Source organism: Macrobrachium nipponense, chromosome 42 (assembly GCF_015104395.2).
Source record: "Macrobrachium nipponense isolate FS-2020 chromosome 42, ASM1510439v2, whole genome shotgun sequence".
Classification (NCBI taxonomy): Eukaryota; Metazoa; Arthropoda; class Malacostraca; order Decapoda; family Palaemonidae; genus Macrobrachium; species Macrobrachium nipponense.
This window is the reverse complement of record NC_061103.1, coordinates 53,095,817-53,331,345: the sequence shown is the minus strand read 5'-3', so window position 1 is coordinate 53,331,345 and position 235,529 is coordinate 53,095,817. Positions and strand designations below refer to the sequence as shown.

The window sequence follows — 235,529 nt, the reverse complement described above, 5'->3', positions numbered from 1 at the left end:
AGTGTTCTCTTAGTTTTTCAGAGAACGCGCTAGATCATCAAAACATATACATTCTTCGTCTTTTCGGATGTAAGATGAAGAGACGCACTTTTTTAAGGATGCCTTTTCAATGGCTATCCTTGGCAGTCTGGGACGCTCTACAGAACCTGCCGAGGGGACGCCTGACCGGTGGGGATTCTCTGAAACCTCCTTACGGCTTTTGACATTCCTTCTCCCCTGGGCTTGGGAGCTTGAAAGAGGTCTAGGCCTGGGAGCGAGACAGAGCCGATCAGACGCACCCTCCACTGCAATGGGGAACACTAGTAATCACTTCTTACCTTTCAATAGCTCGCATTTTGAGCCACAATCCTTGTCTTCAAATTGCAATTATGAATTTGAAGTTTCTGCGAAGTAAGAAGGTGATGAGGATGCAACACTACTAGTACTGTTAATACTCTAATTGCTCGTTAGTACGAGTTTCCAAAAAACTTTTAAAAGAAACGTATCTAGTTACATGCTTTACTGACTCCCTAAAGTAGGAAGTCAGTCTATTTCCTCAATCAATTCTAACACTTATTACACGTATTAATGAATAAATATTAATATTTCCCTTTCTTGCAAACTATGTGAGTGTCTACCGAAAATTTTGGTAGTTACACGTCATATATTCTTCGAAATTTTCGAAGCCAAATTCATTAAAAAGTTAATAAAAGCGTATGCCGAACCAAAGACCCAGTACTTCCCTGCAAAAGACAGCCCAGAAGATCGATGGCGATGAAAAACGAAAATCAAGTCAGGAGGTAGCAATAACATATGTTGACACTACCGCGACAGAGAAAATCTGGTTCTAGAACGGGAATGGTTCCTATTCCTGCCACCCAGCGGCAGGGGGGTAGATCACCTGACCTACCTGCAGCGTGTGCCGCGAAATTCGAATTTCTGTCGGACGTCAGAGACATAAGCTAAGTATATATCTGCCGGGGAAGTTGCATGTACAAAATAGTAGTACTCCAATAGGTGGGCCCGGCAAAATCGTCGAAATCGACGAAGCCAAGTTCGGGAAACGAAAATACAATAGAGGGAGGTACATCGAAGGAGTGTGGGTGTTCGGCGGGTTCGAACGTGATTCCAAAAAAACGTTTATGGTCCCGGTAACTGACCGTTGACGGGAAACGTTAGTTGCCCAAATACGAAAGTGGATATTACCGGGAACCAAGATCATCAGCGACTGTTGGGCAGCCTACTCCCAGTTGCAACTGGAGGGCTACACGCATGAAACCGTGAACCACTCCAAAAATTTTGTGGATCTCGAAACTGGGGCATCAACCCAGAACATCGAACGTTGCTGGAGGGACGCGAGGGCTGACGTACCTAAATACGGCAGAAGGGAGGACTCGTTCGATAAGTACCTGGCAAACCATCTCTTCCGCCGAAAATATCCAAAGTACGATGCCCGGTTTCACGTGTTCATGCGTGCGGTCGCGAACCTGTACCCACCTCCCGTTTCCCCCGCCGAGCACGAATTTGACGACTCCCAATAATAAGGCAAGTTAATTGATGTCTGTAAGTTAAGGTAAATGTTTCCTGGTTAAGGGTCAAAGCGTTTAGGTAGTAAATAGCAGATAAGTGTTCTTATTGGCAAGCGGAAGACAGGGCCGGTGACCATTTCCGAACATTCACTTACCCTCACAGCCCACGTGTTCGAACTGTGAACTCGGCCAAAACAGTAATCACGGCATTCTAGGAATTACTAAGTTTTTACAAGTAACAATGGATGTTAAAAGTTATCGATAAAAAGGTATAATACTAGAATGTTGTAGGCTAACAGCCCATGTGTTCGAACGGTAAAACTTACAAATGTAGTGTTCTTATTGGTAAGTGGTAGACAAGGCCGCACATCATGTCCGCACCTCCGAACCTCCGCGTAGGCTAACAGCCCATGTGTTCGAACTACTAATCTTTAACTGCATGTTATCGACAATTAGGCCAAAACATACGTTTTTCGTGTGTTTTTTGGCGCTTCATACCTAACACGTAGCCTAGGCCAGCCATGTCCGAATGCGGGATGTTTCTTAGGTAGGCAAGAAACATCTTAGGCTAGCGGTGTCAGTTTGTATGTAGAATAAAGGGTCAGCCTCACCGCCGTTTTCTTGGGTTTCCCAGTGTTAATTGGGTTTGTATGTAGAGTAAGGGGTCAGCCTCACAGCCGTTTTCGTGGGTTTCGGTACATATACCTAACACGTAGCCTAGGCCAGCCATGTCCGAATGCGGGATGTTTCTTAGGTAGGCAAGAAACATCTTAGGCTAGCGGTGTCAGTTTGTATGTAGAGTAAGGAGTCAGCCTCACCGCCGTTTTCGTGGGTTTCCCAGTGTTAATTGGGTTTGTATGTAGAGTAAGGGGTCAGCCTCACAGCCGTTTTCGTGGATTTCCCAGTCTTAATTTTTGTCGTCTCTGTTTCCCCCCACCCAAAAACCCCGGTTTCCCAATAGGTCCCCCCTTACCGTTTTACGAAAATTACGCCTGGAAACACTATCCATTTGCCCTTTATTCTGTCTGTGTTCCCCCACCCAAAAACCCCGGTTCCCAACAGGGTCCCCCATTACCGTTTCTATAGTTATATATATATACTAATCTTTAACTGCATGTTATCGAAAATTAGGCCAAAACATACGTTTTTCGTGTGTTTTTTTGGCGCTTCATAGGCCGCACAAGCTTTGTAAAGTTTTACCACAGGGGGGTCCAGGGGGGCGAAGCCCCCCGGCCAGGTAAAGACGTGAAGACTAACTTTGGTTAGGTTGGTTCCCTTGGTTAGGTAGCAATCACTGTTAATATACTATACTGGGGGTCCAGGGGGGCGAAGCCCCCCGGCCAGGTAAGAGCATGCGGCCTAAGTTTGGTTAGGTTGGTTCGTTTGGTTACGATCACTTCAGTTGGCCAGGTACCGCATTTCATGCATGAACGTTCTATTAGGCTAATAGCCCATATGTTTGGTCTACGAATGTTGAGTAGAGGACAGTTTAGTAGCCTAGGCCGGGAGCTCCTAGTTTAGTTGGCCACTGGTTTTGTCTGCTAGGGTTTCGTGGTTTTTCTTGTTCATTGTCGTCGTTTGGTTAGCCTAACACAACGGGGAATGGGATCTCCTACATTTTAGTTGGTACGGGAGCTCCTACAGTTTAGTTGCCCACGCGTTTCGTCTGCTAGGGTTTCGTGATTTGTCGTGTTCATTGTCGTCGTCTGTGTCTCCCCCCACCCATAAACCCCGGTTTCCCAATAGGTCCCCCCTTACCGTTTTCATTAACTTTTAACCAAAACTCGTGTGTTCTCCCCCCACCCAAAAACCCCGCTTCCCAAAAGGGTCCCCCATTACCGTTTTTATAGGTTATAGGGTTTTCTGACAATACGCATGTTTTCAAACCTTGCGCAAAAACAAACCGTCCACCATCTTGTTTGTATTGCTCCGCCGATTTCCTAGCAGACGAAACCCGTGGGCAACTAAACTGTAAGCGCTCCGAGGTCCTCTGAGCCATTTCTAGGTTAATAAATACGTTTTTTAACATTTTAAACTTACACAAATTTAGTTATTTCACTTGTGAAGCATTTTTGGCGAATTAACTATTTTCTACCGTACTGTTAGTTTAAGTTAGTAGTAGTAAGTGAGATTCTCCTCTGAAACAGCTCCCTCCTTTGTGTGTGTTAGCTATCATTTCCTCCTTAGTTTCCTGGTGTGGCTGCTGCACTAAACTATATATATTTCTAATCTCATTATATTCTGGGCAGTAGAGCAAGAAGTCTTCCTCACAGCACAAGCATTTCGTAGCTTCCCCTTGTAGCCTCTTCCTACCATCCAATCCTAGAATGCCTGTATAGTCTGTCGAACCCTACTGGTCAGCTTTGTTTTTATAGTGCCATCATACCAGGTTTCTTCTCTTATGCTCTCTTTATATTAATTGTAGGTTCTTAATGTTGCCTTGTCATTCATTTACCTCTGCCACGCTTTTCCGTCTCAGTTATTTCTTATTTCTTTTGGCTTCTTACCTTTAAGCGATTCAGTTTTACTGAAGTTTATGTTTGATTCTTTCATATATTCTTTTGCTTGCATCATCCAGGTGCTTTTCTTGTTTTCATACTGATTCATGGTTATTTCGTATAGGAGCCTATTTCCACCACTCTCAAGTGGATGTCTTAGATAGAATAGTTTATTCCTCATAGCATCTCTTGAGTGGTAGGATACAGGGTTACCGCAAGTCGGCACATCACCAAGAAACTAACTCCGAAACTGGGTAGAGTTGCTAAGGAATGTTATTTTGCTACACTAACTAGTAGATAATATATATACATATATATATATATATATCTATATATATATATATATATATATATATATATATTATATGATTATGCCCCACAACAAGTGTCATAAGGACACAGGGTCGCCTCCTGCCTCCAAGATATTTTTCATCCAATAATTATCCATAATCATTGTCTTGGGGGTGGGGGGGAATATTTGTAAGAATTGTTCCTTTTACCATTCTGTAGAGCGTTCCGCGGCCTTTCCGCCGATGAATAACACATGTAATTCCATTATTTGTATGCTTTAGCTATATCTTTAAATGTGTTTGTAAGAAAACACAAATCTACTGTCTCAGAGTCATTTCTGCTCCAACCAGTTCGTCTGTAAATAAATCACTACAGGCTGCTCTTGAGCAAGAGCCCGTGCTGGCATAAAGCCAGCTTAATCTTAAACAACAACAACATAAATAAATCATCAGTACCCAGCTACCTGTCCTAATATCTGGTCCTCACGCCGTCCGTAACTAGTCGTAGAAAGAAATTCACGACAGTACTTATCATCATTTATCTTAAAACTCTTAATTAAATAAATTATCTATATTTTTTATTATTTCTCCAATGATTACATCTAAATTTTCCCCTTTCATCAATTAGGTTTGAATCAAAACATCAAATTCAACATGAACCACGAACGAGAAGTCCCGAGGAGACGACGCCCAAAACGTAAACAAACCGCCATAACTTGAATTAATTATTTGCCTTAATAATTTCCATTAAATTATCCAGTTCATTAGTAAATTATTTAAATTTTTAGTTATATTCCCAACGATTGCTTACAATTGTCCACCAATTAACTTATTAGAATGAATGAAAACAAGCAGAGCCACTTCTAAACCATAATCCCAAACATAAACACTGTCAAATAAAAGACGCCCAAAATGTCAACAAACTGACGCCATTGACTGCATCAGTAGCTTAGCTACCTAACTTCTATTCAAAGGTCTTTTATCTTCTATAATAATTGCCGTCTTAATCATCGAGACAATTCACAATTAAGCGAAGTAGTTGATCAATTGCAAATATAACTGATAAATAGTGTAATAGTGTGGGTCTAAAAGGACCGTGAGAGTCAGGAAAGAAGAGTGCAAGTGGTGTCTTGGGCTTCGCCCTCGAGCGTCAATCAATCAGTCAATCATAAGTAAGTATGGGATGGACGACCTTTGCTTCGGTGAGTTATAAGATGTTTGTAGGTTGTATCACTAACTCCTAGGTTACCCTAAAGACCTTAGCCTTCTATGGGGTCTTAACCTAAGACTGTCTAAATGAAATGAATTACTGTATTTTATGATGATATCTCAAAGATTCACTCAAAGGCTAATGTTAAGATTAGGCTATACTTAAGTTTCTGTAGGATCTCATTACTGTAGGCTACAGGATGTCTGTATCCTGTATCCTGGCCTACTTTATGTTGAAGGTGTTTGGTTCAGTGATACTGTATGATTTATTAATGATTTCATGGAAAGTTTAGGAACGGCAATTTAATCTATAACCCTATAGCCTAGGCTAGGCTATAGCCCTATGTCCTAGTAGAGGTGGATTTATACTACAAAATGACTGGTGTAAATTGTGGCTTTCACCAGTTTTTTATCGTTTCTTTTCACAGGTAGGGTAAATAACCGTAGGGTCCAGAGTGGACCATGGTCGATCAGCGTATACAATCCCAAAAAAAGTACATTATAACGCATCCTGACATCGGAGATGGGCATCAGTCACGACTTGTTGTTGGTGAGAAACGGAGCTAAAGACCCCTACTATCCTTTCGAAGTAAGTATTTTCTCCAAAGTTAGAAATTAAGGCCAAATTTTAAGATTTAAACAGAGGGTACTGAAAACGGTCTCAAACGTAGTGCAAATCTCACCAAAACGCGTTCAACATTTTTACTTACAATCCGAGGTATTTAGAAGATTGACGCCATCTCGATGTTTACGGAGTCGCTTGTGTCAATAAACTAACCATTTCCTGTGATAAATCCGCACACCACTTGTGCCCACAGACACTGGGGCACTTTTATCACAACAAACGGAAAACTTTTCCTCAGCGAGTAAACAACTGTTTTGTAGAAGACGACGACGAAGCGTGCACTTCGATAATTTTTTAAATAAATAGTAAATCATCAATATTTTACACATTTATGATGATTAATTTGAAAATATTCGTTATTGAAAAAGTAACTCGATTCTGACTCAAATTTAAGTAATTATTTTTTGGAATTAGAACGTTCTTTTAAGTCCTGTATTATGACGTCACGACATCTTGACTTTCGTACCTATTGTAAATAATTGCTTTACTCAACTTTCTTGCAGAACAGTTTACCAGTTATTCATGCAGATCATCAGCTCTTCATGTAATTGGTATAATCGTAATGCACATATATATCTTCATTATTTACTTTTTGGATATATGAAGATGTTTTACTGCCGGATTACCGCCGTAGTGTGACGCAATCGTTTTCGGTCGATGCGCCTCTGTTTTCGCACCATAAGAAATTATGGGGCCGAATTTGCAATGACCAGAAAGTTGTTAAAAGAGGAAAGTTAGCATTGAGGGGCATATGTTTTGATTGAGAAAAATACAAATTTATTCAATAGCTAGCTTGTAAAAAATACTTGATTACAAAAAACTTGATTGACAACTAAGCAGCATACCTACTATGGGTTTCAGAGACAGTGCAAGCACGTTTTTGGGCAATACCTATTTCTGTAACGAACACTCGTATCAGAACGAGATTTTGCTAGAGTATTACACCCAGTGCCGTAATTTATAAGGGTATCGTGAATCACTAATCATAAAGAATAACGACACTTGTCCTTGTACCAAGAGACAAAAACTTCATTATGCAGAAATGGATACGAACATGCGTATAAAAAATAAACAACACTACCTCTCCCCCCCCCCTCCACCGCCACCCCTTCCTTCGTTCCTTCGCCTTCCTTTCTCTCTCTCTCTCTCTCTCTCTCTCTCTCTCTCTCTCTCTCTGTTGCCATTCGGTATGTGTTGACCCTCCAAACTGGGTATAAGACTATACACAAAACGTTGAAATTGGTGAAATTAGGCTATGTATTGGAAGTATATATACATAAATATTAAAGCAATTTTATCATTATTGCATTACTATGACAACTAGAATTCATGGAAACTGTTTATAATAATGAAACAGCGTACAGTAGGGCCTCGTTAATCACGGGGGATAGGGCCCAGAACCCCCCCGTGATAAGTAAATACCCGTGTTATCCTGGTACCCCCCCTGAAAATTGCTTTAAAACCGCCTACTTTAATAATTAACCACCCAAGACCACTATTTCAATGTTTATAACTGCCTACTTTAGTTCAAGCACCAAATATTTCTTCAACTATCACCTTAAACTAAATTCAAGACAGTTTCAAAGTTATTCTTTCCTATCTTCAATTTCCCCTGTATCAGATCAGCAAACAAAATTATAATTACCTAACAATTCCTTTCTATTTTCATGATTTGGCTGCTGCACCAAACTTAAAGTACATAGTATATCTATTTCGTGAATGAACATATTTATGATAAAAACATGATTTACTGTAATGATTACAGCACCCAACTATATTAATGTATAAACAGCAAATACAGCAATAAAACTCTAGTTTTGTCTTTTGTTTACGTTTAGAATCAGCTGATGGACGTTTATTACCGAAAGAATTATTTTGGAAAACAATTTAGTTGCTAAAAGAAACGAATTTATTAATGGAATTATTATTATTATTATTAACTTTGCACATAATAGTTTATGATATTATGATACAGTAATTCATATTTCATTGAGAGAGAGAGAGAGAGAGAGAGGAGAGAGAGAGAGAGAGAGAGAGAGAGAGAGAGAACAGCTTGTGACGAGAGTAACTTGAATAGCTTGAGATAGCAGCTTAGGACGAGAATAGCTTGAGAGAGCAGCTTGGGACTAGAGTATTGTTGACTATCTTAGCTCGGAATAACAATGAAATTTGTAATTTAAATATTTATGATGATAAGAAATGAAACATGGATAGTGAATGATATTATGATACAGTAATCATATTTCATTGAGAGAGAGAGAGAGAGAGAGAAAAGCTTGTGACGAGAGTGACTGAATAGCTTGAGATAGCAGCTTAGGACGAGAATAGCTTGAGAGAGCAGCTTGGGACTAGAGTATTGTTGACTATCTTAGCACGAGAATAACTATGAAATTTGTATTTTAGATATTTTAAGATGATAAGAAATGAAACATGGATAGTGATAAGATATTCTCTTGTATACTGTTATGTGATAATCATTCAGTCAACTGTAAAAGTTGTATTGAAGCACAGTTTCGTAAATCACAGAAATAAAGTATAGCAACACATATTTTTATTCTTTCGGGGACCATCTTGTTCTTTATTACGATAATAATAGATCAGTATTATAGTTTTTTTCTATAGTGATGAGAGAGAGAGAGAGAGAGAGAGAGATTTTGCTATTTACATTCATAGTATTTGAAAATATGTGAATGAGTTTTATTCTAAAAATGCATTTAGTCATGAAAAGAAGAAAGAAAACAGTAATCAGCGAATCTTGCTCTATGATAAAATTCAATGTCGTATTTCGTTAAGTTTTATTTTCCGGAATATACATAGCATTTGGGCTTCACAAAAAAGTAAGTAAAGTGATTTATGACAGAGTTTAGAGGATACTTACGTAAAAATACATCGCGTACTTTGTAGAACGGTGACGTCACGGTGGTCATATTTGTATTTTTTCGTGAGTGAATATACATTTATGATAAAAAAATAGTTACTGTATTGCTTAGAGAACCATATTGTAATATTAATGTAATCACATCAAAATGAAGTAATCATTGTTCATTGTATACTGTAAACATGTAAAGTGTATTTTTGTCTTTTGAAAAATGGATTCCCCAAGGAATTATTCCTTGAAGAGGCTTTTAATTATGAAGATATGCCAATAATATATAAGATTTGCATTTTATTATGAATATATGACAATAATATATAAGGTAAAAATGGTTTTATTACGTTTACGCTTCGTCGCCGATTGCAAACAACATACGTAATTTATTCGTTTTTATGACCTGCATGTTTCAGAGAAGTTGATTACTTATACCAAAACAATAATGAAGTTCGAATTGAAAATTTATGTTTTCCTAAATGTTATTACTACTGTAATTAAACTACTACTATTAACATTTCTAAAAGGTTAAGAATGACAAAGGTGCTGTGAAGTGTAACTCAATGTTTACATTTCTGCTGGCCGCTCAACTACAAGTTGATGTCAATGACGTGGAATTATTCCATGAATAGGCTATATATTATGAAGATATGCCAATAATATATAAGGTGAGAATGGTTTTATTACCTTTATTGTCAGTTAATATCATAATGTGAATCTGTTCATGCATTTGTTGGTTATCGGAAACGGACGAGGCTTAGCCTACCACCGGACAAGCACGAGATGCTGTGATTCACACCAGGATATACCTATAGACTGAGAAGTAGTCCAAGGAAAAACCCGTGATTAACTGAATCCGTGATTGCTGATCCGCGACTAAGCGAGGCCCCACTGTATGTGTGAAGCCTCCACTAATGTGGCAACGATGATTTTGCCATTCTTAGCATGCAAACGTTAAAGGTTACATTTATTTCTGGCATATGGTTATTAAAGAAATTCAAAATACTAATATAGACTGAAATCTATGAAAAGTGCTAGCAAAAACAAAAAAGCAAAAAAAAAAATATATGTATATAATTCACTTCTCCGTAGTCGTTCCTCTTTGCACTTATCCGTAGTCGTTCCTCTTTGCACTTATCCGTAGTTGTTCCTCTATGGTTTTCGGCAGCCAGATGTACGGAAACGTTAGAAACATTTGATTGTATCTACTTTAGAAATATCTGTAATTTTTTGGGGTAATTTGGTTGCAAAAAAGGGATAATATACATGAATTAAAATAAAATTTTTAAATAACAAAGTAAATTTAAACTAAATAACGAATAAAGTAAACAATTTAGGGAATAAAACTTTGCAGTTTCGTCGTCTGCTGTTCGTAACTGTGTTTGTGGCGCGCGCGCATAGGAACCAGCAACAGCAACGGGTTTAAAGTGCAATGTGTAGTGAACTGAGACCAAAATGTGTATAATAACAATCAAATAAGCACTGTGGAGTTTCAGTTGTGATAGCAGTAAGGATAAAAACCACCGATTACAAGGTAAGAATGAATTCAGTTCAAACCATGACCCCGGGAATAAAAAGTTTCATACTTTCAGTAATATAGGCAACAAAATGTTGTTTGTTCATGAAACTTACCTGTCAGATATATATATAGCTGTATTTTCTGAAGTCCGACAGAATTTTAAAAACTTCCGACACACGCAGTGGTCGGCCAGGTGGTTAGTACCCATTCCCGCCGCTGGGAGGCGGGTATCAGGAACCATTCCCTTTTCATTATATTCATAATTTTTCTGTCGCCGGTGCTGGAAACACCTGTTTGCCAGTACCTCCGTCTTAGATTTTGGAAACTTCATTGCCGCTAAGTATCCTAATTGTCTTTTAATTTATTTACTTGGATTTGTGGCTAGACATACGCTATCTTAAATTGATTTGAATTTGATTCATTTTTGCATAAGATATCTGAATCTAGTTAGGCTAGTTTCAGAGGATGTTGTCTGCAAAGATAGGGTGTGGCTACCGAAAGCTTCGGTAGATCCGCACTTGGTATGCACGAGGGGTATGAGTCTTGCTTCTTTGTTGAGATTTGTCATGTAAGGAGTGTGAGACTTGTCTAATTCGTAACGGAAGAGTATGATTCGTATACGCAATTAATCAGTAAACATGTCTAATTCCGTAAGGAAAACGTATGATTCGTATGTACGCAATTAATCAGTAAACAAAAGTCAGGGTAGTGAACCTGCTAACCTTCCTGTAGACTTTTTTTTGCCTAACCCTGTAGTATGGCCTACGGGTTATGAATATGTCTGCGAGAGGTGATCGCTCTCCTTCATTGTTGTGAAGAGTGTTACTTCTGTTATTGTTTCTCATAACCCTGTAATGTTGCCTTCGGGCCCTAAACAGTGTCTGTAGAGGTTATTGCCCTTTCTCTAATACTCTTTCGATTCGTATCTTAGAATCGAAAGTGCTTGCTTTAGAGAGCAATAGCGAAGTGGCTAAGTGCAGTGACAGTGCCCCTTGTGTGGTGGAGGGTGCGTCAGATCGGCCTTATTTCGCCTCTAGGCCGGGACCTCTGCTTGACTCTCAGGACCCGGACCCGGGGAGAGAGTATGTCGAAAGCCGAAGGAGGGTTACGAGGAACCCCCACCGATTTGGCGTGCCTTCGGCAGTTTCTGATGAAAATCCCCAGACTGCCTAAGTGCGTGCACGTGCACGAATCCTGAAGGATTGCTTCTCGTCCTCCGAAGCGTCCTCCCCGCGCAGGGGTTGGAGCTTTCGGAAGGACTCGTACCTCTAAATAGAAGCTTTATAGAAGAGGCGCTTCACGTCCTTCTCTCTCTCGTTATGCGTTCCAGTGAGAAGTAAGAAGGCGAACGTCGCTGATCACGTGTACGTCTTTCCACCGAGAAAATATGAAATAGAAGTCTTAGTAGCAGGACGCTTTTGTTGAGCGACGTCTGAGCTTTGTTACTGTGAGAATAAGAAGGCGTTCCCTCGCCTCAGTTCGCCCTCGTATTCTCACACGATCAACCTTCTCCTGAGGGACTGTTTCGTGCAGTCGGATTTCTCTCGAGATGTATCTCGCTTGTTTGGACGCCTGTCAGGAGCGTGACGCTTTTCTGCACGCTTCTTTGACGCTCGGCTTGGACGGGACGTTCGGATGGACGCCAGGCGCGCGCGGGTGCACGCCAAGCGCGCACCAGTGGACGCCGAGCGCTACGCCGGTGGATACCGAGCGCACTCCGCGCGCGCCAGTGGACGCCGAGCGTGCCTCGCTGCTCGCCAGTGGACGCCGAGCGCGCGCGCCAGCGCACGCCAGGTGGTGTCGCCTGGCTGAACGTTTCTATTGAACTCTTCAAGCTCTTGTTTACGATTTGGGCCTCAAGAATTTTTACCTCTACCTTCGGTGATACCTTTTACCTCACATGCAAAGAATGTGAAGTAAGCAGTGCTTCGGAGGAAGCTTAAAGTGAACAGACAACTTCGTCTTCGAAACCCAGCAAGACCCTCGGGTTTCGTGAATTCAAGAGGTCTCTGTCAATATTATATTGCTTTTCGCAAAGGTGGATGGAGTTAAGGAAAGCTCTAGGGAAGATCTCGTTTTCTCTACCGTAGTCAAGACTTTGCGATAAGGCAGTTACGGGTTAGGTAAAGGCTCGATGTCCTGCACGTCAGGACTCTCGGCAATGTTCAGTAGGATTCTTGCAAAGGTACTCATCAAAAGGACGCTCTTCAGGAAAGCGCAAGATAGGACTTCTTTTGCCATACTGCCATAAATTTTAAGCTTTAGCAGGCTTTAGTTGTGATACGGGAGAGGAAGCTGGTTGGAGAATTTCTTCCTCTTCCCAGGATAAATTTTTGCAGCTTTTTAGCCCATCTGAAAGGGTTTTTCAGATGATAGGTTTCGTTAGTTTCTAGTCGGGACTACGCTGCCGAATTGAACATCGTCGTTTCTACCTGCCGTAAGCCTAGTCTCTTAACAGGATTCTTGCCCCTTCCTCGTTTGAGACGGGAATCGGAAAAATAAAATGCTCGACTTCCTGGATTACGTTTTGTCAATTCAGTGACTTTCCCCCATTGACAATATACTATCGTTTTGTCAAGTAAGTGGGTATCCCCTCATTGACAAAATATCTCTTTGTCCCGTAAATGGGTTATTCTCATTGACAAACATCTCATTAACTTGATATTGCGTAAGCGAATAAGCTCTTATTGACAAGATTCGGAAGAGCTCTCATTCGTCATTCGCAGACTCGTACAAGAAATGACTTGTAGACTACGTCAATGAACGCTTATGTCCAATAACATAAGAAGCTTGAGCTGACTGCTTCGATTCTCTTAAGTTTTTGTTCATGAAACTTGCCTGTCAGATATGTATGTAGCTGTATTTCCGAATTCAGCTATATATATATATATATCTGCCAGGTAAGTATGAACAAACTTTATTGTATCATAACAATATCATTTTGCCTTGCGTTATTTTATTTCTGGTTGGTTCAAGTCATATACGCTTGCTGTAGTTACCTCTTCGGATGGCAACCGAGAGGTCTATTGTCTATTTTAAGGACATTTAATCGTTACTCCCTGCAGCCTTCCAGGAGTTTCCGATTTATCTTTTACCTTGTATGGTAGTGTTCTGACGACACAAACGCATCTATATATTTAGCGTTTTTCAGTTTCGCTTAAATATTCCAGCTTGAGAGTCTATCTGCTCAAAAAATAACGGACCTATTTCTTCGTAGAATAGGGTAGCTGGCAACCCAGACATAAAGTTAAGAGACGACATTCGTAAGCTGCTGGCTGCTGCTGTCACGCTGTGTCTGTCCTCCAGTCCAACCGAGCCACCAGTAACAGATCGTGCGCTGTCATGCGCGGTAGGTTACGTCTCTCTCTCTTGCGGGATTGACTGACTAACCGTATCTCTGTGCTGGCGGTTACGTCTCTCCTGCGGATTGACTGACTAACTGTATCTCTGTCCTACAATCACGGACTTTAGCCTAAGATTGAAGGGATTTCTTACGTGAATGAATAAACGTTGCATTCGTTTTGCCTTACTATGTTCAACAGAGTTATCTCTTAATCCTTTCGGTGCTCGTTACCGCACGGTAATAGAAAACTACTTACCGATTCGTCTACGATTCTACCGCAACATTGCACTTTTATATGCTCTCCTGCTTAGGCAAAACGCAGCCTTATTAGGGAAGTAAGCATACTCGGGGAGGGAATGGATGAGCTTGCTGGGGACCATTTCCTTCCGGAAGAAGTTTGTTTCCCCGAATAGACTGCAATTAAGATCACAGTTTTTTTCTTCCTACCGGGGAAACAAATGTTATCAAGATCTAGGAATGATTCTGAACATCTCTCAGTGCGTCTATCACCTGAGGTGATAGAAAGAAGGTGCCGGACATCTGGATAGGGTTTCAATGTCCTGGATCTTAATCTGAAAGAAGTAAAGCGATTCGTAGTCCCTCCAGTCCTCGAAACGAGTTTTTGGGAACCAGTGGTCCAGATCAACTCTGATATTCCACAGCTCTCTCATATCTTAAGAAGTATCTTCTCTCGGTCCCTGTTCGAGTTTACGAGAAAGAGCCTATTATAACAACAGGCGTAGTAGAATGTAACGATCCTCTAGAGGTTCGTTACAGGATTGCAAAAGTCCGTACGAATCGTCTCGATCGACGGCAGCAACTATTGACTTCCGAGTGGAATATTTATTTAGAAGTGAGTTGAGAGTTGTGGAGACTTTAGGGACGCCCTTTCATTCTTCTCTTCGATATGTTGAGGACGAAGAGGCTTCTTCTTCTCGCTCCCTTATTCCTCGATCCGGGATCGGTACCATTTAAATGCCTTCCTATGATATTGAACGGGGATGGATGTTTAGTCTTTTTTTTCCCTTTTTCAATCGTTTAGGAAATGTAATAAGAGGATTTATGACGTCACAGAGCGACAATGACGCTGAATCGCCCCACATGTTGGCCTTCAGGATCCTGGATTCACAGAGGTCACCATACTTCCTAGTTCACTTTCCAAGGACCTTTTCCGAGAGAGTCGGTCTACTCTTAACTCGAAAGGTACCTATAACCTCTCCGCTCTGAGTCTGACCTACCGTTCAGGCTATACGAGATGTTGACAGGAATAAGATTACCGTCTTCCATTTCGTCTGAAGAATGGGATAAGCTGGCAGTCACAACTATTAAAGAATACGCAAAATATGTTGATTTGACGGCCTTTGGGCTCAGAGATTTGCGTCTGTCAAACAACAAAGCCCTTCACGATCTTTGAGTTCTGTGGAATCTCGAATCTCGCTCACCATCTACTTTTTGTCTCACCTGTTTTCTCGGAGTCAGACACTCGTGCGAGATCAGGCGACATATAGTAGCCCTGAGTTTCTTGTTGACGAAGTCGGTTGCGTTTATACACCCCCGATGATCGTGTAACATGAGACCAGGCTGGACTGTACAGGCATTCTTCCGTTCGGGACTGAATCGCCTTTTTGCTCCTCGCTCCTTTCTCCTGGCACCAGAAGCTCGAGTCAGGAGTTGATTCGCTGACGACGTTGGGTGCGTTGATACACCCCCAAGGTTTGCTTAGATTGAATCGCACAGGCAGTCCAGACACTCATCCTTCAGCGAAGAATAGTGCCTTATGTCTTCAGGGTACAGCCTTGCCGTCCTTGATTCGTCTGACTGGTCAACTGGTCGGTCACCTGACTTTAGTACAGACGGACTGACTGTGCATGTCCAGATCGAAGCTTTCAATATGGAACTTAGACGTAGTCTGAAGTTCTTGATGTTAAAGCATTCGAACCTCTCCTACCTGTTAACTTCTTGCATGTGATCAGGAAGGCCTTCTTCTAACCACCCTAGATACGACAAAGAGGGTTAGTGAAATTTTAAGCCATCGTCACAAGTTTTGGCTTTAGAGAACACAAGGCGGTGTGCTCTCTAAGCCTTCCGTTGTGGCCTAAGAATGGAAACCCGTTTTGTCCTTGGGCCAGGAGCTTGGAAGCAAGGATGCACAAGTTAGTGGGCAGGAGCCAGAGAGAGTCCTGTGCCCTGTCGGGTCTCTCAAGTTTTTATCTACATAAAACTCAAGAAAGTCGAAGTCATTCGGCAATCTGCAGTGTTCCGAAAAAGACCAGACTTGCCCGTATCGAAGAACACCCTGGCTTTAGTGTTAACCCGAGAAAGCCCAAGTCACCTAGAGGTGACAGGTTTTATTAAATCTTCATATTTATTGCCCAGTTATAGAAGTTACCCTAATAATACCTTTTCTATGATCCTTCACACTTCCATTTTCTATATTTCATAGATATCTGGAAATCTTTTGTTTACCTTAGTGTCTACAGCTGAGCAAAAGAGATTAATTTGCCATTTTTTTATCCTTCTTCAAATATTCCACTACAATGTCTTCCTGCAGAATCAAGAGTTAGGTGAAAAGTTTTTTTTAACTGTTTTCCCACTCATGAATATCTAATGAAGATAACACCATGTTCAGAATCAAAATACCTATTGGAAAACATAAAGATAATCCAACAAAATCTTTGACTGTCACCTGTAGGTGACATTAGGCACTACAGTAACTATATAGTACAGTTTCCATTGCATATATATACTTCTTTTCTTGTTTCATTTTGACTCTTCATGAGATTCTAGAATTAATTTAGTAGGATGATGACAGTGATAATGAAGAAAATAGCTTCAGAACTAGTGAAATAAAGGAAATTATCCAGATTCCACCAAATGATGCTGAAGAAACTGATGAAGACTCCGATGATGAAAATGAAGGAAATCTGAATCATCTTACCTCTGCACAAATTTTGACTGAATGTGATGTTTTTGTAAAAGATAGAAATGGAAGTGATATGAGAGATAACAGTGATGAATCAGAAAAGATTAGTAAATGTAATAAACTGAAAGGAAAGAAGAGAAATTGGAAGGAGAATCCAAATTTTATTGGTTATTCTGTGCAAGAAATAGATATGTCAGAGACTGTAAATTTTGATGGTGAATTAGATTCACCTGTGAAATGTTTTGATGCTATATATAATTCTGATATAATAAATCTTCTTGTAGAAATGTCGAACAAGTATGCTATGAAGAAAAATCATGTACAAAATGTGACTCAAGAAGAAATGAAGGTCTATATATCTATTCTACTATTGACAGGGTATCTGACTCCTAGGTACATTAGAATGTTTTGGGAAACTAAATCAGATGTTCACAATGAACTTGTTGCAAGTAGTATTAGGAGAAGCCGATTCCTTGAAATTCATCAATGTCTTCATACTTGTGACAACTTAGATCTGCCAGAACATGACAAATTTAGGAAACTTAGGCAATACTTTGACATGTTGAATGAATCTTTCGGCAAGAATTCAAAATACCTGCTGACAAGTAATATCTCCATATCTCCATTGATGAAACTATGGTACCCTATTATGGAAAGCACAGTAAAAAGCAGCACATACATGGCAAGCCAATACGATTTGTTTATAAGCTCTGGTCAGCATGCTCTCCATCAGGTTATCTGATCCACTTCATCCCTTACCAGGGGTCAAAAGCAAACCAGCTTCCCATGCAAGACAGTATGGGATTGGGAGCTGCAGTTGTGCTGAACCTTCTTCATAAGTTGTGCCCCCCGAAAAAAGAAAAAAAGTAAATTATTAGATCCAACTACAGTTTGTACTTTGACAATTTTCTCACAGGTTTGCCTCTTCTTGACATTTTCTCAGAAATGGGACATACAGGTACAGGAACTAACTATTAGAGAAAACAGAACAGAGAAATGTCCTCTTCCTGGATCTAAACAAATGAAGGAAATGGCAAGAGGTTCAATGGCAATGATAACAACAGAAAATACTGCAGTTATTCAGTATTGTTACATTAGCTTCAACATCCCATGGTATGAATCCTGTAGCTAAAGTTGAGAGGGTAGGTGTTATAAATAAAAAGCGAACCAAAATCAGTGTATATTGTCCCAAAGCTATTTCAGTATACAATAAATTCATGGGAGGAGTAGACAGATTTGATGAAAATATTCAAGGACAGAGGGTTGCATTTAGAGGAAAAAAATTGTGGTTCCCTTTGTTTGCATTTGGACTGGATGCAGCATGCCACAATGCTTGGAAGATACGAAAATGACTTATTGTGACTACTGTCGTTCTATTGTACAAGGGTTTTTGGGAACCTATAAAGTACTACCAAAGAGGTGTACAAGCAGTGGAAGTGTTGACAAAAGAGTGCACAAAATGGTGAGAAAAGACCTGGATGAAGGACATGTAAAGGAGCCCTGCAAGCAAAGCAGATGTGCAGAGTGTCATGAGCGAACTCAAATCAGGTGTCAGAAATGCAAAGTTGCTCTCCATATTCACTGTTGGTATGATTTCCATACAAAAGGATAGAGATAGATCATCCAATAAGGCAAAGCATAGCACTGCATGATTTCAGTACAAAATGATAAGAGAAAACAGATTATTCAGTAAGGTGAATCGAAGCATTGTAATATTCAAGTTACTGTAGGTCAACTTTTTTGGTAATGACAGCTATACAATTTATGTTGCAGTGGAACAATTTGTATTAAATATATGAATTATACTTAATTTTCCATCTTCATGCATCCTTCAGAAAGGATAAAGAATTTACATGACCTGTATCATAATTCAAAGATGAATGAAATCAGGTTTTGACAAATTCTGTTGTTTCATTGCCCAACGTCACCTATAGGTGACACCTATTTTACGCAAAAAGTAACTCTTATACAAAAAAGTTTTCTCAATAAAAATTGCTTAGAATTGTATTTTAAAAGCAATCTTAAAATTTGAAAAATAAATAATCATAAATAATGAAATGGGATTTAAAGGGTTAAGGAGTTCTTTCAAAAATGCTCCTTCATTGTGTTTGCACAAAGATTTGAAATCTTTTTATCTGAATGCTCACGAGGTGAGGGCGCGGCCTCGGAAGCATTTCAACAGAGCATGGCACTCAGCAACATCCTGAGTACCATGTTTTAGCGAAGCAACTCTGTGTTCACTTCACACTCCCTGCGAGATGTGAAGATGGCATATGAGATCTGCTGCTCGCTAGGGCCATACGTGTCTGCAGACACAATCTTGGGGCAAGAAGTAACACTCATCCTATCCTGTAGAAAATGGTTAGGAAGAGCTCTTAATTTAGTTGATGAGTCGCCGACAACGGCGACTTCTCAACTCTTAAGCCTTAGTTAAAACACCTTAACTTTGGCTAGGTTGGTCAGGTGGTGATATATATTTTTATATATATATTTATTTTACTTCTTAGCCCTCATGGTATGGTCAATATGGTCTAGTCACGTCGTGGTCTCGCCCCTGTTGACAGATCATCTGGAGTGCACCAGCTATATAGGTCTCTACCTCGCTGGCAACTCTAGTAGCACAAGCAGACTTACGTGGCAGTAACCACGAAGCCAGCTATGCTAACAGGTGGAACCAAGATGTAAATCATCTGCATGCATTTGTTTCCCAAAATCCTTCTATTCTGTCCCTTCCCACCTCCAAAGGTGGGATTCAGCTATATATATATCTGACAGGTAAGTTTCATGAACAAAATGATATTGTTATGATACAATAAAGTTTGTTCATACTTACCTGGCAGATATATATAATCAAGTACCCACCCACCTCCCCTCAGGGGACAGTGGAAATAAAAATTATGAATAGAAAATGGGAATGGTTCCTGATACCCGCCTCCCAGCGCGGGGAATGGGTACTAACCACCTGGCCGACCACTGCGTGTGTCGGAAGTTTTTAAAATTCTGTCGGACTTCAGAAAATACAGCTATATATATATCTGCCAGGTAAGTATGAACAAACTTTATTGTATCATAACAATATCATTTTTATTGTGCTGATTACAACTGCAAACTTGAGTAAGATCAATAAACGTTGCATACATACGCTAACATTGTTCAAATGATTGCTGGGAAAGATGATTTTCGTCACTGTTCAAAACTGGTACATCCCATGGTAGCCGCCATATTGGATTTCAAAACTGCCTTGAAAAAATGTTTTACGAAGAGCGTCACATGCTTATTTTAGTTCGTATATGGCTTTCATATATCACATTATGTTGACGAAACTTCAATCTTTTGAGTGGTATGCTTGGAGTTGTAATTGTATTCTTGTTTCACCATTTAAATATCGAGTGAATAAGACCTGTACACCGTGATAAGGGTTGGTAGTCGCTGGTGTTTTACCCTATTCTCCAAAAAACCTAACGATTGTTGGAGAAATGGCATCTCGAATGTAGCCTAACCTACACGGGTAATCAGTATCGTCCTTACTTAGGGGGAAACACTGCAGTGGAGCCATCGTCATCGCGTGGCTCAGCCTTATTCACTCGATATTTAATTGGTGAAACAAGAAGAATACAATTACATCTTTAAGCATACCATTCAAAAGATTGAAGTTGCGTCAACATAATGTGATATATGAAAGTACCATACAAACTAAAATAAGCACGTGAAGTCTTCGTAAAATATGTTTACAAGGCAGTTTTGAAATCCAATATTGCGTCAACCGCATGACGTGCCGTTCGTAACCACAGCCAAGCCACCATCTTTCCCAGCTTTCTCAGCACTCATTTGAACAATGTTAGCATATATATGTAACTTTTATTGATCTTACTCAAGATTGCAGTTGTAATCATCACAATAAAACATTTTGTTGCGTATATTAGTGAAAGTATGAAACTTCTTATTCCCAGGGTCATGGTTTGAACTAAAATTCATTTTTACCTTGTAATTGGTGCTTTTATCCATACTACCACCACAACTGAAACTCCATAGTGCTTATTTGATTGTAATTATACGTGTTTTAGTCTTAATTCACTCCAAATTGCACTTGAACTACGTTGCTGTTCGTGGTTCCTAAGCGCTCACTCCACAAACATAGTTACGGGCAGCACACGAGTACACGCTTTATGAGGTGCAAAGCTTTATTCCCTTTATCGTTTACTTTACTCATTATTTAGTTTTGTACATGAACTTTCCTGTCAGATATATACTTAGCTATAGTCTCTGACATTCCCGACAGAATTTCAAATCTCGCGGTACACGCGACAGGTAGGTCAGGTGGTCTACCTTGCCCGCCGCTGGGTGGCGGGAGTATGAACCAATCCCATCTTCTATTCAGATTTTCTCTGTCGCCGGGAATGACAACAACTGTTGTGGTTTCCTCTCGACAGATATTTTCAATTCTCGCTTGCTTGGAGATCATTTTGGATTATTTGGTGACATATTCGTTCTGTTTGGCTTGGCATACGCTGTTTGTGGACCGTTTTTGACTTTGCGCTGGATTTTGCTTTAATCATGTCTGATTTGGATACAGTAGTTAAGACTCCTGTTATGTTTAGGGTATGCTCGGTTGAAGTGTGTAAGGTGAGGTTTCCGAAAGCTTCGGTGGACCCTCACACTGTGTGTATGAAATGCAGGGGGAATGAGTGCTCGTTTAGTAACCCATGTAAGGAATGTGAGGGGTTGAATGAGGATGAATATAAGGCTCTTTCTTCCTACTTAAGGAAGTTGGAGAGAGATAGGGTACGCAAAGCTTCCTCTAGAAGCTCGAGTAGGTCTAGAGTTAGCGAGTTAGAATCTGACCTTAACCTTAATGTAGAAGTAGAACCTCCTTCCCAGGTTGCAGCCGAAGATTCGTCTTCGGAGGCGGCGGCTTTGAAAGCTACGATTCGTAACATGGAGTTGAAGATTCGCTTATTAGAGCAAGGTAAGAGTGGCAGTGTTAGTGATCAGTGCAGTGCCCCCAGTGTTGTGGAGGGTGTGTCTGACTGGCTCCGTAGTGCCTCCAGGCCTAGACCTCTTCCAGACTCCCAGTTCCAGTGGAGGAGGAAAGTCGAAAGCCGCAGGAGGGCTAGGGAGAGCCCCCACCGGTCAGGCGTCCCCTCGGCAGATCCTGAAGAACGGTCCCAGGCTGCCTCGGATCGTATCAAGGAGATCCTGCGTCAATGTTTCTCCTCGTCTTCTTCACCCTCACCGAAGCGCGGCTGGAACTCCCCGGATGCTTCGCGCCCGTTGAAGAGAGCTTGGAAGGCGCCCTGCAGTTCTTTGGCTTCCAGCCCGGAAGTCTTCCTCGAGGAGCCCTCACTGGAAGTGAAGAGACCCAGAAGATCCTGTGATCGCTCGTCTACGCGCGTGCCTCGCTCTGCTTCTTTGGATGAAGATCCTGTGAAGTCTCCTACTAGAGTCCTTGCGGGACTCCAGGCGCAGATCTCGGCCCTGGCGGACTCCCTGGCTAGTAGATCTCGTAGGAGGAAGGACGTGTCGCTTCCAGTCAAGAGATCTAGACGCCCTTCTTCAGAGGCTCGCTCTCCTCGACGTATGCTATCTTCTTCGTATGGGGCGGATTCTGCCGAGCGAAGGAGCTTGCGCGAGTGGCCCCACTCTCCTGGCTCCCTCTCCGCATCGTCCAGGTGCCAGACTTCGGGCAGGCGCTCCTTGGATGGCGACGACTCTTCACCGGATAGGCTCCCCTCTTCCGGCAGGTGCTCTTCTCCTGTCAAACAATCATCCTCAAGTGTGCGCCCTATCGGAGAGAAGCGCTCCATGCAGAGCAGGCTACGGTTTGCGACTCCTTCAAGACACTCTTCTCCTCATCAACTCCGAGAACCTCGCAGGCGCCCTTCTCCTGGTAGGCGCTCGTCGCCTGGCAGCCACTCTCCTCTCGTTACGGATCAAGAAACTCGTAGGCGCTTATCTCCTGTTAGGCGCTCTTCTCCTTAAAGACGTCAAGAGTCTGGCAGGCGCCATGCGCCTGGTAGGCGCTCTTCTCCTGGCAGCCGCTCTCCTTTGGATAGGCATCAAGAGCCTCGTGACCACCTTTCGCCTGGTAGGCGCTCGTCACTTGGGAGGCGCCCTACTCCTTACAGCCGCTCTCCGCTAGAGAGGCGCCAAGAGCCTCTCAAGTGCCCTACTCCTGGTAGGCGCTCGGCGCCTAGCAGCCGCTCTCCTCGCGACAGGCGCCCGTTTCTGGCCACGGTTCTTCCCGTGGTAGGAGCCCAGTCTCTCCTTCTTTCAAGATATCTGCTAACTCAAAGTGGGAGTCCGATCTCAGACAGTCCAGGCCTGATAGGCATTCTTCTTTTCCGACTCGTTGATCACCTGTGGACTTGACTTCTCCTGTACGACATCATTCATCGACTAGACGCTCTTCTCCTGAAAGGACCGCCTCTTCTTCAAAGGATCCTCCTCGTTCACCTTTACAAGAAGGCCAGGATGGCTCTGACGAAGAAGCTAACAGAACGGCAGCGGTTTCTTCTTATAAGAAACTCACAGAGTTAGTACTTCAGGAATTTAGAGATTCCCTTAGCCCTACTGCTCCTCCTTCTCCTCACTCATTGTTTTTGACGTCCAAGGCAATGAAGGGATCATCGTTTGTTAGGATGAAGCCAACCCTGTCCATGAAGAAGGCGCTTAGGAGCTTTGGATCCTGGCTGCTCTCCAAAGAAGAAGCGGGGAGAACGGTGTTTGCCTTCCCGCCGTCGAGACTGTCTGGACCTACTGGCTTTTGGTATGAGACAGGAGAACCCTTGGGTCTGGGTCTCCCTTCTTCGGCCGACTAGGACTTTTCGGCCTTAGTAGATGCTACAAGGAGATTGGCTCTTAACTCGGCTAAGACGACTTGGGCCATGAACGAGCTAGATCACATTCTAAAAGAAATGTTCAAGGTACTCGAAGTCTTCAACTTCTTAGATTGGTCTCTGGGAGTCTTGGCTAGGAAGATGCAGGCTCCAGAGTCTTTCTCTCCAGAAGACCTTCATTGCGTTTTATCCTGTATGGATAAGTCAGTAAGGGACGGAGCTAGCGAGATCGCTTCCTTGTTTGGTGCGGGAGTGGTCAAGAAGAGATCCATGTATTGCTCCTTCTTGACGAAGTCCGTCTCACACGCACAGAGGTCTTCTTTGCTTTTTTCCCAACTCTCCGCTCAACTATTTCCCAAAAAGCTAGTCCAGGATATATCGACTTCGCTTTCAGCCAAGGCTACCCAGGACCATCTGGCTCAGTCGGCGAGGAAGCCTCGTCCCTCCTTCCCAGTCAAGAGTAGAAAGGAGAAGACAGTTTCTCAGGAACCCTTTCGAGGGGGTTCTTCCTCCAGACCCTCTTCGTTTAGAGGACGACGACCCAGCAGGAGAGGGAAGACTTTCTCTAAGTCTGTCAAGACATCGAAATAGGGAACAAGCCCTTCAGACAACGGTGGGTGCCAGACTGTTAAGGTTTGCAGAAGTCTGGGCCCAGAGAGGTGCGGATTCCTGGACCCTCTCAAGACCTCCCTTAATGACCACTCCAAGGGAGTTGACGGCCAAGTACAGGGACCCCATCATGAACCAAGCCCTCCATCTAGTGGTAGATCAGATGCTAGAAAAGGAGGCAATAGAACTAGTTTCGGACCTTCAGTCAGCAGGCTTTTACAACCGCCTTTTCCTAGTTCCAAAATCCTCGGGGGGATGGAGACCGGTTTTGGATGTAAGCGCCCTGAACTTCTTTGAGGAGAAAAAGAAGTTTACGATGGAGACCACGTCATCGGTGTTGGCAGCTCTTCGTCCAGGAGACTGGATGGTGTCCCTGGACTTACAGGACACTTACTTCCATGTACCGATCTATCCTTCATCGAGGAAGTTTCTCAGGTTCATGATGGGGGGAAGAGTGTATCGATTCAGGGCTCTGTGCTTCGGTCTCTCGACGGCCCCCCAAGTTTTCACGGGAATCTTGAGGAATGTAGCTCAATGGCTTCACTTGGAAGGGGTGAGGATATCCCTTTACCTAGACGATTGGCTTATAAGGGCCAATTCGAAAGATTGTTGTCTGGAGGACTTACAGAAAACCTTGGAATTGACGAGTTCTTTGGGACTTCTAGTCAATTTCCAAAAATCAAATTTCATACATTCAACTTACCTGTCAGATATATACATAGCTATCGACTCCGTCGTCCCCGACAGAAATTCAAATTTTGTACATGCAACTTCCCCGGCAGATATATACTTAGCTTATGTCTCTGACGTCCCGACAGAATTCAAAACTCGCGGCACACGCTACAGGTAGGTCAGGTGATCACCCTCTCCAGCCGCTGGGTGGCGGGAATAGGAACCAATTCCCGTTTTCAGACCAGATTTTTTCTGTCGCCGGTGCTGACAACATCGTTGTTAGTTCCTCCTGCACGGAATTCTGCTTGCTTTGCTAAGGATTGTTTGGTGAAGTATTCTTTCTTTGGCTTTGGTATACGCTGATTTGGACCGTTATTTGGATTTGCTTAGGATTCTTCATTATGGCTGATGTTGTGCCTGAAACTCGTTTTAGGGTTTGTGTGAAAGAAGGATGTAAGGTGAGACTGCCGAAAGCGGCGGTGGACCCTCACACTATTTGTGTTAAATGTAGGGGGAATGAATGCTCAGTTAGTAACACATGTGACGAATGTTTGAGTTTGACTGAAGTTCAATGGAAGAGTTTGACTGCGTATGTAAATAAGTTGGAGAAAGATAGAATTAGGAAAGCTGCTAAAAGTTCAAGTAGGTCCTGCTCGTTGGATCAGGACAATCTTTCTATTTCTAATGTAATTTCTCCTTCTGCTAACGCAAGTTCAGCTCCTTCCCCCCGCAGCGAAATCGTAGATTCGTCTCGATCGGAGAAAGCTGCAATGGAAGCGTCGATCCGTAAATTGCAGAGGCAATTACGAGAAATGGAAGGTAAGAGTGAAGTGTGCAGTGAAGTGTACAGTGTCCCCAGTGTAGTGGAGGGGGCGTCTGACCGACTCCGCATTGCTCCTAGGCCTAGACCTGCCTCTTTCAGACTCCCATGACCAAGGGAGGAGGAATGTCGAAAGCCGCAAGGGGGATGTAAGAGTATTCCCAACGGTCAGGCGTCCCTTCGGCAGGCCCTGTAGGCTCGTCCCAGGCTGCCTTGGACAGCTATAGACAAAGCGTCCTTAGGAAGTGTTTGTCCGACTCGGATTCTACTTCTCCAAGACGCGGATGGAGCTCCGCGTCTAAGTCGCGCCCTCTGAAGAGAGCCTGGAAGGCGCCTGCAGGAGACGCATTAGACTCCAGTCCAGAGCCTTTTCCGGAGTATTCTCCCGCTCAGAAGAAGAGAGCGATGAAGTCTCCTGTTTCTTCTCCGAAAGGAATTCGTACTTCTACAAAGAAGTTCTTGGTAGGACTGCAGGAGCAGCTATCCTCGTTAGTAGGCTCGCTGTCTAAGGAGCTTTCTCGCAGGAAGGACGTCTCTCTTCCAGTAAAGAGCTCTCTTAAGAGACGGTCGTCAAGTCGGCGTTCGGACTCTGGTAGGCGCCTCTCTCCTGGAAGGCGCTACTCCCCTACAAGGCCGTTACGATACGCCTCTCCCTTTCAGGAGCGATCTACTACTCCGACCAGAAGAGCTTCTTCTAGTAGGATCCCACATTCGTCTAGACGCCCGAATAAGGGCGCAAGCCCCTCTCCTGACAAGGATAGTCGATCCTTTCTTAGGAGTAAAGAAGGTTCTTCTCCTTATAGGCGTTGTCTGAGAGATACAAGCGCCTCTCCTTGCTATCTTAAGGAACAAGATAATCTCCGTTATTCACGGGACGCAGAGAGAGAGAAGAAGAAGTCTTGCCCCCCTGAACGTTCTCGGAGAGATTTTAGCGCCTCTCCTAGCAGGCGCCATCGTGATGTTAGAAGGTATTCTTCAAACAGGCGTTTTACTCCTTCCAGACGCCCAGAACGGGACGCTAGCGCCTCTCCTCGCAGACGCCAGGAGCCTGTAAAGAGCAGGATGGGTTCTCTACGCTCTACTCCGGTTAGGCTTTCCTTAGGAGTTACGAGTTTGTCTTCTTACGAGAACATTCGGAAGGAAGTAAACCCCTCTCCTGGCAGGAGCCAGGATGAGAGCAGACGTTTTTCTACCCCAAGACGTGTAGCGCCTGATAGACGCTACCGATGGAACGCTAGCGCCTCTCCTCACAGGCGCCAAGAGCCTGAAAAGAGCCTGTTACGGGATTCTCGCCCTACTCCTTATAGAGTTACCTGTAAAGATGCGAGCTCTTCCCCTCTCAAGCAGCAAGAACCTCCTGCCTCTACCAAACTTCCTTCAAAGGAAAAGAGCGCTTCTCCTTCTAGGACTCCTTCTCCGAAGAGGCATTCTTCTCCTAATGCTACCTTTGAAGAGGTATCTGAGGAGGAACTTCCTGTAGATGCGGTCGTCTCCGATTACAAGAGACTGGCAGCCCTGCTTCTTCAAGAGTTCGGTGACTCTCTTCGTCCTACAGATCCTCCTTCGCCGGGATCACTGCTTTCAAGCACTAAGCTTTCCAAGTCCTCTTCGTTCGTGAAAATGAATCCGACCCTTTCGATGAAGAAAGCCATCAAGAGCTTGGAGAACTGGCTCCTCTCTAAAAAAGAAGCGGGCAAGACGGTTTTTTCCTGCCCTCCTTCGAAGTTTGGCAGTAAGCCAGGTGTCTGGTATGACACGAAAGAGCCAATGGGATTGGGCCTCCCTTCTTCAGCTGATGCTGATTTTTCAGCGTTAGTGGATGCGTCTAGAAGACGCGCTCTTCATTCGGCAAAGGCCTCATGGGGAATGTGCGAAATGGACCATTTACTTAAGGGTCTATTTCGCACACTTGAGGTCTTTAATTTTATGGATTGGGCCTTGGGAGCTCTTGCTAAGAGAGCACAGGATCCAGACTTTGTTTCGATGGAAGTTTTAACAAGTGTACTTTCTTGCCTGGATAAGGCCTTGATGGATGGATCTACGGAGGTGGCTTCTCTCTTTGGATCGGCAGTCCTTAAAAAGAGATCTGTCTTCAGTTCATTTTTGACGAAATCGGTGTCTCCTCTACAGAGATCCTCTCTGCTTTATTCGCCCCTGTCTAGTCACCTGTTTCCACAAGAGACAGTGAGAGATATATCTAAGTCGTTATCCGGAAAGGCTACTCAGGATCTGCTTGCGCAGTCGGCGAAAAGACTAAAACCAGCAGTACCTTTGGCTAAAAGAGAGAAGCCTGCTTTCAGCAACCCTTTCGAGGGAGAACGACGGCTAGACCTCTCTTAGGAGTAGGAGACCGGTTAAGAGAGGAAGATCAGCACGTAAGCCCTTCCCTAAACCACAATGAAAAAGTAGTCCTCCAGACTACAGTAGGAGCCAGACTGCTGAAGTTTGCGAAAGTCTGGGCTCAGAGAGGGGCGGACAACTGGTCCCTCTCTATCCTCGAGAGAGGATACCTTATCCCCTTCAGGGAGAAGCCTCCCTTAACAACAACTCCAAGGGAGTTAACAGCAAGATACCGAGATTCTTTAAAGAACCATGCCCGTGCTTCAATAGTAGAAGAAATGATGGACAAAAGAGGCGATAGAAAGGGTGCAAGACCTTCAATCTCCAGGGTTCTTCAACCGTCTTTTTCTTGTGCCAAAAGCATCAGGACAGTGGAGACCAGTCCTGGACGTAAGTGCCCTGAATTGCTTCGTTGTAAAAACGAAGTTCACGATGGAGACGACTTCCTCCGTTCTTGCAGCGCTTCGTCAGGGGATTGGATGGTGTCCCTGGACCTTCAGGATGCCTATTTTTCATGTACCTATCCATCCCTCGTCCAGGAGGTACCTAAGATTTATGGTACAGGGCAAAGTTTTTCAATTTCGAGCCCTATGCTTCGGGCTTGCCACGGCTCCTCAGGTGTTCACGGGTCTTATGAGGAATGTCGCTCATTGGCTTCATATCGAAGGAGTAAGAATCTCGTTGTATCTCGACGATTGGCTGATCAGGGCCCAATCAAAAGATCGGTGTCTGGAGGACTTGAAATTAACACTGGATCTAGTTCAGTCCTTGGGACTGTTACTAAACCTCGGGAAGTCCCAGATGAATCCCCAGCAAAGCATTGTCTATCTGGGGATTCTGATGGATTCTCGGGGTTTTCGTGTGTATCCATCAAAGGAACGACAGGAGAGATGTTTACAGAAAGTGACGACCTTCCTAGAGAAACATGTTCCGAATGTTCCGCGAGGGAATGGATGAGTCTTCTGGGACCCTTTCCTCGTTGGAACAGTTCGTTTCTCTAGGGAGGCTACACTTAAGACCCCTACAATTCTTCCTCAGAGAGAAATGGGATCAGAAGCACCAAGAGCTTTCGGACTCCTTTCAGCTCTCGAAGAGCATAAAAAAGGACCTCAGTTGGTGGTTAGAGCCAAACAGATTGAATCAAGGGCTCTCCCTTCAGTTGTCGAGCCCTCGCCTAGTGTTATTCACAGACGCCTCGGAAAAAGGGATGGGGAGCGACTCTAGGCTCGAGAGAAGTGTCAGGCACCTGGAATGGGGAACAGGTGTCCTGGCATATCAACAAGAAGGAACTGGCAGCAGTCCATCTAGCTCTCGTTCACTTCGAACCTCAAGTATTGGGTTCCGTGTTACAAGTGAATTCGGACAACACGACAGCTCTAGCCTATATAAGGAAACAGGGAGGGACTCGCTCCTTCTCCCTGTTCGAGAAAGCAAAGGAGCTTCTTCTTTGGACCGAGGAACGGCGAATAACTCTTCTAACCAGGTTCATCCAGGGGGAGAAGAACGTGAGAGCAGATCTTCTGAGCAGAAGAGATCATGTCCTTTCTACGGAATGGACTCTGCATTCAGAAGTGTGCGACGAGATTTGGGACCTCTGGGGGAGACCCAATATCGACCTGTTCGCAACGAATTGGAATGCGAGGTTGGAGAACTACTGCTCTCCGATTTCAGATCCCAAAGGCAGTTGCAGTGGACGGTCTCCTTCTGGATTGGAAGGGGATCGACGGGTACGCTTTTCCTCCTTTCAAGATAATAGGAGAGGTGGTAAGGAAGTTCGTTTCGACGGAGGGAACCAAACTGACCCTCATCGCCCCATTCTGGCCAGCCCAAGAATGGTACACAGAGGTACTGAATGGATGATAGATTTCCCGAGGGCCCTTCCACTGCGGAAGGATCTTCTCAGACAGCCCCACTTCGACAGATACCACAAAAACCTCCCCGCTCTCAGTCTGACTGCCTTCAGACTGTCGAAGGACTCGTCAGAGCGAGGGGATTTTCACGCAAGGCTGCAAAGGCAATTGCTAGAGCCAGAAGACCTTCAACTCTTCGCGTGTACCAGTCGAAGTGGGAGGTGTTCCGAAGATGGGCCAAGTCCAGAAAGTATCCTCTTCCAGTACCTCTGTAAATGAAATAGCGGATTTTCTCCTTTATTTGAGGGAGAAATGCAATCTGGCCGTTACCACAATAAGGGGATATAAAAGCATGCTCTCATCTGTTTTTAAACATAGAGGCCTTAATATCTCGGAAGACAAGGATCTGCATGACTTGTTAAGGTCCTTTGAAACCTCGAAGGCCAAGACTATAAGACCACCTAGTTGGAACCTGGATGTGGTCCTTAGATATTTAATGTCCGAGAAATTCGAACCTCCTCAAAATTCCTCATTCAGAGACTTGACTAGAAAGTCTCTCTTTCTCTTTGCACTAGCCTCTGCTAAGAGAGTTAGTGAACTTCAGGCTTTAGAAGGAACTGTGGGCTTTAAGGAAGATTCTGCAGTATGCTCCTTTAATCCCCTGTTTTTAGCAAAGAACGAAAATCCTTCTAAACCATGGCCAAGGACTTTTGAGATTAAGGGACTGTCCCTTTCTTTGGTAGGGAGAGACTTAAGAGAGGACATTGTGCCCAGTCAGGATCCTCAAGTTCTACCTAGAGAGGAAGAAGCTACTTGGTGGAAATGTAGATAGCCTTTGGTGTTCCGTAAGAAATCCTAAGAGGATGATTTCTAAGAATGCTCAAGCGTATTTTATTAAAGACGTTATCAAAGAAGCGCATGCTTCCTGTGAAGAGGAACATTTAAGGCTTCTAAGAGTCAAAGCACATGAGGTCAGAGCGGTAGCTACCTCTTTAGCGTATCATAGGAATATGTAGATACAGACTCTTGTCGAATCCACCTATTGGAGGTGCAATTCGGTGTTTGCATCAAATTACTTAAGAGACGTGCGAGTCACTTATGACAAGTGCTTCTCTCTCGGACCGTTCGTGTCTGCGGATTCGTTGCTGGGGCAAGGAGCTGAACCTAATCCTTTATAGTTAGTTAAGTTAGTATTTTTAAACGTTTTTTGGTGTTGTGTTTTTATGGTCGATTGGAAGGAGTCTTGGGAATGCTCCTTTCAAATCGTAGTGTTAACAAATGTAGTGTGGTCAGGTGGTCGGGATTGGTTTTTCGTGCTCCTTGTTAGTGATTTGGACCTAGGCTCTGTCATGTAAGAGGGTTAGTCCCCGTTGATACGGACAAAGGTGAAGGCTCTACCATGTAAGTGGGCCAGCCCCCATTGGTATGATCCAAGACAAGGCTCTGTCAAGTAAGCGGGCTCGCCCCCATTGACACGATCCAGAAGAGCTATCAGTGTCAGGTCTCATCCCCACTGAAACTCTTCAGGCAAGCAGACTCATAGACAGTAATCATGAAGTCTTCTGCCCAATAAGGTAGGAACCAAGGTTTTAATAAGTTTATATTTATGACCTACAACAGATGTTGTTTCCCTGTTTTTTATTGTTATTTATATTGAGTAACTATCTCTTACCCGCCACCAAGGGTGTCAATCAGCTAAGTATATATCTGCCGGGGAAGTTGCATGTACAAAAATGATATTGTTAGTATACAATAAAGTTTTGTACATACTTACCCGGCAGATATATACGATGAATGGCCCACCCATCCTCCCCTCAGGAGATAGGCGTAAGAGAAAAATCTGGTCTGAAAACGGGAATTGGTTCCTATTCCCGCCACCCAGCAGCGGGAGAGGGTGATCACCTGACCTACCTGTAGCGTGTGCCGCGAGTTTTGAATTCTGTCGGGACGTCAGAGACATAAGCTAAGTATATATCTGCCGGGTAAGTATGTACAAAACTTTATTGTATACTAACAATATCATTTTCGCGGCACTCGCTATAGGTAGGTCAGGTGATCTACCGCCCTGCTCTGGGTGGCAGGACTAGGAACCATTCCCGTTTTCTAATCAGATTCTCTCTGTCGCCGGTGGTATCAACATTGTTGTTACTTCCTCCTGACTGGAATTCTTTTTTCACAACGCTTTTGATCATCTCTCGCTGATATTTGGTGACGTACTTGGATCGTTGTTTGGCATTTTATCGTGGACTGTTTTTTGGACTTGGTTTTGGAATTCGTGGATATGTCTGACTCTAGTGTTAGTTTCAGAGTGTGTGAATGAGGGCTGTAAGGTGAGGATTCCGAAAGCTTCGGTAGATCCTCACACTACATGCAGTGGTTGTAGAATGGTTGAATGCTCGATTGAGAATACGTGTAACGAGTGTGAGAAACTGAGTGCGCAACAGTGGAAAAATCTAACTTCTTACTTGAAGAAATTAGAGAAAGATAGAGAGAGGAAAGCGGCTTACAAAACCCGCAGAATGTCTACATCTCGTGAATTACTGTCTAGTTCTGTAGCTTCTTCCTCTGATAATCATACCCATTCTGTTTCAGCCCGTTCACAAATTGCTAATCCCGCTGGTTCTGCTTCGGAAATAGCGGAACTCAGAGCTTCCCTTCAGAAAATGCAGGAAAAAATGGCAGCATTGGAAGGTAAGGAAAGTGAATGTGGTTTCGCTAGTGATATTAGTGTCCCCAGTGTAGTGGAGGGGGCGTCTGGTCGTCTCTGCGACGCTCTCAGGCCTAGACCTCTTCCAAGCTCCCTGGCCCGGAGGAGAAGGAAAGTCGAAAGCCGTACGGGGGTTGTGGAGAATCCCCAACGATCAGGCGTCCCTTCGGCAGAATCTATCACATCACAAACTGCCAAGGACCGCTATAAGGAAAAGCGTCTTCGAGAGTGCTTTTCGTCTTCTAGTTCGCCCTCCTCCGAGAAGAGGATGGAAGGAGTCGAAAACTTTCCCGTCCGCTGAAGAGAGTATGAAAGAACATGAGCTCAATTCTAGCCCCGAGCGCTTCTCTGAAGAAGATGCGCCTTCGGTAATAAAGAAGGCTAGAAAAACAGTCAGACTCTGGTCTGGAGGAGATCCTAGAGCGCCTTCCAGATCTCCCTCTCCTGATTCGAAAGATTCCTCAACCAGGAAAATTTTAATGAATGTGCAGGAGCAATTAGCCTCGTTGGTAGGAGTTCTTTCTAAGGAGCCTACTCGTAAAAAGGATGATAGGCTTCCTATTAAAAGATCTAAATACCGATCCCCTGTCACGCGCAACGAGCCTTCCGGGGGAGGTGTCGCACAGGCAACCATCTCCGGCGGGAACGGAGCGTTAGACAGGAGAGAAGTAAGAAAGGAAGTTACTCCTGTCAAGCGTTTGGCGCCAGCCAGGAGCCAGGCTCCGAGTAGGCACAAAGAGCCAGCATATTCGGTACAACGTTCAAGATCTTCAACCAAGCGCCAAGATTTAACTGAAGAAGAAGATCCTGTTAGGAGTAGAGCGCCTGCTAAGCACAATGTACTTGTTAAACGAAAGGCGCCTACCATGATCAATACTCCTACTAAACACCAGGAGTATTCAGAGCTAGTTACTCCTTCCAAAGATCAGGAGTATTTGGAGCGACATACTCCTGCCAGGCGCCAGGAGTCTTCTGACCTCGATACTCCTCCCAGGCGCCAGGAGTATTCTGAACTTAATACTCCTCCCAGGCGCCAGGAGTATTCGGAACTTTATACTCCTCCCAGGCGCCAGGAGTATTCTGAACTTAATACTCCTCCCAGGCGCCAGGAGTATTCGGAACAAGATGCGCCTACCAGACGCCAGGAGTATTCGAAGCGCGTTGCGCCTGCCAAGCACCAGGAGTATTCCAAACACGTTACTCCTTCCAGGCGAGATACTCCTGCCGTGCGCAAGGCGCATTCCCTGCATGAAAAGCCTAACATCCGACAGGAGTCATCCAAGTGTCAATCTTTTAGCAAAGAGAGAGTAACTCTTAGTCCCTCTCCAATTAGAAGTGCTTCTTCGGAAAGGAAGAGAGTAAGGGAAGAAATAGAGGAAAGAAGGGAGCCTTCTCCTTCCGAGCCTATGAACCCAGAAGATGCCTCGGAGGATGAAATGACTAGTAAGGAAGGATTTTCTAATTACAAAGTTCTTTCGTCCCTTCTTTTGGAAGAATATGGAGATTCTTTAACGCCAGCCGCTCCTCCTTCTCCACGCTCTCTGTTTTCGAGCACGAAAACGCACAAGTCTTCCTCTTTCCTGAAAATGAAGCCTGCTATATCTATGAGGAGGGCACTACAATCTCTTGACTCCTGGTTCAAGAAGAAGAAGGAGTTAGGAAGGACAGTCTTTTGTATGCCTCCTGCTAAACTAACGGGGAGGAGAGGCATTTGGTACGAAACGGGAGAGAATATGGGATTGTCTCTGTCCGTTTCGGCTGAGTCAGACTTCTCGAGTTTGGTAGACTCATCGAGAAGACACGCCTTGAATTCAGCAAAAGTAACATGGGGTCTTTCGGAAACGGACCACTTCCTCAAGGTACTTTTTCACACTTTAGAAGTTTTTAACTTCCTGGATTGGTCCCTTGGGGTTCTTGCCAAGAAATCTCATGAAAAGGAACAACTGGACCCAGAAACCTTAAATAGCATCCTCACATGCATTGATAAGGCTGTTCAGGATGGATCGGCTGAAGTATGCTCCCTCTTTGGTGCGGGAATTTTAAAGAGGGCGGTTCACAGTGCTTTCCTCACGAAGGCCGTCTCTCCTTCGCAGAGGTCTGCCTTATTGTTTGCGCCTCTCTCAGAACATCTTTTTTCCCTCGCAGTTGGTGAAGGAACATTGCCATCACTGACTGAAAAGGCCACTCAGGATCTCCTTAGACAATCCTCAAGGAAAAATAGACCTGTGGCCAGTGAGGAAAAAGAAAGGGGCTCGTCCAGCTCAGCAGCAGCCCTTTCGAGGAGCCTTCCAGCCTAGATCTATCGCCAGAAGGAAGTCAACTGAGAAAAGGGGTAGGTCTTCCTTCCGTCCCTTAAGAAGGGAAAGTGAGAAATCTATCCTCCAAACACCTGTAGGAGCCAGGTTACATTTCTTTGCGAAAGCCTGGGAAGACATAGGATCAAATCCTTGGACGATGTCAATCATCAAGAAGGGTTATTACATCCCATTAAAGGACAGTCCTCCTTGACAACATCACCGAGGGAACTGTCCGCCAGATACAAGCCCACCCTGTTCTGATGGATACTCTTCGTCAAATGGTGGAACAGATGTGGGACAAAAGAGCAATAGAGCTGGTGCTGGATCGCAGCTCCCCGGGGTTTTACAATCGCTTGTTTCTTGTAGCAAAAGCCTCGGGGGGGATGGAGACCGGTACTGGAATGTAAGTGCGCTGAACACTTCGTAAACAACAGAAGTTCAGCATGGAAACGTCTGCTTCAGTCCTTTCAGCACTGCGTCAAGGAGATTGGATGGCGTCCCTAGACCTTCAGGACCGCATATTTCCACATCCCGATTCACCATTCGTCGAGGAAAGTACTTCGATTTATGTTCGAGGAAAGGATCTATCAGTTCAGGGCCCTGTGTTCGGCCTTTCCACGTCTCCTCAAGTCTTTACGGACGTGATGAAAAATGTATCAAGACACTTACATTGAAAGGGATAAACGTCTCCCTGTACCTGGACGACTGGCTCATCAGAGCCAGGTCTCAAAAGCAGTGTTTGGAGGATCTGTCAACAACACTGAATTGACAAATCATTGGGATTGATCGTGAACCTCGAGAAGTCTCAGATGATCCCCAGCCAGAACGTGGTTTATCTGGGGATTCAGATGGATTCTCAGGGTTTTCGAGTTTTTCCCTCTCAAGAGAGAATAAGGAAAGGCTGTGCCACGGTATCGAGCTTCTTAGGGAAAGAGCGCACTTCAGCGAGGGAATGGTTGAGCCTTCTGGGGACCCTTTTCTCGCTCTAAAACAGTTTCTTTCCCCTAGGAAGACTACATCTTCGTCCACTTCAGTTCTTCCTGAGAAGAAGTTGGAGTTGGAAGACAGGACAACTCTCGGACACGTTTCCAATCTCGGAGGAAATAAAAAATCATTTAAGGTGGCGGTTGATTCCCTTAAAAGATAACAAAGGAGTATCCCTGCAAGTACGGAACCCAAGCCTGACATTTTTCTCAGACGCGTCGGAGTCGGGCTGGGGTGCAACATCGGGATCCAAAGAAGTGTCAGGCACCTGGTCGGCAGAACAGGTGTCATGGCACATAAATTGCAAAGAGCTTTTAGCAATTCACCTTGCGCTAAAGAGCTTCGAACACATAGTCAGAGGCAAGGTCGTACAGATAAACTCAGAAACTACTACCGCTCTGGCTTATGTCAAGAAAAAGGAGGGACTCACTCTTTCGCTCTATACGAGCTGGCAAGAGACCTGTTTGAATTTGGGTCGAACCAAATGAAGATTCTTCTAACGAGGTTTGTCCATGGGGAGAGGAATGTGAGAGCGGACAGACTGAGCAGGAGGTTCCAGGTCCTTCCCACAGAATGGACACTCTACTCAGAAGTCTGTCAGAGCCTTTGGTATCTTTGGGGGAAGCCTCAAATAGATCTGTTGTTGGCATTCCTCTCCAAAAGGATAGACACATTTTGTGCCCTAGTAGAAGATCCCAGGGCTTATGCAACAGACGCCTGGACTGGTCAGGGCTAGATTTTTACGCTTTTCCCCCGTTCAAGATACTGGGGGAAGTAGTCAGAAAATTCGTGGTATCCGAAGGAACCAAAATGACTCTGATTGCTCTGTATTGGCCATCTCAGATTTGGTTCACAGAGGTAATGGAGTGGACAGTGGACTTCCCCAGATCTCTTCCAAACAGGATAGATCTGCTCAAACAACCCCGCCACTTCGAGAGGTACCATCAAAACCTACCGCTCTTGCTCTGACTGCCTTTCGACTATCGAAAGACTTGTCAGAGCGAGAGGGTTTCTCGCAAGGCAGCAAGCGCAATTGCTAGAGCCCGCAGATCATCTACTAGGCGAGTGTACCAATCGAAGTGGGAGGTTTTCAGAAGTTGGTGCAGGTCGAAGAAGCTGTCCTCTTCTAGTACCTCTGTGACCGAAATTGCGGATTTCCTTCTGTTTCTTAGAGAAAAGTCGCATCTCTCTGTACCGACTATTAAGGGGTACAGGAGTATGCTTTCAGCAGTCTTTAGAAACAAGGGATTAGATTTAACGAATGATAAAGATTTGCACGACCTCATTCGTTCCTTCGAAACATCAAAGTCAGTGGAACCTAGGGTTCCAAGCTGGAACTTAGATGTGGTTCTTAAATTTCTATCCTCCGAAGAATTCAAACCACCACACACTGCTTCATTTCGTAATATCACTATAAAGTGTTTTGTTTCTGATGTCTCCTTGCAACGGTGGCAAAAAGAGGTCGAGCGAGTTTAGCACCCCGCCCTTGAATCAACGAGTCGGCAACTTCAAAGGAGGACTCTGCAATTTGTTCTTTCCAGTCTCTCTTTCTTGCCAAAAATGAAAACCCTTCGAATCCCTGGCCCAGGAGCTTCGAGGTAAAAGGACTTCCTAGTTTGGTGGGCAGAGAGGCAGAAAGATCCCTTTACCCAGTTAGAGCTCTTAAATTCTATCTGGACAGGGAGAAGCAGTTGGGGGGTTCGCAAAAAGGTCTTTGGTGCTCAGTAAAAGACCCCAAGAGAGCAATGTCCAAGAACGCCTTAGCCTTCTTTGTTAGAAGTGTTATTACGGAAGCTCATAAGAATTGTCCAGATGATTCTTTTAATCTTTTAAGAGTGAGAGCCCACGAAGTTAGGGCAATCGCAACGTCTATTGCGTTCCAAAGAAATATGTCACTTAAAAGTATTTTGGATGCAACTTATTGGAGATGCAACTCTGTGTTTGCATCTCATTACTTAAAAGATGTGCGAGTTACGTATGAGAAATGTTTTTCTCTAGGTCCGTTTGTGTCAGAACAGACGGTTCTGGGTAAGGGAGCTAGCACCGATCCTTAATAATGTATGTAACCCTCTTGTTGGATGTGTTCTTGAGTTTCCTGGTGCATGGAAGTGTCAGGTGTCGCACAGGCGACCTTCACTTCTCTTCACTAGGAGATCGAGTGACAGCTGACTTTTAGAGGGGTACAAAAATTTTTTTTGTTACTATTGTATGTGTGGTTTATGAGTTTTTGGTTGTTTGCTAAGAGTTTGGGGATAGCTCTTGGCAATCTTAGAACTAACACGGGTGTTAGGTTCTGTGATCGGGATCGGTTGTGCTGCTTCCGTTAAATGAAGGCGTGTTGTCATATAAGCGGATGTGCTCCCATTGACAAATGCCAGTTAGGCTCTGTTGAGTAAGTGGTTGATACCCCATCGACAGACCCACAAGAACTCTTGGCCACAGATCACTATCTCGTTAAGGCTCTTGAGGTGAAGCAGACTCCTGGACAGTAGTCACGAAGTCTTCCACCTGATAAGGTAGGAACCAAGGTCTATAAATACCTACAACATATGTTGTTTACCTGTCTAGTCAGTAGTTAGCTGTCTCTTGCCCTCCACCAAAGGGTGTCAATCAGCTATGTATATATCTGACAGGTAAGTTGAATGTATGAAAATGATATTGTTATGATACAATAAAGTTTCATACATACTTACCTGGCAGATATATACAATTGAAGACCCACCCAGCCTCCCCGCAGGAGACAGGTGGAAGAGAGAATCTGATTAGAAAACGGGAATGGTTCCTAGTCCTGCCACCGAGAGCAGGCCGGTAGATCACCTGACCTACCTATAGCGAGTGCCGTGAAATTTGAATTTCGGTCGGGACGACGGAGTCGATAGCTATGTATATATCTGCCAGGTAAGTATGTATGAAACTTTATTGTATCATAACAATATCATTTTAATCCCCAAACAAGAGTGCATTTATCTGGGGATCCGGATGAACTCTCAGAGTTTTCGGGCTTTTCCGTCTCCGGAAAGGATAGCCCGAGGCCTCGAGAAAGTAACAGCCTTCTTAGGGAAAGAAGTATGCACGGCGAGGGAGTGGATGAGTCTGTTGGGGACGCTCTCCTCGCTGGAGCAATTCGTTTCCCTAGGAAGGCTGCATCTGAGACCACTCCAGTTCTTTCTTCATCAGAATTGGAGTCGTTCTCAGGATTTGACGTTCTCTCTGTCTGTAACTCGACAGATCAAGGAGAAACTTGTGTGGTGGACAGATCCCAACAGGTTTGCTCAGGGTCTGTCCCTGCAATCCCTGAACCCCAACCTAGTGTTGTTCTCCGACGCGTCGGAGACAGGTTGGGGGCGACTCTGGGAATTCTAGAAGTGTCAGGTACCTGGGTGGGGGACCAGGTGGCCTGGCATATCAACAGAAAAGAATTGATGGCTGTGTGGTTGGCTCTGAAAGCCTTCGAGTCTCACGTCCGAGACTCCATCGTTCAGGTTAACTCGGACAACACCACAGCTCTGGCATACATCAGGAAACAGGGGGGGACACATTCCTTCTCTCTGTACGAAACAGCAAGAGACCTTCTTCTTTGGGCCGAAGAAAAGAGAGTCAGGCTTCTCACCAGATTCGTACAGGGGGAAAGGAATGTAAGAGCAGATCTCCTCAGCAGGAAAGAGCAGGTCCTTCCCACGGAGTGGACACTTCATCAGGATGTATGCCAGAGCCTGTGGAAGTTGTGGGGCAGGCCGCATAAAGACCTCTTCGCCACCTCAAGAAATGCAAGACTGGATCTGTACTGCTCTCCCATCTCGGATCCAGGGGCAATAGGGATCGATGCACTTCTTCTAGATTGGAAGGGGCTCGATGTATACGCGTTTCCTCCCTTCCAGATTCTGGGAGTAACGCTGAAGAAATTTGCAGAGTCAGATTCAGCGAGGATGACATTAATTGCTCCTTTCTGGCTGGCCCTAGAATGGTTCACAGAGGTACTGGAATGGTTAGTGGACCTTCCAAGATCGCTCCCTCTAAGGAACGATTTACTCAGACAACCCCACTTCGACAGGTATCACAAAAACCTCCCCGCTCTCAGTCTGACTGGCTTCAGACTGTCCAAAGTCTTGTCAGAGCGAAGGGCTTTTCATCTTCAACTGCTAAAGCAATCGCAAAAGCTAGGAGGTCTTCCACCTTGCGAGTATACCAATTGAAGTGGGATGTCTTCAGACGTTGGTGCAAGAGGAAGAAAGTTTCCTCTTCCAGTACCTCTGTGACCCAAATTGCTGATTTCTTCCTTTTACTTAAAGAAGAATGTGGTCTGGCGGTATCTACAATTAAGGGATACCGCAGTATGTTGGCGGCAGTTTTCAGACACAGAGGCCTCAATATCTCAGAAGATAAAGACCTGCATGACCTGATTAGGTCTTTTGAAACGACAAAAAAGCCTTCATCAAGAACACCTAATTGGAATCTGGACGTAGTTCTTCAGTATCTCAGCTCGTCTAGATTTGAACCTCCTAGATCAGCCTCTTTCAAGGATCTGACCAAGAAGTCCCTTTTCCTTATGGCTTTAGCATCCGCCAAGAGGATGAGTGAGCTTCAAGCCATTGAAGGAAATGTTGGCTTTAAAGATCAGTTAATGGTTTGTTCTTTCCTCCCCTCATTCTTAGCAAAGAATGAGAATCCATCAAATCCGTGGCCCAGGAGCTTTGAGATTCGAGGATTATCTTCTCTGGTAGGGGAAGAGCCTGAGAGGACTCTTTGCCCGGTGAGAATTTTGAAATATTATTTGAAGAGGAAAGAGCAACTTAAGGGCAATCAAGATGTCCTTTGGTGCTCTGTGAGAGACCCCAGTCGACCCTTATCGAAGAATGCTCTGTCCTTCTTTTTAAGAAGCCTTATCAAAGAAGCGCATGTGGCATGCAATGAGGAACAATTTAAGCTTCTTAAAGTTAAGGCCCACGAAGTGAGGGCCATTGCCACTTCGCTGGCTTTCAGCAAAAACATGTCTGTGCGAAACCTTATGGAGGCCACCTTCTGGAGATGCCAATCGGTATTCGCAAACCACTACTTACAGGATGTGAAGATTACCTATGACAAATGCTTCGCCTTAGGCCCTTACGTATCTGCGGATTCGGTGCTGGGGCAGGGAGCTGGAACTTATCCTTGTTAGGCATTTATATTTTATACCCCCTTGTTTTGTTTTTGTTGTTTATGGTTGTCTGAAAGAGGATGCAGTGAGGCATCTCTTTCTTGTCGTAGTGCTAACCCTAGTTAGTTTGGTTAGGTGGTCGGATGGTTTTGGCTCCTTGCGGTAGTAGTGGTTAGGTTCTGTCAAGTAAGCGGACGAGTTCCCTTTGACAAGATCCTACTTGGATTCTACCATATAAGTGGATCAGAAATCCCGGTGGTAGATCCGAGAGTCTTTCAGCAACAGGTCACGTCCTCGCTGTAGCTCTCCAGGCAATGCAGACTCAGAGACAGTATCCATGAAGTCTTCTGCCTGAACAGGTAAGAACCAAGGTTTTTATATCCTACAACACCAGTTGTTTCCCTTTTCTATATTATTTAGCTGTCTCTTACCCTCCACCAAGGGTGCCAATCAGCTAAGTATATATATCTGACAGGAAAGTTCATGTACAAAAATGATATTGTTAAACTACAATAAAGTTTTGTACGTACTTACCTGGCAGATATATACGGTTAATGGCCCACCCAGCCTCCCCTCAGGAGACAGGTGGAAGAGAAAATCTGAATAGAAGATGGGATTGGTTCATACTCCCACCACCCAGCGGCGGGTAAGGTAGACCACCTGACCTACCTGTCGCGTGTGCCGCGAGATTTGAAATTCTGTCGGGAAACGTCGGAGACTATAGCTAAGTATATATCTACCAGGTAAGTATGTACAAAACTTTATTGTAGTTTAACAATATCATTTTAACTTTACTTTGTTATTTCAAAATGTTTATTTATTTCATGTCTGTTATCCCTTTTTTGCAACCTAATTAACCCCGAAAAATTACAGATATTTCTGAAGTACATACAAGCAGACGACATCGAAATTACTCATCGTTGCCAATCTAGTGGAGCTTCAAATACGCTGATGCATTTACAAATGTTTCCATGAATTCTAGTTGTCATACTATTGCAATAATGATAAAATTGCTCTAATATGTATATATACTACAAATAGATACACTAATGTAATTTATTTCCCCAGTTTTGTGTAAGTCTTCCCCAGTTTGGAGGGTAAACACATACCAATATGCAACACTGATAAACAATTGAAGAGTGCGAAGAACGCCGTTAGTACTATTCACAAGCAAAACTATTGATATTTGAGTCAGGAATTTGTTACTTTTTCAACAAGGAATATTTTCAAATTAATAATCATGAAAATGTAAAAATATTTATGCAATTCATGACCTTCTACTGCCATTTAACTATTTATTTAAATAATTATCTAGTGTACGCTTCTTCTTCTTCTACCAAAAATCGTAGTTTCCTTAAAAAAAGTAGTGGTTGGAAGTCGTCTGTAATTTTTGTGAAGAAAGTGCCCCAGAATCTGTGGGTACGAGTGGTGTTCGGATTTAGCACATGGATTTAGCACAAGCGACTCCACAACCATCGAGATGGCGTCAATCTTCTAAGTATTCCAAGTTGTAAGTGAAAATTTTGAAAGCTTCATGGAGGTAGTGTGCACTGTGTATGGCCAGACTTTTCATTACCTTCTGTTTAATCTTAAAATATGGCCTTAATTTCTAACTTTGGAGAAAATACTTACTTTGAAAGGAGAGTAGAGGTATCGAGCTCCTCCTCTCACCACCAACAACTCATGACTGATGACCATCTCCGGTGTCAGGACGTGTTAAAGTACTTTTTTTGGAGGGTGGTTTGAAACGCGGTAGTCAGTGGTTCGGCTAGTCCAGTCAGTTGTTTACCCTATATGGTAGCCTAGCCTACACTACACAGTATACTCTATACATATGTGGTATATTTCTCTACATTCAATGCAGATTGACTTAATGATAATTCAGTGCAAAGAGAAATTGTATAACATTAACAAGAGTTTGCCTAGCATTTACTATGGTATATTGTATACATATACATTAGCCCTGTCTACAGTATACTATATACTACAAGTACAGTAAAGTAATTATTAATATCAGCTAATTCTGGGAGGTTCATACATTCTGATCATATGATAATTCAGTATAAAAAGAAATTTAATATGAAAAGAGAATCTGATCATATGATAATTCAGAATAAAAAGAAATTGAACACGAAAAGCAAATCAGATTCGGTCCGATATTGTCATAATTGAACAGTGTAAGGCTGCTGATGGCTACATATAATTATAAAATACAAATGTAAGGCATATGCATCTTTTACTTGAATCTTTTTAAAAGATATATATTACTTCACTGTATCCAATAATATTGCGTGTATTCTCATAGTACTGTATTATAAAATACTAACATTGTTTTGGTTTGAAAATCATCTGATGGCGAACACGATTTAATTTTACCATAGTTAATTCGGATCTGAACAAATTTTTTCTTGCTTCTAGTTAGCATAAATGAATATCTAGATACTTTACCTATATGGAACAAGGTCATTTTTTGTTTTACAACGTATTTTTAAGTCGAAGTATGGGTTGAATACGTCTTGTTGTGAGCTAAATTGTTTTTTAATAAATTGTGTTGGGGCATGTTTATTGTGTAAAACATTTGATTCTGTTCACTATTTTCCCTTGATTTCATTGTGATAAGAACTTTACGTACCTTATCTTTTATTGGCGTGAGAACAACATTAAAATGTGTTTTTGTACATGCAACTTCCCCAGCAGATATATACTTAGCTATAGTCTCCGATGTCCCCGACAGAATTTCAAATTTCGCGGCACACGCTACAGGTAGGTCAGGTGATCTACCCTCCCGCCGCTGGGTGGCGGGACTAGGAACCATTCCTGTTTCCTAATCAGATTTTCTCTGTCGCCGGTTCCAATAACACCTGTTGTTGGTTCCTCCTGATTTGGATTTCGTTTTTTGCTTGCCGTGGATCTTTTGACTGTCTTTTGGTGACGTATTGGATCGTTGGCTTGGCATACGCTTTTGTTTACTTTTTATTTGGATTTCCTTTTTATGATTCTCTAATGCATCAGACGCTAGTACTGTTTTTAGAATAGGGGCGATGAATGTGTGACGTAAGACTACCGAAGGGTTCGGTAGATCCTCGTGCTGTAGAAGGGTAATTTAATTTTTGTTTTTTCAAAGGAACTACCACTCTGTTGTAAGACTGTATGCAGTTACTGAATGAGTCATTAACACAAAACTTTTGACATGAAGATATAATGAGGATCCTTAAGAGAACCTTCATTGTTGAAGTTTGTTTTGTAGTTCTATAGATCACTTATTAATGAATTGTCTATTAATAATGTTTGTACTGAATGTGAGATTTTGAATGAGGAAGAAGTCTCTTTCTTCTTCTTTGAGGAAGTTAGAGAAGAACAGAGTTAGGAAAGCTTCGTCTAGAAACTCCAGTAGTTCTTGTACTAACGAGCTAGTTGAGGAGGCTTTAGAACCTAACCCTAATGTAGTTTTTGCAACCTCTCCTCCATTTTCAGCCCCTTCTCCCTTCTTCGAACCTGCGGATTCGTCTTCGAGATGAAGCGCCTCAGCGGAGTGCAATGGAAGGTAAGAGTGCTGTTGGAAGTTTTTTGTGCAGTGTTCCCAGTGTAGTGGAGGGGGCGTCTGATCGGCTCCGCATTGCTCCTAGGCCTAGACCCCTTCCAAACTCCCAGGACCAGGGGAGGAGGAATGTCGACAGCCGTAAGGAGGATGTAGAGCATCCCTAATGGTCAGGCATCCCTTCGGCAGGCTCTGTTGTCTCGACCCAGACTGCCATGGATCGCCACAGAAAAGGCATCCTGAGGAAGTGCTTTTCTTCTTCCGATTCGGCTTCTCCAGGCCGCGAGACACTTCTCTCCTCACAGGAGCGCCTCTTCTAGCAGGCGCTCTTATCCTGGTAGGATCCCAACGCATCGTAGGCGCTCTTCTCCGCACGTCAGGCGCTCATCTTCTAGCAAGCTCCTCTCTTCTGACAGGCGCCAGGATCCCAGCAGGATCCTTTCTCCTGCTAGGCGCTCTCCAGTGAACAGAAGCTCCTCTCCTGGCTGGCGCTAGCCTAGCAGCAAGCACCTTCCTCATGCCAGGATCTCTCCAGTGGCCAGGCGCCAGGCTAGCAGCAGGCGCCTTTCTCCTGGCAGGCGCCCTACTCCTACCAGGCGCTCTTCAATGTACAGAAGCGCCTCTCCTGACAGGCGCCAGGATCCCAGCAGGATCCTTTCCCCTGCTAGGCGCTCTCCAGCAGACAGAAGCGCCTCTCCTAGCAGGCGCTCGATGCCTGCCGGGCGCGTGGCAGCCGGGCGCTCGTCTCCCATCAGGCGCGATTCGCCTGAGGAGTCGCCTTTTTGATAGGAAGCTTAGCAGACGCTTTTTCTCCTGGCAGGCTCCTTATTCCTGGTAAGCGCCCTTCTTCGGACAGAAAAGCATCTACTACGTGGAGGACTGCGCGGCCGGGTGGGGATCTTCGGGTCCTACCTGGCGTAAGCCCAGTCATTGAGGAGGGATCCTGCCCCATCCTCGATTTCTACAGGAATCGAGAGAACCACCAACCGATGATCGTCGGACGAATTCGGTGGGGGTTTCGCCAAGTGCTTTAGATTCTTTGGAATTTCTAGCACTCGCAGTGTTCGAGTTTTATACAATCTCTTAACACTTAAGCGAAACCATGGTCCAAAGTGAGCTAGACGAGAATCCCCGATAATTATTACGATATTCAGGAACCTCGCCAAATGCTCGAATTCTTGGAATAGGTTCTGTCATGTAAGTGGGTTGGCCCCCATTGACAAGATCCAAAAGGTTCTGTCATGTAAGTGGGTAAGCCCCCATTGACAAGATCCAAAAAGGTTCTGTCATGTAAGTGGGTAAGCTCCCATTGACAAGATCCAAAAAGGCTTTGTCATGTAAGTGGGCTAGTCCCCATTGACAAAGATCCTAATAAGGTTCTGTCGCTTAAGCAGGTAAGCCCCCATTGACAAGATCCAGAAGAGCTCTCAGTCATAGGTCACTACCTCGCTGAGGCTCTTGAGGCAAAGCAGACTCATAGACAGTGTCCATGAAGTCTTCTGCCCAAGAAGATTAGAAGCTTGAACTGTCGTTCTTCGGTACTCTGTTCACAATTGAAGCTTTCCTTCGGGAAAGACTTCTTCATTCTCTTGACTAGAGAACGAAGGCAGTCGATCTCCAATCCTTACTCTCATTCCTCGTAGGGAAAAGAATGTAGGATGGAGGTAGTTGTACAGAAACCTACAAAAATACTACGCATTTTACCTTCGCGACATGATTCTGTTAAGCAGTTGAACTGTCTGGGGTGTAGGCGCATACTGTAGTTAGCTCTACTGATGGCGACCGAAACAACTAGTATCCTAATTGAACTGCTAATCGGGGCTCCCTGCAACCTCCCACAAGTTACCAGTTTCGATTTTAGATACTTCTGGTATTGTCACGACAACACCAACTCAGCTTTTGTATTTACCGAAATCCGTTTCGCTTAAATATAATTGCTCGAGCGTATTTTTATGCTCGATGGTTCTAGCCGAACGCATTCCTTTGTGGAGTGGATTACATGGCAACTCAGGATGACGAGTCGGCGAGAGCTAACGGTGTATGAGTCTGTTGTCACTGCGATAACAGCTCAGTACCAGCTGGCTCTCCAAGATGCACGGTCGGTTGCTTCTCTCTCCCCTGCAATGATTGGCTGCCGAACCGTATCTCTGCCCAACAATCACGGACTTAGGTCTCTGATTAAAGGGGATTCTCGCATACATGAATGACCATCTACTGCTTGCGAGAAATTTTCAACAGAGATATCTCTTGGACTCTTCCATTTTTCTGTTTACCGCACTGTAGCAAAAGTCTGTAGTAGTCTACCGCTGGATCGCACTGCGATAATGCGGAATGTTTTTTCTTCAGACATCGGAGTTTGTCTTCAAAAATATCTCATATTCGTAGGTGTGCAATTGTTCATTGTTCACCCCGAATTAACAGATGTATTGGAAGACATCACCTATTCCCAGGCCTGACAGCTCTGCTTCCAAATGTTCAACCCATGAGAAGCAGTTCTGCAGGCAGTACTTCCCGGGGTTTTTCATTACTGAAAAACGCCCTGCTTTCATAGCAATTACGACTTCTTACCGGACAGCAATGAAATAGAGGTTAGTGTTTTCAGTCATTGGTAAGCATGGGTTCAGAATCTTGAGAATCTTTCTCTCGATTCGGCTGTGAAGAAGTACGTTGCATTCTCTGTCCTCCTTCCACATAGTGTTGTTTCTCCTTAGCTGAGATTCAACTACTATGAGAATGTCTTGCCATCAGGAACCTCGGTCTCTAGAAGGTAATTGACAATTGACTTTCACCTGTTGGGCACATGCCTTAACAGAATCATCACCTCGCCGTCCGGCACCGGTGACAAATAAATATACGTTTTTTATGGTCTCTCGGCATAACCCTTCAAAGGCGAAGGTCACGTGACTTGCTCGGATTCTTGGACAACTTACCTCGATACCGAACGCAGTCAGTCGGCAGCTGTCAGAGCGCCCAGGTCTGTTACAAACTACCGTGTAGACTTAGTTTGAGTGTACCAATAACTTCGCTGCGGACACCTTCCCGAGCCTGGAAGGGGTAAAAAGGAGCTGAGTTGGTGGTTTTCCCCACTCAAAATGAACAAGGGCTTGTCTCTTCTAAAAGCCGGAACCGCACCTAGTGTCGTTCTCAGAAGCCTCAGAGTCGGGATGGGGAGCAACACTAGGGGCGAAAGAAGTGTCAGGCACCTGGAAGGGGGACCAGGTGAATTGGCACATCAACAAGAAGGAGTTGAATGCAGTCTTCCTGGCCCTGAGGAGTTTCGAACCAGAAGTCAGAAGCTCGGTGGTCCAGGTCAACTCGGACAACACCACGGCTCTGGCATATATAAGGAAACCGGGAGGGACTCATTACGTCTCCCTGTATGAAACAGCAAGAGACCGGTTGCTGTGAGCAGAGGAGAGAGAAATTACACTTCTCACCAAATTTGTTCAGGGAGAGAAGAATGTAAGGGCGGACCTGCTGAGCAGGAGAGATCAAGTCCTCCCCACAGAATGGACTCTCCATCAAGACGTTTGCCAGATGTTGTGGAGCCTTTGGGGGCAGACTACACATAGACCTTTTTTGCCACGAATTAGAACAAGAGACTGGACAACTTTTGCTCCTCCATTTCGGATCCAAGAGCAATAACGGTAGACGCACTCCTTCTAGACTGGACAGGGATAGACGGCTATGCGTTTCCCCTATTCAAGATTTTGGGGGAAGTATTGTGAAAGTTCGTCCCCTCAACAGGAACGAAACTAACTCTGGTCGCTCCCTTTTGGCCCGCTCAGGAATGGTTCACAGAGGTACTGGAATGGACGGTGGACTTCCCCAGATCTCTTCCACTCAGGAGAGTTCTGCTCAGACAACCCCACTTCGACAGGTTTCATTAAAACTTCCCCGCTCTCTGCCTGACTACCTCCAAACTATTGAGAGATTTGTCAGAGCGAGAGGCTTTTTCGCGCAAGGCTGCTAGCTCAATCGCCAGAGCCCGCAGGTCATCAACCTTGCGAGTCTACCAGTTGAAGTGGGAAGTGTTTCGGAGATGGTGCAGGATGAAGAAATTATCCTCATCCAATACCTCTGTGACCATAATTGCTGACTTCCTTCTCTTTTTAAGAGAAGAATGCAGCTTAGCTGTCTCTACGATTAAAGGTTATTGTAGCATGCTATCCGTGGTGTTCAGGAACAGGGACCTGATTATCACGGAGGATAAGATCTACATGATCTTATCAGATCTTTTGAGACGACTAAGAATTAGTACTCTAGACCGCCTAGTTGGAACTTAGATGTGGTTCTCAAGCTCCTAGTATCGGACAAGTTCGAACCCCCTCAACAGGCGTCCTTCAGGGACCTGACTAGAAAGTCTCTGTTTCTTTTAGCCCTGGCTACTGCTAGAAGAGTTAGCGAGCTTCAGGCTCTGGATGCTAGAGTAGGGTTTAAAGGAGAGTCGGCAATCTGCTCTTTTAAACCTTGGTTCTTAGCGAAGAACGAGAATCCCTCCTAACCCTGGCCTTGAAGTTTTGAGGTCAAAGGGCTCTCACCCGTAGTGGGAAGAGAGATAGAGAGATCCCTGTGCCCTTTCAGGACCCTTAAATTCTACCTGGAAAGAAGAAAAAAGAAGATTAAGGGCAACCTAAAGAGTCTCTGGTGTTCTGTCAGAGATCCCAGAAGACCCATTTCTAAGAACGTTCTGGTGTTCTTTATGAGGAGCGTCATAACAGAGGCGCATGCGACGCGTGATGATGAACAGTTTAAACTCCTTAGAGTTAAAGCACATGAAGTAAGGGCCATTGCGGCATCTCTGGCGTTTCAGAAGAATATGTCACTGAACAATATTGTAGCCTCTACATACTGGAGATGCAACTCAGTGTTTGCTTCTCTCTACTTGAGAGACGTGAGAGCGACTTACGATAAGTGCTTCTCGTTGGGGCCCTACGTATCTGCAGTTTCAGTGCTGGGACAGGGAGCTGAGACTAATCCTTGTTAGTTTAGTTTAATTTTATTTTTAATTTGGTGTTGTGTTTTTATATTTGTTTGAAAGAGGGTTAAGTGGTAACTCCTTTCAATTGTTAGCTCTAACATGGGTTAGAGTTGGTCAGGTGGTCGGGATTGGTTTTGTGCTCCTTGATAGTGCCAGAGGCAAAAGTTTTGTCATGTAAGTGGGTTAGCCCCCATGGACAAAGATCCTGACAAGGTTCTGTCATGTAAGTGGGTAATCCCCCTTTGGCAAGATCCAGAATAGCTCTCAGTCATAGGTCACTACCTCGCTGAAGCTCTTGAGGCAAAGCAGACTCATAGACAGTATCCATGAAGTCTTCTCCCCAATCAGGTAGGAACCAAGGTCTTTAACCTACAACATGTGTTGTTCCTGTTTCTATTTTTATTATTTAGCTGTCTCTTACCCTCCAACAAGGGTGCCAATCAGCTAAGTATATATCTGCCGGGGAAGTTGCATGTACAAAAATGATATTATTATGATACAATAAAGTTTTGTACATACTTACCCGGCAGATATGTACGATTAATGGCCCACCCAGCCTCCCCTCAGGAGACAGGGGGAAGAGAAAATCTGATTAGGAAACAGGAATGGTTCCTAGTCCCGCCACCCAGCGGCGGGAGGGTAGATCACCTGACCTACCTGTAGAGTGTGCCGCAAAATTTGAAATTCTGTCGGGGACGTTGGAGACTATAGCTAAGTATATATCTGCCAGGTAAGTATGTACAAAACTTTATTGTATCGTAACAATATTATTTTTTATACATCTAACTCACCTGGTAGTTATATATATAGCTTGCGTCCCTGACGTCACAGCAGAATTTCAAAACTCGCGGCAATTGCCGATTGGGTAGTCAGGTGTACCACCTGTGCGCCCTCTACCCAGGTACCTGGAACTATTCCAACTATTCCTCAGATCTTCCCTGCCGCCGCATCGGTGACATCGTTGGAATTTCGCTCGTTTGGCCCGTGTTTTTTCGCAGTTATTTGGTGAAGTCCACTTTGGCTTTGGCTTTCGCTTGTTTTTGGATTTGCTTTGGATTTTCTCTGGACCCTTTTAGATATTGTTGGTTTGACTCTTGCTTGTTTTGATCTCTCTTTTGGATTTTCCAACATGGCTGACTGCTTTGATTGTGAGAATTTGTGTGAGAGGATGTAAGACTCGGCTTGCTAAAGCCTCGTTAGATCCTCATTCAGTTTGTATGAAATGTAGAGGCAAGAGTTGAGTTGGAGGATAGATGTGAAGAATGTGTGGATTTACCTGAAAATGAGTGGATGGAGTATTATCACTATGTGCGAAAGCTGGAAAAGGATAGGATCAGGAGAGCGAAGAGTAGCATGTCTCGCTCTTCTAGAGATAGTCAGGGAATTGACAGTTCTCTTTCCCTTGCTAATGAACCTATTGATCCTTCTTCCGTAGTGGTAGTTCCAGACCCCCCTACTGATACAGGTAATGGTCCAACTTTAAAGGACATGATGGCGGCCATTCAAGCCCTTGGCCTTGGTGAAAGGGTAGAATCCCTTGCGGAAGACAGGGAGAAATTATGGTCGAATGTGAGAGATCTAAAAAACACAAGTGACAGTGCTAAAATCAGTGCAAGTGCAGTGGATGGTGCGGCCGCTCGGATCTGTCGTGCTCCTAGCCCTAGACCTCTTCCAAGCTCACCAACCCCTGTGAGAAGGAAAGTTGACAGGCGAAGGGAGGCGAGAGGTTTTAGCTCCCGAGCAGTCGTACCCTCGAGCGTACCTGTTGACGCTTCCCAGGACACTCACCCTCTCCATAGGAAAGGCGAGGCAAAATTGTGCTCTTCGTTGTCGGATGACGCAGTTCCCAGACGGGGCTGGCATCTTACATTGGAGTCAAGACCCCTCAAAAGACGATATCCTGTAGAGCAGCGTCATGAGACGATGCCTCAGGCCCCAGGATGTAGCCATTGGAGCAGCCTGGAACGCTTCCCTTACAGCTCCGATGGTAGCTCTCCTACCAAATACAGACGTAAATTGTTGCACAGGCGGCTGTCTGCTTCGGTAGGAGACAAAAAGACGTGGGAAGCTTTTCTGCCTTTGGTGCATGCTCCCCTTCCTCCTTCGGGTTGGCACTCGTCCCCGGAACGTTCGCCCCAACCCTTTCTTGATGTGGAGAGAGAATTGGATGATGTTGCTGCTTCCCCAGTCTGTCCCCAGCAGCAAGAAGCTCCACAATTAGCTTTGCTACAAGACATGCAGCAGAAACTCTCCTCCCTGATGCAGGTTGGCAACCTGCAGCAAAGAAAGACGTCGGTAATCGTCCAGCTCAAGACGTTCCAAGCGCTGTCAGTCGTCCTGAGGAAGCTTTTGGCGTGTGTCACACAGGCGGCGAGCGTCCAGCAGCAAGCGACCTCAAGGTTCGACAGGACAGCAAGCAGATTGGACTCCCGAGTAGCTGGACACCAGGACATCATGCGTCAAGAGGCTGGATGCCAGGACGCCGAGCGTCAAAATTTTGGACACCAGGACGCCAGGCGTCAAGAGGCTGGACGCCAGGATGCCAGGCGTCAAGAGATTGGACGCCAGGATGCCGAGCGTCAAGATTTTGGACGCCAGGACGCCAGGCATCAAGAGGCTGGACGCCAGGCATCAAGAGTTCGGACGCCAGGACATCAGGCGTCAAGAGGGTGGAAGCCAGGACGCTGAGCGTCAAGAGTTTGGATGCCAGGCGTCAAGACGTTGGACGCCAGGACACCGAGCGTCAAGATAATATGCAGACGACGACGAGGAAACATGACGTCGCTACTTCGGTCCTAGGAAGACATTTCCGACGAAGAGGATCGGAAAGAACAGCACCCTTCGTCAGGCTTAAAAAGACTCATGGGGGTCTTTACAGAAGTGTTTCTGGACAACTTTATTTTGGCTGCCCCTCATTCCCCGCCTTCAGAATTTACGCTAGGGAAGGCGTCGAAGAAGACCAATTTTACGAAGATGGTTTTGTCACACTCATCCAAGAGAGCACTGAAAATAATGAGGGATTGGATGGACACTAAGAGGGACCAAAGAATGAGTATTCTCATTTCCTCCACCCAGATTAGCATCTAGATCAAGTATCTGGTATGGGACTGGAGAAGCTCTTGGCCTGGTAGTTCCTGCCTCTTCCCAGGAGGACTTCTCGAGTCTAGAGGACACTTCTCGACGGATGGCCATGGGAAAATCTAAGGTTTCTTGGTCAACATCGGAGATGGACCACCTCCTCAAAGGAATATTCAGAGCCTTTGAGGTTTTTAACTTCTTAGACTGGACTCTGGGAGCCTTGGGAAAGAAGATAGTCTTTCAAGACATCGGACACCGAAGAACTGGTACATCTGATGTCTTGTATTGATAAAGCTCTGAGGGATGGTTCCAACGAGTTAGCGGCGCTTTTCTCGGCGGGAATCCTTAAGAAAAGAGCCCAAATTTGTTCTTTCCTTGCAAATGGGGTCACGCCCATTCAGAAAGCGGAACTACTTTATGCACCTCTTTCCTCACACCTTTTCCCGCAAGAGTTGGTGAAAGAAGTCTCCTCTGCCTTAGCCCAAAAGGCCACGCAGGACTTGATGACAAAGACAGCGAGGAAAGTTCTGCCAGCGAGTTGTTAACTCAAAAGGTTAAAGAAAATGCTCCTGTGTCTCGGGTTTCTCAGCCCTTTCGAGGTAGAGCCCTCAGTAGAGGTAACACGAGACCTACGGGAAGGAGTACAAAGAAAAGAGGCTTCAGACAAGGGCGAAGCAGGGTCTGACGGCACTCTTCTTCAGACAGTGGTAGGAGCCAGACTTTCCAACTTCTGGCAAGTATGGGAGAAAAGAGGAGCAGACCTTTGGTCCTTTCAACTGCTCAAGGAGGGGTACAAGATTCCTTTCTTGAGGAAACCTCCTTTAGCAGTAAAACCAATCGATCTTTCGGCCAGATATAGAGAGGAATCCAAGGCGCAGGCGATACAGCAACAAGTTTCTCTGTTGTTGCAGAAGGGAGCAATAGAGAGGGTTCGAAATCTGGAGTCACCAGGTTATTACAACCGATTATTCCTGGTTCCCAAGAGCTCGGGGGGATGGAGACCAGTACTGGACGTGAGTGCTCTCAATGTTTTTGTGCAAAAAACGAAGTTCACGATGGAGACAACGAAATCAGTCCTAGCAGCAGTCAGACAGGACGACTGGATGGTCTCGTTCATCTTCAGGGTGTGTACTTTCACGTCCCTATCCACCCGAACTCCAAGAAGTACCTGAGGTTCGTTTACAAAGGAGAAACGTTCCAGTTTCGGGCTCTTTGCTCACTGTATCTGGACGACTGGCTCCTCAGAGCCCCTTCCTACACTCGCTGTCTGGAGAATCTTCAGACGACAATTCGGTTATCAGAAGAACTAGGCCTTCTGGTAAACCAGCAGAAGTCACAACTGACCCCATCCCAAAGAGATCCTGTACCGGGGTATGAGGATTCAGAGTCAGGCTTTTCGGGCTTTTCCGTCCGCGTCAAGGATGGAACAAACCTTGGTAAAGCTGCAGCACTTCCTAAGGAAACGGACGTGCTCTGCGAGGGAATGGATGAGTCTGCTGGGGACCCTTTCCTTGCTAGAGCAGTTTGTCTCCTTAGGAAGACTAAACCTTCGCCCACTTCAATTCCACCTCAATCAGCACTGGGACAAGGGAAAGAAACTGGAGACAAAGTGTATTCCCGTGTCGGAGACCATGAAACGCTGTCTACAGTGGTGGAACGACCCTGTCAAGCTTCAGGAAGGCCTTTCCCTAAAGCAGAGGAACCCAGACCTAGTGTTGTTTTCCGACGCCTCGGACTCGGGGTGGGGAGCAACACTGGGAAAGTTGGAGGTCTCGGGCTCCTGGACCAGAGGATACGAGAGGTTCCACATAAACCAAAAGGAACTGACTGCAGTCTTTTTGGCTCTCAAGGAGTTCGAAAGCTCAGTCCAGAACAAAGTTGTGCAGGTCAACTCCAACAACACGACGGCGTTGGCCTACATCAACAAGCAAGGCAGAACCCACTCCAAGTCCCTGTACGAGACGTCGAGAGAACTCCTTCTCTGGGCGAAAGAGAAAAACGTGACCCTAGTAACACGCTTTATTCAAGGGGAAAAGAATGTCAGGGCAGACATCCTGAGCAGGAAAGATCAAGTCTTGGCGACAGAATGGACTCTGCATCAGGAGGTCAGCAAGAACTTGTGGCGGATTTGGGGACGTCCATGCATAGACCTCTTCGCCACAGCACAAACAAAGAGGCTGGAGACTTACTGTTCTCCTGTTCTAGATCCCGAAGCGACTTACATAGACGCGTTCCTCATGGATTGGTCGCACCTAGACGTTCAAGATAGTGCACTAAGTGCTACAAAAGTTCGTGTCTCACGAGGGCACCAGAATGACTAGTGGTACCGTTCTGGCCGACAAGAGAATGGTTCACAGAAGTACTGGAATGGATGGTGGACACCCCCAGAAGTCTCCCTTTGAGAGTAGATCTACTCAAACAACCCCACTTGGAAAGGTATCACCAAAACCTCCAAGCTCTTCAAATAACTACATTCAGACTATCGAAAAACTCACAAGAGCTAGAGGTTTTTCGAAGGAGGCAGCTAGAGCGATTGCAAGAGCAAGGAGGTCATCCACCATTAAGGTATACCAATCCAAGTGGGAGACATTTAGAGGATGGTGCAAGGACAACTGTTTCCTCTTCCAGTACCTCTGTGACCCAGATAGCGGACTTCCTTCTGTACCTTAAGAGGAGTCGTAACTTTTCGACCTCGACCATTAAGGGATACAGAAGCATGTTGGCAGCTGTCTTCAGACACAGGAGCTTGGACTTGTCTGACAGTAAAGATCTCCAAGACCTTCTCAAATCCTTCGAAACTACTAAGGAGAGACTACAGTCCTCGCCAGCTTGGAATCTAGACGTAGTCCTGAAGTTTCTCATGAATGATAGGTTCAAGCCTTTACATGAAACATCATGGAAAGACCTCACCATGAAAACACATTTCTTAGTTAGTCTGGCTACAGCAAAAAGAGTCAGTGAAATTCATGCTTTCAGCAAAACTGTAGGTTTTAGAAAGGGCAAAGCTATCTGCTCTCTACAGCTGGGGTTTCTAGCAAAGAATGAACGCCCATCTCAACCCTGTCCCAAAGCGTTCGAGATTCCGAATCTATTGGATATCGCAGGGGAGGAATTAGAGAGAGTTCTGTGTCCAGTAAGAGCGCTTAAGTATTACTTGGAAAGAACGAAAGATTTACATGGCAAGTCAGAGGCGCTTTGGTGCTCAGTTAAAAAGCCCTCTCTGCAAATGTCAAAGAATGCGCTATCCTTTTTCATAAGACAATTAATAAGGGAAGCGCATTCGGAATGTACTGAGGCAGATCTCAGGCTGCTAAAGGTCAAGACACACGAGGTTACGGCAGTAGCAACCTCTGTAGCCTTTAAGCAGAATAGATCCCTTCAGAATATCCTGGACGCAACCTTCTGGAGAAGCAAATCAATGTTTGCCTCGCACTACTTGAAGCAAGTGCAAACTCTGTATGAAGTCTGCTACACGCTGGGGCCATTTGTAGCAGCTAATTCAGTAGTGGGATAAGGGACTACCCCTGCAACCCCATGACCCAAAACCCTTTTTCTTTCCTTGGAATTATTGAATTTTTATGGTTGTATGTGGAGATTGGACGCAGTCTTCCACAATCATTGATTCTTAGTCAGGTGGTCAGTTTGTTCCTTGGTAGTGCCCGGAACAAGGGTATTGTAGTGAGTCTAGTCACATAGAGGTTTTACACCGGTTGACAGCTCCGAGAGGTCTTCAGCCCCCTGGGTGGATCGCTGGATCTCTTAAGGAAGGCAGACATAATGAGGCAGGATATCATGGAAGTCAGCTTCCTTAACAGGTAGGAACCGTAAGTTGATTTTTATTAACACTTATGTCAATTCCAACGATGATAGCTGTCTCTGACCCGCCACCAAAGGTGTCAATCAGCTATATATATAACTACCAGGTGAGTTAGATGTTTAAAAATGTTATTTTCATGATAAAATAAATTATTGAACATACTCACCTGGTAGTTATATATAATTTAATTCCAACCCTCCTCCCCTCTAGAGACTATGGGCATGGAAGATCTGAGGAATAGTTGGAATGGTTCCAGGTACCTGGGTAGAGGGCGCACAGGTGGTACACCTGACTGTCACCCAATCGGCGATTGCCGCGAGTTTTGAAATTCTGCCGTGACGTCAGGGACTTAAGCTATATATATAACTACCAGGTGAGTATGTTCAAAAATTTATTTTATCATGAAAATAACATTTTTCATGGCAGGTAGTAAGTTTATGGTAGTTTTATCTTTGTTGCTGATGCACAATAATTGTCATTAGTAGCTTGAACATAGTTTCCTCAGCTTCAGCTACAACTTGCAGTTTAGATTTAACAGTATATTACCTTCCTGATTGTTTATCCATAGCGAATAAAGTTATTATGTAGAAATATATCAGTCCTATTCTACATAACTTCATTTATAACATAACTGTGGTGATTGTTGTCTATCGTATGATGGTTGAAATACAAGCAAAACAGGTGTTGTTATCCGATTCGGTTATACTTATCAATGAAGTAGTTTCTCGTTCAGTTGTTCATGGCTGTACACATTTAGGCAACGAGCATGATGTTAAAACTACTTTTATCATTCTCTTATACTTTTTTTAACCTATTTGACTAGAAGATGGGATAAAGATATGGAGGTAAAGAAGTCAAACTAATGTAATTTGGTCTCTCTCACTGCCTGATTGTATGCTGCTGCCTGCACCTGCTGCGAGCAAAATTCAGAAATATTTTTCTAAATATTGTCATATCAGTATTAATCTGACTTTATGATGGGGTTAACTCCATCATAAAGTCAGATTATTGTAAGAATTACTGTATCTTGAACCACCTGTACAGGTGAGCTCTCCAATTGTTCCTACACGATATACAAACCCTCGGTCCTTTACATTAGGAATTAATTTCAATGTAGGCTGGAATACAGCCATTGAATTCTTGAACAAGGTGGTTAGGCAGTAACTACTGTCTGGTAGGCGGGTAGTCCCACCTGCCCGTATGTAAACACTCCACTGAGCTTTTGGCTGTCTTCCAATAAAGATGTATGTTTTTGAGCTCTTGATGACGAGCCATTAATCACGGTTTTCCCGGTGGGATCTTTCTTTTAATACTTTGAATGAATATATATAGTATACAGTTGTGTTTGATATTAATAATTAATTGACTTTAATAAATAATATACGAAGCCACTTGTTCCTACACAATATGCAAACCATCCATCCTTTACATTAGGAATTACTTTCAGCATAGGGTGGAATATGCTGTCAAATTCTTGAACAAGGTGGTTCAAGACATGTTTGTGAGCTCTGGCTGACTAGCTGTTAATCACAGTTTTCCCAGTGGGATCTTTCTTTTGTGATTTTGAATGAATATATATAAATAAATAAAATATATTATATATATATATATATATATATATATATATATATATATATATATATATATATATATATATAGTGTTCCCCCCGTATTCACGGGGGATGTGTACCAGACACCCCCTGTGAATAGTTAAAACCCGCGAATAGTTTGAACCACCACTAAAAATGCTTATAACTGCCTATCTTGAAAGTTCAGATACCAAATGTATACCTTAAATAACATCCTATTTCAAACATACCTAAAATTACTAACCTATTACTGTATTAATCTTTGAGGTTACATTATTAATATTATTTCAAAGTCATCTTAAACATTTTACCATTAAAAATACATACCTACAGCCAATAACAGAGAGAGAGAGAGAGAGAGAGAGAGAGAGAGAGAGAGAGAGAGAGAGAGAGACCATTGAATGGCAACATCATATAGTATCTGACCATCAAGAGTGAAATTATGAATTATTCCTGAGACAGAGAGAATAATAATGGTGAGAGAGAGAGAGAGAGAGAGAGAGAGAGAGAGAGAGAGAGAGAGAGAGAGAGAGAGAGAGAGAGAGAATAACTCCTAGACTCCAACTCCTTCCCCTCCACCAATACGTATGTCAAACTGTCATTTACTCCCCTGCCCTCCTTCCTCCAAGTGGATAAAAAGACTGGGAATGACAAATTTTTTTTATTAATCTTATCAACATTTGAAAATTAGTTTTAAGGTAAATCATTTGTTTATATTACAAAACAAATAAACATACGTAAGTGAGAGAAAAAGAGAGAGATGTTATTGTTTAATTTCATTAAACTCAATATTATTTGAAAATTAGTACTGTATATTATTATTTCACCTTAAAATGTAGTAATGCCCTCAAAGATATACTGTATACATAAACTTCCATGCCAAACAGAGGGCGAGACTTACCACTATGACATGCTTATCTCATGTGGCAAAAGAGAGAGAGAGAGAGAGAGTTATCCTTATTTAAAAGAGTGAAATGGATAGATTATTGTATTTCTTTAAAATACTATCACATATGAATTTTGAAATTAGTTATATTATTAATATTATTATTATGTGAAAATATTAATAAATATATACACATGTATCATAGAAATTCTCTCATCTCAGTAAAAGAGAGAGAGAGAGAGTTATCCATATTTGAAAGAGTGAAATGGAAAGGTTATTCTAGTATTTCTTTAAAATACTATCTCATATGATTTTTGTAATTACAGTTATAGTATTATTATTACAGGCAGTCCCCGTGTTACGACGGTCTCGGCTTACGACGTTCCGAGGTTAAGACACTTTTCAATTATATTCATCAGAAATTATTTCCAGGGTTACGACGCATGTTCCAGAGTTATGACGCCTACAAACGCTGATCTGGCAGATGAAATATGACACCAAAAAGGCAAAATAATCGATATTTAAAGTTTTTTTTTTATGAAAAATGCAATAAGAATGCAGTTTACATAATTTTGAATGCACCTAAAGCATTAAAAGTAAGGTTTTCTTAGGATTTTTGACAATGTTCCGGCTTACGACGCGTCTCAAGAATGGAACCCCCGTCGTAACCCGGGGAACCCGGGGACTGCCTGTATTTGAAAATATTAACAAACATATTATACATACATGTACCATAAAAATCTCTCATCTCAGTAGAGAGAGAGAGACTCCCTCCCCTCCTGTCACATTACTTGATATATGTGACAGCTGTTGGTCCTCATTTTGATACCTGGAGTTCGAAAGAAAGATGTGTGAAGACTGGGATTTCCTTCATTCTTACATAATTTTTAATTTATAAACTAAAATCTTACTAATTCACTTTAGTATTTTCTTTAATGAATTGATATTATTGCTGTTTACATTAATATTGAAATTTGAAAATTAGTAAAACATCACTCCCCTCCAGTCACATTACGTGATATATTTGACAGCTGTTGGACCTCTGTTTGGAACATGGAGTTCGAAAGAAGGATGCGTGAAGACTGGGATTTCCTTCATTCTTACATAATTTTTAATTTATAAACTAAATCTTACTAATTCACTATAGTATTTTCTTTAATGAATTGATTGCTCTTTACATTTATATTATTCGAAAATTGCTAAATCATTTATTTATCATACAGAAAACATACATCCCTGTAAGAAAGAGAGAGAGAGAAAATTATTATTGTTATTATGTGATATCATTTAATCTTATTAAACTTACTAATACAGTATTGATCAATACTAATATTTTAACATTAGTAAATCATTTTTGTATCATAAAAATTTATTTAGTCATGAAAATAACATCAAAATACACTAATTTGGGATTATTTATTGTCAGAAAAAGCCTGCGAATAGGCGAATTCTCCGCAAATAATGGGTAGATAAGGTCCAGAGAGAAATCCGCTAATCCGTGAGTCCACGAATACGGGGGCCCACTATATATATATATATATAAATATATATATAGATATATATACTATAATATTTTGTTTAAATATTAATAATATATATATTATATAATATATATATATATACTGTGTTTGATGTTAATAATTAATTGACTTTGATAATTATTATATATAAACCCACTTTTGTTCCTATGCAATATACAAAGGCTCGGTCCTTTACATGAGGAATTACTTTTAGTGTAAGCTAGAATACACCTGTTTAATTCTTGAACAAGGGGGTTAGGCAGTAGCTACCGTCTGGTAGCCCCACCTGCCCGGATTTAAACACTTCACTTTGCTTCCGGCTGTCCTCTGATAAAGATATATTTGTTCCTACATGATATACAAACCCTTGGTCCTCTATATAAGGAATTACGTAGCTGGAATTACGGCCGTTAAATTCTTGAACAAGGTGGTTTGGCAGTAACTACCATGTGACAGGCGGGTAGGCTAACCTGCCCGGATATAAACAATCCACTTTGCTTTTGGCCGTCTTCCGATGAAGACGTGTGTTTGTGAGCTCTTCCTGACTGGTCATTGATCATTTTTACCCAGTGGGATCTTTCTGGTTTAGTGTTGTTTTTTAAATAAATAAATATGTATATACAGTGTTTGATATTCATATTAAATTCAATTAACCCCTAAACGCCGACCCCTGGACGTATTTTACGTCGACATTTTTTGTCTCTCGGGTGCCGACTGGACGTATTTTTACGTCGACATACAAAAGTTTTTTTAAAAATTCGCGGAAAAATACTTTTAGGCTACCAGCCGAAAACTCTTGAATCACGCGCCTTGGGGGATGCTGGGAGTTCACGGATCAAGGTGTTGTTTTGTTTACAATCGTTACGCAGGCGCGCAAGCGCGAATTTCTTTCTTGCTGCACTAAAAAGTATCTGTGACACATCTCGGAAATTATTTCGTCACTTTGACATAATTTTTTACCATTTTAAATTAGCCGTTACATGGACTATTATATATGAAAATGTGCATTTTTATGTAGGATACAACAAAAAAATACTCATGATTGTAGCTTTTATCAGTTTTGAGATATTTTCATATAAATAACGATAAGTGCCAAAATTTCAACCTTCGGTCAACTTTGACTCTACCGAAATGGTCGAAAAACGCAATTGTAAGCTAAAACTCTTATATTTTAGTAATATTCAATCATTTAAATTAATTTTGCAACTAATTGGAAGTCTCTAGCACAATATTTCGATTTTTGGTGAATTTATGAAAAAACGTTTTCCTTACGTCCGCGCGGTAACTCTTCCGAAAATAATCATACATGCGATTGTGGTAATGTTTGCCCATTTTAAATTAGCCGTTACATAAAGTTTTATATATGAAAATGTGCACAATTTCATGCACAATACAACTAAAAACAACCCATGGTTGTAGCTTTTATCAATTTTGAAATATTTTCATATAAAAAATGATAAGTGACAAATTTTCAACCTTTGGTCAATTTTGACTCTACCGAAATGGTCGAAAAAACGCAATTGTAAGCTAAAACGCTTATATTATAGTAATATTCAAGCATTTACCTTCATTTTGCAACAAATTGGAAGTCTCTAGCAAAATATTTCGATTTATGGTGAATTTATGAAAAAAATAACATTTTCTTTACGTCCGCGCGGTAACTCTTCCGAAAAAATCATACGTGCGATTGTGGTAATGTTTGCACCATTTTAAATTAGCCGTTACATAACGTTTTATATATGAAAATGTGCGCAATTTCATGTATAATACAACAAAAAATAGTTGAAGGTTGTAGCTTTTCTCATTTTCGAAATATTTGCATATAAATCACGATAAATAGAAAAAAAAACCACGTTCAGTCAAATTTGACTCTACCGAAATGGTCGAAAACGCAATTGTAAGATAAAACTCTTACAGTCTAGTAATATTCAGTCATTTATCTTCACCGTGAAACAAATTCGAAGTCTCTAGCACAATATTTAAATTTATGGTGAATTTAAAAAAAAAACTTTCCTTCCCTCCGCGCGCGGATTCTCCGCCACAAATCTCCGAAATGCGTAAGTCCCATTCTCGGAATATTTGCTCCGTTTCATATTAGGCATTTCATAGAGTTTTATATATGAAAATGTGCGCAATTTCATGTAGAATAAAACGAAAAATATTTGAAAGCTGTAGCTTTTCTTATTTCCGAAATAATTGCATATAAAAAAATATATATAAAAAAAATTCGACATTCGGTCAACTTTAACTCGTCAGATATGGTCGAAAACTGCATTTGTAAGCTAATATTCTTACAGAATAGTAATATTCAATCATTTGTCTTCATTTCGAAAGAAATTGGAAGTCTCTAGGACAATATTTAGATTTATGGTGAATTTTTGAAAAAAATATGTGTTTACGTCTGCGTGTTACGAATTCATGCATTATTTTGTGATAATATTTTCTCTGTGTTGCTTTTATCGTTTTACAATTTGTTATATACCAAAAATGATTGCAATTTAGTGTACATTACAACGAAAAAAAATGTAACTTGTTACCTTCAACCGTTTTGCGCACAGCGCGATTTGAATACAATTATATATGAAATTTCGTTTTTGTGCTATCATATATCGCATTATTTATATATGATAATGATAATTTTTTTCATTTCTGATGGTTGCATACTAAACTTCAGGCAATGACAAAAAAAGGAGCCAAAAATGAACTCTTAATCTTCAAAACTAAGCGCGCTATGATTTTTGAAAAAAATATTTTTTCCGCTCCCGCGCTCACTCTGAAACGTCTCCGGCACACGGGAGACATTTTTTTTTTACCGCTTCGGCGTTTAAGGGTTAATATACAAACCGACTTTTTGTGATAGCCTTTATGGCCGCCTTTCTACATTGTGTTAAGAGCAGCAGCTAGGGTATGCCAACATTATTATTTACATTCTTTCGCCCTTTAACATCAGGACGAGATATGTATGTAACGTGAGGATGAGACATGTATTTAATGTGAGTGATATTGATCCTGTAACGAGACATGTATTCATCCGAAAATTACGCTTACGCTTGGGAATTACAGAGGGGAACGTCAAAGGTTTGTTTTTGTTTTGTTTTTATGGTAATTTCTTTTCTCCTTCATCCTTTCACTTACTATCGGATGAAGGTAGAAGAAGGGGCGTGTGGTGTTGGTGTTTGGGGGATCTCTCACTTCGGAGGGCGGTGCCCTTGGATGCGAGAGGAGTATCCTTATTTCTTTAATAATTTTTTCCTTATTTTACAGACTAACAGTAGTGATTGCGTTTACAGCAGTATTGGTTGGATAGCTCTTCATATTGCTTATCCTAACCTTGGAATTGTACCTGTGACTCGTAGCATGTTGTGATACCAATCCTCGAGTGTGTACTGATCCCCTGCTGATAATCGTATTCATTTACCACTACTACCCTGGAGTTACATCACTGGACGAAGCTTTCGCGCTGCCCTGTGATGTTTATCTATTCCTGATGGTAGAAGTCTGGCAGAATTTGGAGGAATCGAAGAGGAAGAGAGCTTGTCAAGTGTTGTTCTCCTTCTCTTTGAGATCATCATATTTTCATGTCTCCACCCCTTTGACTTCTAAGGCTTTGCCGTAGAAGAGAAGGTGGTCTCCCTCCCAGAAGTCTCGTCGGGACTTCTATGGTGTGTATCTCACTCCGGTGAGACAGGTGGGTGTTCTGCTGGTCCTCCCGTTCCTCGGGAACCGTCCCAGCCACTCGCTTGCGAGCATCACCGAGTGTATGGTCACCTACAGGTGACCGTGCAGCCAAGGTCCAGATTGCTGAGTACGCTCACCATGTCAGGACCCAGGCACAGAGCGGAAGGATGGTAAGAGTCGCTCAGGTGACTCTCGCCAGACCGGTGATCGCTCACACAGCGATCATCCGGTAGCTAGGGTTGACGGACGTTCCCACTAGACCATTCACGTGGCAAGACTGGGAAGAGGTCCCTCCTGGTCACCAGGTCCAGCCTCGCCTGGACCTGGTACTGTAGCGCGTCGAGAAGACGTTGCTCTCTCTCACTGTTAGTGGACTCTACCAGTCACCCGACCGTCACTCCCACCAGGACCGGACGGCTCGCACGACTGATAGCAGCTCCCCTGATGCACGAGACCGACGCTACCGTCCTTGGTCCAGCGCTTCTCCGCAAGGAGACCGCTGGTCCAGACCTGCAGCTCGATCGCCACCGTGGGTTGGTGATCGCCTGCAGTCCTCCCAGCCTACCGGTTCTGCTGGTAGGCAGGGTAGGAGCGCTCGTAGCAGCTCCCCTGACGCATGAGACCGACGCTCCGTCCTCGGTCCAGCGCTTCTCCACGAGGAGACCGCTGGTCCAGACCTGCAGCTTGATCACCGCCGCGTGTTGGCAATCGCTGGCAATCCTCCCACCCTACTGGTTCTGCTAGTAGGCAGGGTAGGAGCGTCAGGTCTCCCTCACCTCTCCCTTCAACCTCCTCGGGCTACACCGGGAGGAACGAGGCGAACAGGAGGGACTGTGATGAATGCACTTCTTACGGTCCGGCCATGAGCCTGGTTCGGTCTTGGGACCAAACAGATCTTACACTCAAGTCGTTGGAGGAGATCGTGGGGGCTGGCGAGGATGATGACACTTTCCTAGACTCACAGAGTGACCATCACCACTGTTCACATGACGGTCCCGCTGGACCGCACACACAGAGACCGGTGTGGGCTCCCCCTTCGGTCCTCTTGAGAGGTTTCGGCCTCAACGAGGACTGGGATGCGTTGGAGGACGGTATCGGCTCTCTCCTGTCAGGTGCACACTCAGCCCCACCCAGACGACAGTCACGGTGGCGGCAGACGTTCCGCCTACAGTATGAGTTTCGTAACCCTCCTCGGGAAAATGTTTTCTCCAGACAGCAACGTTTTCCTAAACTCTGAGCGGCCATCACCGCAGGTTGATAGCTGCCTGTACTCATTTTTCTGACTGTTAGTTCCGCTGGCAAGGCAAGCAAGAGCGTCCAATCTTCCTCCCCCATTCCCTCTCTTCCTATGGCTGCGACGGGAATGGAAGGGATCCTGCAGAGCGTTCTCTGTAGATTCAGCGTCAGGGACTGCGTTCCTGGAGGGACCTTTGGGTCCTACTGGACGTAAGTTCCTGTCATTGAGGAAGGATCTTGCCCATTTCCCCTCGATTTCTACGGGAATTGGGAGGACCACCACCCGATGATCGTCTGACAAAATTTGTGGGGGGGGGGGGGGGGGGCATTTCGCCGAGCACTTAAAATTCTTCGGAGTTTCTAGCACTCTCCGAGTGTTTTTGTCTTCTACGATCTGCAAACACTTGGGGGAGACCACAGTCCAGAGTGGGCGAGACGATAATTCCTGATAATTGTTACTACGATAATCGGGAAACTCGCCGAAGGCTCGAATTCCTTGGAAGCCATTAATTCCTGGAATTTCTAGCATTCGAAGGAAGTACTGCTGCTAAAGGAAGAATATCTCAGAAGGGGTTCAGCCTGAATGGACCTGACGGTCCTTAGCCTCAGTAGACGGTCACCCCCGGGATAGAGAAGAATGGGCAATAACAGTCAATCCTCCTCTCTTTTTTTCCCTTTACTTCTTGGTTATACCAGAATGAAACAAAGAAATAAGAGGAATTCAGTGGAGTTTACTCCTCTTAATTCAAACCCAAGAGACTATGTTTTTGGTTCAATCCTAGGATTTTACTGAACATGCGTCATTCCATTCAGAATGGATAGCACCGAGAGTTTGAATGCCTTTCTATGCTACTATTTTGGGAACATCCAGTTCGGCTTGAACTCGTCATCTTCGATATCCTGTTATCACCGTAGAAGTCTTCCTTCGGGAAAACTTCACTTTCGCTCTCTTCATTAGAGAATGAAGGTGGTCAGCTTCCGGTCCTTATTCTTGTTCCTCGAATGGAAGAAAATTTAGGCTGGAGGTCTATGTACAGGAACCTACAAATATACTACGTATATTTCTCTCGTGACATGCTTCTGTTATCAGTTGAATTGTCCGAGTTGTAGGCACATACTGTAGTTAGCTCTACGGGTATGTTACCGAGATGAATAGTTTCTTCTCTTAATTGAACTAAAACTTGGGACTGCCTTGCAAGCCTCCCAAGAGTTACCGGTTTCAATTTTGAGATACTAGTGGTATTATTTACAACAACACCACCACAGCATTTGCATTCACCGAAACCCGTATCGGTTAAAATGCAAATGCTCGAGCGTATTTTCTTGTGCTCGATATTTCTAGCCGAACACATTCCTTTATTGAATGGATTACCTGGCAACTCAGGATGACAAGTGAGCGAGAGCTAGTGGTGCCAGCCCTGCCTGCCACAGACAGTCCTGCTGGCTCTCCGAGATAGTTCGGTTGGGTTTTGTCTCTCCTCCTCTGCGATGATTGACTACCGAATCAAATCTCTGCCCAGCAATCACAGACTTAGGTCTCTGGTTGGCTGGAATTATTGCATTCGTGTTTGACCATCTCTACTGCATCGCCTTTTGCCGTTGCGAGAATTTTCAGATAGAGATATCTCACTAGACTCGTTATCATCTTTCTGTTTACCTCATGGTAATAGAAGTTTGTAGCCTAGTCTTCCGCTTCATCACACCTGCCGCTGCGATGATGCAGAATGATTTCTTCAGACATCTTAGTTTTTCTTCTAAATACATCTCGTAATTCGTAGGTGTGCAATTATTCTTTGTTCACCCCGAATTGTAGATATATAACGGAAGACTTCACCTGTTCCCCGCCCTGCAAGCTCTACTTCCAAAGTAATAGAAATGTCCTCCCTGATCCAGCTCGTGAGAAGCGGTTCTTCAGGCAGTACAATCCCTGGGTTTTCATTACTGAAAGATGCTCCACTTTCATTGCAAACTCCAGCTTCTCACCGAAAAGCAATGAAATAGTGGTTTAGCATTTTCAGTCCTCTGTAAAACAAAAGGGATTGAAGCCATCTTCACTTTTTGGTGTCATCAACGGGACTTTTTCTACGTTCAGAATCTTAAGAGTTAACTTCTCTCAGTTCAGCTGTGAAGATGTAGGTTTGCATTCACATCAGTCTCTCATTGGCATATAGTATTGTTTTTCCTTAGTTGAGATTCAACTACTATGAGAACTTCTGTCTTGCCATCAGGGACCTCGGTCTCTAGAAGGCAATTGACTTTCGTCTGATGGCCGCATGCATTGAGAGAACCATCATCTCGTCTCCCACCAACATCTGTGGCGAACAAGATAGACGATTTGTATGGTTTCTCAGCATAACCCTTCAAAAGGCGAGTGTCACGTGACTATGTCTTGGATGCATGGCTGCTCGCCTCACACTGAACACAGTCAGTCGACAGTCGTTGAAGTGTCCGAGACCATCATGAGCTACACTGTGGACTTTGTATTGGTTGATCCATATCAGTCATTACTTTGTCCTATTGGCGTGTTGCTGTACCCATAAGGATCGACACCCACCATGGAGTGTCGGTATCTTTATCAGCTACGGAATATTACGAGACTGTGAGAGACTTCTCTGCAGTTGGATAGTCCAGTGGATGGGTACTTGTCATCACTCCAAAGAATATGTCGGACAGGAAGATCGAGAAGGTCATTGCAACCATATTTATCTTTCTCTTCTGGCCTGCCCACAGGTCCTTAGAACCTCATTTCCTTGGACCAGTGGTGGATGCTTACAGGTTGTGTTTACTTACCCAGCTCCTTCAAGAGGACAAGTTGCATCTCGCCTATGGTGTGCTGTTCTAGAGGTAAGAAGGATGTGAGAGTGACTGGCCTCTCTACCCTCCCCACCTCGTCCTTCCACTCCTCTTCCTTCGGGTTGAGGATAGGACTCGAATTTACACTGGCTGGTCGGACGATTGATGCGGTAAGCTTATACATAGAGCATCCTTTTTATGTTTCTTATCAGAATCATAGAAGCAATCCTGCTCCTTCCTCTAGCAAGGGGAGGAAGGCGACTGGCAATAATGCAAACCCTTCCCAGAACCTTGCATTAATGCCTCCGACTCTAAATATTCTTCACAGCCCATTTTCAGATGAGTTACGATTCCTCACTCATTTCGAAAAGGCCCAGAAATTTGACTCTTGATCATGCAGCTCCTATACTCTGATCAAGTTGTCAGAGACAGGGCACTCCTCGCTCTTATGACCAGGAGGAGTAGCCTAGGTGTGTAGAACTCTGGTCAGTTCTAGAGGCTCACTCAGATTCCTCCCACCAATCAGTGAGTCTTCCTTATGTAAAGGACCAAGGGTTTGTATATTGTGTAGGAACAAATCACAATTTTTAGAAGTAAATTGTATGTTTCCTAACTATACAAACCTGAGGTCCTTTACATACATGCCCACCTAATGCCACCACTCAATCTGAACCTGGGCCGAAAGGCAAAGTGGAGTGTACATCTGGGCAGGCTAGCCTACCCGCCTGCCACTCAGTAGTTACTGCCTAACCACCTTGTTCAAGAATTTAACGGCCGTAATTCCAGCTACGCCGAAAGTAATTCCTTATGTAAAGGACCTCAGGTTTGTATAGTTAGGAAAAATACAATTTACTTCCAAAAATTGTGATGTTTGTGAGCTCTTGCTGAGTAGCCGTTATTTATGATTTTCCCGATGGGATCTTTATTTGTTCCTACATATAATACAAACCCTCGATCATTTACATTAGGAATTACTTTCAGTGTAGTAGGCTGGAAATTGGTCATAGAAGAAAAACAACAAGGTAGTTAGGCAGTAACTGCTTGTCCGATAGTTGGGAGAAGTCCCGTCCACTTGGACGGAAACATTCCACTTTCCTTTCAGCTGCCTTGGTGATCAGACGTCCTTTCACTCTCTGCCCATTGTTGTCGTATGAAGTTACCGGTGCTTTGTGAGATCTATCTTATTCTCTTTTGTCATTGTTTGCAACATGCAAACCCAGGAGTCACATAAGCTCAATCGCCCCCCATTCTCTCAGCATATTTGTCCTGGGGGGGGGGGGGGGCGGAATTGTAGTAGTTTCTGCTACAAGATTAAAGTGGACCCTCATGCCCTTTGTGTGACATGCCAAGGGAGTGAGTGTTCAGCTAATAATCCGTGATACTTGTGTCTCTTGGTTGGCAGAGCAGTGGGGGAGGTATGAGGGGAGGAAAGGATCTCGGGGGAAGACTTCCAAGGCTTCGTCGGAGTGTTACACACCTCCGGTAACTCCGTTGGTGACTACTCCTTCTTCTTCCTTCCTCCCACCTCGTAAGCCTCCTGGTCTTGCTGTTTCTTCTTCGGGGGAAAATGTCTCCCTCTGCTTCTTTTTGATTCATCAAGCGTAGAAGAGGGGGGGGAGGCATGCCAACTCGGAGTTGCACTCAGCCGCTCTGCTCGCTCCAGCATGGATGTTTCCTTCTTAGGCAAGTAGGACCTCCTCTTACTAACTCGACTTTTGCTCTCTCAGGTGTGGCTGCCTCCGTTGTTGGGGATTTGTAGCAGGCTTGGCTGAAGGTGGGGTTGCCTGGTGTCCCTTCTCTCCAAGGGGTCATGTACCTCCTCATCTGGTATGCACCCAGCATGTGACCACCGTAACACCTTCGGTAGTTGTATCATCCGTGCCAGCGACTTATGATTGTCCCCAGAAATCATGTCCTCTAGACCTTCCACCTGTCTCCATGCATTTGCCTGCTGCTTTATCAGTCCCTAATCATGTGAGAGCTGCTGTGGTTTAGGCATCCTCTGCCCCAGCTGCTCTGGAGCCTGCTGCTTTGGCAGCCGCTTCAGTGGCACCTTGAACGGGGGATCTGACTGCTATGCTGAGGAAGCTGATGAAGAAGTCCAAGCAGAAGCGTGAGGTGTCGTCGTCTTCCTTGTCGTCTACCGCTCCCTCCACTTCATCTTCTGAGGCTCCCTTGCTGAGGAAGAAGAAGGTTGTCTCTCTCTCCCCCCCCCCCCCCCCCCCACCCTCAAGAAGTCTTGATCTGGGACTTTTAAGGGTCTGTCTTGCCGTTCTGCCTCTAGGGGTAGTACTATCTCGGGTTCTTGTTTGCCAGTTTCTTCAAGTGCACACAAATCTATTGAAGAGTGTGCAGCCAGAGTCGGTGATGCTGAGTCCGCTCACCTTCACGAGTCAGGCATGGTGTGGAGGGAAGTGGTGTGTGGCTCACGTCACTCTTGCCTTGCTGATGATCGTACGCTCAGTGATTGCTCATCTCTCAGGGCATACATGATGGTTTTGCGAGATTTTGCACGAGGCGAGACTAGTTGGAGGTCCCCTGTTCAGTCCTCTCAAGAGGTTCTGACCTCTTCGAGGACTGGGACACGTCGTGAGTACGATATTCGCTCTCGTCCCATGGGTGGCTGCTATTCCTCTCCCAATCCTCGGTCATGGTCCAGGTGCCACATAGCTTTTCTCCTGATGTGTGTGAGTGTTGTTCTGGTCCGTGGGGGAGCATTTCTCCATAGGGAGTGCTCTCTTCTAGACCTGCAACTCGATCACCACCACGGGTTGGTGATTGATCTTGGCCTGCTCTGTCTGTTAGTTCTGCTAGCAGGGTGAGTGGAAGCATCCGATCTTCCTCGCCTGTCCATTCAACTTCCTCAGGGTACACAGGGATGGGTGAGGTGACCAGGGGAAATCCTGGGAAGTATTCTCCCCAGGGTTCAGCCACGAGTTTATATTCCCAGCATGGTCTCAGGACCAGAGAGGTTGTACACTCAAGTGCTTCAGGAAGGTCATAGGGGGTCTCTTCCTTCTGAAGGAGGGGGATTGAGGGAGGGACACAGCCCTAAAATACTTGACGGTCCTTCCCCGCAGGATGCAGACACTCCGGAGATTTAGAGGATATTTGGAGAGGTCATCACGCTGATTCATCAGCACAGTGACCTAGGGTAAGGATCCACGGTAGCTTTCACTTAGGGCCAACGGATCGGACAAGCTGCTTCCCCCTGCTTTACCTCAACAGAGGCATTTCTATACACCCTCGGAAAACACTTTTCTGACTAAACAGGTGGACCCGGAGCTAGTTCGTCTGACTCCTGGCTTGCCGCTGCAGACGGTCTCCTGGCTGGATCTGTGGTCCCTCACAGTATCCAAAGTTGCATCTTCTGCAGGACCAGTAGTTCCTGGAGAAGATTCAGCTTTCGGGAGACTTTGCCAGTCTGGAGGTAGGGCTATATCCTACAGATGGCAAACCTGTGGGCCAACCTGGTGGTTAGGAGGAGGAACACTGTCCTTAATCGTGTGTCCAGGTCTACAGGGTCAGAGTTGGTATTGGCATTAAGGAACGGCCTGTTACTGGGTACCACCTTTCTCTTCCCTAAAGAGATGGTGGATGCTGCGGTAGACAAGCGAAGGGCTGAAGGCAATGATTGACTTGTCCACCAGGCAGTTGCTAACACTTCAGTGCGGTTTCATGTAACTGCAGCTAGGCCTTCAACCCAAGCTAGGTCTTCCTCCACCTCCAAGAAGACTCCTCCTTTGAAGGGGTTGCAAGGAAAGACCCAACCTTCTTTCACATCAAAAGGGGACCAACAACACCCCTTTCAGCCTCCTTTCTCTTGCAGGAAGGGAGGTAAGCAAAAGAAGAGAGGAAAACACTATTGACAACATTCCCCCTCTGCTGCTGCCACCGGTAGGGGTGTGCCTGGCAAACCATTGGGCAACATGGCAGCACTATGGAGCCCGAGACCTGGGTAGTAGATGTCCTTTGGGAGGGATATCCTCTCGCCTTTGAGTCAAGACCACCCCTCACTAAAGCTCTGGTCTGTCTGCAGACTTATATCCCTGGTTTGGCCAAGGATTTGGCACTGAAGGAAGAGGTGCAATCGATGCCGAGCGAGGGAGCTGTGGAGGTCATACGAGATTCATCATCAGGATTCTACAGCCGAGTCTTCCTGGTGGAGAAGGCTACACAGGGCTGGAGACCAGTGATAGATCTCTCTCCTTTGAAGCGATTTGTTCGTAAGACTCAGTTCACGATGGAGACAACATGTTCGCTGCTCACCCCGTTTCAGGAAAAACAACTTCATGCTTTTGGTGGATCTGGAGGATGCTTATTTCCAGATACCCCTTCATCAATCCTCCAGTAGGTACCTTCGCCTTATCCTCGAGGTGACAGTATTCCATTTCAGGGTACTTTGTTTCGGACTCTCGACTACCCCTCATGCGTTCAAAAGAGTGTTCACCTTGACACACCTTGACATCAGCTTGAACCCATTCAGTTGGAATACGTATGTTGAGATATCTCAATGACTGGTTAGTCCTGGCGAGCTCACTCTCGCAGTTGCTACAGGACAGGGATCGTCTCCTCGACTTTTGTCATTCTTCTAACGGAGGAGGTGAGGAAGGATTTAGCCTGGTGACTAGAGGACAGGAACTTCTTAATAGGAGCGGAGTTGCACACTCACCCTCCAGACATGCTTCTGTTCTCAGATGCATTGATCGAAGGTAAGGGCGCACACCTGGAGGAGTGTCAGACTGCAATAGTGTGGGATTAACACAACAGGCACCTTCACATCAACATTCTGGGACTCAAACCCTCCAAGAATTTCGGGATTGAGTGATGGGACACTGTGGTGTTGATGAACAACAACACTATAGTAGCATATGTCAACAAGCAGTGGGGCCCAGTGTCCCTCCCCCTGCATCAGTTGACAATGTAGGTGCAAGAGTTGGCTACAGCACACTTGGTAGAGCTGTCAGCCAGATACATTCTGGGCAAGAGGAATGTAGTGGCAGACAAGCTCAGCCGCCAGAATCAGGTGGTAGGTACAGAATGGTCCCTCCACACTGACTTGGCAGAAAGGTTGTTCAACCCTTGGGGCATCCAGTAGTAGACTTTTTCACCACCTGGTACAAAGGAAACTTCTGGTTTCTTCTCCGTAGTGCTGGACCCATAGGCAACTGCAGAGGACACTTTCCAACATGCGTGGGACAATTTTGACACTTATGCCTTTCTCCCATTCTGCCTGATTTGGAGGGTAATCAGCTCTAAGAATCTTTAGATGATTCTGGTGGGTCCCAAATGGCCCTGATCTGTTGGCTTTTCTCTTTGAGGCACTGTGAGAGATTTCCCCACGGCACAACCTTCTATGTCAGCCGCACATAGAGTGTGACTTCACAGTTAGCAGTTATCCACCATCTCTTGCGAGCAAGAGGCTTTTCATGCCAAACATCAAGAGAGATGGCAGGATACCTCAGACAGTCCTCTGCAGCAGTGTACCAGGGAAATTGGGCCATCTTCTGTGGTTGGTGTTGTAGACGGGGTCTATCTCCACTCAGAGCCACTCTTCAACAGATTGCGGATTTCCTAGTCTGTCTTTCTTCGCCAAGAGAAGCTCCTCTCTGTCTTCAGTTAAAAGCTATAGTTCTGCCTTGGCCCTAGTCCCGAAACTGCGAGGAGTAGATATTTCTACTTCCATGGAGATCTCCCTCCTTATGAGGAGCTTCGAGCCTCTAGGAGAGTAGTCAGACAGGCATCTGATCCTCAAGGCCATCATTTTGCTGGCCCTGGCAACTGCGAAGAGAGTAGGTGAGTTTCATGGTCTCTCTTATGATGTTAAACACTCGAGGGGATGGAGATCTGTTATGCTCAATTTCGTCTCAGATTTTATAGCGAAGACTCAGAATCCATCTGTCTCTTTATGATCCCCTCCCTAGAGAACTTCTGTGGTAATGATCCAGACGAGATGTTACTTTGTCCCGTTACAGTGTTACAGCGCTATCTGAAGAGAAGTCGGCACCTCCGGCCTGCGTGTCAAAACCTCTTTGTTAGCACTGGGGAGACCAAGAAAAAAGTGTCCAAGAACACAATTTCTTTTTGGCTTCGTGAGGTGATCAGGAAAGAGTACGCTGGATTGGGTGGCTGATGCAGGTAAGCTATATTATAGAGCTTCATTCTATACCCTTTCATTAGGATATAGAAGCTTTTATCTGTTCCTTCCCTAACAAGTAGGGAAGAGGACCTTGGCATAAGACAAACCCAGTACTTGTATATTTGTCTTTTTGCTTCTGACTATAAGAATCTTGTTTGCATTTCATAAGAGGCTACGCTTGTCTCCCTCTTATGAATTGGTCCAGAGGTCTAGCCATTGGTCACGCAGTTGCCATTCTCTGTTCAATTGGACAGAGGCCAGGTTCCCCCCCCCCCCCCCCCCCCCCCCCCCCCCCCCCCCCCCCCCCCCCCCCCCCCCCCCCCCTCACTCTTACAACCAGGATGGGAACCTTGGTTGGGCGAACACCAGTCTGTTCACATGACTATCACATTCCTCCCTCCAATCATTGAGTCCTAAACAGGAATAAATCCCGACTGACGCAGGCACCACGCTTTCAGTGGTTGGGAATACAATGGGACCTGAACTCGTACAAACTATCAATCCTGCCGGTGAAGCGCAGGGAGATAGCGAAGGCTACAAGACAGTTCCTCAAAGGCAAACAGACGTCTCGGCGGAACCAAGAAAGGATATTAGGTTCCCTCCAATTTGCGTCGGTAACGGACGTGCTGTTAAAAGCCAAACTAAAAGATATAAACCGGGTCTGGCTATCCAGAGCAAACAGGAAATCTTGGGACAAAGTATCCCAGATCCCGCCAATTTCACGGAAGAGACTCCGTCCCTGGACAGAAGTCAAGAGCCTGTCAAAATCAATACCATTACAGTTCCCTCCTCCAGCAATGGTAGTTCACACAGACGCCTCCCTGAGCGGCTGGGGAGGATACTCCCAACACGAAAAAGTACAAGGGTCATGGTCGGTAACATTTCGCCGCCCGCTGCATATCAATGTACTGGAAGCCATGGCAGTATTTCTGACCCTAAAGAAACTCTTGTCAGCGAAGAGAATCCACATCAAACTAGTACTAGACAGTGCGGTGGTATAGTCCACTGCATAAACAGAGGGGGTTCAAAATCGAGCCATATAAATCACGTAATGGTAGCAATCTTCTCTTTAGCAGCAAAGAACCAATGGCACCTGTCAGCCACTCACCTAGCAGGAGCCAGGAACGTAGTGGCAGACGCATTGTCGAGGACAACTCCGCTGGAATCGGAATGGTCCTTAGACAGAAAATCATTCAATTGGATCTGCCAACAGGTGCCAGGGCTTCAAGTAGACCTTTTTGCCACAGAATCCAACCACAAGCTGCGATGTTGTGTGGCTCCCAATCTGGACACTCTGGCTTATGCCATGGACGCTATGTCAATAGACTGGAACACTTGGAAGAGAAATTACCTCTTTCCTCCAATAAATTTACTACTGAAAGTCATGAACAAACTCAGATCTTTCAAAGGGCAGATTGCACTAGTAGCTCCCAACTGGCCCAAGAGCAATTGGTTCCCGCTACTGGTGGAATTGAGACTCCGGCCCCGGCGGATTCCCAATCCAAGACTGACGCAGCTGGTACAAACACGGATTGTATCCGCTTCCTCAGGGATTCAGAATGCCCTAACTTTGTGGACTTCATGAAGTTTGCGGCCCAGAAGGATGCCAATATTGATCCCCTAAACACCCTGTTCCTGGAATCAGACAAACGAGAATCTACACTGCGTCAATACGATTCAGCAGTTGAGAAGCTAGCCACCTTTTTAAAAGACTCAAAGGTACAAATGATGACCATGAATCTGGCGATTACATTTTGCAGAACCCTGTTCGAAAAAGGCCTAGCAGCTAGTACTATTACTACAACCAAATCTGCCTTAAAGAAAAGAGCTTGTGCTAGACTAAGACCAATAAATAGACCTCAGACGGTCTCCTGGTTTTTAAATGATGTACTTAAGCTAGCTTCAGATACTGTCAATGAATCATGTTCTTATATAACCCTTCTCAGGAAAATATTATTCTTAGTAAGTCTGGCATCAGGAGCCAGAAAATCTGAACTGTCGGCCCTTTCCAGAGAACCAAATCACATTGATTTCCTCCCATCTGGAGAAGTTCTGATTTTACCAGATCGTAAATTCTTGGCTAAGAACAAGGATCCTCAAAATATGTGGTCCCCATGGAAGATTGTTCCACTTCCACAGGATCTATCTCTATGTCCAGTAAACACACTGAGATCCTATCTAAACAGAACTTCCAAAAAGTCTTCAGGTCCTTTATTCATTAGAGAGAATGGTGGAACCACCTCCCTAAAAGGAATCAGACAACAAATTCTCTATTTTATCAAACAAGCCAATCCGGAATCAATTCCGCATGTGCATGACATCCGAGCGGTAGCCACTTCAGTTAATTACTTTCATCACATGAACTTTGATGATCTCAAAAAATATACGGGCTGGAAGTCGCCGACAGTATTTAAACGCCACTACCTAAAATCTTTAGAGGCCCTTAAATACCCGGCAGTGGCAGCAGGGAACGTAGTTTTCCCTGACACAGCCTAGCAATAGTAAAATAACTAGTCTTAATAGTGTATATCTCTCTTTAGGTCTTTCTCTCCTACCTGCCTCGCTAGCATTCTTAACCTTTGCTTTGGTTGTTTACCTGGTTGCACAAATTGACCTTGGTTTCACCTGGACTGCACTTATGATCACTCCTAATTGTACATAATGATATTTGATTATATATATATATATATATTATTATATATATTATTATATATAGATATAATATAATATATCATATATATATATCTATATATATATATATATATCCTGTATTTGGGTGTTGGATTGATCTGATCTTACCAGATTTTGATTGTATAACTTTATGTTTATTTACAGTAAGGACAGTAGATTTAAGGATATTATTGAAATCTCTGTAGAATTAAGAAACTTTTATTAAAAGTACAGTAGAATTAATTTAAAAAATTTTATTTTCCTTCCAGTAACTTGTTAACACTAGATTTCCAAGCTGGTGGGGCCAATTCTCTGTTACTATTTCACGGGACGATACAGGTTAGGCCCAGAAAAGGGATTTTGACAAAGGAAAAATCTATTTCTTGGCAGTGACGTGTCGTCCAGTGAAACCCACCCTCTATCTTCCTCACCCTGACTGGCCCAAGCTTGGATGCTATTCACAGGAATGTTCGACAAGACGCTAGTTGTAGCAGTAACGGGCGGTAGATGGCCTGGAACGGCTCCTCTGTAGAACGAGGGATATTGAGAAAGGAAGAGACTAAATGGCAGGGGACCTCTGATAGTGGTTTCACACACCCCAGTTTCCATACCGACACCCTTAATTAAGGGTGAGCGAGCCAGGAAACTCTGGCATAACCATATAGCTTTTTTCTCTTGTATATTTAGCAATATTTATACCTTAGAAATGAGTGCTATAGGAACATTTCACTGGGCGACACAGGTCACTGCCCAGAAATAGATTTTTCCTTTGTCAAAATCCCTTTATTATTGTTATTATTATTATTATTATTATTATTATTATTATTGTCTATCACAGTCCTGCAATTTGACTGGGTGGTAATTATAGTGTGGGGTTCTGGGTTGCATCATACCATCTTAGGAGTCCATCACTTTTCTTACTATGTTCGCCATTTCTAGGATCACACTCTTCTGCATGAGTCCTGGAGCTACTTCAGTCTCTAGTTTTTTGAGATTCCTTTTCAGGGATCTTGGGATTGTGCCTAGTGTTCTTATGATTATGGGTACAATTTCCACTGGCATATCCCATATCCTTCTTATTTCTATTTTCAGGTCTTGATACTTATTCATTTTTTCCCATTCTTTCTCGTTAACTCTGGTGTCCCATGGTATTGCGACATCAATGAGTGATACTTTCTTCTTGATTTTGTTAATCAATGTCACGTCTGGTCTATTTGCACATATCACCCTATCTGTTCTGATACCATAGCCCCAGAGGATCTTTGCCTGATTGTTTTCTATCACTCCCTCTGGTTGGTGCTCGTACCACTTATTACTGCAAGGTAGCTGGTGTTTCTTGCACAGGCTCCAGTGGAGGGCTTTTACTACCCAATCATGCCTCTTTTTGTACTGGTTCTGTGCAAGTGCTGGACATTCGCTTGCTATGTGATTTATGGTTTCATTTTTCGTATTGCACTTCCTACATATGGGAGAGATGTTATTTCCATCTATCTTTCTTAGGACATATCTTGTTCTTAGGACCTGATCTTGTGCCGCTGTTATCATTCCTTCAGTTTTCTTCTTGAGCTCTCCCCTCAGTAGCCATTGCCACGTGTCATCGCTGGCTAGTTCTTTAGTCTGTCTCATGTATTGTCCTTGCCTTGGTTTGTTGTGCCATTCCTCTGTTCTGCTTGTCTTTCTCCTGTCTCTGTATATTTTGGGGTCTTCGTCTATCTTTATCAGTCCTTTTTCCCATACACTCTTGAGCCACTCATCTTCACTGGGTTTCATGTATTGTCCCAGTGCTCTGTTCTTGATGTTGACACAGTCCTCTATGCCTAGTAGTCCCCTCCCTCCTTCCTTGCGTGTTATGTATAGTCTGTCCGTATTTGCTCTTGGGTGTAGTGCTTTGTGTTTTGTTCATGCAACTTACCTGACAGATATATATATAGCTGTATTCTCCGAAGTCCGACAGAATTTCAAAACTCGCGGCACACGCAGTGGGCGGCCAGGTGGTAGTACCCATTCCCGCTGCTGGGAGGCGGATATCAGGAACCATTCCCATTTTCTATTCATATTTTTTCTGTCGCCGGTCGGTAAACAACTGTTTACAGACCTCCGCCTAGGGATTTTTGGATTGACTCGTTCTAAGTATCTGGATTGACTTTTGGTTATTGATTCTGGATTGTTGGATTGGCATACGCGATAGTGGACTGTTTTTTTATTTTGGATTGGCTTTTCTGTGAACGTGATGTCTGGATCAAGTTCAGTGAGTTTCAGAGTGTGTGTGAAGAGTGATTGCAAGGTGAGGCTACCTAAATCATCGGTAGATCCCCACACAGTATGTATGGGGTGTAGGGGGCATGTATGTTTATTGGATGATCGGTGCAATGAATGCGAAGGTTTGACCGATGATGGATGGGAAGTGTATGATTCTTATCGGCGTAAATTGGAACGCGATAGGATCAGGAGGGCTTCCTCCAAGAGCGGTTCTTCGAAAGGTAAGGGAAGTAACATTTCACCTGTATTAACACCAGTAGAATTTGCTTCACCTAATCCTGTGTTGTTGCCTGCGGGCCCTGATTCTGTGTCTGGAGAAGGTAATGCCCTTTCTCTGATTCTAGAGTCGTTACGCACTCTAGAATCTAAAGTGGCCTTGGAAACCGACTCAATTAAAGTGTGTGATCGTGCCCCTAGTGTTGTGGAGGGGGCGTCAGATCGGCCCCATAATGCCTCTAGGCCTAGACCTCTATCGGACTCCCAGGACTCAGGGAGTGGGTATGTCGAAAGCCGCAAGAGGGTTACGGGGGCTCCCCACCGATCTGGCGTCCCTTCGGCAGGACCTGTTGTTAGTTCCCAGGCTGCCAAGGAGCGTGCCCAGGCTCGCATCCTTAAGGACTGTTTTTCGTCTTCCGAGGCGCCCTCCCCGCGCAAGGGGTGGAGCGCTCGGAGAGACTCGCGTCCTTTGAAAAGGACTTTTCCGAGTGAGGACGCTTCACGTCCTCTCTCACCGTTATCGTTGCGGTCTTCACCTGCGTCGTATGATGCGTTTCCTCCGCAGAAGAGAGGTAGGACGTCATCTGAGGATGACGCTGAGAAGCGCTTCTTTTCGCGCTTCGGAGAGGCAGGGTAGCTGTACCTGTGAGAGGAAGGAGGCGTCCCCTCGCCCCTCGTCTTCTCGCAGGTTCAGCCCTTCACCTCCTCTAGTTTCTTCACCTACGAAGAATATTCTTGTGTCTCTTCAAGACCAATTGTCAGCTTTAATGGCTCAGACGACTCACCCAGCAGCAGTCGAGCCTAAGCGTAGGAAGGACGTCAGGCTGCCTGTCAAGAGGACGAAGCAGTCCCCTTCTCCGTCTCCTCGTTCGTCTCTGTCTCCGCTTGCTTCTCCGTCGGAGCTTCCTCGATCTCGTTCTACTTGTAGGAAGTCTCGTGGACAGGACGCTTTTCTTCCCTCTCGACGTCCTGATCAGGACGCCTTTGAGGACGCTCGGCAGGACACCTTGGAGGACGCTCGGCAGGACGCTTTTGAGGACGCTCGTCGGGACGTTTTTCTAGATGCTTTGCCTTTTGAGAAGGCTTTCGAGAGCGCCCAGAAGGACGCTTTGAAAGCGAAAGCTAGACGCTTTAGCAGGAAGCGTAAGGACGCTTCTCTAGAGGGAGAGTTCAGAGTCGCCTCTCTTGACGCTCAGCGCTGTCAAGACGCTCTTCATTCTTCAAGCACTAAGGATCGACAGAAGGTCGGTCGCATTGAAGAAGCTGCTACACCTAAGCCTCGAAAGTCTTTGTTGAAGGCTAGACCCGTTGGGCGCACGCCCTCTCCAGAGGAGCAGTCTCCTTTGCCTCTTAGGGAGGAAGGAGAGCTTAGTAGTCCGGCGGACTCAGTTGAGGAGGAGCAGCCTTCGGTTTCGTCTGTGTCGGATTATAAAGTGCTGGTACGACTGCTACGCTCGTCTTTTGGAGACAAGTTCCAGCCTGCAGCTCCCAGGTCTCCACCCTCTCAGTTTTCGTCATCTAAGTCTTGCAAAGGTCCCGGGAGTTTGTGAAATGAAAACTTCGTTGTCCCACTAAGAGGGCTTTTAAGAAGTTGCAAGATTGGATGGAACGTCGGAAGGATCAGGGCAAGTCGACTTTCGCCCTTCCTCCTTCAAGACTCAGTGGGAAAGGTGGCATCTGGTATGAGACCAAAGGAGAAGTAGGAGTTAAGATCCCTTCGTCATCCCAAGGGGACTTTGCTAGTCTGGTCGATGCTCAGAAGAGGTCCCTTTTGTCGACTGCTAAGATTTCATGGACGCCTACGGAGATTGATCATCACATGAAAGGACTGTTAAGGACTCTCGAAGTCTTTAACTTTCTAGACTGGTGCTTGGGAGTCCTAGATCTTCAATCTAGGAGTCCTGACTCGTTAAGTCTGGGGGAGCTGTCCAATGTGTTATCCTGCATGGACAAGGCCGTCAGGGATGGTTCGGAAGAGTTAGTGTCTCACTTCGGCACTGCTTTTCTTAAGAAGAGAGCGCTGTTCTGCAACTTTACGGCTAGATCTGTTTCTACAACACAGAAAGCGGAGCTTCTCTTTGCGCCTCTTTCGAACCATCTCTTCCCCCAGACTATGGTAAAGGACCTGGCAGTTGAGCTTTACAGGAGAAGGCTACCCAGGACCTCTTGGCCCAGTCTTCAAGACGCCCGCCAGTCACTACTACGTCTCTTTTGGAGACCACCTAGGAAGGTTAAACCCTTCGTGGGGCTCCTCCCCGAGAGCTGATCCTCGAGGGAGAGGGCTTTCAAGAGGAAGAGCTTCTTTCAAGCCAAAATCTTCGAAGTGAAAATCAAGTCCTTCAGATGCCTGTCGGAGCCAGGCTGAAGTTCTTTGCGGGGGCGTGGAGAGAGAGAGATACAGATGCTTGGTCCCTCAAGATAGTGTCAACAGGGGTAACAAGATCCCCGTTTTGGACCCTCCTCCTCTATCCACAACTCCCAGAGATCTTTCCCCGTCATATCAAGGGGAGAAACGTCAGATTCTTTTCGATCTTTTAGATCAAATGATCGAGAAAAGAGCGGTGGAACAGGTCTTAGACCTGGGGTCACCAGGATATTACAACAGGCTTTTCCTGGTACCAAAGCAGTCGTCGGGGTGGCATCCAGTCTTGGACGTGAGCAGGCTGAATCTTTTCATAGAAAAGAAAAAATTCAAGATGGAAACGCCTCAGTCGGTTCTAGAAGCCTTGAGACCGGGCGACTGGATGGTGTCCTTGGACCTACAGGACGCATACTTTCACGTTCCAATCACCCTCTTTCAAGAAAGTTTTTGAGGTTTGTGTTAAAAGACAAAGTTTGGCAATTCCGAGCCCTTTGTTTCGGCTTAAGCACGGCTCCGATGGTATTTACCATGCTCATGAAGAACGTAGCGAGATGGTTACATTCTGCAGGGATAAGAGTATCCCTGTATCTCGACGATTGGCTTGTCAGAGCATCGTCAGAATAGCGGAGGTCTGTCTGAAGGACCTTCACTTCAACGTTGTTAGACCGTTGGAGCGAGGTCCCATGGGGACTTTCTTGGTCAACCTCGGAAAAGTCGCACTCATGACCTCCAACAAACAAGTCCATCGTGTATCTGGGTGGATTCAGATGGGGAATTCAGTGGCTTTTCGGGCGTTTCCATCCCAGGAACGACAGCTGCAAGGCTTAGAGAGAGTTTCGGCCTTCCTGGGGAAGGAAACTTGCTCGGCGAGGGAGTGGATGAGTCTGCTGGGGACCATTTCCTCGCTGGAAAAGTTTGTTTCCCTGGGAAGACTACACCTCAGGCCTCTCCAGTTTTTCCTGGCAGAAGAATGGAGAGTCAAAGAGGATCTGGATGCGACCTTTATGATCACCGAATCGGTGAAAAACCATCTAAGATGGTGGTTAGATCCTCGGAAGTTTCGAGAGGCTTTGTCCCTAAAGCTTCTGAGCCCCGACCTAGTGTTGTTTTCCGACACCTCCGTGTCGGGCGAATAGGGAGAGCAGCAACACTGGGAGGGGAAGAAGTGTCAGGCGCCTGGAGGGGGGGGGAAAACAGGTGTCCTGGCACATCAATGTGAAGGAACTAGCGGCGGTTTTTCTGGCGCTACAGTTCTTCCAGCAAAAGGTTGCAGAAAAAGTTGTCCAAGTCAACTCGGACAACACCACGGCTCTTGCGTACCTAAAGAATCAGGGAGGTACACACTCCCGTCCTCTATTTTACTTAGTGAGGGAGATTCTGCTGTGGGCAGATGCAAGGCGAATCAGGATCCTGACGAGATTTATCGCAGGAGTCCAGAACGTCAGAGCAGACCTTCTCAGCCGACAGGATCAGATCCTGCCGACGGAATGGACTCTGCACCAAGACGTCTGTCGGGAACTATGGAAACTGTGGGGACGTCCTTTAGTCGACCTATTTGCGACGTCGAGGACGAAGAGGTTGCCTCTTTATTGCTCCCCTGTGTTGGATCCGGGAGCAGTCGCTATAGACGCTCTGCTCTGGGACTGGACGAACCTGGGACCCTGTATGCCTTCCCGCCCATTCAAGATCATAGGGGAAGTCATAAGGAAGTTTCGCCTGCAATCGGCAGGGGACGAGGTTGACCCTGGTCGCCCCAATGTGGCGCCCGCGAAAGAATGGTTCACGGAGGTAATGTCCTTCCTGCATAGACTTTCCGAGGAGCGTGCCTGGAGAAAGATCTACTCAGACAGCCCCACTTCGCAAGATATCACCAAACCGAAACCTCTACCGCTCTGGGTCTGACTGCGTTCAGACTATCGAAAAGTTGGCCAGAGCGAGAGGTTTTTCTAAAGCAGCTGCGAAAGCGATCGCCAACGCAAGGAGGGCTTCATCGAGAGCTGTTTACCAGTCGAAGTGGGCTTCCTTCAGGGCATGGTGTAGAAAGGAGGGAATTTCCTCTTTCACTACCTCTGTGAGCCAGATAGCCGATTTCCTGCTATTCCTAAGGAATGTGCAGAAGCTGGCAGTCCCGACCATCAAGGGATATAAAAGTACAGTGGACCCCCCGTATTCGCGTTCTCCAGATTCGCGGACTCACACATTCGCGGATTTCTCTGGGGAACGTTTCCCTGCATTATTCGCGGAAAATTCACGCATTCGCGGTATTTTTCTATGATAAATATCCACAAATTCCTGGTTTTTTTGATGAATTTCATCATAAAATGCACTTTTTGTGATAAAACTATTAAAAAACCAAGTATGAAAATTTTTGTTTTTATGGGTTTTTCTTGAGTTTTAACTAACAAAATAGGCTGTTTTTAGCATTTTCATAGGGGTTCCAAACATTCGCGGATTCTAACTATTCACGGGGGGGTCTGGTACGCATCCCCCGCGAATATTGGGGGACCACTGTATGCTGTCAGCAGTCTTCCGACACAGAGGCCTAGACCTTACTGACAACAGAGATCTTCACGATCTCTTGAGATCGTTTGAGACAACCAAGATACCTCAGGCGAGGCCTCCTTCTTGGAACTTAGATTTAGTTCTAAGACTGTTGATGTCGAGTCCTTTCGAGCCTCTCCATGCAGCGTCTCTTAGGAACTTGACGAAGAAGGCTCTTTTCCTAACTGCTCTGGCGACGGCGCAAGAGAGTTAGCGAAATTCAAGCCATTAGTAAACAGGTGGGCTTCAAAGGTGACAATGCTGTCTGCTCTTTGAGTCCCACTTTCTTAGCGAAAAATGAAAACCCGTCTAACCCTTGGCCCAGGAGCTTCGAAATTAAGGGTATGACAAGCCTTGTGGGCCAAGAACCTGAGAGAGCCCTGTGCCCTGTCAGGGCTCTAAAGTTTTATGTTCGCAAGACAAAGGAGGTACGAGGTCCCTCAGATAATCTGTGGTTCGGTAAAAAGACCCGATATACCATTATCCAAGAATGCTTTGGCTTTCTTTCTGAGAGACGTGATAAAAGAGGCTCATTCGTCTTACCAGAAGACCGATTTGAGCCTCTTGCGAGTGAAAGCTCACGAGGTCAGAGCTGTCGCAACCTCGCTTGCCTTCCAAAGGAACATGTCGATCAAGGACATCCTTGACGCCACCTTTTGGAGGAGCAATTCAGTATTCGCCTCACACTACTTAAGAGATGTGAGAACGATATGCGAGGACTGTTGTTCTCTTGGACCATACGTTCTGCAGACACAGTCTTGGGGGCTGAAGGTAGCTCTCTCCCTATCCCTTAGTTAGGTTAGGTTAGGTTAGTTTTTAGTGTGTTTTTGGTTGAGGTGAGTCTTGTGTGAAGACCTCCCATCTCTTAGTTTAGTGTTCAGGGGGTCTTGGATAGTTGGTCAGGTGGTGGTCAGTTGCTTCGTTGCCCTCATATGTATGGCTCGATGGTCTTGTCACGTTGAGGTCACGTCCCTGTTGACAGAGCATCCAGAGCGCACCAGCACTACAGGTCTCCACCTGGCTGGCAACTCTTATTAAGCACAAGCAGGCTTAAGTGACAGTAATCACAGAGTCTACTTTGCTAACAGGTGAGGAACCAAGGTGTACATCATCTACTTAATTTAAGTTTCCTACAAATCCTATTCTGTCTCTTCCCACCATCCGAAGGTGGGATTCAGCTATATATATATATATATCTGTCAGGTAAGTTGCATGAACAAAATGTTATTGTTATAATACAATTAAGTTTGTTCATACTTACCTGGCAGATATATATAATTAAGTGCCCACCCACCTCCCCTCAGGAGACAGTGGCACTGAGAAAATATGAATAGAAAATGGGAATGGTTCCTGATATCCACCTCCCAGCGGCGGGAATGGGTACTACCACCTGGCCGCCCACTGTGTGTGCCGCGAGTTTTGAAATTCTGTCGGACTTCGGAGAATACAGCTATATATATATCTGCCAGGTAAGTATGAACAAACTTAATTGTATTATAACAATAACATATTGTCATATCTTTCCTCATTTTCTGGTCTATGCTGCAAAGTTCTGCCTTCATCCATTCCACTATTCCTGCGCTGTATCTGATTACTGGCACTGCCCATGCTTTTATGGCTTTTATCATTTTTCTGGTGTAGAGTTTTGACTTGAGTATTGCCTTGAGTCTCTGCATATATTCTTTCCTGATCATGTCCTTCTTCGCTTGGTGTTTTTATCCCCTCCTTCAATTATTCCCAGGTATTTGTATCCCGTCTCATCTATGTGTTTGATATTGTTCCCATCTGGTAGTTTTATCCCTTCAGTCCTTGTTACTTTGCCCTTTTGTATGTTGACTAAGGCACATTTTTCTATTATTATTATTATTATTATTATTATTATTATTATTATTATTATTATTATTATTATTATTATTATTTGAAGGTAGGAGACCCTCTCTCAAACATGTTTTGTTAAAGATGATGGCAGCATCAGTGGAATTGATTTTATATATGGTCTTTTCAATTCTTCTTATTATTCTCTTCTCATCAGGGCTGATATTTGCTAATAGCTGGCCGATGTTCATATCTTGGTTAAAGAAATGTTTTCTAAAAATACTAATTTATTGTTATGATAACAAAAGTGGTTAACAAATCTTAGTAATGGAATTCCAACGTTTTCCAACCGTATCATCAGTTCATCTTCAAGGAAAGGTGAGCGTGAACTGATTGGAATGGGGTCCGTTCGGCGGTATTTATTGTTCCCAGGTGCTCTGTCTGATGGGCGCTGTGTTTTCATTGGCTGAACAGAGGATTAAGTCCCTGAGTCAAGCCGTCTTGCAGAGGTGGAAGCTCGCGCTGCTCTTCGCGTGCGGACGCTGGAGACTGGGAGCGTAGTATTGGGCAGGGGCACCTGATTGGTCCGTTCAATCGGCTCTATGGTGCCGGCGGGCGGCGCCCTACGTGCCACTGTCGGAAGGAGTGCCGTCTCTTGAGTGGTGTTGAGGCTGGTCTCTCCTTCCCGATGTGTAGGGCCTCTAAGAGGCGGAGGCGACGGTGGTCTGCCGCCTTATCGATAATACCAATATTAGGAATAATGTCCTTCCGAGTTATCCTTGTATTGTGGATGTTTTTGCATGATTATGGATGGCGCCTTCCTGAGCGTGGCAGGATATCCTCTTGGAAAATCGCATCGTTGTCATACCGATGTAGGCGCCGGGGCATTCCCGGACAGGGCATTTGTATTGGTAGACAACGTTAGTTTTCTTGAGAGGGTCTTGCATCACGGGGGCTGGGTTGTTTTTTCATAATCAAGCCACTATCTTCTTGCTTTTATAGTAAATGATCAATTTCACTTTTTTTGCAGGGTCAGTGGGGAGGAGACGTTCCTTTCGATGATGTTACGAAGGGCTCGCTCGTCCTCTTTGTATTTCTTGTGAAATACGCCCTTGTAAGAGAGTGACGTTCTTCAAGGGCGGCGGGGCGAGGCTCCTGCTGGTACCACTTATCGATGTTTCTGAGAATGGCTTTTTCGATGTCCCGGTTGGAATACCCGTTGTTAATTAGAACTTGGGCAACACGTTCTAATTCAGTGTGCGTGTCCTTCCACGAAGAGCAGTGTGAGAGAGCTCTCTTGATGAAGGCGCTGATTGCAGTGCGTTTGTATCTCTCTGGACACTCGCTCTCGCCATTCAGGCACATGCCCAGGTTCGTAGGTTTCGTATACACTTGGGTTACGAAGGCGTTTTCTCTTGTTGCGCCCGACGAGGACGTCAAAGGAAGGGGAGGCGACGGTCCACGGCAATGCTCGATGGTGAAGTTGAGTCTGCTGTGTCGTGGGAAGGCTTGTCACAGGCGCTCTATTTCTTCCACCGTGTTGGCACTGATGAAAGTGTCGTCAATATATCGGACGTACATAGACGGTTTCTCGATGGTGGCGAATACCCGACGCTCCACAGCACCCATGTAGAAGTTCGCGAAAAGTACTCCGAGGGGAGAACCCATCGCTGAAAAACTACAACCGTCTTTTTGTGTGTACATATGGCCTCTGTGGGTGGAAAAAGGGGCCTTTTTTGTACATATTTCAAGGAGTTTTTGGAGGGCATGCTCAGGGATGTTTAATGGGGGCGTGGAGTCGTCTCTGTATACACGATCCAGAATTATCTGGATTGTTTCATCCACAGGGACGTTCGTGAAGAGGGACTCCACGTCCATCGATGCAATAACTCCTCCGGGGGGTGTCGTTTTCAGGGCTTCTATAAACTCGGCAGAGGACTTCAAACTGTGGTCATCTGGAACGTAAGGGGTCAAAATAGCATTCAATTTCTTCGCAAGCTGGTATGTAGGAGCGGGAATTTGGCTAATAATGGGGCGTAACGGGTTCCCTGGTTTATGGGTTTTAACATTCCCGTATATATAACCAAGGTCGTAGTCTCCAATGATCGGCAGCAAGTGAAGGGCATTGGAAGCTGCATTGACAGTCTCAATAATCCTATTGGCCTCACGTTTAATGTCATCTACCGGGTTCTTAGTAATTCTCTGGAATTTGCTGCTGTCTGCCAGTATCTCATCCAACTTGTGGTGGTATTCTTCAGTGTGGATGAGTACAAATGCAGCGGTTTTATCGGCCTGACGGACGGTGACATCCCTCTCTTTCGCTCGGAGTTCTTTGCTGCTTCCCTCAGGCGCCTGTCGATCACATCACTCTTGTAATCACCGCGTTCCGTGAGGGCCTCGGCCAAGAGGAGGGGCTGCAGGGCGTCCGTGGTACGTATGGTGCCTTGATCTTCATGCTTGTGTATGGTGTCCAGCAGGTACTCGATCTCAAGGCGTTTCTCCATGGGCCTTGGTCGGGTAGAGAAATGGCAGTTGAGTCCCATACGTAGAATTCTGTCTTGTTCGGTGGTAGGTACATAGTCGGTCAGATTAATATATTCTTCTCTCTTCTGCGGGAGCCGTAGTTTTCCTCCGTTGAGGGCGACCAGCTTCTTCGTTATCGTCCTCATTCTCTTTTTGGGATCCTTCTCATCCAGGCGGTGCAGGCATTCCATGATGGCGGTGGGGTGAGCCCGTTCCTGGGTGGAATCGTCGTCTCTGTTGGCCGTTCCATAATTAGCATCGCCTTCCCGGACACTCGGATGGGCTGCTACAGGGTTCCTGCTTCTACTGCGATGGAGGTTGTCCCACTCAGTGTGCAAGTTCTTCATCTCATCATGGAGTGCGACTCTGTCTCGTTCCTTCGCTGAAAGTTGACGTTGAAGCAGGGTCCTCCTGAAGCTCCTAGTGCCCGGGTCTTCCTGTGCAGATGGGTCATGTAGCCGTAGAGTAGTATATGAAGGTAGGAGACCCTCTCTCAAACATGTTTTGTTAAAGATGATGGCAGCATCAGTGGAATTGATTTTATATATGGTCTTTTCAATTCTTCTTATTATTCTCTTCTCATCAGGGCTGATATTTGCTAATAGCTGGCCGATGTTCATATCTTGGTTAAAGAAATGTTTTCTAAAATACTAATTTATTGTTATGATAACAAAAGTGGTTAACAAATCTTAGTAATGGAATTCCAACGTTTCCAACCGTATCATCGGTTCATCTTCAAGGAAAGGTGAGCGTGAACTGATTGGAATGGGGTCGTTCGGCGGTATTTATTGTGTCCCAGGTGCTCTGTCTGATGGGCGCTGTGTTTTCATTGGCTGAACAGAGGATTAAGTCCCTGAGTCAAGCCGTCTTGCAGAGGTGGAAGCTCGCGCTGCTCTTTGCGTGCGGACTCTGCAGACTGGGAGCGTAGTATTGGGCAGGGGCACCTGATTGGTCCGTTCGATCGGCTCTATGGTACCGGCGGGCGGCGCCCTACGTGGCCACTGTCGGAAGGAGTGCCGTCTCTTGAGTGGTGTTGAGGCTGGGTCTCTCCTTCCCGATGTGTAGGGCCTCTAAGAGGCGGAGGCGACGGTGGTCTGCCGCCTTATCGAAGGAACGAGACAGAGTCGCACTCCATGATGAGATGAAGAACTTGCACACTGAGTGGGGACAACCTCCGTCGCAGTAGAAGCAGGAACCCTGTAGCAGCCCATCCGAGTGTCCCCGGAATAAGGACGATGCTAATTATGGAACGGCCAACAGAGACGACAATTCCACCCAGGAACGGGCTCACCCCCACCGCCATCATGGAATGCCTGCACCGACCTGGATGAGAAGGATCCCGAAAAGAGAATGAGGACGATAACGAAGAAGCTGGTCGCCCTCAATGGAGGAAACTACGGCTCCCGCGAGAGAGAAGAATATATTAATCTGACCGACTATGTACCTACCACCGAACAAGACAGAATTCTACGTATGGGACTCAACTGCCATTTCTCTACCCGACCGAGGCCCATGGAGAAACGCCTTGAGATCGAGTACCTGCTGGACACCATACACAAGCATGAAAGATCAAGGCACCATACGTACCACGGACGCCCTGCAGCCCCTCCTCTTGGCCGAGGCCCCTCACGGAACGCAGTGATTACAAGAGTGTGTGTATCGACAGGCGCCTGAGGGAAGCAGCCAAAGAACTCCGAGCGAAAGAGGATGTCACCGTCCGTCGGCCGATAAAACCGCTGCATTTGTACTCATCCACACTGAAGAATACCACCACAAGTTGGATGAGATACTGGCAGACATGGATACTGGCACAGCAGCAAATTCCAGAGAATTACTAAGAACCCGGTAGATGACATTAAACGTGAGGCCAATAGGATTATTGAGACTGTCAATGCAGCTTCCAATGCCCTTCACTTGCTGCCGATCATTGGAGACTACGACCTTGGTTATATATACGGGAATGTTAAAACCCATAAACCAGGGAACCCGTTACGCCCCATTATTAGCCAAATTCCCGCTCCTACATACCAGCTTGCGAAGAAATTGAATGCTATTTTGACCCCTTACGTTCCAGATGACCACAGTTTGAAGTCCTCTGCCGAGTTTATAGAAGCCCTGAAAACGACACCCCCCGGAGGAGTTATTGCATCGATGGACGTGGAGTCCCTCTTCACGAAACGCCTCCCTGTGGATGAAACAATCCAGATAATTCTGGATCGTGTATACAGAGACGACTCCACGCCCCCATTAAACATCCCTGAGCATGCCCTCCTCCAAAAACTCCTTGAAATATGTACAAAAAAGGCCCCTTTTTCCACCCACAGAGGCCATATGTACACACAAAATGACGGTGTAGCGATGGGTTCTCCCCTCGGAGTACTTTTCGCGTACTTCTACATGGGTGCTGTGGAGCGTCGGGTATTCGCCACCATCGAGAAACCGTCTATGTACGTCCGATATATTGACGACACTTTCATCAGTGCCAACACGGTGGAAGAAATAGAGCGCCTGCGACAAGCCTTCCACGACCACAGCAGACTCAACTTCACCATCGAGCATTGCCGTGGACACCGTCGCCTCCCCTTCCTTGACGTCCTCGTCGGGCAACAAGAAGAACGCTTCGTAACACAAGTGTATACGAAACCCACGAACCTGGGCATGTGCCTATGGCGAGAGCGAGTGTCCAGAGAGATACAAACGCACTGCATCAGCGCCTTCATCAAGAGAGCTCTCTCACACTGCTCTTCGTGGAAGGACACGCACACTGAATTAGAACGTGTTGCCCAAGTTTCTAATTAACAACGGGTATTCCAACCGGGACATCGAAAAAGCCATTCTCAGAAACATCGATAAGTGGTACCAGCAGGAGCCTCGCCCCGCCGCCCTTGAAGACGTCACTCTCTTTTACAAGGGCGTATTTCACAAGAAATACAAAGAGGACGAGCGAGCCCTTCGTAACATCATCGAAAGGAACGTCTCCCCCACTGACCCTGCAAAAAAAGTGAAATTGATCATTTACTATAAAAGCAAGAAGACTAGTGGCTTGATTATGAAAAACAACCCAGCCCCCATGATGCAAGACCCTCTCAAGAAAACTAACGTTGTCTACCAATACAAATGCCCTGTCCGGGAATGCCCCGGCGCCTACATCGGTATGACAACGATGCGATTTTCCAGAGGATATCCTGCCACGCTCAGGAAGGCGCCATCCATAATCATGCAAAAAACATCCACAATACAAGGATAACTCGGAAGGACATTATTCCTAATATTGGTATTATCGATAAGGCGGCAGACCACCGTCGCCTCCGCCTCTTAGAGGCCCTACACATCGGGAAGGAGAGACCCAGCCTCAACACCACTCAAGAGACGGCACTCCTTCCGACAGTGGCACGTAGGGCGCCGCCCGCCGGCACCATAGAGCCGATTGAACGGACCAATCAGGTGCCCCTGCCCAATACTAACGCTCCCAGTCTCCAGCGTCCGCACGCGAAGAGCAGCGCGAGCTTCCACCTCTGCAAGACGGCTTGACTCAGGGACTTAATCCTCTGTTCAGCCAATGAAAACACAGCGCCCATCAGACAGAGCACCTGGGACACAATAAATACCGCCGAACGACCCCATTCCAATCAGTTCACGCTCACCTTTCCTTGAAGATGAACCGATGATACGGTTGGAAACGTTGGAATTCCATTACTAAGATTTGTTAACCACTTTTGTTATCATAACAATAAATTAGTATTTTTAGAAAACATTTCTTTAACCAAGATATGAACATCGGCCAGCTATTAGCAAATATCAGCCCTGATGAGAAGAGAATAATAAGAAGAATTGAAAAGACCATATATAAAATCAATTCCACTGATGCTGCCATCATCTTTAACAAAACATATTATTATTATTATTATTATTATTACCATATTTTGTTTTGGTAATTCTGTAACTCTGACTTTCAGTCATAGAATTTGCCTAATGTAACACATTACCTATCTTCATTTTCATCAGCACCCATTATTATACATAGCAAGGATTGTGAGGTTTGTGAAAAAGGATTTATGAAACCCTATTATATTATTATACAAACCTTCATTATAACATGAAGAATGTACAATAATTAGAACATCAGAGTAACATAAGGAACCTAGTAAAGAAATTTACATAAATCATACTAAATACAGGCGGCCCTCGGTTAGCGGCAGGGGTTCCGTTCCTGGCCACCGACGCCAAGCAATTTTCGACGCTGAGCGATTTTAAAGCCTACGGCCACCGCACACCTTCTTTCGAAACTCTAGACCAGTCAAAGGCGCCGTAATCCCACAACGGTGCAAGAAGTAAAATTATATTTATGCAGTATAGTACTATAGAATTTACTGTACAGTAAATGTGGGTGTCTAGAGTATGTAAAGATATAATAAAGTTTATACAGTGTACAGGTAGCTGTAGTGTTCAGGTTACGATCATTAGTCTTACGATAGTTCGATTTTATGAGAGATCAAATTACAATGGCCTAACTTTATCCATCTTCTAGTTACATAAGTTCAATAACAGCAAAAGAGAATGATGAAAGTATGGTTTTAACGTTATACTCGTTGCGTGAACGTGTACAGCCATGAACAACCGAACGAGAAACGACTTTTTTTTTTTTTTCTAAGTACAACCGAACTGGATAACATCTGTTTGGCTTGTATTTCGATCATCGTACTACAGTGCAACATTACCGTATTTGTTATAAATGGCGTTATGTATAGAATAGAACTGAGATATCTTAATGTAATAACTTTATTCGCTATAGATCAGAGATAAATATAGATTAAAGATCAATCGGGAAATATACCGTTAAATTTAAACCTAGTTATAACTGAAGCTGAGAAAACTGTTCAAGCTGCTAATGACTATTATCGTACATCGGCAACAAGGATAAGACTGCAGTAAACGTCTGCCATCACACACAACTGTAGATAAAATTGGGATAAAATCATTTTAATCAAAACTACTGTGCTTGAAAGAACACATTTTACTGTTGGTTTCACGCCGATATAAGATAAATAACGTAAAGTTCGTATTACGATGATATAAAGGATTACGTATTGCGAACTGTATCACGTAATTTTTTACGCAATAAACATGCCACCAACGTAATCTGTTAACGAAAAAAATAGTAGTTCACATTCACAACGAGACATATTCAATAAATATTTACACCTAAAAACACGCTGTATAAGGAAAAATAACTTTGTCTCATATAAGTCAAGTATATAGATATTCGTTTATGCTAACTAGAAGCAAGAGCATTCGCTCATAATTGCGTTATGGTGGCCACGAACAGACTCGTATTCATCAGCTGATTTCAAACCACAACATTGGCCGCTCCGCGGAATACGGGCTTAAGTTCGCCGTAGTATTTTAAAATACAATAATATGAGAATACATACAATATTCTTGGATACAGTGAAATAATGTATAAATTTTAAAGGATTTATGGAAAAGATGCATAATTAATAAAATAACACAATGCATTTTTCGGAACTGGCGGACAAGAACGAACATGAAAAACCATCCCCTGACAACGTGAAGCGTAGTTACAAAGGCTGCCTTAAATTTGTATCTTATTTCTGTACAAAAATGAAAATACCTTTACGCAATATATTTTCATACACATTTTAAACATAAAAGCATAAACATTTGAAAAATCGACACATCGATCGCTAAATTTGCACTCTGTTTTAACTCGATATTTTCGGAAGAGCGGCAGATGGCGGCATACAAGAACGAACTTGAAAAAAACATCGTAGTCGATAACTTGAAGGGGAGTTTCAAAAGCTGCCTTTTTATCATATTTCTGCACAGAAAGAAAAATACCCTATTTGAAATACATTTTCCTACACATTTTAAACATAAAAGCATAAACATTTATAAAATCAACACATCGATTGCTAATTTGCACTTTTTGTAAATCGATATTTTCGGAAGAGCGGCAGGCGGCGGCTTACAAGAAAGAACATGAAAAAACATCGTATTTGATAACGTGAAGGGCAGTTTCAAAAGCTGCCTTTGTATCATATTTCTGTACAGAAATAAAAATGCCTTTCACGTAATACATTTTCATACACATTTTAAACAAAAGCATGAACATTTATGAATCGACACATCCATACCTAAATTTGCACTTATGTAACTCGATATTTTCGGCATAGAACAGCATCAGAGGCATATATTTTACCCTAATACCTACGTAATAACTCTCCATAAAATTTGTTAATATAATTTGCATAACCTTTATGGTCTGAACGGCATTTCTACATATGTAAGAACTCGTTAGACAACGGCGCTAGCGGCGCTGTTAACTGAAATTTGTGCCTAAAGATACCTTTAAAATGCCTTATTTTTTTAATGAATATTTTTGACGACCGCCGTAAAACCGATTCGCCGTTGAGTGATTGCGCCGTTAACCGCGGGCCGCCTGTAGTCTCTTTTCTTTACTTGATTTATTGGTGATATTGATGATTTGCAGGTTAGTATATACTGTGCCAATATTTTATGCATTTAACAGACTTACAAAAATATCATTATATGCCAAATTGACCTTAAAATTAGAGAATCATAGGCTAACTTAACCAATAGTAGTGTTTTGATTCCAAAATTAGCCTAGGCAGACATGAACTTGGCCTATCTTAGACATTAGACAATATTTGCCAGAATTAAGGCTTGAACATGACAAGGGGTATGGGCTGAAATTATGATTTCTGATGGAAAAAAAGCTATATGCTGCTTGCTTTAGCCTCCAGGACATTGTATAGTGTTTGTTACTGAGGAAAACATTAATATACCTGTGTACCAATGTAACCCCAGTGCACTTCCTATGTATTTATAATGATCAGTTTATTTATCTTGCAGATAATTCGTGAAGCACCAAATGCAGACTTGGTTAGAGGTCCTTGGAAATTAAAGTTACAGTCCATAAGTGTCGAAAAGGAACTATTTTTTTGGTCTTGTTGGAATTTTGTTAAGACTGTTGTACATTTTATTTTTCTGTAAGTATTTAGAAGATTATTTGTACCTTTATGAGTAATATTATTCTATTATGGTTTCAAGTTTAACTCGTGAGGTTAGGAACGTTTTCCAGCTGTTTAGGCTTAGCTCTCTTGGCATCAGAATTGAAAAAAATCATTTGTTCCTATGAGGTATGAACCTTCGTCTGTTATATGAGAGGACAGGCAATCCCCAACTTACAACAGAGATCCGTTCCTAATGTTTGTTGTATGTGGGAATCTGATGTAAGTCGGAATAATAGCTAATAAGTGGCGTAGTGCCGTGTTGTTCCTACACAAATACAAAAAAACCATTGGTCTTTACGTTAGGATATTACTTAAAGTGTGAGCTGGTAATGGCTTTCTAGCTTATAAACAAGACACTGTTGTTAGCTACCAGAGGTAGGGATGGGAGCCCTGCCCACCAGTCAGTACAGACTCACTTTACTTTCAGCTGTCGTCGAATGTAAACGCCTCCTCTGCCTGAATGGGCATTTGACTTACCATATTTTTTATTTTTGTTTGTGAATATTTGTGATATATGAGCATAGTTGTTGTTTTGCATATACTGATATAATGCAAACCCATGACTTATCTGAGCCAAGGGAGGGAAAGCTGTGTGACATGAGGTGTTGCCTTGGCAACGACAGACCTTGCATCGCTTCTTCTCCTTCCTTGAGATAGATCTTCATACCCCTGCACTCTGAGCAGAAAATGTGTGTAGTGAATCTAGCCCTTGTTCCAAGTGTTGTGTTTGGCCATCAGAACAAAGGGTGCAGTTTGTTTGGAAAAGGAAGAGGGAGAGAGAAGAGGGCTTCTCTGGCATCCTCAGATTGCAACACACCTCCAGTGATGCCAAGGTTTCTCTCTGATTCCTTCCTGCCATCAGTCAAACTGTGTCCTGTTGTTGCCACTCCTAAGGGAGCTGTCTCCCCTTCACCGTCTCCTATTGCCTTGCTTGTAGAGAATCAAGGGGAGGAAGAAGCTGTTTTTCCCAGCTTTATGAATGCCCATAGGTCTTGTAATGGTCATCTGTCTTCCATGGAAAAGGTTAAGGGATCTCTCGTTTGCTCTCCTGATGTGTTTACGGGAATGAGAACCATTGCACGGGGTTCCACAGGCCCCTATGTTACTGGTACTGATCCCCGGAAGTCACCTTCCTTGGCCGGAAAAGTTCCTTCTACCACTTCACTGGATTCCATAGACCCCCATGACACCAGTACCAGTTCCTTTTACCACTGCACGGGGTTACACGGATCCCCATGGCACCAGTACTGGCCCCTGGAAGTCACTTGCCCTTTCCATAATCTAGAGTAGATTATTAGATGCTAGTCCTCCCCCTCTCCTCCCCCTCTCTCTAGCAAGGGGAGAGAGGGGCTGACAATAAAACAAACCTGGAAGTTCTATTAGCCTTTTATTGTCTCCAACATTTACTAAAGGATTCAGAGCCGATGGAAGGCTGTTTTTCGGCAATAACTTTTTATCAAAGCATTGGATAGAGGTGGAAGGTGGCAAGTGTCTATTTTATAACCATATCCAATTTTTGCAATTATTATTTAGTACCTAAGTTTGATAGTTTTGGGATTCATAGAGTAAATGAAGTAGCCAATTCCAGAACCGAGAAAATCACAGAGGAGGATTCCAAAACCATTTCTGACATAGACGTAATGTGACATCATGAAGCTGCACCCATCCACTAGGTAGGCAGTAACAGGTGAAAGGATATGGTTACACAGCCTACTATGCATTTCATTGTGTTTTTCATGAACCCCTTTTAAACCGACACATGGATTTCCATGCCACTAGGGCACTTGAGTGTTTCAAACTTCGTCTAATTTTCGGAAGTACTGTGCACTGCCATATGTGTTTCATTAACTTTTTTACTTGAGAAAATTAGGCTAAAGCTGTGCTGACCCACCCAACCATCCACAAAAGTGGTTACAAGTATCAGTGACATCGAGAATCCTCGCCTCCAGCATCATAAGGAGAAAATTTTGCCCCATTAGTTCACAGCTTGTGGCATGCTGGCAAGTCTCTGAACATTCCTGATGCTGTCTCGAGCCCCAGTTAGCCACCCTGCACCAGAGGACAAAATCACAGGTGCCCCTTCTGCTACCCATCTCCGAACAGTCATTGCTGTGTACATGTCACCTCTTCAGGAAAGTCTCCAGCTCAGGATGCCGACAGGACTCTTCAGGATCTACGAGATGCAGCAAGAGAAGACCCTGTCTACACTCACCTAGTCGACTGTGTCACCTTAGGATTCCCCTCCAACAGATATGATCTGCATAACTCCTTACTCCCATACTGGAAGATACAGGACGAGCGTTACGCTGATGGTGAGCTCATTTTGCAAGGAGCAAGAGTTATGGTTCCTGCTGCCCTCTGCTGCTGCATGTTGTCCTGCCTACATGATGGTCATCAGGGCATGGAATCTACTACGCACCGGGCAAAACAGGCTGTCTTCTGGCCTGGTATCAACTTGGACATCGTCAACACAATTGTAGCTTGTGAGTCATGTCAGGTATTGCAGCCAACCCAGAAGCAGGAACCATTAATGAATGATGACAACCCCACAAGGCCCTTTGAGTCTGTTTCAGCAGATTTATTTACCGTCACTGCAAAAGCCTTTTTGTCATACTTGACCGACTCTCAGGATGGCCTGTTGTTGTCCCATGCAAAGGTGATGCTACTGTTCCTAATACAATCAGGATCTTCTGCCGCTACTTCCAGGAAGTTGTGAGCCTCTCCGCCTCAGAACTGATGGAGGACAACAGTTCACCAGTAACAAGTTCCTGGACTTCATGGAGCGATGGGGGAGTCCGACATGTTGTAACCTCCCCATATTATCCACAATCGAATGGTCATGACGAGGCCACCATAAAGTCAATCAAGCATCTCATCCTGACAACTGTACCCTATGGCAACATTTCACAGGCCACTTCCCCGCCCAGATCCTGTATGGTTGACCTCTTAGGTCATGCATTCTTTTCAGAGGGGTGGCAGGTTGAGACCGGGAACTGTGACCGCCATGCTGCCGCCTGTGCTACCTCCCGTGCTGAGCAGGTTAAGACCCAGTGTCATCAGCATGCCCACCCCCTACCGAGGTTGACTATTGGATAGCATGTACGGATCCAAGACCCAACATCTCGCTGCTGGAACAAGGTCGGGGTAGTCATGAGTTTTAGCAGGTCAAGGGATTATGAAATTTGTCTCCCTAGTTGTTGTGTCTGGTGGCAAAACTGTCGTTTCCTTCAGCCAGTGCCACCCCCTTGGTGTTGACCCATCCCCTCTTTCCCCTGTGGCCCCTTGCTTGGACCAGGAAAAGCAGTCTCTAGTTGATATTCCCCCATTGTCCCCACGTCGTTCTCAAAGGCTCGGAGAGAAAGAGTCTGCTTGAGATTGTACTATGAGCATGAGGGGGGAGGTGTAGACTCGCCACCATCCTCCCACTCTCCCATTGCTTCCTGATGCTAGTCACCGCCGTAAGATCCTGCTCTCCTATTGGTCAGCATCTACCCCATCATGCTCTACATAAAGGCGTCGTTCGGCCACTCCGTCGCACTAGCGTTATCGTACGCACGCGGAATTCGTTCGTTCATATATACGATTTCGTTTTGTTAACGTAAATTCGTGTTAGTGATTTCGCTTTGTACTTTATCGTGTTGTGTGAGAACTTAATTAGTAACTTAATTACGTATAGTCATGGGTCCCAAGAAAGTTGCTGAAGTTCACGGAAAGAAGAGGATGGAGATAATCAAGAAGTATGAGGCTGGCATGCGGTTGAGTGTGATCGCTAAGGAATACTGCTGAAGTAGGCACCATCGTTAAGCAGAAGAAAGCCATCAAAGCAGCTACACCTTCCAAAGGCATGACTATTTTGTCCAACAAGAGGAGCCACGTGCATGAATAGATGGAGAGGTTGCTTTTTGTATGGACTGAGGACAAAGAAATCGTTGGCGATACGATAACCGAGACAGCAATCTGCCACAAGGTCAGCGCTATTTTCGGTGATCTGATTGCCCAGGCCGAAGACGACGGAGGAGAAGGGACATCGATGTCAACCCCAGACTTCAAGGCTTCTCGGGGTTGGTTTGATAAATTCTGTAAATGGACTGGCATCCATTCGGTGGTGAAGAAGTTGAAATTTTGTAAAAAAAAAAAAAAAAAAAAAAAATCGTAGTAAAGTATAAAAAAGTAAAAAAAAATAAAAAATAAAAATTTAATTTTTACAAAAAAAATAAAGAATTTAATTTTAAGTTTTTTTTGTAAAGTTAAGTGTTAATGTTTTCTGCCATTTGTTAATGTGTTTCGTAAAGTTTAGTGTTAATGTTTTCTGCCATTTGTTAATGTGTTTCGTAAAGTTAAGTGTTCATGTTTTCTGCCATTTGACCTCCCCCTCTGTCGCCACTTTCGGAGATCGCCTCACTCGAAAGGTAAGGTTCCACATTTTACTACATACGTATGTACGTACAGTATTTTGTGTACCATGTACACTAATAAACTTTATTTACAGGTACATATAGTAGTATATGTAGGTATTGAATGGCCCAAATTGTTGTATTTCATTGTTTATTGGTCAATTTAGTTGTATTATAAAATTTACTGGGGCGGTTTTGTAGGGCTTGGAACGAATTAGGCAATTTACATGTAAAGTGTGGTTCAAGATACAAAAAAGTCAGAATGGATTAATATCCTGAGGCACTACTGTACCTCCCTGTGTATTTAATGTATGTCATTCTCTTATGTATTATGTATGAAATATAATGACAAAATCTCGCCCGTCTGGCAGAAATGTTTCGCCAGTATGGCACTGCTTTGTATTCCTTGCTTGTTTACTTCATTTAGACATTAAGAACCTACTTTTGATATTCTCCGTAGAACTGGAGTACCCAATGTGGTCGAGCGAGGGGAAACTTTTATGTCAAACCCTGCACTGAGTGCTGGGTCCGATCTCGATGGAATGACAACCCCCAAGGTACTGGATGTTAGATATATATCTAGGTTAGTCCCTAGGTACCCCAACAAGTGAAATACATCCTCTAAATGTGGCTCCGTGGTGGGTACAGGGACAGCCTAGACGAACCTGCTATTTAACGTTTTATGAAGAAATTAAAACCCCAAAATCCTAATGACCAATGCACAGAACCAGACATGGGAAGCACTCTTCAATCCAGTGTTGTTACAGTGGCACCATATATTCCCAATCAAAGAGAAAGAATTTTGTGGGGAAAAAATGCATAGAAGAATCTGGAGGAAGTGTACCTAGTGAATTTGATAAGTATCTAACAATTACCTTTGATGATGAGGTTATAAATATTTTTGAAGTACACAGGGATATTGTAAAATACTGTGGGAGAGAACCTAAGATATTGCCACATGGTAGAAATAAACATTTGTTAAAGACTAGATCCTTAGAAGAAAGCGAGAAATTGAAATCTCTGAGGTTACTGGGAGGCGTTCAAAGTGGATGTAAACCACATGATACCTTCAATCATACCCTCATCTTAGGGTTCATGCTGAAGAAGAACTGCAAGGTGAGCTTAAAGATCAGGGGTTATTAAAGGTGGAAAGACTGAAAAAGGAAGTAAGAGGGGTATGGTCTCCTATCCCACAGTTATTATTAACTTTCAATTCATCTAAATTACCAAATTTTGTTAAAGCAGCATGATACAGATATAAAGTGAAACAGTACATGCCGAGACCCAGGGTGTTTTTACTGTCAGGTAGATGGGCATATAATTGGGTCCTGTAGATCCAAGTTGCAAGGAAACCCTGCGATTTGCATAAATTGTGGAGAAGTTGAGCATGGTGATTGCCATGCTGAACCAAAATGCCTTCATTTTGGCAGTCATCCTTGAACTTGTGATGTTTTCCTTTTTGAGAAAGAAGTACAATATACTAGAGTCCTTGAAAAAGTTACATTTACAGAAGCCAGAAGAATAGTACTGAGCAAATATTTAAGACCAGGGGTATCTTTTGCAAGTGTTGCTGCAAATAGACAACAATTGAGAAGGAGGAAAACTAATTCAAATACTGCTTGATATTCACCTAGATCAGGTAGAAACATTCATCAATCCTTTGTAGCTGAAACCAGTATATATAAAAAACAACTTGGGTAAAGCTCAAAATAGTGTTTACAACTGCAACATCAGCTTTGGTTTATGTGTGAAACTCTTTGGAAATAGCATCAGCTTTGGCTGGTACACCGGCCTCTTTGGGGGCAGCATCAGCTTTGGCTGATGCATCAGTCTCTTTGGAGGCATCATCAGTTTTGACTAGTGTAAATAATCTAGAGTGCATGTCTGTTCTTGCTGATGTACATGCCTCTTTTGGGAAGTCATTCTCCTTAGCTGATGCAATGCCCTCTTGGGAACTACATCACCATCTACAGATTTTCCAAATAATCCAACCACCTCTTTGGACAAAAGCAGCCAGTCAAGAACCAGAAGTTGCTTCCTGTATGGAGGTAGCAATATCAGTCCCTAAAAGAAAAGAGGCTGAGGGTGGCAGGCAGTCTCCTTCTAAGAAAAAACAAAGCAGGATTCCCCAAATTCCTGTCAACCCTACTAAGACAAAATATCTTCAGGGAGTCCCAATTATCAAGGCCTCTAAAACTCAAGTAAGTTATCAAATTTTCTTCAGTGGAATTATCAGGGCCTGAGAGCTTAATGGGAGGAGAGCAAAATGCTAATTTTTGAGTTGTCCCCATTTGCATAGCTTTGCAAGAGACTGTGCTTAGCAATGATTTTATTCCTTGCCCTAAAGAATAAGTTGTTTTCCATTCAGATCTAAATTAAAATAATAGAAATTAGGGTGGAGCAATGTTATATGTTTGCCATGATACATCATACAAGTATTTTCCTGTTCATTCTTCTTTGCAAGCTGTTGCAGTGCAAGTGTCTCTAGCTCGGAGATATACGATTTGTGATGTATACCTTCCACTAAATGTAGCTTTCCATAGTACTGATTTCTGTAGTCTCATCAGACAGCTTCCTGAATGGAAGAAATCCTTTATGGGGGGATTTAATTACTAATGAAACAGGAAATTGCCTGTCATCCATTATTGAAGGTCAAAATGTTGGTGTTCTGAACACTGGGGAACCTTCCCATTTCTATGTACTGATCGGTACTTTAACAGCCATCGACCTGTCAAGATGTAGTGCCGATGCCATTATGGACTTCAATTGGCAAGTGATTGATGATAGGCACAGTAGTGATCACTTTCCAATTGTCATTAGCACTGGATTAAGTCCTCCATATCCAAGATTACCTCGTGGAATGTAAAAAGAGCTGACTGGGCAAGTTTTGAAGAACATAGTTCAATCAAAGCTACAGCAGAGGAATTTGAATGTATTGAGGAGGCTATTGAATTGTTAATAATTACTTTATTTGCAGCTGGACTTCAGTCAATTCCAAGAACATCAAGTCTATTTATGCTTCGACCAGTACATGGTGGTCAAAAGAATGCCATGTAACCCATAGAACTCTGAGATCTGGTTTTACAGGTTTAAAAGACAGAAATGTAAGTACTATCTGGTAGAATTTTGTAAGACTAGGGCAAAGTTTAGATTTAAAATTAAAAATGCACGAAGAAATTCTTGGAGTAAGCTCATTTGCTCCATAAATTGCAAAACTCCCATCACATTAGTGTGGAAGAGAGTAAGGGAAATAACAGGAAAGTTTGTACCTAGCCAACCACCTGTGTTAAAAATAAAAGGCATCAATGTAGTAGATCTGCAGGTAGTGTCAAATGAGTTTGCCCTACATTTTGCTAAAATATCTCAGAAAGATAAGGAGAAACCATATGCAAACCACAGAAAACAAATGGAACAGCATTATCTTGATTTCACTTCAATTAAAGAGGAGTCTTATACTATTCCATTTGCTATGAGAGAATTTGCATTGGCTCTCTCAAAGTTTAATGAATCTGCTCCTTGGTCCTGATGAAAATTCATATTCTATGATCAAAGCCCTTCTCAGAATACTAAAAGATTTATCCTAAGTAAAATAAACAGAATTTTTAAAGAACGTTACTACCCCTTATGTTGGGAACTAACAAGAATCCTTCCATTCATCAAGCCCAGAAAGGATAGTTCTTTTGTAGGAAATTATTGTCCGGTTGCCCTAACACCTTGTTTGTGTACACTGATGGAGAAAATGGTGAATGCTTGCTTAGTGTGGTATCTAGAGAGAGGAAACTATTTCTCCTCAGCCCAATGTTGTATGCAATCCACTGTTGATATCTTAGTTAGAATGGAATCTGCAATATGTGAAGCCTTAGCCTCTAGCAACACTTTATTACTGTTTTCTCCAACTTAGAAAAGCTGTATGATACTACCTGGCGGTATGGAATTTTGAAAGTAGTCCATGAATATGGTTTAAGAGAATTAGATATTTTTATTAAGCTATTCTTAAAAAATTGTTATTTTCAGGTACAAGTAAGAGCATTTCTGTCTGAAGTATGTGAATAAGAAGGGGTTCCTCAGCGTAGTGTGTTAAGTGTGACACTTTTGGTCTAACAATTAATGACATAGTAAAGCAAATACCTGCTGATGTTATGCACATACTGTTTTAGATGAATTTTCTCTATCTTTTGCAGCTGCGTGTATGTCAGTAGCTAAATGTCATCTACAAATACGTAATAATAAATAAGATAGTGAAATGGGCTGAAATGCAGGGTTTTAGATTTTTTTCATCAAAGACTGTAGCCATGCAGTTCTGTAGAATTAGAGGGATACATTCAGATCCAGATTTATATGTAAATGGCCAGAGAATAGCTTGTGTTAATGAAACAGGGTTTTTAGGGATGATTTTTGATTCTCGTCTGACATGGCTTCCTCATCTCCTAAATCTCAGGGCTAAATGTAAAGAAATCTTTGGACATCTTGAAAGTTTTGTCAAGCACGATTCAGGGAGCTGATAGACTCCAGTTATTAAGATCGTATAAAGCCTTAGTTTCATCAAGATTAACATATGGATGTGAAGTTTACACCTCGGCTACCCCAAGTCACCTTAAGATTTTGGACTCCAGTCACCATACTGGAATTAGGATTGCTGCTGGAGCGTTTAGGACTTCCCCCATTGAGAGTACCTATGTTAGTAGATGCTAGAGAAATGTTCCTACACTTACATTACCAGGATTTGCTGGTTCAAAGCTGGTTCAGATTCCAAAGATTTTCTGGATCCCTAGTATGACAGTTGTTAAGAAATGCAAAATTTGATAACTTCTATGAAAGTCATCCAAAGATGCCACATCCATATGCCTTCAGACTGAAATCAACCCTCCAAGACTTGAACATTCCAGACAAATGTGTACTACTGATGAGGGTATCTGTATCTCCCCCTTGGAAAAATCCTGCAGTAGAGTTTTGTAACTTATTTTAATTAACCAAAGAAGAATGTCTCTGATAAAATACTATGTTATACCATTTTAGATCATATGTCACAACATGATAATTTTATCCCATTTTTACCAATGTATCCAAAACCAGTCCAGGCACTGGTTTTGGCATAGTTTTTCCGTCCTTTGAGCGTAGTGGAAGGCTCTCAAGTAATGCATGCATTTATTGCAGAATTATATGGAATTTTAAATACTGTCAAAGAAGTTTTAAAAAGTAGTGATAAGAATTTTATTGTGTACTGTGACTCAAGAAGTGCTCTAGAGTCACTGAAAGATTTTTATTCCAAACATCCAGTAGTTTTAAGTATTCTAGAATGGTTATTTTTAGCTAAGCGGAGGGGTTTTAATATTGAATTTTGTTGGGTTCCCGCACACAAGGTTGGAATATCTGGAAATGAATGCGCTGATGCAATTGCCAAAGAGGCTGTTTCTCGTATTGAGCCCAGATCATTTAAGCTGCCGTGCAGAGATTTATATACTCCAATTAGAGAGAAGCATAAAGTACTTTGGCAAAATATTTGGTCAAATTTAACTACTAATGTAGAAATGACCACCTGCATATTGGACAAACTAGGCTGACACATTCCTACTTGATGAGTCGTGATCACGAACCATACTGTGAAGATTGCCTAGTTCCACTGACTGTTATGCGCTTGCTGGTTGAGTGCCCCAGTTTGGTGGAACAGCGCAATCAATATCTATTCTATGGGAAGGAGAATAATGTTTATAAGTTGTCAAAAATTTTAGGAGCAAATGGGATTTTTAACATGACTGGCTTATTTGGATTTCTTTTTAACACTGGTATTTTAGATAAACTGTAATGCTTGTGTGTGCCTTGCTTTTATTCTTATTGAAATAGTGTATGTATATATATATATATATTTATATATATATATACATACAGTGGTCCCCCCGTATTCGTGGGGGATGCGTACCAGACCCCCCAGCGAATAGTTATAATCCGCGAATGTTTGGAACCCCTATAAAAACGCTAAAAACAGCCTATTTTGTTAGTTAAAACTTAAGAAAAACCACTAAAAATTTTCATAATTGGTTTTTTTAATAGTTTTATCATAAAAAGTGCATTTTATGATGAAATTGATAACAAAAACCAGGAATTTGTGGATATTTCTCATAGAAAATACCACGAATGCGCGAATTTTCTGCGAATAATGCAGGGAAACGTTCCCGAGAGAAATCCGCGAATGTGTGAGTCCGCGAATCCGGAGAACACGAATACGGGGGGTCCACTGTATATATATATATATATATATATATATATATATATATATATATATATATATATATATATATATATATATACACAGTAGAGCCTCGGTTCTCGACGATAATTCGTTGCAGAAGGAGCGTCGAAATTCGATTATTTCGAGAACGGAATCCAGTTTTCCATAAGAAATAACTGAAAATGGATTAATCCGTTCTTGACCATCAGTTATTACCTAACCTTGCCTTTTTATACAATACATTACATGTAAATTACAACTAAATAAGTTAAAATTTAAATAAATATCATGTTAAACGTATATTTATAATTTTAAATGTGTAATATACAGTATAAAAGAAAACTAGCCTGTGTCCAACTGATTGTTGACCAAACTCCATAGGCTACCTAGGTAAATAGTAAGTAGAACGTAGTGTAGTGGGTAGGCATAAAACGTGTTGCTAACATAATAAAAACATTGAAAAGCAAGTCTAATTATTATAGTAAATTAATAAACTATTAAAATTAAACCCAATCTATATTTATCAAAAACTTGCAAAAATTTGCCTACAGTAAGTCGGCATTTAATTAAGGATGTAAACAAACCATAGCGCAGCCCTGGTGGTTTATATCGGGACTATGGTAGTAAAGAAACCATATCTCGCTATAAGCCTAGAAACATTTACATTCGATATTAATTTATGGTAAATCTTTTACGGAGTCGACTGCAATACTGTATATAAAACCGCTTGAAAATTATCTTTCAGTAAATGTAATGTTATGATACTAACGATTTTGTTTCATAAATGTCCTTATAAAAAAAGGTGTGTCTTTTACGGCAAATTGTCCAATATCAGGGCTGGTTTCAAGCTTATTGGACTTTGACAATTATTATGGTACTGCATGGTACATATATACGTACGCATAAGTAAAAGAATCTTCTTAATGTCTTTAATTACTATACCATTACGTACCAGCATCTCTTGAGTTTAATATCAAGCTAACCTCTTTTTTTTTCTTTTACGAGGACGCTTATAAACGAAGCATACAGATTGCGTTCGTTAGCGCGCACGCGTTGCATATGTAAACTGTGTCACTACCAGACCTCATACGTAAACATTGACGTCTTTTTACAGTAGACATAAAAGAATCGTCTTAATTTCTATAATTATTCTATACCATAGCGGCTTCTCTGATTAAGCTAAGGCTAACCTCCTCTTTACCAGCAAGCTTAACAAAGATTAAGATTGCGTTCGCTACCGAACGGCACACGTTACGTATGTGACAGTGGTTTCACTACCAAATCTCACACGTAAACAATGACGTATTTTTACAGTAGACCTAAAAGAATCTACTTAACTTCTATAATTAATGTATACCGTAGCGGATTCTGAGTTAACCTAAGGCTAACCTCTTCTTTACCAGCACACTTAAAAAGCTTAGATTGCGTTGCTACCGAACCGAACATGTTACGTATGTAACTGGTTTCACTACCAAATCTTACATGTAAACATTAACATATTACAGTCCGACATAAAAGATTCTTCTTAATTTCTTGATTACTACGCACTTAATATGGCATAGTGGCTTCTCTGATATAAACTTATGACTAACTTCTTCTTTACCGGAAAGCTTAACAAAGCTTAAAGATTGCATTCACTACCGAACCGCACATGTAACCTACGTACGTAACATTGCCTTCACTCCAAACCTAACACTTGAATACGTATTGCATTTGCTACTGAAACGCGCGCCTCAAGTGTGAGCATGGTTTTAGAATATGTCTACGCTTGAAAAAAAATCAAGCAAGGGTGCTTGATTAAATCTTTTTTTTTCGCTCATCACTTTCATGCAGAGGAGAGGATAGACGAAATTTGAGGTTTATTTTGGAGTTGGAAATGATGGAAACATTTTGAAGAAGGAAAACGCGAGATGCCATGTAAACACTTTTCCATTATTTCAGAGATTAACAATAGCAAAAGGTTTTAATAGATAGCCAGTAGTAATGTTAGGACCCATGATGAATCAAAAGGTAACTGCGTATAGAGTTGATACCACCGAAAAAGCAAACGAAATGCGCGCAAGGTGTACAAGACACGACACATGTTTGTAAACATTAGTTGCGGACTTTAAACAATGCTGAGTCACTGAGTGGCGTCACCAATGTTACCAACCGTTTTGCTAAATTATGCTAGTCGGTCCAAGCAAGAATTTATGCCAAATATGGTGCAATTTTGTGCCAGAATTATGCTATTAATCTATCATTATCTCATTTCTCTAATACATTTGAGCTAAAACAACGATGTAATGGAAATTTAAAACATTTATATATTAGGTCAAATGATAAAAAGTGACGAACAGACAATATTATAACTAATAATTTGATGATCTTTACATGTTAGGAAACTCGTAATAAAACACCATTTTTCTTTAATAGATCACATACGCAATCACTAGTACACTATTTGATATGCAATCACTATTATACTATTTGACAAATGTGTGAAGATCACACATACAAATGTGAAGAAAAACAAGTTTTACTTATTACTGCATCATTATCATGCCACTCAGAACCATTTTTCTTTAACAGGTCACATAAACAATTAATAAATACTTGAAAATGTGTGAAAATTACTTCAAATATAACATTTTGTTATTTACTGATATTTACTGAAAAATTAAAACTAAAAAAAAGGTAAACAAACAAACCAGTCTCTACTCAAGAAGAAAAACATACGTACTTATTACTTGATCATTATCATGCCACTGAAACACTATTTTTCTTTAACAGATCACATACACAATGAATAAATACTTGAAAATTGTGCGAAAATCACTTCAGACATAATTAAAATTTTGATTACTGAAAAAAATAAAACTTAAAAAAGGAAAAAAAGTAATTCTTTACTCATGAAGAAAAAACATTATTAACACTTTACTGATCGTTTGTCATGCCACTGTGGGTATTTATTTATATTCACAAAATTTAACATTCCTTAGTTGGGTTCAAACTTAGCAATTAACTCATTTGTTAGTGCTGCTTTTGAGGCAATTTCACTTGAAGATACATTCACTATAGCTGTGTATGAAATTGAGGAATTTTCTGCATTTTATTTAAAATTTTAGTGAAAATACATTCTAAAATTGTACTAGAACCCTAAGTGTGAAAGAAATTATGCTAATCTCCAATTCTTGGGTCAAATTATGCTAAAAAACAGGAAATTATGCTACATTTGGTAGCACTGGATGACGCCAACTAGCGGCGGCTGGCGGAAACAGTTTTGTTTACAAACATCATATGGTCGGGGGTCGGAAACTGGTTTTTGGTTGAAAACAGATACAAAGTTTATTGGAAATTTAGTGGCGAAATCTGATTATGTCGAGTTCTAATACGGTCGTGAACCGGGTCTCTACTGTATATATATATATATATATATATATATATATATATATATATATATATATATATATATATATATATATATATATATATATATATATATATATATATATATATATATATATATATATATATATATATATATATATAATATATATATATATACATACATACATACATACATACATACAGTAGTACCTTGAGATACGAAATTAATCAGTTCCGAGGCACCCTTCGTATCATGAGTTTTTCGTATCTTGGGCCACATTTTACATGTAAAATGGCTAATCCGTTCCAAGCCCTCCAAAAACACCCCAGTAAATTTCATAATAAAGATAAATTGACCTATAAACAATGAAATACTACAACAATGTGGACCATTCAATACTGTTACGGACTCTTAGATATCTCAGAGACAATGTTACGGCCTCTGAGGGAGGTCCGCTTCAGGTTCGATATAAAATAAAAAAAAACTTATCAACACAAACAGTTGAAACTGGGGATATGAATATAGAAAGAAACACTAACACAACAAAGGTTTATTTACAAGCTTACTAACAAAGGTAAATGCAGAATGGTATCTCCTTTTTACATAAATAGATAGAATCTTACACTGCGTGAACTGGGGGAACAGTGCGGCAATTCAAATACTTGCTACTTGATTTGGCGGTTCGACGCACTGGCTTCATAAATGTAGATCGGCGAATGCGGACGTCCTCTTGACTCCGTATTGCAGAAGCTAATCTTCTTGTAAGGCAGGAATTCCCCAACACCTGTAACAGGACCTTTTCTTCTCTGAAGTCTGCTCGACGTCGAGATAACACGGTAGACCACACCTGAAGACGACTAGACCAATATCCAACCAACTCTTCTTTTGATTGATACTTCGTCGGTTCCTTTTCTCGTATCTCACGGAAGATCTCTGCTGCTGCTGATCTCTCACTGATAATCTGATCGGTGGCTCTTACTAACTGGTGATCTCTCTCTTTTACGATTTCTTCCTTCTACGATCACTCCTCTCCAAAGTTCGTTCGTCGTATTTATACGGCACTCTGGGGGCGGAGCCTACGGCGAACGTCACCGACTCCAGGGATTTCTAGAACTTCTTAGATGAATCTAGACAAGGTATTGCATCAGAGAATCGGTGGCGTTTCTCACGTAATATTGGCACGTTTTTGCGCTCCACAACACGCCCGACAATTCTGGAACAACCACGAACATAGGCGCCTCCAACAGTGGCGCGAAAACCTCCTTGCTGCCGAACTTCTCGAAAATGCGTTCTCCTTTCCTTTATCTTTCTTTGCTATGAAGCAATTACCATCACACGCCCCCCCAAAAGAGAAAAAAAATGAAATCAATTGATTTTATTTTTTTTTCTAAAGAGAAGCAAAAATTAAACAGCGGGGAAACAATTCTGCATAAAGCTTTAATACTTCTTCATTCACTCAACCACTCGTGCCAAAACAGAAAACGGTCATTAAGCTACTCATTCTGAGAAATCTCTAGAGAGGCTACTAACTATAACAATATCCTTCTCTCTTACTTTTTCCGTTTTCTGAACTCTGAAACTTATAAATACTAAAACACCTCTTGTGTTTTTCTCAAAATTAATCTCACTCAGTAACACTGTTACATGGGCGGAGGCCATGGCACGGGGCGTTGTTTATAATTTTGAAGCAAAATTACGTTAACTGACTTTGCTCTACTCTTACACACATTAATTCTATGATATATATTTCCCCTCTTCTCTAACACTGAATAAAGACCTTCGTACTTATAAGGTAAAAATGGACTTTCTCTCGAGACTAGTACTAAAAGTTTATCTCTTACACACAAACTTCTCTCTTTGGCTCTAAGATAAGGTTTCTCTTTAGTTTCCCCTTGACTTCCGTTCGGGTTTTCTTTCGCTAAGTGCCAAGCGCTTCCGTTCTCCTCCGCAAGCTGCCAAACATCTCTTAAATTGCTTTCATAATAATCAAGATTAGTTATGCAATCATCTCTACCCTTACTTCTAGACAAAGTTCCGAACATATTTATAATTACATCATCAAAAGATTCGCCTATTGAAGGAATATTACACAACGGAACTCTGGGAATTACTTGAATCGGTTTCCCTGCAATTTGATATTCAAGACAGCTTAAAACATATCTCTTAAAACATACATCATTTTTCATCTTAGGCCAAAAGTACGTCCTACTAATAGACCTGAAAGTTTCATTTACTCCTAAATGTCCTTGCTCATCATGTGCTAACTTCAAAACTAGTTCACGAAGCTTCCTAGGAACTACTAATTGTTCTATGATTTCCACTTGACTACCTGACTTCGGCCGAACATGACGACACAAAACTTCGTCCTTTAAACAAATAGTTTCCTTACACACATAATCGAGATCATCATCCAGCTCACATTCAAAATTTCAGGTTAGTGTCTCATCCTCTCTCTGCAACTTGACTAGCTCATCCTTATCTAAAACGTTAGAGCCTAATTCATCACCGTAACTAGTACTAGATACTGGTACATTCACTACGTTACTCTCGACAGCTACGCCTTCCCCTTGGCTACTACTGTCCACGATAGAGTTCGCTCTCTCAGCCACACTCATGCTAAGATCAACCTCGCTACCTCTATCACACTCGTTCGAATCCACGAACTCACACTCGTTCGAATCCACGAACAAATTATGATCGTAGTCTATGTCTGTATCTAAACCCGACCTAGTTACTACCATTTCAGGCACTGGAATATTCCTCACAACTGGATTCACATTCTTGGATAAAGCTAAGTCATTACCGACAATAATGTCAACGCCTTCAACGGGCAAACTGTCCACAACTGCAAGTTTTACTTCTCCTGACACTACCTGACTTTCTAAATTCAACTTCAACAAAGGACAAAGAACACAAATGTTAGGAAATCCACCTAACATAACTTTCTCTTCCATACTGATTTCTGCCCTGTTTGGCACACACTCACTCCTTATCAGTGATACAGCGGCCCCTGTGTCTCGAAGCAAGACCACTTCTCTCGAATCTACTCCTCCAAGAGAGGAAACTACGCCTTCCGACAGAAATTCGCCAAAAACTTTCCTAGTTTCTCTCATCACATCATCCCTACTTGACGAAAGGTTAACTAGCGATACTGGTTTCTTACCGTCCTTCCTTTCTGCTGCACAATTTCTCACTAAATGCCCTTTCCCATTACATCGGAAACAAGTTAATTCTGAGCCACTATATGCCATTCTACTCTTACAAACCAAAGACGTATGACCAGGTTTTCCGCATGTATAACAGGAATAGTCACTTCTACTCGCATTGCTATTACTAGGACTGAAACCTTTACTGTTTTGTACTCTACCAAACGAAGGATCATTTCGTTTCCTACTAACACTCAAATTATGAGTTAGACTATATTCGTCAGCTAGCCTAGTTGCTCCTGCAAAAGATACTTCTCGCCTATCCTCTATATAAAGTTTAATCTCAGGGGATACGTTATCTTTGAAGTTTTCTAACAACACTAAGTTCTTCAAACTATCAAAATCATCAACTTTAGCAGAAGTTAACCAATCAAAAAACAGCCTATCTAACTTCTTACCGTATTCTACATACGTAATATTTTCATCCTTTCTCAAATTTCTAGCCTATACGCGCTAAGAATGGTTTCTTTCACGATATCGTAATTATCACATTCCTCCTTAGACATGCAACTATACGCGCTGGCTTCATAAATGTAGATCGGCGAATGCGGACATCCTCTTGACTCCGTATTGCAGAAGCTAATCTTCTTGTAAGGCAGGAATTCCCCAACACCTGTAACAGGACCTTTTCTTCTCTGAAGTCTGCTCGACGTCGAGATAACACGGTAGACCACACCTGAAGACGAATAGACCAATATCCAACCAACTCTTCTTTTGATTGATACTTCGTCGGTTCCTTTTCTCGTATCTCACGGAAGATCTCTGCTGCTGCTGATCTCTCACTGATAATCTGATCGGTGGCTCTTACTAACTGGTGATCTCTCTCTTTTACGATTTCTTCCTTCTACGATCACTCCTCTCCAAAGTTCGTTCGTCGTATTTATACGGCACTCTGGGGGCGGAGCCTACGGCGAACGTCACCGACTCCAGGGATTTCTAGAACTTCTTAGATGAATCTAGACGAGGTGTTGCATCGGAGAATTGCGGTTTTTCTCACGTAATATTGGCGCGTTTTTGCACTCCACAACACGCCCGACGATTCTGGAACAACCACGAACATAGGCGCCTCCAACAGTGGCACGAAAACCTCCTTGCTGCCGAACTTCTCGAAAATGCGTTCTCCTTTCCTTTATCTTTCTTTGCTATGAAGCAATTACCATCACAAATACCTAAATTAATAACAAAATGCAAAATAACCTGTAAATAAGTGTATTAGTGTACATGGTATACAAGAAATACTGTACGTAAAATGTGGAAGCTTACCTTTCGAGTGAGGCTATCTCCGAAAGTGGCGACAGAGGAAGAGGGCAAACGGCAGATACGTACACTTAACTTTACGAAACACATAAAAAAATGTCAGAAAAACAAACTAAACTTTACAAAACACATTAACAAAACTGTAACACTTAACTTTACAAAAAACTTAAAATCTATTTTGTCTTTTTTTTATTTTTACATTTCTTTTTACTTTTTTATACTTTACGTAATTTCAATTTCTTCACCACCGAATGGATGCCAGTCCGTTTATGGAATTTTTCGAACCACCCATGAGAAGCCTTGAACTCTGGGGTTGCTGTTGATGTCCCCTCTCCGCTGTTGTCTTCAGCTTGGGCAATCAAATCGCCGAAAATAGCGCTGGCCTTCTGGCAGATTGCCGTCTCAATTATCGTATCACCATCGATTTCTTTGTCCTTAATCCATACAAGAAGCAGCCTTTCCATTTCATTATGCACATGGCTCCTCTTGTTGGACAAAATAGTCATGCCCTTGGAAGGTGTAGCTGCTTTGATGGCTTCCTTCTGCTTAAGGATGGTGCCTATCATTGACGGATTTCGGCCATATTCCTTAGTAATCACACTCAACTGCAAGCCAGCTTCATACTTTTTTATTATCCCATTTTTGTCTCCATAGAAAGCATTCTCTTCTTTCTGTGAACTTCAGCAACCTTCTTGGGACCCATGACTATACTGTACGTAATTAAGTTATGTAGTACGTATACTAATTAGGTTCTCACACAACACGATAAAGTAGCACAACAAAATCACTAACAAATTTACGTTACTAAACGAAATCGTTGGACCGAACGAATACCGCGTGCGTATGATAAAGATTCTGGTACGAGGTGGCCGGGGTAGGCACGCCACCACGTACGTATAAGATGCATGATGGGAGGGATGCTGTCCAATAGGAGAGAAGGATCTCATGGCGGTGGCTAGCATCAGGAACCAATGGGGGAGCAGGAGGATGGTGGCGAGTCTACTAGAACTAAGATGGCGGCGCGCAGCGCAAGTTTCAAAATTGTTATCGGGCGAATCTCGGACTTTCAGAAACCTTTTGTATCTTGAAAACTTTTCGTATGTAGAGCCGTTAAATTTTTCGCATTGGCTTTCATATCTCGAGTTTTTTGTAAGTTGAACCTTTCGTATCTCGAGGTACCACTGTATATATATATATATATATTATATATATATATATAATATATATATATATCTATATATATCATATATATATATATATCTGTATTGTGTGTGTGTGTGTGTGTGTGTGCACATACATATGTGTATATATGTATGTGTATGTATATGTATGTATGTATGTGTGTGTGTATATGTAATAATTGTTCTTTTTATACAATTCATTTTTATATTTATTTTATAATTACCAGTATCTTTTATTACTTTTTAGAAAATAATCCTGTTTAATTATTGTTATTAAAATTTATAGTTTTTTTATATAGTTTGGCATCAATGACCTAGATGTGGTGATGCTAGATTAATATAGTATCAATCAATCTTGGATGCATCGAATGAGGATTGGGACTCACACCTGGAGGAGTTGTTGCTGACTGCCTGAGTGTGGAATTGACACGACAAGCAACTTCACATCAATGTTCTGGAACTCAAGGCGGCTTTCTTAGCCCTCCAAGAGTTCTGGGATCGAGTGATGGGACACTCCATGGTGTTGATGAGCAACAACACCATGGTGGTGGCATATGTCAACAAATAAGGGGGCTTAGTGTCTCTCCCGTTGCATCAGTTGAGAGTGCAGGTGCACAAGTGGGCTGCAGCGCACTCAGTATAGCTGTCAGCCAGATACATTCCAGGCAAGAGAAATGTAGTGGCAGACAAGCTCAGCCGTCAGAATCAGGTGATAGGGACCTAATGGTTTCTACACCCAGATGTGGCAGAAAGGATGTTCGACCTATGGGATTGTCCAGTGGTGGACCTGTTCGCCACCCGACACAACAGAAAACTTCCGATTTTCTTCTCTGTTGTGCCAGACCCATGGGCAGCTGCAGAGGACGTGTTCCAACATCTGTGGGACAACCTCAAAGTCTACACCTTTCTCCCGTTCTGTCTGATTCGCAAGGTGATCAGCAGAGTGCTGATCACCAGCATCTTCGGATGATTCTAGTGGCAGCCGTTTGGTATCCCGATCTGTTGGCTTTTCTCTCTGGGGCACCGTGAGAGATTCCCCCGTGGCACAACCTTCTGTGTCAACCGCACGTAGAATGGTACCACTTGGCAGTACAATCCCTGTGTCTTCATGGTTGGCAGTTATCCTTGCTAACATTAGGATTTTCTTGCTGAGTAGCAACAGAGATGGTAACAGAGATGGTAGGATACTTCAGACAGTCCTCTAGAGGCAGTAGTGTACCAGGGAAAGTGGTCCGTCTTCTCTTGTTGGTGTTTTGGACAGGGTCTCTCTCCCCTTAGAGCCACTCCTCAATAGATTGCGGATTTCATAGCCTTTCTTCGCCAAGAGAAGCTCCTCTCTGTCTCTGCAGTTAAGGGCTACAGGTCTGCCATGGCCTTGGTCCTGAAACTGCGAGCAGTGGATATATCCTCTTCTATATAGATATCTCTTCTTATGAGGAGCTTTGAGAGGTCTTGGCCACCCAGGGAACTCAGGTCCCCTGTGTGGGATGTAACTCTCATCTGGGAGCTTGACTCGTGAACCCTATGACCCTCTCTGAGAGTCGTCAGACTGGGATCTGACCCTCAAGACCGTCTTTTTGCTGGCCCTGGAATTGGCGAAGAGAGCAGGTGAGCTTCATGGTCTCTCTTATAATGTCAATCACTCAAGGGGATGGGAATCTCTTACTCTTCATTTCATCCCGGATTTCGTAGCGAAGACTCAGAATCCTTCAGTCCCTGATGATAAATTCGAGTCCTTTACAATCCCCTCCCTAGAGGACTTTTGTGGTAACGATCCAGATAAGATGCTACATTATCCCGTGTCCAAGAACACTGTCTCTTTTTGGCTTTGTGAGGTTATCAGGAAAGCGTACTCCTCCTACACGAGAATCTGTTGGTTTCACAGGTACTGAAGGCAGGGGTTTGGTCCAACCAGACCACTTCACCTCCTTCTACCCTTCGGGATATTGCTCATAGGTCCTGGGAAACCTTTTCCTTGGGACCCGTGGTGGCTCCTCTAACTGGACAAAGTTGCATCTCGCCTTGTGTAACCATATGAATGGGTGCGAATGAGAGTGTGACTGGCTTCTCTTTCTCCTTCATTCTCCTCTCTTCCTATGAGCAGACAGCTGCGGTTGTCACATGCTGGAAAGGACGGTCGATGCAGGTAAGCTATATTACTGAGCTCCATTCTTTCCCTTTCATTAGGGTATAGAAGCACATATCTGTCCCTTCCCTAACTAGGGGGAAGAGGTTACTGTCATAAGACAAACCCAATACTTGTATAATTGTCTTCTTGCATCCGACTATAAGTTCTTGTTTGCTATTCATAAGATGCTATGCTTGTCTCCCTCTCATGAATTGGTCCAGAGGTCTGGCCATTGGTCTCACAATTCTCTACTCCGATCAGTTGGACAAAGGCAACATTCCCCCCCTTGCGCTTACGACCAGTGTGGGAATCTTGGTTGGGCGAACACCAGTCTGTTCAAAAGACTAATAGATTCCTCCCACCAATCAGTGAGTCTTCCTTATGTAAAGGACCGAGGGTTTGTATTACTTGTTGGAACAAATCACAACTTGTTGGAACAAATCACAACTTGTTGGAACAAATCACAATTTTCAAAAGTAAATTGTATTTTTCTTAACTATACTAACCTGAGGTCCTTTACATTTATGCCCACTTCATGCCACCCCTCAATCTGTTCCTGGGCCTAAAGCAAAGTGGAATGTTTACGTCTGGTCTAGCGGGACTCCCGACTAGCAGACAAACAGTTACTGCCAAACTACCTTGTTATTATCTTACGACCGATTTCCAGCCTATGTTGAAAGTTATTCCTTATGTAAAGGACCGAGGATTTGTATGGTTAGGAAAAATACAATTTACTTTTTGAAACTGTGATATTTTACCTTTGTAGACTACATGACAGTATGGTCGTAATGGGTCTGATGCACCGACTTATAGAATTTAAAGATAAATTACAGCTTAGCTAAAGTTGACCAGTAAAATCTTACCTTAAACTCATGTAAAGCAAGTAAAATAACATAGAAAAATATCAACTGTTATAATCTAGTTTGACTGTACAATATTCAAAGTTTTGGGTCACGGCAAAGGAACGTAAACAGTCCCCACATTTGAATTCTGGTAGAGGGTGTGGTGGGATAAGTAACTAGTTACCAGTGAGACATCTGTTTACCAGGGGGATGATGGGGTACTCGGGGGAGGAGGCCACAGAAGGTACGAGTTGGTAAAGTGACGTGGGATTGTTAGGCGGAGATATGGTGGTAAATACAATTACCCACCAAATAATAACACTTCTTCATGAAAAGCACTAAACCTTAGGAACACCAAAACACAGTTGCTCTAAGTAAATGAAGTAGATAAAGTTGAGGAACCTTACCTTAAAGGGGTTTAGGATACAATTCAGCCCCTGCCTTTACAAATGCGTAGAACCTCACCTTCAGGTCTTGGAAGTGTATCTTGAAATAGACCACCGACAAAGTTTTACCTCCTACGTCTGTACCTAGGCATTGTCTCACGAAGTTCCCTCCACCTCCTTTCAATAGTATTTGTGTCGGCACTGGTTACTGGGTCCACGAAGTTCATGGAGTGGTTGACGGGCAAGTGTACGTAGCCTTTGTCCTCCAGGCAATCATAAGATTTCCAGCAATCAGATACTACAGTGATCCCCAGTACAATGTAGTCCTTTATAACGGCAAGCAAAGTCCCGCTGCATCTCTTCTTGGCACTCTTCTGGTAAGGCTTGTAAGACCTGTTGCACGTGAAAGTAAGAGAAATCAAAATAGTCCTTACAAACTTCAAAACATACAGTGAATGTACATATCTAATGGTATATATATAGCTGTGTAAGGAAATGTTTAACATACTTTAGGTTTGAAACATATTGCGATTAGGGGTAAAAATCAACGTGTGGTAAATAAGTTATCTGAACCACTTCCTCTGTAGGTCAAGTCTACACTCCTTGCCACAATGAGGGCAACAGGCCGTGATCTTGACAGAATGTAATTAACTTTTCATAATGGCCAGAGTAATAGACAGAAAAGTCCTTGTAACTTAGGAAGCTATTTTTCACATGTACGAGGCAAAGTCTGGCTAGTAATAGGCTCGGAGGAGCGAGAGGTTCCAAGGATGGATTCTGCCATCATGCTAGGTTGATGAGTGAGGTGAAATACACAAGGAGGTATTGTCTGGGAAATCGTGGGATGGGGAATTGTACGAAGTAGGGTAGGAATGATGAGGTGGAGGGGTAAATCCATACAGTTCTCATTGGCGAAAAAAACACGGACACGGTCTTGTAATAGACGGACAATTTGGGAAATCAGAGAGGCCAGTTGGGAGGTTAATTGAAATTGACAAGAATTGTCAAGTAAAATTATAAAAACGTAGTTTGTTTTATTTCCATATGAAACCAAAGATATCCCGTATTATTAATAAAGAAAATATTGTAATGAAATGTTTCTGCAGGGACACATATTTTACATTAACACAGGCAGTCCCCGGATTACGACGGGTTCGGCTTATGACGTTCCGAGGTTAAGGCGCTTTTCAATTATATTCATCAGAAATTATTTCCAGGGTTACGATGCATGTTCCAGGGTTATGACGCCTACAACGCTGATCTGGCAGAAGAAATATGACACCAAAAATGCAAAATAATCAATATATGAAGGTTTTTTTTTATGTAAAATGCAATAAGAATGCAATTTACATAGTTTTGAATGCACCCAAAGCATTAAAAGTAAGGTTTTCTTAGGATTTTTGATGATGTTCCGGCTTACAACGATTTTCGGGTTACAACGCATCTCAAGAATGGAACCCCCATCGTAACCTGGGGACTGCCTGTAGTTAATCATTCATACAAAAAAATATATATAATGTATATACACAAATTTACACATTTGTTATTTAAGTATAAATTATCAAATAGAAATCGAAGGTTATCGTAGGGAATAAGGAATGAAATATGATCAAGTTTCAAGATTATTCATAACCAACCTAACCTAGCACAACGTGTTGCCTGGCTGGGAAGGCGACTAACCTAACCAACCTAACCTAGTACAACGAGTTACCTGTCTTGGGGGGGGACATTGCCCCCTTGGACCCCCCTTAAAGGAACACTAACATATAGGTTAGCATACTAATTAACAAACCTAACCTAATCTAACTTAGTACAATGTGTTACCTGCACGATATACAAACCCTTGGTCCTTTACATAAGTAATTACTTTCAGCGTAGACTGGAATTAGTGAAATTCTTGAACAAGGCGGTTAGACAGTAACTACCGTCTGGTAGGTGGGTAGGCCTGCCTGCCCAAATATAACACTCCACGTTGCTTTTGCCCATCTTCCGATGAAGACGTATGTTTGTGAGCTCATGCTGACTAGCTGTTAATCATTTTCCTGGTGGGATCTTTAATTTTTTATTTTGAGTAAATATGTACTTACTGTGATATTAATAATTAATGATTACTATGCAAAGCCACTATTTTTGGTAGCCTTTATAGCCACCTTTCTACTTTTTGTTAAGAGTCGGCGGTAAAGGTACGCCAACATCTTTATTAGTACATATTTTCACCCTTTAATGTTAGGACGAGACATGTATTCACCCGAAATTTACGCTTACAATTTGGAATTTACCAAGGGGAACTTCGGAGGTTTGTCCTTTGTTTCTTCTGGTAATTCCTCTTCTCCTTCGTCCTTTCATTAGCTATCAGAAGAAGATAGAAGAGGGGCGTGTGATGTTGGTGTTTAAGGGATTTCCTCTCATTTCAGAGGGCGGTGCCCTTGGATGTGAGAGGATTATCCTTATTACTTTAAATCATATTTTCGTATTTTACATGCTAACAGTGGTGATAGTGATTACAGCAGTAGATGGTTGGATATCTCTTCGTGTTAGTTATCCTAGCCTTGGAATTGTAACTGTGACTTGAAGCATGCTGTGACATTGGTCCTCGAGTGTGTGCACTGTTCCTCTGCTGGAAATTATATTCATTTACCACTGATATCCTGGAGTTTTGTCACAGGACAAAGCCTTTGCCGCTGCCCTGCAATTATTAACTTTTCCTGCTGGTAAATATACCTCATCCTGTAGAAGAAGTCTTGCAGAATTTGGAGAAGTCAAAGATGAAGAGACCTCATTAAGTGTCGTCATCTTCCTCTTCAGAATCATCATATTTTTCATCAGCCTCCACCCCTTGGACTTCTAAGGCCAAAGAAGGAGAAGGTAGTCTTCTCCCCTAAGAAGTCTCGTCACGAGACTTATAAAGGTCTGCCTCCTCGGTTTTTCTTCCGCTAGCTCTCTTGTTCCTTCGGGAACAGGAACCGTCACACTGTCCCCAGGGCCTAGTGTGTTGGGAGCTGTGGAAGCGCAAACTGTTCGCACTTCTGCTACTAGTCCTAGAGGTTCTGTCCCTAAGACTAGTTCTATGTCGGGCGCTCGTTCACGAGTTTCCCGAGTGCATGTAAATCTTCGGATTCGCATGCATCCAGGGTTGGTGACACTGAGTCTGCTCACCGTCACGACGCGGGCATGGAGTGGAAGGAAGGAACGAGTCGCTCAGGTGACTCATGCCTTGCTGGTGATCGCTCTCGTGGTGATTACTCGGTACTCAGGGTTAACGTGATGGTTCTGTGGGACCATGCATGCAGTGAGACTGGTAGGGGGTACCCCACTCAGTCCTCTTGAGAGGTTTCGGCCTCGACGAGGACTTGGACGTGTCGAAGAATGGTACCAGCCCTCTCCAGTCAGGTGCATGCTCAACTCCACCAAGACCACGGTCACGTTCATGTGACTGACCGTTCTCAGTGGTGGCTTATGTTTCTCCTGCCGTACGAGAGTTTGGTAACCCTCCTTGGGAAAACGTTTCTCTAGGATGATAACGCTTTCCTAGATTTGCGTCACGGCCATCACCACAGGTTGATGGCTGCCTGTGACTCGCTTCTCCTGCTAGTTCTGCTTGCAAGGTGAGCGAGAGCGTCCAATCTTCATCACCTATTCCCTCTACTTCCTATGGCTGCACTGGGATGGATGAGGCAGATAGGATGAATCCTTCAGAGTGTTCTCCATAGGATTCAGTGTCGGGGGACTCGTTCCTGGAAGGTTAGGGTCATATAGTGAGTGAATGTAAGACAGATAAGAATATTGAGTGTTACAGGTGTGGGCAGGTAGGGCATATAGCGAGTGGATGTCGGAGTGCCCGTGTGACCGAGGCTTGTGGTAATTGTGGAAAGAATGGGCATTATGCTAGGATGTGTAAAGAATAGCGTGTGAAGTGTACTGAATGTGGAATGGAAGGTCCTGTGGCGAGTGTGTGTAGGTGAAAGAGGATGAGTCAGGCTGGGAATTTGGGAAACTAGGTGTTAAGGGGATTCAATTTGGTGGGTTCTCTAGTGTGCGGATGAGTGAGTGGTTTAAAGTGAGTAAGTATGAGCTGAGTGTCAGTGAACAAATGGGTCAGGGAGATTGGCAGTTAGTGTTGGTGGAGTATGGAAGAAAGCAGAAGAGTGTAGAGAAAGGGAATGGAAGGAAGAAGTGTGAACAGCATGATAAGGGTGTTCGTGTTGGGGTGCAAACGGTTGATATAAAGTGTAATGCGACTGGCTTTGAGGGAATGAATGATACTTGTAGTGTATATGGGTTTGAGTTATCAGGGATAAGTGAGACCTCAGTGGGAAGGAAACCGAGTAGTAAGGAGGTAGTTGATAGGATGGATAAGTCATTGCAAGAGTTTGACAGAAGTAAGGATGAACTGAGTGGTTTGTTAGCAGAAATAGGGGAGATATTGGAACCAGAGCTAGAAGATGTCGATGAAGTAGTGAATGAGATTTGGGAGGATAGTGGTGAGGGATATGATGAGAATCTGAATGAAAGTGGTTTAGAAGAAGTGAATGGCAATGCAACTGAGAGAGTGTATGAGGGTCCTCAAACAAGATCCAGGGCAACTGCATGCAAGCATCCTTGGATTTTGCGGAAAGCAATTTAGTGTGGGTGTTGCGAGTGTAAGGAGACATTGTCAAATGTAATGGGGGAGGTAATATGGAGGAGTAAGATGGTAGTTTAAATTTGATAAATTTTCGGGTGTTGCATGAGAGAGAGAGAGAGAGAGAGAGAGAGAGAGAGAGAGAGAGAGAGAGAGAGCAAAATTGGTGGAAGGATAAATGGAAGTGGTTTGATGGCTGGCGTAAGCGAATTGGTATTGTCTGTTGTAGAAATTGCCAAGTATATCAGGGTTACAAGGGTTGTGGAGAGTTAGTAAGTCAGAAAAGATGGTCAGATTCAGAAGTAGCCAGTGTTATTTGGCATTTTCTTGGTTGATATTGATGTTGTATGGTTATTGTGCATGTGACTGTCTGGTGATTGTTGAGCTGAAGAGGTTTGTTGTACTTGATTTTGCGTTTTGGTGGTTTCATGAGTTGTCTGTTGGAGGCAGTGTTGGTGGTGGTGGCTTGTTGTGCTGGGCTGGAGTTGTTGTATGATTTATCGTGTTGTTTTTGAGCTGTTGGTATTTGTTTGCGTGGTGATTGGGGTGTTGTTTTATGAGTTGTTGTACAGTTTTGGTGCTTGTCTGTCTTGGGTAGTGAAACTCAGTGGTGGTTGTGTCTCGACTAGCCTATACCCAGTGGATGGTACAGCGCCTAGCCCTGAATATCTAGAGTCTGAGTTGAGTACATGAAGAGGAAAGTGTGGCAGAGGGAAAGTTCGATAGTCAGTACAACTAAAGTAACTGTGGGGAGATTTGCTTGCTTGTGATCCTGCCACAAGAAGAGTTGACTCTTCCATCTGGTTTGGATTTATGCATCGCTTGGAACTGCATGCAACACCTTCTAGGTGAGTGGTCGAGTACCGTCCTCGTGTATTGGACCTTAGGGTCCGAACACGTAGGACAGCAGACACAGAATCCCTCTTTATTCTTCTTGGAGATTCTGCCTCGAAGGAAGAACAGCTATTTGGGAAGAAGTTATATTTCTTTGTTGACAATTACCACATAATTATTTAGAGGTGATCTGCTCAGCTCACTCGACTCGACTCGACTCGACCAGACAGCTCTGCCAATCTAATGAATGAACTCTCTGCTCTTGACCAGTGTGGTTCCTTGCCATGACATAGCACCCTCCCTTCCCATATTATAGCAAGTTTTTCACGGGGGTATTCATCTTTCATCATCGTTATCTGATGCCTCCTAACCTCCCTTTTTGAAGGCTTCCACGACCTAAGAAGAGGAAGGTAATTCTCCATGTAGTAAGAAGTCTCGCCTCAAGAATTCTAAGGGCCTGCATCCTTTCCCTGGGGTGGGAGCAATTGGCTGTCTCCAGGTCACCTGCTCCTTCTGGAGTTGGAAACTGGATGCTATCCCCAAAATATAGTGTCTCGGGAGTCCCAGGAGTTCTCTTGTTTCTGGTTCCAAGTGAGCTGCTCATGGAACCATGGCTGTGTTGGGTACTCATGTACGTGTTTCTCCGAGTGTACAACATCCAAGGGAGGTCGTATATCCAAAAGTCAGTGGAAGGTAGTCTTCTCTCCATCATATTAGTGGTGCAGGGCAAGAGAAGGGACCGAGCCACGTTGTTGGCTCAGACTCACCTGTGAAAGCCAGGAATAGCTATTCTTTAGGTGCCAAGATCGATATCGCTGTTCTTCAGGACAAGGCATCTGAAGGAGATAGGAGGAGGTCCTATGTGTAGTTCTTTTCATGAGGTTCGATCACAGAGAAGGTAGATTTGTAGTAAGACATGGTAAGTTCTCATCAGCTTTTACTGCATTTATCTCTGGTCAACTTTCGCTCGCGTCTGCGCAAACAAATGGTTGCAGGAAATGAATACTTCATTTAACAGAGTGAGAACGTCGCAAGTTCAGAGAAGAGCGGGCAAGAACAGTCAATCCTCCTCTCTTTTTTCCCCTTTACTTCCTTGTCACACTGGAATGAACAAGAAAATAAGAGGAATTGTATGGAGTCTACTCCTCAGAGATTGAATCCGAGAGACTATGTTTTTGGTTCAGTCTTAGGATCTTACCGAACACAAGTCAGTCTGTTTAGGATGCATTGCACCAAGAGGATTGAATGCCTCTCTAGTGCCCCTCTTTTGGGAACAACCAGTTTGGCTTGAAATAGTAGTCTTTGGTATCCTGTTATCACCGTAGAAGTCTCCCTTCGGGACAACTTCACCTTCGTTCTCTTCATTAGAGAATGGAGGTCTGCTTCCAGTTCTTATTCTTGTCTCTCAAATGAAGAAGAATTAGGCTGGAGCACAATTTACAGAACCTATGAATATTCTAGTATATGTCCCTCGCGACATACTTCTGTTATCAGTTGCATCGTCCAAGTTATAGGTGCATATCTGTAAGTTAATTCTTCTGGTATGTGACTGAGATGAATAGTACTTACTCATAATTAACCTGAAAGTCAGGACAGCCTTTCGGGACTCCCAAGAGTTTCAGGTTTTGATTTTGAGATAACTAGTGGTATTGTTTCCCAACAACAGCACAGCATTTGCATTATTACCGAGCAAGAGAGTTTTCTTCCTTCCTATTTCGGTTGAAATGCAGATGATGGAGTGTATCTTTTTGCGCTCGATGGTTTTAGCCGAATGCATTCCATCATGGAATGTACTACCCAGCAACACAGTATAAGGAGTCGAGCGAGTGGCATAATACTGCTCTCTCTCTCTGAGATTCTGTTTGTTTTAGTGTTTTTACTCCTCTGTTGAGGACCAACTACCAATACGAATCTCTCTGCCCGGCATTCACAGACTTAGGTCTATGGTTGGCTTGGAATTCTCATATAAGGCCCATGTCTCGTGGTCCACATTTGCCATTGCGAGAATTTTCAGACATATCTCATTAGACTCGTTATCATCTTTCTGTTACCCCATGGTATACCAGAAGAATGAAGCCTAGTCTTCTGTTCCATCGCACCTGTCCCATCAGCCGCTGTGATGATGCAGAATGATTTTTTTCAGACAATTTGAGTTTTGCCTTTTAATATACTTTTTCTAATTCATAAGGTGTTCAATTATTCTTTGTTCACCACAAGTTGAAAACAAATAACAGAAGACTTCGCCTGTTCCCAGACCAACTAGCTCTGCATCCAAAGTAAGTAGAAAATTCCTCCCTGATCCAAGCCACAAGAAGTGGTTCTTCAGGCAGTACAATCCCTGTGTTTTCATTACTGAAAAGGCTCTGTCTTCATTGCAAGCTCCGATTTTCTCGCTGAACAGCAATGAAATAGTGAAATAACTTTTTCAGTCCTCTGTGAAACAGCAGGAATTAGAACCATCTTCACTGGTTGGTGTTATCAATGGGACTTTTTTTTATGATCAGAATCGTGAGAGTTTACTGTGAAGACATAGGCCCACATTCACTTTAGTCATTCACTAAGTAGTATTGTTTCTCCTTGGCTTAGATTCACCTACTGATAAGAAACTTCTGTTTTGCCATCACAGAGACCTCAGTCTCTAGAAGGCATTTGTCTAATGTGCATATGCCTCACAAGAATCATCATCTCGTCTCTCATCGTTGGTGAACAAGATAGGTGATTTGCATGGTTCGTTCTCAACATCACCCTTCAAAAGGTGGGTGTCATGTCATGACTATGTCTCGGATACGCAATCATTTGGCTTCTGTTGACAAGTCCGAATCCTTCATGATCTGCACTGTGGACTTTGTATTGGTTGATCCAGATCAATCATTACTTTGTCCTATTGGTATGTTGCTCTACCTGCGAAGGATCGACACCCATCATTGAATGTCGATACCTTTATCCACTATTGACTTCCTATACAGAAGTGTCTATGACACTCTTCCTCCGAATCTTACCAGATCACGAGAAACTTCTCTACAGTTGGATACATCCATTATTTGCTTTCTCAGAGAGTGAGCAGTGCCAATGGCTGTGTACGTTTCATCACTCAGAAGAATATGTCAGACCTGAAGATAAATGCAATCTCATTATGATCACATTTATATCTTTCTACCTTTGGATCTGCCCACAGGTCCTTGGAATATCTTTTCCTTGGACTGGTGGTGGATACTCACAAGTTGTGTTTACTTACCCAGCTCCTTCAAGAGGACATGCTGCATCTCGCTTATGGTGTGCGGTTCTAGAGGTAAGAAGGATGCGAGTGACTGGCCTCCCCACCTTCCCCTCTTTGTCCCTCTACTCCTCTTCCTTCAGTTTTAGGATAGAACTCAAACTTACACTTGCTGGTCGGGGGTGTTGATGCAGTAAGCTTGCACATCGAGTTTATTTTCTTATCAAAATCATAGAAAGGAGACTGGCAATAATGCAAACCCTTCCTAGAACTTTGCATTAATGCTCCTAACACTAAATATTCTACCAAGCCCATTTTCGGATGAATCACTGTTCCTCCTTACGACCAGGAGGAATAGCCCAGGTGTGCAGAACTCCAGTCAGTTCTAGAGTCTTACTCACTTTCCTCCCACCAATCAGTAAGTCTTCCTAATGTAAAGGACTGAGGGTTTGTATATCGTGTAGGAAGAAATCACAGTTTTTGAAAGTAAATTGTATTTTTCCTAACTGTACAAACCTGATGTCCTTTACATTAATGCCCACCACATGCCACCCCGCAATGTGAAAACTGGGCCGAAAGGCAAAGTGGAGTGTTTACATCCAGACAGGCAGACCTACCTGCATACCAGACAGTAGTTACTGCCTAACCACCCTGTTCAAGAATTTAAGGGGGCCGGCCAGAACCCCTATATATGGGGGAATAGGGTGAAAAATGCAAAGTCATGAAAAAATTCATGGAGCTTCATATGGCAATTGAGAATACGTATACGAAACATTTCGTCAAAATTCCTCTTACTTTCGTAGTTACAGGGTAATTAGTAAACATAACTCAATAAGCCTAAAACATTCATCCGTACAAGAAAATGCAATATTTCTTCTGTTATCGTAAATTTTGATAATTATTGTCAAAGAAATTGTGAGAAATGGCATCTGTAGAGATTCCGTGGGTCGCAGAGGGGAGTATCAAGTTCAACCATGATCAGTGTGAGCACAGACTTCAAGTAGTCTACAGGTTCGATGTTACACCTCTGACATTCGCTTACTTTTACATATGTTTATCTATGTTTCGGCAAGAATTTCATCATGCCAATGAGGAAAAGACAAGGAAAACATCTCGCTAACATAAAGACGAAGAAATTCGCTCTAATATGATTACAGAATATCATAATATATGCAATAATAGCGTAGTTAGTGAAGAGAGAGAGAGAGGGAGGGTTGCGTAGTAATTAAACGCCCCTGTCTTGACTGAAGCACAAGTCACACTGTCCCCCAGGCTACGATCTTTGAGCAAAGGGAATTTAATTTAAGATAAATAACATAGTTTTGGTTTATTAATACCCAAAAAGGAATATGAAATTCATGATAATCATGATTTATTAACATTGTCTTTGTAAAAAGAAAGTATAACTTCGAATTTCACCTCTTGACATTCTCTTGCGTTTACGTTTATTTATTTTTGTTCCGGCAAGAATTTCATCATTCCAAAACATAAAAATATTAGGAAAACATCTAGCTAACATACAGAAGAAGAAAATTCACTGTAATAAGCCGAGTTAGTGAAGGAGAGAGAGAGAGTTGCGTAGGAAGGAGTGCCCTGTCTTGCCTGACACAGTGCCCCAAGCTACGATATATGAGCAAAGGGATCATCATTTATGATTAAATTATGATAAATAAAATAGTTTTGGTTTATTAATACACAAAAAAGAAATATACAGTAGTACCTCGGGATACGAAAGGCTCAACTTACAAAAAACTCGAGATACGAAAGCCAATACGAAAAATTTAACGGCTCTACATACGAAAAGTTTTCAAGATACGAAAGGTTTCTGAAAGTCCGAGATTCGCCCGGATAACAATTTTGAAAATCGCGCCGCGCGCCGCTATCTTAGTACTAGTAGACTCACCACCATCCTCCTGCTCTCCCATTGGTTCCTGATGCTAGTCACGGCCATGAAATCCTTCTCTCCTATTGGCCAGCGTCCCTCCCATCATGCATCTACTATGTATACATGGTGGCGTGCTTCGGCCACTCGGCACCAGCATTATTATAGTACGCACGCGGTATTCGTTTTTGGGATCGTCAATGTGTACGTTATTTAAAAAAAAAAGTGACCAAGATCTCTCACATGGGATAAGTGATCAAGGTCTCTCTCATGGGATAACTGGAAACTTTGCAAGGTTGGTAGAATATCCACTCCCTGCTGAACAGAGGGTGTAGACCAATCATTTACAACATGCATACCAGTACGTATAATCAAGGCACTTCAGTTTATGTTGAGGGTCAGCAGCCGAACATTCAGTACCCCAATCAGTTGCAGAGAGAGCATTTGGTTGAACAGGGTTTTGATGGACACCAGGGCCAACAGAGTCATGAGGTGCAAAGAAAGAACCAAGTGATAAAAAACAGAAAGTTGAAATTCTGTAAAAAAAAAAAAAAAAAAAAAAAAAAAAAAAAAAAAAAAAAAAAAAAACCTACATAAAGTTAAAAAAAAAAAGTAAAAAAAAAAAGTTAAAAATCAAAAAAAGAAAAAAAACGGCAGAAATTAAAGCCACTTTTCATAAAGTGCAATCATTTGTAGAAGACCCCCGAAAAGGCTCACACAGGAATTGTGTACGTATATTTTTTAAAGTGTATGTACGTACATATGTACAAAAGAAAAAAAAACGGCAGAAATTGAAGCCGCTTTTCATAAAGTGCAATCATTTGTAGAAGACACCCCCCGAAAAGGCTCACACAGGAACATTGTGAAAAGTAGGCAGAAGCAATCTTCCTTGGATAGTTACGTATGTACGTACCTCACTCGAAAGGTAAGCTTCCATATTTTACGTGCAGTATATTTCTTGTTACCATGTACACTAATATACACTTTATTTACAGGTTATATTTTGCATTTTTTTTATTAATTTAGGTATTGAATGGTCCAAATTGTTGTAGTATTTCATTGTTTATAGGTCAATTTAGCTTTATTATGAAATTTACTTGGGTGTTTTTGGAGGGCTTGGAACGGATTAGCCATTTTACATGTAAAATGTGGTCCAAGATACGAACACCTCATGATACGAAAGGCGCCTTGGAACAGATTAATTTCGTATCTCGAGGTACTACTGTACATAATAATCATTATTTATTAACATTGTTGTTATAAAAATACAAAGAAAAACTTTGAACGCCCGTATCTCAAAACTATAGTTATTGACCTTCAAAATCTATCTTCTCACTTAGTTTTAAAGCTATAACATTGGAATTTGGTATATAACTCAGAAAGACGTTATAGAACAATCAAAAGAAGCCCTTTTTTCCAATTTTTGTTTTGTCTTTTTTTTATAAATTTTGTTTTCCTAATTTATAGGGTTTACTTTTTTACCATAATGAAAAATTCATATCTAGCAAAAAAATGACTTTCAGAAAAAAAACTCCTCATTTGATTGGAGGTCTACATCAGGTCTATATGGTAGTAATCCCAGGTCTTAATATCAGGGGAGGAGATAGAATTTGAAAAATGGTTAATTTCGGGATAAATCGCCCTGGCGTCACAAAACCGAAGGTCAGAGGCGAAAATCATATGCAGTTTGGAGATGTCCCAAGTCACCTTATTAACCCTCTTGCGCCGAATGGACGTATTAAACGTCGAGTCAAAATGTCTCCCGTATGCCGAATGGACGTATCATACGTCGACTCAAAAAAGTTTTTTTAAAAATTCGCGGAAAAATACTTATAGGCCTACCAGCCAAAAACTTTTGAATCACGCGCCTTGGGGGATGCTGGGAGTTCACGGATCAAGGCGTTGTTTTGTTTACAATCGCTACACAGGCGCGCAAGCGCGAATTTCTTTCTTATCGCACTAAAAAGTATCAGTGACACATCTCAAAAATTATTTCGTCACTTTGACATAATTTTTGCACTATTTTAAATTATCCTTTACATGAAGTATTATATAGGAAAATGTGCGCAATTCCATGTAAAATACAACAAAAAAATACTCATGATTGTAGCTTTTATCAGTTTTGAAATATTTTCATATAAATAATGATAAGTGCAAAAATTTCAACCTTCGGTCAACTTTGACTCTACCGAAATGGTCGAGAAACGCAATTGTAAGCTAAAACTCTTATATTATAGTAATATTCAATCATTTGCCTTCATTTTGCAACAAATTGGACGTCTCTAGCACAATATTTCGATTTATGGTGAATTTATGAAAAAACTTTTTCCTTACGTTCGCGCAGTAACTCTTCCGATAAATTTTTTCCTGCGATTGACCTAATGTTTGCACCATTTTAAATTTGCCGTTACATAAAGTTTTATATATGGAAATGTGTGCAATTTCATGCACAATACAACTAAAAACAACCCATGGTTGTAGCTTTTATCAGTTTTGAAATATTTTCATATAAATAATGTTAAGTGCAAAAATTTCGACTTTCGGTCAACTTTGACTCTACCGAAATGGTCGAAAAATGCAATTGCAAGCTAAAACTCTTATATTCTAGTAATATTCAATCATTCACCTTCATTTTGCAACGACTTGGAAGTCTCTAGCACAATATTTCGATTTATGGTGAATTTATGAAAAAAAAAAAACTTTTCCTTACCTCCGCGCGGTAACTCTTCCGAAAAAATCAGAATTTTTTTTGTGCCTTTGTCGAAATGTTTGCACCATTTAAAATTAGCCGTTACATAAAGTTTTATATATGAAAATGTGTGCAATTTCATGTAGAATACAACTAAAAATGATTGAAGGTTGTAGCTTTTCTTTTTTTTGAAATATTTGCATATAAATCACAATAAATAGAAAAAAAACCACGTTCGGTCAAATTTGACTCTACCGAAATAGTTGAAAAACGCAATTGTAAGCTAAAACACTTCCGGCCTAGTAATATTCAGTCATTTATCTTCATTTTGAAACAAATTTGAAGTCTCTAGAACAATATTGTGATATATGGTGAATTTTTGAAAAATATATTTAACTTCCCTCCGCGCGCCGATTCGTGGCCGCTAGTCTCCGAAATGCGTACATCGCATTATCCTAATATTTGCTCCTTTTCATATTAGCTGTTTTATAGAGTTTCATATATCACAATGTGTGCAAATTCATGAAGAATGCAATAAAAAATAATTGAAGGTTGTAGCTTTTCCCATCTCCGAAATATGTGCATATAAAAAAATATATATATAAAAATTTTGACATTTGGTCAACTTTAACTCGTCCAAAATGGTCGAAATCTGCAATTCTAATCTAGAACTCTTACAGTATCATAATATTCAATCATTTGTCTTCTTTTTGAAACAAATTGGAAGTCTCTAGAACAATATTTAGATTTACGGTGAATTTTTGAAAATAACATTTTTTTACGTCCGTGCGTTACGAATTCGTACATCATTTTGTGATAATATTTTTCCGGTGTTGCTTTTATTGTTTTACAATGTATTATATATCAAAATAATTGCAATTTAGTGTACAATACAACAAAAAAAAGTAACTCGTTATCTCTGACCGTTTTTTGCACAGCGTGATTTGAATACAATTATGTTTTATTTTTTTTTTTGGCTACCATATATGGCATTATTTACATATGATAATGATATTATTTTTCCTTTATGATGGTTGCATACTAAACTTCAGGTAATGACAAAAAAATTAGCCAAAAATGAACTCTTAATCTTTAAAACTAAGCGCGCTGTGATTTTTTGAAAAAATTATTTTTTCTGCTTCCGTGCTCACTCCAAACCGACCCCGGCATATGGGAGAGGTTTTGATTTTTAGGGCTTCGGCGTAAGAGGGTTAAGTGGTATGAATATTAAAGTCCTGTCCTTAAAGAATGGCATTAGCCGGCCGACCCCCTTAACGGCCGTATTCCAGCCTACGCTAAAAATAAATAAAGGGATTTTGACGAAGGAAAAATCTATTTCTTGGGGAAGACCTGTGGCACCCGGTGAAATGGTCCTGTAGCACGCATTTCTTAGTATAAATAGATTCTAAATATACCAGAGAAAAAGCTAAAATGGAATGCTGAAGTTACTACCTTCAGCTCGAACACCCAAGGGCGTCGGTATAAGCACTAGGGCGAGTGGAGGCCACTATCACAGGACTTCTGCCAATTAGAAGATTCCTTTCAAAGTCCCTCACAAGGGAAGAGCCGTTACAAGGACTACCACTTATGCCTTCCGCTCGCTACTACTACCACCCACGCCCGCCATCTTCATTCCTGTAACATGCACAGAAGGTTGGACTGGCTACAGGGTGGGGATCAGGAAAAAGAGGGACGGGTTCACCGGGCGACACAGGTCTTCCCCCAGAAATAGATTTTTCCTTCGTCAAATCCCTTTTCTGGGTTCGACCTTTGTCGGCCGGTGAAATAGTATCAGAGAATTGCCATCCAAGCTTGAAAGATACAACACAAAATGAATATAAGGAATAATGAAACTTAAAGTTCACTTAAAGAATAGATTTAATAAGCTGTGAAAGAAACGGACAAACTTATCTGAATTCTTAAAATTAAGACTTAAAATTGAGACTTAATAACTAGAAATAAAGTAATAATACAATGGAATGGCATATGAAGCAATATGACTATATACATATAAGAATGTACAAAACAGGTGAGGAATACAAAAGGTGGATCCCAATGCTATATACAAGTCCGGCAACGGAATGGCAAGCAAACCAGCCCGGCACCCGGGGGAGGGGGGAGAAGATTGGTAGGGAATACAAGCGAGGCAGGTAGGAAGGAGTGAGTAACAAAGAAAAAAGGAGGGGTTAGGCAGAACGAGCAATAGAAAATAGAGTTTTAGGACTCAGTCATCTCAGGGGAGACTATGCTCCTTGCAGCCACTGCTGAGAATTTAAGGGCCTCTAGATTCTTGAGATAGTGGCGTTTAAATACTGCTGGAGATTTCCAACCTGTATATTTCCTCAGGTCCTCAAAGTTCATATTGTGAAAATAGTTAATCGAGGTAGCCACTGCTCAGATATCATGGACATGCGGAACTGAATCCGGATTGGCTTGTTTAACCCTCTTACGCCGACTGGACGTATTTTACGTCGACATTTTTTGTCTCCCGTGTGCCGACTGGACGTATTTTACGTCGACTTACAAAAGTTTTTTTTAAAATTCGCGGAAAAATACTTATAGGCCTACCAGCCTAAAACTTTTGAATCATGCGCCTTGGGGGATGCTGGGAGTTCACGGATCTAGGTGTTGTTTTGTTTACAATCGTTACGCAGGCGCGCAAGCGCGAATTTCTTTCTTGCCGCACTAAAAAGTATCTGTGACACATCTCGGAAATTATTTTGTCACTTTGACATAATTTTTGTACCCTTGTAAATTAGCCGTTACATGAAGTATTATATATGAAAATGTGTGCATTTTTATGTAGAATACAACAATAAAATACTCATGATTGTAGCTTTTATCAGTTTTGAGATATTTTTATATAAATAACGATAATTGCCAAAATTTCAACCTTCGCTCAACTTTGACACTACTGAAACGGTCGAAAAACACAATTGTAAGCTAAAACGCTTATATTCTAGTAATATTCAATCATTTACCTTAATTTTGCAACTAATTGAAAGTCTCTAGCACAATATTTCGATTTATGGTGAATTTATGAAAAAACCTTTTCCTTACATCCGTGCAGTAACTCTTCCGAAAAAATCATACGTGCAATTGTGGTAATGTTTGCACCATTTTAAATTAGCCGTTACATAAAGTTTTATATATGAAAATGTGCGCAATTTCATGTAGAATACAACAAAAAATAATTGAAGGTTGTAGCTTTTCTCATTTTTGAAATATTTGCATATAAATCACGATAAATAGAAAAAAAACCACGTTCGGTCAACTTTGACTCTACCGAAATGGTCGAAAAACGCAATTGTAAGCTAAAACTCTTACAGTCTAGTAATATTCAGTCATTTATCTTTATCTTGAAACAAATTCGAAGTTTCTAGCAAAATATTTAGATTTATGGTGAATTTTAAAAAAAATCTTTCCTTCTCTCCGCGCGCGGATTCTCCGCCACAAATCTCCGAAATACGTCCGTCCCATTCTCGGAATATTTGCTCAGTTTCATATAAGGCATTTCATAGAGTTTTATATATGAAAATGTGCGCAATTTTATGTAGAATAAAACGAAAAATATTTGAAGGTTGTAGCTTTTCTTATTTCCGAAATAATTGCATATAAATAATATATATAAAAAATTTGACATTCGGTCAACTTTAACTCATCAGATATGGTCGAAAACTGCAATTGTAAGCTAATACTCTTACAGTATAGTAATATTGAATCATTTGTCTTCATTTTGAAAGAAATTGGAAGTCTCTAGGACAATATTTAGATTTATGGTGAATTTTTGAAAAAAAATATTTGTTTATGTCCGTGCGTTACGAATTCATGCATTATTTTGTGATCATATTTTCTCTGTGTTGCTTTTATCGTTTTGCAATGTGTTATATACTTTTCTTCATTTTATCTCGCCATCTAATTCTCTGTGTTCCTCTCGATATTCTTCCTCCAACAGGCTCTTCCCAAGCCCTCTTCACTCCCTCCCCATCCCCAACACATGCCTGTACTACTATCTCAATCGCGTCTCTCTTAACACCTCTGTCATCATTAGTAAGCCTGCCCTTTTTCTTATTTCGCCATTTTCCAAAATCTCAGCCAGTGATATTCCCATAATTCACCGCAGCTTTCTCATCTCTGTTCTCTCAAGCTTTATTTCCTGTTTTCTTCTTAGAGCCCATGTTTCTGATCCATGTATTAACACTTGTCTTATCACTGTGCTATAGATCTTGACTTTTAGCTTGTTCGGAACTTTCTTATCACATGCTACTCCAGCTACCTCTCTCCACTTCCCAACACAGCTTTTATCCTACTGTCCATTTCGGCCTCATTGTCCTCCCTCTTGGCTTAAAAGTAGATCCTAAGTTTGTTCCTACACGTAATACAAATCCTTGGTCCTTTACATAAGGAATTACTTTCAGCTTGGCTGGAAATCAGTCATAAGAGAATAACAACAAGGTAGCTAGGCAGTAACTGCTTGTTCGCTAGTCAAGAGACCCGCCCAACCAGACGTAAACATTCCACTTCAGACATGCTATTTGCTCTCTCTGTCGTTGAGAATTGTTAGACCCTTCTGTGTTGTATCTTTGTGAATGATTGTTTTGTTGTTTGCTTTTATCATGCAAACCCAAAACTCAGATAAGCCTTGTCGTCCTCCATTCTTGCAATGCATTTGCCATGTAGTAGGGGGCAGAAAGTGTGGTAGTTTCCATTCCAAAGTGGAAGTGGACTGTCGTGTCCTCTGCATGAAGAGCTGAGGGCATGAGTGTTCTCTAGATAGTGCTTCCGATGCTTGTATCTCTCGGTCGGCAGAGCAGTTGCGGAGATACAGGGGGAGGAAGCCATCTCGGGGAAGTCTTCCAAGGCTTTGTCGGAACGCTACACGCCCCCGTTGACTCCGTTGGTGGCTAATCTTTTGTCTTCCTTTTTCCCTCCGCATAAGCTTCCCTATCTCACTGTTTACCCTTCGGGGGAAATGTCTCCATCTGCTTCTTCGTTCGATTTGTCGAACATAGAAGAGGGTGGGGAGGCATGCCAACCAGGGGCTGTATTCGGGTAGCTTCTGTTTGCTCCGGAGGGGATCTTTTTCCTCCAAAGGGAACAGGAGTTCCCACCACCAACACAACTTTTGCTCCCTCAGGTGTGTCTGTCTCTGTGGTCAGGGATTTGCAACAGGCATGGGTGAAGTTGGATTTGCCTGGCACTCCTTATCAGGGGCTGATGGATCATTTTTATGTCAGCTCCTGTGACTCTTGGTGCAGCTGCTGGGACGATGACGACTCTGTTAATGCCTGTGTATGCGGCACTGCCTCACCTTGTGTATACCCAACAAGTTACCATAGTAACTCCTTCTGTAGTCGTGTCGTTTGTGCCACATACTTCGAGGACGGAACCTTTTCTGCCTCCTCCTCCAGGCTACGCAGTCCTCTCTCCCCTAGACAACTATGATGGACCCCAGACACTGTCCCCACTTGATCTTCCACTCGTCTCTGTTCCCATGCATGTTGCTGTACCTGTTCCTGACCATGCGAGTGCTGCTGTGGTATCGGCGCCCCCAGAGGCACCCTGGATGGGGGATCTCACTGTCGTTCTGAGGAAATTGACGAAGAAGAAGTCAAAGAAGAAGCGAAAGGTGTCATTGTCTTCCTCCTCATCTTCGTTTTTGTCTACGTTATCGTCATTTGCCGCCTCCAGAAACTTAGTTTTTTTAATTATGTACTGGAAACAAGCAATGATTTTTTCATTATTTGCGCTTTTGGACTGTTTTAAACTGCGCATCCCAAGCTAGTGTATTCATTCGCCCGCAAACTAGTTCCGCATATGCGGCGTCACTAAAAAAATTCAAAAAATACGAAAAAAAAAAAAAAGTGTCGAAAATCATCATAACCTCAAAATTTTTGTTGTAATGTAACCAAAAACATATTTTTATTATATACTGTGCTAAACTATAAAGGATTTTTATCATAGCATGCGTTTTTTAAAAGCGTCGTTAACTCGGAGCGTCGGAAGCGTCAGCGTCGTAACCTCGGAACAAGCGTCGTAACCCAGGACGGATTTTCCATTGAATATTTAAGAAAAAGCGCCGTAACCTCGGAACGTCGTAAGCTGGAGCCGTCGTAAGCCGGGGACCGCCTGTATTTGGTTTGCTTTGCACACTTGAAAAATTTGACTGACTCTGTGAGTTTTGGTTAGACGGCCTGGGAACAGAATTTCCTGAAGCATGATTTGTTTGTTTCTAATTTTGAGCAGAGTTACTGTTTACCTGTTTCTTTTTATAGTAATGAGGATTCTTCTTCTTATTATCATTGGCAACATTTTGTGTGGTTTTAGCATTATGTTTCTGTTGGTTATGTTAGAAGCAACGATTGTAAGAATGACTGGAGCTGTTATGAATTGAACAATAATGCGTTCGGCAGTCTCCAATCATATGCCCTGCACGCTTACAATTAAAACAAGTTACCCCTGCTGAGTTATTATTGACAATATTTACTTGCTGTGGTTTACTTTCATTCTTTGCAAAAACTTGAGTAAGCAAGGGGTCCAGATCTGTGCACTTAGACATATGTTTCTTAATTTGTTTATATATGTATAGCTTCGTACTGTCGGGTGCTAGCTTCTTGTCAAAACAGCGTACCAAGGCTTCCGGCAACATAACCGTCAAGCAGGTTAAATATGTGAGCTTGATCAAATCTTTCACAGCCATGTTTCTTCCCGTAACCCAAGTGGAAGTAAGTAAACTATCCTCATATTCATTCAGCCGGTCAGCAATTAGTGCCGCCCTCTCTACAACATTAAGTTGAGTCATAGAGGCCAGATTAATGATGTTCCTCAAAGCTAAAACTACATCCAAGGCTTCTTCACTGCCATTTATAGCCATGCACAGTCATGCATTTTGCTTTTAAATGAGCATCCACTGACGAGATCCAAGATTCGACGCTTTGAGGCAAGAACCCGTTGACCCGGCCTTGAAAGGGAGCAATTGCAGACCTAGCACTGACCAAGGTTACTACTGGGTTACTGGTTGCAGAGTTGGCCATCGTGACTTTTGTTTTTTTCTTATCACTATGATTCCTAGCGATCCTATCGAAATATATACATGAATACACTCGTCCACTGCGTAAATGCATATGCAATATAAGATAAGAAAAAATGTGTTACAGATAATAACAGTCCCTCAAAATGATAAGATTAGAAACAGATAATATGATAAAGATATTTCCGGAGAACTTCTGGAAGAAGAAAAAAAATTAGCAACAAAGATAAAAAGGCCTGCTGGGCGAGAATCCGAAGTTGAAGATAGATTCCTGCAAGAAAGGAAGATTAAGAATAATGTATAACTCACCCCCAGGAATAATGGACGATCGATCTTGTGTATGGAGAACACTCAAAGTCACACACCAGAATGAATAAAGAATTCTACTTAGCTTTGGTATATAAGAGGAAGATCTTGCTATTTAGGTGACGTCACGGCCTTGGCTCCGATGTCGCTGTTCCGTGGTAACCCGAATTCTCAGTTCGCGTTCTGCTCGTGCGGTGTTTGTTTGTTGAATGATTCGTTTCCCGTTGCTTTATCCATGGTGATCAGATGCTGCAGACACATCCGGTTTGTTTCTTGAAGTGCTGGAGACGCTCAGTAAACGACGATACACCCTCTCGAATGATTATTAATGAAAGGCATTTCTTACATTGCCATAAGAGACTCTAAGTTGCTTGAAGATTCTCCTGCCTTCGTTGACTTCTGATATGTTACATTGAGTTAGTCTTCGGATGATGTGGAATAGTCCGAGTCCGAGCTGCCATCAGTGTTGCGCTAGGCATTGTATAACGAGGCGCACTGTGATGTTATTTACCCCTGCGATGTTATACGCAAGTATCGTGTTGTATACTTCCCATCCTCATCGGAGATTGCGACGATAATTTCTAAGTCAGTATCTTCTTTGGGTATAAAGGCGGAGATGTTTCAAACTCATGATGATAACAGTAACAATATATTTGTGAAAATACATCTCTTGAGTAGAAGCAAGAAGGTGGTTAAGAGAACCTGATTCTAGAAGGGGAAATAGATTTCTGAGTTACAATGCATTTACAAAATTATAGGAGAGCAAAGCTTAGCTCACCATACTAACATACAGACAGATGAACATGTGAGAGGAAGTCACATAGACATCTGTGGGTTATAGGTCAATAGGTTCTCAGGCGAAAGCACTGTGACCTGTTTGACACAACAATGGATTTGATTATCACAGGCAAATGCAAACCAGGGCATCGCTGATTCAATACGCCAAAGCCTAGCTTTCATCCTGTGTATCAATCTTTATCACACTCCTTGCTATCTCAACAGTGACCCGTTGGGTCATGGGCTTATTTATATATGGAATATATATCTTTTTAAATGTAACCCTTACACATGAACGATGAGAGCGAGTGCCCTGAGAGGTATAAGCGCTTCACCATTAGCGCCTTCATCAGGAGGGCCCTCTCACACTGCTCCTCCTGGAATGACACACACAGTGAGTTGGAGCACGCCGCCCAGGTCCTCGTCAACAACGGACACACCAATCGTGCTGTTGATGAGTCAATAAGGAAAAATATGGAAGCCTGGTACCACCAGAAACCCCGCCCGATGTTGCAGATCCCATCAAGCTTTTCTACAAGGGGCACTTCCACCGGAGGTACAAGGAAGACGAACAAGCCCTCAAAAAGATCATCGAGGAAAAGTTAGCCCGCCGACCCAGACAGAAATATTTAGATAATTATATATTATAAAGCAGTGAAGACGAGCAGCCTGGTGATGAAAAACAATCCTTCGGTGCCCCTGCAGGATCCCTTGAAGAAGACGAGTGTGGTCTACTGTTACACTTGCCCCATCCGAAAATGCCTTGGCAAATACGTTGGTATGACCTCCATGCGTTTCTCCAAGCGAATCTCCTGCCTCGCCCAAGAAGGAGCCATATTCAACCACGCCAGGACTGCTCATAACAAACGGATAAAAAAAATTTCATCCCTAATATCGAAATAACACATCAGACAACGAATCCCCGACGTCTGCGCCTCCTAGAAGCCCTCCATATAGGTAAGGAGAAACCAAATTTAAACATCACTCAAAAAATGTTTCTCCTTCCCACCTCCGCTCGGAGAGCAGCGAACGACCCCCCGACAATGCCAGATAATCAGGAGCCCCCACAGGATGATAGGATTCCTGCTACAGACAGAATTCCTGACGTTCATCCCCAGGCACACTACTGTGGCGCTCGCACTAGAGAATCCCAAGACCTTCGAGGCGAGATCCTCAACTTCACCCAATACCGGCCCGATTAATGAGAATGCAACTCTAGGTCTGAGCCACTATAAATACTGCCCCACAAACTTTCTTGCTACAGTCTCTTCAACCGACTTGTCTGAAGATGATCTGCAAGAAGGTCGAAACATCACATGATACCTGCTATACCAGCTATACCAGCACCAGTACCAGCCCTTAAAACCAAAGACGACCCCAGCCCGAACTGATCTATGCCTACAGAATAATACCGGCACTGACGACGACCCCTGCTTGACCTGGACCTGATATCCGGTTCTAATAAAAGATTACCTTCAGCATTTACAATTTTTTGAAAATTCCCAATATGAATATTGGCCAGTTACTCAGAAACCTCGCTGAGCCTGAGAAGTGAATTGTAAGGAAAATAGAAAAAGCAATATATAAAATCAACTCGCTTAGTTCTACCCTCCTTTTTAACAGCATTTACCTAAATGAGGGTCTTCTACCAAAATATTATTATTATTATTATTATTATTATTATTATTATTATTATTATTATTATTATTATTATTATTATTATTATTATTGTACTTAGGAAGCAAACCCTCTCTCAACCATACTTTATTAAAAGTAATGGCTACTTCAGCAGCGTTACACTTGTAGAGATTCTTCTCTATTTTGTGAATAGCGGCTTTTTCCGTGCTACTTAAACAGGCTAGTAGAGCGCCTATAGAGGTCATGGTCGAATACAGGGTCAAAATAGGTGTATAAATTTGAATTTTACAGATAAACTATGATACCATAGTCATCAAAGTCATTAACGATTCTCTCTCTCTCTCTCTCTCTCTCTCTCTCTCTCTCTCTCTCTCTCTCTCTCTCTCTCTCTCTCTCTCTCTCTCCTCTCTCTATCTCTCTCTCTCTCTCTCTCTCTCTCTCTCTCTCTCTCTCTCTCTCTCTCTTTCTTTCTTAAAACGAGCTTTCGTCTGGAGCTGCCAGACATCCTCGGGCTGGGAAGCTGAGAGTGGACTGATCTTGGTGTGGTGTCCGTCCTCCTTATATCTGTGGTTGACAGCAGGGGGTCTGTCCCATGCTTGTCTCCTATTGGCTGGTGGTGGTGAGTCTTCGTTTTCATTGGTTGCCTGAGCCAGGTCTCAAGCCACTTTCTTCGAGCCGATGGTTGCGTTGCAGCATATCCTGCAGCCGCCTGGACCTCCTGAGCGGCGCTGTAACGTTGATGGGCGTTGCGCTACGCTGTGGGACGTCACGGCTAATTTGATTACCATCGGCTGCAGGAGTACCTCGTTCGGGGGTGTTGTCTTCCATGGAGTTGTCGTGATCGGCGGTGTCATTGTTGGTGGCAGGTCTTCTCATACTCGTAGGGAGGAGAAATTCTTCCTGCATCATATTCAGTGTAGGTTGTATTTGCTGGATGAGGAGCGCCTCCAGCAGGCGCAACCGACGGGCATCAGGGGCCTTCCCGATGATTTTCGTGTTCTGTATGATGACATCCCGGGAGATGGCCTCCTGATGTTTGGTGCGGGCATGATTCATGATAGCCCCCTCTTGGGCGGGGCACGAGAGTCTCTTCGACAGTCGCATGGTAGTCATACCTACGAGTCGGTACAGCCTGCAGTCTTCGGCAGAGTTCTTAGAAGCCATCAAAGACTCCCCTGGTACTGGGATTATCGCCTCACTGGACGAGGAGTCCCTATTCGACAGTAGCATGGTAGTCATTACCTACGAGCGGTACAGCCTGCAGGTCTTCGGCAGAGTTCTTAGAAGCCATCAAAGACTCCCCTGGTACTGGGATTATCGCCTGATGGACGAGGAGTCCCTATTTACGAACGTGCCTGTCGACAAAACCATAGATATAATCCTTGATCATGTCTACAGGAATCAGTCGACAGCCCCCCTCAACATACCGGAAGCCTCGCTCCGTACACTGCTGGAGATCTGCACAAAGAAGGCTCCCCACTGGGGGTCCTCTTCGCTAACTTTTATATGGGCACCTGTGGAGGAACGGGTCTTCTCCAGGATGCAGCAACCCCACAAATATGGACGTTATATTGACGACATCTTTGTGCAAGTCAACGCCGAGGATGAGGTAGAAGCCCTCCATCAAGCATTTCAGCAGTGTAGTGTGCTGAATTACACAGTCGAACACAGCTCCGACGATTGGCTCCCCTTCCTCGACATCCTTGTAAGCAAGACGGAAGACAGTCGCTGTACTTCAGTCTACGTAAAGAGGACCAATTTAGGACTTTGCCTCAATGGAGACAGCAAGTACCCCGCCAGATTCAAAAGCACCACCGTCAGGGCCTTCGTCAGGAAGGCCCTCTCCCACTGCTCGACCTGGCAGGACACTCACCAGGAACTCGGCCGCGCCTCCCAAGTACTTGTGAATAATGGGTACTCAAATAAATTAATCAGCAAGGAAGTCTGCACAGCCCTAGAGAAATGGTACGGTAGTGAGAGCCCGCAGCCCCACCCCCAGGATAATATCAAGCTGTACTACAAAGCCTTCATGAGTTCCTATTACCATGAAGAAGAGGACTTCATTAAGAAAATTATTTCTGAAAATGTATCCCCGACTGACGACACCAAGAATATCGACTTAATCATATATTACCAGAATCGGAGGATGCGCGACCTTATTATGAAAAATAACCCCTCTCCACAGGTACGAGAACCCCTGAAGCAGACGCATGTAGTGTACCAGTATACATGCCCAGTCGGCGAATGCAGCGGCGCCTACGTAGGTATGACTACCATGCGACTGTCGAAGAGACTCGTGCCACGCCCGAGAGGGAGCTATCAAGAATCATGCCCCTACCAAACATCAGGAGACCATCTCCCGGGATGTCACCATACAGAACACGCAAATCATCAGGAAGGCCCCTGATGCCCATTAGTTGTGCCTGCTGGAGGCGCTCCTCATCCAGCAAATGAAACCATTAACAATGACACCACCGATCACGACAACTCCACGGAAGACAACGCCCCCGAACGAGGTACTCCTGCAGCCGATGGAAATCAAATTAGCCGGGACGTCCCACAGTGTTGCGCAACACCCATCAACATTACAGCGCCGCTCAGGAGGTCCAGGCGGCTGCAGGATATGCTGCAACGCAACCATCGGCTCGAAGAAAGTGGCTTGAGACCTGGCTCAGGCAACCAATGAAAATGAAGACTCACCGCCACCAGCCAATAGGAGACAAGCATGGGGCAGACCCCCTGCTGTCAACCACAGATATAAGGAGGACGGACACCACACCAAGATCAGTCCACCCTCAGCTTCCCAGCCTGGGGATGTTTAGCAGCTCCAGACAAAAGCTCGCTTTAAGAAAGAGAGAGAGAGAGAGACAGAGAGAGAGAAAATCGTTAATGACTTTGATGACTATGGTATCATAGTTTATCTGTAAAAATCAAATATATACACCTATTTTGACCCTGTATTCGACCATGACCTCTATAGGCGCTCTACTAGCCTGTTTAAGTAGCACAGAAAAAGCCACTACAGTGGTCCCCCCGTATTCGAGGGGGATGCATACCAGACCCCCCCCCCCCCGCGAATAGTTAGAATCCGCGAATGTTTGGAACCCCTATAAAAACGCTAAAAACAGCCTATTTTGTTAGTTAAAACTTAAGAAAAACCACTAAAAATTTTCATACTTGGTTTTTTTAATAGTTTTATCACAAAAAGTGCATTTTATGATGAAATTGATAACAAAAACCAGGAATTTGTGGATATTTCTCATAGAAAAATACCGCGAATGCGCGAATTTTCCGCGAATAATGCAGGGAAACGTTCCTGAGAGAAATCGGCGAATGTGTGAGTCCGCGAATACGGGGGGTCCACTGTATTCGCAAAATAGAGAAGAATCTCTACAAGTGTAACGCTGCTGAAGTAGCCATTACTTTTAATAAAGTATTATTATTATTATTATTATTATTATTATTATTATTATTATTATTATTATACATAATAATAATAATAATAATAATAATGATAATAATAATAATAATAATAACAAAGTATTCTCGAATTCATTTTCCGAGTCAGATTCTGAGCTGAGGTTTCTCAGGTAATCATAAGCGGCAGCCATGATCACATGACCTGCATAGGATGACAGACTGCTTCTCAGTGTGTGCACCTCGCCTATGCTGCCCTGTGCTGACCTGCCCTGCCCTGCCCTGAGTCTGCCCTGCTCTGCCATGCCCTGTGTCTCAATGTGCGCTTGGTCTAAGGGAGACCAATGGCATTTGCCCCCTCAGTTGAACCTACTGGTGATCCCCAGGTGTCAACAGAGCGCTGTTCATGATCTGTTGTGTGCACTTTCAAGATGTAACGCCCCCTCAAGAGACAGTCCAAGGATATGGATAAGTCTCCTCCTTCTAAGAGGACTGAAAAGGATGTCTTCTGTCTGCAACCTTCAGGCAGTTATGCTTTGTTGCTTCCTGCTTCGTTGGCTCCTCTCCCTCGTTCTGCCTGGGACAGCCTGGAGTCGTTCCCTTGCATGGTTCATCAGTATGTGTCTGCTAAATGTAAGACGGATTCTTCAGGGCAAATTTTGTAGAAGATCAAAACTCGGAAGGGATTTACAACAGATTCTTTGTGGTCCCGAAATCATCAGGGGGCTGAAGTCCAGTTTTGGATGTAAGCGCTTTGAATCATTTCATCCTCAAGACAAAATTCCACATGGAGATCAATCAGTCGATGATGTCTGCTATCCATCAGGGGGACTAGATGGTGACCTTGGACATGAAGGATGCATATTTTCACATCCCTGTCCATCTGGATTCCAGAAAGTTTCTCCATTTTGTTTTTCAAGGAAAGGTTCTCCAATTCCAGGCATTATGCTTTGGCCTGTCAACAGCGCCATAGGTCTTTACTCACATACTGGCTCTGCTGGCAAAGTTGCTTCATCTGTTGGGAGTAAATAATAATAATAATAATAATTATAATAATATCCCTTATTTCAGCTTGGGCCATATACATAGAATATACAAAATACAGACAGTAGCATACACAATTCAGATGCATGATAAAAATGGATAAACGGCAATATCCACACTGTTGCTGAAGTAGTATAGAAGATAGTAATCATAATACTGGTAGTAACAGTAATAATATAGGAGAAAAAGATTATATAACATAAATTTCCCAAAATTTAGATCATCTTCCTTCACTCCTTAGGATGCTATGTAATAGCGAATTGCTGCTGTTTCTCACTCGGGTTATCAGACTGAACATTGTTTGCCTTACAATGATTTTTAAGTTGTCCAGGGGGTTTTCTATTAACATCTGTGTGGAGGAGTGGTAGTGAAGAGTGTTTGTGAGGCATCTCAAAATGTCATTGTGCACAACAATGATATGGCTCATGGTCTCTCGAGTATAGTCCGTCCAGTGGGAACACCCATAAATACTGTAGCAATGCGAGCGGAAGAGCACCAGTTTCAGGTCTTGGTGGCAGAAGGCAAACCTCCTTGCAATCATGTTGCCAGTTGCACATAGTTTACGATGCCTCTGTTCAGTGTCTGCTGTATCTTTTAGGACATCCAAATACGGAAATTTGTGCATGAATGGCAGCCGATGATTTCCGAGGAAAATTTGTGGTTCGGCAATATTTTTACCACCAGGGTAGGAAGCTTTCAGCGACATCGTAAGTATGTGTAAAATCTAATTTTATTATAAAAATGCCATATTTGAAAAGGATGATCTCACACCCTATGGAGGAGTTATGGAGTTCCATTTGACAATGTCCTTGAGGATTGAGAGAGAGAGAGAGAGAGTGAGAGAGAGAGAGAGAGAAAGTTTCTTGGTTTATATTGACGTTGAGATGTATAGTATGTATTTGTGTTTTGGTTTTCCATAAGAGAGAGAGAGAGAGAGATGGATGGTTAACGATTGAATTGGCTGTTGGTGAGTTCTGGGTTGTCTGCTGGTGCAGCTGGAGTTAGCTGTTAAGATCAAAGTTTTGAGTCAGAGCCTGTGAGGGTCAATATTGTCGGCAGCAGTCTATGAAGAATGTTGAAGGCTTTTAAAGTCAGTTAAGTTAAGTGTTATTGATTTGTTTTTAAGTTTGATGTTGTTGCTTGGAGTTGTTGTGCCTGTGTTGTTAGAATTGTTGTGCTTATGAGTTTTTGTTGAGTTATGTTTGAGTTATTAAGGGTTGTTGTTGGTGAGCTGTTGTGATTCCTTGGTGTTGTTAGTGGGTGTGTTTGTGTTGCCTTTTTGTGTTTTATTTTTTTGTGTTAGTGATTGTTTGTGCAGTGTTCTTTTGTTGTGGTTCTATTCCTTGTTTGTTGTTGTGTTGTTGAGTTGTGGTTGTGTTCTTTGTTTGTTTGCTTTGTTGTTGAATTGTGGTTGTATTCCTTGTATGTTTGCTGTGTTGTTGAGTTGGGGTTGTATTCCTTGTTTGTTGTTGTGTTGTGGGGTTGTGGTCCTTGGCTTTTGTTGGGTTGTGGGGTTGTGGTGCTTGGTTGTTGTCTTTGTTGTTGGTGGTGTCTCAGTGACCTCGACAAGCGGACACCACAGCATAGCCCTGAGTATCTTGAGTTGAGTGAGTATATGCGTTTGTGTTTTTGTTCTGTGTGTATATAGGTCAATTTTCGAGTACGTATTCCGTAGTGTAAAGAGGAAAATGTGGCTGAGGGTGAGTTTGGCAGCCGGATTGGTTAAGTTTATGTTGGGGAGGGGGGGATTATGCCCACTTGTTTTTGAGCCTGTGATCCCGCCACAACCCAAGCAGAGGGTAAAGTATCGGTATATAGCCATGCTGATAGATATGGCAGCATCAAGAGTCTGCCACTCAGACTCGCATATCAGCAAGATCAGAGAGGCAATGCAGTTATTCCTGTCTCAATAGGAAGAACCACCTAAGCAGTGCCAAGTCACTCTGGGTCACCTGCCATCCTTGGAGAAGCTGGCCCCTCGTGAGTAGCTTCACCTTCGTTCTGTTCAGTGGAGAATGAAGGAGTTTTGGTCTCTGTAAGGGAGTCCCTATTCTTCCAGATGCCTTTCTCAGAGGAAGCAAGGGAGGACTTATCCTGGTGGTTCCAATCCCGAGATGCTTCTGTTTGTCGATACATCGACTGAGGGATAACACACTTGTAAGAATTGCTGGTTTCAGGTGTGTGGAACCAGGACTTTAGACAGCTCCACATCTGGATCTCAAGGTGGCATTTTTGGCTCTACAGGAGGTTCAGGATCTGGTGATGGGGGCCACTCCGTGGTGTTTATATCAACAATACAGTAATACCTCAATCTTACGCTATTCGAGTTGTGCGAATTCTTAATAGCACAAACTTTTCATTGGAACATAACCATTTATCATACAAGAGTATTTCAAAGACATGCAAAAGGAAATGCAACATTTTCATACTCTTGAAGAAACTTGCAAAAGTGTTTGTTTAATTCCATATGTGATTTATAAGTTTTCAAGCTTTTATGTTTAAATTAAATTACATTGAATAATGAAAATAATAATTCTCTCTCTCTCTCTCTCTCTCTCTCTCTCTCTCCTCTCTCTCTCTCTCTCTCTCTCTCTCTCTCTCTCTGTTGTATGTCTGTAATCTTCATACACTCATATAGTTTTACAAATCATTTACTTATTTTAAGGGTAATGTATTAAGCTAACTTTTAAGTGAAATTACAGTAACTTTAATTTTATTCAAAAGTTAGCTTAAGGCTTATGGAGCATGGTTAAGGTCATATTTTGTGTTTAAGCTCTAGAAGTAAGCATTTATGAGCATTTTTATAGCCCGTGCTAAACTTACGGGAAAATCCCCATTGCGAGAGGTGGTCGACAACCACGGTCCAGATAGAACAGGTCAGCCAGACAGCTCCGCAATTTTAAGCCTCTTCTGCACACCTATGTCATCTGAGGGAGTGTGGTGGTCAGAACCATTAGGAACGGAGGTCTAACACACCGTCAAGATTTTTTTTTTCTTTATTTTTAAGAGAATGTTTTTGAAAATGTGATCTTTCAAGCGTCAAAAGAATGTATATAAAACATTTGCCTTTTGAAAATATTTTATCAAATTACAACTTTAATTTTTTTTCTTAGTCCTCCCTGCATGGTTGCCCTTAACGTTTTGTTTACTTTATCAAATTAAGATATTCGAAAATATACTGATATCTTTACAAAAAAAAAAAATCAATAACAATGTCAGGAACTTCAATATCAGATTTTTTTTTATGTAAAGCAAAGATTTTTAAAACAATGTTTGCCCTCCATGAGTGCTAGCCTGTGTACTAACTGCAAAAAAAAAAAAAAAAAAAAAAAAAAAATAGAAGATGCATGCAAACTCCTCCCTACTAACGCAGTCTATCCAAGTATCATTCATTGGTATTTATTTATTCTTATTTCCTAACTCAGGGTATTTCACGCAATTTTTGTTGACAATATATCCCCCAATGTATTAAAGGGCCTCCTCCTCAGTTACACCCTCGATAACTTTTTTTTATTTCTGTTTGCTCTCAAAAGGTCTTCTTCCTCATAAAAAACAGCTTTTCCTAAATAAAAATAAAAATTTCTAAACATCTATGTTGTTAGACATATTTCTTTTGTTACATATTCATCTTCATTGGCAGATTCAAGGGATTTTTCAATGGAGGTGATATTACACTTTCCACTTATTACCTTCATTTCCTTCCCTAACAACAACTTTCTAAGCCTGAATTTAAAATTCATTGTATTTGGATGATCATGATGATCCATCCATTTGCCTTATGCAACTATAGAAATGTTCAAGGCAATATTGATTTAATGTTCGTGTCAGCAGGTAGCCAATACTATGAGAGGCTTATAACATATTAAATAAAGCAATGGTGGATTTGCATGAAAAAATTATTCCTTTCTCTAGAAATGAATATATATATATATATATATACCATATATATATATATATCTATATATATATATATATATATATTTTAATATATATTTGCATTAGGAGTTTCAACTCATTACTCATAATACTCATTACCTCGATGACCTTGAGCAATTTACCTGTTTCTTTTTCTACATAAATACCAAAAGCACTGATTTTACCAAACTCCCCATACATGCAAGAATAATTTATGACGTCGAGCCAATAATTCATTATTAAAAGAATAAAACTGGACGTTTCACTCCAGTTTTGACACTTCAACAGTCCCCTTTCGCCTACATATTTTACTGATTTGGCACATGATGTAGACACCAGTTTTACTGCTAATTTAACATGCTGTTTTTGTTGACCAGTTACATTTAAATGCACTTCATTGATCTTATATGTAAGCCCATAGTCTGTTTTGTTTTACTAAGCATTTCTCGTTTGCTAGAATCTGAGATACACTCTCCATTATTAAGGAAAAAACCATTTCTTACTAATTTGATTAAATGGGGAACATCAGGGAACAAAATTTTATTCTGTCCGTAAGACAACAGGCATGTACCCAATGGTCTATTTATGGCGTTTCTTGTGGAAATCGATGGTATTTTACACACGAGTTTTTCGTTTTTTCACGTGTATTAGAACAGGCAAATGCCGTGTAGTTACTTGATAGCATAAATGAATGAATAAAAAGATATATGGGCACACAACAATTCCTGTTGTTCACCTTACGACTATGGGTAGCAAATAAAAGCATTGTTTTGGTTAACCACGCGTGAGAGACCAGGGCGTGTGACATCATGGTATTGGGGATTCATACCCAAAGCTGCGTGCTGGCTGACCTGTTGTATCTAGACCGTGTTGACAACCCTAACCTGCCAATACTGTACAACTGTACAGTATTGTCATAGGTCAACAAGCAGAGGAATGGTTTCCTTTCAGCTCCACATGTTGGCAATGCAGGTTCATGAGTGGGCGGTAGCACGATCAGTAGAGCTGTCAGCCAGGTAAATCTCAGGGAACCAGAACGTAGTAGCAGACAAGTTCAGTCGCCAGGGTCAGGAGATAGGGACAATTATAGAAAGATTGTTCAATATTTTGGGGTTTACTAGCCATAAACCTCTTTGCAACCTTGCACAACAGCTCCTGGCATTCTGTTCTGTTGTGCCAGACCCATGGACAGCAATAGAAGACACTTTCCAACACCCATGGGACTATCTCCAAGGCCTATGCTTTTCTTCCATTTTGTCTGATTCATTGAGTGATCAGCAGGGTCATGATCACCCCAAATTTCAGATGACCCTTGTTGCTACTAAGTGACCACTTGCCGAGTGGTATCCAGAACTGCTAGCTCTACTTTCCTTGGTACCAAGAGAGATTCCTGCTTGGTACAACCTGCTGTGCCAGCCGCTCATAGAGAGGTATCACCAGGCTGTGAGAGAACTGTCACTTCACTCCTGAAGACTATCCACCATCTTTTGCGAGCGAGAGGTATTTTCTTGTCACACAGCGACCAAGACATCTGAATACCTTTGTAAATCTTCAGCAGCTGTGTACCAGAGGAAATGGGTCGTCTTCTGTTGTTGGTGTCATCGATGGGATATCTCTCTGGTTGGATCTCCTCTTCAATATATGTCGCAGACTTTCTTGTCTTTCTTCGCCGAGAGAAGTTTCTCTCTGTGTCAGTGTTCAGGAGCTACAGAGTTGCCCTTGGACTAATCCTTTGTTTGAAGGGTGTCGACCTCTCTTCCTTGTGATCTCCAAGCTATTGAGAAGCTTCAAACAGTTTTGCCTTCCCAGGGAATTCAATCCCCCTGAGTGGGATGTGACTCTTGTCTTACAGAGCTTGACTTGTGCACCCTAGCCTTTACGAGAGTTGTCAGACAGGGAACTGACCTTCAAGACTGTGTTCTTGCTTACCCTGGCATTGGCCAAGAGAGTTGGTGAACTTCATGGACTTTCCTTCAGTGTTAAACACTTGAAGGGATTAGGATCTATCATGCTCTAGCTTGTCCCAGAATTCGTAACGAAGATTCAGAATTCGCCGGTTCCTGACACCAGATTCAAGTTCTTTTTTATCCCCTTCCTAGAGGACTTTGCTGGTAGTGATCAAGACAATATACTACTGTGTCCAGTTCGAGTGTTGTGGTGCTATCTAAAGAGGTTTTGACATCTCCGTCCTGAGTGTCGACGACTCTTTGTTAGTGCTGGCTTGACCAAGGAAGAGGTGTCCAAGAACAAGATTATTTTCTGGCTTGGTGAGAAAGTCAAAAGAGCATACCCTACTTTTGACGAGGTAGTTAGGAGTACTTTCTGAGTAAGAGCTTACAAGGTTAGGGGCATTGGTCTGTCCCTTGCATTCTGGAAGAACCTGTCGTTTCCACAAGTACTAAGGGTGGGAGTGTGTTCCATGAAAAACTACATTCACATCCTTCTACCTTTGGGACATTGCCCATGGGTTTATGGACATTTTTTTCCTTGGGTCCTCTGATGGCAGGTCAACAAGTTGTGTAACTCACCCGGCTTCCCTAGAGAGACAGGTAGCATCTCGCCTAAGTTGTTCAGTCACAAAGAGAGTGTGAGTGACTGGCCTCCTTCTCTTCCCTTTATTTTTTATACCCTTCCTCGCCTGTTGGGCAGGGGAAAGGTTGGTGTGTGATGCAGGTGAGCTATATAATTGAGTCCTGTACCCTGTCTATAATCGTGAAGTCTGTAGGTTAGTAGGTGCTTGGCCATCCCCTCTCTCTAGCAAAGGGGGAGTGGAGCTGACAATTAAAAAAACCCATTGGTGTTATTATTCTTTTATTGTCTCTGACACGAGGGGTTCATCCAAACCCTTTTTAATAAATGATGCTATACATGCCCATTAATTTGCAAGGCCCAGAAGTCTGGCAGTTGAACATCACATAAGCTCAACAGGTCAGAGGCACAGGACTCCTTCCTCTGCTCTACATGACAAGGAAGTTGGCCCAGGTGAATTGAGGTACCAGTCAGTTCAGAGATTTACTCAGAATCCTTCCACCAACAAGTAAGTCTTCATATGTAAAGAATGAAGGATTATATTTGTTTAGGAACAGACTACAAATATTTTAAGTAATTTGTACTTTTCTGAACATGCAAACCTTTAGGTCTTTACATAAATTGCCCACCTCAAGCCACCCCTCATTCTGCTACCTGAGCCAAAAGGTTAAAGTGAAGCATAAGGGTGGGGTGGGCCGGACTCCGACCCTACCATTGATAGTTAACCACTTTATTTAAAGTTAAACAGCTGTTTTCCCAGCTTGCACTGCAATTATATCCATATGAAAAGACCTTCTGGTTTGTATATTAGGAAAAATACACATTACTTAAAAAAATTTTTAGATATTCCACCTTTGCAGCATTGAAAACCAATAGGGCTTTTTACTGTATTCATTTTTATTTATGTATGTATACATTCATGTAGATTTTGGTAGGGCTGGAGTTAAATGTGAATATATTACCATGTCGCAAGCCATGCATGCATATGCAGATACACTAATCGAGGAAATGCTATAATATGAAATTTTCATCGGTATGCAAACATAAACCTTATATCATATCTCCCATCACAGCCACCCCTCTTTGTTCATTACCCTACTCACTCTTCTTAACAACCAGTTAACCCATTTCCAACATGCACTGAAAGATACTCCTTCATAAAAAGCTCTGGTTCGTAAAGCTCTGAAAAAATGTCATATTTGAAGAAATGTAGCAGCACATACCTTCCAAGACTGTCATCAGTGTTGCTGGTCATAATTTCTACTCTTGTATTGTATCCACAATAACAATCAGTGGAACTAATTTGAAAACTTTTATCTCTCTTCAAATTACTACTCAATTGGCCCTTACTATTTTTTTATTAATATCTACTGCATCTTGGATAATATGGTGTTATGTATAGCTGGGTCACATATAATTAAGCATTTGCTGTGTACTGTACCCTTCCTGCCGTTACCCCACAAAACTCTTATGCTGGTCTCTTGCATATTCTCTTCTTGGCTTTTGATTTGTTAATAAGATATGTTCATAAGTAATTTGTATTGTAATGTCAAGCTTAGAAGGTTTACAGATGTGAGGTGGTGGGCGTCAATATTAACTGTTAATCTATTGTTGCATTGTTGCCTCAGGAATGTTTCGATGCTGTGTCTGCACAACGTTTGGTAGGATTGTATTCATGTTTCGATAGAACTATCAAATGCACGCTTTTTTAATCGTCCTGAGACCTTTATGGGAACCTGAATTGAATTTGATTTATTATTTTGCTGCTTCAGTTCTGGCATTATGTTTCCTAACTCTGTGTTGCATTGTTTGATTTCAGATTCTCCCTCAGAAGACCCTTCCTTCCGTCGACAGTTTTGATTAGCATCAGGATTTTGTGAATGCATGTTATTTATTCGTACTACATGGAACATTACCAATAGCAACTCTTAAAGTGTTTCAGACAACAGTGAATTATTGTATGTGTATTTAACAAATTTAAACAACAAGTAAAAGTTGTTTTGAATATTAGATTCATACATCAGCAGTGAAATCAAGTTATAGTCCTTCAAGATATTGAACTTCATTTTTAACAGATTTATTGAGTAATTATTTGTAAACAATTGTGTGCTAAGAGTTGTGAATTGAACACATTGTCATTACAGAACAGGACAGGACATAAGGCTAAAATGAATCCAGGACATTCTTTAGAATTTCCTTTGAAAAGTGAAACTGAAGGTACATTATCACTACCTTCAATAAATCAAGAAAACAGCAACTTGGCTGCCCTTAGTGGAACCAGTGATGAAGACTTTTTGTCTCTGGATCCATTGATGGACATCAAAATAGAACCAGAGGAATTCTATAAGTCTAATGAAGATGATGAATATTCATATGAAATGAATTCAACAGTGAGTGAAAAACATCCACAAACTTGCAAAAAGGAAGTAAAACAAGAAAGAAGAAATAGTCACAATGGAGAGAAGCCTTTCAGATCAACTGACTGTGGGAAAGCATTTTATAAGAAAATTAATCTTACAAATGATATTACAAATCCTACCAGAGAGAAATTCATGTGCAATGATTGTGGGAAAGCATTTTCCCAGAAACAAAATCTTCAACTTCATATGAGAAGCCATACTGGAGAGAAGCCATTCATGTGCAACGAATGTGGGAAAGCATTTTCCCAGAAATCAAATCTTACACTTCATATGAGATTGCATACTGGAGAGAAGCCATTCATGTGCAATGAATGTGGGAAAGCATTTTCCCAGAAATCAAATCTTACACTTCATTTGAGATTGCATACTGGAGAGAAACCATTTATGTGCAAAGAATGTGGGAAATCATTTTCCCAGAAATCAAGTCTTACACATCATATGAGATTTCATACTGGAGAGAAGCCATACATGTGCAACGAATGTGGGAAAGCATTTCCCCAGAAATCAAATCTTACAAGACATATGAGAATCCATACGGGAGAGAAGCCATTCATATGCAAGGAATGTGGGAAAGCATTTTCCCGCGAACCAGATCTTACACTTCATATGAGATTGCATACTGGAGAAAAGCCATATATATGCAATGAATGTGGGAAATCATTTTCCCATAAATCAAATCTTACAAGACATATGAGAATCCATACGGGAGAGAAGCCATTCATATGCAAGGAATGTGGGAAAACATTTTCACAGAAATCAGATATTACAGTTCATATGAGAATCCACACTGGAGAGAAACCATTCATGTGCAACGAATGTGGGAAAGCATTTTCCCAGAAACCAAATCTTACACTTCATATGAGATTGCATACTGGATAGAAACCATTCATGTCCAACGAATGTGGGAAAGCATTTTCCCAGAAACCAGATCTTACACGTCATATGAGATTGCATACTGGAGAGAAGCCATATATGTGCAAGGAATGTGGGAAAGCATTTTCCCACAAACAGAGTCTTACACGTCATATGAGGTTGCATACTGGAGAGGAATAAGAAACATGATAAAATAAACCAGTTAAGGAAGAGATCTCTAAATGACCAATTATATGAGAGATCAAAAGCACTCACAAAATCTGCTCAAGAAAATAAGGTAAATAACGAAAAAATACAGAATAGGAGATGAACAAGTGAGTGGAAAACTGGCAGAACACCAAGCCATCATAAAGGCCCTAGCTTCACAAATAGGAAACAAACAACAGAAGATAAAAGTAAAACAGATAAATAGGCAGTTTGGAGAAAATGACGAAAGAAACAGTGGAGGTATGATCACCTCCGAGCAAGGAAGACCTAGAGAGATTTCGGAAGCCACTGTTTGAAGACCCTAGACAACACCAAGAGAATTCATGGATTGACACTATTAGGCAGAAGAACAGCCAGAAACAGCAAATGCCACCAGTAAGGTTCACCATCGAAAAAGTAACAAAGAAAATAAAAGAATATAATAATTTCAAGATAACAGTAATAGCAAGACCCCAATTTCTGGCTAAAAAGATCACAGCACTACGTCACACTTATGCACAAGCCTTCTCAAGAGTGGCTCAAGCAAGAAATACCAACCTTCTCCTTAAAAGCTCAGAGACTGAGCTCCCAAACAAATATAGGCCCATCTGCTGCCTTCCAACAACCTACAAATGGCTCAAAGGAGTCATAGCAGCTAATAAGCAAAATAATATTAGAAGATTGTAAGAAAAGACAAAGGAATCTTAATATGGCTTGGATAGATTACAAGAAGGCATTTGACATCGTGCCATGCACCTGGATATTCAAATGTATGGAATTAGACAACATCAATGAGGAAATAAGATCTTTCTTGGCAGCACAGATGAGTAAGTGGAAGACCACTCTCTGTCTAAGGGGAAAGGATTCCAGAAACTTTGGTGTAAATAAAAAGAAGAAATGATCTCCAGTATTCTCGCTGTCCTGTTCATTGGTAAACTTAAGCTCACCAGGAAGGAGGACCAGATAGTAATTCCAGACATAAAAATCCAAAGAGGAATATTCCAGGGTGACGGCCTCTCACCACTTCTGTTCTGCTTGACCATAGATCTGCTTAGTAAAATCTTGAACAACATTAACACTAGCTATGACCTAAGTAAAAGCAGAAGTAGGAAAGAGAATAAAAGGGTGAACCACCTGCTCTTCATGGATGACCTGAAGTTGTTTGCAGACTCAGAAGAAAAATTGGAAGAACAAGTTAGGACAGTCCACCAATTTTCAAATGGTACCTGCATGGAATTTGGGTTGGACAAGAGTGCCACGAGTACAATAAAGAGAGGGAAGAGAGTAACATCAGAAGTTATAAAGGTAGAGGAAGGCATATCTGTTGAAGACCAGGCAGAGGAGTTCTTGGGAATAGAAGAAAACACTGGTATAGAACACAAGAAAGTGAGAGAAAAGATAAAGAAAGAATACATCAGCCACTTAAAGAATTAACACCAAAGAATAAGATCACTGTCATAAACCAGCTGGCAATACTATTGGTGACATATGGTTTTGGCATTGTAGATTGGCCACAAGGTGAGTTAGACAGGATGGATATTAAAAGATTCTCACCCTACATTAAGTCACATACAGACACCAGTGTATGGACATAATATACCTCCCTCACAGAGAAGGTGGATTAGGCCTGGCTGAGATCAACCAGGCCTACAGAGCAGCAATAATATGTCAAGGGTAGTACTTAAAAAGCTCTGAGGATGAAAACATCAAAAAGGTTGCCCAACACCATAATGGAGCCCTGAGCCAACTAACATCAGTAACAAAACAGGCAAAGAATTTCGCAGGAGATCTGCTAGAAGACACAGAGGGTACTGAACAGACTCCAGCAAAAACGATAGCCAGGAAGACCAAGCAGAAATACAGTCACAGAGAGGAGAAACTTAGAATGGAAAGGTAGAAAGACCATGGAAGGGCAGGAAGATTTCAAGACGAACTGGAAAAAGTTACATAGATAAAGAAGAGTCACTCAGATGGATAAGAAATGGAGATCGAGGTTATGATGGAGAAAGACTGATAATAGGAGCACAAGATCAGGGCCTCCTGACAAACAGCTTCAAGAAAATGGCGGGTATATCAGCAAATGACCAGTGTAGGTTTGTCAGCCTGTCAAACCCTGCTTGCAGATGGTCACTACACAGCCCGCCACAACAAGATCTGTAAATATATACATTGGAAAATATGTAAAGAATACAGAACTGAAGTGAAAGAAAAAGTGTGGGAGCATGAACCACATCCAATCACCTCCAACAGGAAGATATATAGAAGTAGGTGCTATAAGACCTGCTATTGTCATCTGGAACAATGAGGAATAAACAGCAAAGATTATAAATGTGACAGTACCCAGTGACATTGGCCTCAATAGAGCTTAAAGGCATAAAATAACAAAATGCCAAGACCTGAAGAATGACCTGAAAAGCACATGGGAACTGATGGAAATATATAAAACAATACCTTTGGTGGTAGGAGCAACAGGACTTATAAAGAAAAACCGGAAAAAAATATCTTCAGGTTATATGAAATTCCCCAGTATAAATGAGGTGCAGATTGCTGCCCTCAAAGCAATGGTAAACACCTTGAAACGAGCCCTTGGATATAAGGCTAGTGGAATATGAAGGTGCAATCATAGACCCCAGGCTGGAGCCCATTGCACCCCTGATATAAATTGAAAATTAAGAATAACATAAGCCAGAGAGAAACCACATTGTTGCTCTACATGTCAAGGAAGTTTTTCTCAACCAAGTCCTCTTAAAAGACACGAGAATTCACACTAGACAGAAACTGTTTACTTGATCTCTGTCCAAGTAGTTTTTATTACATGATTTTATTTAACTTGACTCCTGCGTCTGTTTTGAATGAAGGTGTCTCAAAAGGTATGTGAAAACTCATGCTAGAAAGAAGTCATATCCTGTATCTGCATTTGGTTTCCAAGATTCTTTTTCATTAGGTTTTTCATTCGGTTCATCTTAGAATGAATGTGTTAACTCAGAAGAAAGACGATGTTGAAACAGTTTTTCTCTTGTAGATTCATAGCATATGTAAGCACTCATGGAGGATAGATATTGTTCTTTTACACTGCCTGTTGTACTTTTGTCTTGTATTCTGCAAATCACAGTCATTGGTTCTGAATGCCAGACTGTTTTTCAGGTGTCAAAATGCACAAGCAAAGTCACTCATCAGAGAGGATGTTCAGTTGCCCTGACAGATTTGTTAATGTTTTGCACCCCAAAGTAAGTTGCACTTGATGTTGAGATAATTATTGTGAACTTGTCTGCAAAATCTATAGAAAAAAAGGCAACAGCAACCTAAGGGACGATAAAAAGAAAAACCATATTTATATTTTTATGATCCAATTCATGACCATCATCATTGCTGTTACTCAAAGAAGAAAAGGAGCATCTGGAGGACAGTCTCACTGAAAATGCAGATGAAGGTTCTTCATTTGCAGTGTCTTTATTAAAAGTCAAGCCAGAGCCAAAGTATTTTGGCCAGAGCAAATTTGATGCAAAATGGTTGTGTAACCTTTATGCAAAGGTAAAATAAATGACTGTTTTTTTTCTTTCAGTGGTTTTCGATGAACACTGTACAGTGCTAGGTTAAGAAACTTTAATTTGCCTTCTCCACTCTTCTTGTTCCTGTGTATTTTTTGTACGATTTCCAAATAAAGAATTAGTATTGTCTTTGGCTGACACGAAGTTTTCTTCCTTTTGTTATTCAGCATTGTGCATATATGCACTTGTATATGTAGTTGTAAGCTTGAATATTTCCGTGAAATGTTATTCTTAGTGGAAATAGAAAGGATTGATATCTTCATCAAACTTCAATGAAATTTTTGTGCATTTTTTATATGATTATTACTTTTATATGTTCTGGGTTTTAATCTTCTACAAAGATTGTGCTACAGCTTTTGTAAGTAAATCATAATTCCTTGTATCAGCTCACTAAATACTACAGTGGACTGTGTAGTATTTTGTTTTAGGTTAACCAGTCTGAAGTGATGAAAACACTAGACTAGTTATGTAAATGACTAAAGTAATGTGTTATTCTGAATCTAAACCTCGTTTTTTTATTTTATTTCATTGTATAAACTTTGAAAATATTGATAGATAATAAAATTGTTTATACATAAATACAATTTTTCTTTTGGCCCCAATAAAACTTAAATAATATCAGAATAATATTCTTCACTGCCAAAAGTGAATGAATGCACCGAGTATCTGGTCCCAGTGCACCTCTTCCCAACTGAAGTGCATCTTTCCTTGTGTACCCAATGAACCAACTTCATTCACATAAAAGCTGCCCTTTGGCGAACTGTATAGGTGACTATACTATTCACTTTGTAGGATAATTTTTTTGATAAAGTGAATCAGTTTAAAGTCTGAATAAAAACAGAATATACAAAACCAACAAACACATCCTGGTATGAGGGAGAAGTTTAAAATGTGATAACCTCACCAGGTAGCTAGCTACCTCTTAATTCAAACTGCAAGTCTAACTGTTTCTGTAGCTGGTGGTTAACCTCCAAAAGAAATGACTGCGCTAACTTCTCCTTTGGATCTGTGGTGGCTGCTCTTTTATTGGGACAAGGTTGCATCTCGCCTTAGATGTGCAGTTGTGGAGACGGGGGAATGAATGATGGAGTGACTGGGATTTCTTCTCCGCCCCTTCATCCTTCTCCTCCATCATGTGTTTGAACTGTCGACCCATGCAAGGAAGCAACTGCCCCTTTCTCTAGCAAGGGGATGTCCCTGACAATAAGACAAACCCTCTGCTTATTTGCCTTACTGTCTCTTAACCTTCAGATTCATCCCAACTTGATTTTGCTTGGAGTTACGTTTCTTTCTTCATTCGGAAAAGCTGAGAAGTCTGGCGGCTGATCACGCAGTCTCTGTATTACTCCAATCAATTCATCAGAGCAGGACTTGTTCTTTTACCTGAAGACCTCTCGAAGACTGAGTTTATCTTAATGCTTGGTTTCTGCATAATGAAGTGTGGGGAAAATATCTAAACTATTATCTTGACACTTGAGTTGAGGGGGAAGTTATCAATGGCTAGTCCAAGTACCTACTATTATCCCAAATAACTGAAGGTATGGTTGAAGGCATATTGACAGCAGACTCAATATGCAGTAATAAGACACAAATAATTCTAGACCTCTGGAGATCTGATTTGAATGTCTAGATGAAACCACGTTGTATCTCGTCAGAGATTTTAAGTTCTTGCGGTTATTACACTTATAATATTTAAAGCTACTTATTATCCCTTGCCATACGGGTGACAAAGGCAACCCTTGTCACTTTGTTTCAGAACTTCAGTAATGAATGAACATTGTAGGTGGTAAATATAATCACTAGTGGATATTGACATGCTAATTTACGGAATAACTAAATGTTGAGACTTTAGTTTTACTATCCTAACCTTCATTTAACCACTAGTGTCACTGGTCTAGTTGGTCTTCGTGAACAAAGCTGTGTGGAAGGTCAAGAGTTGGAATCAGGTACCTATTACAAAGCCATATTACGGCCCTCTTGTTAAGTAGGATGGAACGGAGGGCCTAACCAAAGTAGGCAATTATTGTAGAGTTTTTTTCTGATGGGTTTCAACATAATTTGCACAATTCAAGATTAAAGTCCTTTTAAGATGACTACATAATAACTGACTTATGCATGGAGGTTCTATGGCAACAAAACTTACTTACTACCTGTCATTAAACTTGCATGATGGACACAATTGTACTGTTTCTCCCATCGCCTGCTGGTTCCTGGACTTCCAGTGGTCTTTCCTCATACTTGACCTTCAACTAGTATCGTTGATATTAACAGGAACATTAGAATTAGGACGTTTGGCCTGTGGCAGGACAGTTGAATGTGTCCAAATGTATGTATAAAGCTAAAATTGTTGTAGCACCAGAAACTCATTTGTGTATTGGGTCAGGAATATCTTCTCTCTCTCTCTCTCTCTCTCGTTTTGATGATAGTTTCTGTATTTTAAAGTTAAAAACCCTTACTACATGAAGGAACTTACGCTACTAGAATCTACATAAATTATTAAGGAACAATTCTACAGTAATTAAAAGCTGAAAATGGCCCGTTTTAAGGTTAACTGAATAAAGCGAAATGGCGTAGATTAATATACAAATTAAAAGCTGAAGAAAAGAAGCCAGACAGAAGAAAGTTAGATAAAGAAGCGAAATGAGCATCATCAATCTCCCATGTTTCCTTTGGCTTTTTGAAGGCTGATTTCCCCAATTCTTCTGATGCCTCCCGATTTGCTCTAGTCTTCTTCCAACTGCTCTCCCTCTCTCTCCTCACACTTCATTCCTCCCACTTGATTGGTCTCCACTTCCACTTCGCCATCAATCCAGTTTTGAATGAATTACTGTCGTTTTCGTCCTGTCGGAAATTTGTCTGCTGTCTCAGTTACTGAACAGTGTGATCAGGAAGCCTAGAAAACTATTTATTTTGTACATGAACTTCCCTGCCAGATATATACTTAGCTATAGTCTCCGACGTTCCCGACAGAATTTCAAATCTCGCGGCACACGCGACAGGTAGGTCAGGTGGTCTACCTTACCCGCCGCTGGGTGGCGGGTGTATGAACCAATCTATCTCTCCAGCCAGATTTTTTTCTGTCGCTTGAAGCGATAACAACTGTTGTCGTTTCATTCCGATAGATTCTTCATTCCTCGCTTGCCTGGAGATTGATTTGGACTTTTTGGTGACGTATTCGCTCTATTTTGGCTTGGCATACGCTGATTGTGGACCATTATTGACTTTGCGCTGGATTTTCCTGTAGAATGTCTGATTTTGATTCTGTTTCCAAAACTCCGGTTTTGTTTAGAGTATGTTTGACTGATGGATGTAAGGTGAGGTTACCGAAAGCTGCGGTTGACCCTCACACTATCTGTGTTAAATGTAGGGGAAATGAATGTTCGTTTAGTAACCCGTGTCAAGAGTGTGAGGTTTTGAACGAAGATGAATATAAGGCTCTTTCTTCTTATATTAGGAAACTTGAAAGGGATAGGGTACGTAAAGCTTCTTCCAGGAGTTCGAGCAGGTCGAGAATGAGTGAGAATGAAACTAACATTAATGTAGTTTTAGAACCTTCCTCCCAGGTCTCAGCTCCTGCTCCCCGCACCAAAGCCTCAAAAGCTTCCTTGTGTTCTAAGGAAGACAAGACTCTTCGTACTGATCAAGGTAAGAGTGTCAGTGATGATAAGTGCAGTGTACCCAGTGATGTGGAGGGTGCGTCTGACCGGCTCCTTAGTGCCTCCAGGCCTAGACCTCTTCCAGACTCCCAGTTCCAGTGGAGGAGGAAAGTCGAAAAGCCGCAGGAGGGCTAGGGAGAGCCCCCACTGGTCAGGCGTCCCCTCGGCAGATCCTGAAGTTCGCTCCCAGGCTGCCTTGGATCGTAAGAAGAAGGATATTCTTCGTCAGTGTTTTTCGTCATCCTCTTCTCCTTCGCCGAAGCGTGGTTGGAGCTCTAAGGAGGTGTCACGCCCATTGAAGAGGGCTGCGGAGGCTCCCTTCAGTAACGTTCGCAGTTCCGCAGCACAGAAGACTTTTCTGATGTAGCTTCCTTGCAAGCAAAGAAGCCTAGGAGATCCTGTGATCGCCCTTCTTCTCCTGCTCCTCACACTGAGCTTGCTTCGGAAGAAGATCCTGGGGACTCACCTACTCGAGTGCTAGCGGGCCTACAAGCTCAGATCACAGCCTTGGCGGACTCCTTGGCATCGAGATCACGTAGAAGGAAGGATTTGTCTCTCCCTATCAAGAGATCGAGGCGCTTTTCGTCGGAAGATCGCTCTCCTTGTAATTGGCGATCTCCTTCTTTTGAGGATACTTCTACACATCGTAGGATTTCACGAGAGGAGCACCATTCCCGTGGCTCCCTCTCGGAGGTGTCAAGGCGCCATTCGTCGGATAGGCGCTTATTGGACTATGAAGATATTTCCCCAGATCGGATTCCTGCCTCAGGTAGACGCTCCGCCCCTTCTGTTTCTCCTTCTTCTAGAGTTCGTGCAAGAAGAGAGAGTTGCTCAGGTCATAGAAGACTTATTTCGTCGTCTCCGTCTCGTCTTTCTTCTCCTCGCCTTCTCAGAGAACCTAGGGAATGCCCTTCTGAAAGTAGGCGCGCTTCTCCTTCCGACTACTGTCGTCGTACGTCGGATACCGTGACTTGTAGGCGCTCATCGCATGGAGTTCGCTCCTCGCCTGTAAGACATCAAGAGTCTAGTAGGAGCCCTGCGCCTGGTAGGCGTTCTTCTTTTAGTAGCTGTTCTCCTGGAGAAAGGCGCCTTGATCCTCGTTTGCTTCGTTCTCCTAGTAAGCGCTCTTCATTCTCGAGGCTCCCTACTCCTGATCGGTCCCCTCTTGCTAGAAGTCAAGAACGCCTCAAGCGCCCTGCTTCTGTTAGGCGCTCGGAGCTTTACAGACGTTCTCCCCTTGGTAAGGACCAAGATCTCGTCGAACGCCCTGTTCCGTTTAAGCGCTCGGAGCATAGCAGCCGCTCTCCGCTTCGTAGGGATCAAGAATCTCTCAAGCGCCCTGCTCCTGATAGGCGCCCTAATTTTAGCAACGTTTCTCCGCTTGGTAGGCGCCAGGATTCCCCTAAGCGCCCTGTGACAGATAGGCGCTCGGCGCCTAGTAGCCGCTCTCCTCACGATCGGCACCAGGATTTTAGTAGGCGCTCTCCCTCTCGTAATCTCCCTAGGGATAGACGTGGTCTTTCTAGGGAAGGGAGTCCTTCCCCTTTTGCTGTTAAGAGTTTGTCTTCGTTTAGGAAGGAATGCGAGATGAGACAAGAATTTTCGGATAAGCGTCCTTCTATTACGACTCGTCGTTCTCCTGTACGCCGCTCTCCTTTGGAATCTTCTCCTCATTCAAGACGTTTGTCTCCTTCATCGCACTGTACCCCAGCTAGGAAATCATCTAAGGATTCTCATAAGGATCCTCATCCTCGTTCTCCTCATCCTCATTCTCCTCATCCTCGTTCTCCTCTTCAAGAAGACCAGGAAGCCTCTGAGGAAGAAGCTAATACATCGGCAGCAGTTTCTTCGTACAAGAAGCTCACAGAGCTTCTCCTTCAGGAGTTCGGAGAGTCTTTGAGCACTACTGCTCCTCCTTCTCCACACTCGTTGTTCTCCACAGCGAAAGCAACGAAAGGATCTTCGTGTGTGAGAATGAAACCGACTCTTTCTATGAAGAAAGCGCTCAAGAGTTTCGGTTCATGGATGCGTATTAAAGAAGAAGCGGGGAAAACTACGTTTGCCTTCCCTCCGTCGAAGCTTTCAGGACGGACAGGATTTTGGTATGAGACAGGAGAACCCTTGGGACTGGGCCTTCCGTCTTCAGCTGACGCAGATTTTTCGGCACTAGTAGACGCCACTAGAAGATCAGCTTTGAATTCGGCCAAAACTACGTGGGCAATGAATGAAATAGATCACATTCTAAAAGGCATTTTTAGAGTCTTGGAAGTTTTCAACTTTCTCGATTGGTCCCTCGGAGTCCTAGCCAAGAAAACTCAAGGACCGGACACGTTTTCTCCGGAGGATTTGAATTGTGTCTTATCCTGTATGGATAAATCGGTGAGGGATGGGGCCAGCGAAATAGCTTCACTGTTTGGGGCAGGGGTCTTGAAGAAAAGATCAGTATTTTGCTCATTTTTAACAAAGTCTGTCTCACATGCACAGAGATCGTCTTTGCTTTTTGCCCCTCTCTCTACGCAGCTGTTTCCTAAACACCTGGTTCAAGACATTTCGAAGGCTCTCTCTGCCAAAGCTACGCAGGACCTTCTAGCGCAGTCTGCAAGGAAGCCGCGCCCTACCTTCCAGACTAAGACGAAGAAAGCGAAGCCGACCTCTCAGGAACCCTTTCAAGGGGCTTCTACCTCTAGATCCTCTTCGTTCAGAGGTCGGAAACCAAATAGAAGAGGGAGGACTTTTACGAAGTCAATCAAACCTCCCAAGTAAGACTCAAGTTCCTCAGACAACTGTAGGCGCCAGGCTTTTACAGTTTGCAGAAGTCTGGGCCCAGAAAGACGCAGATGCCTGGACCCTGTCAATATTGAGGAAGGGCTACCTCATCCCGTTCTCTTCGAGGCCTCCCTTGACGAATACCCCGAGGGAGTTGACGGCCAGATACAGGGACCCCATCATGAATCAAGCCCTCAGCAGTCGATCAGATGCTGGAAAAGGAGGCGATCGAACTAGTGGCAGATCATCTTTCGGCAGGCTTTTACAACCGCCTGTTCCTAGTTCCGAAATCCTCAGGGGGATGGAGACCGGTGTTGCACGTAAGCGCCCTGAACTTCTTCGTCGAAAAGAAGAAGTTCACGATGGAGACCACTGCCTTGGTGTTAGCAGCACTCCGTCTAGGGGACTGGATGGTGTCCTTGGACTTACAGGACGCTTACTTCCACGTACCAATCCATCCTTCCTCGAGGAAGTTTCTAAGATTCATGATGGGGGGAAGAATTTTCCAATTCAGGGCCCTGTGTTTTGGCCTCTCGACGGCCCCCCAAGTCTTTACGGCCATCATGAGGAATGTAGCACAATGGCTTCACCTAGAAGGGGTGAGGATTTCGCTCTACCTCGACGATTGGCTTATAAGGGCCAATTCCAGAGATCGTTGTCTGAAGGACTTGAAGAAAAACCCTGGATTTGACTTATTCCTTAAGGGACTTCCTGGTCCAATCTGCAGAAGTCAAAGTCTGATTCCGCTCAAGAGTGTTTATACTGGGGATCCAGATGAACTCTCTGAGTTTTCGGGCTTTTCCGTCACAGGAGAGGATAGCCCGGGGACTCGAAAAAGTAACAACCTTCTTAGGGAAAGAAGTATGCACAGTGAGGGAGTGGATGAGTCTGCTGGGGACGCTCTCCTCACTGGAGCAATTTGTTTCCCTAGGAAGGTTGCACCTGAGACCGCTCCAATTATTCTTTCATTCATCGGAATTTGGAGAGTCGTCCTTTTCAGGATTTGTAAACAAGTTCTCCCTGTCAATTTCTCATCAAATCAAGAAGGAGTTAGCATGGTGGGCGGATCCCAACAAGTTCTCGCAGGGACTGTCTCTCAATCCCCGAAACCCCAACCTGGTGTTGTTCTCCGATGCGTCGGAAACAGGTTGGGGGGCGACTCTGGGAACCAAGGAGGTGTCAGGAACCTGGGTGGGGGACCAGTTTTCCTGGCACATCAACAGGAAAGAACTAATAGCCGTGTGGCTTGCTCTGAAGGAGTTCGAGTCAGATGTGACAGGAGCAGTTGTGCAGATAAACTCGGACAACACCACGGCTCTGGCATACATCAGGAAACAGGTGGGGACGATTCCTTCTCTCTGTACGAAACAGCAAGAGATCTTCTTCTGTGGACAGAAGAAAGGGGGATAAAACTTCTCACCAGATTCGTACAGGGAGAAAGGAATGTAAGGGCAGATCTCCTCAGCAGGAAAGATCAGGTCCTTCCCACAGAGTGGACTCTGCACCAAGATGTTTGCCAGAGCCTTTGGAAGTTGTGGGGCAGGCCTCTCTTAGACCTGTTTGCAACTTCAAAGAACAAAAGACTGGATCTTTATTGCTCGCCCATCTCGGATCCAGGAGCAATAGGGATAGACGCTCTCCTACTCGATTGGAAAGGACTCGACGTATACGCGTTTCCCCCCTTCAAGATTCTGGGGTTGACTTTAAAAAAGTTCGCAGAGTCAGATTCCGCGAGGATGACTTTGATAGCTCCCTTTTGGCCAGCACAAGATTGGTTCACAGAGTGCTGGAATGGCTGGTGGATTTTTTCCAAGATCGCTTCCTCTAAGGAGCGATCTACTCAGACAGCCCCACTTCGACAGGTACCACAAAAACCTCCCCGCTCTCAGTCTGACTGGCTTCAGACTGTCCAGAAACTGGTCAGAGCGAAAGGCTTTTCGTCAGCAGCTGCTAAGGCAATCGCTAGAGCGAGGAGGTCTTCCACCTTACGAGTGTACCAGTCGAAGTGGGATGTCTTCAGAAGATGGTGCAAGAGGAATAACGTTTCCTCTTCCAGTACCTCTGTGAATCAGATTGCAGACTTCTTTTTATTCTTAAGACAAGAATGTGGCTTAGTCGTTTCGACGATTAAAGGCTATCGTAGTATGTTAGCGAATGTCTTCAGGCACAGGGGCCTCAACTTATCGGAAGATAACGGGACCTACATGAACCTTATTAGGTCCTTTTTGGAATTGACAACGAACAAAATGCAGTCTCCTAAGACACCTAGCTGGAATTTGGATGTAGTCCTTCAATTCCTTGGGTCCTCTAGGTTTGAACCCCCTAATTCAGCCTCATTCAGAGACCTTACTAGGAAGACTCTGTTTTTGATGGCTCTAGCTTCCGCCAGAAGAGTGAGTGAGCTTCAGGCGATTGATGGTAATGTGGGTTTTAAGGAGGACTCTCTCATTTGCTCTTTCCTTCCTGGTTTTCTTGCGAAGAATGAAAACCCATCAAGTCCATGGCCCAATAACTTCGAGATTCGTGGGTTATCTTCTTTGGTAGGAGAAGAACCCGAGAGAACTCTTTGCCCAGTGAGAATGGTAAAATACTACCTTAGAAGAAAAGAGCAACTGAAAGCCAACCGAGAGGTCCTGTGGTGTTCAGTAAAAGACCCTACTCGTCCATTGTCGAAGAACGCATTGTCCTTCTTCTTGAGAAGCCTCATCAAAGAAGCACACGGATCCTGCAGAGAAGAACATCTTAGGCTTCTTAAAGTGAAAGCACACGAAGTAAGAGCCATAGCAACTTCTCTTGCTTTCAACAAGAATATGTCCGTGCGAAACCTGATGCAGACAACGTTCTGGAGATGTCAGTCAGTGTTCGCGAACCACTACTTACGTGATGTGAGAATCACTTACGAAAAATGCTTCGCCTTGGGCCCTTACGTATCTGCGGATTCAGTGCTGGGGCAGGGAGCTGGAACTCATCCTGTTTAGTAGTATAAATTTTTCCCCTTGTGTTTGTTGTTGTTGGTTGCCTTAAAGAGGATGCATGAAGGCATCTCTTTAGGTCGTAATACTAATCTTTAGTAGTTTGGTTAGGTGGTCTGATGAGTGTGGCTCCTTGCAGTAGTAGTGGTTAGGACCTGTTAAGATAGGGACGAACTCCCTTTAACAGGATCCGACTTGGATTCTACCACACAAAGGGATCATATATCCCAGTGGTAGATCCGAGAGTCTTTCAGCATCAGGTCACGTCCTAGCTGTAGCTCTCCAGGCAACGCAGACTCAGAGACAGTATCAATGAAGTCTTCTGCCTGAACAGGTAAGAACCAAGGTTATTTATATCCTACAACATCAGTTGTTTCTTATCTCTTTATTACTTTAGCTGTCTCTTACCCTCCACCAAGGGTGCCAATCAGCTAAGTATATATCTGGCAGGGAAGTTCATGTACAAAAATGATATTGTTAAACTACAATAAAGTTTTGTACATACTTACCTGGCAGAGATATACGTCTAATGGCCCACCCAGCCTCCCCTCAGGAGACAGGTGAAAGCAAAAATCTGGCTGGAGAGATAGATTGGTTCATACACCCGCCACCCAGCGGCGGGTAAGGTAGACCACCTGACCTACCTGTCGCGTGTGCCACGAGATTTGAAATTCTGTCGGGAACGTCGGAGACTATAGCTAAGTATATATCTGCCAGGTAAGTATGTACAAAACTTTATTATAGTTTAACAATATCATTTTTACAACAAATACCCTTCTATTCATCATGAAAGTAGTGTTTATATATATATTTCATATAGAAATCCTTTAAAAATAAAAAAAATATACAGTATTTCATAGACTTAAGCATAAAAACAAGTTGTTTTTTTTAAACATTCTGAGTGGACAACGAGTCTAAATTATAAAAGGACAATGAGAAGAAATTTTTTAATATATAAAATATGTAATATTTTCATAAAAATATAGCTGCTATTGTTTATGTTATATTTATATCTATTTCATTGAAGCCTATTATGTATCAAAAGGGTTCAAGTTATGTGATTTGTGAAAACTGCCATTAACGATTTTCATATATATTTTTATTCAGAATTTCCGCTAATCACCTGATAGGTAATGAGTCTTCATGATTTCCATAATCTATCTTGTATATCAAACGGAGAAATATTTTACGAATGAGACGTACTTTAAATCATGGATGATATTTTGTATAGTTACAAGATGCTGTTAGTTGGTTATACATTATTTGAGGTCAGTCTTTTAAATAAATGGTGTAATAGTCCTGACACTTTAATATGCTTTGAGATGCGGGTTCATATATTTATATTGAGTACCACTTTATCTCCAATATGACGAATTCAGTGCTAAATATTTTAGTCAAGTTTCCCACTCAATGACGTCTTGGATAAAATAAGAAGACTCGATAAAATCTCCCAAGAATATTAGAACATTTTTAATTGTGAAATTTTTACAAATGCTACTGAATTCTATGATTTAATTAAAGGTAGTACTACATCCATTAAGGGTTAAGGAAAGATTTTTCATCATTTATAATATTCAAATAATTCGTAGGCATTGCACGCTTAGGCCTATTTAAAGGATGCATTTAATGAGTGAAATTTCACTTTACATATTGAGTGACATTATTATTGCTGTATTTTTGTTATTATTACTGTATTATGTATTTTTATTATTATAATGTTTTTATTATTATTACTGACTTGGTTACTCATCATGATTCTTGAAAATATTCAAGTAGTACATACTGGCTATACATATTATGAGGGATTTGTTAGTTAGCAGACTGTTACTTCTGAGAAATCTATAAAACATTCAAGAGATGAGGCTTTTTAGATGTCATAATAAATTGTCGCTACAATCTATTCAGGTTAGCGAGGAAACCATTATAGACTATGGTAGTTGGGGCTTAGGCCTATGGGGAAAAACCCATTTTAGACTATAGTATTTGCAACTTAGGCCTAAGCTGACATCTTAGAATGTTTAAGCCCCGTATGATGGATTGTATCATGTTTTATACATATATTTTAATCATTAAACTGCCTATTAAATAAACTAATTTTTATGTCTCTGTTATCATACAATAAAGGTGCAAGTCTTTATGAATATTCAGGTAGCCTTTATTAGTATAAAATGGGTCCTTTATAGGCCTGATGCATTGAAATATGTAGGGTTATATGGGAAGCGCCCTCAGATGTTCCTAATCTCTCTCTCTCTCTCTCTCTCTCTCTCTCTCTCTCTCTCTCTCTCTCTCTCTCTCTCTCTCTTGCTCTCTTTCGATCTGTCTCTCCTTGAAAATCTCTCCCCCTTTCTCTCTCTCTCTCTCGGTAGTCTCTACTAGTCATTCTTCTTATGAATATGTAATATAATTATGATGAAGATAAAAATCATCTAGCGACATCATCTTCCTCATGACAGGTATAGACTTTCTATCTCTATTATTATTTTTTTTTTTTTTTGTGTGTGTGTGCTCTATCACAGTCCTCCAATTCGACTGGGTGGTATTTATAGTGTGGGTTCAGGGTTGCATCCTGAATCCTTAGGAGTCCATCACTTTTCTTACTATGTGTGCCGTTTCTAGGATCACACTCTTCTGCATGAGTCCTGGAGCTACTTCAGCCTCAAGTTTTTCTAGATTCCTTTTCAGGGATCTTGGGATCGTGCCTAGTGCTCCTATGATTAGGGGTACGATTTCCACTGGCATATCCCATATCCTTCTTATTTCTATTTTCAGATCTTGATACTTATTCATTTTTTCCCTCTCTCTCTTCAACTCTGATGTCCCATGGTATTGCGACATCAATGAGTGATACTTTCTTCTTGACTTTGTCAATCAAAAGTCACGTCTGGTCTGTTTTGCACGTATCACCCTATCCGTTCTGATACCCATAGTCCCAGAGGATCTTTGCCTGATCGTTTTTTCTATCACTCCCTCAGGTTGGTGCCTCGTACCACTTATTACTGCAAGGTAGCTGATGTTTCTTGCACAGGCTCCAATGGAGGGCTTTTGCCACTGAATCATGCCTCTTTTTGTACTGGTTCTGTGCAAGTGCCGGGCATTCACTTGCTATGTGGTTTATGGTTTCATTTTTCGTATTGCACTTCCTACATATGGAGAGATGTTATTTCCGTCTATCGTTCTTTGAACATATCTGGTTCTTAGGGCCTGATCTTGTGCCAGCTGGTTATCATTCCTTCGGTTTCTTTCTTTAGCTCTCCCCTCTGTAGCCATTGCCATGTGTCATCGCTGGCTAGTTCTTTAGTCTGTCTCATGTATTGTCCGTGCATTGGTTTGTTGTGCCAGTCCTTTGTTCTGTCTGTCATTCTCCTGTCTCTGTATATTTCTGGGTCTTTGTCTACTTTTATTAGTCCTTCTTCCCATGCACTCTTTAGCCACTCGTCTTCACTGGTTTTCAGATATTGCCCCAATGTTCTGTTCTCGATGTTGACGCAGTCCTCTATACTTAGTAGTCCTCTCCCTCCTTCCTTTCGTGTTATGTATAGTCTGTCCGTATTTGCTCTTAGGTGTAGTGCTTTGTGTATTGTCATATGTTTCCTGGTTTTCTGATCTATGCTGCGGAGTTCTGCCTTCGTCCATTCCACTATTCCTGCGCTGTATCTGATTACTGGCACTGCCCATGTGTTTATGGCTTTTATCATATTTCCGGCGTTGAGTTTTGACTTGAGTATCGCCTCGAGTCTCTGCATATATTCTTTCCTGATCGTGTCCTTCATCTCTTGGTGTTTTATATCCCCTCCTTCCATTATTCCCAGGTATTTGTATCCTGTCTCATCTATGTGTTTGATGTTGCTCCCATTTGGTAGCTTTATCCCTTCAGTTCTCGTTACTTTGCCTTTTTGTATGTTGACTAAGGCGCATTTTTCTATTCCAAACTCCATCCTGATGTCCCCAGATACAATCCTTACAGTCTGGATTTCCTTGATGCTCTTACCATACAGCTTGATGTCGTCCATGAACATCAACCATCATGATTCTGTTGCCTCTTTTCTTGAGTTGGTACCCGGCATCCATCTTCTAAATTATTATTATTATTATTATTATTATTATTATTATTATTATTATTATTATTATTATTATTATTATTTCTTTTTCTCGGAGGATTGTCTTTTGTTCAATATTATTATTCTTTGTCTTTTGACGATGATTTTTTCTTCATACCATATCATATATTGGTGGTCATAATAATCTTGGATAGAGTGATACCTTATGGGATAAATTCATGCCTATGCTTTTTCTTTAACCCTTTGTGACCTGGTGGCGTCAACTGAAAACTATTTATAGCTTTAGGATGATTTTCGCGTGTCGTCCCTTGGCGATTGACATTTCGCACCATACAGTTTGATTGAATTTTGCATGAAAAACGTTTAAATCATTCAGTGAGGCATAAATGACTTCTGGCAACTCTTAAGCAAAACAGAAACCCTAGAGTAGCGAGTCAGTAGTGGTTACAGGGAGATTAGTCCACTTGGGGAGGAAGTCCACTTGTGGTCATTGCAGGAAAGCCTTCTCTGTCAGGGTTTACCTCACCAGTCACATGAACTGCCACACTGGAGTGAGGTAATTCAGCAGTAAGCTATGTGGCAAGCACTTGAAAATTACTGAACACATGCGGATGCACACCAGGGAGTAGCCATACAAATCCGGCGTCTGTTAGAAGGCGGCATTTGCACAGAAGTCTCTCGTGGTTGAGCATGTGGCACGTACATGCCAGAGAGCATTCATGAGGAACTAGGTAGAGAGATTATCGTCAGGGAAATAATCTTTCAGTAGAGACAAAGTATGCTGGAAACTATAAAACCAATGCTATTGAATGGAAATTAATTTATACACTTGGAAAATCTAAAGTAGTTTATTCATATTTAATAACGTGAAAATATCAAATGCATAACACAGGGCTCTTCCTCTTAAAGGATGAGCTTCTCCTCCATACCTGTATTGGAAATACGGAAAATATACATAAATAAATAATAAAGCCTTGGAATATTAATATGAATTGATATATATAAGAAGAATACTACAATAAGTGCTTATATATAGGAATAAGTAAGCATGTTATCTTAACTGTGAGTAGTTCAAGGACAGGAAAAACTAAGCCAGATAACCATTTAACAATGCTGGGTGACCCTATCCTGAAATGGTGTAACACCCATATAAGTTACCTATACAATGATTCTTCAATTGTGTATTTTAACTTTTATGACAATGAAAAAGAAATCTAAGCTTACCACTATGAACAATATTATCAAGAATATCACCTTCAGTAGAGCTTCAGAACCACTGTATGGACAAGAAAAATCCCTCTATATAAAAAAACGTAATAAACAAATATAATCGTACTTAACCAATTGCTGGCAGCAGGAGAGTCATTAAGAAGCAGCGACAAAGGCTCAAAGAGATGACTACAATTATCATTAAGTATTTGCCCTAACACTACAATACTTGGTACTCACCAAGCAAGAAGTCACTGACGCTATTACTTCAGAGAACGTTATTATGTCTCAAAAGGATTAAGGTTAGGTGAAGTCTGAGACCGTGATGAACAATAAGCCATCAGGGCCAGAGCGCATCCAGGTGGCCATAAAATATGCTGTCCAAAATATGGAGTCTCAGAATATTTATAAATGCCTCGTAAGGGACCCTTGACTCAGAGTAATATTAGCAGAGCCATAAATATACGTCAGCCTTGTCAATGACTCGTTTCGAATGAAGACCGACTCATACTGAAGACTGGCTCAACTGAGGACTCAAGACTGGCTCTACTCAACTGCCCTCAGGCTCTGACAGGAATCTATCCTCTATTATTAGCAGGGTTTGACGCTCCCTCGAAACAACAATGATACAAAGAGAGGAATCAAATAATTGCCAACTATCATTATGGCTGCAGGGAGCACAGTAGGCTAGGCTGTACCAAGTATATTGAAGGAGTAATAAACAAACTTGAATAGTTATGGATCCTTTCTGCCCCCTTAGGAAAGTACACCAGAAATAACTGGAATTTTGTATACAAAGACAGTCCATCAGAATAATCTGCTTAATTCCAGATGAGATACATTGTAGAACCTCACTCAAGGGAAAATCCCTCTTTTGGAGGTTATTCTGTGCCGCTGGTTAAATGTATTTTGTAAGGATTGCATAAGCCCAGGGAGCCCCTGTTACGGGTTCTCATTGATAAGCTGATGGTAATTAACATTAGTTTATTAAACAAGTTACCAAAATAATATACAGCATTCACTCACGTAGGGTTGCCAGATTTCAAGATAAGCAATCCGGGACATTCTTAAAATTTCTCTAATACATAGACATCCCCAGATAAACATATTATAAATAGATACAGACGCAGTGAAAAACATTAAGCAAGTATTTTAATAGGATATAAAGAAAAAATATTTAATGCAAATTACAATAAAGAAACTAAAGAAACAGAAACTAATCCAGAAAATTTGTAATCATTACAAATAATTAAGATACCTAAGTATCTTTTTCATATGAAAACTGAAGATAAATGAAAATAAGAAAATTGTATGCACAGAAATAATGAAAATTGACATTTTTATTTTATTTGTATTTCTCAGATGATTTTGCTTTCTTTAGAAGTTCCATATTTCCTAATACCTGCCAGAAAAATTCTTTGCAATGACAATTTATGTTCCACTTACACTGTAAAATAGCCACTGTAGTTGTCACATCCAATTTATTCCTCTCGTCAGTCCACTGAGCACTCATCATAGAAAAGACACGCTCAACATTTGCATTATGCGCAGGTATACTAAAATATTGACACAAAATTAATATCTCAGAATACTGTTCTTCGAAGTCGAACTGCTGTAGGATAGAAAGCCATTTTTCATGACACATCTTGGTCATCCATTCTTCAGGTTTACTCTGCATTTGTTTATCAAGGAGTATTTTAAATGTTGACCACTGACAGAAAAGGATGTTGTCGTCAATGTTTACACCTTTGTTTTTTAACACTAGATAAGACGATTGTATTTGTTCCCATGCTGGAAGTGTATCTAATAACATCCATGAAAAGATACCAAAACTTTCTAACGATGAAGCCCATTTCTTAAGATAGTCATGGCAAGTGACGTAGTAGTTATCCACCTCAAGTAGGAATTTTTTCATCTCTTGAGATGTGATTTCATCATCTTGAAGGCACCGTTTAACACTAAGAGGAATAAACTTTTCATCCATTCTTGAGCTTTATTAAAGCAACTATTTCTTTTAAACAGCCAAGCACTTCAATAATGCTGTTATCTCTCTTTTCAATCTTCATAATCCAGCTACTAAATACATATTCAAGACTGTGAACAAAATATAGGTAGACTTCGCTCAGTGGATTGTTAAAAAAATCGAAAAGAATTTGAGGAGCTTTTTCTTCAGAAGCAAAGTGCTTCAAATAATTTTAGGATTCTCTCAACTGCCCTCATCAAAGAAAGCCAACGAGTTTTAGAATGAGAGAGAACTGATGCATATTGAACACCAACAAAGTCGCAGAATTCTTTCAGTTTCTCAGTTCGAACAGTGTAAATACTAAAGTATGAAAACACTTTAACAACGATTACTTCAACATCAATAGACAAGACATTGGCAGCGGTATATGCAGCATTGTGGATTATATGGGCTGGGCATCCTACACCTTCCATAGAGTCATTCATGCTTTCCTTGACTTCCGAAAAGACATCATTTGTGCCTTTACGTAAACGTCCACCAAAATTAGTATTAGTGTTATCGCCACCAAAAGCTACACATTTTTTAACATCCAGTCCTAATTCGATGAGGCTCTCTCTGCAGAAGTTTGAAATTGTTTCCGAGGTCTCATTTGGAAGGGATTTTACTGCAATAATTTTATCTGCAAGCCATTCTTCCGTGAAAAATATTGTACAATCAACGGAAATATTTTCTCAGCATTATGGTTACTTGCATCTGTAGATATGCTATAAAAAGAAGAATTATTTATATCTTTAACCACTTCGGCAATGCTATGTGGAGCCAGAACGTTTTTAATTATTGCAGAACATTTTGGCCTAGCACTAGAAAATTTACTTGCAATTTTGGAATCAGGAAATACTGTTGGCAGTAGTACATTCGTGCAATCATTTGAACTGAATGACTGATGATGGCAAACAGTATGAAAGGCCATGGCAACTTTTGCGGCTATTATCTTAGTTTCTTCATCTGTGTTTTTCTTGATCAAGAACTTTGTTATTTTATCATCTTTTGAAGTGGAGGAAACGTTTTGTTAGTGCTTTGTGGTTTCTATGTGCCTCTTGATATCATTCTTCCCAGCATGTTCCATAGTGAAATTGCAATGGCATAATCGACAGTTTGCTCCATAACAATTCCTGCCTTGTTTGAAAAATGTCCATTCGCTGGAATATTCATCTCGAAACTTACATTTAAGTTTTGACATCTTGTTTTAAAGATGAAAAGGTAGGCCGTAGCAAACAGTAACGAAACACACACTTGAATGAGAGGCTAATACAGTACTGATGCAGGAGTGCAACTCGCGGCTCGCCACTCACCGGACCGCAGCCAAGCAACCGAACAAGTTGCAAACGCGATTTTCTGCGTCAGTCGTCACGTAACTTTTAGCAGCATCGTTGATTCGTTGGGTTATTCAAATTATTTTTTCATCAATATAATTTCAACTGAAAACCATTACTTAATTTATTTTATAATGTAATGATCTTTATTTGATTTATTCATTTATCATTAGTCTATTTCATTATTTACTTTTTTTTTATGATGAACGAAATCCGGGACAAAAGGCCGTCCCGGGAGGGTCTATCCGGGACCCAGGACAAAATTATCAAATTCCGGACATGTCCCGCGAAATCGGGACGTCTGGCAACCTAGCATTGACGAGCCAAACGTGGAGTTCAGGGGAGAATTCGGAAGTCCCTCTGGTCACGTGACTTACCCAAACATAAACAACAGATATAATTCACAAACTTAGACAGCGTACCAAACAATATTCATACACTGATTACTTACAAAATCTAGATCACAACATTCACATATTGCTACGTCTCCCTTCTTTTATATTTTCTCAACAAAATTTGGAAGAACTTTTCTTCTACATAAATGGTCCCTGCAACATACATCTAATCCTACATACCTAATTGGCTCTTTAAATTTATTGCAAATAATCCTGAAGATATTGAGGTTTTCTTACACACGACCACTTCTGGTTCTTTGTGATTCTAAGTTATCAGTCTGAGGAAGTATAAAAGATTTATTTGTAACATCATTCGTATTTACATCAGTTTCAATTTCAATATCAGAATCAATATAATTATCAGTTACTGTCTCTGATGTCTTTCTCAAAAATTTGCGATTTCTAAAATATACTTTGCTTTCTACTTCTATTTTGTATTTCCTGTTTGAAACCTCTTTCCATTCCTTACTTTTCTTCCATTCCTTTTTTCCTGGAACTGGTTGTACACGGATGACATCACCTGGTTTTAATGAGACTAAATTCGTACATGATCTGTTTTAATATTTAGCTTGCCTCATCAATATCTTAGTTTGAACTTCTGGTACCCCATCAACAATCTTGGGTTTAAGTAAATTTTCTGTTATAGGCAATTGACTTTTAGTTCTTCTTCCAAAAAATCTTTGAGCAGGTGAAGAGTTAAATCCCTCAGTTGGAGTATTTCTCCATTCAAGAAGTGCTAATAAAGGATCATGGTCATCCTCCTTTGATTTTATGAACAACTGTTTCATTATTTTTACCGCATTTTCAGCTTTGCCATTTGACTGGTGGTGGTACGGGGATGATTTTACATGTTTAAATGACCATTTCTTTACAAAAGTTTGAAATTCACTTGATGTAAATTGTGAGCCACAGTCACTTACTACAATTTCTGGTATACCATAGCGTGAAAAATGACGGTAAAATATTTTTCACTGAATTTATCTCAAAATATGATGAATAATAATCTGCCAAAATCAAATAGTTACAATTGCCAACACTAAAAATATCTATTCCAATTTTAGACCAAGGCCTAGAAGGAAATTCATGTGAATTTAAGGATTCCTTGGTTTGTTTAGTACCATACCTATTACACACCACACAAGAAGAAACATAATTCTTCATATCTGCACCCATGCCAGGCCAGAACAATATAATTCTACCATATCTAACAGTAGCTTCAATCCCATTGTGAGCATAATGAATTTGTTTTAGCATGTAAGACCTTAAACATGAAGGGACAACAATGCAATTACCTCTAAAAATTATATCCTTATCAACAGTAAGTTCATCCCTAAATTTAAAAAAAGACCTTATGATTTCAGGAACCTCTTTACAATGAGTGGGCCAACCTTTTAGATTTGTTTCTTTTAATGTTTGCAATGCAACATCACTTATGGTCTTTTGTCTAATATCCTCAAGTCTTTCATTTGTCACAGCAACATGTTATGTCATATTTACTTTACTAACCTCTTCAAATAATGCAATTACATCAGATTTATCAGCACCTGAAAATGTATTCAACAAGAAATCTCTACTCAATGTATCTGCTATGTACATTTTACTACCTGGTTTATACTTAACACTCAAATTAAACTTCTGCAATTGCAATAACATGCTTTGTAACTGTTATGTATGCAAGACGTTATGTAACGAGCGCGGGAAATCTTAGCTCCGCAGACGCGTTCAGTTCAGAGCTATTGCACTGTGTTGCATAATGCGTAAATGTTATAAGTATAACCAATTATTATTGTGTTAGTATCGAGTCCTACACAGAGGCCTTGATCATATAAATTCTACCTCATGTATGCAGGATATGATTCCTTATTGTGTGTAGAGCTTTGATGCTCTTGTTTGTTATGATTTTATTATATACGCTTATTGTATTTTGTATATTCAACTACCCGCCTTCTTCAATATAGATTTAGCCAATAAACACAAGCCAGAAGATACTGCTTTATTATCGCCCTTCTTTCCGGAACCTCGGTGACGAGAAATGGAATATTACCTCCAATACTAAAACACCATCTCTCCCTCTACCCACAGGTAAGAGTGAAGAATTGTCGTATGGGTCATATAACTAAAGCAGACCCAAAATAATGACGACAAAACATTGGTGACGGAGGTGACGAACTCGTAGCAGCCAAATGGAGCCTATAGCCTATGCCTAATCTCCTAGCCAAGAAGCGGAAGACGACGACCCCAGTCGGACGAAGTCTACCCGAGAACGAAGAATCTCAATTACTTAGATGCCTTCATCACACTCAAACCAGCAACCAAGCAACGCTGTGCCAAGTCAGGAGCGTCAACACAATAAAAAACAAAAAAAAGGGTTGGTTTAGAGAGTTAAAAGTGCAAAAGGTATGTCTATGCAAGTGTAGCCTACAAGGTAGAAAAAAAAACTTCTAAATTCCTAGCCTAGCCTAAACTTCTTAGTATCACAGCAAAAATGCCGATAGATGTCCAAAGGTTAGACAGCTTTAGCATCGGTGATGATCCTAAATCAGTGGGTACAAGATGGAAAAAGTGGATAGGCAGCTTCCAAATTTATTTAGAAGCTCTAGGGAAAATAAACGAAAAGCAGCAGAAGGCTTTGTTACTTCATATTGCAGGTTTAGAAGTTCAGGAAGTATTTAATACTTTGAATCTAACAGGTGATTCATTGCAGGACGCAATTGAAGGGCTCATAAATTATTTTGCTCCTCAAGCAAATAAATACTTTGAACGTTATCAGTTCATAGAAGCATCACAGGAATCAGGTGAGACAATAGATTCTTTTGTAACGAGGTTAAAGAAATTAGCTTCAACTTGTGAATTTGGAGATCTAGAAGACAGGTTAATAGAGCAAATTGTAGTAAGGAGTAACTCGCAAGAGCTTAGAAAGAAGTTACTGCAAGAAAAGAAGTTAAATTTGCAAAAAGTTCTGGAAATAGCAAGAGCAATAAAAACAGCTAATTACCAGTCCAATGTCATTGTAGGTAAGTCTCATAACAACAGTAGCCAGGTGAATCATGTAGCCTATTAAAGAGTTACCAACATGCAAAGAAAGGGCAAACAAATTAAACGAGTAAGCCTAGCCCAGGTATATCCAAGTATAACAAGGGTAAACCTAATGCCTACTCACAGAAAAGTCAAAGTCACATAGGGACACAAAAAACTCAAAAGAAATCATGCTTTAGATGTGGTAAACAAGATCATTATAGCAATGATTGGGATAAGTGCCCAGCGTCAGGTCAGATAACTGCAGGAGGCGTGGTCATTTAACAAGTCAGTGTAAATTTGCTAAGCAAAAGACCACAAAACAGATCAATAGAACCGTAAATTCAAATGACGGCTCTAGCTCAAATGAAGAAAGTGTACATAAGACCACAGAAGTAGAACAATTTGCATTTCACATTAATTCTGTGAACAAAGATGCACAAGAACGTCTTATGGTTCAAATAGAAATAAATGGGAAACTCACACCCATGCAAATAGACACAGCTGCAGATGTGACAATAATTTCTGAAAGAGTAGCACAAAGTATATCTAACCTAGTGATAAGACCTTCAGACAAGGTGCTCAAAAGTTATAGTGGTACAAACATAGAAGTGGTTGGTTCATCACAAGTGAAAGTTCACTACAAAGATCAAAGATCAAGAAATAGGTAAGTTACCATTGACAGTAGTCAAGGGTCAAGGACAGACATTATTAGGATTAGATTGGTTACGATGCATAAAGTTAGATTGGCCTAGTATTCTAAGGGTTACAGGTACAAAACAAGAACCAGCAGAAGAAATTTCATTAACTAATCTTCTATCAGATTACAAAGAAGTATTTGAAGACAGAGTAGGAACAGTAAAGAATGCACAAGCAGTCTTAGTTTTAAAGGAGAATGCTACTCCTAGATTTTCTGCTCCAACACCAGTTCCATATGTAAATGTTTACATAATAAAAATATGGAATGTTAGTCCATATATATAAAAGACTAAAACTAAAGAGGTCAACCAGATTGCTTGCAGGAATGTGATCAGACTAGAGACGCTAAAGATGACGTATACAATAAGTATGTAGGCTAAGATAACATGCCGTCACCTGTAGTCATTCAATTGTTTATAAACATTAGTCCAAGCTCCCTGCTTGAGACAACTACCCCGACCTATAATTCAAACGGCCTACGTGATCTGTAGCGTGTCTCATTTTGATTGTGTGTTCGTATGAAACTATGTCATTTGTATGTATGTTCATATGTTCGAACTACTGTCTGTTCCTTCATAACTTGTAACAGAGATGGTAGACAGGCAGAACAGAGTTAGCTATCGTCATTAGAAGACCTGTATCTCTTTACCTAAGCTTTATCATGTAGAGAGAACAGAAGTAGCCATCATCATTGGCAGAAACGATCAAGCTATCGTTATTAGAAGACTTGTACAATCATATCTGATCTTCAAGCATGTAAAACTTCAGAAGAATATATATATATTTTTTTATACTTGTGTTTTCTACAAGAACCTCCTCACCATGAGTTTAACACATCGTTCGTCATAACAAGAAGATAATACCGACTTCGTAAGTGATCTTACAAACCCCAAGGACACTCCATGAAGATGGAAGTGCAATACCAACCGACTTAGCGTAAGATTATCGCAAGTCTAACATTACCTCATGGGCGCCTTATTATACAAGGCAACAGCCCTAAAAATGGTGGCAAGCGTACCAGAAGGACTCTACAACTTTTCCGAAGATAAAACAGAATAATAAATCATGAAGTCAACGACGACTTCAGAAAACAACAAGAACTTCACCGACGACGAAAAGCAAGAGATTCTTCAAGCAACCTAGTATCATCGTTTAGTGAGCGACTTCAGAAAACAACAAGAACTTCACCGACGATGAAAAGCAAGAGATTCTTCAAGCAACTTGGTATCATCGTTTAGTGAATAACTTCAAGAAGCAAAACCGACCTGTCTTTTTCCTACGGCAACGCAAGCTTCGTCTCTCATTAGAATCATTCAAGAAAACATCGTTAGTGAGCGTTTCCGGCACTTCAAGAAACAAACCGAACGCGTCTGCAGCATCGGATCTTTCAAGGGCTCGAATCATCGAAACAACGCGCACGGGGGAAACTGAAGCCAAACCAGGTCATCCGCTAAATAGAGAAGGAGGACCAAGGCCGTGTGTCGTTATTGGAACACCGTGACTTCCCACAAAAGCAAGCTAAGTACAATTTTTTATTCATTTGGAGTAACTTTGAGTGTTTCCTTTGCAGGTCGAATTTCGTTCTTCCTGTGGCTGAAGTTACGAGACATTCTTAATCTTACTTTTTTACAGAAATTATCTACATCATGGAGATTTCGCTACTGTGAGTTTTTATCTTTGAGTGTCTGTTTCCAGAAGTTCTACTGAAATATCATAATCATATACTATGTTAATTTCATTTTGGTGTTATTTAATCCCTTACGTAACAAATCATATAAAACAGTGAATATGCGTTTACGCAGTGGACCGTCTGTATTTATACAGATGCATGGATAGGGTCGTTAGCACCGTAGTGATTAGAAAACACACAAAAAACAAGTGGAACACCCGTACAAATCTATATAAATTAGAGGGTAACACTATTTCGGGTCATGACAATAAATGCTTCCTTTGCAAAGTCCCGATCGCAGCTTTTAGCCTTGAGTTTTTTGAGTTATATAAAATATCGAACCTCAATGACTCAACTTAACTTTAAAATATGGCTGGATTGCAAGGAATAACATGTCTGTAAAAACTTTCATCAGGCTAATTCCGCTGACCAGGATCCCTCACTATTTCAAATTTTAGCAAAGAATGAAGTACAAACAGTTAATATTGAAATGCAGTAGTGATACTTGTCTTAATAGTAATCGCTCAGTTCCTAATAGTTCGTCATTCATTGCTTTATACGTAACCAGCAACATAATGCTCAAAAACACAATACGTTGCCGATGGTAATAAAGAGAAGGATCCTAATTATTAAAAAAAAAAAGAGAAATAGAAACAGTAGCCCGTTCAGAATCAAACAAGCAAACTCGGTGACTGTCTCACCTAGTCAAGCGGTTCAAAGCATAGCAAATTTCACACAATAAGCGACTCTAGCAGAGTGGGGAAAAGCGATGTTGGATCATAACCAATCCCAATACCTTTTTAAAATTAAAAAGGAATTTCCCTATGCATGACACGACAGTATCAAGTAATCAGAGCAGGTTCTAGTAATTTAATACATTAAGTTATAATAAATACTGGTGGATTAAGCCCAACTGTACGCGCCGTAAAATTAGAATATCTTGTTTTTTCCTTTAGTAAACGTAATATCCTGTATTTACGGACTCACCGTCTGTTGTTCGAACTTCCCTGATGAGAAGTCCGGATAAGCGAGCGCTTACAGATACCTCTATAGTTATAAAAAACATTGATCTGTATGTAGTGTAATTGTAAGATCCATCTAGGGGTATACAAAATATTATCTTACATCCTGCAAAATAAGGCGTGTTGATCAAAGGAAAATCCTATAAACCTTCAAACATATTAAAATCAGTTGAAAAAAAAAACAAAAAAAAAAAAAAAGGAGACAATTAATCAAATAATAACTTATATAAGGAACGGATACATTTGTCTCATAAATCGTAACATTGTTCAAAAATGAACCCCAACAGAATTCTCCCACAACCGCAGTCGCAGTTTGCACGCAAAATCTCGAGAAACATGCACCCTCGAATGTCTTAGTGCGTGTAAAAAGACTTTGCTGGGAAATGAAATTTTAATCCTTCCCGACACTCTGAAATATAACGATTTCCGCGAACAAAGCCCTAGACACAGTTGACTCGCAGCAACAGGTTAATCTAGTAATCCACAAAACCTATACATATAAATCGCATTTTTTTATTGTTTGCTAAATTTTTAATCCGCCAATCAGTCGTAGATGAATCTCCCTTATACTCTATCTAAAGTAATATCCGTAAAGTCATTCAAGCAGAGGTGATTCAGCAGAAACTTTTTTTTATCTTTTACCTGAATACCAGGAAGTTTCTCCACTAGCGAGTGATCTCTGGGAGAAAAATGGATGTAATTTAACACAAAATACGGTCTAAGGACAAACATAAAGCTATATACGTACCTTCGTATAGACTCTCAATGCAATTTCAAAATAGAGATAAATGACGAAGTTGAAATATGTTAGTAATAGGAGTCATTAGGAAATCAAATAGCCCATATATTTTTCCCTCAAACGTCATGCCATAAAAGATCGGACTTGGAGTATCTGCGTAGATTTGCTGTCGCTTAAACAAGGAAACGACTCCCGATAGTTTCCAGTGCCATGTACCGACGACATCTTATCTCTGTTAGGTTTTAGAATAAATTTTTTCACCAGCTTGGACTTACTTAAAGGCTTTTACCAGATACCATTACCTAAGTGATTGTACCTCATACACCGTTTTCAGCACACTCAGGGGACATTATCAATTTTTACGTATGCCTCCGGCTTACGTTGCGCCCCAATTACAATATAGTGTTTGGAGACTTTTAGGGGATAACCTACATGCCTATATGATGATCTTGTAATCTTTTCTAATACCTTAAAAAGTACATTCACATAAACTAGAGCTAGTTGCTACAGAGACAAAGACAAATAATCTCAGAGTAAAATATCTAAATGTGAGTTTTTAAAAACCGAACATGTTTATCTAGGTTTTATGTGTCTAGTCAAGGTCTTAAAGTAGTCCATGGTAAGGTGTCGGCTATTCATAACTTCCGGTACCTATTAACGTAAAAGGGGGATACAGCACTTTTGCGCTGTAGTGGGTATTACAATCGTATGTCAATATTGTAACTCTTCAATTCATGACAGCTCCTTTAACAGATCTTTACGAAGAAGAGCGTAGATTTATTATGGTCTAAAAAGCATCAACAGGCGTTCGATATCTTAAAAGCGGAATAATGCAGCTTACCTAACTTAAAAATCCCTGATTTAAATAAGGAATTTTTTTTTATTGCAACAGACGCCTCAGACCAAGGGGTAAGAGGGATACTACTTCAGCAATATGATAAACAGTTCTTCCCTATAGCTTTTTTATTCACGTAAACTAAAGCCCTCTGAAAGTAAATATACAGTAATAGGCAAGGAAGGGCTAGGTATCTTTAACTCACTAGTACATTTTAAGTTCATAATCTATGGCTATCCTGATAAAGTCCTTACTGAACATGAGTCCTTTACGAGTTTTTCAAAGGCTTTAATCACAGTCCAAAAGGAACTCGGTGACAAATGATCATTCAGGTCTTTGGAGCCAAGATAAGATATCTATCTGGGAAAGCAATTATCATAGCTGACGCATTATCCCGCAATCCCGCACCATACTGCAAAGAACAACCATTAATTAGACTAAAAAAAAATATAGAAAATATCCGTGCCTATTGTTAAAACCGTATCTAAACAAGAAATTCCTTAACCCAAGAGATCGCGAGCATTGAATATCTGGGTCGGAGCGCAGAACTGTTACAAACTGAACAAAGCAAGTGTCAACAGCGATAAGCAAAACAATAAACACCAACAATAAACACTTCGAACGGAAACAGGTCAGCGGCTAAGCAAAAACAATAAACACTTAGAGCAGAAACCCATAAAGCAAAAGTATATTTAAGGATGTGTATCAGAATAATGTAATCAAATATAATTATTATGTAGGTCCGTGACGAGGAAAACCGAAGAACACAGCAGGTGACTAACGACCAGGTAGTAGTAATAATCTCTTTCATACCAATCGTCCTAAAACTGGTTGCATTCCGTCATCCAGGGTTCCCTACTATGTCACGAAAGCCAAAGCCAAATCACTATTTTTACTGGCCTACAATGCTTACAGATATCAAAAGCACATAACTAATTGTAACACGTGTCATGAAAAACAAGGGATACACTATGACACCTGTCAGTTTAGGGGCCTATCCTGTGCCAAATCAATCCTTGAAAGAATATGCGTAGAATTATTAACAGAATTACGAGTCTGAACAGAGGGAATAAACACTTCTTAGTGTTAATAGTTCCTTGACAGTTATATAGAATTAATAGCACTAAAAACAAACACCGCAATTGATTGCGTTAGGAATATTTATGAGTGCAAATCAGTCACATGGAATTCAAACACATGATAATGTACTCGGGTGGTGTAAATCAATAATAATCTCCATAACGCGTTGTGTGAATTCCTATCCATTAAGAAAACCAATAATATATTTTATCACCCAGAGTCAATCGGTTTGGTAGAATAACGGATAATTAAATAGGAAGTGTCAATGTCTTACGAGTTACAACTCGTGATATTGGATCCGAACTGGATTATAGCGGTTCTCGCGGTTTTAAATACCTTTATCATTTATATCTTGTTAAGCTATAGAATTGATGCCGCAAGTAGCCTTATACGGTACGCCGCTAGAACACTTTCCACATATTCAAGCCAACCATTAATTTATCAAATATATATAAAAAATATATAAATAAATAAATATGATACAAGTGGAGTCAATATAATACACTCCGTAAGAAGTCGGAAGGGTTACAAATTATAATAAAAAAGGAATCACGATAAAATCAATAACCAAACGTAACCATAGGTTAATTAAATATCCAAATATATATGCGTAAAGATTTGAACTCTAACTTAACGCTTTAGTAATGACAAATAAGCTAAAAGTTCAAACACATATCAAAACCTCACTGACATATTGTCTGTCCCGGTAATTTATATTCGTAGTCAATGAAAAAAAAAAAAATAATAATAATAAATAAATAAAAAATAAATAAAATAAAATAAAATAAAAGAGATTTTTTAAAGTCAGGAAGTCTAGAAGTGAAAATGTTATCTATGGAATAATCCTATATGAATCTTATACAGGGCTAATAATATATATAGAATTTATATGGAAACCTTTTTCATTAGTTTGAATAAGGAATATTTAATTTAACATAATTACAATTATGCAGTTTTCCAACATGAAACTAATATATTGTTCAATTTTGGTACTGTTTTTTTTTCAGACATTCTTCTCATGGGGTCGAGTATTAAAAAACAAAAAATTTATCCTAAAGTCGTATTTATTACAGCAAGTAACGTAACTCTTAGCTGGCTGAGAGCAATCTCCTGCCAAGTGACGACGTCATCATTGCCGTATCAGCATTTGTTCCTTTAAACCTCAATAATCTGCTTACACAGGCTTCATCTGTGTGTCGTCTCTGCTTGCGAAGCAGATTGACTGGAGAAAGGAATGCTTAGCCCGAACTTCTCATGGGAAAGGCAGACGTGTCTATCCGTATGCGCAATGCAACTTTAGTTAAGAAGTTGCAATCATTTTAAAATTAATAACAAAATAAGCAAATAGAATTTCTATAACAACAAAATGAATTAATTTTTTCTGAACCTCATAGACATTCAGAAGTATCAAGATATGTAGGTATATGAAATATTTACTTGCAACATTAGCCTATTACAATTCAAGTAAAAACATTCATGGGAAAATGTCACATTTTTTCTTGAAAAACCAAAGTTTATTTAGAAATTAGTTACATAGTGGGTCGTTGCATCTCCTACCTATAAATAAAGTTTTTAAAATTAGCCTCAGAGGATGCGCGCGAGAAAATTGAATATGAAACTTTTGTTAGGGCACATAGGATCAGATTTTATCACAACTTAATTTCAGTTAGCATAGAGAAATACACAATCATGATTAATATTCTCTTTGACTCTTATGTTGCCTGGCAATCTTACAAATAGCTCCGTTTTCCACTTCTTTGTCTAGTAATTTACTACCAGTAATATCGAATTTTCTTTGGGATTCGTATTGATATCTGTTTATTTTTTATAATTATGGATATTTTTACAGTCACCATAGACCTGGATAGGTTCACTCATTGTTAATGCCATGGATAAAAAAGTTTGTACAGCTGACTCTTTTGAATTCCAAAATATCAGCGAATTCATGTGGGTTAAGCTGGTCTAAATGGCTCTCTTCCCTCCCCTGTATTTGGATGTCGTCTGAATTTACTTTGCCCTTGTGACAAGTATAATTTCACTTGCAGGCTGATTAATGGAACCTGGTTACAGTATCCTGCAGTACGAGAGTTTCACATCGCAACTTCAAAAAATCGTTCGTCGCAGCGGACGACTACAGTCAAGTAACAACCGCCTACAATGTGAAAGGAATTTCATGGACTTCTTCGACCGACACCGTATCCCGTCGTTAATCTCGTTTTAATGCGGAACGCTCCAGCGACTGTCGGAAATCGACTACAAAAAGGGACATACTTCCGACAAATTACGACCCGAAGGATATTCAACTCTACTTTGCTGGCGAAGGACTCGTGCTGGGGATGTTTTCATTCATCGTGAACGTAATCGTGTAGCTTAGGATGCAGAGAATAAGTATGAGCGCAAAATAGAACGTTGGACCCGCCCAGGCATATTTTCCCCTTGTTTTAACCATTGAAATAGGCCGTTTCATTTGGCTATAGGTGGTTGTCTGGAATTGTGTATTGGACGAAAAGTTGTTCGAAAGCTAGTTAAATGTGAAGTAGTATAACCTCTGTCATGTATCCTATATATATGAATGATCATAAATAACAGAATCGAAATATATTTTTTTGCGTGTACGCAATAGGAATCTATTTAAAGTGCACATATATTAATTCTAATTATATGAATCCATATACTTATGTATAAACAAATCAGGTAGCCTATAATCAATCTGTTACCTTTTATCTTACCAATATCTGCAGTTATATATGAGTTAGTATATGGATTAATGAATCAGATATATAACATTTAGCATAAAAATCAATGAATCAATCAGCATAAACATTAATAATGTTGTCAATTCATATATGAAATTTTTTATCAGTTAAAATATGATTTTTATCATGTTAATCTTCATTCTATGCAATTGTCAGAGTACATTAGTATTTTCTGTAGCATATGTATCTTAATGAGATGAAGTGAAAAACTGTATCATTATATATCACGTGATCACTATTATTTACCAATATCATTGTTTTATATTTTATTACTTGAATCAATTCATGTACACCATGAATTTTTATTTACTTATATATATTCACATAGTGTCTGTATCACACTCCTATAAGTCAAGTGCAAGTCAAGTTTGAGTAATATTCAGTAGTTGGTTTTGGTAGCTGACCGAGCTAATGTAAGTGTTTACATAATAAAAATATGGAATGTTAGTCCATATATATAAAAGACTAAAACTAAAGAGGTCAACCAGATTGCTTGCAGGAATGTGATCAGACTAGAGACGCTAAAGATGACGTATACAATAGTATGTAGGCTAAGACATGCCGTCACCTGTAGTCATTCAATTGTTTATAAACATTAGTCCAAGCTCCCTGCTTGAGACAACTACCCCGACCTATAATTCAAACGGCCTACGTGATCTGTAGCGTGTCTCATTTTGATTGTGTGTTCGTATGAAACTCTGTCATTTGTATGTATGTACATATGTTCGAACTACTGTCTGTTCCTTCATAACTTGTAACAGAGATGGTAGACAGGCAGAACAGAGTTAGCTATCGTCATTAGAAGACCTGTATCTCTTTACCTAAGCTTTATCATGTAGAGAGAACAGAAGTAGCCATCATCATTGGCAGAAGCGATCAAGCTATCGTTATTAGAAGACTTGTACAATCATATCTGATCTTCAGCATGTAAAACTTCAGAAGAATATATATATATTTTTTTATACTTCGTGTTTTCTACAAGAACCTCCTCACCATGAGTTTAACACATCGTCGTCATAAACAAGAAGATAATACCGACTTCGTAAGTGATCTACAAACCCCAAGACACTCCCATGAAGATGGAAGTGCAATACCAACCGACTTAGCGTAAGATTATCGCAAGTCTAACATTACCTCATAGGGCGCCTTATTATACAAGGCAACAGCCCTAAAACATATGCATTGAAAATTGCTGTGGAAACTGAAATTAGAAGGTTAGAGAGTGAAGGTTCATGGGAAAAGGTAGATTATTCAGATTGGTCTACACCGTTAGTTCCAATTGTTAAGGACAATGGTCAAGTTAGGTTGTGTGGAGATTACAAGGTGACATTAAATCCACAATTGCAAGTAGCACAACATCCATTGCCAAATCCTAAAGATATGTTCGCAACTCAGTATTTTCTAAGATAGATCTTAGACAAGCATTTCAACAACTGTCCATGGATGAAAATTCCCAAAAGCTATGTACTGTAAACACACAGTCCAAAAAGACTTCCCTATGGTGTTGCTAGCAGTCCAGGGTGTTGCTAGCAGTCCAGCAATATGGCAGCAAACAATGGACAAAATATTTGCAGGTATGTCAGGAGTATTCATTTTCATTGATGACATATTAGTCGCTGGCAAAAACAAAAAAGAGCATAGAGAAAAGTTACGTGCAGTTCTAAAGAAACTAAAGGAACACAATATCAAGGTCAACCAGAGTAAATGTATTTTAGAAGTTGACTCGGTAGAGTATTTAGGCTTTATTGTAAATGGTAAAGGTATTCATAAGACTCAAGATAAGATAAAAGCAGTGCAGTCAGCAAAGTTACCAGAAAATGTTAAGGAATTGCAATCATTTTTAGGTTTAGTAACATTCTATGGTAGTTTCATTCAAAACTTAGCAACAATTGCTCACCCATTATACAATTTGCTGAACAAAGATGTAAAATGGAATTGGACAAAGGAATGTCAAAATTCTTTTGAAAGAATCAAAGCAGAAGTGACATCGCCCACATTCTTAGCACATTATCAAATGGATTTGCCAGTAAAGTTGGTTTGTGACGCCTCAAACATAGGATTAGGTGCAGTACTAGCACATGTAATGCCAGATGCTACAGAAAAACCAATAGCTTTTGCCTCTAGAGTATTGAACAAAGCAGAGAGAAACTATTCACAAATAGAAAAGGAAGCATTAGCACTAGTGTATGGAGTGAAAAAGTTCCATATGTATCTGTATGGCAGGAAAAGGTTCACATTAGTTACAGACCACAAACCATTATTGATGATTCTAGGTTGAAAGGCAAGTTTATCGACATTAGTAGCTGCAAGACTAAACGTTGGGCAATCATATTAGCGGCATATGATTACAACATAGAATATAGACCAACATCTAAGATGGGTAATGCAGACGCTTTGTCAAGATTGCCTGTAGACAAAGCACCAGAACAATATGAAGAAAGTATTCTTTTGATTTCTGCATATGATTTACCTATTACAGCTAAGGAAATAGCACAAGGTACAAAAAAAGACCCAGTACTTTCGAAAGTAGTGCAGAATTTAATAACCGGCAGAGATATTTGTGCAGAAGATGCCACTTGTAAACCATACAAAGAAATTTGGAATGAATTGAGTGTAACACAAGAATGTATTTTGAGGGGATCAAGAGTAGTGATTCCAAATGCATTAAGGAATAGAGTTCTATCAGAAATACATGCAGACCACCAAGGTATTGTCAGATCAAAGTCAATTGCTAGAACTTATGTTTGGTGGCCAGGTGTTGATAGGGACATTGAAAATTTGGTTAAGAAGTGTATGAATTGTGCATTGCAACAAAATAATCCAAAACTAATAAGAATGCACCCATGGGAATTACTGTTAATATTCGAAATAGGATATTATTGTTGAATGTAAGCTGCCTTTTCTGGGTGGCGAATGGAACAGCCAGATACAGTGGCAGGAAAATTGCTTCTCTTGCTGTTCACTACAGCAAGAAGTCAACTTTATCGGACCACACCTACTCTGCTACTAAGCTACGTGTTACTTCATTACATGTAAGTATATCAGTATATACTTTTAATTTTTATAAAGTGCATTTCAGCCAGATGTGATATGACGTAACTTGGTTTAGCATCTGGTTGTACTGCTTTTTACTTAAAGCTGTCACCTTATTCGCTAAAGTCACTCGCATCAATATCATTGCTGCTGTTATAGTGGATTCACTTAAACTTGAACCCCAAGAATGGTGATTCTTGATTAACGAATTACAGTTGAGTGAGAGGGGGTAGGCATGTGGAGTGTGTTGTTCCATCCCCTCTCACATTCCCTCTTTCCCGAACCGTAATACAACTTATTCAGACAAATCACCTGTTCACTTTATTTTTTATGAGGAAGTATTCGTTTTTAATCATTCTTTCTTGTTTAAATTCAGTCAAGAATATTAGGGTGGTAATCATACATACAATGCTGACAATATCTTTATGACGAGCCGAGTTATAAGGAAAAACAATTAAGGATTTTTTTTTTTTTAACATAAAAGTGTCTGTTGCCACTGCATGATTTTATGGTAATTCCTCATTTCTCGTAGTTGACTGAAACAAATTTGAGCTACTCCTTTATTCAACCTTACATTTATGTTAAAAAGACTTATCAGTGCTATTAATATTAATAAACGAATATGTAAACAAATTTAAGGCTCCTTTGATTAAGGAAAATTGTCTTGAGAATGAATGATGATAAACGAATACTTCCTCATAAAAATGAAGTGGCAAACAGATGTTTTATACATCCAACTTCCCTGCCAGATATATACTTAGCTATAGACTCCGTCGTCCCCGCCAGAATTTCAAATTTCGCGGCACACGCTACCGGTAGGTCAGGTGATCTACCGCCCTGCCCTGGGTGGCAGGACTAGGAACCATTCCCGTTTTCTAATCAGAATTCTTCTGTCGTCCGGACCGTCAACATTGTTGTTGGTTCCTCTCGATTGGTTTCTCTTTTTTCACCGGCAATTGATCTTCTTGACCGACTTTTGGTGACGTATCTGGATTGTTGGATTGGCATACGCTTTTGTGGACTGTTTTGTGGACTTGATTTTGGATTTTTCTTTAAAATGTCTGACACTGGAATGGTTGTGAGACGTTGTGTGAATGTAGGCTGTAAGGTGAGGTTGCCGAAAGCTTCGGTAGACCCCTCACACTGTATGCAAGGGTTGCAGGGAGTATGAATGTTCTTTCACTAATACTTGCAAGGAATGTGAGAATTTGAGTGAGAATGAATGGAAGAATCTAACTAATTATTTGAAAAAGTTAGAAAGAGAAAGAATGAGGAAGGCTTCTTCTAGAAGTTTACGTAGTTCGAGATCTAATGAACTAATTCCTAGCTTGGGATCTTCCCCAAGGGTAAGTATTGCTACTTCTCCTTCCATTTCAGCCCCTTCTCCTATTGCAGAACCTGTAGATTCAGCGAAAGAACTTGCGGATCTAAAAGCGGCCTTCAAGTTAATGGAAAAAAAATGGCTACCCTGCAAGGTAAGGCTAGTGATTTTTCAGTGGACAGTGATATGAGTGTCCCCAGTGTAGTGGAGGGGGCATCTGGTCGGCTCCGCAACGCTCCTAGGTCTAGACCTCTTCCAAGCTCACATGCCCAGAGGAGAAGGAATGTCGAAAACCGAAAGGAGGTTGTGGAGAATCCCCACCGATCAGGTGTCCCTTCGGCGGTTTCTGTGTACCCCCAGACTGCCAGGGATTGCTATTGTAAAAAGCGTCCTGCGTGAGTGTTTTTCTTCGTCGGGATCTTCATCTCCGAGAACGTGATGGAGGGATTCAGATCGCTCGCGACCACTGAAGAGGAGCTGGAAGGCTCCGACGATTGACTCGAGCCCGGAAAACTTCCCTGAGGAGTCTCCTTCGGGAGTTAAGAAGGCAAGAAGAGCCATTCTGTCACCCAGAGTTAGAAGGAGTCAGGAGGTGGAGGCTATGGACTCCTCCCCTCCTCCTTCCCCTCCTCCCGAAGAGGATAAAGAGGAGGTTACTAAGAGGTTTATGATTGCTATGCAGGAACAGATTTCGTCTTTTGTAGGAGTGCTTTCAAAGGAGCCTCCTAGAAGGAAAGACTCTTCCCTTCCTATCAAAAGGTCCTCCAGACGTATGGAGGTATCTTCCGCCAGGATCGATGCTCCTACTCGAGGTGAGGCTTCTTGTAAGAACGTGGAGTCAACCTTACGGAGTGAGCCGATCAGGCGTCTGGCACCGGCCAGGAGTGAGGAGTCACCCAGGAGGCAGGAGCCAAGAGCCAGGAGTGAGGAGTCACCCAGGAGGCAGGAGCCAAGAGCCAGGAGTGAGGAGTCACCCAGGCAAGAGGCAGGAGCCAGGAGGCAAGAGCCAGGAGGCAAGAGGCAGGAGTCAGGAGTCAAGAGGCAGGAGTCAGGAGTCAGGAGCCAGGAGTCAGGAGGCAGGAGTCCGGAGTCAGGAGGCAGGAGTCAGGAGGCAGGAGTCAAGAGTCAAGAGCCAGGAGGCAGGAGTCGGAGACTCATTTCTGGAATTTATGACTCTTCTCCAAACAGAAGCTCCTCTCCTTCAGATCGTAGGAGGTCTTGGAAAGACTCTTCCTCCAAACGAGAGCTTTCTCCTTCGTCTGATCGAGTGGACGATTTGTCTGATGACGAGCTTCCTGCAAATGAGGGGCTCTCAAATTATAAGATCTTAGCCTCCTTGTTACTACAAGAGTTTGGAGACTCTCTTAGTCCGGCGGCTCCTCCTGCTCCTCGTTCTCTCTTTTCGAGCTCGGCTACGGTGAAATCTTCGGCCTTTCTGAAAATGAAACCTGCGATTTCCATGAAGAAGGCCCTCCAATCTTTAGATTCTTGGATGGGCACTAAGAAAGAGTTGGTTAAGACTGTATTCTGCATGCCTCCTTCCAAACTCCATGGAAAGAGAGGTATTTGGTATGGGACAGGAGAGACTATGGGTCTTTCTCTTCCTGCTTCGGCAGATGCGGACTTTGCCAATTTAGTGGATGCCTCCAGACGTCACTCTTTAGGATCGGTCAGATCTACGTGGAGCATTTTGGAGTTGAACCACTTTCTAAAGGGACTTTTTGTCACTTTAGAGGTGTTCAATTTTCTGGATTGGTCACTCGGAGTTCTGGCTAATAAATCTAAAGACCCGGAGTTTCTTAAGAACCCAGAGATTCTCCATAGCGTCCTGTCTTGCATGGACAAGGCAGTACAAGACGGTTCGGGAGAAGTTGCTTCCCTATTTGGTGCTGGTCTTCTGAAGAAGAGATCAGTCTATGGATCCCTGTTATCAAAAGGGGTTTCTCCGAGCCAGAGGACAGCGTTATTGTTCGCCCCTCTGTCAGATCATCTGTTTCCTTCTCAGTTAGTGAAGGATATATCTCGCTCGCTAACTGAGAAGGCGACACAAGACCTACTTGTACAAACATCCAAGAAGGGCCGTCCTGTAGTGTCCTACGAATAAAAAGGACTCGTTCCTCCTCAGCAGCCCTTTCGTGGAGGGTGCAGCGGCTCGTCCCCCTGTCCAGAAAGAAGAGCTCTGATAAGCGAGGAAGGTCTTCCTTCAGACCTTTCAAGAAGACAAAATGATTGATGTTTCCCCTCAAGCACCAGTAGGCGCCAGACTCCTGAACTTTGCAGGAGTCTGGGCAAAAAGGGGAGCCGACCCTTGGTCAGTTTTCAGTCCTAAAGAAAGGATATGTTATCCCCTTCGAGACAGTCCTCCCTAACATCTACGCCTCGGGGAACTGTAGCGAGGTACAGAGACCCTGTAATGAGAAAGACTCTCCTTCAAATGGTAGAACAAATGTGGGAAAAGGAGGCCATCGAACTTGTGCAGGATCCACACTCCCCGGGATTTTACAATCGCCTTTTTCTAGTACCAAAGGCATCGGGAGGGTGGAGACCAGTACTGGACGTAAGCGCTCTGAATCGCTTTGTTCAGAAAAAGAAGTTCCGTATGGAAACGTCCGCCTCAGTAATGTTAGCTCTTCGTCCAGGAGATTGGATGGTCTCTCTGGACTTGCAAGATGCATATTTCCACGTTCCCATTCACCATTTGTCAAAGAAATATCTTCGATTTATGATAGGAGACAAGATTTTCAATTCAGGTCTCTGTGTTTCGGCCTGTCTACAGCTCCACAGGTCTTCACCAACCTGATGGCGAATGTAGCAAGATGGCTTCACCTAGAGGGAATAAACATCTCCCTCTATTTAGACGACTGGATTACTCGTGAACCTCGAGAAGTCGCAGCTGATCCCCAGCCAGAACTTGGTCTATCTGGGGATTCAGATGGATTCTCGGGGTTTTCGGTATTTCCTTCGCGAGAGAGAATCACTCGAGGTTTTTTGTCGAGAATCTCGAACTTCTTAGAGAGAGAGAACAGTTCAGCGAGGGATTATCTGAGCCTTTTAGGGACTCTGTCCTCGCTAGAAAAGTTCTTTCTCTCTGGGGAGGCTTCAAACCTTCGCCCTCTTCAGTTTTTCCTGAAAGGGGTGTGGAGTTGGAAGACGGGACAACTCTCAGACACCTTCCCGCTTCCACAAGAGATAAAAGATCACTTGAAGTGGTGGATCCTCCCTCTTCAAAAGAACGAAGGCGTGTCGCTTGCCCTGCAGAACCCAGACCAAGTGTTATTTTCCGACGCTTCAGAGTCGGGATGGGAGCGACGCTAGGAGCAAGGGAGGTGTCAGGCACCTGGACAAAGGAACAGGTGTCCTGGCACATCAATTGCAAGGAACTAGTGGCCATACACCTAGCCTTAAGGTTCTTCGAGGAGATAGTCAGAGGCGGGGTGATACAGATAAACTCGGACAACACCACGGCTCTGGCTTACATACGCAAGCAAGGAGGGACGCACTCTTTCTCCCTCTATCAGTTAACAAAAGACCTGTTAACCTGGACAGAGGAAAAGAGGCATAACTCTCCTCACAAGATTTTGTGCAAGGGATAAAGAATGTGAGAGCGGACAGACTAAGCAGGAGGAATCAGGTCCTTCCCACAGAGTGGACTCTACACGCAGAAGTGTGCCGAAGTCTTTGGTCCCTGTGGGGGAGACCTCACATAGACCTGTTTGCGACGTTCCTCTCCAAAAGAGTAGAGATCTTTTGCTCTCTAGTGGAAGATCCGAGAGCCTTTGCAATAGACGCGTTTCTCCTGGATTGGTTGGGTTTAGACGCCTACGCCTTTCCCCCGTTCAAGATCCTGGGGGAAGTGCTCAGGAAGTTCGTAGCTTCAAAGAGCACGAAGTTGACCCTTATAGCCCCATTTTGGCCAGCCCAAGAATGGTTTTCACGGAGTACTGGAGTGGATAGTGGACTTCCCCAGATCTCTTCCAAGCAGACAGATCTACTCAGACAACCCCACTTCGAGAGGTTTCATCACAACCTCCCCGGTCTCGCTCTGACTGCCTTTCGACTATCGAAAGACTTGTCGAGCGAGGGGCTTTTCTCGCAAGGCTGCAGGCGCTATCGCTCGAGCCCGCAGATCTTCGACGAGAAGAGTATACCAATCGAAGTGGGAAGTCTTTAGGAGGTGGTGTAAGAGTCAAAGCTGTCCCTGCCTCCAAGAATTGAAAAACCAGTACCTCTATAGTTTTTTGTTAACATTGCCGATTTCCTCCTCTTTCTGAGAGAGGAATCGCACCTATCTGTGTCAACAATCAAGGGATACAGAAGCATGCTGTCTTCAGTATTCAGGAATCGAGGGCTAGAAATTGCAGATAACAAAGATCTACATGATTTGATTTAGGTCCTTTGAAACTTGCAAAAATTCAAGGCAACTCAATAAAGAAACACCTAGTTGGAATCTGGACGTGGTCCTTGAAATTCCTTTCCTCAGATTAATTCGAGCCTCTACATCTGGCTTCCTTACGCGACGTCACTAGGAAATGCTTATTCCTGTTGTCTCTCGCTACAGCCAAGAGGACGAGCGAATTGCACGCTCTGGACTCCACAGTGGGATTCAAAGGAGATGCTGCTATCTGCTCGTTCCAGACATTGTTTCTGGCGAAGAACGAGAACCCATCAAACCTTGTCCCAGAACCCAGCTTTGAGGTAAAAGGTCTATCTAACCTCGTAGGCAGAGAGACAGAGAGGTCTCTCTGTCCAGTGAGAGCTCTTAAATTTTATTTAGAGAGAAAGAAACAGATGGGAGGTTGTCAACAAGGTCTTTGGTGTGCTGTGAAGCACCCCAAAAGAACTCATGTCCAAAAACGCCTTGGCCTTCTTTGTGAGAAGCGTAATTACTGACGCACACAAGAACTGCTCGGAGGAATCCTTCGGTCTTCTAAAGGTTAAGACCCATGAGGTGAGGGCAGTAGCAACGTCCTTGGCGTTCCAAAAGAATATGTCTCTTAGAAATATCATTGAGGACTACTTATTGGAGGTGCAATTCAGTGTTTGCGTCTCATTACCTGAAGGATGTGAAAGTGACTTATGAGAGTGCTTCTCTCTAGGTCCATTTGTATCAGCAGATACAGTTCTGGTCTTGGAGCAAAGACTGATCCTTAAAATATTTTAATATTTTTAATCGTACATAAACCCTCATTGTTAGATATGTGCTTGGTTTTCTATTAGCAAGCTCACGGATGTCGCACGGGCGCATAGTGTCATTGCTGGTAGGGGATCAAGGGTATGTATGGCTAGTAGGGGGTACAAAATTTTTTTTTGTATATTTTGTATAAATGAACGTGTAATTATGTTTCGAGTTTTTGGTTGTTTGTAAGGAGTTCGGGGATAACTCCTTGCAATCTTAGAACTAACATGGATGTTAGGATCAGGTGATCGGGATCGGTGTTGTGCTCCTTGAACAAGGTGTATTGTCATGTTAGTGGGGAAAAAAAATAGCACCCAATGACAAGGCCTTTAGGCTCTGCCGAGTAAGTGGATAAGACCCCATTGGCAGACCCACAAGAACTCTTAGCCATAGATCAATATCTCGCTGAGGCTCTTGAGGCTAAGCAGACTCCAAGGCAGTAGCCGCGAAGTCTTCAGCCTAATAAGGTAGGAACCAAGGTTTATTAATACCTACAACATATGTAGTTTACCTGTCTATTTCAGTAGTTAGCTGTCTCTTACCCACCACCAATGGGTAATAATCAGCTAAGTATATATCTGGCAGGGAAGTTGAATGTATAAAAATGATATTGTCTTGTTACAATAAAGTTTTATACATACTTACCTGACAGCTTACCTGACAGATATATATGATTAATGGCCCACCCAGCCTCCCCGCAGGAGACAGGTGGAAGAGAAGAATTCTGATTAGAAAACGGGAATGGTTCCTAGTCCTGCCACCCAGGGCAGGGCGGTAGATCACCTGACCTACCGGTAGCGTGTGCCGCGAAATTTGAAATTCTGTCGGGGACGACGGAGTCTATAGCTAAGTATATATCTGTCAGGTAAGTATGTATAAAACTTTATTGTAACATGACAATATCATTTTTATTAGTCGAGTGATATGAGTAAGTTGCATTACGGTCCTGGAGGGAGGGAGGGAAAGAGGGGGACAATATACTGCACACTCCACCCGGATCCCCCCCATTGCGTCTGGCTATTCCATTCGCCACATCGAAAAGGCAGCTTACATTGAACAATAAAAACACTTTTCAGTTGTAAATGTACACCCAGATATCCTTTTATTTACCTAATACTTACACAAAGTGTAACTATTTAAGGCCCGGGACGCAGTATTACCATACGCAGACACCACAGGTAGGTGGACAGATGGAAAAAAACTGAGTATAGATATTTTGCCATGTACAAACAATCTAACTATATTATCGTCCCATCAAATTTTGCATACATGCATAGTTCGCATTAATCTTTGAGCCTCTTATATAGTCTTAATAGATCAAGGGCTGCATACTCAAAGCAAGCCTTACACAAAGGTGCCTTTCCCAACGGCTCGCTGAAGGCAGAATCGTATACACAAAGATTTTCAAAGGCGCCTTTGACGTGCCTTTTGACAAAGGCGCTTTTGGATAGTCCAGCCAATCACATCGCCCATATCATAGCATGCCTAGAGAATGAGAACCAATCACAATACAGCAGCATATCAGCTGATTGTTGATGGCAGTGATTAAGGAGCGTCAGAGAGCGACACGATGGACCCTGTGGCTAAGAAAAGGAAGCAGAGTTGTATATAATGGTGACAGAAGTGGCGAAAAGGAAGGCGGTAATAGTTTGAAGCTTCTCAGAGATGGGTGTGACAAGGAATTTGAAAGATGCTGCATGGCAAGAGGTGACAGCAGCTATGGGAAGTGTTAGCCCCATCCAAAGACTTTGGAAGGATATTAGAGAAAAATTCAAGGATTATCGCTCTGATATAAAAAAGAAAATGGCCCAACATACAACCAAATTGATGAAGACAGGTAAGATTTTCTGACATAGCCTAGGTATAGGCTACTAGCTAAAGTTAGCCTAATTTAGCATAGACTAATTTCTGTAAACACCTAGACTGAAGCGAGTTTTGGCTAGGCCTTGGCTTATGTTGTACTGTTAACTTCATGCTAGTTATGATATATGATTAGTATATGTTGGGCTACACAAAAGTATCCTATGATATTGCTTGGAAATAAATGTTTTAGCCTAGGCTGTGATGATATGCCTAGGCCTGTGGGTATTATTGCATAAGTTGCCAATATGCCTTGCCTAACCAAATCATTTTATTTTTATATATTTTACACAATTCTAAGACATTTTTCATGTATGGCATTTCTGCCGCAAATGAATGATAACCATTTAATCTTGGGTTAGGTTAGGGTAAAAAGTTAGGGAACTTTTGAAGAATAGCAGTCCCATACGAACAAGGGACCTGTTCAAAAGGATAAAACTGGGGTCCATATTGTTATAAGGGTCTTATCTACAAGACCAATTCTTAATCTAGCCTAACTTTAACCTAACCTAACCATACCTAGTTGTGACTCAATTAGATTGTTATGCACTCTATCTGTGGTATCAGTGTCACTTTTTTTTTCTTTTGATGAGGTAGAGATGTGGGAAGTCATGGATTATAATTACTGTCAATGAATACACAATTACATGGATGTTTCTATTCCAGAGTTATTGCAGTAGCTAATTTCTGTATTATTATCTTTTTAGGTGGTGGTCCTCATGAAAGTTTAGCTCTGAAACCTTCAGAGGAAGCTTTGGTAAGATTGGGCCTACTGGAGCAAGCAGCAGTTGAGATGTTGGCAGATGTTTCTGATATTTTTCAGGATATATTGTATAATCAAAAAGAATTAAATGAAAGTGTAAAAGAATTAAATGGAATGTAAGGGTAATAGCTGACACCATGGTAACAATGACTGATATCCTTAAGAAACATTATGCATAATTTTTTTTAAAGTGGTAGTACTTGTAATATAGTCTATACATTAGTAAAATCTTCTTTTTTTTTTCATACCATGCATGCATTATATGTTCCTATACCATGGGTGCCCATAATGTGATAAATGTCATATACCTCTTCGTTATTGAGATTAGTTTTTGTAAGTTTTTTTTTTTTTGTTTAAGAGTAATGTGATATACTACCTTATTGTCATATGCTAATCACGCCATAATTTAATGAGGTTTATTTCTTTTATTTTTCCTCTATTTACTTTTAATATATCGTGCTACTTGTGATCTCGTGTTATTGTGATAAGTTTAGTACAGTTTTTGTTTATTTACAATACTATTTCATGTTATTATTCTATTGTGGCTATAATGCATGTTTTCTTATTTATAATAGTATAAAATGATACTTCTGTGATCTCAGTTACCTCTATTTTATTGTAAGTTTTTTTTATTTACTTTAGTATGTTATTTCTTTCCTGGAGATAATGTACTATGTGATACACTGATATTGCTATTATTAAGGGTCATTCAGTGATACAGTAACCTATTTGTATCTAGGTAATATGAACATCAAATTCATTTATTTCATAACCTATTTGTATCTAGGCGGCATTTATTTCATAAAGTGAGTCACTGTATGTAGTACTGTACTTATCTCAGGCCACCTTAACCTATGTTTAATGTGCCTTATGAGTACCTGAATAGAAGTGATAAGGCAAGGAAATTGCATACATATATTTTCACCCTTGCATATAGTGCATAGAATAAAGATATATTTTCTGTATTGAGATTTATTAAACAAGACTTTAAAAAATATATTGTTTTTCTTGCATTCATTATACATGAACATTTTATAAGATATATGATAACTAAAGGTCAAAACAATCAGATTATAATATAGGAATTTTAGATTGTATATATGAAATAATTTTAAATAGTACACATCCAATAACTTTAAATTTAACGTCTGCAGAGGAAAATCACACTATTACAAAGCAATTAGTATTGCAAAATAAAACTGTATAATGGCGTTCATTGACGTATACAAGAGGTAGGAGACCTCCTCTCCTTACTTTTTGTCATTCCCAAAGTTGCCTTTCCCACCTCAAAGGCTACTCTAACCATCCCTAGCACAAAGGCTATCATGGTTATATTTGCAAGATGGCCGCGCACACCCGGTGTTTTGAGTATGAACCTTTCGTGTAACGGCCGACAGGAACGGTGCCTTTGCCACAAAAGGCGCCTTTGGAAGTTTTGAGTATGAGGTCCCAGTTCCCATATTTCGATGTTCAAGTCGTTCCTGACTCCGATTCCTCCTCCGTCCTTGGTTTTCATTCCAACTTGAGTCGTTCTAAAGCCGATTTGATACAACCACACTAAAGGTTTCAACGCAAATATAGTTATTTACAAAATGAACCCATTGATACATTGACATATTGATGTCAAATATATACACATATCCAGAGATCAAGTCCCATACCCCCAGCACGTGGGTATGGATACCCCCTGTTAAGAACCTCTGCCTTAGAGGAACCCGTATGTCACGGCAAATTTAATAATTATAAATAACTGACAAGCTGACAACTAAGTTGTACGATGCTTTGAGAAAACGCTTCTCGTCAAACTGGTATCAGTATTTATGGTACTATAATCTAAAGGAGTTGAAGAAAAATGAGCCTACTAACTACTTTGTGCAGATACATTCGTTTCTCTTATAACTGAGCCTATAACTACTTAGATTCATAATGATGAAATTCGACAAATTTTGATACGTAAATGCAGACAGAAACTGACGTTAAATGTTAAATGTCAACAAAGCTTTGCCGTCAATATAATTATTCACTTCGACTGAGAATCTCATATCAGTGATGTCTTCTGTGATTAGACCAAGTTGTCTTCTTCCTACAGAGGTACTCTGGAGTATTAACGGAGATCAAAATATGTCATTGTCGCTCTATACAACTATTATAAGTTCCCAGTTCATGATTTTCAAATTTTTTTCAAAATTAAACTTATTCTGGCCTTTCTCGAAATAATGATAAGTGTCTCCTCCTGCCTAAAATGACGCCAGATAAAGAACCCTACAAGTAGCAACAGATTATTAAGGCCAGAGAGCAACACTGCGACATTGTGATTGTCACTCCAACTTGTCCGAAGTACAATTACCCATTTGTGAACCAACTGACTTAAAGCCAGCGACAATCGACATTCTGTGACGAACTAAAGCAATGGTAAGACAAAGCAAACTTCATTCATGAATTATCCGAGGAACCATCGTTAACATATAACAGCATTGTTTGGGAGGCAACCAGTGACCCTATAAGTATATCAATCCTCTGACCTGTGAGTTGTTCGTAAATGTAGGCCGAATGCTCTTTGCAATCATGATTGGTTACCTACATACAGTGTCGAACAAGTGATTCTTTTCGTAATGATGAGAATAGTCCTAAAAATGTATTCCTGGGTGTTTTTGCTAATCGCCCACTCTGTCAGTAAATTAGATTCTCTCTCTCTCTCTCTCTCTCTCTCTCTCTCTCTCTCTCTCTCTCTCTCTCTCTCTCTCTCTCTCTCAGCAAATTTTAGTCCTGTGTATTCAAGGCCATTTACATATATTTCAATTTTTGCCTGCCAAGTAATAACCCATACTTTAAGAATATTCAAAATGCCTGGTCAGGTGTGCATAAACAATGACAGAACCTATAGGCCTTACAAGTAGTCACTAAAGGGTATCAAATTCCCGCTGAAAACCACTCATATATATATATATATTATATATATATATATATATATATTAATATATATATATATATATATATATAGATATATATATATATATATATATATATATGTTAATGGGGGGATTCCCCCCCCCCCCCCCCCCCATTATTCATTGGGTAAGCGTGAGACACGAGCAGAAGGCAAACCAACACACCGCATTACTCACAGCCTTTCTCTCTCTCTCTCTCGGCAATCCCTCTCTCTCTCTCTCTCTCCATTTTAACAGGTAATGAAAATGAGAGAGTCGCATCATAACATTAACGTTTATTAACAATTAACAAATAAATCAATCAATCAAGCAATCCAGTCTTACAGACTAACTCAAAAACCCCGAAATCGTACATTGTCTAGTCACCAAAAAAGTCTACACCCCTCTGGGAATTCTTTGTCCCCCTGCATTCCAGAACCGTCTGTTTCAAAGATACAGAACACATCCCGGTAAGTACACACACAAGTTTAACAGACAGAGGCTAAATATTGGATATCATCACAAAAATGTCAAACAGATAATAAGCCACTCTTTGGCTAAAGTAACTCAACACTCACCCAAGCAACCGGACACTTAAACACTGTTAATAAAAAACTCCCGGCGAATGCCACGGCATCTTGCCTGTGACTTGAAGCCCTCTGTCAAAATCCTCCCATAAGCTTGGGTATGACACTCTTTTAACAGAAAGAGGCACACACGCACATACGAACACACAGTTCGATAGCGCCTCGCGGTTCTAGCTGCATCCAGTTTCACAAAGGCACTTTGAGAAGAGTTCATAAACTGTCGTGCATTGACTTGTTGAACTAAGCATTTTTATCTCACGTCACCCATAGAAACTCATTGATCAGCTACTCTCAGGTCGTTACCTCTACACTGTTCTCCACATTCCATAGGTCAAAGGGAACACATGGACAATATATTATTAATCAAAAACCCTAGGCCTTACAGATGCTCGGCCACCCCATATGCTAGCCCCTGCCTAGCAAAATACAAAACACACTGGCCGGCTCAAAATAAAATATAAGTAAAACTGCACGTCTCTGGTATTATAAAATAAAGTCTGTTACTCTTATATCTCCAAATAACACTAGGCACATTTTCTCTCATTTTTTCTGCATCTCTTGAATATCCCTCTTTGCTTGTCTGCAAGTAGCTGCTCCTGTAGCAGACTTCTCACGGCTTCTGCAGATCCCCAAAAAACACGCTGTAGAATTCTCTTGATCACCCACGTGGAAATTCTTGTAATTACCATCATGGAAATTCTTGTAATCACCCTGGGGTAAAATAACAGCAACCTCTCTGCACCCGGCTGGTGGACGTCTTGCTGGAGTCGGGAAACGACTTTTTGGTGTTAGTATGTCAGTCAAGTCACTGGTCAATCCAAGAAAATTAACCCAGACATACTACTTCTATCAAACAATGATCTCAAAAAGTCAGAAATACTAACTGAACGTCTCCCAATTAACTCCCTTTAACATGACTACTAAATCATAAGTCATTATCACAACTCCCAAAGAAAAAAAAACATCAAGTTCTCCAACTCAATTCTCCAAACTCACACATCAGCACACACACAACTCAGAAATCACAGCAACTCCACGGAATTCTGCACTCACATTTCAAACTCGAATGTGCTCATAAGAAAAAAAAGAAGAAAAAAAAAATCGTAATGAACTCAAGGAAAAAAAAAAAGAATCACGTAACACACCCAGACCCAAAAAATGTTCTCTCAAGCTCTGATATTTGAACAACCCACAAAATCAGCAAAAATCTCCAACTTTTAACAGCAAAAACCCCTTTACTGCTCAATAATTAATTACAATGAGACTTAATGTCAAACTCCCTTTTACGTAATAACAACTCCAGAAAAATCACATCTCCCGATAAAAAAATGCTATTTAAGCTCAATCCCCCAATTAAATCTCTCGTAGGGGGGGGAAGAAAAATAAAAAAAAGATAATCACAAGTACGTTTCCCCAATCACGAAATACATAATACATGTATAAGATGCATAACACCCCCGCATTTATCCCCAAGAAATGCTCCATGTAAAGTTATGGAATTTGCCAGAAAGCAAACTCTCACACATGCGCTTTCGTGAAATGCTATTGTCAACATTTCCAGATATTGCAAAAAATTCTGATCTATCACCATCAGAGGAAAAGAGTCAGCACACGGCTCATCACATCGCTTGTCAGCAGAAAAATCGCCTGCGGACGTATGCTCTAACATCAGCATAAAAATTGTCTAGTCAGACAAATAAGTTAGAAACTCATGATTCTCAAAAAAAAGGTCTAGCAGACACATTTCACAGAATTAACTCCAGAATATGACTAATGTGTTTAAAAATTTGTCTCGAAGACTTATTCTCTCAACATGACTCTGCCCCAAATTATATGCCTCCAAAATAACACACTTGTGAACATAAAAAATGCACACATCTCCATAGGACTCGTAATGCAGTAATGCCACTCGCCTCTAAATAGTCACGAAACCAAAGAGAAAGAACTACAGAAATCTCCTCTTGACTCGAAAAAACTCCCATAACCACAAAAAAGGGTCACCCGCCAAGTATTAATTCCAACTCCATATATTTCACCATATTAATAATAACACCACTCCGGTTATAAAAATATTTCCTCCATTTGGTTAAAAACCAACCCCCTTATATTTCTCTCTTATTTCTCCAATAGCCACATGTCAATAAAAAAAAACACCACTCCAGGAATAGAGAATAATCACCTCTATTTCGGCAAATACAAAATATTTACCTCTATTTCCCCAATACTCCATGTGGAACAAAACAAGGCTCCAAAAATATATCTCCAAAAAATGTGCACTCAAGGCAACTAACTCACACACTCACAAATATTGCCCCATAATCTCCAAATATGTGTCTCCATTTGCAACAAAGATGGCTGCAAAATAATTGAACTAAACATAGCTCATACCACATTGGCAAATATCAAAAATGGCCAAAAATACATCTCCAATATATTATATCTCAAATTATAACTCCAAAATAATATATACCTCCAATTATAACTCCAAATATATCTCAATTATATCTCCAATTCTCCAGAGAATAACTCAATGTTATAGTCAAAACCTATAAAAACTCTCTCCATTTAGCATAATTGCTAAAAAAAAAGGGCAAAACTCGGCAAATAAAACTGTCTAGAAAATTCTAGAAAAAACCACCCATGTGCCACAACTCATTATAACAGAACTCCAAATTCACAGTGTCTTAGCCAAGACTTCTCCATATGCACTACGACATAAGTCACTAGAAAACTTAACCAAGTTTCCTATCTCTCACAAAGTTGTCACAAATACGACAAAAGTATTGTGCAAGAAAACTCACAATTTCTGGAACACAAATATCCAGAGAAAAAATGTAGTGCCACTACGTATGCATTCAAAATGTGTAAGAATTCTCCCGTGTATTTCTCTATAGCATCAAATAGCTGAAACCCAAACACGTTCCCGAACAATGACTCTAAGTCACGAACTGGGATATTAAAAAATATTCACACCAACTGGAGAGAAAAAACCAAACTCAAATTCACCCATGGTAAAAGAAAACTTGTGTCAGCTATGGCTAATTTCCAAAAAAGAAAAAAAGAAAAATCAACGGCCTTGTTCACTATCTCCCGTAACTCACTAGATGTCAAGCAATTATCTGCTGAACACAAAAAAAAGGAAAACAAAAGAAAATAATGTGTTGTTAGTTCCCCCCATATTCAAAAAAGATTTCACATCCCTTGATAGCATTACGGCACCCACGTATTAGTATAAAAAAAATCAGTATCAGAAATATCACTATCAGCAAAATCACCAAAAAAGTTGCTATCATCAAAATCATCAGTATCAGTACAAAAAATATCACCAATGTTAATGCTTGTCCATTCTCCAAAAATTCAGCACAAAATTCAGCAAAAGTTCAGCAAGATTCCACACAATTCACCAAGATTCATTCAGATTCATCAAGATTCAGCAAAACTCATCCCCGTGAATCACTGAAATATTCCCCAAAGTCACAAAAACTCAACAATTAATTAACACAAGACTTCTCCCATTAATTCATTGTAATAATTATCCATGAATAATTATCTGTAATAATTATTGAATAATCTCCCATGAAATATCTCAAACCTCTCGTAAAACAATTCTCCCGTAATGATAATTATACTTAAGCAAACCTCCCGTGACACATCTCAAGTATAATAATTACTAATAATAATAATAACTCTCCATAGCAATAATTCTCTTGCAAAGATCTCAAGTAAGGGTGAATTCAAATAGCATACACTAGTATTGCTGAATCCTATGACATACAATTTCTCCAGCATACACCATGACATAACACCATTGCTACACAACACAGATACAACACCAATCATCGGCATTTCAAAGTAATTTCTCCAACACAATAAAAAAATAATCTGTGTATCCCCCTTATATTTGTGTCTTTCAAGGCACAAGTAAAACATACATCCACACAATGCATTTCAATTCTCTCTTTATTTCCTTTTCTCTTCCTCTAAGATAAAGAAAATATCTTTTCTAAAAAAAAGACTCTACGGGCGTTTCACTTCATCAACTAATCAATCAGCTGATATCTTAGCATCCAATGTCAAGGGCAAACCCATACCCCAACACAAAGAAAAAAAAGGTGTTCACCCCCAATGAGAAAAAAAAGGTTTCTCCCCCCCTGAGAACAACCCCTCAGTCAAGCGACAGAACAGCCCGAGGCATACACAGTAGTACCCCCATCTCCCCTTGAACAGTGTCTGAGGACCCCCTCCCAAGGTATACACTAGTACCCATCTCGCAATGCCCTCTTAGGGAGGCCAGTAGTACCCTCGCAATACCCTCCCTCGAGGCAGGCCATACTCCCCTTGCAATGTGCTGAGCCCGTAAAATTGTGGTCGCTGTGTCTCTAAGCCAGATATGCTTATCTAAGCATAGTTCACATGCAAAAACACATCTTAATACACCCCTATGTTTTGAACAAAGACGAATACATACGTCTATTATAAACAGGCGTGAATAAAGAAAAGACGTCACTATGGGGCAAAGACAAGAAAAATTGTTGACCTCTTGAGCCAATCCCATAACCCTGAAATATTTAAACAAAAACCCTCTCCTTCAAAACAATAGTTTTAACACTCACTACTCCATAATGGGAACAACAAGAACTCGAAATTCTCGCAAAACACGGCACTAAACACAACACCCGCACTGCCATCTCGGAATACACTCGTCATCACACACAGAAGTCATACTGAGAGCGCCCACTGCTTCTAGGCTGACTGCCTGGGAAAAATGCTGAGTCCAATAAAATCCTTCCCTCCCTTTAGCACAGTTAACAGATAGATATTTTCTCACTAAGTAACTGAAAACTAACAGCTTAACGATTTTCCACAATCCCGCAAAGGCTTTGTTGTTCGAAAACTATCGCTAAGTCATAACCCCTAACTGGTCACCCATATCTCTACATTGGCGTTCCTAGGCATAAAGAAAAACTCTTTTATAACACCTTTTTCACCGCCTGCCACCACTGTTAATGGGGGATTCCCCCCCCCCCCCCCATTATTCATTGGGTAAGCGTGAGACACGAGCGGAAGGCAAACCAACACACCGCATTACTCACAGCCTTTCTCTCTCTCTCTCTCTCGGCAATCCCTCTCTCTCTCTCTCTCTCTCTCTCTCTCTCCATTCTAACAGGTAATGAAAATGAGAGAGTCGCATCATAACATTAACGTTTATTAACAATTAACAAATAAATCAATCAATCAAGTAATCCAGTCTTACAGACTAACTCAAAAACCCCGAAATCGTACATTGTCTAGTCACCAAAAAAGTCTACACCCCTCTGGGAATTCTTTGTCCCCTGCATTCCAGAACCGTCTGTTTCAAAGATACAGAACACATCCCGGTAAGTACACACACAAGTTTAACAGACAGAGGCTAAATATTGGATATCATCACAAAAATGTCAAACAGATAATAAGCCACTCTTTGGCTAAAGTAACTCAACACTCACCCAAGCAACCGGACACTTAAACACTGTTAATAAAAAACTCCCGGCGAATGCCACGGCATCTTGCCTGTGACTTGAAGCCCTCTGTCAAAATCCTCCCATAAGCTTGGGTATGACACTCTTTTAACAGAAAGAGGCGCACACGCACATACGAACACACAGTTCGATAGCGCCTCGCGGTTCTAGCTGCATCCAGTTTCACAAAGGCACTTTGAGAAGAGTTCATAAACTGTCGTGCATCGACTTGTTGAACTAAGCATTTTTATCTCACGTCACCCATAGAAACTCATTGATCAGCTACTCTCAGGTTGTTACCTCTACACTGTTCTCCACATTCCATAGGTCAAAGGGAACACATGGACAATATATTTATTCAAAAACCCTAAAGGCTTACCCCATATACTATATATATATAATATATATATATATTTCATATATATATATATAGCTAATATATATATATGTATATATACCTATGGTGGTGTGGTGTGTGTGTGTGTGTGTGTAAAATAGAGGTTCATGCACTGTTCAGAATTTCATCCAAGAGCCAGTTGTTTAACCAACAACGTGAAATTAATCCAGTTCCCAAAAGTGCGGCAATTCTAGGGAAAAAAAAGTAAAACTTTATCATAGAGAATCAGAACCTATGCTACGGTTTCAAATCGCACCAAAGATGGAGGATGAACACTTCAATCAGTTTAGCTTTGATCTCTGTGTAATAAAGGGGTTGAAGATAGAGAAGTCCATTTGATGGGATCTGACGGCGAGCAGATGGTATCAGTGTGATTTACTTAACACACTTTTTTTAGTTGTTATTTTACCCGTTTTTATAATAACTGATCTCCTCTTTTTGTATTTCCCGCTACCTTCTGGTACTAGTTTCGTATTAACACCTAAAATATTCTTTGTAAGCTTCTTCCATATGAATACGGCTCATTCTCTCTGAATAATAATAATAATAATAATAATAATAATAATAATAATAATAATAATAATAATAATAATAATAATAATAATAATAATAATAATAATAATAATAATAATAATAATAATAATAATAATAATAATGAGATAGCGTCGTAACAACGACGTACTGGGAGTCTCTTAGTACCATATATGGTATACCTATATCTCCGGTCTACTAAGCACGGGAAGGCAGGAAGGACATAGACAAATCAGAAGCATAGGATGACAAACTACAAGAGGGTGCCTGATTCTGCCATTATTTATTCAAGATAGACATTTCTAGTAAAAAGTGTAGCCTAGTCATGTATAAGTCTGTTGACATATTAACTATGCATGACGCCTCCAGTAACGGTCGCGTTTACAGCAAAATATTATTACTTTTCTTTTTACGAAATGCAAGCATTTTTGCACTCGTCTCCAACCTTGTGCGGTCGACAGTATTGCGCATATTTTTCTTTTACTTACTTTTGAAAGGGAAAAAAATAAAATATTAATGATAACAACTTACCGAGTTCCTCCTCAGTTGTTTTGGTACAATCTGTAGTAGTTTCGGTACATCCGTAAATCCTTCATTCAAACCAGTTCATCTCCACGCAAGCAATTTAACCACTAAAACGGATTTCTTCAAACATTTTACGAGTTTTATCATAGAAAATGTCGTATTTGCGTTACATCTATGGCCACTTATCCGATATCCATGAAAAATTTCTATTACATCTAAATCTAAGTTTGCATGACTCAGATACTCTATTCGTTTTGCAACTCTCCTAATTGCTTGTTAATGATCTATTTGAATGACTCACGATCTCATCATTCCTATACAATAACTACCTTAACCTACCGAGCTCATTTCGCAATTATAAATCTCAGAGGGTGTAAGCAATTTGCTGATGGATTTCTCGATACTAACTGCCTACAAAACAAGAGACTTCAATCAACACGCTTAATCGAATGGTTCCTAATTATGGAAAGGCGTCACAGTTAGAGGAGAGGTTTGAGGAAAGTAAGATGGAAGAAAGAGAATAGGAACGGAGAAGGAGGTACAGCAAAAGGAATAAACGAAAGGTGTTGTGACTTCAGCGCACCTCGGGTGAGGACTGAGGAGGAGGTACACTTCATAACGGTGCTTTGAGAGCAATGAAAACCACTCGATTTCTCTCTTCAAAACACAAAAATGTTTACAATGCCAGTTAATGAATGCCCAAATGCAACTGATTAGTTATTCTGTTATGATTACCAGTTCCTGATTTCGAACGAGACTGACAGATTCTAAGAGATAGTAAGCGAGGCGCCATTTCTTATACTAAATGCCTGTGATATGGCATTTTAAAAATCCAGCACGTTTATCAACACTTGTCACCCTTTATTTTTACTACACAAGACAATTAAATTAAATTGTGTTCAACATTTACCGTTCACGTAACAACCTGCATGAATGAAGACAGACTCAATAAAGCATGAACACTTTCTCGAGATATTTCCTTTGATCAAACCTCAGTGTCCAATTTCGACTTGATAGGTTACAGAAAATCAGTAGCATGAACATGACCAATAATATTTCAATCAGCGGTTTCGCCCATTTTAAAGACAAACAAAAAAAGTCATTTATCATTCGTCAAAAAACAGAACTCTGGAAAACAAAATTCGAGTTTCAAGTCGTCAGACTGACTGACTGAACTCTCCTCCTTGTAAGAATATGAGTATTAAATATAACCTCTTAAAATAATATATACTATCGCATTTATACATACTATGTATATATATTTATCAGATTACGCCCTCTTACCCAAAATGCATGTGTGTGTGTGTGTGTGTGTATCCTTAACTGTGATTTCCAACAGTTATATGCTTTGTTTGGACTAGACAAAAACTGCGTTAATTAACTAGACTTATTCCCGTCATACGAGCGAGTGCTGTTATACCTTCTCTATCCTTAGTAGTAATTGCAGCTATAAATAAATTAAAAATACTGTCCATATTCCATCTATATCTGTACTGAATGTTTCTTCTGCATCTGCAAGTCACCACTTTATGGCAGTCAGTGTTTTCTGAAGTCAACTTAACCCCCCCTTCAAAATGGCATTGTTCCTTCCAGCACAAAATGAATTAACAAATTAATAAACCAATTATTTCACAGCGCCCATTAGGGCTTTGGCTCTTGTATTCTGGATCCATATGCTAAAGCTGGCCTCACACTAGACATTTCTAGCTCGCGGCTTTGGCCAGCATCCAGCCGATGCTCGCGAGCAAAAGTGTTGTATCGTCACACTAGGATCTAGTGGTTTCGAGGAGCAGTAGGGAAAAGTAAACATCCTCCCATTTGTACTTTTTAAGCGTAGTTTTCTTAAAAAGGTCATCCGTGTGATCCCACAACATTCGGAACTCTCTTACTTTTTCTAACAATCCATGGAGAGCAAAGGACGTCCACACATACCGATGTCTTTGTGTGGGAAGAGACATGGTTCCTGAGCACGTCCAGTTAGAAGCAGCCATCTTGTTTGTTTACACTACGCGGTCGCTCGGGGTTCGTGGCTGCTGCTTCCCGACAAGACGGGAAGCAAAGATCTCGAGCTAAAATCTCCCGGTTTTCGATTCTCGGCAGCAACGGCTCGCTGCTCGAGAAAAAAAGGCCCAGTGTGAGGCCAGCTTAAGTCTTTTAAAACGCTGGCAACTCTATCAATTATCATTTCTTTGTCAGTGTGTTAAGGTAGTGTACATTAGACCAACATCATGGAGTACCCTTATGATTTTTCGAGTGTCTACATACGCGACTATGTGACAATAAATGGGTTGGTCCTTTATCTTCCATCCTACGCCCTCGGTGGTATCATGACAGGTAAGGACGCCAACAGGTAACCACAGGTAAAGCTCCCACAAGACACACCACTCTACAGTGCCAGACTGTCACTGTAAATGTCCTTTATAGTAACCGTTCCTCATCAGTCAACGAAACCGAGATGAGCAGAAATCAGCATCCTCTAATTGAATGTTTAATGGCTATTAAAACTGGCGTCACACATTCTATAAGGAACTTTAAGAAGAGCAATGTGTTAACTAGGCTGCATTGACGAACTATCCGAGATATAACATTTAACTTATAATTTTGCTGGAATTCAATAAGTACGGTCTATCATGAATTTGTACTTTAAAGTTTTAAGTCTTTTGTAAGAATGAACATAGTTTCTGAAGGTTCGACTTCCAGAATCGAGCCTAAACATGACTGGAATGTCTAAGGTAACTTTGCATGAATGATTACTGGAAGCTATGTTACCCTACGTTCTTGAAACTAACGCAAAAAGTCTATTGAATGACAATTTCAAAAAGACCTTATTACAAGCGGTCTGCATCTGTTAAAATGTTACGAAAGTCAGTAGTACGAATAATTAAACCATTTTTTTACTGATACAAGTAATAAAAACGTACATCAAATTCATCTCCTTATAAGAGCACCTTACCTATGTAACAATGGACTACGAGGAAACTATAACTATTGATTTGCATATATTTCATCAACATGAGCAAGACCCACTCCTTTTTAACTGCCCACAGCAAATTTCCGCAACATTGTTCTTGATAAATGCTTTACTCCAATAACAATCGCAAAATAAACCCCAAGTTCGTGATAAATGCTTTACTGAAATAATAATAGTAAAATATACCTCTGTCTATCACCTAAAACTATACATAAAATCTTCAATGGCGCCAAACATAAGAAAATTCTTCCGGAATAAATAACATCACAGTTGCCACTGGAGGAACTTCAGGTCACAGCAAAGATCCAAGATGGAGGAGGGACATTTAATTCTCTTAACCACCGATTTCCAAAGCATAAAAAAGGTAAATGTTCGATGACTGATTTCAACAAATACCTCTCATTACCTGGTCAGCCTCAATTGCTATAACATAATTATGTTTAAGTCAAGAAATCCTACCTGTAAGGAATTGCTGTTAAGATAAAATTCTTGCAAATATTGAAAATTACAGAGTCAAAGACCAGGCTGCAGTTTTTAAAGTTAAATCACAAAACTGCAACACAATTTTCATAGCAAAGTAACGAACTCTGCACATAAAACCAAGTCACTCTTTTAGCATTTTTATTCACCCACGTTCTGAGGCAGCACCCAACCCTGAAGGACTACCTCTATTGCAAGTTGATGTCTTGTATTGCAAGTTGATATCTTGTATTGCAAGTTGATGTCTTGTATTGCAAGTTGATGTCTTGTATTGCGTAACGTCGTGTATGGCCACTTGATGTGTATTGCAAGTCAAGGTCGTGTATTGCAACTTAATGTCCAATAACCACATTTACTTAACCTAATCTAAGCGTGACCATAGGAACTATCACGTAAGAATTCCTTAGATATCCAGCATATGTGACTTTTAAACCTTTTTAATCGAAATGAAATTCAGCACAGAAACCAAATACCTTCGGTGCCCAGAGTCACATTACGATGTAAATGACACCAAAATAATAATTTTTTTTTCAAAACCTTCAAGGTTTGGCGGCAGCCATTAACACTTGACAAGTCCAGTTCGTCTCGAGCAAGACAGACGAATAATAATAATAATAATAATAATAATAATAATAATAATAATAATAATAATAATAATAATAATAATAATAATAATAATAATAATAATAATAATAATAATAATAATAATCTTTCAAGTCACTGGAAGTAACCATGGCGGTGAACTTTGACGGAAACTAGACTTACGTTAATTAGCTTCAGATTTGTCTTTATACGTTAATTAACGTCAGATTTTTCATTATGTAACGACCAGTAAAATGTAACAATACACGCTAGGCCGTTTACATTCCCAAAACAGTGATTCAAATTTTGACAAACAGAATGTTTTCTTTGAACTGTTCCCGGTGTTTTAACAGAGAGAGAGAGAGTAGACGAGAGAGAGACGAGAGGCACGAGAACGAGAGAGAGAGAGAGAGAGAGAGAGGAGAGAGAATCTCCACTCAATAAATCCTAACATAATCTTTAAAGTCGAATAAATCCTGGAATTATCTTCTTCGAAAACCCGAGCTACTGAAATGACAGGTGGGCGTGGCAGAGGCTTCGAGCTGCCAAGCTTTCTCTTCATTTCTGATAAAAGACACAGAAACGCACTAATGCTAAAAAGCTTGTGTTCAACGTGTGCTTGCGTAAAAAAGTTTCCTCACCTATCACCTATTATGCAGCATCTGGATCCTATATGGATCCTATACCCACCGAGAAGCTGGGGCAAAAATAGATGCTATACACAAACATCATGGTGTACTTTTGGTAATAGAGCAATGGCCCAGTGATCACGGTTGTTCCCTTATTTAAGCAGAATTCTGCAGATAGTTAGTCTGGTCACCTTACAGACTGATAGATAAATTAAGTTATGAATTCAGTGAGTACTTGGCCGTTGGTTGATTACCGATGTTTGGCTAAATTGAGACACGCAAAATAAATCCTGATTTTCGTGGATTTTTATAAACAAATAATGACACTTGAGGGTAATTGCTATCAGATTTCCATCACTTGAATATTAAATTCAATCTTAGATAATAATTACTTTAAACTGCACTTATCATACTTTTCGGTCATTCTAAGCCCGCATTCCGCGGTACAATAGACTATGGCAATTGACGTTTCCCTATGTTATTTTACCTGCTGAACAAGAATTTAAAGTAATATTCATTCGGTCGACTGTATTAAACCGTAATTTACCTCTGAAGACGGTAAATCTAAAGGAGAGCTCCGTCTCTTGTTTGCAGAAGAATATATATTTTTCCGATGTATGTTTTATTGATTATGCTTAAACTGATCATTAATATTGGTGGCATCAAGCAATTACACCCTTGTCCCCATCTAACAATCTTAGGGGACCCAAGTGGGAACCGGGGTTTTTGGGTGGGGGGCGGGGGAGCAGGAGAAAAGTGATTTCCAGGGCACTACCTAACCAAACAAACCACCTAACCTAACCTAGAGCGCCGTACCCCTACCTAAGCCTAGCAGGGAGGGCTTCATCCCCCCTGCGACCCCCCCTTAAGGGCACTACCTTCTCTGCACACTTCATGACAATTGCGAAAAATTTGAGCGGCCATTAGGCTAACAGACAAAATACTCCAGCATATTTGACACAATAATCACATATTTCATACGATAATCAAAATATATACAGGAAATAGCTTACCTTACATAGGTTTTATCGCACCGAAAGGCTTTTTTGTTCAAGTCAAGAAGGCACTTTTCCTTACAAGTCGGGCAAAAATGTTCACTCTTGATTAAACCGTGATTTTTGGCAAAAGTTACGAGCCTTTCTATAGGCCCATAATAGTTTGTGAAATCTCGATAATTCACGTAATTTTCACACACTATGGGAAAAGTTTCCTGGGGAACAAAATCGGAGCGTGTAGACGGTCGTGCTAATTCACTCATGGCGTTAGTGCAACTAACGCTTAATTGGAGAAAATAGGTGTATTTGCTGTAGGAATGTTCCATTTGAGGTACGATATGTTTTCCCTGTTATGTGTATCTCTTTGCATGGGGTTCAGGAAAAGACTGACACAAGTCAGTTCCCGCTCATCCCTTGATCTGTAATCAACTCTTGTACATTAAAGGAATCAACTGGTCCCGAGTATGTCTCAACCTGCTTACATTTGCCAAAAAAATTTAGGACTTGGTAACATTATATATTGTCATTGGCTGAAAACACTGTGCTTTCTTTTGTTTCAGAGAAAAATGAAACGTGCTTATTTGTGATTGGATATTGTCTATAATGATATCACTTTTTGGGTGGAGTTTTTTCGTGACGTCATTCGGAAGATGTGGTATCAGCATGACAATTCGAGACTGCGCAGCACACAAACGAACGAACAGGAGCTCATTAAAATAGGTGATACAACAGAGACAACAACATGAAGGACTTTGTTTTTTCTGTAGGTACAAATGTTCAAAGGTAAATTACACGTTAATTACAGCCGGCCTAAAAAATATTATCTTAAATTCTTGTTCAGGCGGTAAAACTGTATAGAATAACGTTAACTGGCATAGTCTAGTTCGCCGCGGAATAAGGGCTTAGATCTACCTACTTTTCAATTTAGGTATTCATAGCACCACGAATCGCTACACTTGGTCCTTTTCCCACATTACCCAAGACAGAAAACGTCTGTCTGACATCGTCTGTGTCGGTTCAAAGAGCCCAGATATACACAGCAGGCCTCTTTCTCCCTTTAGCACCTTAGTCAAATTAAGACGAAAGCTTTGCTATGGACCCCAAACCACAAATACGTTCGAGATCCTCAGATTCTACAGAAATTTGCCGCAAGTCAGTTTTTCAAAAAGTATACTACAACGGCCTTCCAACTTCTACAGCCTTGACGGCCTTCAGAAAAATTTGCAGAAGGGCAGAATTCTCAATTTCGTGGTCATTCTAACCTACAACATCAAGAATATAACCCAAGAAACTCCATATTCTTACCAATGTTTAGCTCTTGTTTAGGAAGGAAACCATCCTCCGACCTGTCACCTATACACTGAGCCTTCCAATGTCAGGGAATGAATTGCTTTGGCCAATCAGAGGCCTCCACCATACACAACGTTTCTATCGCCCTCTCTCATTGGCTCAAAGCTACTTTTTTTGGACAAAGCGTCTTTGTAAACGATCTCCCATTGGCTGGTGGAATGACACCCAATTTTCACAAAGTATTTCTATGGGGACCGTTCTCCTTTGATGTCTGTCGTGAATTTCGAACTGATCATTCGAAATCCCCGTCATTTAACTTCACAAGTGTTGCGTTAAATTGGGGTAAGACTGAGAGATCTCGCGGGCGATTCATTGAACAGAAAGCTGTCCAATACACGACAGTTAAGACGCAATTCCTAAATGCATGGCGGGGAAGGAGCGCGTCTTATAGTAAGGAAGACGTTATGAATTTTCATTAATAAATATAATTTGCTAATCACTGGTACGAGATAAATTATCTATGTAGAGATTTGGAGCCAAGGACTCCGTAGCCATTCAAGAATTTGCAGATTACGGCCTTCAGCCAGAACTTTGAGTCAATTCCTTGATCCTAAATGATAACGTAACTGTCATATTTCACATTCAGGAGTAAAATAGATTAAGTGATTTCCGTGATGTCTAAATAAACGATGATTCCCGCCTGAATTACAAGGATTCTGTAGTTCACGCGGGAAAGCGTAAGTTTCTTTTGAAGAAGGGCGAAGCGACGCTTCATTCCTGCCCAGACCCTGAACCATGTAAGTGTGTCTCTCAATTCTCCGACTCCCAGCTATCGCCATGCTAGGTCGAATTCCGTCGTAACTGTAAGTTAACTTTCTCCACGTATAGATGTGCCATCCCTGTGATGAGGGACTTGATTTATGCAGCAAATGGAAGCTGCCAGTGCAAGGATGTTATTTGTTTGTGATATTGAGTCAATGGGTCTCGTATTGTGCAGATTTTTCATCCAGTCGTGGACTTAGTGTTTTACAAGCACGTGATATCAAAGACCCTATGGGCTACCACATAAAAAAGCCATGAGAGTTTTCAGGTTCCTTGAATTAAATTAGTGAGAGTAGTAAGAAACTGCGTGTACTGTGGAATTTTGCTAGGAACTTTAGTTTCAGTGTATTGTTAATGTATTTAAATGTTTAATTTTCGTAATAAAACTGTTTTGTTGACCAAATTTTATTGAATCTCGCCCTAATAGTTTTAGAGTGCGCCCCTCCGGGCACGAATCATAAAAAAAAAAATAATAAAAGTCGAAAAAAAATCCCGACAATGTCTGACATATATATAAATACTTTTATGAACGTGTAAGCACATATATGAAAAATAAAAGGCCAGTTAATAAATGAATAATTGTGGAAAGGGATGATAGAACAAGAAAAGAGATAGATATACAAAATGTACATAAATGTAATTTAAATTTAAATCTTCTTCTATATGTTTTTATATGCCCATGCTCATTTCCACACACAAACACACACGTGATATATATATATATATATAGTATATATATATATATATATGTAGTATATATATATATATATATATATGGTATATATATATATACACACACACGTATATATATATATATATATATATATATATATATATATATATGATATATATATAATATACACAATCCCAGTTTATTAGAGTAAGTGGCCATCATGGGACTATAACCAAAACAAAAAGTATTTGAAAGGAGACTTGATTGTCTGGACGAATTTTACTTAAGAGTTTTGTTGCTGCAGACATTAAAAACCGTCTAATATTAAATGCATTTTCTTGCAGCAAAAGTGAGTTCTTGGAAACTGCGGAGGAATTCTATAGGACTTCAAATTCCTGAAGGTATCTCCTTCTCCTTCATTGGCAATGGGAGACATAAGTAGGTTCGTTTTGTTTACTGTCATTAGACTTTTAGTATCTATGCATCCACACACACGTACATAAAAGTCATACACCAAAATAATTAGCCAGAGTGGTAGTATAAGAGATTTCATAATATATCATTGATATGACACACAATTTAAAATACTCAGAGACTAAAATATCCAATAAACACTTGAATATTTTTGTGCACCTAAACCTCTCCGTTGACAAAGAGGCAAAAACATGGAAGGAAGGACCTCTGGATTCGGCCTTACCAACAGGGACGTGTTCTGAAGCCGGAGGAGGAGTTAATATTGGAATGACTTGCTGATCGAAACCACAGATATTTCTTCTTTTAATTCGTTATTGTCTTTTCCAATCATCTTTCAAAAGTCAATCGCTAAACAATTCATGGACGCTAACGCAAATAGAATTAAGTATCGATATAAACTATGCCTAAAAGATGCTATGTTTTATAGAAAAATAAAATATTCCTTCGAGATTTTGTCGAGTCGTCTCGTAAAATATTTCCAAGACGTCATTGAATGGGTATCTAATTCATAGTAATTAAGTTTACCCTATTTTCGCTTTATCTGGCCTTATTTCTCTCTTGTTCTCAGCTTCTAATTTTATTCAGAATTGTTCCTAATCAATCTGCGCCGATTATGAAAGCGTTGTTTCCTCAATTTCCCGTATTTTCAACTCTAAATAAAATACGCCTTCAAGGACGTAAATTGAAGTAGTAGTAGTAGTAGTCCAATGTCTTCGCGATTTTTGCCTCTTCCTTATAACGGCTCTTTTCGGCTTTTTCAAAATCAGGCAAAAATGACTGCTAAAACTGGCGTCACGCGAGAGAGAGAGAGATCATATTTCTAAGTATCCAAATCCCAAAATACCATTTTCTATGAGGAAAATTTTTCTACCTGAATAGAAAACGTAATAAATAGTTAATTGGTAAACTATTGTAATTCGTCTGCCTCGCGACTAAATTTCATAAATCAAATAAAATTACTTTGAAGATAAAGATACTGATATTAATATATGACGAAAGGCATTGCGCAATGCAAAGAAGATTTCTGCTTCCTATTCAATGCTAAATAAAGAGTATTAAGTCATAAGAATACTGAATATAAGATCATTTTTTATCATGTAATGTTTTAACAAGATTGGACACTAAAGACATCTATTGAGTGCTATGACAGTCTTCGGATGACATTGGGTCGTTTGAAAATGAAACTATTATATACGTTTTGAGGAAGAACACGAATAAATCCTGCATCTCTTTATATTATAACTATTATAATAAGAAGTGGAATATAGATATAAAATTGAACCATATAATAACGTGAAAAGTTTCCAACAAAGGGACTGAGTTGGTTCTGGTAACAAACTCAGAAAAAGCTTAAAGTGCATTTGCATCTGGTAATCCTGTGACCCATATCAGTATCCCTATCATTTTAAGCATTTCCTGATTTAATAATGTTTTTCTTTATATGATATTACTATAGAGGATGTTCTGACTTCATTACAGATCTAGGAGATAATTTAATCTTTATAACCTTCGAGAAACTCGAAGGACAAATAATCGTTCTTTTAGGTTATCAGTTTTACAAAACTCTCGTCTATACAGATCACTACCTTCAAGATGAAATACGTTAATTTATGGAAATTTATGCTTTCATGAAATGCACAATCGAATTAGCTGTTAGCACGTACCCACTGATTATTTTCTGAAATATTTTAGTTAGGAGAAAAGTTAAGAGGAATCGCAGTGCTGTATCCCTTCAAAAACTTCAAAAGTACCAACGAAAGAAAAATATCTTTATGTGAGGTTTTGCCGAGGTTGAAGCTAAGAATAACAATGTAAAAGCTTCTCTGCATAATGAACCCCCAGTTTTATCATAATTTAGGCCATAATAATAAGTGAAATAGTCAATTTTTGTTGGTAATCATAGCTTTTTGCCGACTAACAATCCAAGGCAGTTTATGTATTACCAGAACCCAGTTCGTGAATTCCCTCTTATAATTCCATGCATTTGGCTTCAAATACTACTTTATTAGGCACCAATAGGCATAAATAATTGAATACGTACTTTACTTTTTTACGCAGTCATTGCTATCACTTACTCGGCAATTTTTTTCTTGCCTCGCTATCAAAAGCACAACAGTTTCTTGATTGAGCACCGTCTTGTCTCGGGCAGTCAATAGATGACGTCTGCAGTCCACGATTCGGAAATGAAATCCGGTCCAATGCAGTTTCGAGTGACGATTTTGCAGACTTCACAGTTACCTTCGGTCCTTGGGACAGAACGAGGCACCGACATTTTAATTAAGAATTGCTAGTTTCCAAACCATCAAAGGGTCTCCTCTCGTGTGAGGCTCCCCATTTTTTATTTTGGAAAAAATTGATAAATACAAATGAAAATGAGTCTATCAGCCGTTTCATGGAATATATTGCGTTCGTGAAAGCTACCCGAGATATATTGCAGACAACCTCGAGCTTGCAGTGGCAGTAACTCGAGGTTGGGTGACTGTGTTAACGCTTATCAGATAATCTGTAATGTTTAAGGCATTTCCAGCTTTATCTTGGTGGGCAGAGCATAGGATATTCCCTACCAAATATACCCAATTATTTTTTATTGTTGTTCTGTTTGAATGGTGTCACATGATAACTATTAGGTTACGGAATGGGACTATTTGGCGCTGCCCTTTTGGCGAAGACTATTTGGCGCCGACAGTTTGGCGCCGAACTGTTTTGGCACCAGACTTTTTGGCACTGAACTGTTTTGGAGCCAGTTTAGACTAACAAATGAAACGATATGTGTGTGTTTGTGTGTATGATGACAAACAAAAACTGTAAACTACTGCAGTAATTTGTAAAATTAATGACGTGCTTTTCGTAACAATCACCGTACAGCTTCTTCCACTTAGCCCATAATATACATAAGCATTTGAAGAATTTTGGGCTACAGCAGTAATACAATAACGATCCGGAATTTGCCTTAAAAGCAAAATTGATGACAGTAGCATTATGTTTCGCACCTGAGTCCCATATGGATGATTACATCGATGCCTTATCGAGGGACTTACCAGATGAACTTCAACCGTTGTTGAACTGCTTTGAAGACAATCACAAGGGGAAGCCAATGAGACGAGGAAATGGGCGAAGTCCTCCCATTTTTCCACAGAAAAATATATCCCAAATTGGGAATGAACCATCCAGTTATTTGGAAGATGGTATTAGGGAAATACAGAAATGGGCGTGATACCTTCTGTGAGCAGTTGTTTCCTGGAAAAACACCCGACCCATTAGGTTAATGTAAATTATTTCCCTTTTTGTCGGCTAAATCAACCTTGTTTACTTCAAGTTAACTTCTTGCTAAATATGTTTATTCATGTATTTCTTCAGTTTAAGTGGCTTTACGCTTGTTATTTCTAAAAGTTTATGCAACCATTTCTCAGTGTTTTGTCCCTCCTTCTCTTTTGTATATTAGTGAACTATCGTTTTAATGAATTTTTTTTTTTTCTTTGAGTGTCAATGAACGCCTCGTAGGTAATATACCTACTGACTTTGTGGACCTGTCAGGGGCAGTTCGGGCCTGGACAAGCTACCACCAGGACTATTCCCGTCGCAGCATTCATATTTTGAATTATTTAGGGACGACCTTGGATTTTTGCCTGTTGGACCACGTACACATTTGGATACTTTTTCGCGGCTGTTGACAGATGCAAGTGTTGTGTGCGTGTCCTGGGATGATGGCCTTTGTCAGCAGGTGTCGTTGTCACCTGCGACTTGCACTCTGCTGTTGGGGTTTCGCAGAGGCTGTGTCTTCTGCGACCACAAATTCTGCTGCTGCCCCTTTTCCCGTTGGAGGAGGATTTCATGGGAAACCAGTGTCGTCGCAGTATCCCGGCACTGGGTCTGGGTTTACTTGCCGTGTCTGCCATTTTCGTCCAGCTGCTTTATGGGAGTGAGAGCAAATATGATTCAACTGTAATTAATGAGATAATCATAAGACATCAGATCATCAATTGAGTCATCTCCCCCACTAAAGGTAATATGCCTCTAAGTCGATTAAGCAAACTCACAAAACACAAGTCCCAAAACTCAAACATAAAAGGCTGTGACATGTCAAGTTCCCTGTTCTCTTGTGATCTCTCACCGATACATCTACAGACACAGAGAGAGAGACACACACACACACACACACACACACACACACACACACACACACACACACACACAGAAAAGACATTTTTAGAAATATGCACAGGGAATGATAACTGTGGGATTTTCCCACATTACTCACAAATAAAATATAAAAGAATAAAACTTCAGAGAAATATAAGAATAAAATTCAGCAAAATACAAAAGACCCAAGCCATGCATATATCACAAATATAAGATAAAAGATCACTGTAATTTATGTTGTGAAAAATATAACAAAGTTCAAATGGGCTCTGTAAATAATATTTGTTTCGTGCTCACCTTACTGGCAATCGGAAGGAGTCCGAGATTGGGACCTCCTTTGCTAAAAGGGTGTTACAAAAGAATGATGATGATTGTTTCAGAATTCAAAATCTATCTTTCACTCGTTCCACCCATCAAACAAACTTACGTAAATACTTCCCGCACAGAGCACGCCCACAACCAACTTCCATTGCAAGAAGCTTCTGTGACATTTTTCAGGAGAAGCTAAGCCAACAAGATATTATCAACGTGTGCATTTCTTTGTCTCCATGCGAGCTGTCTCTAAGAGCTGATTGCGTAAGCACAGACAAGTGTCTCAGTAGACTCTGACACCTTCGATCTCCTACTGCTCACAAAATCCCCGATGTGGAAATAATGATTCTACTTATTTCAAAGGGAAGCGTATACACACACACACACACACACACACACACACACACACACACACACATATATATATATATATATATATATATATATATATATATATATATATATATATATATATATATATATATGTCGCTATGTTCCTGGCCTCATAAGCCAGTTATTGTATGTTGGTATTTACTGGACTGAATTCCACATGCTTAGCTTTGTGTCTTAGGTAGGAATATTAAGATTTTTCCTTCGTTTTATCTTCTTCTTCCTTCTGCCTTTTTATGATTGTTAGGTTATCAGTAATTTGGCCAGCATTATTTTTGGAGCCAACCTGATATATATATATATTAAGCATGTTTTTTCCTCTGGTATTTTTCTCTTGGTTAGGGTATCTTGTGAGTTTCTGAGGACCTGGTATTTGTCATGATTGTTTATTCAATTATTTGAGCGTATGTAATCTCACAAGGTTGATTTAAGTTATTTTACAGTTTGTAATAAATACTGTTAAGTTTTTTTTAACACTGAGGTACATTTACTGACTGCAATCCTTGTGAATATAAAGACCTAATAGAACCTGTAATGCAACCTGTGAGGTCAATGATACCACTACTACTACCACTACTTAAAATAATAATAATAATAATAATAATAATAATAATAAAATATATGCAGAGACTCAAGGCGATATTTAAGTCAAAACTCAATGCCATAAATATGACAAAAGCCATTAACACATGGGCAGTGCCAGTAATCAGATACAGCGCAGGAATAGTGGAATGGACGAAGGCAGAACTCCTCAGCATAGATCAGAAAACCAGGAAACATATGACAATACACAAAGCACTACACCCAAGAGCAAATACGGACAGACTATACATAACACGAAAGGAAGGAGGGAGAGGACTACTAAGTATAGAGGACTGCGTCAACATCGAGAACAGAGCACTGGGGCAATACCTGAAAACCAGTGAAGACGAGTGGCTAAAGAGTGCATGGGAAGAAGGACTAATAAAAGTAGACAAAGACCCAGAAATATACAGAGACAGGAGAATGACAGACAGAACAGAGGACTGGCACAACAAACCAATGCACGGACAATACATGAGACAGACTAAAGAACTAGCCAGCGATGACACATGGCAATGGCTACAGAGGGGAGAGCTAAAGAAGGAAACTGAAGGAATGATAACAACGGCACAAGATCAGGCCCTAAGAACCAGATATGTTCAAAGAACGATAGACGGAAATAACATCTCTCCCATATGTAGGAAGTGCAATACGAAAAATGAAACCATAAACCACATAGCAAGCGAATGCCCGGCACTTGCACAGAACCAGTACAAAAAGAGGCATGATTCAGTGGCAAAAGCCCTCCACTGGAGCCTGTGCAAGAAACATCAGCTACCTTGCAGTAATAAGTGGTACGAGCACCAACCTGAGGGAGTGATAGAAAACGATCACGCAAAGATCCTCTGGGACTATGGTATCAGAACGGATAGGGTGATACGTGCAAACAGACCAGACGTGACTTTGATTGACAAAGTCAAGAAGAAAGTATCACTCAATGATGTCGCAATACCATGGGAAACCAGAGTTGAAGAGAAAGAGAGGGAAAAAATGGATAAGTATCAAGATCTGAAAATAGAAATAAGAAGGATATGGGATATGCCAGTGGAAATCGTACCCATAATCATAGGAGCACTAGGCACGATCCCAAGATCCCTGAAAAGGAATCTAGAAAAACTAGAGGCTGAAGTAGCTCCAGGACTCATGCAGAAGAGTGTGATCCTAGAAACTGCACACATAGTAAGAAAAGTGATGGACTCCTAAGGAGGCAGGATGCAACCCGGAACCCGGAACCCCACACGATAAATACCACCCAGTCGAACTGGAGGACTGTGATAGAGCAAAAAAAAAAAATAAATAAATAAATAATAATAATAATAATAATAATAATAATAATAATAATAATAATAATAATAATAATAATAATAATTACAATAATAATGTATAGGCCATAATGTAGAATGATACGTCTGGGAGATGTACTATAGAACTTAGTCATCTCTCACCTTGGAATTGCAAGATTCTGTTGACTGCTTTTGTCTAAAATTATATTTGTGATGCTGCTCTTTTTAAAGATGATTTCAGACGAAAAGGCAAGCATTAGGAGAGCAGAGGGCGGAAGGGGGGGCGAGGCCAAAGTTCAGGTGGAAAGATAAAGGAAAAAGAAGACTGATTAGAAACAGCGACCCCATACAGAAATGGGAAAAGCTGAAGACAAAGAAGAAGAAGAAGAATGAAGTCTATTGTTTTAAGAACGTGTTTTAAGGAAAAGCATTTCCTAAGTAATGTAGAGCTGTAAGTTTCAATTGAAAGTTGAAAAGTGACTGAACTTGACATTGCTCTCTTTTACTGACTGTTAAGTTTGACCAGATACATTTAGAATTAGCCTAAATATGGAAAGCTGTGAAAGCTTAAATTGAAGATCTAACTAGTTACTGAATGCCATATACACTATTTTTTTACTGAACACTTTTATGTATCTATTTGTCTTTATTTATTTATTTTTATTTCTTTATTTCTATTTGTTTATGTATCTATTTGTCTTTATTTATTTATTTTTATTTATCTGATTTATTTTTAATTATTTATTTATTTTCTTTTATTCATTCATTTTTATTTATTTATTTATTTTTATTTATTTATATTTATTTATATAATTTCAATAATATATTTTTATTTATTAATTTATATTTATTTTTATTTAATTAAAATTTTTTATTTATTTATTTTTATTTCTTATTTTTATTCATTTATTATTATTTCTGTTTTATTTATTAATTTTTATTTATTTATTTAACTTTATTTATTTATTTAATTAATTTATTTTGTTTATATATTTATTTCATTTATTTATTTGTTTATTTACTTTTTATTTATTTTCATTTATTTATATTTGTTCTTTTATATATTTGCATATCCTTTATATATTTATTTTTATTTATTTATTTATCTATTTTTATTTATTTAATTAATTTATTTTATTTATTAATTTATTTATTTATATTTATTTACTTTTATTTACTTATTTATCGATATTTATTTATTATTTATTAATTTTATTTTTAATCTATTCTTATTTATTTATTTATTATTCATTTTTTATTTAATTAATTAATTTATTTATCTATTTATATTAATTTATTTTATTTAATGTCATTTGTTTTTATTTATTTAACTTATTTTTTTACTTATTTTTATTTTTATTTATTTTCACTTATTTACTTTTATATATTCATTTGTTATTTATATTTTTCATTTTATTTATTTATATTTATTTGTATTTATTTTGTTTATTTATCGATTTATTTATTTTTCTTTATTTATCTTTATTTATTTTTATTTATATATATTCATTTATTTTCATTTATTTAACTTTATTTTTTCTTTTTTTTCTTTTTTTATTATTATCTTTATTTATTTTTATTTATCTATATTTTTATTTATTTATTTATATCTTTATTTCTTTATTTATTTATTTATTTCTTTATTTATTTTTATTTATTCTATTTATTTATATCTATATACTTATTCATTTATTTTCGTATATTTAATTTAATGATCTTATTTGTTTAATTTTTTTATTTTATTTATTTATTTTCATTTATTGATCTTTATTTATTTATTGATTTTTATTTATTTGTTTATTTATTTTTATCTATTTATCTATATTTATTTTTTGTTACTTTTATGCATTTTTATTATTTATCTTTATTTACTTATTTCTATTAATTAATTTATTCATCTATTTATTTTCATATATCTATTTATCTAATTATATATATATATATTATCATTTATTTATTCATTTATTTTGTTTTATTTAATTCACTTTTTCTCTTTATTTATATTTTAATGTTATTTATCTATTTATTTTTATTTATTTATTTTCATTATCTTTATTTATGTATTTTTCTTATTTTACTTGTTTTTATTTATTTATTTATTTTTACTTTACAAATATGTATTTTTATTTTTTTTAATTTATTTTTTATTTTCTATTTACTTACTTTTATATTTAATTACTTATTTTTTACTTATTTTTTTTCTTTATTGTACTTTATTTTGCTTTTATTTATTTTCTTTATTTTGTTGTTTAATTATTTATCGATTTATTTTAATTGTATATATTTATTTCTTATTTATTTCTTTATTTATTTCATTTCTTTTTTTATATCTTTTTATTAATTTTTTTTATTTTTATTTATTTGTTAGTTTATCTATTTTTATTTACTTTATTTTTTATCATTTCTTTTTTTATTTATATTTATTTTTTATTTGTATTTATTTATTTTTATTTTATCTATTTTTTATTTCTATTGGTTTTTTATTCTTATTATTGTTTTTTTATTTTTTTATTTAATTACTTAGATCTTTTTATTTTTTATTTTATTTGTATTTATTTATCTATTTTTATTTATTCTATTTACTTTATAATATTTTAGTATTTATTTTTTATAATATTTATTTTTATTTCTATTTTTTATTTACTTATTTTTATTTGTTTATTTATTTGTTTTTTTCATTTTTTTTATTTAATTACTTATTTTCTTATTATTTATTTTCCTTTTATTTTATTTATTTCTTTTATATATTTATTTATTATTAGTATTTTTAATTTATTATTAATTTATTTTTTTATTTACTATTTTTTATTTTGTTTATTTACTTACTTATTTTCATTTATTTATTTTTCCTTTTATTTTTCTTTACTTTTTATTTTTATATTTTATTTTCTTATTTAGTATTTTATATTTATTTCTATTTTTTTATTATTTCTATTTATTTTTATTTTCATTTATTTTTATTTTTACATTTATTTTATTTATTTACTTTTATTTAATTTCTTTTAGTTTTTTTATTTCTTTATTATTTCTATTTATTTGTATTTCTATTTTTATTTTTTATGTTTTATTTATTTAGTTATTTATTTATTATTTTTATTTTTTTGTTCATTTATGAATTTTTTATTCATTTATTTTGATGTATTTATTTATGTTTATATATATTTTTTTATTTTATTTACTTATCTATATTTATTTATTTTATTCATTCATTTATTTTTATTTATTTACCTATTTTATTTTTTCATCTATTTATTTACTTTTATTTATCTATTTGTTTTGTTTATATATTGATTTATTTATTCATTTTTTATTTATTGCTTTTTATTTATTTATATCTATTTTATTTTATTTTTATTTTTATTTTAATTTTATTTATTTATTTTTTATTTTGTTATGTATTTTATTCATTTATTTATTTCATCAATTTGATTTTATTTATTTATTTATTTATTTTTATTGTTTTTATTTTTTTTCATTAGAATTTATTAATTTATTTATTTATGTTCATTTATTAATTAATTATTTATTTACACATTTTTATTTATTTTTTATTTTTATTAATTTATATATATATGTTATTTTTTATTATTTTTATTTATTTTAAATTTTTATTTATATATTTATTTATTTATTTTCATACATATATTTTATTAAAATTTTTAAGACTATTTTAATATTTGTGAGTTCCTTTGTTTTTATCATTGAATGTTATTTATATGTCTCTTTGCTCTTCTACAGACTGGCGATGCACAGACATTTCATGTGCGAAATGTTTCATTGATAATCAACTTGATTCAGTTTACTGTTTGTGTCATGGACACCTTGAAGCTGTAGAATTAAATATATATATATATATATATATATATATATATATATATATATATATATATATATATATATATATATATAATATATATATTATATATATATATATATATAGATATATATATATATATATATATATATATATATATATATATATATATATATATATATATATATATATATATTTGACCTGATCTCGGTCACTTGTGGGTTCAGGATATGAAGGAAAAAACAGGAGAGAGATAAGTTTACATGCATGCAATGGAGGACATGCAAAAATGATAATCGAGGGAACGCTTGACACAGGTGTTTTCTTCTTAGCTACACAGGTGGCCTGTTATTATTACGTTAACTATACTAGTGCACAACCGGACGGCAGGTTAGACTGTTATTGACACTCATAGTGATACATGTCTTTGTGTGGCGGCCGACAGCGACGGGAATGCGGGCACTGGGCACTCGTGTCTCGACCCAGTCTACTGTATGAGATGAGACCCGCTAACTAACTGATTTGACCGATGGTGCGGCCTGTTTCAAATGCCCCCTTTCAGATGGCATCGTTATGCAAGAAGCTGATTGGTTATTCTGGCTCCTTAGACACAAGGGCCAATCACGAAGGGATAAAGAGATACGTGCACTCTTTTGAACTGCCTAAGCCACGCCAACTTGTAACGTCTTTGGCGGTTGACTTGTGTTGTTACACATACACACAGTATCACTTATAATGGTTTCACGGGACTTCAGAATATCACGGAAAAGGCATATTCAAATTGTATTGAATCAGCTCATCACTCCCTTCCCAGTTCTTGCGTCCCGCAAGACATACACAGATCTTATGATTTGCGCATTGCTGTTCTTCTTTGAGTGCCACACCGCCTTTGAGTGTCGTACCGTTCGGTTTGTGCAAAATTTAAAACTATTAGGATAGGGCCATTTGGCGTGTCACAAAGACAAGTTACAACAAATGAATCTCATGCATCACAATGTGTCATACAGAAAAACAAATTTAGGTTCACATTCAATAATATCAATAAAAAATGGATGGTCACAGCTCCAGTTCGAAAAAGCTAAATTCATAAACAAAAATTCACATAACATGAATCAAAAAAGGAAAAATTACTCATAAGGAGTCTAATAAAAGTATAATAAAACTTACTGAATACCTTCTGCAGCTCAATAAAAACAAGAAAATAAAAAATCAAATTCAAAGATTACACACAAAAAAATAACTTCTTTTTTTTTTTTTTTAAATAATCTCCCATTCCTACATCATCGATGGAAGATCATAAATTTCAGACAAACCATAAACAGCATTGACAACGATATGAAATTTTGGACACAGTATAATTGGCATCAATAGAAATTAACAAAAATTAGATACATTGCGATAAGATGTTTAATACGACTTGAAATGCAAAAAAAATAATGCAATAAAAAATAATCAAGTTATAAACACATAGACACTCATTATATGATTGGAACTGTAACAAAATGTTTACAAAATTAGACATCAATTTCTCAGCAATAACTGACATGAAACAAAAGTGCATAAGCATGTTTTTTATGATATTCTCTGTTCACTCTGTGACGGACACATTACTCATGACCTGTGCTGGTATGTGGATGGTTTGCTTTATCGAAGAGGGAGGAACGGTGGCACAACAAGTTACTCTTTTTTTTCTTTCTTTTACTAAGCATTACTAAGCATTTATCTCGTGTATGTTCAGAAAACTGTGACTTGCCTGTCAACTCCCTTACACACTAGCAAACCCACATACACTCAACACATGCACAACCCCATGGCACTCGCTCAGCACGTTCATACAACAGCTGACTCACTTGCCTCTGTTTTCTGTGCAACTCACCCACAGGTGTAACTGAAACATTTAACTGTATACCTCGCAGTTCCTCTCTCTCTCTCTCTCTGTGGCTCATGTCTTACAGTACTCTTGGGAAGAGCGTCTGCTACTCTTATTAGTTTTTTTTTTTATGATATGATCAATCCCCACAACGTCAAACTCTTACAGTTGCTCGATTCTACGATCTTGTTGAGAAGTTAACATTCTGAAGGCATATCTATATCAGGGATAAAAATACAATTTGTTCTCACTTCATCATCAAATCTAAAAATTACTTCTCTTTCCCAATGAAAATCAGACTACGCTCTCAACAAACATATCAGTCTCGTTACTTTACTCAAACAAACTCTAACGAATTTACATTAATAATTCTGCCTTTAAATCTTAACTGCAATTCTTCAATGGGGACAAATGGAATGTATTGTCGCTCGTGATACTTTAACTATAATCAGAACACGGCCAAAGAGAACCATCCTTTTTTTCTCTTATTCTTTTTTTCCAATGTTACTTTCTACAAATTCCCTACCTGCATTTCTCTAAAACAGCATGCTATTGATTACACTACTAAAGATTACACAACTTGTTCATTGTGCAGTCGAACCAACATTAATATTACTATCAGTGACAACTTTTAGCAATCACGACGGCTTCTAGGCGGGGCAGGGTATCCCACCTCCGGGGGTGTGAAGGGTATCCTCTCATCACATCCCCATAGTGTCCCAAGAGACTATCCTGTACTATCCCTCTCTCTCTCTCTGCCATACGGTTGAGATGTTCCCGTTTTCTATGCAATTTGCTCACAGGTCAGCAACTTGATCTATTAGTGCCAGCAGCGGTGCTGGCAGTTCGCTACTGACGCTATTAGTTTGCTTGTATCTTCTTCACATCGAGCCTGGATTCTCTTACTGGTCTGCTGGCTGTTCCCGGGCACTGCAGAACAGTCCCGCACGGCACTGGGGGTAACCTGGGGTACCTTCCCGGCATTACCTCCATGCCACCTCCTGCTGCTGCCAACTTCCGTCCTTCCTGGTGAGGTTGGACTGCTCGCCATCTCTCCGTTCAAAACACGTTCATTACTCCTCTACTTGGTCTGCTACACGAGTCGGTTACACTCGGGGGGTCACGAAGGGTCACGAAGGTTGTTGGGGTGCCACCACCGTCGTTTGAATTTGGCGCTGCAACCGTCGATTTTGAATTCTCCCACACTACTCTTTGTCTCTTTGTATGTCTCGTACGGATTTTTCCAATATTTTGTGAATACTTCCGCCAATTGAAATTATTCTCTTGCCCGTTCGTCATCGAATTCGGTTGTGAAACTGTCTATCAGTGGTAATTTATTAACGATTTCTACGATCGCACTCCGTCTGTCTGGTTAGCACTGCGTTTTTTCGAAATCGTAGGGTGCGTGATTGTACACTGTCTTTCTGGTTAGCACTATGCATTTCGAGATCGTACACTGTCTTTCTGGTTAGCACTATGTATTTCGAAATCGTTGGGTGTGTGATTGTACAGTCTTTCTGGTTAGCGCTATGCATTTCAAAATCGTAGGGTGTGTGATTGTACACTGTCTTTCTGGTTAGCGCTATGCATTTCGAAATCGTAGGGTGTGTGATTGTACACTGTCTTTCTGGTTAGCACTGTGCACTTCGAAATCGTAGGGCCACTCGATTTATTATTCCCATTCGTAGCACGGTTCGCCACTTTTCTGCCGATTGCTTTAGCCATAACTGTCTTTATCCAGTTCGTTCGTTTCAC

General features: G+C 41.1%; 1 protein-coding gene across 1 annotated transcript; it reads left to right on the top strand.

Annotated features, from left to right (window-relative positions):
- Positions 1-5,224: 5,224 nt before the first annotated feature.
- On the top strand, positions 5,225-160,147 carry LOC135213215 (gastrula zinc finger protein XlCGF8.2DB-like). Its single transcript, XM_064247195.1, has 3 exons — positions 5,225-5,468; positions 95,569-95,705; positions 154,435-160,147. The coding sequence occupies exon 3, from the start codon at positions 154,784-154,786 to the stop codon at positions 155,912-155,914; it is 1,131 nt and encodes a 376-aa protein (XP_064103265.1). The 5' UTR covers positions 5,225-5,468; positions 95,569-95,705; positions 154,435-154,783; the 3' UTR covers positions 155,915-160,147.
- Positions 160,148-235,529: the final 75,382 nt, after the last annotated feature.

Coding starts and splice junctions, on each gene's coding strand:
- LOC135213215 (XM_064247195.1), top strand. CDS start 154,784: ATGAATCCAGGACATTCTTTAGAATTTCCTTTGAAAAGTGAAACTGAA.